Source organism: Scyliorhinus canicula, chromosome 7 (assembly GCF_902713615.1).
Source record: "Scyliorhinus canicula chromosome 7, sScyCan1.1, whole genome shotgun sequence".
NCBI lineage: Eukaryota > Metazoa > Chordata > Chondrichthyes > Carcharhiniformes > Scyliorhinidae > Scyliorhinus > Scyliorhinus canicula.
The window spans coordinates 179,346,866-179,635,223 of NC_052152.1; the positions used below are offsets into that span (position 1 = coordinate 179,346,866).

The window sequence follows — 288,358 nt, forward strand, 5'->3', positions numbered from 1 at the left end:
GTCAACTCATAGTTTTAGAAGTAAAACAACCCCCCCCCCCCCCCAGGGCAATCTTGTATGATGAAAAATTTACAGAACTCTTCAGCCTGCGCACAGAGTCATTACAGTGTCATATGTAATAATTACCCAAATGACCAAATGTTTGCTTGTGTTGTACAGCCTATCTCCGTGTCGAATTTCTGAAAGACAAAGGCATTTGGTCCAACATCCTCTGGAGCTGAGAAACACATGAAGAATTAAATTGTCACTTTTCTCACTGGGCAGTTCTGTTACTGCGGTGTGCATTCAGGCAAAAATGATGAAAAGCAGGAAGTAGGGAAAATAAATCGGAGAACAAAGGCAAAAGATTGACCAGTTAAGAAGAAAAATGTTTGATTAAGGGAAAATATTCAAAAGGAAGCAGAGGTAGTGGAAATTAACTAAATTGAGATATGTTTTCAAGCAGAAATAGGAAATTGCTTCGGATCTACTTCAGTTCAAAAACAATATTTTACTTGAGAAAATGAAAAGGAAGATTTAGTCAGTGAAGGCAACTAAAAAATGGTAAAAGTTGAATTGGTTCAAATGAACGGGCTGCAATCCAAGATCACCCTAGAATGCAAAGGTATATTTTTTCTTTCTTTTTAACTCGGGAGCAATTTAGCATGGCCAATCCACCTGCCCTGCACATCAATGGGTTGTGGGGGTAAGACCCACGCAGACATGGGGAGAATGTGCAAACCCCAGACAGACAGTGACCCGGGGTCGGGATCGAACCCAGGTGCTCGCCGCCATGAGGCAACAGCGCTAACCACTGTGCCAGCGTGCCAGCCTCTAGAATGCAAAGATAACGGAGAAAAGAAAAGCTGACATTTATGTAGTGATTTTCACAACCTGATTACTCAAAGCACTTTACAGTATTAAATATGGTGAAAATCTCAACTTCTCTTCAACATGAGCCATCAACATTGCCAAGCAACACCACCCCCCACCCCACCCCCCAACAATCACTATCACCATCTCTTCCATGCTCACTTCCAACAATAAGTGCAAAAAGGTCATGGACGTCTTTGTCACTAAGATTGAGGCCATCTGACCAGCTACTTATGCCACTTCCCTCCCTTCTACTAGCACATGTTTCCCTGAAGTCTTCACCATGCCTTAGCCCTAAGGTGGCATCTTTCTCTAGCTTATGTCTTCTCATCACACTCCATCTGAGGTCATTTTGTCTCTGAGACCCACCTTCTGCTCCATAAATCTCATCCCGTCATACTGCTGAGGACCCAAATTGTTTTCCTGAACTCCCTGTCAGCTGATGTTTTTAATGGTTCTGTTTCCACTGGCGCTGTTGTTACAATCCTTGTGGGGCAACCATAAACCAAAAATAACTCATTTGACCAAATGACTACCAAAGAAGAAATTACCAACAAGATTTCGCTTTTGTAACTTTTACTTTAGCACTAATCAGAATCAACATAAATTAAATATGAATCAACAGGTGAATGATACTTCAAATAAAAAGGTACATTTCACTTCAAATACTCAGTACAACAAAAATCATCTTGTACAAAAAAGATACATCTTATGCAATCACATTCCTTCCCCTTCAGCATGTATGGCATTACGGAGGTACACAGTTCCACAATATGTTGTTCTTTATTCAAACAGGGTTGTCCTATCCGTCAACAGCTTCAACTCCATGTTTCATGGGTATAATTATCATCAGCAAAGCAGTGGTTTTTGAATCCTCTTTTCCCCTGGGTCACAACAGTTCTGATTGTGCAGCTTTCCAGAGTTTCTTTTGAACTAACCAACCAATAACATCTTAGTTCACAGTTCAGCCACTTCAGGGAAAATATCCAGCTCTTTACTGTCTTCAAGTTATTCACACAGTTTTCCAAGTTTTAGACCTTTTTCGCTAGTTCGCACACTGTCTCCAGTAGGCTCCTGTCTCCTTTTCTGCCAAACAGAAAAACAAACCTCTTTCTGAGAGTGATTTACTTATTTTCCACATATGAGTTTTGTGTGTTCCTCTTCTGTCTCCATTTGCTATCTCTTTGTGTCTGCATTTGGGCCTTCACCCTCCAACTCATCTGCTTGTAGCTCTCCTTTATGCCACATGACTTTCTTAACGTCCTTCCTGTTGGAACTGCTTCCAGGTCAAGGGACACCAGGTCACCTGAACTGTATTTATTATTATCTGAGAAAATTACAATCAATGTGAACTCTTTCAAGTCCTTTTCAAGCATTCTTAAAAACAGTTACATATTCCACTGATCTTTCAAAGAAATTATACATTTTCCTTCCTATACTGCTTTTGCATCAAACATCATCACACTATCCCTCAATCCTTCAAATCTTCTTCCAGCGACCCTCTTCTAAAAGTCCACCCAAGGCTCTTCTGCTCTTTAAAATAATCACAAAATCTCACATTCTGTGCAACTATGATTATGGTAAGCTATCCCTCTCATTCTGTTTGAAGGCTCATTCTCCTTCAATACCTCACGTCTTATCATTCAGCTGGGACTGCACTCATCAGGTTCTATTTTGTCTATCCAGCCATAGCCAGGGAATCACCTGCAATGGCTTCTTTAACCACTTCTGTACTATTACCTCGGAAGGTCTTGAAGGATCTATCCCTGGTGCCTTACTATTTTTCATCTACATGTAGCCACCTGGTGATACTATCCACAAGCAAGTTTATAAAGAATCCAATGAGTGGCTTTAGTGTTTTAAAAATCACTGGTACTCTTCAATACCTGCTTATGGTAAGTTTAGAATGTCCATGCTTCATAATCTTCTTACACAGAGTGGTAAGTCTCAGAATTGTAGCCATCTAAGATGGCCACCTGCAAATGACCATGGGAATTATGGCCAACCCAGGACTCAGACAGATACAGAGCCTGTGTATCTAAAACACAGGTAACCAGACCTGACCGAAACCCCCGCTTGTTTACATTTCAATGGCCCACTTTCCCAGGACAATAGAACTCCAATCAAGCAACCGGTATAGCCACAGACTCATCGGCGCCAATCCCCTTACTCAGAAAGCACAACTGCCAAGGTCAACGATCGCGAAGGACCTGCCCAGCTACCAAGGCACCCGCCCCTTTATTGGCCGAAATCGAAGAGAGTGATCAGAGCCCTGTCAAACTATTGGGTTCAAGGTTAAGGACCGCCCCAAAGAGCGCGAAATCCCAGGGGGATAAAAGAGCGCAGCCATGTGTTCTGTCTCTCTTGGATCCGACCTGTGCCTACCCAATTGCAGCAGGAACATCCAGCTAAGGTCAAGACCAACGATCGCTACCTGATGGATGAGCCCAGCAGAGACAGAGCCACTTTCTTCGAACCAGCCAAGTGAAATCTAGATAAAGGCCTTTATCCATTTGCACAGTTCCAGTCGCCCTGAAGTTAAGTACAGGTTATTGTAGCTGATAAGTGTAGTTTAACCCATAGTAGATATTGTGTTTGCATGTTGAGATAACTCTTGTGTATGTAAATAAACCATCTTTTGAACTAACTAACTGGTTGTGTGGTCATTTGATCGATATAAGGGAAAGGCTTGCGGTTCACTGAGATAAATAAACAGAGCAGCAGAATGTGATCAGGGAATCATAGCAGAGGATCTTTGCCTTGATGGAATTATTCCCTTTTCTGCTTTTATATAAATTAAGTATGGACAGCCAGAGCTTAAATTTAAAAATGCAGGCAATTGCACATAAAATCTTATTAGTCACCGACTGTCATACATACTCAGACAGTGACTCAGCTCAAACAGAGGGAATTGTAATAACATTGCATCAATTTACAATAATTATTAGATTTATTTACCAATTTATCATTCTTTTTCATGTGACATGGTTCAGTAAAATGTCTGCATTGATGAAATGCCCCCCCCTCCCCCCGGCAAAAGGATACGATGTGATAGAATTGGATGATTAGCTGAAGAGAAAAAGATTGCAGCACAGACACAGGACAGGTTCGATTCCCAGCTTGGCCGTTTGGTTAATTCTGTGCTGTAACCATCCTATGATTCAATGTGCTCTTCGTTGAGATTATTTTCAAAATTGTAGGATAATAATTTTTATTAGTGTCACAAGTAGGCTTAAATTAACACTGCAATAACGTTACTGTGAAAATTCCCCAGTCGCCACATTCCAGCGCCTGTTCGGGTACACTGAGGGAGAATTCAGAATGTCCAAATTACCTAACACCACGTCTTTTGGGAATTCTGGGAGGAAACAGGAGCACCCGGAGAAAACCAACGCAGACACGAGGAGAACTTGAAGACTCAGCACAGACAGTGACCCAAGCCGGGAATCGAACTTGGGACCCTGGCGCTAATATTCCTAAAATATTGAATGAATGAAAATAATTTTTTTTTTCTCATTTCATGGCATTTGGCAGGTGACAACTTTCCTGCCAACAGCATTTTGCATAGAGATTGAAGGAATGATTACCTCGTTCGTATGGGGAAGGAAGGTGTCCAGAGTTAGAAAGGTGCTGCTACAGAGGGGCAGGCAGACAGGGGATTTGGGTCTTCCGCAGCTGATGTATTATTACTGGGCGGCGAATGTGGAGAAGGCGCGGAGCTGGGTCAGAGGGGTTGATTCTCAGTGGGTCAGAATGGAGGAGAGTTTGTGTAGGGGGTCAGGATTAAAGGCGCTAGCAACAGCGCCGCTCCCGAGGGCCCCCAGGAAATACTCAGGGAGTCCAGTAATAATAGCTTCATTGAGAATTTAGAGGCAGTTTCGCCAACACTTGTGTTGGGGCAGGGTCAAGGGAAATGCCGATTCGAGGGAACTACGGATTTGGAGCCAGGCAAGTGGGATGGACATTTTCGGAAATGGGAGGAGAAGGGGATTAAGACACTAAAAGATTTGTTTCTTAGGGTTCGGTTTGCAGGATTGAAGGAGCTGGAAGCAAAGTATGGGCTGGAGCAGGGGGAAATGTTTAGATACATGCAGGTTCGAGATTTTGCCATGAAGGAGATACAGAGCTTCCCGGTGGAGCCGGCCTCCACATTGCTACAGGAGATGCTGACGGCAGGGGGACTGGAGAAGGGGGTAGTGGCAGCGGTTTATGGGGCTATTTTGGAAGAGGAGAAGGCACCACTGGAAGGGATCAAAGCAAAGTAGGAGGAAGAGTTGGGAGAGGGTATGGAGGAGTGGTTCTAGTGTGAGGTGCTCTGGAGACTGAACGCCTCCACCTCATGCGCAAGGTTGGGGCTGATACAGCTGAAAGTGGTGTGTAATGCACATTTCACAAGGGTGAGGATGAGCCGGCTCTTTGAGAGGGTAGAAGATGTGTGTGGGGGGGTGCAAATCACGTTCACATGTTTTGCTCTTGTCCAAAGCTGGAGAATTACTGGAAGGAGATTTTTTGGGTAATCTCTAAAGTGCTGCACATGAAACTGGACCCGGGCCCTCGGGAGGCCATATTTGTGGTGTCGGACCAGCCGGGGTTGGAAACAGGTGCAGAGGCAGATGTTGTAGCCTTCGCCTCGTTGACCGCCCAAAGGCAGATCTGTTGGGATGGAGAGCAGCCCCTCCACCATGTGTCCTGGCGTGGCTGGGGAACCTGTTGGAATTCTTGACTCTTGAGAAGGTTAAGTTTGAACTGAGGGGAAGGCTGGAGGGGTTCTACAATTCATGGGCGTTATTCATTATGCACTTTCGAGAATTGGATTACATCGAACATTAGTGTGGGGGGTGGGGGGGAGAGGGTTTGGGGAGGGACTGTATGTGTTAATGGTGACTGGGTGATTCCTGATTCCTCTTGTTGTTTGTAAATGTTAACATGCGGGCAGTTGTTTGGGGGTTGGTGGGAGGATGGGATTGTTGTTGTTGTTATGGGGATTGACATTATGTTTGTTACTGCTTATTGTTCATTGTTGGTGGATGCAAATAGGGAGAAAATGCAATAAAGGAGAATAAAAATATTTTTTTTAAATATAGGCAGGTGACAAGGCTCACATGTGTTTCCTATCCCTAGTTGCCCTTGAGAAGGTGATGGTGAGCTTGATACTTGAACTGCTGCACTCCATCCAGTGTAGGTATACTGCCACAGTGCTGCTCGGGAGTTAGTTCTCCTGGTGCATTTATTTACAGAAATGCACATTAGAAACATGCACCTCCAAACCCACCAACCACAATGTAAGTCTGTTCATACTTATAGGAGAACAAGTGGATCCTCAGTTAATGCCAACCACATACATGCAGCTAAATATAATTTAATACACATTTAACAATAATCATGCTAAACCTAGTGATTATCATTCCCGTTATGGAATGAAGAAGGAAGGAACACTTTGGAGGTCCAGCATAAGAATAGGATTTGGCTCTGATCTTCCTGCTCCATTTTCTTTGGTGAACCATACTGGGACTGCCTGGAAATTAATAGATTCTTTGCAGGAAATACAGTCCCTAAAATTATGCTCTTTTTCTATGGAGATGATTTTGCAGTGATATTTCAAATATGGAAATATTTATTGGTTTAGCGTAAATCTATAAATCATGTTTGTTACTTACGTTTCAAAGTACTAAAAGGTAGATAAAGGTGGCACGGTGGTTAGCACTGCTGCCTCATAGCGCCAGAGACCTGGGTTCGATTCCAGCCTTGGGTGACTGTCTGTGCAGTGTTTGCATGTCCTACCCATGTATGCATGGCCCTCCGCTGGGTGCTTTGGTTTCCTCTCATCGTCCAAAGTTGAGCAGGTTGGGTGGGGTTATGGGAATATGGTAGATGGATGGCCTAGATAGTGTGCTCTTTCAGAGAATTGGTGCAGACTTGATGGGCTGAATGGTTTCCTTCTGCACTGTAGGGATTCTATGAATTCATAGTTATCAAACATTAGAATAAATGTCAAAAGAACATTAATAAAACTTGACATATTCACATTCTAATATTCTATGACCCTCTATGTAGTTAGATGACTGCTTTACTTTAATAGCCTTCGGTAAACTTCTAGGATTACAGCAAAAGCTCGTAACAAAATTGGAAACTGCACTTATTCAAGATTTGTTCGGTCTGCTTTTTTCCTGCTTAAGCCTCCCATCTATCATCACAACTTTCCTGTTCAGTAAACAGTGATATTGGTTTCTGTGCATTAATGTTGACTCTTAGGTGACCTTGGTACGTACTGAGCCTTTCAACTGGGCAGGCTGGCCACTGCAGTCTTGCAGTTCACGCACAGTGCATCTGCTTCCTGTTGGCTGAGCGAGGCAACTTTAAAGCGCTTTTCTGCTATAAATTTCAACTGTACAATTTCAGTTGGGAAGAAGAGGCCACAGAACGGAAATGTGTTGCATTGTTGACTTGTATTTAATACAATAGAAGGAGGACATGTTTCTATTAATGTGTAAAGTTATTTCTGTGCATTAACTTTGACCCTTAAATTATCGACTACATAATCATAATGCTTCATAACCAATTTCTGTCATGTATTTTTAGTTGTGGATTGCATTTATTTATGCTGTATGTTGCATTTAGACGTTGTACTGCACTGTGGGCCTTTTTAGTGCATTAAAATTTTCCTCTGATACAAATCAAGTTACAAATAATGTACCATGGCTAAATGCAGAACATAAAAGTAGACAAAGAATAATCAATGAAAAACAAAACTCTGTCCAGATATTGTCCCTTTGTATTTCTGGGATTCAAGCATTTTTATCTAATATCTGTATAAGTAATTCAGATTTTTAAAATTAAAATAAACTTCCTCCGCATGTTCACACATATTCCTGATTCCAAAATTGTTCACGATAAAAAGCAGTAGTGTGGGAATGCTGCATTGTTAAGGCAATGTTAAACTGAGGTCCTGTGTTGATTCAAGGTGGAAAATATTTTATTACTGATTATGTGCAAACTAAATGTGTTTGCCTTACACAACCACACTTCAGTTAATTCTCTTTGGCTCTTCTGAGGAAATTAAATGTTTTGAAAACGGGAATTCCTTTTTTTTTTTAAAGTCTGTGTCAGTTCCAAGAGTGGAATTCTTTAGGCTTGGCACAAAGGGCTGCAATGCTGCATCATGCATGGATAAATCCTAATTCAGGATCTGTTGTTATCAGCAACTTGATGGATTAAATTTTATACGTGGCCTCTGAGGATCGAAAGTACCCGTGCAGTCCATAAAGACAAAACCTTGGACAGCCTGGCTTTATACAGATATGCGTTTCAGTTGAGGAGTTGGGAAAAATTTCAAGAGTTTTGTTTTGTAATTTTATTCGGCTCCCACTGGACATTATTACAGGGGAGAGTCCACAAATATAAACTGTCTCTTGGAGGGAAGGAGCTCAATGTATCACATGACTTTTCTCACTCAATGCTTACATTTGTACGTAGATCACTAGGGAAGTAAGCCAAGAGGTTCCATTCATTCTTAGTCCCATTAATCCATTCATTAACGAGAATTTAATCAGACTGGCTTGTCCCACAAAAAAATTATGTTTAGGCATGAAATTACATCATTATATCCAGACATGTGTTCAAAGTAATGTTATGAGGCAATCTATGCTTGATTGATTGCTTTTCTTGGTTCTTTTCAAGCAAATCACAATAAAGGAGACTATAATATCCTGGAATCAAACCATTAAAGTCAAAGATGTATTGTGCCACCATAGCTGCAGCCTTTGTAAGCTTCTACACAGTGGAACCATAAACTATTTGGCACAATTACAACTAACTTCCCCAAGGAAAGAATCAGCCGTTTAAGCAAAGTAACACTGCTTGCTAAAAATAGGTCCCTGAATCCAGACTGAACAAAACAACTAGAAGCTCTTTCAGCTTGACATCTGTTTAATAATCCACTATTTTGAAGAATGCCAGCTTGACTGACTTGAGAGCACAATGTCTCTGGCTCAGAAGGTTGCGGGTCCCAGAGCTTGACACTCCTGTTCTGATGGAGGGATGCAATCTTAAATTGGAATCTAGTAGAGGTACAAATATGCAGACAGATTATAGAAAAATGTAGGAGCAATAGGGTGGTTGTGATGGGAGATTTTAACTTCCCCAACATTGAATGGGATTTGTGTAGTGTTGGAGGTGTAGATGGAGCTGAGTTTGTAAGGAGCATCCAGGAGAGTTTTTTTAGAGCAGTATGTAAATAGTCCAACTCGGGAAGGGGCCATACTGGACCGGGTATTGGGGAATGATCCCGGCCAGGTGGTTGATGTTTCAGTCGGTGATTACTTTGGGAATAGCAATCATAATTCCGTAAGTTTTAGAATACTCATGGACAAGGACAAGAGTGGTCCGAAAGGAAGAGTACTAAATTGGGGAAAGGCAGAGTATAACAAAATTGGGCAGGAGCTAGGGAATGTGGATTGGGAGCAGCTGTTTAAGGGTAAATCCACATTTGAAATGTGGGAGTCTTTTAAGGAAAGGTTGATTAGAGTGCAGGACAGACATGTTCCTGTGAAAATGAAAGATAGAAATGGCAAGATTAGGGAACCATGGATGACGGGTGAAACTGTGAGACGAGCCAAGATGAAAAAGGAAGCATACATAGGAGCGAGGCAATTCAAAACTGATGAAGCTTTGGAGGAATATCGGGAAAGTAGGACGAATCTCAAATGCGCAATAAAGAGGGCTAAAAGGGGTCATGAAATATCTTTGGCTAACAGGGTTAAGGAAAATCCCAAAGCCTTTTATTTGGATGGAAGGAGCAAGAGGGTAACTAGAGAAAGGATTGGCCCACTCAAAGACAAAAGAGGGATTTTATGCGTGGACTCAGAGGAAATGGGTGAGATTCTTAATGAGTACTTTGCGTCGGTATTCACAAAGAAGAGGGACAAGACGGATGTTGAGGCTAGGGATGGATGTTTAAATACTCTAGGTCAAGTTGTCATACGGAAGGGGGAAGTTTTGGGTATTCTAAAAGACATTAAGATGGACAAGTCCCCAGGACCGGATGGGATCTATCCCAGGTTACTGAGGGAAGCGAGGGTCGGAATAGCTGGGGCCTTAACAGATATCTTTGCAGCATCCTTGAGCATGGGTGAGGTCCCGGAGGACTGGAGAATTGCTAATGTTGTCCCTTTGTTTAAGAAGGGTAGCAGGGATAATCCAGGGAATTATAGACATGTGAGCTTGACATCAGTGGTAGGCAAACTGTTGGAGAAGATACTGAGGGATAGGATCTATTCACATCTGGAAGAAAATAGACTTATCAGTGATAGGCAGCATGGTTTTGTGCAGGGAAGGTCATGTCTTACAAACCTAATAGAATTCTTTGAGGAAGTGACAAAGTTAATTGATGAGGGAAGGGCTGTAGATGTCATATACATGGACTTTAGTAAGGTATTTGATAAGGTTTGCCATGGCAGGTTGATGGAAAAAGTGAAGTCGTATGGGGTTCAGGGTGTACTAGCTAGATGGATAAAGAACTGTCTGGGCAACAGGAGACAGAGAGTAGTGGTGGAAGTGAGTGTCTCAAAATGGAGACGGGTGACTAGTTGGTGTTCCACAGGGATCCGTACTCGGACCACTGTTGTTTGTGATCTACATAAATGACCTGGAGGAAGGTATAGGTAGTCTGATTAGCAAGTTTGCAGATGATACTATGATTGGTGGAGTTGCAGATAGCGAGGAGGACTGTCAGAGAATACAACAAAATATAGATAGATTGGAGAGTTGGGCAGAGAAATGGCAGATGGAGTTCAATCCAGGCAAATGCGAGATGATGCATTTTGGAAGATCAAATTCAAGAGCGGACTATATGTTCAATGGAAGGGTCTTGGGGAAAATTGATGTACCGAGAGATCTGGGAGTTCAGGTTCATTGTACCCTGAAGGTGGCAACGCAGGTTGATAGAGTGGTCAAGAAGGCATACAGCATGCCTGCCTTCATCGGACGGGGTATTGAGTACAAGAGTCGGCAGGTCATGTTACAGTTGTATAGGACTTTGGTTAGGCCACATTTGGAATACTGTGTGCAGTTCTGGTCGCCACATTACCAGAAGGATGTGGATGCTTTGGAGAGGGTGCAGAGGAGATTCACCAGGATGTTGCCTGGTATGGAGGGTGCTAGCTATGAAGAAAGGTTGAGTAGATTAGGATTGTTTTAGTTGGAAAGACGGAGGTTGAGGGGGGACCTGATTGAGGTCTACAAAATTATGAGAGGTATGGACAGGGTGGATAGCAAAAAGCTTTTTCCAAGAGTGGGGGTGTCAATTACAAGGGGTCACGATTTCAAGGTGAGAGGGGGAAAGTTTAAGGGAGATGTGCGTGGAAAGTTTTTTACGCAGAGGGTGGTGGGTGCCTGGAATGGTTTACCAGCGGAGGTGGTAGAGGCGGGCACGATAGCATCATTTAAGAGGCATCTAGACATGTATATGAACGGGCGGGAACAGAGGGAAGTAGACCTTGGAAAATAGGAGACAGGTTTAGATAAAGGACCTGGATCAGCGCAGGCTGGGAGGGCCGAAGGGCCTGTTCCTGTGCTGTAATTTTCTTTGTTCTTTGTTCTAGTTAGAAGAAAATCCAGGGAATTTTCTTCACACATAGGGGGCTGAATGCAGAGAATCCACTTTCACGCTGAAATCGGGCCCGGCGCCGGGACCCGAGAATCGGCGTGATCGCGGAGTACACCACGCGGTTGGTGGCCCATTGACAGAAGCCAGCCCAGTGATCCTCCGCTCCCGAATGGCCGAGTTCCCAACGTCATGGAACTATCCTGGTATTGCTTTTTGGATGCTGGCATGGCGGCTGCAGACTCAGTCCGCGGCCACCCTGGTGGGTGTTGGGGGGGGGGGGGAAATCGGGCACTGGGGGCGTGGGGAGGGCCTTTTATGCGACCGGGGTTAAGATCCGCGTGGTCAGATCCTCTGGCACATGGCCCAGATGGTGAGGGGGTCTAATTTTTCACTCTGCCTTCGCGGTCCAAGTCTGCCATGGCACTCGACGTGGCCGCTGGAGGCCGCCACCGTGTGCATGCGCGGACTCAAAACCGAAAGTGCAGGGGCCCGTATCCGCAGCTAAAGCTGCGTGAATTACTCCAGCTCCCTGCTAGTCCCCTGCAGGGCATTGAATTTGCTGTACTTTTTTTCAGGAATCTCTAGAGTAAAACCCCAGCGTTTTTATGTCGACGTGGGGACATCGCCCCATTTTGGGAGAATCCAGCCCAGGGAGTATGACTATGGAATCAGCCCAGAATACAGTAGATGCAGAATTAGTTAGGTGATAATTAAGAATATTAAGGGACAGGAAAAATGAACAGAGAGCCAGGATAACAAAATGGTTGATCAGACAAACAGCCTACACTTGTTTCTATGTCCCTCTGTATCGGTCTAGAATGAGACATTAAACTATGTTTTATTAACTGGGAGTTAATACTGCTGAGGCACTTTTCAAAGAAGAGTAGTGAGTTCTCCTGGTGTCCAACATTCCTCCTTGAATTAAAACAGCCTAATTATAAATCAATGTAATGCTTTTCACAGTAACTTCATTGAAGCCTACTCGTGACAATAAGCGATTTTCATTTTCATTTCATTTTCAATGTGTGATGTTGCTTTTTTCTCTTTCGTTCTTGGGATGTGGATATTATTGATAAAGCCAGCCCATCCCAAATGTGCATCCCAAATTGCCCTTGAGAAGGTGGCAGGGATCCACCTTCTTGAACTTCTGTAGTCTATCTGGTGCAGTGCACTCTTAGGGAAGTCAGAGAGGTAGTTCCAGCATTTTGACCCTGTGACAATGAAGGAACGGCAATACAGCTCCAAGTCAGGATAGTGAGTAATTTGGAAGGGAATCTGCAGGTGGTAGTGTTTCCATGCAACACCTGCCCTTGTCCTATAGAGACTGCAGATTTGGAAGGTGATATCTTAGGATCCATGGCAAGTTCCTGCAGAGCATCTTGTAGATGGTACACACTACTGCCACTGTGCACCCATGGTGAAGAGAATAACTGTTTAATGTGGAGCTATGTTTACTGCATAATGCCCGTCACTGCATTTCAAAAATAATTTTTGGGGAATGACAATGTGCTATATTACTGCAAATATAATTTTTATCTAATTTGTGGACATTAGAAGCAGTGAATTAAATTTGATGATACTGAGACCCCCAAAACTGATATGAATTACTTTTACCTGGTCTCGATATGGATTCAAAAGCCATTTTTCCGACAGGGCTGTCCATATCATACATCACTCCACCATGGGAAAGTGGATAGTTCATTCGCTCCCATCCCTCTACCAATCCAAGAATGTGAATAGCCACTCTTATAAATGTGAGATGTAATAAGATTGTTATGTTTTAAACTGTCTCTTTAAATTCAAGGCAAAAAAATAATAACAATAACCTTTATTGTCAGACGTAGGCTTACATTAACACGGCAATGAAATTACTGTGAAAATCCCTAGTCGCCACATTCTGCCGCCTGTTCGGATACACTGCAGAAGAATTCAAAATGTCCAATTCACCTAATAAGCACGTCTTTCGGGACTTGTGGGAGGAAACAGGAGCACCCCGAGGAAACCCATGCAGACACGGGGAGAACGTGCAGACTCCGCACAGACAGTGATCCAAGCCGGGAATCGAACCTGGGACCCTGGAGGTGTGAAGCAACAGTGCTAACCACCGTGCTACCATGCTGCCCGCAAAACCTCTGTGAGCCTGACATGAGTCAGGAGTAATGGAGGGGGTCATGATCTCCAATTGGTTCTGCCTGTTGATAAGCTGATGTGACTCGGGAATTGTTACCATGGGAATTGGGGACCGAGGTTGAGTCCTATTTGAAACCCAAAGTCAGCTTTCACACATGAACACAAAGGAAGGAACATTGGCCTTTGCTATGGGTAGACATACATCCTCACAAAGTCCCAAAAGACGTGCTGTTAGGTGAATTGGACATTCTGAATTCTCACTCAGTGTACCCCAACAGGCGCTGGAGTGTGGCGACTAGGGGCTTTTCACAGTAACTTCATTGCAGTGTTAAGGTAAGCCTACTTGTGACAATAAAGATTATTATTTTTTTAATTATAATGCAGTCAGATTCAGAGACCCTGTGCACAGAGGGAGAGAGATAGGGAAACAGTATCTGTTGCAAAAGCAGATGGAAGCACGTTCTCTGGTTGAAGGGACAGGACTGGTTGGCATTGAAGGACACTGGAAGATTCACCCAAGCATGGCCAGGAGAAGGAGGCACAAAAGTGGGCTTTGTTGCTGGGAATTCCCAGATGACTGAGGGAAATGACTTTCAATCGACACCTGATCTTCTTACTCAGCAACATGGGGAGAAGCAAGTCTGTTGGAAGCTGGTAATAACTGGTTCCTGGATACAATTCTGTGGAGACTTTTTTTTAAATTCATTTACGGGATGTGGTTAGAACAGCATTTGTGGGGGAACTGGGGGAACAGATCGAAGACGGGACATGGGCTGATGCTCTGGAGAGGGTTAATTCTTCCTCCTCGTGTGCGCGGCTTAGCCTCATCCAATTCAAGGTGCTGCACCGGGCCCACATGACTGGGACGAGGATGAGTAGGTTCTTTGGGGGTGAAGACAGGTGTGTCAGGTGCTCGAGGAGTCCAGCGAACCATGCCCATATGTTCTGGGCATGCCCGGCACTGGAGGAGTTCTGGAAGGGGGTGGCGAGGACGGTGTCGAGGGTGGTGGGATCCAGGGTCAAGCCAGGATGGGGACTCGCGATTTTTGGGGTTGGGGTGGAGCCGGGAGTGCAGGAGGCGAAAGAGGCCGGTGTGCTGGCCTTTGCGTCCCTAGTAGCCCGGCGAAGGATCTTGCTACAATGGAAGGATGCGAGGCCCCCAAGCGTGGAGACCTGGATCAATGACATGGCGGGTTTCATTAAGCTAGAGAAGGTCAAATTCGCCCTGAGAGGGTCGGTACAAGGGTTCTTTAGGCGGTGGCAACCTTTTCTCGACTTTCTGGCTCAACGATAGGGTACAGGGACAGTAGCAGCAGCAACCCGGGGGGGAGGGGGGGAAGGGTGAGGGAAAGGGGTTGGGGGGGCGGACAATGACTATGTATGTTTGTTTATTTAATTTAAATTTATTTTTAAGTTCGTTTGTTGTTCATTGGGGTTGGGGGGGGGGGGGTGGGGGGATGTGATACATGTGTCGATACGGTCTGGGGGTGTTACAGTTATTATGGGTTATTTTGTTGCATTTCATTGTTTGTCGTTATGTTTTATATTTTCTGTAAAAAATTCCAATAAAAATTATATTAAAAAAAAAAGAACAGCATTTGTTGCGCACCCTCAGTTGCCCTTCACAAGGTGGTTCAAGAGTTGCCTTCTTGACCCGCTGCAGTACGTGAAGTGTAGGTACACCACTGTGCTGTCAGGGACGGGGTTCTAGGATGTTACCCCAGCAACAGTGAAAGAGCGGTGATTTATTTCCGAGCATTCTAAGCATTGTCTGGCATCTTTGAATTTGTCTATATATATGTTTCTGGAACAGACCTCTTCATTCACCTGAGGAAGGAGCAGTGCTCTGAAAGCTCATGTTTGAAACAAACCTGTTGGACTTTAACCTGGTGTTGTAAGACTTCTTACTGTTCTTGAGTGTTGTTAGATCTGCACTCATGGGCAGCACGGTGGCACAGTGGATTAGCCCTGCTGCCTCACGGCGTCGAAGTCCCAGGTTCAATCCCGGCTCTGGGTCACAGTCTGTGTGGAGTTTGCACATTCTCCCCGTGTTTGCATGAGTTTCGCCTCCATAACACAAAGATGTGCAGGGTAGGTGGATTGGCCATGCTAAATTGCCCCTTAATTGTAAAAAGTGAATTGGGTACACTGAATTTATTTTTTAAAAAGATCTGCACTCATCCAGGCAAGTTGCGAGTATTCCATTACATGCCTGACTTGTGCCCTGCAGATGGTGGACAGGCTTTGGGGGGTCAGGAGATGGGTTACTCCCCGTCGGATTCATAGTCTTTGGCCTGCCCTGGTGGCCACAATATTAATGTGGCTAGTCCAGTTCAGTTTCTGATCAATGGTAACACCCAGGATATTGATTGTGGGGTATTCAGCGATGGTAAGGCAGTGGTTAGATCCTTTCTTGTAGGAGATTGTCATTGCCTGGCACTTGTGTGGCACGAATATAACTTGCCACTTGTCAGCCCGAGCCTGGATATTGTCCAGGTGTTGCTGCATTTGAACATGGACTGCTTCATTATCTGAGGAATCGTGAATGGTACCGAACATTGTGCAGTCATCCGCAAACATCCCCACTTCTGACCTTACGATGAAAAGGAGGTCATTGATGAAGCATCTGAAGATGGTTAGGCCTAGGACGTTACCCTGAGGAACTCCTGCAGTGATATCCTGGAGCTGAGATGATTGACCTCCAACCACCATAACCATCTCCCTTTGTGCCAGGTATGACTCCAACCAGCAGAGATTTTCTCCCCTGATTCCCATTGACTCCAGTTTAGCTGGGGCTCCCTGATGCCTTACTCAGTCAAATGTTGCCTTGATGTCAAGGGCAGTCACTCTCACCTCACCTCTGACATTAAGCTCTTTTGTCCATGTTTGAAACAAGGCTGTAATGAAGTCAGGAGCTGAGTGGCCCTGACGGAACTGAGGGTCCGTGAGCAGGTTATTGCTAAGTGCCGCATGATAGCACTGTTTTTAAAAAAATAAATTTTGAGTACCCAATTTTTTTTCCAATTAAGGGACAATTTAGCATGGCCAATCCACCTAACCTGCACATCTTTGGGTTGTGAAACCCATGCAGACATGGGGAGAATGTGCTAACTCCACACGGACAGTGACCCAGGGCCGGGATTCGAACCTGGGTCCTCAGCGCCACAGTCCCATTGCTAACCGCTGCGTCACATGCCATCCTTGATAGCGCTGTTGATGACTCCTTTCATCACTTTGCTGATGATGGAGAGTAGACTGATAGGGTGGTAAATGGCTGGGTTGAATTTGTCCTGTTTCTTGTGTACAGGACACACCTGGGCAACTTTCCATATTGCCGGCTAGATGCCAGTCTGCAGCAAATGTAATTTATAAATGCGGCATGGAGTTTTTTCGTTGTGTTAGGCGACCTTCCCGTACTTGGACAACGTCACCATCTGCGGCCATGACCAGCAGGACCACGATGCAAACCTGAGGAAGTTCCTCCAGACTGCCCGGGCCCTCAACCTCACGTACAACAAAGAGAAATGCGTGTTCCACACAACCCGGCTCGCCATCCTCGGCTACGTCGTGGAGAACGGGGTCCTAGGCCCGGACCCCGACCGCATGCGTCCCCTTAAGGAACTCCCCCTCCTCCGTAGCCTCAAGGCACTCAAATGGTGCCTGGGGCTTTTCTCCTATTCCGCCCAGTGGGTCCCCAAATATGCGGACAAAGCCCGGCCACTCATTAAGATCACGGTTTTTCCCCTGACGGATGAGGCCCAGTCTGCTTTTGACCGTATCAAGGCCGGCATCATCAAGGCCGCCATGCACGCGGTGGACGAAGCCATCCCCTTTCAAATAGAAAGCGATGCATCAGACGTCGCCCTGGCTGCTACCCTCAACCAAGCGGGCAGACCAGTAGCGTTCTTCTCCCGAACCCTCAACGCCTCGGAAATTCAACACTCTGCAGTCGAGAAGGAGGCACAAGCCATAGTGGAGGCCGTGCGACACTGGAGGCACTACCTAGCCGGTAGGAGGTTCACCCTCATCACCGACCAACGGTCGGTTGCCTTTATGTTCGATAACGCACAACGGGGCAAAATAAAGAACGACAAGATTCTGAGGTGGAGAATAGAGCTCTCCACCTATACGTACGATATTAAATATCGCCCGGGGAAGCTCAACGAGTCCCCAGATGCCCTGTCTCGCGGGACGTGCGCCAACGCGCAATTGGACCGCCTGAGAGCCATCCACGATGACCTCTGCCACCCGGGGGTCACCCGGCTTGCCCACTTCATCAAGTCCCGCAACCTGCCCTACTCCACAGGGGAGGTCAAGACCATGACTAAGGCATGCCAGATCTGTGCGGAATGCAAACCGCAGTTCTATCGACCAGACAAAATCGGCCTGATAAAAGCCTCTGAGCCCTTTGAGCGACTAAGCGTGGACTTCAAAGGGCCTCTCCCTTCCAACAACCGCAACATCTATTTCCTCACCGTCATCAATGAATTCTCCCGCTTCCCTTTTGCTGTCCCCTGCCCCGATACTACCTCGGCCTCCGTGATCAAGGCACTGCGCAGCATCTTCGCTCTGTTTGGTTTCCCCGCTTATATTCACAGAGACCGGGGTACATCGTTCATGAGCGATGAGCTGCGTCGGTACCTGCTCAGCAAGGGCATCGCCTCGAGCAGGACGACGAGCTATAACCCGTGGGGAAACGGGCAAGTGGAGAGGGAGAACTTGACAGTCTGGAAGGCTGTCCTCCTAGCCCTACGGTCAAGGAGTCTCCCTATCGCCCGCTGGCAGGAGGTCCTACCCGATGCCCTGCACTCCATTTGGTCGCTCCTCTGTACAGCCACGAACAAGACCCCTCACAATCGTTTGTTTGTCTTCCCCAGGAAGTCCACCTCTGGAGTCTCGCTTCCACCCTGGCTGACGACTCCGGGTCCAGTCCTACTCCGGAGGCATGTGAGGAGCCATAAAACGGAACCAATAGTCGAGAGGGTCCACCTGCTGCACGCAAACCCTCAATACGCCTGCGTCGAGCACCCCGACGGCAGGCAGGATACAGTATCCCTGCGAGACCTGGCACCCACTGGCTCTCCCACCGATCCTCCCACCGACCCCCCCCCCCCTTCTACCGACGCTACCGGCCCTACACCGAACTCCGACTTCGACAGCGCCCCCTCCATAGCGCCCCCTGCCCCCCGATCATCACAGTTAGGAAGATAAGAGGGAATATATTTTCTGTAATTAGTGCGTTAGTTGCCTAATAAATAGTGTTCAGTTGTTCTTGATTTGAGTTTTTCTGTTAGAGTAAAAGTGTTAAAACTTGACATCTTATCATTTGACGCTTTGAGTTGGCCACAGGGAACTCAAATCTCTTTTGCAAAACTCTCAGTCTCCATTGGAATTTTAATACCAACCACCAGGGGTGGAAGAGAATGGTGCATTGCAAAAACGCTTATGGGGTACATTTAACTCCCTGGAACCATCTGGTTAGTGGTAAGGTTAACAGTAGCACAGTGGTTAGCACCCTTGCTTCACAGCGCCGGGGTCCCAGGTTCGATTCCCGCTTGTCTGTGCGGAGTCTGCAGGTTCTCCCTGTGTCTCCATGCGTTTCCTCCGGGTGCTCCGGTTTCCTCCCACAAGTCTCGAATGACGTGCTTGTAAATTGGACATTCTGAATTCTCCCTCTGTGTACCCGAACAGACGCCGGAATGTGGTGACTAGGGTTTTTTTGCAGTAACTTCATTGCAGTGTTAATGAAAGCCTACTTGTGACTATAAAGATTATTATTATTATTATTATTACATTTTTGAAAATGGAAACCCAAACACCCACCCTCTGCAAATCGGTTTAATTCCAGTTTAACATCCTCCCCACCACCACCCCCTACCTCCCCACCTGATCTTTTCAACCATGCCCAGCAATTTTCAGCTGTTCCCTTGTAACACAAGCTTCCACAACCCTTCAGCCAGCTAACCAGCTTTCAATCTGGTTTGTAGCCTAACGCTAAACCGAGAAATCAAATTCTAATGAAGCCCTGCTCGTACATTTGGCAGAATCTCTATGATCCTGACATTTCTGGGTGTCTTGATCATGGACAGTTTCCCCTGTAAAAAGCACGACCATGGATTCCACTCATCCCAACACATCCTAATAGCCTAATCAACACTGGAAACTGGTTGTGGGAAATTGCAGGAATAAGACTACCTCCCTCTACTTCTACTCCATGACACTGCATTAATATACAGATGCACTGAGTGATAATTGTATTAAATGATATTAATGTTTATAGTCACACCAGGTGATGCTTAACACAGAGTTGATCATCAAGGCTCAAACCATCCTCTTACAAAACAACAATCTGCCACTTTTATTTTTAAATCCTCTTTTTAAAAAAATTTAGATTACCCAATTATTTTTTCCAATTAAGGGGCAATTTAGCGTGGCCAATCTACCTACTCTGCACATTTTTGGGTTGTGGGGGGGCGAAATCCACGCAGACACGGGGAGAATGTGCAAACTCCACACGGACAGTGACCCAGAGCCGGGATCGAACCTGGGACCTCAGCGCCGTGAGGCGGTTGTGCTAACCACTAGGCAACCGTGCTGCCCAATTTTAATATCCTCTTAATGTCCACTGCAACTGACAGCAACTAAAACAAAGTGATTGTTGTCAAAATACAACTGCAGAGGAAAAGTAAACTTGCGGTCAGTTCTGGTGTCTGTTTGGGTGGCACAGTGGCGCAGTGGTTAGCACTGCTGCCTTGCGGCACTGAGGACCCAGGTTCAATCCTGGCTCTGGGTTACTGGCCATGTGAAGTTTGCACATTCTTCCCGTGTCTGCATGGGTCTCACCCCCACAGCCCAAAGATGCGCAGGGTAGCTGTAATTGCCCCTTAACTGGAATGTTCTATGTACTTCTTCTAAAAATAAATATTGGCCAGGATTCTCTAGCCCTTCCTGTCGGCAGGCATGTGCACTGAAGTCAGGAACAGAAATTTCAAACCACTCTTGGAGATTGTAAATATTAAATTGAAACAGTAATTTAAAAATGAAAAGAAAACTTAAGCACACAAGATTACATTTACACAGCCAACAGTTGGTCTGAAAACATTTCTCAAAAGATTTCTGTTTAGTTGACCCCAAAACTAAACACCCATTTTTAGCAACAGTGAATTTTCTGGATAAAAACTCCAGTAAAAGTTACCACAATTATCCACTCTTGCTACAGGGCCCTGAGGGTTGCTGCAAGCTTCTTTCTTCACAGGTCAGTTTCAGCCAATACTCTCTTTCAGATTTCATAACCATATCTTCTACACAGCATTCAATCTTTCTTTAAATATGCATTCCTCCTTCCATCTTTAAATTGATTGTTTTTATATCCCTGTGGAAATTCCCTTTCCCAGAACATACAGATCTTTCATTATTATGGTTCCTACTTTTGGCTAAGAAATAAACTCAATACTTTGCTTTATACATTTATGATCTTCACCAATTGTACATTTACATTTTGAAATACAATAGTCAATTTCAAGTTACCTTCCTTATCTTCCTAATGCAAATTTCCATTCATGCGGCTCCCTGGTATTCCCACTTGGTCTTGCTCATCGCCATTTCAAAATACTTCCTTCCCCAACTAACCTTTTTTGATGCTTTTAACCTTGCATTCAAATTGTCTCCAGTCTAATTAAATTAGTCGCACCATTAAACACACACACACACACACACACACACACACAGAAGCCTTTTTGACAGCATACCCCAATGATACAGGTTGAGCACCATTTATTCAAATTCTGAAATTCGAAAAGCTCAGAAATCCTCACTTTTTTTCGAGCGCCAAAATCATGTGTCCAGTAAAAAGAAATAACATGGAGTTGGCCCGAGATTCATTAGCTATGGGACGTTTCACAACTATACCGATACAGGTGTTGCACAATTTGAAAAATTCCAGAATTCGAGCCACTCTATGCCCCAAACATTTTGAATAAGGGATGCTCAACCTGTATTGGGAAAATATAAAAATATGCTATTTTTCATCACAACTCCAGCCTTATGGAAAAATTAACCATCATAATTCAAAAACAAGATTTCATTTTCTAATTTGGTATTGCTTACAACACTTATCTATATACACTAAACTGCTACACTTTAAGATGCATGCATTACCATGACAACATACACATTCTTGTATCATTAGAGTTCACCTCAGTCCATTTCCCACATTCCAAATGTCCAATATTCTTTGAACTTTAAACTCTTGAGAAGGCATCAGCAATTAGATTTTCTTGTCCAGCCACATGTATAATCAGTAAATTAAACTGGCATTTCGGTTTCAAAACTTTTCTCAAGACTTCAAAGGATTGCGGAGTGCGTAGCCCATTTTTTCTGAACAATTGCTCGCAACATGAACTTCGAAATGCTGCAATTCTAACACCACGTCTAACATTTCTTGTTCTATAGTTGAGAATCATCTTTGATGTATGTTGAGTTTCTGTGAGAAGTATCCCACTGGCTTTACAATTCCCGTTTCATCTTCTTGTAGCAACACATTGGTAACACCCACATCACTCGCATCAATAGCCAATTTTAACTGCTTGGCATAATTAGGTAAGGTTAAAATTGGCGTATTCATCAGGACAGTTTTGAAACTGTTGACTGCATTCTGACAAATAATAATCCGCCTTCCTATTTTTGCTACCAAAGTAGATAACCTCACATTTATCCACATTATACTGCATCTACCATGCATATGCCCACTCACCCAGCCTGTCCAAATCCCACTGAAGCATCTCTGCATCCTCCTCTCAGCTCACCCTCCCAGCCAACTTTGTATCATCTGTGTGGTGAATGTAACTTAGTAATTCACACTGTATTTACTAATACCATTTTAAGCGCAGTAGCGTTATCCGACCACTAGGTGGAGCTCTGGGAATGCTCAGGAGTTTGTACTTGGCTCCGCCCACGACTCCTCCCCCTGGACTGCTGTATAAATACCCTTGTCCAGAGCTAGCCTGCAATTCATCGAGAGTTCAACGGGTAACAGGCTGGCTCTGTAGTAAGTAGATTAAGGCCTACCTGGCAGAAGCGAGCACAGCTGAAACAACAGAGGAACAGAAGTTAAGTCTACTGCACGCAAGGGTGAGCCACAGAATCTCTACGCAACTAAACTCGGCCGGTTCATAACTGCAGCGCTAGCGATACCCGATAAGATGTATGTAAGGCCCATTAACGAAGTTTCCGCACGCCATGTGTTCACGACTCGCCACCAGCGGCCTACAGAATCACTCGCCGAATTTTTAAGAGAGCTCAATAATCTATCAAATGACTGTAATTATCAAGCGGTTACCGCGGCTGAACACAGAGAACTTGCTGTACGCTATGTTTTTGTAGTGGGCCTCAGGTCTAATTATGTGCGCCAATGACTGCTGGAAAAGGGGGCCCAAGACTTAGAAACAACTGCGGAAATTGCTACCACGATGGAGGTCTCCTTCCGCAGTCTCACCTCATTCCCCGCGACCCAATAATGGGCCCCCGAACAGCGACCCCCCCAGGGCTGTGCCACGCGGCCGCCCAGCCACCATGCTGCCCCAGCCAGCCACTATGCTGCTCCAGCCAGCCACTATGCTGCTCCAGCCAGCCACTATGCTGCTCCAGCCAGCCACTATGCTGCTCCAGCCAGCCACTATGCTGCTCCAGCCTGCCATTTCTGCGGCCAGAATCAGCGCCCGCGGCAGCACTGCCCGGCCCGCAACGCAACCTGCAGCAGCTGCGGGCGGAAAGGCCACTACGCGAGAGTGTGCCTCGCAAAAAGGGCCCCAGCTTCCAACTCCCCAGCGGCACGAAGTAATCGCTCCCCACATCCGCAGGCCCGCGGGGCCCGAAACGCTGCGGCCTATGCCCCGACCCTGCCCCCTCCTGCCACGTGCGATCCATGGGGGCCGCCATCTTGGCAAACCTCCACCACGCGGCCGGCCACGTGCGACTCATGGGGGTTGCCATCTTGTACGCCATCTTCCTCGCCGCCCGACATGTGCGATCCACGGGCCCAACCTGCATCTCCACGCTCGGACAACTCATCGGAAGAGTACGACCTCCCCGAGCGCTCGTCACACGGCCCACAACTTGGCGCAGTCACCCTGGATCAATCATGCTCGAAGCATCTGCGAAATTTGATGGCAGAGGTCCAAATCAACGGGTACAAGACGCCATGCCTTTTCGACTCCGGGTGCACTGAGAGCTTCATACACCCAGACCTGGTCAGACGCTGTTCGCTCCCCGTTTTCCCCGTGCGGCAAACTATCTCGCTCGCTTCAGGCTCCCATTCTGTCCAGATCCAGGGGCGCACCGCCGTGACACTCACAATCCGAGGCGCTCAAATTTTCAACTCTACATTTTGCCCGACCTCTGCGCGCCACTCTTATTAGGCCTAGATTTTCAGTGTAACGTTAAGAGCCTCACCCTCAGCTTCGGCGGGCACCTGCCCCCACTCACTATCTGCAACCTTGCTACGCTGCGAATCTCCCCCCCTCCTTTCTTCGCCAATCTCACAAAGGACTGTAAACTCGTAGCCACTCGTAGCAGGCAATACAGCCTGCAGGATAGGGTATTTATCAGATCAGAGGTCCGAAGGCTTCTCAGTGAGGGGATTATAGAGGCCAGCAATAGTCCCTGGAGAGTTCAGGTGGTGGTCGTTAAGATCGGGGAAAAATTCCGCATGGTTGTCGACTATAGTCAGACCATAAATAGATTTATGCTCCTCATCGCGTATCCCCTCCCCAGGATTGCAGACATGGTAAATCAGATCGCCCAGTATCGGCTCTTTTCCACGGTGGATCTGAAGTCTGCATACCACCAGCTCCCAATCCGCCCGGAGGACCGCCACTACACGGCATTCGAGGCCGATGGCCACCTCTTCCATTTCCTCTGGGTCCCCTTCGGTGTCACTAATGGGGTCTCGGTGTTCCAACGAGCAATGGACCAAATGGTGGACCAGTACGGGCTGCGGGCTACGTTTCCGTACTTGGACAATGTCACCATCTGCGGCTATGACCAGCAGGACCACGACGCCAACCTCCACCGTTTTCTCCTGACGGCACAGAAATTAAACCTCACTTATAACAAGGAGAAATGCGTTTTCCGCACAACCAGACTAGCCATCCTCGGCTATGTCGTGGAAAACGGAGTCCTGGGCCCAGAGCCCTGTGGCAGGAGTCCTCCCAGACGCGCTCCATGCTATTAGGTCCCTCTCATGCACAGACTCTTAGAACTCCCCCTCCCCCATTGCCCCAAGGCCCTCAAACGGTGCTTGGGCTTCTTCTCCTACTACACCCAGTGGGTCCCTCAATATGCGGACAAAGCCCACCCACTCTTTAAGGCCACACGATTTCCCCTGTCAGCTGAGGCACGCCAGGCCTTCAACTGCATCAAGGAGGACATCGCCAAGGCGGCCATGCGGGCGGTGGATGAATCCACTCCATTCCAGGTTGAGAGTGACGCCTCAGAGGTAGCTCTAGCAGCCACACTAAATCAGGCAGGGAGACCAGTCGCATTTTTCTCCCGTACCCTCTCCGCTTCAGAACTCCGACACTCCTCAGTCGAGAAAGAAGCACAAGCCATTGTGGAAGCTATTCGTTACTGGAGGCACTACCTCTCAGGTAGGAGGTTCACCCTCATCACCAACCAAAGATCGGTTGCCTTTATGTTTGATAACTCGCAAAGGGGCAAAATAAAAAATGATAAAATTCTTCGGTGGAGGATCGAACTCTCCAAACTATAGCTACGATATTAAGTATCGACCCGGGAAGGTCAACGAGCCTCCGGATGCCCTATCCCGCGGGACATGCGCCAGCGCGCAGATTGACCGACTGAAAGTCATCCACAACGACCTCTGCCACCCGGGGTCACCCGGCTCGCCCACTACATCAGAGCCCGAAACCTGCCTTTCTCCAACGAGGAGGTAAAAGCGGTCACCAGGGACTGCCCAATCTGTGCGGAGTTCAAACCGCACTTCTATAGACCAGACAGGGCCCACCTGGTCAAGGCTTCTAGGCCCTTTGAACGCCTCGTGATTGATTTCAAAGGGCCACTCCCCTCAACTAACAAGAACGTTTACTTTCTAAACGTCGTAGATGAGTTCCCCCATTTCCCATTTGCTATCCCGTGCCCCGACATGACCTCCCACACAGTCATTAGGGCCCTGCATTGCATCTTCACCCTGTTTGGTTTCCCCAGCTACGTGCACAGCGACCGGGGTTCGTCCTTCATGAGCGACAAGCTGCGTCAGTACCTGCTCGACAAGGGCATTGCCTCGAGCAGGACTACCAGCTACAACCACAGGGGGAACGGGCAGGTGGACAGGGAGAATGCGACGGTCTGGAAGACCGTCCTACTGTCCCTCCGGTCTAGAAAGCTCCAGGTCTCCCAGCGGCAGGAAGTCCTCCCAGACGCGCTCCACGCTATTAGGTCCCTCTTATGCACAGCGACCAATCAGATCCCTCACGAGAAGCTCTTCATTTTTTCCAGGGGAACTACCACGGGGGTCTCACTTCCGGCATGGCTGAGGACACCGGGCCCGGTACTCCTGAGGAAACACGTCAGGGCACACAAAACCGACCCCCTTGTTGAGAAGGTGCGTCTGCTCCACTCCAACCCCCAGTACGCCTTCGTCGAGTTCCCTGACGGCCGTCAGGTCACAGTATCCCTCTGGGATCTGGCACCCGCCGGATCCAGCGCCCCCTCTACCCTCACAGAAGGACCCCTCACCCTACACCCCATGCTGCCGCCCCCTCGCACTCCCGAGCCCACGAGCTCGCTCCACCAGTTCCGTGCACCCGCGCCGGCCAGCCCCCAGCGCCCCCAGTCCCCGGTCGAACCAGAAGAGTATGAAGCTCGGACACAACCCTCCCTGGAGTCCGCCATCGTACCCCAGCAGACAACACCCATCCAGCCACCGCAAGAGGCTGCAACCCTGTCAATTCCTGGTTAATTTGCTGTCAGTCTAGATTCAATAAAATCTGAGATGGATTTGCAGGTAGATAGATGGAACAGTACAGCACAGAACAGGCCCTTCGGCCCTCAATGTTGTGCCGAGCCATGATCACCCTACTCAAACCCATGCATCCACCCTATACCCATAACCCAACAACCCCCCCCTTAACCTTACTTTTTTTAGGACACTACGGGCAATTTAGCATGGCCAATCCACCTAACCCGCACATCTTTGGACTGTGGGAGGAAACCGGAGCACCCGGAGGAAACCCACGCACACAGGGGGAGGACGTGCAGACTCCACACAGACAGTGACCCAGCCGGGAATCGAACCTGGGACCCTGGAGCTGTGAAGCATTTATGCTAACCACCATGCTACCCTGCTGCCCCTATCATATCATATATCATATATCATTTATCATGTATCATATCATATCATTTAATAATAACTAACTTGCAAGGCTGACTCAATCCATAGGACCTCAGGACACACACACTGTCTTCTGAGAGCCCAGAATAAAGAGAGAGACCGAGGACAAAGGGTCTCTACAGATATATTCAAAATCACAGTAAGATTCACATATAAGCTTCCCATTGGTCATTCTATACACCTCCTGACCTGGCCCTATATCCTAATTGGTCACTTTGCATTGTAACCCCAGCATCCTTTTCACCATGCTCACCACGAGGTTACCATCCCCCGCGAGCCATGCTTTGCTCTGCTCTTTCCTTTGTTCTCTGTGAACACATTACCCTCAGGGTCCTACGGGCCACCCTCTTCGTTTGTTCGCTTCCTCAACCCCAGTGCTCCGCAGATCACAGCGGACAGTTCGACCACCGGACAGGCTTACTTTGTAGCCCACCACCCCCGCCGGACTTGATTTTTTTGCAGGGGGTGAATGTGGTGAATGTAATTTAGTAATTCACACTGTATTTACCAATACCATTGTAAGCGCAGTAGCGTAATCCGACCACTCGGGGGAGTAGCTCTGGGAATGCTCAGGAGTTTGTACTGGGCTCCACCCTTGGCTCCGCCCATGACTCCTCCCCCTGGACTGCTGTATAAATACCCTTGTCCAGAGCCAGCCTGCAGTTCATTGAGAATTCAACGGGTAACAGGCTGGCTCTGTAGTAAGTAGATTAAAACCACTGTTCATATCTTAAAGCACGTGTCTAGTGAATTGATGGTTCCATCAATCTGCAAATTTGGAGATAATACATTTAGTTCCCTAGTCCAAGTCATTAATATATAATGTGAACAATTGGGGTCTGTGGCACCCCACTGCTCACAACCTGCTAATCGAAAAAAGACCCATTTATTTCAACATTTTGCTTCCTGTCTGCTAACCAGTTTTCTATCCATCTTAAGACACTACGAGCAATGCCATGCACTTTAAATTTACATAGTAATTTACTATATGAAACCTTGTCGAAAGCCCTCTGAAAGTCTAAATAAACCCCACATCCACTGGTTCTCCCTGGTCAACTCACTAGTTACATCTTCAAAGAATTCCAGTAGATTTGTCAAGCATGATTTCCCTTTCATAAATCCATGCTGACTTTGTCTGATTATACCACTGCTTTCCAAATTCTGTGCTATGAAATCTTTGATAATGGACTCTAGCAACTTCCCGAATACTGACGTTAGGCTCATAGGTCTACCGTTCCCTATTTTCTCTCTACCTCCCTTTTTGAATAGTCGTGTTACATTTGCTACCCTCCAATCTGTAGAAACCATTCCCAGAGTCCAAAGAATTTTGGAAAATGACCACCAATGGATCTACTATTTCTAGGGCCACTTCCTTAAGTACTCTGGGGTGAAGATTCTCAGGCCCTGGAAATTTGAGTGCCTTTAATTCCATTAATTTCCCCCTAACCATTTCTTATCTAATACTAATTTACTTCAACTCCTCCAAACTTTGTTTTTCAGAATTTTAGGTACATTATTCAAGACAGAAACAAAGTATGAATTTAGTACCTTAGCCATTTCTTAGTTCTCCATTATGAATTCCCCGTTTCTGACAGTAATGGTTAGGTTTTTAGTTTTTATCAATCTTTTCCTCTTTATTTACATACTTATAGAAACTTCTACAGTCAACTTTTATGTTCCCCGCTTGCTTACTTTCATATTATACTTCCCCTTCCTAATCAATCCCTTGGTTCACCTTTGCTAAATTTTAACTGTTCCGAATCCTCAGGTCTATTGCTTTTTCTTGCTAAGTTGTATGCCTCTTCTTTGAATCTAATACTGTCACTAATTTCCCTTGTAAGCCATAGTTTGGCCATGATTTCCTTTCTACTCTTGCGCCAAATAGCAATAAACACCTTTTGGTGTTCACCTATTTGTTCCTTGAATGCCTGCCATTGTCTGTCCACTGTCCTTTGTTATGTCCAGGGTTTAGAAAACTCCAAAGTATATCATGGAGTTCACTTGACCTGCAACTGTTTATCAATTTTGGTTACGATAAGCACAAGGGACTGCCTTTCAGGTGTTATTCAATAAAGGCCTTAAGCACTTTTAATCAAAAAACAAGCTTTATTTGACAAAGATTGGTAACATTTTTATAAACACGCACAGTAAGCATTTTTATCAACTACAAACATAAATACTCCACACAGCCAAAGTAATCTATGGATCACCCTTAATAACTTTCCCACTTTAACTGTTCCAATTTAACAACAAGATCCCATTATCTAGAAACCCCTTTTCAAAGGTGTGGCCCAGCACACGGCACTCTTACTATCTTTAAGACTTGGTATGGATACACCTGTTTCCTGTCCAAAACAGCAGGTTTGAATTCATTCCAGGAAACAGTTATCACTTTTAAGTTATCAAGTAATCTGGAAACAGCTTTTAAATTGAAGATACAGAGGCAGTTCTTTCCAACCTATGCAATACAAAACCAGGTCAAACTCAAAACAAAAGTAAAACTCAGAGCCACAGCCCAGCTCCACCCACACCATGACATCACTGAAGCCAAGTGATAAGACAAAAAAAATCTTAAAGGGGCACTCCCATCACACCTCCCCCCAAGAAAAAAAACCCATCAACTTCAAAGATGGTTTCATTTTTCACCTTTTCACTTTTCCAATAAGAATTGATAATAAATATATCTATTTAAACAAAAACAAAACAGGCAAAATTTGATAATAATACAGTCCATTTTACTACTTCTTTCACCATAGAACCTGCTTCTCTTCATCACATTCATGACAAAGCATCGGCTATCACATTTTCTCGTCCTGCCGCATGTATAATTCTTAAATGAAATGGCTGCAACAATAAATTCCATTGAAATAGTCTGGCATTTGTATTCCTGAATCGCTCCAAAAATGTCAATGGATTATGATCAGTATATATAATTGTTTCAGACGAATTGCTGGTAACATAAATGACGATATGTTGTAAAGCCAGCACCAAGCTCAAAGTCTTTTTTTCAATTGTTGAATACTTCCTTTGGTGATAATTCAATTTCTTGGAGGAATATCCAATAGGCCGCTCTATTCCTTTGTCGTCTTCTTTGAAGAGCACAGCACCTATGCCTACATCACTCGCATCGACAGCCACTTTGAATGGTTTCGTGCAATTTGGGGTGGCCAAAGTTTGAGAGACCAAGTGTTGATGCTGGGAGTGAATCAGGAGTGTTCCCCGTTCCTGTTGGGGACTCTAGTTCCCGAGCAATTCAGGACATGCTAATGGGCCAGCACTCTGAGTGCATGGGCTCCACCATGCGAACTGGCCTGCAATGCTGGAAGAAGCTGAACGACCTCCTTAGGGGAGACCAGGTGAGTCACCACCTCTCTGCCCCTGGTATCATTACCCCACCCACGGAACCCCCACACCTCATACACCCCCAAAACTCCCATCCCTCACACTCCATTGCAACCCCCCAACCTTTCACAACCCGGCCCGCCCCCACCATGTAGCCCCCACCAGGCGGACAGGTATACAGTGTTGCAAAAGGATGGACGGCCCCCCCCTAGGTCAGCCTGGGCGAGCTACTGTGCCTCTGGCATCACACTGCCCCACACTCCTCACACCATCTCCTCTAGAGGCCATTCAAAACCCATCCCACTCTGCACTGAACACCAACTCCTGTACTGTCTGTCTTGGCAAGGTGCCCTGCTCATTGACATAGAACAAACAGTGCAGAAGGGGGCCATTCGGCCCATCGAGTCTGCACCGACCCACTTAAGCCCTCACTTCCACCCTATCCGCTTAACCCAATAACCCATCCTAACCTTTGTGGTCACTAAGGGCAATTTATCATGGCCAATCCACCTAACCTGCACGTCTTTGGACTGTGGGAGGAAAGCGGAGCGCCCGGAGAATACCCAAGCAGACACGGGGAGAATGTGAAAACTCTGCACAGACAGTGACCCAGCGGGGAATCGAACCTGGGACCCTGGCACTGTGAAGCCACAGGGCTATCCACTTGTACTACCGTGCTCGTAAGGCCACAAGCTACAGACTCCCCCGTGCATCCTGCGTCTTATTGTCTCACAGTGTCCATTATCTGTCCGCTCAGGAGGAGATGGCCCATAACTACTGGGAGTGAGAGAAGGCACAAGGGGGCCAGCAAGATTTGCAGAGCCTGACAGCCGCTGAGTAGAGGGCGATGGCGACAGCCAGGAATGTGAAATAGACAGCCATCTTACAGGCGGTGGTCAGCAGGGTTCAACCAAGAGAGCCCCTAATACATAGTGATGTCCCTATAGCAAGTGAGTCAACCCTCCCCCCCACTCCACTCCCACCCGAGTTCTCACCATGTGTCATTCTTTTCACATCAAAGAGGTAAGTGCATTCATGGGGCTAAGTGTTGACGCTGTGGTAAATGCTGGAGCATCTTATGTAGGTGTCATCTGGCCCCGAGGATCAGCGATCCTGCGCTGCACAGGGGGCCAGCACAGCACAGGAGAGCCTCACGCTGCTCCAGCTGCCGATCTGGGCATCAGAACGGCGCTGCAGGTCTACGCATGGGTTGCCTTCTCCACGCCGGCCCTGACGCAACATGGCGGAGAGCTTCAGGGGCCCGGCGCAGAGGAACATAGGCCTCCACTGGGATAAGCCTGCCCGCCGATCGGTAGACCCCGATCGCGGGCCAGGTCACCGTGGAAACCCCCCACCCGGTTTTGGATCCCCCATCCCCCCCAACCAGGCCGCGCCCCCCCCCCCCCCACAACATGAACGCTGAGGTCCCGCCGGGTAGGACCATACGAGAACGGCGCCAGCGGGACTTGGCCTAACTCGGCGGGCATTCGGCCCATCGCACGGGGAGAATCGCCGGGGGGGGCACGTTGTGAGGCCCCCCAACCGGCAGCGCGCCAATCGCGCTGATTCTCTGGTGACCGGCGGACCGGAGTCGCGTGAATCGTGCGCCCCCCTGGCAATTCTCCAACCCGGCACTGGGTCGGAGAATCCAGCCCCTGGTCTCCCAAACAGAGAATTTACCTCTTAGTCATTTTTTGGAGCTTTGGTCTAGCCACCCTTAGACATTTTTTTAGCAGTGGAAAGCTGAACCCGCCGGTGAGACCAGCTCCTCAGAGACTGGGTGCCATTTTGATAGGGTGTCCTGGTGTCTAAGTGAGTTTGGGGTGCCCCACACCCCCATCCATGGGCAAAGCCACCCCTGCACACATGGGCATTACCACCCCTTCCCCAAGTGAGGATACTGCACTATGGAGTCACTGAAGGCCCACCCACCCCTCTTTCAGGGCTCCCTGGACAGCGCTAATTGACCAGGGGGAGTGCCAGGGTACTGCCCTGCCCTATCCCTGACCACCCGGGTGGACTCCAATGGCCTCCAACACCCCCAGAGTAGCCACCACTTGTGGAAATCAGTACTAATCAGCACCCGGTGAGACGTCGCTGGTGTAGTCGTGACTGCCCATCCTGCATTTCCCTTGAGACGATGAGCTGCCTTTTTGAACTGCTGCAGCCCATGTGGTGTAGGTACACCCAGTGCTGTTTAGGAGGGGGTTTCATAATTTTGACCCATGAAGGGCTGGCGTATATTTCCGAGTCAGGATGGTGCATGGTTTGGAGGGGAACTTGCAGGTGCTGGTGTTACCATGCCCTGAATAAGGCCAACTGTGTTCTACAAAACCTAATCTACGTGCAGTCTAACAGGGCTTAGAAAGACTGCTACAGGCAAACACGGGGAGAATGTGCAAACTCCACACGGACAGTGACCCATAGTCAGGATCGAACCTGGGACGTCAGCGCTGTGAGGCAGCAGTGCTAACCCACTGAGCCACCGTGCTGCCCCTTCCTGTTTCTTTTAGAGGAAAATATCTGCAATACGCTGTGGCTCTAAATGTTAGGTGGAACAGGCCACCGTGGCTCAGTTCATAGATGACCCCCACAACTGAAAGATGTGCAGGCTAGGTGGACTGGCTACGCTAAATTCCCCCTTAATTGGAAAAAATGAATTGGGTACTCTAAATTTATTTTTTAAAAATAAAAAAAACTTACTTACCTAAACAATAAAACCATGTTGGCCATTGATAAATATTATTTCTCCCACCCCCATTTAAGACCTCAATCACCATCACTTTTGTGACCATAAAGTCAAGAATCGCCTTTTCTACCCTCCTGATCCCGGTCACCATCCATCCTTCCCGAATGCTGCTATCTGCTATCCACTATTACCAATCCTGATTCCTTCTCCCGATTGTCCCACTCCCCACTTCCTGGTTGCTCACTTCCCAGTCATTCCAATTCTAGATGTCCAATAAAGACCTACAATCTCTTAATCTTCTTCTCTGAGTCTCCTGGCAGTGTCCAATAGGTGTGCGCAGCTTTCCGGCTCGTGATAACGATGCACGAGGCCAAAATTACTTTTGCCTCTGGCCAATTCATTCATAAGCAGCAACCATCCCTGTGGCCCCTGCAATCGTGTTTTTGACTTATACACCATGATGCCTGGCAGGGCTTCCTCCAAGGGAGTCCTATAACTTTTAAGCCATTTTCCATGTAGAACCTGTTCTCTCCAACTTTGTGACATCTTAGAATTCAAGTTGAAAGATAGTCTTAAAATGTAAGTTAAAGGAGCAATTATGGCACATATGTGTCCAATCTGTGAGCCATCTTGCGTATCAGGGTCTTTAGCACGATAAATTATATTGTCCGTTGTCTTACCATACCATATCACGTGAAGTTTCCTACTTCTAATCTTGTATTCTACAGGTAATCTGAGCCTGGTGGCAAGCTACTGATAGACATGATGATCCCTGGAATGGCGGGTCTAACATATGAGGAATGGCTGAGGATCCTGGGATTGTATTCATTGGAGTTTAGAAGGTTAAGGGGAGATCTAATAGAAACTTACAAGATAATACATGGCTTAGAAAGGGTGGACGCAAAGAAACTGTTTCCGTTAGGCGAGGAGACGAGGATCCGTGGGCACAGCCTTAGAATTAGAGGGGGTAAATTCAGAACAGAAATGCGGAGACATTTCTTCAGCCAGAGAGTGGTGGGCCTGTGGAATTCATTGCCGCGGAGTGCAGTGGAGGCCGGGACGCTAAATGGCTTCAAGGCAGAGATAGATAAATTCTTGATGTCGCGAGGAATTAAGGGCTACGGGGAGAATGCTGGTAGGTGGAGTTGAAATGCCCATCAGCCATGATTGAATGCGGAGTGGACTCGAATGGGCCGAATGGCCTTACTTCCACTCCTATGTCTTATGGGTCTTATGGTCTTATGATAAACTGATTTTCCTTGTGATGGACGCCTTGGTATGGCAAACCTTCCTTGCAGGTGTCTACAGACATTGAGTGCGAAATGGACATATCAGAAACATTATTTACCAGACATCAGTGGGGCTATACAAATGATAACTTCTAACGGCAAGGAATTTGAGAGATATAGACAACCGAACCCACAGGTAGGATACCAAAGAGACTGAACCTCCTGAAGGAGGTTCGTTCTCTATCCAACAGTCAGATAAGCCAGTCCCATCTATGAGCTGAGCCACGTGGCCTGTTCCACCTAACATTAGAGCCACGGCGTATTGCAGATATTTTCCTCTAAAAGACACAGTATGGGGCAGCACGGTGGTGCAGTGGTTAGCACTGATGTCTCACAGCGCCGACGTCCCAGGTCCGATCCCGGCTCTGGGTCACTGTCAGTGTGGAATTTGCACATTCTCCCCGTGTTTGCATGGGTTTTCGCCCCCACAACAGAAAGATGTGCAGGATAGGTGGACTGCTAACGCTAAATTGTCCCTTAATTGGAAAAAATGAATTGGGTACTCTAAATTTTTTTTTTAAAGACACAGTTTGTGCTTTGCTGAACCAGGAAGAGGTATTTTCCCTGGCTTGGTCACATAAGCAGTATTGTGTGGTAATTATTAGCTGGATTTGACCTACATTGAGTTACTAAAATTAGATGTTGCTTGGGAAAAGGGGTGACTCGGTGAGTTCAGGAAACATGGGTATATTTTGAGAACAAGAGGTAACTTGAGATAAAACAGGGTTTTTTATAGGAGACGAATTTTGTCATTTTTTTTACTTTCATGAATTATCTGTATTAATTGTTTACACAAGCACTGGCCTAATCCTCACTGAGATGTACATTGTTCCTCACATTATTCCAAACAAATAACCGGCACTATGAACTAATGTTTCAAGTTATCCTTCGAGACACTCTGGCAGGTATCACAGCCAGTTCTTAACAATTCCTGCATTGCTAGCTAGAATTTTTACAACCCTCATTAAGCTCAAAATGGTCAACGTTGTATGGAACTCACACTAATTATTTAAATAAGCTGACCTCTGAAAAGTACAAGTCATCGGCTTTGCCTACTTTCCACCAACTAGCCATTCCTTGTTAGGTTAGAGAATTTTCCCTTTAGATGCAATTCCTATCTAATATGGCTTTTTAAATTCTTCAAAGGGCGACACGGTGATGCAGTGGTTAGCACTGCTGCCTCATGGCACTGAGGACCTGGGCAGGGTCCTGGCCCCGGGTCACTGTCCGTGTGGAGTTTGCACATTCTCCCCGTGTTTGCGTGGGTCTCACCCCCACAACCCAAAGATGTGCAGGCTAGGTGGATTGGCCATGGTAAATTGCCCCTTAATTGAAAAAATATATATTTGGGTACTCTAAATTTATAGAAAAATAAATAAATAAAATTCTTTAAGGATTGGTTATAATAGTTTTCTATGGTTGCACCTATTAGTTTAACAACCCTAGTTGTTTGTATCTACACAATTTAGACTACCTAAATTGCTAAAGCTCTGATTAGAGAACAATCCTTGTATAGCCCCACTGATGTCTGGTAAGAAAGGCAAGATTAAAAACTTTGGCAAAATGTCTTTTTTCAGCAATGCTCAGGTTCTGTACTACCAAATGGCTAAATAAAAATGTTAACACAAAAAGTAGAACATAAAGAGCAGGCTCTACTATTCTCATTTTACTCTGTAATTCTTGCATTATCCAATGTTGTCATGTGCAGCAATAATGTAAGGCTCCAGGCTCTACCATTTCCACTCTGCAATGCTTTTGAGTCACACTTCAATACAGTCAATATCTACATGAGTCAACAGCCAGTAAGTTATTAACAAGGGGTTCAGGGTCATCTGGCTTGTCAAACACAGCTGACCCTGATAAATCTTTCTGCCATGGCAGTACAATAGCACATAACTTGTACATTTAACCAGTACCTTAGTTACTATAGCAACATGTCCCTCCATAGATTTCAAATGGTATACGCTAATGGAAAGCTCTTATTACTTGAAGTCAGGCTTTTAGTCATTACATTTCCAGGGGTATTAATTGCAGGTCTAATTTTATTGACCGAGAAACTGACAAAAAAGTTTGGTTACTATGGTTTTCAAGGTCTGGTTTCTGACAGCAGATGCATTATATTTGGGTTTCTCTGTAGATTTCAAATAAATTGCTCAAAAGCTTTGTGAGATTATTTGTTTAAATTAGAAAAGTAACATGGTGGTCAAATTAATCAAATGAAATACAGACATTCTTACGCATCTCCATCATAAATCTAGGGAACTGAGTCGTCAGGTGAAGATTGGTGTCTCCTATTAAACTGCCCACTGTGTCAAATTTATCCGGGTATTTGTGTTGCAGATCTTGAATAGACTTGTTAAGAGTCACACTCGCCTTGTTCACTGATAACTGCAATGTGTTTAGTTCCATTGACACCTCCTCTAATAATGAAGCGCCAGGTCAAAAAAACAGTACAACTAGGGTAATATTCAAGCTTGGGCCGCTAAGTGGTCAGTAACATTGCATGATTGAAATACTAGACAACGGACATCTCCAACGAGGGAAAGCTCAATAACCCTGCCCTGATCTTTAACAGCACTACTATCCTTAAGTCAGCCACCATCATCACCTTGGGGTCAACCAAAGGCCAAAATCTTAGCTCGACTAGCTGTGATTAAAAGAGATCAGAAGATGGGTACTCTGGAATGAGTGGCTCATTTTCTGACCCTCTCGTGCCACCCCCCCCCCCACCCCCCATCCCCCCTCACACCCCTCACCACCCCCTTAACACCTCACCAGCATTTACAAGGCTCAAATCAGAAATGGGATGGAAAATTTGGCTGGACAGTACAGCCACAAAAATACACAAGAAGCTGGATCCATTCCAGGGATTGCAACTCAATGCAAGTGATCAAATTTGCAGATGGTATCAAACTAGGAGGAGAAGCAGAATTGAAGAGGCAGGTCGGAACCTGTAAATGGTCAGAACAATGGCATTTGAAATTCAACTCAGATAACTGTAAAGTGATACACAGAAGAATAAAAAGATGCAACAACGGGCGGCACGGTGGCACAGTGGTTAGCATTGCTGCCTACGGCGCTGAGGACCCAGGTTCGAATCCCGGCCTGGGTCACTGTCCGTGAGGAGTTTGCACATTCTCCTGTGTCTGCCTGGGTTTCGCCCCCACAACCCAAAGATGTGCAGGGTAGGTGGATTGGCTACGCTAAATTGCCCCTTAATTGAAAAAATAATTGGTACGCTAAATTTATGGGAAAAAAAGATGCAACATGCATATTCCCATGAATTATATTTAATTAGCTCAGGATATATCTGAAAAACTGAGAAAAAAGGTGTGGTTACTATGGTTTACTATGGAACTCCTGCTAGGCTGAGTGTGAAAATGCCAAATAGTACAGAACAGCACTCAACAAATCGATAAGATGTTGGACAGTCAAAACAATAACCTACAGATTAAGATACTGCTCAACATTTTAGTTTCTAGTCAATTTCACCTCGAGTACATCATCCAGTCCCGGTCACATAAGGCTGGATTTTACACGTTTTAATCAGTGTGTTAATCAAATGCTGAACACCAACTGTCAACTTGTCAAATTTGTAGATAATACTAAAACGATGACCAAAAACTGAGGAAAAACAGGTAGTTAAAGATTTACAATGAGAAGGGGAAATGAAAATTAAAGTTTTCTGTTGAGCAAATATAAGATTGTGATATATTGTCATTATAGTACACATCTTAAGAGATTTTTCTTGTCATGTGACAGATTTAGGATCCCCAAACCAAGCGACCATTCTAGTACAGGAGTTAGAATACTGGAACAATTAACCTTTACAAATTGGTTAGATTTTTCTGTCTGTCTTGGAATCATCTACAATTCTGAATTAATCCAAATTTATAGACTTGCCAATTTTCTGGCTTGGCCTGGATACTCGAGGCTTTTGTGTCACTGCTGAGAAAGATTCGGAATATTTTTTCAGATCAATGTTTTCTGTCACGCCACCAAAGTCCAAGTCTATTTCTTCTTATGATTTGCTGTCCTCTTTACTAGCTTGGAAAGAATGACTTGCCAATTGTTCAAGATTAGGCAATGACAGGGCTATTCGGTAACAGTTTGTGTATCATCACTTCATAATCAGAACCAAAATTGAATTCAGAACTTTTTGTCACTGTTATCTCTCTTAAATTCAGACTCTTCTTTCTTATGATCGCCCTCAGTCTTGGAATTCTCAGAATTTGGTTTTCTGCTAGCTTTTATCTTTGACACATCTCTGTGGGGAATCATTCCTGTAGAGATAATTTCATCAGTATCAGCCAAATCAGATTCATTACCATTGTCATTTGGCATGTGACTAATGCCTTTCAATATTTCTTTCTTTGAGTCACCTACTACCCAATGAGTATTCCTCTCACATACCCTACTGTTTGCATCTAATGTGCTATCTTCACTACTTCCCTCAGACTCTCTGTAATTATGGGTGAACGTACAAACTTCACTCCTGCCAAATCATTCCCCAAAAGTAAGTCAACAGGACTGCCCCACGGCGCCGAGGTCCCAGGTTCGATCCCGGGTCTGGGTCACTGTCCTTGTGGAGTTTGCATATTCTCCCGTGTTTGCATGAGTTTTGCCCCCACAACCCAAAGATGTGCAAGGTAGGTCGATCAACCACATTAAATAGCCCCGTAATTAGAAAAAATGAGTGGGTACTCTAAATTTATTTTTTAAAACTCCACCACAAGGAATTTCTTAACTACTCCGACAACTACTGGAAATGCCACTAAGTCACACTCTAATTGTACTTTATACAATGGAACTGGGATACAATTCCCACCTATCCCATTCACTAATACCTCAGTTTTCATTGAGCTCTCTGGAGGGAAAACCAAGTCCTTTTCCAGTACGAGAGTTTAGTAGCCCCTGTGTCCCTTAAGTTCTTTATGGGTTGGCTACATCAGTTGAGGAAGAGGGAATGACCTTCCCCTGAGATAAAAAACCCCGCATATCTGTCATCTACTTCATTCCTCACACCCGCTCCCACACCAGTGTTTACCTCAGGTCTCCTTAGTCCAGTTTAAGCTACAGGCTGGCCTGTAATATTCTCCACTTTGGTTCATTTTCAGAATCCTCCTTATGAACACCCAGAGGTCCCATGGGCTTTCCTTGCAACTTCCAACAGGCTGAACAATGTAGCCACCTAAGATGGACAATGGCTAACAAAATGGAGAACTGCTAAGGCTGTAGGGAGAAAACAGTCTTAGCCAGGACAAGCAGTTTGCAAAGGCTAATTAGCATTCTGCACGTATCAAAACTAGTTTATGGCCAGGTGCAAAATCTCAACCAAAGGTGTAAATAGCAAAACGCTTTGTATAGTAATGAGGCGATCCAGATCTGGGCCCACACAATAGCAACATTTGGGTTTGAATGGATACTTTGAGTGGACGCCCAGACGAAGAGGCCACCAGAAGTATCCATCACAAAAGACCCTAGAGACCGCCCCACCCATCGAGAAGAGACCCTCAGATTGGGGGATTTGTAAGATATCGATTGGGAAATGACCCAATCGATACATGGCAGGTAGAGGCCCGCCCCGAAAAGGCACGGACATTGGGGGACCTATAAAGGTAGACCCCGCACATGGTTCTGTCTGTTTTGGTGCTCCGGCTTGGACTGCTGTTCTGACTCCGACTCCAGCCTCCAGATCCTGTCTTCCATCACCAGCCGTTGAGCACCAGCCATCGTTCAGTAGTGCCAAAACGACGCTCGCTACGTGAACCCGGCATTGCTTATACATTATCCGACTATTAGAGAACAGAAGGTGCAGCCCAGAAAGGAACAAAGGCCTTGTCCCCTGACCTTGCTGGTTCCTACTTAGATAAGTATTTAGTCGTTTAATAGTAGAAATAAGTATTAGTCTTTAGCGTATGCATGCGTATTTATTATATTTGTATAATAAATATCAATCGTTTTGAACTTACTAATCGGTGTATAGTTTTATTACTTTGAACCTGACCTTGAAATACTTGTGAGGTGTCTAAATACGGCACCTGGCGACTCCGAGCTGAAAATACACACACAGAGCTGTAGTAGTGTTAAGCACACGGCCTTTAAAACGGAGGCGTGTTAATACACTCCACTAACGCGTAATACACTCAAGTAAAACGTGCAACAACAAACATGTACCACCTTTTACAATGGTAAACACCTAGGTTTTGCACTCTCACCTCCGCCCTCAGTACCTTCCTTCCTGGTCTGAGGAGGAGATCTTGGAGCATTCCCAGTTTCCATTCTCTACCTTGACTACCTGCATCCTTTCACTCTCCCACTTCCTATCCTTTTCAAAATTATGGGGGTGATGGAACAAAAGTTTAAATTTATGGATTAGCTCATAATCATCAGCCATAATTGCTACTTGCCTAGCAGTTTTTCACCCCTCTGGTCTTCAATATGGGTCCTTAATATTGAAGATAGGGAATTCTCAAACTCCTCAAAGAAAGACCTCTCTCAGAGCCTCATAGTTTCAACTCCCAATGCTCGTTCCCACCTATTAGAATTGTTCTGCTTAAACCTTTTGAATTCTGCATATGTCTGTCCCGGCTGTCTCTTAAATTCTAAAACATTTGCCTACAAGCAATCATAGGCATCCAGAATAGCCTTTTTTACCTTGTCGTGATTCTTAAACCCCCGCTCTGACAGGGAAGCATAAATTTCCTGTTCCCACCCATGTCAATTTACACTGCATGGGTAATGTCCACTTTGCAACTCCATTTGGGTGCTATTTTCTCAAAGCCCTAAAAAAGTTTTTTTTACCTCCTTCTCTTCATACGTTTGGGAGGCCCTGCATAAATTTAAACATATCGTCACTGGGTTCTATTCTAAGATTAGGCTGCCCTTGACTTTCTGACAGTGCCAACCAATTTTTAGTGCCTTAATCTGAACTCTCTTTTATGTTTTTTCCTCCCTCTCTCTCTCTAATTCCAAATCCTCATTTCCATTTCTTTTTGCCTGAGCTCCATTTCCCGTGTTTTCCTTTTGCTTAAGCTCCCTTTCCTTTTGTTGCATTTCCAAATGTTTCAGTTGTAACTGGATTTTTGCCAATCCTACTGGCTGTTGCCAGCACCCAGGTTGTGTTTCTTGCATTTCTTTGAAATGTAACTGTGAGCAATCGCTTCAATACCTCCACCTGCCTCGCTCTAGTGGAACCTCTATTCTAATGATGAACCTGTCTTTGCAAAAGTCTTTTAAATGAATCAGAGATAAGACTTCCACTTGAAGAAAACTCTTAGCAGATTCAGAGCCAACCAGTTACATTAGTACAAACTTTTTTTTTCTTTTATAAATTTAGAGGACTCAATTCATTTTTTTCCAATTAAGGGGCAATTTAGCGTGGCCAATCCACCTACCCTGCACTCTTTGAGTTGTGGGGGTGAAACTCACGCAAACACAGGGAGAATGTGCAAACTCCACACGGACAGCGACCCAGAGCCGGATCGAACCTGGGACCTAGGCGCCATGAGGCTGCAGGGTTATCCCAACTGCGCCACCGTGCTGCCCAAATTACTACAAACTTTTTTTTTAACAAACAATTTTATTGAGGTATTTCAGGCATATAGAAAAAGTGACATTGTACAGTACAAAAAAAGCCAAGACACAAATTAAACATAGTACAAACAATGGCTCTGTTCACGCACGGACCGCCTCAAATATCCCCCTACTCTACTCTACCTTAGCCCCCACTGCTGACCGCTTACTCCTCTGCGAAGAAGTCAATAAATGGCTGCCACCTTCGGGCGAACCCTAATAGCGAACCTCTCAAGGCGAACTTGACTTTCTCCAGGCCAAGAAAGCTCGCCATGTCCGATAGCCATACCTCACCCCTCGGGAGCTTTGAGTCCCTCCATGCTAACAATATTCGTCGCCGGGCTATCAGGGAAGCAAAGGCCAGAACTGCAGCCTCTCTCTCTTCCTGTACTCCCGGTCCTCCGAAACCCCAAAGATTGCCACCTCAGGGATCATTACCACTCCAGTATCAATACCGGGACATGACATCTGCAAACCCCTACCAATACCCCCTGAGTTTAGGGCATGACCAGAACATGTGTACATGGTTAGCCGGCCCTCCGGCGCATCTAGCACATTTGTCCTCCAGCCCGAAGAATCTGCTCATCTGGGCCCCCGTCATGTGGGCCCGGTGCATGACCTTAAACTGGATCAGGCTGAGCCTGGCGCATGTGCGGTTGTTTCACTCTGCTCAGGGCTTCTGCCCAGATACCATCCTCTATCTCACCGCCGAGCTCCTTTTCCCACTTAAGCTTCAGGTCCTCGGTCTGCGTATCCTCAGCTCCCATTAGTTCCTTATAGACGTCTGAGACTCTACCCTCTCCCACCTCTCCCTAGAAAACTACCCTGTCCTGCCTCCCTTCAGCGGGAGATGTGGAAGGACGGCACCAGTCTGCGTACAGAATACCGCACCCTGTAATTATCTAAAGTTGTTCCCTCTCGCCAGCCCAAACTTCTCCTCCAAGCACCCTAATGCTCGGAAAGCCCCCTTCCAGGAACAGATCCCCCATCCTCACAATCCCCGCCCTCCTCCCACAGTCGATACTCCCCGTCCATGTTCCCCGGGCAAATCGGTGGTTGCTGCAGATTGGGGTCCACACCGATGCTCTTACCTCCCCTACATGACTCCTCCAGTGGCCCCAGATCCGAAGAGCCGCCACCACTATCGGGTGGTGGAGTACCGTGCCGGCGGAAGCGGCAGAGGCGCCGTGACCAGGGCTGCTAAGCTACTGCCCCTGCACAAAGCAGCCTCATCCCTCTCCCAAACCACCCCGCACCCCACCATCCATTTCCTTATCATCACTATGTTGGCAGTAATAGTTGCTGACCCGGAGTCACAACGCAGTGAATTACTAATATCTTATAAAATTCCCAAAGTCTTTGACCTTGCCTGCCCCAATAATTACAGCCAGCAGGTTTGTAAGTTGGAAACACAATTATGTTTATTTACCAAAACGCGATCATGAATTTAGCAGCAAATACAACTGGATAACAAGCTGCTACCCACTTCCCCCTTTAACTGTCCCATCCTCTACCACGTATGCAAGACAAAGGTGTGGAAAGGGGTAACAATAATAAGGATGAAGGTCATAAGATAAGAGTCTTTGCTTCAATTGTGATACTTTAGCACACTTTCCTTGCAGCAAGCTGGTTGATCAAAGTTTCTGGTTTACAGCTGGTAATAGTCTTCCTCGCAGATTAATTCATTTCAGGGGTCCCGCAGTTTTAGAATATACAGTACTTACAGGCAGCAGGCTTTCTGGAGAGACACTTTATTTCTTATCAAGTTGGGCCTTCAGCTCAAGGTTCGCTTTCAGGCCTCTATCTTTCTGGAGAGAGAGTTGGTTGGTTTTGGACTCTGCTGTACATAGATTCATCCAGGCTCTCTGCCAGTTCAGAAAGATTGCCTTTCTGGAGAAATACAGAGAGGACTGAGGACAGCAGGACCCTTCCTGGGGCTGCCAAGACCAAAGCTGAAATCAAAGACAAACTCTGAAAAACATTCCAGTGGCATCAGATCCAATCAGCACCTGTTATCAGACAGATCACAATCTTTTGGAACCATTATTTGGCCACCAGCCAACTCAAACCAAACCAAATCTAGCCAATCAAATGTCATTGATATCGGTCAGTCTCACAGCCGCCAGTATAAACCAGCACAGATCAGCACAGTGATCTCTCCTGCTGCTGAAATCCTCTGCTTGAATTATAGGCACAGGCCACTTGCCACAAAGAACATGTGCATTATCATCCATGAATCAAAAATAAAGGTGAAATAGGGAATAAACAGGAAGGACCCTTACTTTCTTAATAAAAGTGTGAAACATTCATGTTTTCAGGCTCAGTGCTGAGAAATCTCACAAGAGGAAGGCACTAATTTCAGGGCTTGAGATCAACAAAGAGCCCATGGAGGAAATTGGATGAGGAATATTAGTAGGCATAATGATTATTTGGTTTTTTTTAGCCTTCCTACGTTCATATGTGCTGTTTTCCATTGCCACCTGTTTTTTGTCCGTCGGGTATAGTATGAATGCTTCTTCCATTCAATGTGTGTTCTGCTGTTTTATAGGGTTGCTTACTGCTGTAAGGGTGGAAATGGTGCATTTAGATTATTCTCATACTTACCAGGTCTGTGTCATTTATTGTTTGGCCAAATAAATTTATCATAACATTGTGTATACAACATTCAACAGTCAGAATTGGTTAGTACTAAATAAAACAACCCAACTGCAATGTTTCCTCATATTTATTTTTGTCTATGTATAGCATCTTGGACAACAGAAAAACTCTGAACTCTCAGATGAATGTGAATTTACAATTTCTAGAGGAAACTGCAATCACTGCCTAAATTCTGGTAGGAATCAAAATCGATCAACTAATAAAGAAAGAATCCTTAATCTTCCACTAGTTAGGGCAGCACGATGGCACAGTGGGTTAGCCTGTTGCCTCACGGCGCTAAGGTCCCAGGTTCGATCCGGCTCTGGGTCACTGTCCGTGTGGAGTTTGCACATTGTCCCCGTGGTTTTTTAAAATAATTTAGAGTACCCAATCATTTTTCCAATAAGGGGCAATTTAGCATGGCCAATCCACCTACCCTGCACATCTTTGGGTTGTGGGGGTGCAACCCACGCAAACACGGGAGAATGAGCAAACTCCACATGGACAGGACCCAGAGCCGGGATTGAACCTGGGACCTCGGCGCCGTGAGGCAACAGGGCTAACCCACTGCGCCACCGTGCTGCCCTATTTCTCCCCGTATTTGCGAGAGTTTCACCCAACAACCCAAAGATGTGCAAGGAAGGTGGATTGAACGTTCTAAATTGCACCTTACTTGGAAAAAATGAATTATATATATATATTTTTTTAAATCTTCCACTAGTTGTTAAACAAACTTACAAGCAATTTATTCTATTTTACAGGCTATTTGCATGTTTCACTTTGTTTATTAAATTGATTAGAAAAGTAACATTACTTTTTTTTAACAAACATTTATTGAGGTATTTTTCGACATTGTAAACAGTTACAGATAACAAAAAAAAGCAAAAATGTGCAAACATCACGTAAAATCAATACTTCAATCAAACCATACTGCACATGCCCGCTCCTCTCCCATAGACACTACCCGCCTATTTATCCCTCCTACTCTACTCTAATCTCCCCCCCCTCACCCCTGCTGACGTTCACTCTCCCGCGAAGAAGTCGATGAATGGTTGCCACCTTTGGGCGAAGCCCCGGTACAGATCCCCTGAAGGCGAACTTAATTTTTTTCCATACCCAGAATACTTGACATGTCCAAAAGCCATAGTTCGGTCTTCAGGGATTTTGAGTCCCTCCATGGCAGCAGTATTCGCCGCTGGGCTATTAGAGAAGCAAAGGCCAAACATCGGCCTCTTTCTCCCCTGGACTCCCGGGTCTTCCGAAACCCCAAAAATTGCCACCCCTGGACTCATCACCACCCTTGTTTTTAGCACCCGGGACATGATCACCGCAAATCCCTCCCAGTACCCCCTAAGCTTAGGACATGCCCAAAACATGTGAACGTGGTTCGCTGGTCCTCCCGCTCATCTAGCGCACTTATCCCTCTACCCCAAAGAATTTGCTCATCGAGCTACCGTCATGTGACCCGATGACGACCTTAAATTGAATGAGGCCGAGCCTGGCACATGTTGCGGTTGAGTTTACCTACTCAGGGCCTTCTGCCTACAGCCCGTCCTCCATCTCCCCGCCAAGCTCCTCCTCCCATTTGATTTCAGTCCCTCCATCTGGAACTCTTCCCCTTCATGAGCACCTTGTAAATATCCGAGACTCTACCCTCTCCTCCTTCTCCTCTAGAGGACTATTCTGTCTTGGTTCCCTATTGGTGGGAGTGTGGGAAGGATGGGACCTGTCTGCAGACAAAGTCCCGCATCTGTAAGTACCTAAAGTAATTTCCCCTTACCAGCCCAAATTTTTCCTCCAAGCCCCTCAAGCTTGCAAAGCTCCCCTCCAGGAACATATCGCCCACCCTCCTCACTCCCGCCCGCCGCCATGTTCGAAACTCTCCATCCATGTTCCCGGGGGCAAATCGATGATTATCACATAATGGAGCCTAGACAGATGCACCCACCTCCCCTACATGCTTCCTCCACTGGCCCCAAATCCGCAGGGCTGCCCCCACTACCGGGCTGGTGGAGTACCTGGCCTGCGACAGTGGGAGGGGAGCCGTGACCACGCTGACAAACTGGTGCCCCTGCACGAAGCCACCTCCACCTGCTCTCAGATAGACCCCGTACCCACCATCCACTTCCTTATCATGGCTATGTTAGCCGCCCAGTAGTAGTTGATCAGACTCGGCATTGCCAGCCCTCCCTCGCTGTGGCTCCTTTCAAGCATTGCCTTCTTCACCCGCGGGGATTTTCCCGCCCAGACGAAGCTCATCATGATTTTGCCAGTCCTTTTGAAGAAGGACGTGGAATAAAGATCGGGAGGCACTGGAAGATGAACAGGAATCTAGGGAGGATTGTCATCTTTTACAGTCTGCACCCTCCCCGCCAGTGACAGCGGGAGTGCATCCCATCTCCGAAAACTCCCTCTCATTTGTTCCACCACTCTGGTCAAATTTACTTGTGCAACCTGCCCCAGGTCTCGTGCCACCTGTATCCCCCAAGTACCAGAAACTTTCCTCATCCAGCCTATAATGGCAAGCTCTCCCTTCAGCTCTATCTCCTGGCCCCTTGCCTGCACCACAGAATATGACCCTACCACAATCTCTCATCTTGGCCCTATTTAATTTGTACGCCTGAAAAACCGGCCGAACTTCCTCAATGTTTCCAGTATAGTTCTCCATCCCGGCCAGTTGGGTCCGATACACTACTACAGGTAGCAGGTCTGCCCGCATATAGAGAGGACCCTATGTTCCCACATCCCCCCCAGCCACCCCCCGGTCATTCCCTTCCACCCTCTCGCAGCCTCTCACGCAATCGCCAACGGCTCTATGGCCAGCGCAAAAAGCAACGGGCAGAGTGGGCTCCCTGTCTGGTCCCCGCAATGTAGTCTGAAATAATCTGACATTACCCTGTTACATCCTAACGCTAGCTTTTTGGGATCTGGTACAATAGTCTGACCCAATTAACCAGTCCCTCCCCGAACCTAACTGTCCAAAGCACCTCCTACAAATAGCCCACTCCACCCTGGTCGAAGGCCTTCTCAGCATCCTTGCCACCACTACCTCCACCTCCTTGCCCGTCGGGGGCATCATGATCACATTAAGCAATCTTCTCAAGTTAGCTGTCAGCTGCCTGCCTTTCACAAACCCTGTCTGATCATCCCCAATCACCTCCCGTACGCAGTCCTCAATTCTAATCGCCCAGGACCTTTGCCAGGAGTTTTGGCATCCACATTGATCAGGGAGATTGGCCTGTATGACCCGCAGGACTCTGGGTCCTTGTCCCGCTTCAATATCAGCGAGATGGTGGCTTGCGACATCGTCAGCGGCAGGGTTCCTCTGTCCCTTGCCTCATTAAAAACCCTAGTCAAGACCAGTCCCACTATCTCCGAGAACTTCTTGTAAAACTCTACTGGGTATCCATCCGGCCCCCTTTATGAACATGTGAGTAAAACGAGTAGCCCCTTCCCGTCGACTGTCTGGCTCTCCAAGGGTCCACTGCCCCCATTTGCTCCATGAACCCTTTCAGCTCCCTTGCCATTGCTGGGAGTCTACCCGTTCTGGGACACGACGGGTCCAGCCCCGGGTCAAGGACCGTATTAAAGTCCCCCCCCCCCATTATCAACCTACGTGAGTCTAGGTCCAGGATCTTCCCCAGCACTCTTTTGATAAAGTCCACGACGTCCCAGTTCGGAGCATGTATTTTTCACCAGCACCACTCTTCTCCCCTCCAGTTTGCCCCTTACCATAAGGAATCTGCCCCCGCTGTCTGCGACTATGCCTTCCTCCTCAAATTGAACCCGCTTATTGATCATAATTGCTACCCCCCTGGACTTAGAATCCAGCCCTTCCTTAGCCTAGATGTGTCTCCTGCAACATAATTACGTCCGCCTTCAGAGCCCGCAAATGCGCGAACACACGTGCCCTTTTTAACTGGCCCATTTAGTCCCCTGACATTCCAGGTGATCAGCCTGGTTGGGGGCACAACCCCCCCCCCCCCCCCACACACAGCCAGTCAGCCATAACCTTTCTCGGGCCCGGCCCATGCCCGCACCATTCTTGGCTCGCCTCTTGGCCGCCTCCACCCTGACCTTCTTCCCATGCCTACTTCCGATTCCCCCCCCCCCCACGTCAGCAGAATACTCCCCCCCGGTAACCCCACCCCTGCCATCCATTGCTGTATTCTCCCCCCCCCCTCCCCCACCTGACTTCCCTTGACTAGCCAATCTGCTAGCCCGGTGGCTCATCCTTCCGGCGCCCAATTGTCCCACTCCCATTGTTTTCCCGACCTCATCCCCTCACTCCCCAGCCCCACCATCCCCCACTCCACCCACTGGAGCAATCTCACTAACACAGGAAGTCAAACAAGATGTAAACATCAAACAGCACCGCGAGGCTGCTCCAGTGCAAATACAGTACCCGCCGTGGAAGTAACATTACTTTTAAAAGCAAGGATTTCCCCATTGTCTTAAGTCCATGTGCATTTTTTTCAAATTAACTCGTACAATTATAATTTTATTTTACCTTTATAGATTTAAATATACTAATTATGTTTTATGTTCAGGTAATATTTTGAACAGAAGGCATTCAGTTTTCCTATATTGAAATGATGTCAACAGAATAGAAGTGAGCAGCTGTTGAGCCCTTCTCATTTTTTAAGTAAGAAGCTTTATTGGTAGTAGTAATCTTATTGAGTTGTAGCAAGGTTCAATACCTAATAAATAGAGTAATGGTAGGGCAGCTCTAAACTATTGTGTGCATATGCTGTGATATGGAGAACTCCAGGGCACTTCCTTATATTGGATAGCCGTATGTGCAGGATGTGCCATCAGTTCCAATAGCTCACACTCTGGATATGCAGCTTGAGCAACAACTGTCACCACTGCATTGCATTCATGACGTTGACAGCTTTGTGGATAGCAGGGAGAGAGGGAATGAGGTCACTAGACAGTCAAGAAGAAAGAGGAAAGTAGTGCTGAAGTCATCTGTGTGCATCTCACTCTCCAACCAGTTTTCAGTTCTGAAATCTGATGAAAATTATTTTTAATCTGGAGTGTGCAGCCATAGCACCGAGGTCAGCTCAGCTGTACAGGGGAGCACAAAGAAGCCGAGAAGCGCAGTGATGGTAGAAGATTTGATGGTTGGGGAACAGATAGACATTTCTGCGGATGCAAACATGAATCAAGGACAGTGTTGCCTCCTTCGTGCTGGAGTCAAGGGTATCACTGAATGGCAGCAGAGCACGCTAAGAGGAGAAGGTGAACAGCTAGAAGTGATGATTCATTGTGGTACAAATGATACAGGCAGCAAGAGGAATGTGGTCCTGCAGTCAGTTTAGGGATCTGATGGAACCATCAATTCACCAGACATGTGTTTCCGATGTGAATCTAGGCTTTAATCGACTTACTTCAGAGCCAGCCTGTTACCCGTTGATGAACCCGTAGTGAACTCAGGCCGACTCTGGGCAAGGGTATTTATACAGCTGCACTAGGGGGAGGAGTCGTGGGCGGAGCCAAGGGTGGAGCCCAGTATAAGTTCCTGAGTTCTCCCAGCGCTACTCCCCCTAGTGGTAGGATAGCGCTACTGCGCTTACAAAGACAGTGTGAATTAACATATATACATCTATATTACATTCACCACAGGACCCAAGTAAGAAATTAGCAAGCAGGATCTTAAAAGTAGTAATTTATGGGTACTCCCGGTAATACATGCAAGTGAGTATAGAAATATGGAAATAAAGCAGATTACATCCATGAATTAAGATTGAGTGCAGGAGGCTGGGCTTTAGATTCCTGGAACATAGAGCTCTGGGTAGATGGGAGCTATACAAGCCAGATGGGTTGCACCTAAACAGACTGGGTACCAATTTATTTGCAGGGTAATTTGTTAGTCCAATTGGAGATGACTTTGACACTAACTTGGCAGTGTATTGGAACTAGGAGGCAATATTTGAGAGGAATACCAAGAGGCATAATATTCGGGCAAGATAAATAGTACTAAAGTCGCCATAGTCCCAGATGACCATAGACTGCTTCCTTTAAAAATTTTTTAGAGTACCCAATTCATTTTTTTTTCCAATTACAGGGCAATTTTAGCGTGGCCAATATACCTACCCTGCACATCTTTGGGTTGTGGGGGCGAAACCCCACGCAAACACGGGGAGAATGTGCAAACTCCACACGGACAGTGACCCAGAGCCGGGATCGAACCTGGGACCTCAGTGCCGTGAGGCAGCAGGGCTAACCCACTATGCCACTGTGCTACCCTTGCTTTCTTCTTTAAAGGGGAGAGCTGACTGACTGATGGTGATTTAACCAGAGGATCACCACAGCTCAGATGAGGGCAAGGTTGAGAAGTGTGCTTTCATGGATTACAGGAATAGAGCCCAGGCATCTCGAACCAGGGGCGGAATTCTCCGACCCCCCGCAGGGCGGGAATCGCCCGGGGCCTTCGTAAATCCCGCCCCGCCGTGGCCGTAATCTCCGCCACCCTGGAATCAGCGGGGGCGGGAATCGTGCCCCACCGATCGGTGGGCCCCCCGCGGTGATTCTCTGGCCAAAGTCCCGCCGCTGTCAGGCCTCTCCCGCCGACGTGGTTTAAACCACCTCTGTGCCGGCGGGAGCAGGCGGCGTGAGCGGGCCCCGGGGTGGGCGCGGGGCGATCGGACCCGGGGGGTGCCTCCACGGTGGCCTGGCCCGCGATCGGGGCCCACCGATCAGCGGGCGGGCCTGTGCCATGGGGGCACACTTTTTCTTCCGCCGCCGCCACGGCCTCCGACCCCCTCCATCGCGCATGCGTCGGTGGTGATGTCAGCGGCCACTGATGTTCCGGCGCATGCGCGGACTCACGCCGACCGGTGAAGGCCTTTCAGCCAGCCCCGACGCCGGCCTGCGTGGCGCCAAAGGCCGTTGGCGCCAGTCGGCGGTGCGGAGCGAGAATTCCGCACCTTTGGTGAGGCCCGACGCCGGAGTGGTTGGCGCCACTCCACTACGCCGGGACCCCCCGCCCCGCCGGGTTTTGTTTGCTGCTGACAAAAATGGAGGAAATGGTTTTGGGGCCCTTTGGCCCTCGTACACTCTCCTCCAATGGACCTGTTGGATGAAGGTGAAGCCATCCGGTGTTGGAAAGTATGGAGTCTCCATCCGTCCAAAGTTCTGAATTTTTTTCCTGTAAAATTTTATGAAATAAACCCCCACCCCGAACTTGTAAAAAAAAAACGAAATGAGTAAAATAAATGAAAAAAATGAATAAAACGCCCCCGAACTTGTAAAAGAAATATAATGAATAAAATAAATGAAAAAAATAAAAATTAAATTAATAAAATAAATGAATAAAAACCACTACAGAACTTGTAAAACTAAAGGCTGCAACCGATTTTTAAAATGGCGACCGCACTGCGCATGTGTGCCGATCATCGTGCGCAATGTGGCCAAATTTTTTTTTAACATGTTCGTGGCCGCTTGCAGCCGGCATTATGAAAAGCCGGCTGCTGCGTGGGTATTTGCATGATCGGGACGCCGTGGACAACGGCTCCGCGACCCACCCGCGGGTCTCGCCCCTGACTTTGAAGAACACTGCCATATAGTCACCCAATGCCAGGATTGAACCTGGGTTCCTGGCGGTGAGGCAGCTGTGCCATCCACTGTGCCACCCAAACGAACTTACAAATGACATTCGATAAAATACTGCACAACAAACTTGTGGGTAAGTTAGAGCTCAAGGAATAAAAGGGCAGAAGCAACATGGCTATGAAATTGGCTGAGTGATAGGAAACAGAGAGTCGGTGTTTATAGATATTTTTCAGACTGGAGGAAGGTTTATAGTAAAGAACCCCAGGAGTCAGTATTTGGGACCCTTCTCTCCTTGATGTAGGTAAATTACTTAAACATTGGTGCACAATCTTAAAATTTGTGGACAATACAAAACTTGGAAGTTGTGAACTAAGAGTGTAGAAGACACAGACAGCATGGTGGAATGTGCAAGCAAGTGACCAATTAAATTTAATATGGAGCAGTGTGAAGTGATTCATTTTGGGAGAAATAATGTGGAGAGACAATCTTAAAGGGTACAATTTCACAGGGAATGCAGGAGCAGAGGCCTGGGTATAAATGTGCACAATAAATGAAGGTGGCAAGATAGGAAGAGGGAGTAGTTAATAATTATAAAGCATCCTAGGCTTTGGGGCAGAGAGTATAAAGGCAAAGATGTTATGTTAAACTTGAAGAAAAAATTGGTTCAGCATCAACTTGAGTACTGGATGTGAAGGCATTAGAGATAGTGCAGAAATGATTCACAAGAATTGTTCAAGGGATGAGAACCGTCAGTTATGTAAATAGATTGGAGAAGTTTGGTCTGTTTTCCATGGAGAAGAAAAGGTAGAGCAGGGATAGAGGTATTAAAAATCAGAGTGGAAAGATTAAAAACCAGAAAGTACATATTTATCATAACTGGCAAGTTAAACAATGGGGGAATGATAAAAAGTTTTTTCACGCAGTAAGTGCTTTGGATCTGGAATGCATTGCCTGAGAGTATAATAATAGCAATCGCTTATTGTCACAAGTAGGCTTGAATGAAGTTACTGTGAAAATCCCCTAGTCGCCACATTCCGGCGCCTGTTCTGGGAGGCCGGTACAGGAATTGAACCCGTGCTGCTGGCCTTGATTTGCATTACAAGCCAGCTGTGTAGCCTACTGTGCTAGTATGGTGAATACAGATTGATTGGAGGCATTTAAGAGGGAATTCTATTCTATTTAACATCTTTTCCCAAAGGTGAAACAACAGCGCCTATACTTCCTCAGGAAACTAAGGAAATTCGGCATGTCCACATTAACCCTTACCAACTTTTACAGATGCACTATAGAAAGCATCCTATCGGGCTGCATGACAGCCTGGTATGGCAACTGCTCGGCCCAGGACCGCAAGGAACTTCAGAGAGTCGTGAATACCGCCCAGTCCATCACACAAACCTGCCTCCCATCCATTGATTCCATCTACACCTCCCGCTGCTGGGGGAAAGCGGGCAGTATAATCAAGGATCCTTCCCACCCGGCTTACTCACTTTTCCAACTTCTTCCATCGGGCAGGAGATTCAGGAGTCTGAGAACACGCACGAACAGACTCAAAAACAGCTTCTTCCCCACTGTCACCAGACTCCTAAATGACCCTTTTATTGACTGACCTCATTAACACCCTGTATGCTTCAACCGATGCCAATGCTTATGTAGTTACATTGTATATCTTGTGTTGCCCTATTATGTAGTCTCATGTATTTTCTTGAATTGTTTAATTCCCTTTTCTTCCATGTACTGAATGATCTGTTGAGCTGCTTGCAGAAAAATACTTTTCACTGTACCTCGGTACACGTGACAATAAACAAATCCAATCCAAGGTAGAGGAGTCTTAAACAAGAGGGCACACGTTTAAGGTGAGAGGGGAGTGATACAAAAGGGTCCAGAGGAGCAATGTTTCCACACAGAGGGTGGTGAGTGTCTGGAACAAGCTGCCAGAGGCAGTAGTAGAGGCGGGTACAGTTTTGTCTTTTAAAAAGCAATTGGACAATTACATGGGAAAGATGGGTTTAGAGGATATGAGCCAAATGCAGGCAACAAGCTTAGTGGTAAAAACTGCGGCATGGACAAGTTGGGCCGAAGGGCCTGTTTTCATGCTGTGAACCTCTGACTCTAATTGGACCATTATCTGAAAAGGAAGAATGAGGCAGATGATTGGGAAAAGGTGGGTGAATGGCCTCAGGTGAATTGCTCCTTCATAGAGCCAGCACAGGCACAATGGGCCGAATGGTCTGCTCCTGTTAAATGTGCTGTAACCATTCCTTGATTCTGATCTAAAACTCATTTAATTAACACAAGACAAATTCAAAAAATTATACATAACATTAATGGAAAAATATTTTGTTTATTTAAGTTAAGCGCGTTGCAAATGCTATGTGTTAACACTGCAGGCGGAGCGTTCGAATCCAGATGGTCTTTGAAATTCTAGCTCTGAATCAGATTAATTAAGCAAGGTATATTTCGGAATATATTGTTGAGAAGTGCATGTGGGCGTGCTTTTATTGACAAGGGAATGCTCGATGCTGACCCTGAATATTAAAATAGAAGTGCGACCGCCCACATTATTAATAAAGAATTCCGATGCTCCAGATAATTGGCCTTTAAACAGGCAATATTTTATTGACCAACTTTGCAGTCTCCGAGATTTGCTTCTTTGCTAAATTTCAATTCAACAGTTGAATTTACGCGGCGAGATATTATTTTGTGGTTACAAACACTGATTGACATTCGGGCCGGGCCGGGGGGGGTGTAGGTTTATCTTTCGACAGCATGTTTGAGATGTTCGCCCGTACACTGCGGGCCAAATGCCCCTGAGCGCCGCGTCCCGTTTATCGTCGGCGAGAAACGTTGGCAGCTCCACACGGTACCAACCGCCCGTCAGCGGCTCACCATCGCCGCAGCGCCGGCCACAGCAGCGAGGCGGCGGTGCGCGGCTCCCTCCGACTCACTCGCTCGCATGCGCGGGGCCGACCGGGAGTTGTAGTCCGTGCCGCGTGCGACGGCCATCTTAGCCAAGGGAGCGCTCGGGCGCCGAAGACTACACGCCCCAGAGCGCACCGCGGCAACTCTTTTTGGGGGGGTGGGTGCGCGAGGAGAGGAAAGCAAACCAACCCCCCTCCTCGACGTCCACCGCCCCCTCCCCAGAGCAGTTGTTGTGAAGAGCGTCGTCGTTGTTTCCCCCTCCCCCCACATACACATACCCACCCACCCTGAGTGAGCGGCTTGCAAAAAAAAAATCACAAATAGGCAGCCTCTTCTGACTGCGCGGTTCTTTGCACGTCGGCGGTTAGGCATAAGAAAATAAAAGCGGCGAGGAGGGAAAAGAGCGGTTGCTGCGGCTAATGACGTCAGTTGCCCTTTGGCCCTGTTTTCATGATGGCCGTTTGCGTCGCCTAGAAGCCCGGGGATCTGCAGAGTGAGAAGAGCAAGCGAGCAGGCCGCCCTCCCTCTCCAACTGCGCCCAGCCGCCTTCACTGCTCCACACACACAGAGATTGTGCGTGGAAACCATCGAGCTCCTGTTTTGTGTGTGGGGAAATTCGGACAAAAAGAAAGGGAGTCGCCACCAAGAGAGAGGGAAGAGGGTAAAGAAAATGAAAGACAAGCAGAAGAAGAAGAAGGACCGCACGTGGGCTGAGGCTGCCCGCATGGTAACTAAAAAAAACTAAGCCGTTCGAGATGTTCACCCCCCCATTCAGAGCCATCTGAAATGGGTTCATGACCCGATGGGAGGCGGGCGCTTGGCTCCTCTAACAATAATAATGTAGCAATCAAAACTCACCCGGCACATGTTTATCCTGTGTGTGTATGTATGTCTATGTGTGTGTGTGTGTGTGTGTGGTAGGGGAGTCCTGTCTGTGTCTCTGCCACCAACGCACCCGCATCTCCTGCTAATACTTAATATTTCAAATGTCTCTCACGCTCCCCTCCCCCTCCCCCATCGCCTCCCTCATCAGGGGTTAAAGTTTTAGAGGCGACTATGTGTGTATGTTTTCCAGTTTTTTTGTGTGTGTTTGAATGCATTTCTCCAAATGTGCATGTGAGCATTTTTATGAGCATGCTGTAAATGCTACACATCGACATGGTGAACGTCAGTTATCCGTGTTGTGTGCATTTTCTTTTTGCTGTTGTACAGTAAAAGCTAATGTTGGGGCACAGGAAGAGAAAACGCTAGCTGTCCCTGTCTCTCCCCCCCCCCACGCGTTGTTAGTGGCGCCTGTGGTGAAATTTAATATGTGGTGTATTGTAGCCAGTGATTCTTGCTTTGTAGTGTCTAAAGCAGCCCATAGCTATGCAGACAAGGGTTCCTGCCCATAAATGAATTACACGCTGTGTAATGTAACTAGTTGGGTTATGTCCGAGGCTTGTCTCCAGCGTGATCGTCACGGCATGCTTGAAAGTTGTGAAATTTAGCTTTCGGTCGCTTATGGAGCGTTACTGCTGTTTGCGATCCCCTCCTCGCCCCCGTCACTTAATCCTGAAGCGTACGTCGTTCTACAACTAAATTTGATTAGTATTACAGGCGGTTAAAACAATCTTCAAAATGTCTTCGGTATTGTTAAATTTGGATCATTGGATGTTGAATGAGCAACAAAACCTGTGTCATAAGATTGTGTGACATGTTTTATTTAGCCACATTATATTGTCATTGTGCTTTCTACATTATACGTTCTCAGTAGCTTTGCTGACAAATGGAAGTTCATGTACTGTATCAGACCATCCATACAATGATTATTTTGAACATCAATTTGAACAACTTGAAGTTTATAGGTTTCAGATTAATCGTAGGTTTATAGGTATTAGTAAATGATAGAATATTAAATTAATGAATAGGAAATTCTTAGTGTACAACTTTTAAGCAACATGGTCAAATCTTAAATGTGAATCATTAGATGTAGATTAGGCTGCTGCAGTAAGCTTCTGCTTACATAGTCTTTGGCAGGAAGGCATCCCATAATGCTGTATGTTTTCTAGAAAATGCTTCATACGAATAGGACAGTAACTCAATCTATTGGGATTTCACGGTCTTTGTTAAAGCTTTTTATTTCCTGTGCCTTTTGTACAGCATTGATTTCAAAGAACAGTTTTTCAATGTTGAATCAAGAATGGCTACCACTGTGGTTCCTATTTAATGTTGTCAGGATATGTACAGGGGTTGGTTTAGCACAGGGCTAAAGAGCTGGCTTTTAAAGCAGACCAAGGCAGGTCAGCAGCACAGTTCAATTCCCGTACCAGCCTCCCCGAACAGGCGCCGGAATGTGGCGACTAGGAGCTTTTCACAGTAACTTAATTTGTAGCCTACTTGTGAAAATAAGCAATTTTCATTTCATTTACATTCTAAACTTCTTTTAGATTACTGCCTCATAATGACCACCATCATACAAACAATGTAGTGAGTACCCTTGTAGCACATAATAGGAAGGTTTGTCAGCGTGTTATTTAATTTTAAAGTGCACGCAATGTGATACTTTTGGAGGCATCAAGAAACGATTTCATAATTTCTGACAGAAAAAATAAAGTTATTCACTTTCCCATATGATGCAATTCCATAATTATTTTCAGCATGGTGCTTGTATTGCCCTCCTCTCAATATTCTTATGATTTAATGGAGAATCCCGCAATCCATAAGAAAGGCTAAAATGGCGGTCATATCTCTGAACTAAAATTCTGTCTCTTAACTTAAGTTACAAGGAAGCAACTGTGCTGAAGTGTTTCTCTTGTATCCTTGTTATGTATTTTTAGTTGTCTGTTATCCTTTTCCTTCCTCCAGGGCAATTATAAGAACCGAGCATCAGGCAATCCATCTCTACCCCTAACACAATATTTTATTTTATTTGTCTGATGCCTGCATTGGTATCCCTTTCCTTTTCAGATACTGAAACAGGTTTACGTGGGAATGGGTGTCCAGTGACGTCAAATCAGTATTCTGGGGATAGTAATAGTAACCATTTGTTACAAGTAGCAACACCAGCATGCAACATGGTGGCAGACAACAAGTTCACCGTAGAAGCAATTAAATGTTTTGTATGTTAGTTTTTAAGTTAAATTCTTCGAAAAATTATTTATTTTATTAAATCATAGTGGGCTTACTGTCACTGAGTTAGATCTGGAATGGGCGGTGTGTTTATTTAGTAAATTTCTGATTGCCTATTTAGGTTGACACTTACAATCAGGCACTATATGCCAAATTACTACCATCATTAAAATTGGTTTTGCTGTTGCTTCTGAAACTATTGCTGTAGACTTTCAAAATCTGATGGGAAACTTCTATATTTTCGTTACTTTGTGGCCGGTTATAATTGTGAAAAGCAACACTGTGACTGCTTTTTTATTTTACATAATGTAATTGAGACAGAGTTTGCTGTCAAGGTAACATTGGGTTCATGGCGCTTTCCATTATTTATGCATAAATTGTACAGCAACATGGGCGGGGCGGTTGGGGGAGATCACACAGATAAAACTGAACATCATTAAGTTGCTGTCTGAATTGCTCCATTTCGCTGTTAGCATTGCAAAATGTCAGCCTGCTGTCTGGATTACCACTGAGATGTGAATAGTATTAAGTCGCTGTATTTGTGTGGTAGATACAAATTAAACTTGCTGCAGGAAAGTCTAATTCAATTCAGTCTAAGTACACTCTTTTTGTCATAAGTGTTAATTACTGCAAAATAGATTTTTGGGCACTGGAAATTAGCTAGAATAGGTGTGGAGTCTCATCCATCACATTTAATTGTTGGAGGTTTTCTAAATATAACATTTAATTTTTATACTATTCCTTTCTGTCACACTTCTCTCAAATTATACATTCTTTCCCTCTTTTTGAAAAAAATCTCCCTTTCTGATCCTGATTTGACATTCATCCTCTCTAGTTTGCACTTCCTCCTTGGATTGGATTGGATTTGTTTATTGTCACGTGTACCGAGGTATAGTGAAATGTATTTTTTTGCGAGCAGCTCAACAGATCATTAAGTACATGGGAAGAAAAAGGAAGAAAAGAAAATACGTACAAGAAAATAAATCCTTGATTCTGCGCTGTTTATTTCATAATCCTTCACCCTGATTGAGGAGACTTACAGTTGCTTACCTTTTGCATTCCGGTTTCAGTTATCCACTTTCTCTTGCTGCATGATTATCCACTCGCAAGTTCAGTAATTTGCCAGATATAAACTTAAAAAAACACAATTGCAAGAGCAAGTTTAATTTAACAAATGTTTGAAATGATCTGCTGCAGAGACTTAAGCCCTGTTCTCTTGGGTTTTGATTTTTTGAATGTTCTCAAATCCAAATGTCATAATTAGTCAAACTTGAATAACAGTTTTTATCCTATAGTTAAAGAAATACATTTTGGGAGACTTTGGCCAAACTTTGGCTCATCCTTCTATTTAAAAGAAAAAACCTGTTGTTTCCATCTAGTCAGCATCTAACTGCTTGAGTGATTCTGGAGATTTTGGTCCCACTACTCTAGCTGGAAAATCCTTCCAACTACTAATTATTTTATATTAAGAAATGCTTCCTAATGTCGTTCCTAAACTCGCTTTGTGCAAATTACTTGCCTTCCCCTGTCCAGCAGCCCTAATTTAACTTGCAGTATTGCTCTGGATTAACCTTTATTACACCCAGGAATTTGTATACCTCTGTGGCTCTGTTACATTTGCCTGCTTTCAAGCCTAGAGTACAAGCTTTCTTAACTTCATCTCATAATTCAACAATCTGACGCAAGGGATTTGCTTTGTATCCCACTCTGCCACTCCCAGGGGTTGGCTGTCCTTTCTGTTTTTATCAAAACTGCATGAGCTACTTAGGAGACGGCTTCAGCATTAGTGGCATTTTTGAAATGTCTCGGGTAAATGCAGAAATTGACTACTGCCATTTTCATTTGTGAAGAAACTTAAAGCAGTACTTAAAAAAAAACGTCGTACTGTGGATTGCTGGAAACATTCCCATTTAACATATCTTCTGCCTTAATAGTTGTGCCACTATTATTGCTGTCTAACTTAAGTAGGTTTCAGAATTTGTCACATTAGCTTATGCTTTTGATGGGATTGGTTATACAATACAAATTAACACTGACAAATATTACTCTTCAATGTGCTGGATGACTATATATCAGCATTACTCAGCAATAAACGAGAAGGGTGTTAAGTTAGGTGAACATCAATTGTGCTGAATTCCAGACTCTGGCAGAATTGTAGAATTGTTACTGTATAGAGGAAGCCATTTGGTCCATCATCTCTGCACCAGCTTTCTTCATGAGAAATCACCTAGTACCATTCTCCTGCCTTCTCCCTGTAGCCTTGCACTTTTTTCACTGTCAAATAAACCAATTCCTCCTTGAACGTCTCATTTGAACTTGCCTCCATCACACTCTCAGACAGCATGTTCCAGATCTTAACCACTCTATGTGTGAAAAGTTTCTACTATGTCACCGTTGTTTCTTTTGCCAATTAGCTTAGATCTGTGCCCTCTCGTTCTTGATCTGGGAGCAGGTTTTTCCCTATCTACTCCAGACCCCCCGTTATCTTGAATACATCTATCAAATTTCCTCCCGACCTTCGCCAAGGTAACCATTTCCAACTTCTCCAGTATATCTGTTTTACTGAAGTTCTTTATCCATGGAACCATTCCCATGAATCTTTTCTATATTTTGTGTAATATCTTCACATCTTTGCTGAGCTGTGGTGCCCAGAACTGGACGCAAGTACTCCAGTTGAGAGTTTGGTACAAGTTTAACAGAATCTCCTTGCTTCTTTTGTCTATGCCCCTATTAATAAAATTAGGATACTATTAACATGCATCGACATCTTTGGAACTGAATTAATTATATGAAATAAATAGCATTGTTTTAGAATTGAACATATTCCATATTGATCGGAAACCAGAATTTAAATGCCACAATATGTTTAAATGATTGCCCGAAACTGCCTTTCATGGTGTTCCCGATAAAATACTTAATATATCAACAAAATTCATGAAAATCGGTGTTGGATATTCCCTTAATGTTCCAAACCTTGCAAAATAATATCTTTCAGTTGTTAAATTTCTCCTAAGGCTACAATTACACTGCCCCTGTAGCTGTGAGGTGTAGCCAAAAATACTAGAATTTTACAATGGACTGTGCCCATCTGCAACTCAGAACTGCCTGTTTGGAGAGAGAAAATTACTTATATTCTCAAACTGATTTGAATATTTATACTCAATTTATGAAAGTGCTGCAGAAGCGCACTTGGGGATACTAAGCCAGACTGGAGTTGAATTGATGTAGAACCTAAACTGAGATGGTTTCCTGGAGGAACATTGTTTGGTGTCGGGTTGGGTCTTAATGGGGTTCCACAGCCAGACTTTTGGTGCACATCTGACACTGCTGATTAACATGAACCCAGAGCCATCAAATAAATCCGAATAGAGGACTGTAGTCAATATTTTTCTCTTCATACTTCCTGTAGTGGGGCTGGTTAGCTCAGTTAACTAGATGTGGTTCAGAATAGTGCCAACAGTACGGGTTTCTCCCATTTTGGCTGAGCTAGACGTGGGGACCACAAGGCCTCATCTCTTCCCCCCCCCCCCCAAAACCATCGCTGACAACTGTCAAGAAATTGGGCTAGGATGAAGCATCAGCAGTAAATGAGCCAAGGACCAACCCTTGGGCAGAGCACCTGTGAACAAATCCCTTGTAGCATTTAGCATTCACTTTGTCAACATTTTACATTTAGTACTTCTGTAGTTGGTCTCAACGAAGAACATTTGTGCTCATTTCATGAGTTTAATGTACTAAAGCTAAACTTTTTTCAAAATTAGTAATTTTTGTAACTTGTAATTCTATTATTTATAAGAGAATTAATTTTGAGCAATATGAACATGATCTAAACCACAAAAGCTCTAAATCAAGGTGATTTGCTCCTAGACCTTGTCAGAAGTCATGTTAAAGGCTTGTTGAATTCTCCCTTCGTTCTTGCCATCTCTATTTATAGCACAATTTAGAGTTGCGTAACATGTACATTATACTGAGCTGGATAACATTAAAACAAATATTCTCTACCTCTCAAGTATCAGATAATGTCTAGATTTTATCAGTTGAGCATGGTTAATTTTGATATTTTCATGACCATAGCAGATTCCATTAATCTCGAACTGTCTAGTTGAAGCAATGTATTGTTATTGTATATGAGCACTATTGTTCTTCGTGTAGGGCATAAGTGTTTGATAACCTTTCTGCACTGGTCTTTAGTTGTAAAGCATCTTATTGGGGGTATGGAGGAGCAGGATTGTAGTTTAAATAGGAAACATGTGGGTATGGTTTTACTATTGTTTTATGTGGTTGTCTGTAGATCTGGATTTGTCAACTCTAAATACTTTTTGTCTGGGAGTAATATGTTTTATAGTATTACTGATTTGACATGTGAATTTTGAAAAGAGCAATAAATGAATTGTAGTCTTTCTCTGACTAGTGTGATCTTTAGTTTTGATTTTTCTAAGACTCATTGCTCAGAAGGGAATTTACATGATTGTGTGTTCTGAATCAGCAAGCGAGAAATGTATACCACCAACTCCTGCACCCTGCCCCCCTTACCATCTTGCCAATTTTCCCATCATTTTAATGTGGAATTTATTTCTAAATGCGCACAAACATGTCTATTTGTATACAAATCCGTAGTTTACTGTTGTGGAAAAGAGAGGGTCAGTGAATGATGTATATTTCCAAAGAATAAAAAAGGGAATACATATATAAAAGGCCAGACAGTAAAGTTCAATATTTTGACTATTTCTTAAGCAGTGTTTTCTTCATCTGCAGCAGGTAGATAAATAAATGCAATAATTACATAAAAGGTCTTTGCAAACAATTTTCTGTCCCTTCTGTTTTGGAGTGGCTTTTTAGAGGGACAAACTAGAAATACATATCTTTAATTTCCTGTTTACATCTTTCTTCATCAAATATCACTACAAGGATACTTAAACTAAACTTGTAATGACATATTTTAAATTCCAAACTGTCCTCCAAATTTGAATAACGACATAATCCTTCCAAATGTTTGTGTATGCGAGAAATTATTGCCTTCGAGTTCTGTGTAAACATAAAATCACGATAGACATTGAGAATGCTTTTAAAATATAAAGATTCTCTGCTCAAATTTATAATTGTTTACCATTTCATTTTTACCCTGCTATGAATGACCTCTTGAAAATGACTAAACAGTTTTTCATTTAATTTGTCACGAGCAACATAATAGGAAATCTGAGATGTATGGCAGGACATTTTTCAAAATGTAATATTTCGCGTGTCACTTGTGCAAATTTGTCATACTTAAAAACTGACCTGAACTTTGATTGTGTAACGGAGCTGCTGACAAATGAATTTAGAAAGGTGCAACAGTTGCTAAAATTGACCCTAACATGTGACCCCAACACAATTGCATTTTTGCTGTAGAATATTAAACTAAGCATTGCATGGTGTAATTCTCCTGTCCTTCTAAAATAGTATATCCTCTGACTTGTAGCAAACAGTGCCAGAGAAAATCTTTGTGTTAAATGATTGGGGATGCATGAAAAATTACCGTAGCTGGATTTCAGGACATTTTCTTGAATGTTTGAAGCTTGGGTTCTTCAAATCTGAACTACTCATTTTGGCACAGAAAAAGTAACCACATCCATGTGCAATTTTGAGATTTGTTGAGAACCAAAAGATTAATCTACGCTGGTGAAATTGTCTGGAATACGATAAACACTTTAGTACCCTCTTCCTGACTTCTCTTCCTTCCAACAGACTACTTTTCAAATAAATTTGGCAGCTTGTCTTTTAATCAGTATTTTCTGATCTTTGTAATTAACTACTGACATTACAACTCCCAAAACTAGGAAATGTAGCAAAATGTTGAAGATTAGTTTTCTTTTCAGGCAGTGACTCATTGGGTAATGAATGTTTTGAGTAGTTAGTATATAGATTGTTGGAGATTTTCTGAGTTCCCTTGGATTACTATCGAATGACTCTCTTAGCAAATTTTGGTTTGATGATTCTTTGAGAACTGAAATGTATTTATTCTAAAATCGTATTTTGAAAGGAGAAAAAGTGATCCTTGTTTTAAGTGAAACAATTATAAATGCATTTTATGGGTTTGCTTAAGGTACCCTGAGAATTGAAATCTTGAGCCCTGCTGGATGAAGCACTACGTTGGGTTAAATTTGCAGTGGCGTTTTAATGGAATGTTGCCTGATGCTTCTTTACAATAGTGCTAATGAAATGTAGACTGTCTGGTTGTACAACTGAGGAGATTGCAAACCAGGAAAGATAATTAACCCTTTCAACCTGCTTTTAAGATTGGATTCTTAACAGATCTGCTCAATTTAGTCCATGTCGTTTTGTGATGCATTTTGTTTCTGTCTTCAAAGTGGGTGACATGTGCACATATTTTTTCCCCTTATTCCTGTGGGGAAATACCTCACTTGCATTTGGGACCTCCCCTGACTGCACAGTTTGCATCATGAACACACTGTACTTTACATTAAATGCTACTTATGACTGCATTCAGTTAGGGTTATTTATGTTGTGGTATATCTGGGACTTGATGTTTTCCAATAATGGTCTTGCAGCACAGTTGCAAATATATATTCTGAAATAATATACAAAACAGATTAATCTGAAGAGAGATGACAGATTAACATTAATTGGAGACCTTTCAGCAGTACCCAAGCATTTTGTATCCAGCGTTTGGATTACAAAAATGGTAGAGTGAAGCCCTCATGATTCTGAATAACTTTAGTTTCCAGAACAGTGCCAAGAACTGTCAAACCCTCAATTCTTTTCCTGACAGTTTCATTAGTAACATCCAGAAGTCTTAACCAATATTACCAGCTTTATAAAGAAAACTGACAATCAGTTATTTCAGTCCCTGCATATTTGTCCGACTCGTCTTCAGTCACTGTGTTCTAGATATACATCAGCGAGGCTAAACAGTATGCACGTAGAATTTAATTATGTTCGTTCAATGTTACTGCTGTTGGAATGATTCATAGTGCTTGTGAATTGTTAGACCCCATGCTCTTTGCATTATTGTTTTCTGTAACACCAAACTTGGGTTCTGGGTGCAAGATAATGGCGAAATATTTTGGCATGGAGCATTTACTTTATCAAAACCGTAGCTAGATATCTTGGAATAGCCAGGCTCTTGATGTTTCGGAAATCAACATGCCAAAGTTTTGGCAGTAAATGTCTACTTTGGAAAGTTCAGACCTAAATGTTTTAAATAACCTTTCTTAAAACTTATTTTTAATCCTGCTCTATGCATCCACATCTGCAGACGTTGCATCAAATTGCATTGTTTTAACTTATCTCAATGGTTTTCTTGTCAAAGTGTCATGTAGCGTAGTACAGACCCAAACAGTCAAGGAAGCTTCCAGTTCTAAATCATTAAAAGAAAACTGAAGTATCCAATTCTTTTTTTTTCCAATTAAGGGGCAATTTAGCATGGCCAATCCACCTACCCTGCACATCTTTGGGTTGTAGGGGTGAGACCCAAGCAGACATGGGGAGTTCCAGTTCTAAATGGAGCTGGTTTAGCAGAGTGGGCTAAACAGCTGGCTTGTAATGCAGAACAAGGCCATCAGCGCGGGTTGAATTCCCGTACCTACCTGCCTCCCCGAACAGCCAGTGGAATGTGGCGACTAGGGACTTTTCACAGTAACTTCATTGAAGCCCACTTGTGATAATAAGCATCTATTATTATTATATTGCAGGTATCCATGAATTTGGGATAGTACACAAATTACAGTTTCAGCATCCCTGATTGAGAAAGGGGATCTCGGGCAGCACGGTGGCCTAGTGGTTAGCACAGCTGCCTCACGGAGCTGAGGTCCCAGGTTCGATCCCGGCTCTGGGTCACTCCGTGTGGAGTTTGCACATTCTCCCCGTGTCTGCGTGGGTTTCACCCTCACAATCCAAAAATGTGCAGAGTAGGTGGATTGGCCACACTAAATTGCCCCCGTAATTGGAAAAAATAATTGGATATTCTAAATTTATAAAAAGAAAAGAGAAAGGGGATCTCATTATCTTGTGGCCACAGCTGTAAAGTTTGTGAATGTGATAGTCAGGATTGGTTATAAGGATCCTTCAGAAAATAGCCTAGCACCATTTGTCAATCTGGCTTGTAGGTGAAAAATGGTCATTTGGATGAAGAACTGCTTGTTCTACCGGAGACTGTGTTCTGTATATCTTGCTGATATCGCAAGGTGGGGGAAGTGAAAATATATTTCTGTATGTCTGTGAATTTAGCTTTGATCAAAAGACAGGTGATAATCTGAGCCCTGTTATCTCTATCTCTCTGGGGGAGACCTATTTAAAAATCTGGCATTGTTATTATGACTAAGAAGATTTTAGTGCACTGCATTTTCATGGACTATAACTTATTCTATTCTGTTTTCCGCTTTCAAAAAGTCTTTCAAAAAGTATCAATTTTCAAAGGGTCTTCCTATAAACTGCATCTTAGTAAACATTAATGTGACCATAGTCTGCAAACTGACTGTAATCGCTTTAAAATCCTATGGATTAAAGAACCTGCATCACGTATATTGCTGCACATGATCTTTTTCTTTTCAACCTTTTTGTGCTGTCAGGTAATGGTTGACTTGGATTTCAGTACATATCTGTCCACAGGTGTTGGAAAATTACTCCGATGCTCCAATGACCCCCAAACAGATTCTGCACGTTATAGAGACTGAAGGACTCAAAGAAATGAGGTCAGTTGTGGTGAATGGTTTTGCTAGGAGAATGTTGATGGGTTTAAAAAATATATAAATGCTGAATTGGAAAGCAAGAAAAGAGTCCTATTTAACCTAATCGCCTCTTGTAACCTACAGTAATAAATGGAAATCTTTTGAGGATGGTTTTATTTTAGATTTGAATTCCTAAAATGTAACTTTTAAAGTTTCTTGTCTTCCTTGCATTACTGGTACTGATGTCCCGAGTATGCTTTGTACATTTTCTCCCGTTGAAATAATAAATAAAATACTGACACCCCAAAGCCTGACCAGCATCTACAAGCCACAGGTCAAGAGTGTGATGGGATACTTGCTTGGATGAGTGCATCTCCAACAGTGCTGAAGAAGCTCAACCCCATCCAGCACAAAGTAGCCTATTTGATTGCCACCCCGTCCATAAACGTTCACTCCTCCACCACTAACGCACAGTAACAGCAATATGTGCCATCTACAAGGTGCACTGCAGGAACTCATCAAGGCTCCTTAGACGACACCTTCAAAATCCATGGCCGCTACAATCTAGAAGACAAGGGCAACAGATATATGGAATACCGTCAGCTTGATGTTCCCCTCCAAGTCGCACACCATCCTGACTTGGAAATATATTGCCAATCCTTCACTGTCACTGGGTCAAAATCCTTGAACACCGTCCCCAACAACTTTGGATGTACCTATCGTGCATGGACGGCAGTGGTTCAGAAAGGCAGCTCACCACCATTTTCTCGAGGGAAATTAACGATGGGCAGTAAATTTTGACCTAGGTAGTGATGCCCACATCCCTTGACCACATTGCATAAATTATTTTTTTAAGAAGTGGGATTTCTTAAACGTCCCAAAGTGAATTATCAAAGAGAAGTCAATGCTGAGCAGTAAAAGAAAAGTTGAATGTAAGTTTGTTTTAAAAAGATTGATTTCCAGTTTGCTTTTGATAGGGGGAGGAGAGATGAAATCATTTTGTGGATTCTGTAGAGTAGGGCTAAAAGACTGTTCAACTGCTGGCAGCATGAACTAAGGGGAGGACACTAGAGTTGGAAGTCAATGGCATACAAGCTGCACCATGAGGCTGGAGTCAGTAACAGAAGTAGATTGATACCAGCCCATTGAGAGATTTGTAAATTATAATTTAATATTCAGTGTAGTAATCCTGTGGAGATAATGAAAATCAAAGGTAGTGGCTGTGTGGAACTGGGGGAGTGTGGGAAAGGATACAAGGATTCGGCTCACTAGGGTTTTGGTTGAGGTAGGAGTATATGCAAGGCTTAGCGAGGAAGATGTTGGAACGGTGATTTGGCTACATCCAATGACCATTTCAGTAACTAATAAAACCCATCCATGCTTTAGCTCAAACGTCAGTCTTGGTTGAAGTTTGAACCCCAGTATTAGAAGTTAAGCATTCTCTGTAACTAGAACTGTTCGGCTGTATGCTCTGAATTCTAATGGTTGTTGAAGACTTACCTATTCATTTGGAAGAAAGAAAGAAGTTTAAAATTATCCTCTTTTTTTTTTCCCACCGTCAATTTTTGATTTTTGTTCCAAGGAGGAAATCGAAATCCAATTAATATTCCGCCTTATACCTCAACTTAAATGTCCATTAATATTCTGATGCCCCATTTTTGTAGCCAATTACTGCCTGACTCTCTTCCATTTTAGCAAGTAATTGTGTCTCATTTGTATCTGGATAGGAAGAAAAAAAAAAGAAAAACATATTGGATTGATATTGTGCTTAACATATGCCCCTCAAATATCTAAAAATGCTCGTGTACAATTAGTTACTGACTTGCAAAGATATTTGTTGTGTAGACAAGCAAGCTAAATGGAAATTTCTTCTGCTCATGGCCTCCAGTTTATGGTGAGGAAGTCAAATTTTATTTAATTATGTGAGAATCTGGAACTCCTTTGTACGATTGCATTGTACAGCTTCGTGCGTGAAAATCACACATCAGTGGTGTTCTGTGTTGTTAGTGATTTAAGTTTGACTTCTGCAAATTCATCCTGACAGTTAACAAAGAAAAATTTTAATCCCTAAATGTGGTTTTCCATGAGTCATTTGCACTGCTTAGCTCAGTATCTCTACCCAATAATTTCCTGTTTTTTTTTTTTTGCCATACTGCTGTTGATTTTAAAGTTAGAAACCAATTCAATCAAACAAAATATTTCAAGGTTGATTAATGTAAGAAAAATCATTTTAAAAGTTTCATTTACAAGCTTCTTAAACAGATTTTATTCAGTTTCTTGATAAATTCCAATTTAACTTCCAAGGTATATTTAGTAAAATATTCTTAAATTAAAAGCCATATTCCCTATCATATCATGTTTTATTTTCGGGATACATGTTATACAGCACTAATTGTATTTTTTTCTTTTTCATGTCCATGTTTTTGACGCAATGGCTGTAGAAGGTAAGCACCAATTGAGCCAAAAATATATAGATAAATACAATTTTGTGTAACTAACTCAAAATACAAGAGTACATTTTTGTGTGGAACGTTTTTGTAATTTGTAATTCTTTGCAGTGATAGGAATGTTTTGGTAGGGGATGATTGTGATCGCCCTTTGAGCAACTGCTGCTGCATAATAGTGATTTGTGATGCTGATCCCTTAAATCATTGCATTCTTGATGCAATTTAATGCATTCCATTATCATGTCAGCGTATTGTACTGACTGACACCCTCACAAAAGCAAACACTCCCTCATAAAAGCAAATACTTCCTATTCTAGAAAAATTGCTGCAGCGGCATTTCGACGTGCACAGTGTACATGTATTTGATGCATTCAATTCATAAGGGCTTGTTTACTTTGTGTAAACATGAGATTTATTGGTCCTGGATTACATAAAATGTCGCATGCTTTTGCCACTTAATAAAATAATCTCACTGAGCAGTTGGGCACAAAGCTACTGCTTTATTTTGAAATGAACCCTAAAAATGCAAGCCCTTTTTATGTAGTGTTATTTATTAATCAAGGTGAAATTCATTGAATTTATAGTATGAAATAAATATATTGGACACTTGAAGTTTATAGTAGTTACTGAGCAAATCAAGGAAAGCATTGCATTGTAAAAGTATTTGTAAATCTGTGAAGTTTACACATGTAAAATGTATTCTGTCTGGTGCAAAAGCAGACAGCTGTGGAATCCATTTAAGTCAAACCACTTGAGCACAGTTAGACAATTTATTGTGTTTTATCGGAGGCATTCCTATTCTTCATTGGAAAGCACATTGCTTTTAATCCACTTACTCCTGAATGGGGACTCAAATGAAGAAAATAATGTTTGATTTCCACAGATATCTTGTTGAATGATCTAGGCATACTCCCAGATTAGTGCTGCTGCTTTGAAACCAAAATCATTTTACCCCAGTGTTAAACTTGGAATGTAGTTAGCTGTGAAGACTAACTGTGAAGCAGATGATGCCTTCTTTTAAAGAGTCTTACTTCATTTTGCCCTGGTGTCAGACTGGTAGTCCGTAATAATTTTGGTCTGTGTATGCAGCCTAGCTGCAGCATCAGATATGAGGTGAAACTGCTTCATATTAAGTGTTCAACTGTAATAGAAATGCGGGACTTCCGGTGATGGTGGGCGGGAGACAGCCGCACATTGGAGGGCTCCCATTCAGGAACAGCATTTTAAGGGTTTAACGCCCGATTCCAGGGGCAACAGAGGCGGCAAAAGCAGGGGGAAGGCACAATGAAGGGAAATGCCGAAAATAAGTAAAACAATCGGCCGTGAAAAAAGTGGCCGAAAGTCCGTCGGGGAGTGGAAAGGTCACCGCGGGAACGGCAAGAAAAGTGGAGGCTGGGGCACCAGGGGAGGCCGCATTGCCCACGGCTGAAGAAATGACTACGGTGATGGCCGTGGAACTCGAAAGGCAGTTCACAAAACACATGGAGATGATGAGGAAGGAGATGGGGGCGGTATTGAAAGTGCTGGTGGAGGAGGTGATTGCCCCGGTGAAGGCTGCAGTATTCAGCACAGTGGCGGAGGTGCGGGAGCAAGGTGAGGCGCTGAAGGAAGTGGAAGAGACATTATTGCAGTACAGTGATCAACTTACCCCGATGGGGAAGGAGATGTGGAAGGTGATAGAGATCAACAAGGGTCTGCGAGCCAAAATGGATGACTTGGAAAACAGATCCAGGCGACAGAATCTGAGGATTATGGGTCTGCCCGAAGGAGTGGAAGGCCCGAGGCCGACTGAGTATTTTGCCACGATGTTGGCGAAGCTATTGGGGGAGGGGGATGTTCCCTCCCGATATGAACTGGATCGGTCTCATCGGTCGTGGAGGCCTGTACCAAAGGAGAGTGAGCTGCCAAGAGTAGTGACTCTGTGTTTTCGTAGGTACAGTGTGAAGGAGAAGGTCCTGTGCTGGGCAAAGCAGAAGCGGGTGGTGCAGTGGGCTGGAGCTGGTATATGCATATAGCAGGACTTTATGGTGGAGCTGGCGAGGAGGTGGGCTGCCTTTAGCCGGGTGAAGAAGGCACTGTACATCAGTAAGGTGCAGTGCAGCATAATATACCCAGCTAAGTTGAGGGTGACCTACAAATCCAAGGATTTTTATTTCGGGATGGCGGAAGCAGTGGAGGAGTTTGAGAAGGCAGGACTGTGGCTGAATTGAGAAATGGTCATGACCCGATGTAGCCTCATGTAACTGTATTTTTTCACTGCGTGCTGGTGTATGTGCTAAACGAGCCAACGTTGTATATATTTGGACAAGGGAAGAGATGGGACTTTCACTTCCAATGATGGTTCTTTGTGGCTTGGGTGTGTATGCTGGGGTTTGTGTGCTAAAGGGGATTTCTTGGTTTTCCTGGGACCGGGCAAGGGGGAAAGAGACCCTGGTGGTTGGCTGGTTTAAGCCGGCCAGTGAACGGGAGTGAGGTGGGGGGAGGGGCTGCGGCCATCGGAGCTTGGCAGAACGGGTTCCGATGAGTCTAGCCTAGCTGGGGTGGAAAGTTGGGGGGAAAGGAAGAGAGGTTGGGGGGAGGAGTTTTATAAGAGGAAGTGGAGGGGCGGGGAGGGGGGAGGTTTACAATTCATGGGTGTCATTTACGGTACTCTTTCGGGGATTGGATGGCATTGAATGTTAGGGGGAGGGGATGGACTCTATCGGGCAATGGTGACCATAGGCGATTCATGATTCCTTTTTCTTTCTTTTTCTTTTCTTTTTCCCACCGTGGGAGGGTTTGTTTTATTTGATGCTTATATGTCAGATGGGCCGTTGTTTGGGGTGGTGGGAGGATGGGATCGTTGTTGTTGATAAGGGGATTGACTTTGTATTTGGTACTGTTTACTGCTTGTTGGTGGGGTGTAAATTCTGAAGAAACTGTGAAAGTGGAGAATAAAAATATTTTACAAAAAAAAACTGTAATAGAAATGCTCCCTAAAAATAAAAATGCAGTCTTGGTATTTTATGATTTGCAGTTAATGTTACAAACAAAATGTATAATGGATTTAAGACAGGTGAGATAACAGCAGTTCAAAGTGACAAATGGGTCAGATTTGTGTAGTGCCTTTTGCTACTTTTTAATTCTTTGCTCACTACTTTTTAATTCCTTGCTTTCTTTGCTTACAAATTTGATTTTTAGAAAATAAAGGAATATTTGGATGATGTGGGAAGATGGGATTGAGGTAGAGTAATAGTTGTACCAGGCAATTACTGTCCCAACAAGATAGTATCTTAACCATCGCCCCCATGACATTCAATGTCATTACCATTGCTGAATCCCCCATGAGCAACATCTTGGAGATTACCATTGGCCAGAAACAACTGGACTAGCCATATAAATATTGTGGCTGCAAGAGCAGGTCAGAGGCTAGGAATCCTGTGACGAGTAACTCCCCTCCTGACTCCCCAAAGCCTGTCCATAATCTTCAAGTCAGAAGTGCGATGGAATACTCTTCACTTGCCTCGAGAAGCTCAGCACTATCCAGGATAAAGCAGCCTGTTTGATTGGCACCCCATCCACAGATGTTCATTCCTTCCACTGACGTAGCAACAGTGTGTACCATCTACAAGATGCACTGCAAGAATTCACCAAGGCTCCTTAGGTGCCTTCGAGCATCCAAATCCATGACCACTGCCATCTGGAAGGATAAGTGCAGCAGATACAAAGGAACATCACCATCTGAAAGTTCCCTTCCAAGCCACTCCTCATCCTGACTTGGAAATATATTGCCATTCCTTCACTACTGCTGGTTTAAAATGCTGGAACTCCCTTCTAACAGCACTGTCGGTGCACCTACACCACATGACCTGCAGTGGTTCAAGAAGGTAGCTCACTGCCATCTTCTCAAGGCCAATTGGGGATGGCCAATAAATGCCGGCCGAGCCAACAAAGCCCCCATGCCCTTGAGTGGTTTAAAAATAATTAGCTAATCCCTTGAATGGTTCAAAAGCTGAATGTTCTACTATTCCTGTTTCTTGTATTTTTGATGTTTTGTGTGCCTATGCCGTTTTTCATATTCTGTATTTCGCTTTTTCCTTTTGCCCCAGAAATGATGGGTTACTAATCTGTTGTGTCTTTAGTTTCAAATTCACAACTGCCATCTAATTGCCTTGGGTGAACCCATCAGTACAAATGTATGGAAGTTGCTGCTGTTGTGCAGTCCTGTCAGTTGTTTTCATGTTACCACAGCTCCTTACATGAATTTTAAACTGTTATTAGTTCTGTAATTTCTACATTCATACAATTATACTGTTTTGCATTACCTAAGTTGACTTAATGTGAAATACTCTCCGAAACACATAAGACAGGGAACATACTATTTTGAGACTTCCCTTCAGAAAGCAGAGGCTCATCAAAACCAACCTTTTTCACTGTCATTATTGGTAAGTCTCACTGCTGCATCCTGTTTCCGCCTCCGAAGCACCTTGACATGCTCACAAAGGCGCTGCATAAATGCGAGTTGGTGGTCGTGCAGAAATTTGGGAAATCCTGCTTGTAAGCTGTGAATTTGTTTTGGAAGTCTTTGTTGTAATATAGTCTGTGTTATAGATAGAATTATAGAATTTACAGTGCAGAAGGAGGCCATTCGGCCCATCAAGTCTGCACCGGCTCTTGGAAAGAGCACCCTACCCAACACCACACCTCCACCCTATCCCCATGACCCAGTAACCCCACAACACTAAAGGCAATTTTGGACACTAAGGGCAATTTAGCATGGACTGTGGGAGGAAACGGGAGAGAACGTGCAGACTCCACACAGACAGTGACCCAAGCCGGGAATCAAACCTGGGACCTGATATTAAATGCAAGAGTATCCCAAAACCCAGAAGGGTAACTTGGAACACTTGTTCCCAGTGGTGTATATTTTCAATCTAATATACTGTGAGAAAAATGTAAACCAGGGAGGAATGGTCCAGTTATTGTGTGAGCAAGTAATGAAGAATATTTATTTACTTAAGAGAAAAAAAGCACACAAGTTACGCAATAATATATTACAACACTTAATTTGCACTGATGGCTATACACACAGGATTACATGAAGTTACCCCATGGTTTCCAACTACCTACATTCCCTGAAATGAGATGCCCTTTTTGATCCTAACCAATGTCCAATATTATGTAACTCTTAAGGGCTAAATCCAGCAGTTACCACGCAACAGTTATTTGCCATGATTGGGAAAACCATCTTCAGTTTCAACGAGGGCAAAACCTGATACTTCCTTTCGGGTGGCTGTGATGGGAGCTGTGTCTGATGTACCGAAGTACTTTGAAAAGTATTTTTCTGCGGCCAAGCGAATGCACACAGTACGTACACAGTAGACAAAAAGAATAATCGACAAAGTACATCGACAAATAGTGATTGGGTACAGTGTGGAACAAGGGCCAAACAAAGCAAATACATTAGCAAGCACAGCATAGGGCTTCATGAATAGAGTTCTTACAGGGAACAGATCAGTCCGAGAGAGAGTCATTGAGGAGTCTAGTAGCTGTGGGGAAGAAGCTGTTCCTATGTCTGAATGCGTGGGTCTTCAGACTTCTGTATCTTCTGCCTAATGGAAGGGTCTGGAAAAGGGCAAAGCCTGAGTGTGAGGGGTTTCTGACAATGCAGTCTGCCTTTCTGAGGCAGCAGGAGGTGTAGACAGAATCAATGGTAGGGTGGCAAGCTTGTGCGATGCGTTGGGCTGAGTTCATCACTCTGCAGTTTCTTGCGATCTTGGGCTGAGCAATTGCCATACCAAACTGTGATGCAGCCGGATAGGATGCTCTCCATGGCACATCAGTAGAAGTTTGTGAGAGTCGACGCAGATATGCCGAATTGTCTGTGTCTCTTTCCCCAGTCATTGTGCTATGGATCTATCACTCTTTCACATTGATGTTATCCAGCCTCCCGAGACAGCTTTTAGCATATGTGTCCATTTCCTTATATCTCAACTTTGAAGTTATCTCTTCTTTACTCCCATTTTTTCCCTCTAATCACATAGGCAAATACTTGTGTTTCTCACTGATATGCTAATTCACGTCTCAAAATTTCTTCAGTTACCCTGATCGGCTCCCTGTTTTATTTTTCCCAATTTCATATTTTAAACCTTAATTTTCCCCAATTCTTAACATCTGCAAGAAAGGATCTTATTCTGATTGTGGGCCAGACCCACCTGTGTTTGATATGATCTGGTTAGGCACTAGTAACTTTGTTTCAAGTAGGCAAGCTTTGATATCATAGAATTCATAGAATTTAAAATTCTATGTGCAGAAGGAGGCCATTCGGGCCATCGAGTCTGCACCGACCCTTGGAAAGAGCACCCTACCTAAGCCCACACCTTCACCCTGTCCCCACCCCTCCACCCTATCCCTGTAACCCCACCTAACCCAATCTTTTTGGACACTAAAGGCAATTTAGCATAGCCAATCCACCTAACCTGCACATCTTTGGACTGTGGGAGGAAACCGGAGGAAACCGGAGGAAACCCACGCAGACACAGGGGGAACGTGCAGATGCCCCACAGACAGTGACCCAAACCGGGAATTGAACCTGGTGCCCTGGAGCTGTGAAGCAACTGTGCTAACCACTGCTACCGTGCTGCTCTCAAGACACTTGCTCAGAGAATCAAGCCACCAGATTCTCCAGGCTTTGAGCAAACAAAAATAAACATACTAAATCTTTTGAAACCCAAACGTACCTTAATGTTGAGCTTAGAGGCCGGTTTCTCCCTCCAAATCTTGAACATCTTGTGCACATCCTGGTTGTACATGTGCAGATCAGCAGATCTGCACCTTAAGTTCTTTAGGCTGAGGACTGGCATAAGGGAAATGGGGTGAAATCCAGTGACTGGTTTTGGAGTGCCATTGCCAGAGGTGTCCCAGGCAGGGGAAACGGAGACGGGCAGGGAGAGGTCCCAAAATGAAATCTCAGTAAGAGACCAAGATGGGACAGAATCAGATCACAGTGAAGTTGGCGGAAAAAGAGGAACAAAGAAAAAGGCTCCAATTAGAGAAGGGGCTGTGATTAGCAGGCTTCAAGTGAAATGGGTTTGGGAGAAGCACTGAAGATTCAGAAAAATGGCCAAATGTTGGTGATTCTGAGCTGTCGGCCATTGGGGCAAAGGTATCCTTGGGGACAATAATGTTCTGCTTGCCGTAGCCAAAGAAATGAAGGTGTGCTTATGAGTTGGTGTTTTGAGTGTATACTCTAGAATCTAAGCAACTGGAATATTGGAAGACTAGATTGAAACCCTGTGAGGTGGTTTGTTATTGAAACCGTCCGAGTTGGGGTGACTCTTCAGTATGAATTTGAAGATTAGATCTTCAAAGGTGAAGACTGGAATCTTTCATTTGATAAACGGTTGGCAGAGTGTTGATGACGTCTGAGTGATTTGTTGAGAAATTTGTGAACTTTACTTTGGTTGCATCTGCCAATTTTGGTTGCATCTGCCATTCAAGGTGTCGTATGATGTTTTTAACCACAGTTGACTTGTTAATTTAGTACTTTCTTCATACTAGGCCTGAATAGAGTACAGGATAGATTTTGTAAATTGTTGTTAATCATTCTGGCCTTATTTTTGTTTGTTCCAACCCCGTGGGAACTTTGTGCCTTTCTTGACTGAGCCAGTGTCTTGGATCTCAAACTTAATCTACTTTGAACAAAGTATTATTTATTTATTAAAATGTTTTTTTATTTAGAGTACCCAATTATTTTATTGTTTTTCCAATTAAGGGGTAATTTAGTGTGGCCAGTCCACCTAACCTGCACATCTTTGGGTTATGGGGGTGAGACCCACACAGACATGGAGAATGTGCAAACTCTACATGGACAGTGACCCAGGGCCGGGATTCAAATCCGGGTCCTCAGTGCTGCAGTCCCAGTGCTATCCACTGCGCCACATGCCTTTGAACAAAATATTATTAACCCTAACCAGATCCAGCCAACAACGTGGGGATCTAGTCTAAAATCATAACCTATATAAGATCAGAAAGATAGAATAATTATACTCTAACATTCAGGGTTAATATGAAGTAAATTTGTTATGGCACTGAGGACCCGGGTTCAATGCCAGCTCCGGGTCAGTCTATGTGGAGTTGCACATTCTCCCCGTGTCTGCGTGGGTTTCACCCCCACAACCCAAAGATGTGCCGATTAGGTGGATTGGCCACACTAAATTGACGCTTAATTGGAACAAAAATAATTGGGTACTCTAAATTTATAAAAAGAAAATGTGAATTAAGAGGCAAACTGGTTGAACACATGACATTGCACAATCAGTGACCGATATGACCCAAGACACATTCCACGGATTTCTCAACAACCCACCCAGATGATGGTAAATGCTGCGAGCCAATTGATCTCATTGAAACTCTGTCCCTTTCTCATGAGGAATTCCAGTCTTCATCTTCACAGATAATACTTTGGAGTTCTCTCCAAAAATTCGCTCCAGCATGAATAGCCTCAAGGACAGTCCACCTCTCAGGAGTTCACTCTCATCACTTGAGACTCGGTTTGCTCTCCAGCAGTTACTCACGAGCACAACTGTACCTCTTTGGCTGTGCTAAGCAGAACACTACTATTCCAAAGGTGTACCTTTGCCTCAATGGCCCACACCACAGATTCTCCAAACTTCCACTGCTGCCTTTAACGTCCAGGCTTCAGTCGAGCCTTTGCTACCAGTAGCCCATTTTCTGCTTGGAGGCTCTTTCTCGGATCCTCCCACTTTCTCTTAACTGGGATATTTTCCTGTCCTTTACCTGGGACTCTGGGTTTTTGCGCCTTTTTATCCACACAGACGCACTGCATCATTGACCCAAAGAACTTTAAAACACCGGATTGTGCATGCGCAGAAAAGCCTGAGTCTTGGGACTTGGAGTTCCTGGTGACCGATTGTAATAGGCTAAGTTTGAACCTTGTAATGATTTTGTTTTTGTCTATTGCTTTGCAATTTGATTGAAAATTAAAATGCAACTATATTATAGCTTCTCATTATGAAATTTCTTAGTGCAGTTTATTATGCAAAAGTTTGGGGTTTTAAAAACAAATTGTCAATTGTTGGAGATAATTGGTGTTCAGCTGTGTAAAATATTTAAATGAGAAAAATCAAGCACTAAGCACATTTGAACAATTTTACATGTAAACTTGTCAATGCTTATTTTGGTTATCCTAATCAATTCAATATTGCATCTTTATTTTCGTCCTACTTTAAAGTGCAAGAAAACATAATTTGTTGTACTGTAGACCTGTTTGTTTGAACATGAATGTTAAAGACACTTGGCTCACATCTCACCATCATCTCTACTCCACTGTTGCTGAATTATCAGGATGCTTATCTGACATTTAATACTGAGTGAGCAGAAAATTCCTTCAATTAAGGAATGGGAAGACTGAAGCCATTGTTTTCGGTCTCTGCTCCCAACCTTCATTCCCTAGCTACCAACTACAGCCCAATCTCTTACAATAGCCTGAGATTAAACCAGTCTGTTTTCAACCTTTGTGTCACATTTGACTCCTGACGTGAGCTTCCAATGCTGTATTCATAACATCGCTAAGACCACCTATTTTCATCTCTCTAACACAGGGGTGGGCAAACTTTTCCGTGCAAGGGCCACATTCAGAAATTCACAATTTTAAAGGGCCGCATAGTATATTAAGTAAAATAATTAATATTTAAAATAGCCAAAATAAAAGGTTTTTAAAGAAAAAAAAAGCAATTTTTATTAATTAATATTCTAAAGTAGAAACTTTACATGAAACACATTTATTTGAAAAATAAAGTAACTCAGTTTAAAGAAAAAAAAGCAATTAATTTTTATTAATTAATATTTTAAAGTAGAAACTTCACATGAAACACATGTTGTGCCGAGCAATGATCACCCTACTCAAGTCAACATATCCACCCTATACCAGTAACCCAACAGTCCCCCCCCAATTAACCTTAAAATGGTGGGCCGCATAAAGACCTTTGGCGGGCCGCATGCGGCCCGCGGGCCGTAGTTTGCCCACCCCTGCTCTAACATCACCTGACTCCCCCTATCAACGCATCTGCTGAAACCCTCACTAATGCCTTTGTTACCTCTAGACTCGACTCTTCTTGTGCACTGCTGGCTTGTCTCAAACATTCTACCCTCCGTATACTTGAGGTCACGCGAAACTGTTCAAGTCTTTGTGTATGTCCTGTTCATCAATTGCCACTGTGCATGCTGATTTACATTTGGCTTCTTTGAATCCATAGCATCCCAACTGTGCCAAAGGAAGCCATTCGGCCCAGATATTGAGATGTGCAATGCACAAACTCCACATTGTCACCAAGCTCGGAATTGAACCTGAATCACTGGTGCTGTGAGGCAGCAGTGCTAGCCACTGTGCCTGATCAAGCACCACCTTGGTTGAAAAATTAACATTCTTGTCCTGAAATCTACCCATGGCCTCACCTCCCTATTCCTGAAGTTTCTTCCAGCCCCACAACCCTCTAATTCTGGCTTCTTGAGCAATTGAGATTTTATTGCTCCGCCATTGGTACCTGCAACTTCAGTTGCCTAGGCCCTACATCTCTGCCCCGCTTTCTCAGGACACTCCTTTAAACCTTTCTTTTTGACCTAGCTTTGGTTGTCTGACCTAATATCCCCTTCTGTGACTCAGTGCCATACTTGTTTTATAATGCCTGTGATGTGCTTTGGGATGTTTTATTATGTTGAAGGCGTTATATTAAAAAAAAAGTTCTGTATACAATGCAGGATTGCCTACTCAAAGCACATAAGTAGAAGAAGGGCCTAGTTATTATAATTCATAGAACATTGAAGGTCCATAAAGAGTGCATGAACCTGTTGCTGCTTTAAGTAGGAATTTGGGGGAGTACGCCAGGACAATTGAATCAGTACAGTTCTTGTACAAGGCCTTGCTTCAGCCACATCAAGAATACTGTAACCAGTTTGCCCCTCGCATGGCAAAGGATGAGGCCCTAAGGATCAAAGGAATGTGGGTCGATTTTGTGACATAGTTGTTGCGTTTGATGGAGGAGACAGCAGCGGACCTAGGAACTCTTGAATTTGGCAGCAGTGTACCTGGGGACTCTCGAATTTTGGGGGGAAATCAGACAGTGATATCGCAGGAAAGGTGTTACTTGATTAGCTGAGTATTGCTGCTGTTTCACTTTTCCAGAGTTAGGGACTGAATTTAAGCAGCTGGAAGATTAAAAACGTTAAACATTTTTAAGCAGAACATTCAGTTAGCTTCCCTATACTTGAGTGGTATCGATGGAAGGGAAGTGAGTAGCTGGTGAGGTTTTTTTTTTAAGTAGCAAAGTTTATTAGTAGTAGTGAGGCTTAATAGTGGCAGCAAGGTTTTTTTCATCTGAGGGGAATGGCAGGGCTGCTTCAGCCTTGAGAGTTTGCATCCTATTCCATGTGGGAATTCAAGAACTCCTGTGTTCTGGATAACCAGAGACATGAGGTGTCATCAGCTCCAGGATTCTGAGCAGCAGTTGGCATCACCACGTTGAATCTGTGAAGTTGAGAGCTTCGTGGATGGCATGTTTATAGAGGTGTGGTCCCTCCGCAATTTAAGACTATGTAGGGAGAGATGGAATGGTTGTCCACCAGACAGTCGAGAAGAAACAGGCAGATCGTGCACAAATCCGAGTCAATCTCACTCTCTAACCATGCTGATGAAAGTGATGTTTAATCTGAGGAGTGCAGGCAGACCCATGGCACCCAGGTTGACTGAGCTGTATGAGGGCACAAAGTGGACCAGAAGAGCAATAGCGATGGGAGGTTTGATAGGGGATCAGACAGGCTGCAGACCTGAATCCAGGATGGAATGTAGCCTGCCTGGGTAAGGATCAAGGACGGAATTGAGAACAACTTCAGAGCACCCGGAGTGGGGAGGGTGAACACCAGCAGTCATGATTCACATTGTTAACTACGTAAGTAAATAATTGGGTGGGGTCAGGGTAAGGGAGAGAGTAATAACATCTAAATTAGAGTTACCGTGCATGTTTGTGAATGTGCAGAGTGTGGCAAGTAATTTTTGCGTACAGAACCATGTGGAAGTATGATGTGGTTGTAATGGAGGCCTGAAGAAGGGCAGGTCTAGGTATTAAATATTCCTGGGCATAAAGTCTTTAAGAGCAATAAGAAAGGAAAGCAGGGGACGATGGTAGTATTGATTAATGAGGGTATTGTAGTGTCGGAGAGAGCGAGAGGATGTCCAGAGGGGCGAACAACAGAATCTTTTTTGAAATTAAGGGGCAATTTACCATGGCCAATCCACCTAGCCTGCAAATCTTTGGGTTGTGGGGGTGAGACCCACGCAGACACGGGGAGAATGTGCAAACTCCACACAGACAGTGACCCGGGGCCAAGATCGAACCTGGGTCTTTGGCACCATGAAGCAGCAGTGCTAACCACTGCGCCTCCATGCCGCTCATCAACAGAATCTATTTGGCTAGAACTGAGGAACAAAAATGGTGCAATCAGATTGCATGATGCAGTCTATAAGACCTCAACTAGTAGGAAAGATGTGGAGTAACAAATTTGCAAGCATATTGTTGAGATATGCAAGAATTAAAAAGTAATTAAAATGGGATACTTTAATTATCTGAGTTATCTGGGATCGTAGTACTTTAATTTGCAGAGAGGGACAAGAGTTTCAAGAATGTGTTCAGGAACAAAAGAATGGACCTGGCTCAGATAAATTGGAATCAAAGGTTGGCAGGCAAAACTGTAATTGACAGATGAACTGACTTTCAGAAGAGACAACTGGTACAGTCAAGGTACGTTTCCACAAAAGGGAAAGGTAGGGCAAGCAAATCTAGTGTTCCCTGGGTGACAAAGAGAGTGAGACAAAGAAGCAGAAATGTTCTTAAGACAGTTGTCAGGTGAATAATACAACTGAGAACCAGGCTGAAACAGAAGGTCAAGGGGGTAGTTAAAAATGGCAAATAAAAGAAACAAGGCAAGAGTATGAGAAGAGACTGGCAGCGAACTTGAATCCAAAAGCCTTCTGTAGGCATATAATTCAGTAAAGGGTGGACTGGGGCTGATTAGGACCAAAAAGGGATTTGTGCATAGCGACAAGAAGCATGGCCAAGGTTATTAAATTAATACTTTGTACCTATCTTTGCCAAGGAAGAAGATGCACCTGATGCCGTGGTGAAACGGGAGGTAACTCCGAAGGGTTTAAAATTGCTCAGGGAGACTTATTGGATACAGGCGGTCTGTATTTAAATTTGTTACTGAGGGAGGTAAGAGTGGAAATTGCAGAGGCACTGACCACACTTTTCCAATCTTCCAATTGAAGGCAATAAAAACGGTGGAGGAAATATTCACCAGATTAGTCCAGTGATGGGAAATTTCAATGAAGTTCACAGATTGGATAAGTTGGGACTGTTTTCCTTCTAGAAGAGAAGATTGAGAGGGGATTTGATAGAGTAATTCAAAATCATGATGGGCTGGACAGCGTAGATCAGGGTTTTTCAATCTGTAGGTTGAGACCCATGGGTGAGTATCGGGAGGGTCGTGGAGCAATTGGTCGTGACATTCCCGTTCATGGCAGATGCATCTACTGTCCGCGACCGGTTCTTTAAATGGAGAATGCCACCCGCCATCGGCTCGTAAATGATGAATGCTGTCCGTGCCCACTCTTAAATGGAGAATTCCGCCTGTGCCCACTCACAAATGGAGAATGCAGCCTGTGCCCGGCTCGTAAATGGAGAATGCTGCCCGTGACCACTCTTAAATGGAGAATGCCACCTGTGACTGGCTCTTTAATGGAGAATGCCACCCGCGACCGGCTCTTTAATGGAGAATGCCACACGTGACCGGCTCTTTAATGGAGAATGCCACCCGTGACTGGCGCTTTAATGGAAAATGCCACCCGCGACCGGCTCTATAATGGAGAATGCCACCCGTGACTGGCTCTTTAATGGAGAATGCCACCCGCGACCGGCTCTATAATGGAGAATGCCACCCGTGACCGGCTCTTTAATGGAGAATGCCACCCGTGACCGGCTCTTTAATGGAGAATGCCACACGCGACCGGCTCTATAATGGAGAATGCCACCTGTGACCGACTCTTTAATGGAGAATGCCACCCGCGACCGGCTCTATAATGGAGAATGCCACCCGCGACCGGCTCTATAATGGAGAATGCCACCCGCGACCGGCTCTATAATGGAGAATGCCACCGGCGACCGGCTCTTTAGTGGAGAATGCCACCCGCGACCGGCTCTATAATGGAGAATGCCACCCGCGACCGGCTCTTTAGTGGAGAATGCCACACCCCTACTACTCTCCGAGTAAAGAAACTGCCTCTGACATCTGTCCTATATCTACCACCCCTCAATTTAAAGCTATGTCCCCTCGTGTATGTCATCACCATCCGAGGAAAAAGACTCTCACTGTCCACCCTATCTAACCCTCTGACTATCTTATATGTCTCTATTAAGTCACCTCTCAGCCTTCTCCTCTCTAACGAAAACAACCTCAATTCCCTGAGCCTTTCCTCGTAAGACCTTCCCTCCATACCAGGCAACATCCTAGTAAATCTCCTCTGAACCCTTTCCAAAGCTTCCACATCCTTCCTATAATGTGGTGACCAGAACTGCACGCAGTACTCCAGGTGCGGCCGCACCAGAGTTATGTACAGCTGCAGCATGACCTTGTGGCTCCGAAACTCAATCCCCCTACTGATAAAGGCTAGCACACCATATGCCTTCTTAACAGCCCTATTAACCTGGGTGGCAACTTTCAGGGATTTATGTACCTGGATGCCGAGATCTCTCTGTTCATCTACACTACCGAGAATCTTGCCATTAGCCCAGTACTCTGCATTCCTGTTACTCCTTCCAAAGTGAACCACCTCACACTTTTCCGCATTAAACTCCATCTGCCACCTCTCAGCCCAGCTCTGCAGCTTATCTATGTCCCTCTGTAACCTATAATATCCTTCAGCACTATCCACAGCAACTCCACCGACCTTCGTGTCATCTGCAAATTTACTAACCCATCCTTCTACACCCTCTTCCAGGTCATTTATAAAAATGACAAACTGCAGTGGCCCCAAAACAGATCCTTGCGGTACACCACTAGTAACTGAACTCCAGGATGAACATTTGCCATCAACCACCACCCTCTGACTTCTTTCAGTTAGCCAATTACTGATCCAAACAGCTAAATCACCTTCAATCCCATACTTCCGTATTTTCTGCAATAGCCTACCGTGGGGAACCTTATCAAACGCCTTACTGAAATCCATATACACCACATCAACTGCTTTACCCTCATCCGCCTGTTTGGTCACCTTCTCAAAAAACTCAATAAGGTTTGTGAGGCATGACCTACCCTTCACAAAACCGTGTTGAGTATCGCTAATCAACTTGTTCTTTTCAAGATGATTATAAACCCTATCTCTTATAACCTTTTCCAACATTTTACCCACATCCGAAGTAAGGCTCGCAGGTCTATAATTACCAGGGTTGTCTCTACTCCCCTTCTTGAACAAGGGGACAACATTGCTATTCTCCAGTCTCCCGGCACTATTCCTGTCGACAAAGACGACAAAAAGATCAAGTATGAAGGCTCTGCAATCTCCTCCCTGGCTTCCCAGAGAATCCTAGGATAAATCCCATCTGGCCATCTTGTTTGGGCCAGGGAGGTTGGACACCATTTTTGGGCACAGTAAGAAGTCTTACAACACCAGGTTAAAGTCCAACAGGTTTATTTCAAACACGAGCTTTCGGAGCGCAGCTCCTTCCTCAGGTGAATTTAGAAGGAGCTGCGTTCCGAAAGCTCGTGTTTGAAACAAACCTGTTGGACTTTAACCTGGTGTTGTAAGACTTCTTACTGTGCTCACCCCAGTCCAACGCCGGCATCTCCACATCATGGCTACCATTTTTGGGGTGTGAGGAAGGAAAGGATTGGCGAGAATAGGAGACTTTTTTGGGGGGGGGGGGGGGGGGGGCAAACTCAGTTAGTTATCTCTAGGTTCGGAATTTAGTACAGAAGAGTTTCCCAGTGGTGCAGCCGCCACCTCTAATGGAAAGGATCCTTTTATTTGCAGGGTCGGAGGAGGAGTACATGGTGGAAATCTATGGGTGCGTCCTTTCAGAAGAAGTAAGCTCAGTGCATGGAGTGAAAGCAAAGTTGAAGGGGGAGTTGCGGTGCCTTGTAGTTGATGTGTGGAGTGAGGTGCTTCACAAGGTGAACTCGATATCCTTGTGTCTGAGACTGGGCTTCATCCAGCTTAAGCTAGTGTTTAGGGCACACCTAACCAAGGAGAGGATGAACAGCTTTTTCCTGGAGGTGGGCAGTGGGTGTGAGTGGTATTCCGGTGGCCTGGCCAACCACATGCACACATGTTCTCGTTCTGTCCCAAACGCGTGAGCTTTTGCGTCTCCATCTTTAGCACCACGTCGGCGATTTTCAAAATCATGCTGGAGCCCTGCCCTTTGGGTGTCGTATTTGGATATCCAGGGTTGCAGATGGGACTGGAGGCAGATGTCCTTGCCTTCATCTTGTTGATTTTCTGGAGGTGAGTACTGCTGGGGCGGAGGTCTGCACCCCACCAAGTGCCTTGGCATGGTTAGGGGACCTAATAGTTTTTGTACCGAGAGAAGGTTAGGTACACAGTGAGGGGATTGAGGGTGGCGGCCTTTTATTACTTCATGGAACTAATCTCCATCAGTTGCTGTGGAGGTGTGGTTTGGTGTATGCGGGATTCTGTTCTTATTCGTTTTTTTACTTGTTGGACGTTTCGTGGTTTATATTTTTAAAAAATTATGTTTTGTAGAATTTTGTAAAATTGAAACTCTTGAATAAAAACATTTTTTTAAAAAGGGGAATGATACGCTGCCTGTGCTGTGTTAATAGTTCAGTTTGCATGTGAGAACCAAGTTGATGCTATCGCTTTCAAAGGTTGCTTTGTAATATTTTCAATTTCCTTGATAAAAGCTAAAATGAAAGATGTGGTCTTTCAATTTCTTTTGGCAGCTAATTTATTTTGTTCTTTGGAGGTTGATTTTAGTTGGATGCTGTACATTTTGTATACTGTGACCTCTCCTCCTGTTTGCTGGATTGCTGCTCGTGCCATAACTCGAGGATAATAGTGAAAGTGCTTGGATTACATTTTTTGTTCAAAAATGAGATGTCTTGATTGTGACGGGTCTGACACACATTGGCATGTGGTTACAAAAATATAACTGCAGCATTTTGATCAGCTCAAAATCCTTTGGAAGGGGGAGAAAAAATGTGTTGCAGACAAAGGATTGAATTTCCAAACCCAAGATTATAAAGAGTGCAATGTCCTGATGCAAGGATGGTCTTTCTCATTCTATAATTCTATGCTCAATTTATTTGAATCTTGTAATAGTGCAGCTTCAATGACAAAATAGACTGCTTTAAATAATTGTTTTAACATGGAAGCAAATGGTAAGGTCTTGTCAAATCCCCCGAAATCCCGTTCCTTGTAATGCAACGTTAATACAAGCGGAGGTTCTGAACCATTGGTATGTTCTGTAACTATTGTAACTTGAATTTCTAAGATGTACACAAATTCAGGAAGGCACCTAACTGCTTTACAGGGCAAAGGACATAAATTGCCGAGTATGAGGGAGAAGGAGAATAGGAAGAATGGGGGTGGAAAATAAACATATGTTTCTTTTTATTAGGATTGTCAATTTTCACAAAGAATTTGCAACAAACAAACACCAAAAACAAAAAGATAGCTATAGGTGTCAATGTACCACAGGTACAGCACAACAGTAGATATTCCATTGTAAGACCAGATAATCCAGGGACAGCCCAACATGTTCCTTCCACGAATAAGTGACCTGTCTGCACCCAACCAGGATACTGGTAACATTGTAAACTTACATCTTGCTCCTAGCTACAAAACAAAATGACAGAAGTAGAAAACAGGATCCTGAGAACCCCACTGCTAAAGGGAATCGATTAACTCTTACAGCGCAGTTTAAGCTCTTCTCCAGAACCAGAACAGGGAACCATCCAACACCATCGAGATGACAAAATGACAATAACAAAGGCGACACGAGGACCGGGTGCAACCAGACCTTGATACACAGCCTAGGGTCCCCCATAGAAGTTGTTTATAAAAAGAGCAAGCACAGGAGACAAGAGCAAGCATCTATACTCTTAGGAAGGACCACTGCACTAAACACGCCACTTATCACCAGATCAAAGGATAGTCGGAGTGGTCTCAGTCATCAAAGTTCTGACAGATAGAACAGACAAATTGGGAGACTCGCGTTAGGAGAAACTACCGACTCTCTCTCTACACCCCCACCACCAGTCCTCAGCAGGATAATACACGGTCTACCTGGGCCTGAAGAAGAATAAAACTTAGTTAAGACGCTATGGGGGCCACCCCCCACCCAAGATATATTAGGATAAAGAAACTGAGCACAAATCCCATACTCTGCCTAACACGATAACACCTTTTGTAAAATCAGGATACCCAACGGTGTGGGATATCACACACAAAATATTTACTTCCCTGCAAGCAAATGAATAAACAACATTAACCAACAACCACATGATTATCAAGGAGTAAAGTCCAGGATAACAACTGAGAAATGAGTCAAATCATCAGGATACAGATCACTCCACTGGTGCACATCTAGGATAAAGGAGGATCTTAAATGGAGAGCACTCTACGGGATCTTCAAGGATTCCAATGAACTGAGCGGGAAATTCATTATTTGCACCACGTTGACTCAACTGAGCTCAGGCGGTAAATTACCTGGGCTCCAGTAGTTGGGTATGGCCCAGCCAGCTCGGGCAACCCCAACCCCTTTTTGACCGATAACAGAAACAGGACCACACAACCAGGGTTTGGAAGGCCAAACCAACCCCAGGTCTCCGAGACGACAGTAGCACAGTGGTTCGCACAGTTGCTTCACCGCTCTAGGGTCCCAGGTTCGATTCCCAGCTTGGGTCACTGTCCGTGCAGAGTCTGCACGTTCTTCCTGTGTCTGTGTAGGTTTTCTCTGGTTTCCTCCCACAGTCCAAAGATGTGCAGGTTAGGTGGGTTGGCCATGCTAAATTGCCCTTGGTGTCCAAAAAGGGTAGGTTGGGTTACGGATGTGGGCTTAAGTGGAGTGCTATTTCCAAGAGACTCGATGCAGACTCGATGGGCCGAATGCCTTCCTGTGAATTCTATGATCTTTATTAGTGTCGCAAGTAGACTTACATTGACACTGCAATGAAGTTACTGTGAAAATCCCCTCGTCACCACACTCCGGCACCTGTTCGGGTACACTGAGGGCGAATTCAGAATGTCCAATTGACCTAACAAACACTACTTTCGGGACTTGTGGGAGGAAACTGGAGCACCCGGAGGAAACCCACGCAGATACAAGGAGAACGTGCAGAGTCCGCACAGACAGTGACCCAAGCTGGGAATCGAACCCGAGACTCTGGTGCTGTGAAGCAACAGTGCTAACCGCTGTGCTACCATGCTGCCCTCAATGTGCTTCATCGAATCCAAACGGCTCATCGTCCAGATTGAGACTCCCAAGACACAGCAGCCAGTTCTCAAACTCGGCTGGGAACAACACCACCTCACCAGAGACACCGGGCATGACCGTGCTCCTCACTGGATCCCCTTCGTCCTCAACTGATTTCCACAGAATGGATGACAGGCCATGCAGCAAGAACTCAACCATGCAGAGGTGGACTACCATCAGAGACGTTGCTTTCTCTCTGCAACAGAGTTTCTTCGTGCACTGCCATTGTCTCCATAAAGACACCTTGCAACTCTTGAAATTGGACTTTATCATCCTGCATCGGCCGGATGACCTTCATTGGAAGCAGCCATCATCCATCGGTATACACCGTATCGTCAGGGCGGGAGCAGCATGCCACCTCAACTCCCTCCAGATGCCACAAATCAGGATTAAAGCATCGTGTCGCAACACAAAAGTGCTGAAACATGGAGCAACAAATCACAGTGCATAGTTAAAAACCACATTAACCGAAAAAAGAAGACATAGATAGATAGATAGAGAAATACAGCACAGAACAGGCCCTTCGGCCCACGATGTTGCGCCGAACTTTTGTCCTAGGTTAATCATAGAATTTTGGACAAATTTTCATGGCCAATCCACCCAACCTGCACATCTTTGGACTGTGGGAGGAAACCGGAGTACCCGGAGGAAACCCACGCAGTCACGGGGAGGATGTGCAGACTCCACACAGACAGTGACCCAAGTCGAAATCGAACTTGGGACCCTGGAGCTGTGAAGCAATTGTGCTATCCACAATGCTACCGTGCTGCCCTTAAGAAGTTAACCTACACTCCATTATTCTCCCCTAATCCATGTACCTATCCAATAGCCGCTTGAAGGTCCCTAACTTTTCCGACTCAACTACTTCCACAGGCAGTGCATTCCATGCCCCCACTACTCTCTGGGTAAAGAACCTACCTCTGACATCCCCTCTATATCTTCCACCATTTATCTTAAATTTATGTCCCCGTGTAATGGTGTGTTCCACCTGGGGAAAAAGTCTCTGACTGTCTACTCTATCTATTCCCCTGATCATCTTATAAACCTCTATCAAGTCGCCCCTCATCCTTCTCCGTTCTAATGAGAAAAGGCCTAGCACCCTCAACCTTTCCATGTGACCTACTCTCCATTCCAGGCAACATCCTGGTAAATCTCCTTTGCACCTTTTCCAAAGCTTCCACATCCTTCCTAAAATGAGGTGACCAGAACTGCACACAGTACTCCAAATGTGGCCTGACCAAGGTTTTGTACAGCTGCATCATCAGCTCACGGCTCTTAAATTGAAAAATGAGATGATCACAATGATTGAAGGATGAGCAGAGCCGGAGTTTGCAAAAGCGCAGTTGCTTCTATGTTAAGGTGACATAATCCCCTCCGGAACGTATGTATGCAGGGGGCTCAATTTGTATGGTAGTGAAGGAAGTGGTAAATGGAGGTGTTCAAGAGAGAGTTTAAAAGGGTCAAGTAGGATCACTGAAGGAGTGGGGGTGGATGATGGAATGGCAACATTTCTGGACCATAGGTACTATGGCAATTAAGTGAGAGAAGAGAGTGAATGGGGGGATTGCAGAAATGGAATGAAGTCATGTAGGGGTTTGACATTTGTGAGGATCTTCAAATTCAATTGTTGACACATGGGTCAGGAAGTCTTTGTGCTGACTTGGAGTTTGGTGAGTTGGGAAGTTCAGTGAAGGGGGGAAAAGTTGTTTGGTTTCATTTTCTACCTTTCTCACCCTGTCGGATTGGTTCTTCCTCTACTACAGGGAAAGGAACTGGTTGTTCGGTGTGTACCTGCTAAGTGGGTAAGTTATTTTATATCCCTATGGTTTAAAATATTACATAAATTGGTGGTAATAAAATATATACAAAAGCAGCCAAATAAGTAAATAACTGGGTTAAATTATTTAAAACATTAAGGATGGCAGAGCAGGTGATATGTCAAGGCTGCAGCATGTGGGAGCCTGGATAACATTGTGACCCAGGGCAAGCATGTCTGCAGTAAGTGTTTGTGGCTTGAGGAACTTTAGCTCAGAGTCATTTGAGCTGGAGGCTGAGCTACAGACTCTGATATAGCAGGGAAGGGAAAAGTTATCTCGATGCTTTGTACCAAGAGGCAGTCACGCCACTGAGAATAGGGTCTTCTGTGGTCAGGGGTAGGAGGGTGTGACTGCAAATGAGACAGGTAAAGGCACCCAGATGGCAGGACTGTGAGCCTCTGCAATTGTCCAATAGATTTGAGGTTCTCTCGGCTTGTTTGGGTGAGAGCGGAGACTGCACGGTGAATGAGCAAACTGACTTATGAAACAGGAAGATTTTCATTTGGGAGGTGAGGGGGGGAGGGACCAAAAAGGAACATAGTGATAGTAAGGTATAACAAGGGTGATTGACACTGTTCTCTGAAGCAAAGAACAAAGTCAGATGGCTGTGTTGCCTGCCCAGTGCCAAGGTTTCGATCATCTGCTCAGGGCTGGATAGGAACTTGCAATGGGAGGGGGAGGATCCAGCTGTGGATTGTCTTTTGAGGATATAGGTGCGACAGGCTGGACTTGTTTCCATTGGAGCTGAGACGAGTGAGGGGTGACTTTATTACAAGATCCTAAATGGTCTTGACAAGATGTGAAAAGGATATTTCCTCTGGACTAGCGAGTCCAGAACGAGAAAGACGCTGTTTTAAAATTAGAGGTCACTCTTTTAGGACAGAAATGAAGAGAATTTTTCTTTCTGAGCGGGTTGTGTGACTTTGGAATCTCTATCTCGGAAGGCAGTGGAAGCGGGCCCGCTGAATATTTTTAAGATAGAGGTAGGTAGATACTTAGGCAAGGAAATCAAAGATTGTCAGGTGTAGATGGGAATGTCAAACTCTAAACACAAACCGATCAGCCATGATCTAATTGAAGCGGAGCAGACTTGAGGGGCCGAATGACCTACTTCTATTTCATGGGTTCGTATGATTGAAGTGCAGGTGCAAATTTTGAAGGTGCGAATATGAGTCATGGCGTCATGCATTACTATTAGTTTGTAAACACCGGTGAGGTGGGTGACATATGTTGAATCGGTTAAGCCGCAGTATAACAAAGGCATCGATTAAGCTTTCAGGCAAAGGTGTCCAATGTCTTGGAGATAAAAGAAAGTGGACTAAGTTGGATTTGGTGAGGAAACTATGCAGTACGCTAAGACTTTGTACCTTTTGAAATGGGCCTATGTCAGTGCCCTCGTGGGTAGAAGGCCGGTTTAGTTTGAGGGAGTACATGTGAAGGGATTAGTGATGGCATAATTGATTTTCCCACACAGGTATAAGGTAGTTGGTGCAGGGGAACACTGAGGAGAAAGGAAATTAGAAGCCAAGATATTTCTGATAAACCTCCATCTTGATGTCACATTTACTGATGAAATTGATGGATATGCATGTGATTCTGAAGAGTGAAGTTATGAGCATGGAGGGCACAGAAGTTGAAGTTTGTGCCAAAATGTTGAGATTAAAATCCCCAAACTAAGTCAGTTGTTTGATACAGAGACTGATGGCAGACAAGGTGGAGGTGATTACAATGAGGAGGACACTGAGGGGACAGTGGACTGTGATCTGAGGAAAAGTGGGGCAGAAAATGGGAGACTCAAAATGGGGAAGAAACCAGATAATGGAGGAAGTGACCAAAATACACTCTGGGGCCGTTTGAAGCTGCCACAGCTTCAATGAGAGGGAAAGAGGTACATTTGGTGAAGCAATTTTCAGCTAGTCTATTATGCTCTCTAGTCCAGTTTATTTCATTTTGCTGAATGTTGTTTAGCAGAAGCCTAACTAGAGGTTTTAGGAAGTGTATGTCTGAGAGCAGCTGTTCTGATGGGTGAAAGTAAAGTTAAAGGGTGTGAAAAGGCCATGGTAGTTGAATGTAGAGTTTGGTTGATCCGCAAGAGCTTCAATTTTCTTTATTGTTGAACAGATCTTTTTTCTCCTGTAATTTGATGCAGAGGAGTGTGGTTCCTGGTGAAATACCAAGAAATGACAAGACAGTCGAATGTGCATGGTTATTGGTTAAAGCTGCTAGCATGTACAGTGGTGGGCACAGCCAAGTTTGAAGCCAGAAAAACCATACACTGGTGAGCTTGGGCAGTTTAAGGCAAAGGAATTCTCATGGCGCGAGCAATAATACAGTTGAATTAGGGAAAGAGAAGGCCACTTAAAGCGTCTGGGGGAGAAGGTATGAGATGCAGTCATTCAGAAGGACAACAGATGAAGATAGAGCAGCGATAATCTGTTCATTTATCTGCATCTAACAGCTGCCAATCAAATTGTGATGTGTATGAAATCTATGCTGGAAATTTTTTGCTCCTCTTTGGTCTTTATAATTGTAATGGTAAGTAACTGTTACAGTTCTTGGACTTCAGAGATTTTACATTTTCTACGGTCGAGGGGAGAAATTTGCTGCAGCCCTCTCATTCTTCCGATTTTAATAATTGAGCAAAACTTTGAAGACCTGAACACTTTGAGGCTTCCAGTCTTCAACAGAGCAGTAACATGCCAGCGGGTCAACAGCGCTGTTTGCGAAATATTACTGTGTGCAAAACTGCTGTTATATTTAACTGTATAAACAGTGACTGGACTTCCAAAGTCAAAATTACTTTATGATTTTGAGAGATGTGATGAGATTCTATATAATTATGAATTCTTAGCAGACAGTTTGTCGTTTGCCTTCCGATTTTCCCAATTCTGTTCCAGTAATACGCAAGAGCATGTTTTCCATGTTCGATGAGGGCTGTAATGAGAAAATTAATTGTCCTGAGAAATCACTTTGAAGTGAAACTCTGTTGTATGCATGTTTGGCATTGCGTCAACCCATTGTTGAGAGCACAGCTGTAATCCCACGGTTCCTGTTGGTGTTCACAAACGTACACAAACTGCTTCTACAGATATACCACACAAAAAAGGGAAACTAATTTATTTAAATGCATAAACTATAAATTGTGTGTAAAACCATGTTCTACAGATCTTTGGCATTAATTCAGAAATGCTTGTTTATAACTGCTCATGCTTTTTGTATGTGTGCTTGACATTGTCAAAATGACAAGATTTGAATGATCGCTTTGTAATTTATTAGACACCAATTAGCATAAGCCAAATGTTTGCCAAGTGGAAAATAGGAAATGTTCATTTGTTTAAAATTGAAATTCTAACTTTGCTTTCTATCAAAATCTTGCAGTATAGTTCAGTGGTGTTTTAGTTCAGAATTGCAGTATTAAATTCTCTTCCTCCTGAAAATCATGATGCAGTTGTTACATAATTACTTCATGCACTTGCTCCTGAGAGTGCAATTTTGGCAGATGGGTTAACCCTGTTTATTTTAAATGAGTTTACGCCTCTTAGAAAGGAATTTAATCGAATAGAATCACTACAATGCAGAAGGAGGCATCGGGTCTGCACCACCCTCTGAAAGGGTACCCTATCTACCCACTCTATCCCCTTAACCCAGTAACACCACCTAACCTAACGTCTGACCCTTTGGACACTATGGGGCAATTGATCATGGCCAATCCACCTCACCTGCACATCTTTGGGCTATGGGAGGAAACCGCAGCACCCGGAGGAAACCCCACACAGACACTGGGAGACGGTGCAAACTCCACACAGACAGTCACCCGAGGCAGTAATTGAACCCGGGTCCCTGGAGCTGTGAGGCAGCAGTTCTAACTGTGCCACCGCGCCGCCCATTGCGCATGTTACACGTTGGACCAATAACACCGTCAGGAACAATTTCTACCCCATTGAATTTTAGTCTCGCCTTCAGTTGTAACATTTATTTTCTATCTATCCCTCTCCAATTCATTCTACTTAGCTACTTTTTTTTTGCGAATTTGGTCTTGGGATGCGAGCAACACCAATGAGCCAATATTTGTTTTGCATGCTTGATTGCTCACAGCATTGAATCAACCAGTATAGCATAGCACGCATCATGTATAGAGTGGCTGGTCTCCCAAAGGGAAATGGTGAACTCAATGAGTTTTTACAAAAATATGACCGCTTTTACTGTTGAATTCTGTTTCACAACTTTGCATGATGGGATGACCTTGGCTTGCTGGTTACAAACTATAACCACAAAACTACTATACCCACCAATAGCTTGTGATCTGTTTTCCATTCTCCTTTTCTCCCTCCCCGAAATAAATACTTTAGAGAACCTAGCAAAATTGATGCAAGTTGAACAAGTTCAACTGGTGCAAATCTTTACTGACCTGATGTGAAACCTCCCTATTTTTGATCTGATGGATATACTGACCTTATTGTCTTCGTGATATAACTTTAACTGAACTAGTCTGCTTGTTGTACACCAAACTCAAATGCACCTGGGACTTTGATGTCAATGTGCAATGCCTGAGATAGGAAGGATGTGTGTATCACCCGAACTGTGGGGTGCAAACAATGACTGGACCAGCCACCCAACTATGAGCATTCATCAGGCAGCCACATAGAAAATCCGCAAATCTAGGTTTAACAACCATATTTTCCAGGACATTAATAACACGAGAACAATTCCAGATGTAACTTTGTTCCTGACATGCTCTCTCAGGCTCCAGTGATTCCAGTGTTAAAGGGCTTTGGGACAAGTTCAAATATTGGAGCCAAGATCCATGCACCCAGATCATCGAGTGAATCTCACCGGCACCATACGTGTTCGATTAGAATGGTAAAGAAGTAGGCAAAATACTCAATCAGAAACTTAAAGCCTTCATTATTTGTCAATATCACCTTGTATCACATCAGAAACAAGAAGAATATTTGCAACTCAAATTTGAAACTTAGAGACTGATGCCCATCATCAAGAATATACGATGGGTAGAAAAGGTCAACAAAATCCAATGCTATGCAGACCAGCATGACATACAGGGCTTCTTCCAGACTACCAAGGCCATCTACAGACCAAAAACAAAAGATCCCTCCCCCCTCCGAGCTGAAGATGCCAATATTCTTAAAGATGATTCATTTATCTGAGACCGTTGAAAGGAGCACGACTTAAATCTTTAGAATTGGGAGTCAACTGTATCAGACAAAAAAACAACTCTCCCTCTGCAGCTTGATGTTTCAAATTTGGATGTGCTGCAAACACTGACTGAGATGCCAAAGGCTGCCCAACGAAAGAAGGCGAGCAGGTCATGTGGTCAGGGCAATATTGACAGAGTTCTATAAAGTTAATAGTCAGGAACACTCTCAGACCTTTGTCATAAAATCTAGTGAGAAGAGGTACTACCTCCCAATTTAGAATAGAATCCTGAATGGCCTCCTGCACTGTAGTGATTCTATTCAGCCCATTGACTGATAAATCCAATTGGGCAGCACAGTGGTTAGCACAGTTGTTTTACAGCTCCAGGATTCCAGGTTCGATTCCCGGCCTGGGTCACTGTGTGCGGAGTGTGCACTTTCTCCCCGTGTCTGCATGGGTTTCCACCGGGTGCTCCGGTTTCCTCCCACAGTCCAAAGATGTGCAGGTTTAGGTGGATTGGCCGTGCTAAATTTCCCTTGGGGTGTCAAAAAAGGTTGGGTGGGATTACTAGGTTATGGGGATAGGGTGGAGGCTAAGTAGGGTACTCTTTCCAAGGGCTGGTGCAGACTCGATGGGCCGAAAAGCCTCCTGCCCGCACTGTAAAATTATATGTATGACCCCACTTAGGGGCAATTTAGCATAGTCAATCCACCTAACCACATCTTTGGATTGTGGAAGAAAACCGGAGCCTCCAGAGGAAGAACGTGTAAACTCCCCACAGTCACCCAAGGTCTGATTTTAACCCGGGTCTTTGGCGCTGTGAGACAGCAGTGCTAACATCTCTGCCATCGTGCCATCCACTTCCGCAATGCCATTGTTGTTTCACTTTTCAATTTGTGGGAACTGTTTATTTACTGAAGCTCACCAGCTGATTTACCTACCGCTCAAATGGCAACAAAGATTGACAAAGAAACATCGCCTTGGATAATCGAAGCGCACGGAGTTGTATAACCTCGCCTTGGATGATAGCAATAATGTCAATTGGGTCATTTTTAAATACGATGGACACCACCATGTTCCTGATTCACGAGGCATAGATGACAAGGACTTTCAACTTTCATGCACAGATATCCCTTTGTCCACTGTGGGGGGATTCTCGTACAAATTCTCCTGAACTGCTTCCTACCTGTCAGCAAAGAACATTCTTCCAGAGACCCAATGTAATTTTCAGCCATTCAGGGGATCAGTGTCTGGAACATCAGAAGGAGCTCTACATGGCCTTTGTTGATCTGTCAAAGACCGTTGACTCCATTAGCAACAAAGCGCTTTGTAAAGTCCTCCAGAGGCTTGGGTGTTCAGTAAAATTTTTATTCTCCTGAGCCCCCAGATTGCAACTGGCTTTAGCAGTGGATTGGTGACAGGCCTTTCATATTTGGATGGATGTCAAGCAACACTGTATGATTCCACCAACTCTTTTCATGATCTACCTCAGCTTGGTCATGGAACCAATTTGTGACTAACGGGAACAAAAGTCATGATTTAAGTTTTAACTCAATGGGGAAAGCATCGAAGAGGAGATCCAGCACAGAATCAACTGTCTTGATAGTGGAGATCGCCATAAGACAAAGGCTTTAGTTTGCGACACTGCTGCCACCACCCTTTTTATATTGTAGTGAGACTTGGATCACCTGCCAAAGGCACCTCTGGACACGGGAGAGTTTTCAGCAGTCTGGTCTCTGCAAGATACTCAGTCAAGTGGGAAGACTGGCAAACAAACAACAGCATCTTCACCAAAGCCCATTCCTCCAGCGTATTAACCATGATCATGCAAAATTAGTTCCGTTGGTCAGGATACTGCAGCCCATGGCAAATCGTCTGAAGCAGATTCTCTTCTCAACTTCACATGGCACCTGAGTGAGGAAGGCAGAGAAAATATGTGAGGATACTCCACTGTAAAAGGGATGAATTGACATCTATGTATGGGAGGAACTTCCTGCCAACTGTGCCACCTGTTGATTTCTCTAAGGAGCTGCAAGTGGGAAACTAGCTACATAAAACTCTGCTACAGAGGAGAGAGAACTGGAACCTGGCTTGAGGAACCCCTTTTCTTCAGGACAATTTTTGTCCTCTCTACAAAAGACCTATGGCTCCAGAATTGGCTTAGTAAATCACCGGGGACTCAAATCATGAAGTCTGCCAGAAGTCATATTTGTTTTTAGGGATTGACGGCAACGATTCCGTTGCCAACTGGTCCTTCATTCACCACAAAAAGAAATATTTGCAGCATATGGCCCAAATTCCTCCCCTGTCCATGAACTGCAGTACAACCAATATCCTCAACATTGGCTTTTTGTATCCAACCAAGTGCTTCAGAGCCAATGCCATAAAACAGAGTTTTGTGCCATACAAACTCCAACCATGAAAAACAAATGAGTGCTTGAAGCTATAGCAGACAGAACACAAGAATAACAGCTTACATTTATTTAGAGTGTGTTTAACATAATAGAATGTTCAAAAGTACTTTGCAGGTGGTTAACAAAATTTGACCGAGAGGGCCAAAAGAATATATTAGGGCAGATGATCCAAAGCTTGGTCAAAGAGGAAAATTTTATTCAGGAAAGAGAGAGAGAAGTGCAGTAGTCCAGAGGTCAGGACCTAGCACCTGAAGGTTTGGGGACAAATTTTAAATTTGGGTTTGTTCCAAAGATCAGAATTGGAGGAGCACTGATATTATGGAAGTTTGGAGGGCTGGAGGAGATTAGAGATGGGGAGGTTCAAGGTCATGGAGAGCTGATGAAATAGGTGAGGGGACTAGAAATGACCAGAAAAGGGACACTGTGGAACATAGCCAAAAAAGAGCAGCAGTAAAACAGATATATATTTTCAAAGTTTCTTTTGGTAGTGGATGAAATACTTGAGTTTTAAACAGGTACTGTAACTCAATTACAATTGCAGTTACTCAATATGCTTGGATGAGAATTGATGATGTGAAAACTGCTCGATATTCTTATGTGAAATCCCACAGAATTCCCTATCTATTTGTGCATCAGCGTGAAGTATTTTCTACAGGAATGCAATTTCTTTACAGTACCCATTTGAATTTCCTTGATTTATAAAAAATTATTTAAAGAAGATTTTTCAGCCATTCAGGTCATCTATAGTGAGCTGAAAAGTATGTCTGGGCTTATGGTATAAATAATTGTGTGCTATAGTGAGATGGGCCCCAGGGCTCTGAATGTTTAAACAGATGGCTGCAGTTATAAGCTTCATAATGGGAGGAATAGACCCAGTTTTTAAGGATATTTGGTTGACAAAACCTATGGTTTCATCACAGAATTATGCTACATTAATTTTGAAGCTTTTTTGCCAGTACAAAATATTTTCATGTGCTTCTCAAAAATTTAATAGTATTTAATGCGCAATGAAACTTGAAAATTGTATTGTTTATCTTGGCTATTCATTAATATAATTGTAAACCAGTAAATTACTGTGAATTAATTTCCTCCGGGTGTTCCAGTTTCCTCCCACCAAAAGAGGTGCAGGTTAAGAGGAGTTGGGATTACAGAGATCGGGTGGGGAAGTGGGTGCACTTTTGGAGGTTGGTGTAGACCCGCTGGCTGAATGGCTTTCTGCACTGTAGGGATTGTATGATTCTAATATCCATGTTTTGGAGCACTATCAACTCCCTCTCAAAGGTAACATACAAGCAAGTTAAGAAATTTGTTGAAGTTTGCCCCTTTTCTTATTGACTTTTACCCCCCTGCCCACCCTGTGTAAGTTTATTTGATCTTCCATTGTGGAAAGGAGTAAGAAATTCTAACCTGCAACGATTACTTTTTTTTTTGTTTCTGCCTAACTCATTGTACAGAATTGCCAGCAGTCATGGCTGGCAGGAGATGTTTCTTTCATTTCTGTCTCCTGGTTTAGTGTACCCCCAGATTTATTTCTAAAGAAGAAATTAGTTAAGCTTATTTTAGCTGCATGTAGCTCAAATCCGATTTCATGCGCACGTTCTTTCTTATCACTGCTCCCTGGCAGCACCTTTTGGTATTCGAGCCTTCAACTGTCTTACCTACATAATCAAGAAACTGCTTAATCCATTAAACTCTGCTACTTTGTTATGCGTCAGCTTGGCTTTGTTGGTAGCAAAATTGATTCTGGTTGTGAATTCCATAGGTCCAATCCTGCCCTTCCCTTCCACATCCGGAAGCAGCAGTCGCTCCAGCAGGGTGTACCTCAGCAACCTGGGGAACTCTTTCCAAACTTTCCAGGCCATTAGGCCCAGCGAAGTCCCTTACCTGCAGGTACCTAAACTATTTTTCTCTCAGGAGCTCAATCCTCTCCTTCAATTCATCGATACTGTCAAACCTTTCTTCCAGATACAAATCCCTCCCCTTAACCAACCCTACTTCTCTCCACTTCCTATACTTGCTACTTATCCAAAGCCTCATTAACCTCCCCAACAGATGTGGTGCCAGGTCGTCACAAACTCCATATTAAAGTCCACCGGGTAGTCATGGGGCCCTGGGACCTTCCCAGACTTCATACCCCTTATACTGTCCATTATCTCCCTCCACCCCAGGGGTTCCTCTAGCGCCTGCCTCTTCTCTTCCTCCAGCTGGCCCGGGTTAGTCCATGTCCTCCTCTATATACACACACACACACTCACACTCAATTCTGGAATATACCTTGTACACGTCCGTGGGGAAAAAAGGAATACTCTCTTCCCTGGGTTCTTTAAAAAAATATATTTAGAGTACCCAATTATTGTTTTCCAATTAAGGGGCAATTTAGTGTGGCCAGTCCACCTACCCTGCACACACAGACACTGGGAGAATTTGCAAACTCCACACAGACGTTGACTCGGGGCCGTGATCGAACGCTGGTCCTCAGTGCCTTAGGCAGCAGTGCTAACCATTATGCCACCCCTCCCTGGGTTCTTGAAGTGCCATGGATCCACCATACCCACCTTTTCCATAAACCCACATAGATCCTTTGCCATTCGTAGCCTACCAATTGACCTGGGCTCGATCTATCTACCCACAGCTCCAGGACACAATTAAAATCTCCTCCCATAATCAACTGGTGCATGGCCAATCCGGGATTGCTGCCAGCAACCCCCTCATAAAACTGACATCATCTCAATTAGGTGCATGCACATTGACCAACTCCACCTGCGTCCCCTCTAATACCCCACTCACAATCTCCCACCCAGGTCCCTCACTTCCTTCGCACTCACAAACCTTGTTTTCTTACTCATCAAAATTGCCACTCCCCGCGACTTTGAATCAAAACCCGAGTGGAAAACCTAACTCACCCATCCTTTCCTTGGCCTAACCTGGTCCTTCAATAATAATAATCTTTTTTGTCACAAGTAGGCTTACATTAGCATTGCAATGAAGTTACTGTGAAAAGCCTTCAGTTCCGCCGCCTGTTCGGTTTCACGGAGGGAGAATTCAGAATGTCCAAATTACCTAACAGCACATCTTTCGGGACTTGAGGTAGGAAACCGGAGCACCCACAGGAAACCCACGCGGACACTGGGAGAAGGTGCAGATTCCGCACAGACAGTGATCCAAGCCGGAGCCACAAAGCAACAGAGCTAACCACTGCTATTGTGCCGACCACGGTAGCACAGTGCATCCGCAGCTGAGGTGTGTTTCCTACAGAAAGACCACCTCTGCTTTCAAGCACCTAATGTGTGCAAAGACCCAAGATATTTTGAGCGGTCCATTGAGCCCTGGCAGGCCACCACTTGCGGCCTTCTCCCCCACTTCGCTTCCGTTCACCAGCACAGCGCCAAAGTCCCAGGATTGATTCCTGGCTTGGGTCACTGTCTGTGCGGAGTCTGCACATTCTCCCCATGTCTGCGTGGGTTTCCTCTGGGTACTCCAGTTTCCTCTCACAAGTCCCTAAAGACGTGCTGATAGGTAATGTGGACATTCTGAATTCTCCCTCCATGTACCCGAACAGGCGCCAGAATGTGGTGACGAGGGGCTTTTCACAGTAACTTCATTGCAGTGTTAATTACCTGCCAGCGTCGCAACTCCTGCCCAAAGGCTTTTACCACTGACTCCCCAACCTTCCCCTGCATTCACCTCTGCTCTATGAAAAGGCTCACGCTGACCTCACCCTTCCCCATCCAAACAGAAACTCATCTCGAACCACAGGCCACCTTCCCCAAGAACAAACAAAAGAAAAAAGAAACACAACCCCAGGCAGCAGATGGGAGGATGGGGAGAGCCGTCCCCGTACAAACTTTTCACGCCTGCTACCCTTTGACAATCCGACAGTTTAAAAAAAAAAGAAAAACCCCTCCACAACGGAGGAAAAGGAACCACCCCCCCACTCCCTCCAACCCCCACTCTACACTTATTCCAATTACTTTCAAGTGCCAGCACCTCAGTTTCTCAGACTTGTTCAGTTCAGGTTTCCCCCAGTTTATGCTCCTTGATAAAAGTCTTTGGCCGCTTCTGGGGTCTCAAAATTGTACTCCCCGCCGTCATAAGTCACCCAAAGCTTTGCTGAGTAGGGCACCTCAAACCTGATCTGCCGCTGATATAGCACCGCATTGGCTTTGTTGAACCCCGCACACCGTTTTTACCAGCTCAGCTCCAATATCCTGATGTATTCGGACCTTGTACCCCTCCAGTTCATAGTTGCGCTTCTCCCTGGCCCACTGCAGAATCTTCTCTTTCCCCACCAACCTATAGAGCCTCATAATCACTTCACGTGGCGGCTCCCCTGCTCTAGGCTTTTGACTCCGAGACCTGTGCTTTCTATCTACTTCAGGGCCCTTATTCAACACACCTTCTGCCACCAGCCCTGCCAGCATCCTCGGACAATACCTCATGGCACTCGCACCTCCCACTCCTTCAGACAGGCCCACCATCTGCAGATTCTGCCTTCTCGATCTATTTCCCCCCTCCTCCACCGTTGCCATCAAAGTCTTGCAAAGGTTCCGAAGAACCCAACCTCCGCCTCCAATGTCACTACACGATCGCTGTGGCCCAGCATCACCCTCTCAATCTCTTGGATCTGCGACCTCTGTGCCTCCAAACATTTCTCCACCCGCTCCATCGAGCCCTTCAGGAGTCTCACAGCCCTTCGATGGCCTTCGAGCGATCCTCCTAAATCTCCTTCCTCTGCTGGCGGAACTATTCCTTGATGAAGACCATCAATTGTTCAATCTGGGATTTATAACTTGCACTAGCTCCCCCCCCCGCCAGCCTTCCACTGGCTGCTGCGCGCCAGGTCTCTCCCAACTCCTTGGCCAGGGCTGTTTCCTTCTACTGGGTTTGGTAACCAGCAGACAAATTACTCTCGGGGAGAACTTCTCCAACCTTCAGGTACACTTTTCTGCCAAGGTTGCACCTAATTTCGAGTAAAAAGAGCTTTTTTTCCACGCCTTCAAGCAGGAACTGCCCTGTGTGCGACCACTTACGCCATGGCTGCCACTGGAAGTCCTTTTCTGTCCTTTTAATTACTTAGCTGATGTGTGATGCTTGTTCTTTGGGTATGCCCCAGGCTGGCATTTGTTAGATCACCTACAAAAGTCGTAGTACTCCCAAGATGGTGTCAGGAAGCAAATTCCTGGATTGTGACCTCGTGAACATGGTCAAATGGGTGTTATGAGCAAGTCGGGATGATTTGTGGAGGCGATAGTGCATTTGTATCATTGCTGCTTGTTTCTATCTCTGTATTTGAGGTAACAGGGCTTGGGCCTGCTGTAGATGTAAAATTTTGAATTGCTACAGTACATCCTGAAGATAAAGCCCTCCACTACTGGTATACATTAATATAGAGCCCAATGTCTGGGTTGCTGGCGAAACAGGTTGCTTAGTTGTGGATGTTGTGAGCTTCTTGATTGCAGTTGATGCCTCTGTATCCATCCAATAGAATGTTGAGCATTCCATCACATTCCTCACATTCATAGAATTTTCAGCCCATCGAGCCTGCACCAGCCCTTGGAAAGGGCACCCCACCCAAGTCCACATTCTGGGATGCGGGATAATAGATACAGATAGTGAAAATGATTACATTAAGTTACTTAACTAGCCTGTAGAAAAACTATTTGATTAAACTGAGCACCAATCCATAGGTATTAGTGAGGAGGATTGTTTCAGTTGGCTTGCATATGGGCAGGCCCATCTGATGGGTTAACTTGTTTTTGTAGCAATTGTTTTGCGACTCGGTGGTTGCTGGACCACTTCAGACGCATTAAGCATCAAGCTGTTATTGTGGGACTAACCTCTTGATTTGCTTAATGCTGAGCTTGTGAACTGTGGGATATATGTTGTATCCTAGTAACTGCTCCTCATGTTGGAAATTGGTTGTTCAGCTTCATTTGAGTAACAATGGACATAGTTCAGCGTTTGGATTTGGGATCAAACATACACAGGGAATCTTTCCCAGTTTAGTATATTGAATAAATCCTGGCAGGAACATTGTTTCCTACCAGTCCATATATAGCTTTACTGTGCCTAATTTTCATTTTTAGGAGTAGAACTTTAAGTTACATTGCAGAGACCAGTGAGTTAATAGGAATGTGTTGCTAACAAAAGTCATTGTTGAGAAATTGATTAATTCTCTGTATAATCAAGTGAAAAAGCTCTGGCTTCACAGAATTAACAGTGCAGAAGGAGGCCATTCAGCTCATCGGGTCTGCATCGGCCCTTGGTAAGAGTACCCTACTAAAGCCCACGCGTCAACCCTATCCACGTAACCCAGTAAAACCACCTTACCTTTTGGACACGAAGGGGCAATTTAGCATGGCCAATCCACCTAACCTGCACATGTTTTGGTTTGGCATAGTGGGCTAAATAACTGGCTTGTAATGCAGAACAAGGCAGCAGCACGGGTTCAATTCCTGTACTGGCCTCCCTGAACAGGCGCCGGAATGTGGCGACTAGGGGCTTTACACAGTAACTTCATTGAAGCCTACTTGTGACAATAAGCGATTATTATGTTTTTACTGTGGGAGGAAACCGGAGCACCCGGAGGAAACCAGACACTGGGAGAAAGTGCAAACTCCACACAGTCACCCGATACCGGAATTGAACCCGGGTCCCCGGAGCTGTGAAGCAGCAGTGCTAACCACTGTGCCGCAGTGAATAGTTTTAGATGATCTCGGCTTTATAAACATGATTAGGACACAAAATGGAAACATCAATTTTGAAATTGAAGGCTCAAATATTTAAACAAAACAATGTTATCATAATGCCTGTTGTGGGTATAGAAATGGTCTTGACTACATGCTGTTGCAGACCTAATAAAAGTTCAGCTTTTCAGGGACTTCATTATTGAAATCCCTTGATAGTTTGTCAACTACTAGATGGTTTTGTTGTCTTATGTAACTAATTATTGAAGACTTGTACTGCAACATTTGTTTATAACGCATGCTCAACAGCCTGTACACTGATGCTTCATATCCCCTTAAAAACAAGCCATAGCCCAAGGAGTTTCTGAATTTCTGTTTCTGTTGAAATTAATTGAGTTGGGTGTTAGAAATGACCAATGAACTGTGGTGTCACCTAATAAAAATGTTCGGACTTGAATTATCATGTTACATTTTGGATTAAATTTTGAATTGTCTGCTGATGCCATGTCATAGGCTTAATGTCAACTCATAAGCTAGTTTCACAGTTGTTGTTATGTTTTAAATTGGGTGCAGCAGAACATATTTTCAGCATATTTGTGTGAGAAGCGATGAATTAAATGAAATAACTCCTCTGAAATGAATTCTGGTTCTGTTCCCTGTGCGGAATGTCTGTAGACATGGATGCTCATTAGCCATGTGAGGTCCCTCAGTAAGTGGAAAAATATGGTCAGATCCGATATCAACCACATAATGCCACAAAACCTCCTTCACCTCAGATTATTCCTTCTCATCAGTTTGATATCTTTCTCCTAAACACACGATCATCCTTATCATCTCTTAAGTCAAAGCACCAATCCAATTCATGGACACGTTAGTGGATATTGCCTCCCCTTTACTAGATTAAGAGTGTTCCATCCTCTGGAGGAAGATGGAAACCTCGGCTGGTTTCCAACCTGTTCCACCTGATAAAGGATAATCTACTAACTGATAAAACATTGTTTTCTGTCATTGCAGTGTTTACGGTAGGTTTGGCATTACATAACCCAAAACTGTATTCTGATCAATATAATTTAATTTTCCTCAATCAACAGCAATGTTATTGGAGTCAGAACAAAGCTTTGCATGGCAGTTTTAGAGGTCTGAATATAGTTTTAGTTGCACTGATGGATACATCAAAAACCAATTCTCCCAACAATATGCAGCAGAATAATGTTGAGTGCTAAATGATTTTTACGGTATAAAAGAAGTCAGGCAAATTCATTTTCAGCAAATCCATTGAGTGATTTTATCAGCAGGCAATTTTATGTCATTAACAGTGGTGGAAACATTTTAGGAAAATATTTTAAAGCCCTAACTGTAGTAAAATAATTCCAGATGGGTAGAAACCATGTACTGTACTTGTGCTATTTATGAAGGAACAATTGTGAAATGCTTCAATCCTCAAAATTTCAGGCTGACATATGAAGCAAAATAATGGTGTTTCATGGAAATCAAAAGGCGTAGCAATTGCAAAAAAAATTTCAAAATTGGCTTGATTATAAAAATCCAAATTTATTTAATCTCCTGTTATTGGCATTTTGTACAGTTTTAAAAATGATAAGGGAAAATCCAGTTGAAGCAGAATATGTGCCAGTGTTCCAATCTGAACATTATATGAGGTATTTGCATAAAATGTGCTTTTTAATCTATTTTATGTAGTGGAACTTCTCCCTTGGCATGTCTGAATGCTATGCTCCACACTAATTCTCGTGCAGATGATGGAATGTTTTACAGACTTCCAGGGCGGATGGGTCTTTATACGCTGAAGGTAAGAACTATTATACAATTTTGTTGCTGTCACTCTCAGAATTTCCAAGCTTACTATTTGCGTGCAGCACAGGTGGTTACCGTGAATCTTGTGTCCCATGGCAAAAAATAAATAAATAAAGGTATAACCAGTTGTAAACATTCACAACTCTTCCAAATTAGGATTTAGCTTGAAAGATGGCAATAGAACAAAGAACCTCAATTCCCAGCACCAGATGCTTAAAATCAAAACTGGAGAAATCAATAAGTAATAAACAAACACGGACTCGGTTACTGGGGCTTCAAGGGCTTCAACTGATTCTAGGGTCAGTTGTAGCCCACAGATTGTCGATCAGACATACTTTCTTGGACAGAACGCTTTTATTTTTAAGAGAAAAAAAATCATCTCATTTAATTTGAAAGTCTTAAATTTCAATATTATTTAAAGGGGACTATTTCTGTAAGGGAGGTACTTTTAGAATGTGGTGTATACTTTTTTTTGTCCTACACAAGTAAACTTATTCTCCAACTGTATTCTCCTCCTCTGCCCCCCCCCCCCCCCCCCCCCCAACACCCTGCTAGGCCCTCTCGACAGGAATATCTAGTGATAAGCTGCCCTGGGGGCACTGATATTTTGCAAAATGTTGCTGGTATCCTTTACATGTATATCAGGAATCTGTTCATTTAAGATACACTAAATGCAAGATAATATGAGGTCTGTATAATCCAACCGTGAAAGTTAAAATCATATTAATTAATTTTGATCATGTTATTTATTCTTTAGCAATGATTGTTTGGCCTGGAAATTAAATGATGTAGCTGCAAGAACTTTTCAAAAAGGGCTGTGTCCTCCAAGCACTTAATCCACACACTCATCTGGATACCTCAGTATCACATTACTGCACAGCTGCAGAAAGCGGATATTTTTCAGTGTCTCTCTCTCTTCCCCTCCCCTCCCCCGCCCACATCGATCTTCAGGCTCTTTTGTTCCTGAAGAAAATTTAATTCAGGTTGACATTTTGAAAGACTCCATTCTGAGGCAGATATAGTGATTGCATGCACAATACTCGCAATGCTCATGCATTTTGCATCCAATATCCATACCTTTCTCTCTAATGGAAGCCATAAGGCTTTATAAAAGATTAAAATCATTCCTAAGTCATTGGATATTTTTTGTACTTGGTCAAGTTTTATTAACTACTATCTGTTAGCAAGCTTATGTTATATTGCTTTCGAGACATTGGTATGTTGCAGCTAAAACCCATTTTAAACGAACTGATTGATACTGATTTAGATAGAAGAACTTATGCTTCGGTGCCAAATGATGGATTTTGAAACCTGGTTTAAAGAACCTGATTTGACTTGAGGGATATTGGTGTCTGTTTTTGCTGGTATAAGGGACAATAATCTAGGCAACAGTAGAATTACAATGCAAGTACTGTTATTGCTCGTTAGATTTGTTTTAATTTTTAAGATTAAACATTTCCTACAGAAGAGATCTGGATTTAGTACTGCAACTCCCGTGATCTCCTGTTGACAAAGGTGAATGACCAAGATCCATTGCAACAAAATGGGAGGCAGGAGGTGATTAAGTGATTGCAGGCATTGATTTTAAAAGCATCAAATAAGGACATTTTGAAGGCAGTAAGTAGTCCCAGAATTTAGGCATGCATCCAAGAAATGAATGAGTTGGGGTGCTCACCTGTCATGAATGTTGCTTTGAACATCAAGGAGGAGGCTTTTGCAATGGGGTACTTGGAGCTTAGATCGAATGCTGGCAAAATTAGTGTCAGTAAAGAAAGAGAAGAATATGTGATTGAGAAGGATGTTGGAAGCCAGAAGTAAGAAAGGGGTCACTTATTAATGTCAAACTTGTCTTTTTCCTGTTCAGTAGGAAGAATCCATCCTCCTCAGTTTTAGTAGAGCATTATCAAAAGTGAGTACGGGAAAAATGATTTGCAATGGGACCACTTTAAATTTGGTGGGAACTGAGTTGAAGGAAATATGTTCGGTGGCGGCCACAAGGTGAGCGGCGGCACAAAAGGCGGCTCCCGTCCCGTCTGGAAACCCTTCTTTCGACCCTCCTGACCCGGTGAGAAGGAAAGGGAACCAAACCGAACCGGACAAAGAAACCCAAATCTGAGGCAGAGGAGAGTAGAGGAGAGTAGAGGAGAGTAGAGGAGAGGAGAGGAGAGGAGAGGAGAGGAGAGGAGAGGAGAGGAGAGGAGAGGAGAGGAGAGGAGAGGAGAGTGGCAAGGGAGGAAACTTCAGGGTGAGGAACAGCAGCGTGGAGAGAGAGAGACAGATGGCTGGAAAAAATACCAAAGTTGGAGGAAATGGGCCAAGGTATTGATATGCAGAGAGGTAAAGCTGACACCATCATGGTCATAACTGGTACTATTAGTTGCTGGAAATTAGAAACTATGCACAAAATAACCTCAAATTTGAAGATGACATATTTCAGTACATGGAGACCAAGACCCCAAGATTCAGCTATTGCATTGAGAAGGCTGGAGACATTCAATCAATACAGAGTGGAATTAATAACTGAATAATGGATCGGCTATCTATTAAGAAGAACATGCTACAGATATAAAGGAGGAGCAGGAGGAAGATCTCTATTTGGGAGATTGCCTAATTTGAAAGAAAAACATTTAAAAGGATGAGTCATTGACATCAGTATAGAAATAGATATGTGAAAAGAAATATAGGGTCACAATGTTCATAGCATTAATAATCTTTCTTAGTGTCACAAGTAGGCTTACATTACCACTACAATGAAGTTACTGAGAAAATCCCCGAGTTGCCATACCACGGCACCTGTTCGGGTATACTGAGGGAGAATTCAGAATGTCCAAACTACCTAACAGCACGTCTTTCGGGACTGTGGGAGGAAACCGGAGCACCCAAAAGGCAACCTACGCAGGCACAGGGAGAACGTGCAGACTCCACACAGACAGTGACCCAGGCCGGGAATTGAACCCGGGCCCGTGGCGTTGTGAAGCAACAGTGCTAACCACAGTGCTACCGTGCACAAAAGCAAGTTGTTTAGATGTGCCAAATGCTAGAATTACCCTTGAAATTCAAGGAAACAACTACTGGTTCAGCATACTTCTATCAAGAGCATCGGCTTGGCAGCAAAATGGATAGTGAAATGGCATCCTGAAACCCAAGTTTATTACGCATCTGTACACGATTGAGTACTTGGGCAGGAAACGTTTGACCTGATCATTGGTCTCAACTTTAAGCAGTAACATTCGAAGAACCACGGTGGCGCAGCACTGCTTCCTCAAGGTGCTAAGGACCCGAGTTCGATCCCGGCCCCGGGTCACTGCCTGTATGGACTTTGCACACTCTCTCCGTGTTCCACCCCCACAAAGATGTGCAGGCTAGGTGGATTGGCTATGCTAAATTGCCCCATAATTGGGGTGGAAAAAGTTGCGAAGAGGAATGAATTGGCTTTTTACATGGCCAAGTGAAGGGAATACGGCATTCCATCAAATGGCGTGGCAAATGCCTGTTTTAATTGTGACCAATCAGTTTCTATGATATCTTTAACTTAAGAAGCAACCTCCTGCCACATATTGAACTGTAGATAATTTTGTTAAGAAGACCAAACCAAGCAGTTGGATAGTTGTTTTTTTTTTTTTAAAGTGCCACATAAAATGCACAAGATGGAGAATTGGCTGCCTAACAGGAAATCGTGAGTTGGGATAAATGGTAATTTTCAGGTTGGAAAACTGAAACAAGTGGAGTGTTGCAGCAAGTAGTTGTAATTTATTGTGAGGGGGATAGGCTATAAAAGTTGAAAAGTCTTGTTATAGCTGTAGAAGGCATTGGCGAAATCGCATCTGGAATGTTGGGTACAGATTTGGTCCCTTTCCTTGAGAAAGGATTTACTTGCATTGGAGGCATTTAAGAGCGGTTCACTAGGCTGATTCCTTGATGAAGAGTTATCTTATGAGGAAAGTTTGAGAAAGTTGGGTCTGTACTCATTGGCGTCTGGAAGAATGAGGGGTGATCTTAATTAAACATAAGGGGCACTTAACAGATGTTGAAAGGATGTGTGGGTTGGGTGAATTGGCCATGTTAAATTACCCTTTGGTGTCCAATGATGTGCAGGTTAGGTTATGGGGATTGGGCAGGGGAAGTGGACATGGGTGTAGGGTGCTCTTTCGGAGGGTCAGTCGAACTCGATGAGTCGAATGACCTCCTTCTGCAGTGTAGGGATTCTGTGAACGTATTAGCATGGAAGGAACTAACTTGAAACCGGGAGTAGGCATAAATGGCTCACCTTCAGGTTGGCAATGTAGAATGTCAGGACTGGAGTCTCAACTGTTTGCAAACTCTTATCAATGACTTTGATAAAGGGACCAAATGTATGGTTGCTAATTTGCTGATGACACAATGATGGATCGGAAAGTGGCTTTTAAAGAGGACATAAGTCTGCAAAGGTATACAGATAAGTTAAGTGAAAGGTGAAGAAGATGACAGATGGTGTATTATTTGGGAAAATGTGAATTTGCCCACTTTGGCAAAAAGAATAGAAAAGCAGTATATTATTTAAATGGAGGAAGATTGTATGACTCCTGAGGTATAAATGGATCTGGGTTTCCTGGTATTAGAATGACAAAAAGTTAGTCTGTAGGTAAAACCATGCTGAGGAAGGCAAATGGCATGTTATTTATTTGTTGCCATTTATCGCAAAAGTAGGGCAGCTTCGCTCCAGTTCTGCAGGGTTTCTACAGTTCTACAGGGCATGGTGAGACCACATTTCGAGTACTGTGATGATTTTGGTCTCTTTAAGAAAGGAGATCATTGTTTTAGAAGGCAGAGGTAGATTCTTGAATAACAAGGAGAAGGTAGGAAAGCGGAGTTAAAGCCGCAATCTGATCACCAGGATCTTATTGAATGGCAGAGGGGCTGAATGACCTTCCAGTTCATATGTCGGTTCATAAACTTCATGGTTCAGCTATTCAACCTAAAAGACACTCGGTGATAATTCAGTCGTGTTCACAATATGTAACAACTAGCATTTAAGAATTAAAAACATTACTTTCAATAGTGAAAGCAGCAATTGGATTGCAAAGCATTGTTTAAAATTTAAGCTTTGCTGCAATAACTGACATCAAAAATCATCTTGCAACTCTCCTTTATCTGTCTTCTGTTCCCTGTGTATTTTATTAATATGCATGAAATCCTGTTATTTAAGATAAAATGTGTAATGCATGATTTTGCATCCTGATCCTTTAGGTCTTTACAGTAAGATGGAAACTACTGTGAATGTGAAAACAGTGTGCTGACTCTTGTATGCCAGTTATTGGGTAGAATTGGAATTGCTGGGGGTAATATTTCTAACTCTGTTTCATTTGTTAATACTGTACAGCTAAAGGTCAAGTTGCTATAGTCCCAGATGACCATAGGCTGTTTTTCCATTTGAGGAGAGAGATGACTAGTGGTGATATAACCTGAGGATCATCACACCTCAGGCGAGGGGCCAGGTTGAGAATTGAACCCGCACTGCTGGCCTCGCTCTGCATCAATCCGATGTCTAGCCAAAGGAGCTAAACCAGCCCCCTACTGGAGCACCAGAAGTCAAATGGCCCATTGGTTATAGTTCTGGACCAGTAATCTAAAGGTGACCTTAAAAGGCTGCCATGGCACGATTAACGTTGTTTATTGGATGTAACAGTTGCTGGCAAGGCCAGCATTTTATACATATCCCTAATTCCCCTTGAGAAGTACTGCTGCAGTTCACGTGATGTTGGTTAATCCAGCATGCTGTCAGGAATTCTTAATTGCAAGGGCAGCACGGTGGTGCAGTGGTTAGCACTGCAGGCTCACGGCGTCGAGGTCCCAGGTTCGATCCCGACTCTGGGTCACTGTCCGTGTGGGGTTTGCACATTCTCCCTGTGTTTGCGTAGGTTTCACCCCCAGAACCTAAAAGATGTGCAGTGTCGGTGGATTGGCCATGCTAAAATTGCTTCATGATTGGAAAAAAAATGAATTGGGTATTCTAAATTTATTTTTAAAAATAAGTTCTTAATTGACTGTTCTGTAGCAATTTGTGGCGACTGAGTGGCTTGCCAGGCCTTTTCAGAGGGTAGCCAGGAGTCAACACGCATTGCATTGCATTTAGGCTTGGGTCAGGTAAGGATGGCATATTTCCTTTCCTGAGATTAATGAATCAAATGGGTTTTACCACAATCCAGTAGTTTCTCTCTGTCTTTTCCCCCAATCCCACTGCTGATTTATAATGTTTTTGTCAGCTTGCCTACATTAAGGCTGATGTTGACACTAAATCAGTGAAAAAGCAAGTACCACTCGATCATCACTCAGTGGTGATAATGGAAATTCTATTTGGAAGTAATCTAAATTACATGGAGTCCCTGATCCACATTGCAAAGCAAGTTGTTTCCAATAATTAAAAACTTTGAGACCACGAGCTAACATTAAGTTCTTGGTTGCACCATCAAAAATTGTGTGGGGAGTTAGTACAGTTTATACTCTAGGCAGATGTGGTAAATCAACAACTCAGTTTCATAACTTTTTAGTGACAGTATTGAATTTTGTTTGACACTAGGGTGGCGCAAGCTGCCATTTGTTGTTTGCCCCACCCCATTGCTCATGTTTTGTCAAATTATAACCTGTAAGATGCTGGTCTTCCCTTTGAAAAGTCTGGATGGAATGATCAACTCTCCAGGATTGTTCAGAAGTCTCCAGGAATTAATCCTATTTGCTGAATTGTGAGGGATCTGTTGAAGAACTGGAGACAGTGTAGACGTGAAGACCCTAAGCATGTACATATATTCCCCACCTGGGAAGTACTAGCTGACAGCAGGAAAATGGTGACATCACCTGTCAGCATGCACTGTCATCATGGGGATCAGTGTGTATTGCAGCTTGGCAAAACAGGTACTACTGAATTAGAGCCCATTTCATAAAGTTCAACAACCCACAATGACATCTAGCAGCACCCTCACACGGTACTTGTGACAGAATCTGCTTCTCTCTTTGGTAATCAGCAAAAGTGCACCTGTAAAGTTACCCTATTTGATTTGCTGCATATCCATCCATAGAAGGATATTGCCCTCGATGACTGAGGCATTGCAGAGACAAGCTGTGAGGCTGATGGCTAACAGAAAAATCTTAAGTTATGAGGAAAGACTGGAGAAATTTGGCATTGTTGTCTGGAAAAGAGATGCTAAAGTAATATAAAATCTAAATTTATACCTGTGCGACTTCCTGCGGTTGGAGAAGATAAAGTGTGAGTTAAGGGGCTTTGCAGGGGGTTTGAGAAAAGGTGGGGGATGTTTGTGACCGTGTTTGATGAGCTATTCGTCGTAAGAGGGGGGGGACGAAAAAGGGAAAAATCTGTACACACTGTATAGTTGATTGCTGGGAAGTACGTTTCCCGGGGTGTTTATTTGCTGTAAACTGTTTTGATACATGTTTGTAATAAAATATATATTTTTTTAAACTCTAAATTTATAGTTTCCTTGACTACTGGGAAGTTTTTCAATAATCATGTACAATTACCTTACAAATAGAGTTGTGTAAATGCAAGCACTGGAATTGTTTTTGCTGCTGCAATAACTGTTGGGTCTTGCTGCAATATCCTGGATGAATAAACTAAGATGGGGTTCCTTATCTCTAACTATTGATTGATCTTGTGGATGTTAGATGAATTTAGAAAAGCAACAGATATTAGTTTTTCCAGTGTAGCAAAACATCGTCATGATATTTTCAGATGCACTGCAGCCAGTGTTCCTTTCTATGACTTAGTAGATTTGTAAGAAGTCTTACAACACCAGGTTAAAGTCCAACATGTTTGTTTCAAACACTAGCTTTCGGAGCAGTGCTCCGAAAGCTAGTGTTTGAAACAAACATGTTGGACTTTAACCTGGTGTTGTAAGACTTCTTACTGTGCTCACCCCAGTCCAGTGCCGGCATCTCCACATCATGAATAGATTTGGTGCAAGAATTTAGAAGGTGTGAATTATGTCCAATTGTGATTCTCATTGGAGTTTAGTGCCATTTAGTGATTTAGTGTTTGAGTGCCATTTAGTATTGGAAGTTTTACTTTTGGAACTGTAAGCTGGCACTTGCTTCTGGTTTGTTCCCTTTTATAATTCAGCTAGGGGTGTTCCTGCTTTGTAGCGCAACTCACTCGCTCATTATTATGTTGTTCTCATTCAGTCTCTTGATTTTGATTGTGAGTTGCCTGGTTGTCGAAATCTTAATGTTTTTTTTTTTCTCTTTTTTTTAATATAAATTTAGATTACCCAATTATTTTTTCCAATTAAGGGGCAATTTAGCGTGGCCAATCCACCTACTCTGCACATTTTTGGGTTGTGGGGGTGAAACCCACGCAGACACGGGGAGAATGTGCAAACTCTACACGGACAGTGACCCAGAGCCGGGATCGAACCTGGGACCTCAGCGCCGTGAGGCGGTTGTGCTAACCACTAGGCCACCGTGCTGCCCGAAATCTTAATGTTAACCCAAACAGACCATTTGGCCTATCTGGTCTGAGTCAATGTTTTTCTTTGTAGGGTACCCAGTTTTATACCACTCACACACATATCATTCTATTTTGTCATTTATTTTCAAGAAAGTATCCCACTTTATGATATGGGCCCGAATTCAGTAGTACCTGTATCAGGATTCTTTTTTTCCCCTGTTCTTGTCTCATCCCACTCTCCATTCTGTTTTTTTAATATAAAAACAGCGTGTATAACTTTTCAGCATCTTGACGCCCAACATCATGCAACCTATACTTTTTCAGTGAAAAAGCCCAAACTTTATTTGGTCTCTCTTCATAAATTTTAACCACTCCCTGGTAACAATAATAATATGAGAACAACTTGCATTTATATAGCAAATTTAATACAGAGAAACGGCCCAAGATTGGGGTAATCAGAAATGAATGAGTGCCGAGCCAAAGGAGCTATTGGCAGAGGTGCTCCCAAGATTGGGTAATGGTGAAGTTTAAGGAGGGTCTTCAAGGAATTCTCTGAATCTTTCCTTTGCTTTTAAGCCTCAACTTAATGGTTGCCCAACTGCAATCTAACAAGTTCAATATTACCTTCATCAGTTTCAGAATAACAAGGTAGTACCACAAATAACTCCAATAAATAATGAAATTATAATGAAATTGCTGACAGCAACCAAACGCAAGTCATTATTTATCCTTGTGTGAAGTCACCACTTTCAAAAAAATAATGTTAATGGTTTTGAGTTGGAAAGTTGAGCATTTAACAGTAGTAGATTTATAGAATCATAGAATTTACAGTGCAGAAGGAGGCCATTCGGCCCATCAATTCTGCACCGGCTCTGGGAAAGAGCACCCTGCTCAAGTCCACACCTCCACCGTGGCTTTCCCTTGTTTTCTGTTCCTTGAAGTTAGATTGAATATGGTTTCCTGGATAAAGTGGTCGTCTAGTGGAACTGTAATTGCTTCACGTTTTCCTGTTCTGCCAGCAGATGTCTGTCTACATTGCTTTTGTCTACATTGCTTTTGTGGTGAATTGGAAATGTGTCCCGTACCTGCTTTGAAGAGTTCTATTTAGGTTTCATGCTTGCAAAATGGCATTCTTGCATCCAGCAGCTGAAAATATATGGTGAACAATCATCAACCTGAAATATTAACACACTCACTCTCTCCACAGATGATCTGCTGAGTGTTTGGCAGTTTTTGTTTTTATTTCAGATGTCCAGCACCCACAGTATTTTACCTTTGTGTTTGTACGTGACAAACTTTGTTCATCCAAGCAAGAGTACTTTACTTTGCTTGCATTAATAAAATTCAATATCCTACTTAATTATCATGGTGATTTCTTTTAAAGTAAAATATTTTTGTTCATAGATTTGTGGTAAATTTTCTATCATTTATTGCTTCGAATTGGAATGGATTCCAAACTTATCAGCTTTGTTAAAATATTTTAATTTGTCTAACGTGATTTCAGAAAGATGCACTGCCTGGAGTATCTCGCACTCAACTTTTACTGTGCAAGTACTAAATGTAGGACTTCTGTTGCTAATGTCATTCAAATGGGCGGCACAGTCACATAGTGTATAGCACAATTGCTTCACAGCTCCAGGGTCCCAGGTTCGATTCCCGGCTTGGGTCACTGTCTGTGTGGAGTCTGCACATTCTCCCCGTGTCTGCGTGGGTTTCCTCTGGGTGCTCCGGTTTCCTGCCACAGTCCAAAGATGTGCAGGTTAGGTGGATTGGCAATGCTAAATCGCCCTTAGTGTCCAAAATTGCCCATAGTGTTGGGTGGGGTTACGGGGATAGGGTGGAGTTGTGGGCTTGGGTAGGGTGCTCTTTCCAAGAGCCGGTGCAGACTCGATGGGCCGAATGGCCTCCTTCTGCACTGTAAATTCTGTAAACACTTTACCCTCTCAATCTGTTCTTTTTCTCCCTCCTACCTCCCTCTCTCCCCAACCCCTTTCTCTGATTGAGGAGGTAGAAGTAAACCTGATCCCACTTGGACCCTTGTAAGTTAACATGCATACATGCAAACTTACAAATTAGGAGCAGGAGCAGGTCGTTCAGCGTCTTGAGCCTGCTAAGCAATTTGATAAGATGATGGATGATCTAATTGTGGCCTCTGCTTTACTTACCTGCCTGCTCCGTATAATCTATGACTCACTTGTCAGTCAAGAATTTGTCTAATGCTGCCTTAGAAATATTCAATGACCCTGCCTCCACTGCTGTCTGGGGAAGAGAATTCCATAGACTAACTATCCTCAGAGAAAAAACCTCTGCCTTTATTGGCAGACCCCTTATTTTTAAGTGATGGCCCTTGGTTCTCGTCTTTCCCATAAGTGGAAACATCCTCTCAGTATCTACCCATTAATTTCAGTTAATTAAAGTTTTCATTTGCTTTATAAAAAGAAGATTCCCAATCCATAGTTTGGTAATATTTCTGAAGCAAGGTACAAAGTTTGTGTGGAGGGAATTGCTTTTGTCTGAGCCTAGTGACTCAAATGGAAGGCACTATGGATGGAATAATGTCAACTTTCATCTTGTATTTAACTGGATTTTTTTATCAGATAAATTGTCTGATATGCATATATTTCATCTGTTATTACAGAAATCACCAATACTTCCATTCAAATGTTCTCCCATGCTATTCAAAATAGTTACTTTATTTGTTTACATAAAATAGTGACGGTAACAATTCTTCATGAAGCTTTTTCATGCAGAATTTTACTCTTTTCCACCTTCAATAATCTATAACTTAATTGTTATGGTTATTTTTCAGAGCATAATTTGTTTTAAACAATTTTTATTCATTTAGAAAGACGCACTATTATGGCCCAAAAACATGCCCATTGGCGATGGTGAAGGTTATGATGATGGACCTGACTTGGAGAGCTGTGACTCTAATGAAACCAGTACCACGGGCGAAGAAAATGATGGTATGCGATAGTTTGCTTCAAACTATAAAAACCCAAAGCAGTATTCATCATGTGCCAATTATTGCATAAATTGAGGTAGGATTATCTGCTTATGAAATTCAGAAGGAGCCCTCAGTTGAAACATTGCCACAAAGGGATTGAGGGAAGTGACCAGGAGAAATTATTTTCCAATAAGATTGGTAGAACATGGAAAGCTTTGCATGAGGGAGTTGAGGTGGGAACCACTGTGCCTTTTAAGAGAAATTAGTTAAATATCTAAAGCAGATGAATGCAGAGGGCTACTGGACAGTAGGACTGTGAGCTGGTTTTATCGTTTGATTTTTCCACCTTTTCTTTTTACCTGGTACTGGAGAATAACTGTAGAAAAATTTGGAAGGGAATACAGATATTCAAGGCATAAAACACATTGTGCATTTTTGGAGGTGTCCTGGGCCCACAGAAGAATTAGAATGGTTACACTGTTAGAATGCAACTGGGTGAATTTTAAGCATTTGTATAATTTGCAATTGATATATTTTTAATGTTTAAAAATAAAACAAGGAAAGCTGAAATAGGTTTTAAAATCATGTGGAACAAATTGTCTTGAGGTTTAGTTGTGTCTGTGAATGCTAATTGCAAATATTGATGAAACTGTATGTGACGAACAAGAGAGGGGGGAGCAATCTAAACGCACTTTTCTTTACTCCGTAATTAGCGTCACCGGTGTCTGATGAGAGTTCCTCAAATGCGTCATGTTCCACTGATATTCAAGGCAAACAGGTGTCTCCTGGCAAGCACAACAGTCACAAAGCAACCCAGCAGGTAAGTGAGGTCCTTTTGATAAATTTGTACCGCAGCAGAAACAATTCACAACCTATTAATTTTGGAACTGTCAAGAATATGGAGTTTTATCTAAATACTTTTAGGCAGTAGTACCTGATGTACATCAGTGTAAAATCTATTGATGAATGAGTGCTCAAAATTTAATGTAAGCTGGCACTGAGCCTTGATTGCTTGTACGGCTTTCTGGTTTCCTCCCCAGAGCCGTGTTGCTTAGCAGCATTTATCAGTATTAGCGAGTTGCATAGCTGCACTGGATCTGAAAGGGCTATTACAGTTACGGAAGAGTTGGACTCTGTTTTTGTATCTAATGATAATTAAATGATTTATTGTTTTTCCAGATGCAGAGCCCCACAAGTTACAGGTGCCTTCTTGAATGTTTTGTCCAAAGGAGTGATTTAATTCTTTGACCTTTAACATGCAGAATACTCAACTGGATTACCATCTGACTAAAGATATTATACACTTTCACATAACATGAATTTAAATATGTATGAAACAATCATGAAGTCAGATTTCACCCATCAACATTGGATGGATGTTGTCTTGAAGTATTCTCGGGAGCAGTTCTATACTTATCCATATACAATAATGTTTTCAGGTTACAATAGGACAGGTTTTTTTTAAAGAAAATATTCTAGGCTTGTGAGCATTGCTGAAAAGGCCAACGTTTATTGCTTGTCCTTAGTTTGCCTTAAGAACAGGGTGTACTGTCTTGAACTGCTGCAGCTTGTGTGGTTCAAGGTTATATAAGGAATTTCAGATCTAGCATTGTGTTGTACGATGGAACTTAGCAGAATAGGGCAACTGATGGGTTAATTGCGATTAGTTCAAGTTCATTTTTCTAACTCAAGCTTTAGGCCATTGCTGATATGGAAACTTATTGCAGAATAGTTAAGAAATATCAATCAATCGTATGCTAACTTTGCTTCTCTAATTTATTCCTTTGCAAATCTCATTTATATGAAGTGTCATCGAGTGAGACAATTTTCACATTAAAATGAGGATCTATGTTGGGTGCTTTGAATTGGAAATAAGTTGTGCATGTAGATTTTGCACATATTAGCTGTTGAACAACCAAGATTTTCCTAATATAATACTATGTTTAGACATCCTGAAATTATTCCACAAAGCATTAGCAGTTTTAAATGTTATTTTTCTGGATGTTCTGTAGAATTTTTTTGTTTTAATTAGTTCACTTGTGTTTTGATGTATTGTTATAATTAACACAGAACTGTGCTTGTTTGGGCTCGTAATTGCAAATTCAAGAAACCATAGAATGGTTACAGTAGAGAATGGTCACAACATAAAAGGAATCTATTTGACTCGTCATGTTGTGTTGACCTTGCATTCCTATTCAGTCAACAAGAATGTACCTGACTTCCAGTTGCCTGCCATTTTAATTCTTCACCCTGCTTCCACTTCTGCCTTTCTGTCCTTTGCTTCCAACAGTGTTCCTCATAAAACTCAATGCAAGCTTAGGGTACAGCACTTCACCATTCAACTGGGCAATTGACAGCCTTCTGGACTCAACATTGAGCTCAACAATTTTAGATTACAACTTGTGTCCTTGTTTTGTCTTTCATTTTGTTGCTTTTGGACAGCGATTTGTATGGTTCCTACTCCCCCTTGTTATTGAACATTTTTTTGAGTATATAAAAATAAATCAAATGAACAACGTCCGAACTCCCACTAGCTTTTGATGGTGATCAGTTCCTTGAAATACATGACAAATGGCTACCATCTTGTGTAAAACCTCTAAACGTCGCACTCCGTTTGATATATAACTTTGTTTCTTTGCTTGTCCAATAGCTCCTTTCCTTTGTCATTTTAATTTTCCTTTAACTCCAGCCATCACCGTCCTTCTCTTTTGATCTTTTTTCTACCCTCTGCGTCTGTTCCCTTCACTTACTCAAAAGCTGTTATGTTTTTATATTCCCCCAGTTCAGATGGAAGTTCACATATCTGAAACATTAATGTTTCTTCCTCCACAGATGCTGCAAGACCTGCTGAGTAGTTTCAGCATTTTCCCTGTTTTTGTATGAGCAGAAAACTTACCTGCCCATTTCACTTGTATGAAAAACACATCATTGTTTCTAAATCTCATTTTGAAATAATTTTCAACTGTTACAACTGGTACTGCTAAAGCCACATACCTCCAGCCAGTTGCTGCAGAAAATAAAAATCCCATCCGTATTAGTTTATCTTTACTTCCGTAGATGAGGTGTTTCATCTCTTAATCCTGGGCAGTCACATTTTGTTCACATCACAAGTTGATGGTATAAATTGAGCATTTGCAGCTGCATGGTTTTATTACCAGGACAGCTGTCACTGAGGCAAGAAATGAGGCTAGGATGAGACTGTTAACTGTTGAGATTCAAAAAAATATGGTTGCTTAATTTATGTGATGTCCAAGCTCCTCATCTTTGTGGGCCACATAGCTACATACCATGAGCCTTGGGAGCCATGTTAAAATGTTTAAATCTATGCTTCTGTTAACTTGTATGTGTACTCATTAAGATTAAATCACTATTGTACCACCAACACTTTCTCTGGAAAAAAGCCTTCTGCGAGTCTCTCGGCTCATAGGTTTAAATCCGACAAAACCAGCAAGCATGAAATGTAATGGAAGTTGCATGGGCTTTGAGTTCCAAATAGCTAGGTCTTTGAGTTGAACATGACATATGATTGTTTGGACATCCTCCCTTTGTGTAATGTGGAACATTATTAATGCTTTTTGTTAGATTGGTGCAACATGAAAGTGTAGTTGTTTAATCTTGTTCTTTATTGCTTTCTCTCTTTTAACCCAAAAGTTTATTCTGGGAAGTGCTGTAAAACCTGGATGAAGGCATACCTGAATTAAGTGTTGAACCTGTATACGATTACTGTTAATGCCAATTATGTAGCTGTAGGATCAACCCGACATTTAATGTAAACAATAGATCTGGAATAATTTTTGCCAGACCTGATATTGTAGTGAAATAGATTGTGGCTAACTGCGGAAGCAAATTTCCCTTCTTTTAGAGTCAAATTTAAGCTACCGTCCATGCTAAAGTTATAGCATAAATGCAACTTGGAGATATAACATGACTGTAGAATTGTGACATAGTTTGGCTTACATCGCTCAGTGGTTGCATTCTTGCTTCAGTGGTCAAAAGATAGTGGGTTCAAAACCCACACCAGAGCACTTGTGCACATAATGTCGGGTGACTTATACAATAATGAGGAGATGCTGCACAATTGCCTTTTACGTGAAATGTCATATTAAGGTCTGATCTACCTTCTAACTGTAAACGATCCAGTGGTGCTATTCAAAAAGAAAAGAGCCTCCAATGTCCTGGTTAACATTCATCCCTTATTCAGCAGCATCAAAATGCTTTATCTGATCGTTTAGTACATTGTTGTTGTGAGATTTTGGGTTATGTAAACTAGTGTATAGGGTGGCACGGTGTTGCAGTGGTTAGCACTACTGTCTATGGCACTGAGGATCCGGGTTCGATCCCGGCCCTGGGTCAGTCTCTCTGTGTGGAGTTTGCACATTGTTCCGTGTCTGCATGGGTCTCAGCCCCACAATCTGCAGGGTAGGTGGATTGGCCAATCTAAACTGCCCCTTAATTGGAAAAAGAAATTTGGTACTCAATTTATTTAAAAATGTAAACTGACGTACGTGCTTCCTTACTTTTATAACTGTGAGCATGCTTAAAAATAACTTTGTTGCCTTTGCACCACTGTAGGACTTTGGGATTATTAAAGGTACAATTGTAAATCAAACTAGCTCTCTGATTTTGTACCAAAACTCTTTGTCTTGCGTAACAGCCTGTGAAACAACAGCCAAAAAAGAAGATCGGAGTTCCAGTGATGATGAGCAAATCCATTCCAAGAGTTGTGCTGACACCATTGAAAGTAAACGGAGAACATGTGGAATCTGCTTCAGGTAAAATACAGGGAGCTCAGTTTTAATCTGAATCCTCTCTCCACATAATCCTTATTCTTAGATCCTTTACAGCCATTTTGCATGGCACGTTTCTCTGAAGAAAGTGTTGGAATTAAGCAAGCAGAAATGGAGCATGGAACTAATGTGGTGGTTTGGAACTCTGCTATAGAACAAATATTAAGAGTTGTAGTGTTTTGATTTTTTAAAAAACTGGAGTTTATGATTGAATACGGATATCTTTGCAATCTGAAGCAAATGGTCTTAAAAAAAGACTTTGCTTTTGTAGACATAATGGAAGATAGAAAGGAGGCTTGAGCTAGTTGTCGCCAGAGTAGTAAGGGAGAAGGAAAATTGGAACAATTTGTTTCAATCAAAGGGTTATCGGTGCAAGGAGTGCTTTGCCAACTCTTGACTATTGAAACAGGTACCATAGCATTCATTAAAAAGCAATTGGATAAGTGTTTGAAATGGAATAATATAAAAGCAAAAGAATGTGAAATTTACTTATAGTAGACAACAGGGCATTTAACTTGAATAAACAACTACAGCGAAAGACATAGCATCAGGGCAATCGTTTGAGACAGGAAAGTCATCTGTGCCGTAAGATTGGATTCCGAGAATGCTTTAAAGTCAACAGTTATGCACCTAGGATAACAGGGTGCGATTTCCTTTTAATAGTCAATTGTTTCATCTTGAGATAGATAGTTCTTTAAAAACAGTAATGAAGGTTCTCTTAGCCTCTTTCTGCCTGGAATGTGTAAGTTGCTGGCAAGGCCATCATTTATTGCCCATCCCTAATTTCCCTTGAGAAGCTGGTGGTGAGCTGCCTTCTTGAACTGCTACTGTCCATGTAGTGTAGGTACACGCACAATGTTGTTAGGAAGGGAGTTCTGGATTTTGATCCAGCGACAGTGAAGGAATGGTAATTATAGTTCCAAATCATGGTCTGTGGCGTGGAGGGAAATTGGCAGCTGTTGAGGTTTCCATGCATTTGCCACCCTTGTGCTTGGTAGTAGAGGTCGTGGGTTTGGAAGGTGCTGTTGAAGGAACCTTGGTGAGTTGTTGCAGTGAATCATGTCAATGGTACACACTGCTACCACTGTGTATTGGTAACTTGTGTGCCTTGTAGATATGGTAAGACTTTGGGGAGGCAGGAGATGAGTTGCTCGATGCGGGAATTCCCAGTGTCGGACTTGCTCTTTATAGCCATTGTAATTATATGGCTGGGATACCTCCGTTTCTGGTCAATGGTAACCCCCAGGATGTTGAAAGTCAGGGATTTGGTGATGGGAATGCCTCTACCACCAAGAACAAGGGCATCAGATGCGTGGGAACCCCAACACCTGCCAATTACCTACCAAGCCCCACACTATCCTGACTTAGAACTATATTGCCATTCCTTCACTGCCGTTGGGAGTGAAGGAGCTAGAGCTCCCTTTATAACAACACTATGGGAGGGCAGCGCGGTGGCCTAGTGGTTAGCACAGCTGCATCACGGCGCTGAGGTCCCAGGTTCGATCCTGGCTCTGGGTCACTGTCCGTGTGGAGTTTGCACATTCTCCCCATGTCTGCGTGGGTTTCACCCCCACAACACACAAAAATGTGCAGAGTAGGTGGATTGGCCACGCTAAATTGCCCCTTAATTGGAAAAAATAATTGGGTAATCTAAATTTTTAAAAAAATAACCACACTATGGGTGTACCTACAATATGTGGACTGCAAATGGGAAGATAGTTGGATTCTTTTGTTGGAGATGGCTATTGCGTGTAACTTATCAGCCCAAGCCTGAATGATGTCTCGGTGTTGCTGCATATCGGCAGGGACTGCTTCAGTATCTGCGGAGTCGCGACTGGTGCTGAACATTGCGCAAACATCCCCACATCTGACCATATGATAGAGTGAAGGTCATTGATGAAGCAGCTGAAGATGGTTGAGCTTAGGACACTACCCTGAAGAACTTGCACAGTGATGCCCTGGGACTGAGGTGATTGACTGCCAACCACCGAAACCATCTTTCTGCTAGGAACGATTACAACCAGTGGAGTGATTTCCCCCTGATTCTCATTGACACCAGTTTTGTTCAGGCCCCTTCATGCCACACTCGGTCAAATGTTGTCTTAATGTCAAGGACAGTCACTCTTACCTCACCTCCTAGAGTTCAGCTCCTTTGTACATGTTTGGACCAAGGCTGTAATGAGCTCAAGAGCTGAGTGAACCTGGCGGAACCAGAATTAAACCTCTGAGCAGATTATTGCTAATCAAGTGCAGCCTAATAATACTGCTGACCCCTTCCATCACTTTGCTGATGAAGAGAGTAGACAAATAGCCCAGTAATTGGCCGAGTTGGATTTGTTCTGCTTTTTGTTGACCGGACATCCCTGGGCAACTTTCCACTTTGCCAGGTAGATGCCAGTGTTGTAGCTATACTTAAACAGGTTGGCATGGGACGTTGCTCGTTCTGAGCACAAGTCTTCAGTACTAGGGCCAGAATGTTTTCAGGACCCATAGCCTTTACAATATCGAGTGCCTTCAGCCAGTTTCTGATATCATGTGGAGTGAATCGAATTGGTTGTAGACATGCATTTGTGATTCTGGGAGTCTCTGATGGGAGGCGGAAATGGATCATCAAATTTGCACTTCCGGCTGAATATGGATGCAAGCACTTCAGCTTTGTCTTTTGCCCTGATGTGCTAGGCCCACCCATCATTGAGATTAGGGATATTTGTGGAAACTCCTCATCCTGTTAGTTTAATTGTTATCCCCTATTCTATCGGCTGTGGGATCACTTTGCGCTGTCTATCACAAGTGAATTCTGCAGTTTGAGATGGAAGTAGCCCTGTGCTGTAATTGCACCAGGTTGACACCTCATTTTTAGAAATGCCTCATGCTGCTCCTGGCTTGCCCTCCTGCGCTCTTCAGTGAACCATTGTTGATCCCCTGGCTTGATGGTAACAGTAGAGTGGGGAATATGATGGGCCATAAGATTGTGGTTGTGTCCAATTTTTTAAAGAAAATATTTTATTGAAGGCATTTTCACCTATACACACAAAAAATCTGAAGAACAGAACATTTCAATTAAAAATAAACAACCGCACCCCACCTTCTCCCCTGACGCCAACTCCACGTCGCTTCCCGCCTTCCCCATTTTAACCCCTTTTCCTCCCTGCACCCCCTTGCTGACCCTTCAATCTTCCTCAAAGAAATCAATAACTGGCTTCCACCTCTGGGCGAACCCCTCTGCTGACCCCTTCAAAGCGAACTTGACCTTCTCCAGCCTCAGGAATTCTGCCAGGTCGCTCACCCACACTGATTTTGGTGGCACCGTCCGAGTCCAGTCAACCTGGCAAAATCCGTCTCGGGGCTATTGGGCGGCAAAGGCCAAAACATCAGCCTCTCTCACCCCCCTGGATTGTCCAACACCTCAGATATCGCCACCTCTGAACTCGGAACCACCTCCATACCCAGCATCTCTGACATCACTTCCGAGAAGCCCTGCCAGAATCTCCTCCATCACGGACACGCCTAAAACATGTGGACGTGATTCGCGAGCCCCCCGGCACACCGCTCACACTCATCCTCTACCTCCGCAAAGAACCTACTCATCCTCACCACCGTCATATGAGCCCTATGTATCACTTTAAACTGGATGAGGCTTAACCTTGTACATGACGAGGATACGTTCACCCACCGCAAGGCCTCTGCTCATGTTCAGCCCCCACCTTCCCTCCCATCTCCTCCATTTATGCTTCGTATCCCCCACCAGGGTTCCCTCCAACTCCATCAACTCCTTATAGGCAGCCAACACTTTTCCCTCCCCTGTTTCATCCTTTAACAGCACCTTGTCCTGCATCCCCAGGAGTGACAGTCCAGGAAAGGCACTTCTCTCCTTATAAAGTCCCGAGCTGCAGGTGGTTGTGTACAAATCTGCTGCCACTGATGACAGCAGTGCATCATGGATCCCCAGTTTTCAGTTTTTTGATCTGTTCAACATGTATCCCATTTAGTACAGTGGTATTCTCAAACAACGTGGAAGGTATCCTCAATATGATGGGACTTGGTCTCCACAAGGACTGTGGTCACTTTTATCAATACCTATACTGTCACAGGCAGATACATCTGCGGCAGGTAAATTGGTGAGGATGAGGTCAAGTAGATTTTGCACTTTTTTTGGCACCCACACCACCTGATGCACCCACATCCTTTAGAACTTGTCAGTTAGTGGTGTTACCGAGCCATTCTGGTGATGGATGTCCCCCCCTCCCAAGAGGTGTTCTCCTGCTCAGTTCACCTCCAATTGGCGATCATCGTGGCGGATACTGATTGTTTGGGGGGTGCTGTAGATGGTAACCAGCAGGAGGTTTCCTTACCCAGCTTTGATCTGATGTCATAAGACTATGATCTAGTCAATTTTGGAGTCTCCCAGGACAACTCTGTTCCAACTGGTATACAATTGTGCCACCACCTCTGGTGTCAGTGGGACGGACATACCTAGGGATGGTGATGTTGATGACTATTGTCTGTGTGGTATAATTTTGAGTCGGGCTGTTTCTTGACCAGTCTTTGACTCGAGCCCCTAAATCCTAATAAAGAGGATTTTGCAAGGTTAATGGGGCTGGGTTTGCCATTGATGTTTCTGGTGCCTAGTTTGATGGCGGGTGGCCCATTCGGTTTCATTCCTTTAAGACTTCTGAGTGACTTGCTGGACCATTTCAGAGGACATTTATAAGTCAGCCTCATTTTGTGGGTCCGAAGTCACATGTAGATCATACTAGGGAAAGATGGCAGATTACCTTCTGAAGTACATTAATGAACCATATGGGTTTTTATGATAATCGACCATGGTTTCATCTATTACCGATACTATCTTTTAATTCCAGATCCATTAGGCGGGATTCTCCAGCCTCCCATCCGGTGCTGGGCTGGAGAATCCCCACAACCGGGCCACGCCATTGGCGCCGACGTGTTTGGCGCGGCGCCGGTTGCGGGCCGCTGTCGGTGGCCAGTCCGCCGATTCTCTGGGCCGAGTGGCCGCTCTAAAAAGGCAGAGTCCTGCCGCCACCATCCACACCTGGTTGCAGACGGCGGGAACTCAACGTGCAGGGTCGGGGCGGCCTGTGGGGGGGGGGGCCTCCTATGGGGCCTGGCCCGCGATCGGGGTCCACCGATTGGCAGGCCGGCCTTTCGTTCCTCGGGCCTATTTTCTTCCGCGCCAGCCCCTGAACTCCCGCGCCATGTTGCGTCGGGGCCGGCGCGTTGAGGGAGGCCACTGTGCATGCGCAGTGGCGCCGGCGCTGAAATGCGCATGCACGGGTCCCGTGGCGCACAGTTCGCACAGGGGTGGGAGGCTGGAGCGGTGTGAACCACTCCAGCGCCGTGCTGGCCCCCTGTAGGGGCCAGAATCGGTACTCCCAGCGGCCCGTTCACGCCAGTTGCCTTGGTGAAATTTGAACCACTGTTCCCAAAGCATTAGGGGTGGTACCAGGGGATTGGAGAGTGGCGAATGTCGTGCCCCTGTTTAAAAAAGGGAATAGGGATAACCCTGGGAATTACAGGCCAGTTAGTCTTACTTCGGTGGTAGGTAAAGTAATGGAAAAGTGTACTGAGGGATAGGATTTCTGAGCATCTGGAAAGACACTGCTTGATTAGGGATAGTCAGCACGGATTTGTGAGGGGTAGGTCTTGCCTCACCAGTCTTATTAAATTCTTTGAGGAGGTGACCAATCATGTGTATGAAGGTAAAGCAGTGGATGTGGTGTACATGGATTTTTGTAAGGCATTTGATAAGGTTCCCCATGGTAGGCTTATGCAGAAATTAAGGAGGCATGGGATAGTGGGAAATTTGGCCAGTTGGATAACGAACTGGCTAACAGATAGAAGTCAGAGAGTGGTGGTGGATGACAGATATTCAGCCTGGAGCCCAGTCACCAGTGGCGTACTGCAGGGATCAGTTCTGGGTCCTCTGCTGTTTGTGATTTTCATTAATGACTAGGACGGGGGAGTTGAAGGGTGGGTCAGTAAATTTGCAGATGATACGAAGATTGGTGGAGTTGTGGATAGTGAGGAGGGCTGTTGTCGGCTGCAAAGAGACATAGATAGGATGCAGAGCTGGGCTGAGAAGTGGCAGATGGAGTTTAACCCTGAAAAGTGTGAGATTGTCCAGTTTGGAAGGACAAATATGAATGCGGAATACAGGGTTAACGGTAAGGTTCTTGGCAATGTGGAGAAGCGGAGAGATCTTGAGAGTTTTGAAAGTTGCCACTCAAGTGGATAGAGCTGTGAAGAAGGCTTATGGTTTTCTAGCGTTCATTAGCAGAGGGATGGAATTTAAGAGCCCTGAGGTGATGATGCAGCTGTACAAAACCTTGGTAAGGCCACATTCGGAGTACTGTGTGCAGTTCTGGTCGCCTCATTTTAAGAAGGATGTGGAAGCTTTGGAAAAGGTGCAAAGGAGATTTACCAGGAAGTTGCTTGGAATGGAGAGTAGGTCTTATGAGGAAAGGGTGAGGGTGCTAGGCCTTTTCTCATTAGAACGCAGAAGGATGAGGGACGACTTGATAGAGGTTTATAAGATGATCAGGGGAATAGATAGAGTAGAGAGTCAGAGACTTTTTCCCTGGGTGGAACAAACCATTACAATGAACATAAATTTAAGGTGAATGGTGGAAGATATAGGGGGGATGTCAGATGTAGGTTCTTTACCCAGAGAGTAGTGTGAGCATGGAATGCACTGCCTGTGGAGGTAGTTGAGTCGGAAACATTAGGGACCTTCAAGCGGCTATCGGATAGGTACATGGATTACGGTAGAATGATGGGGTGTAGATTAATTTGTTCTTAATCTAGGACAAAAGTTTGGCACAACGTCGTGGGCCGAAGGGCCTGTTCTGTGCTGTATTTTTCTATGTTCATTAGCCTGGATCGCTGGATTGCTAATCCAGTGACATTACCACTGCACCACCTCCTCCCCCGATGATTTGATATATTTCAGACATCTTGCCACTCCTTGAGGATTATTAAGGAGGTCAAGTTCTACTAATTCAGATTAATCTGATTCTACTAATCCATTTCAGGAGTAAAAAGTTTTCTGGCCCACATGAAAACTTGGAAATTGCAAAACAATTGGATAAATACAAACTAGTACTAAAAAGTAGAGAAGAATGCACATTCAGAATGAAATCAGATCATTCCATGAGGTTGCTAGGTAGTCAAAAGTCAAAAACAAAATCCATAAGGAGATTTGACGGGAACTCTGACCCGTTAAAATTTGCAGTTCTGATTAAAAGTTAGTTGGACTGATTTACTAAAGAAGGCTTCATTTCTTTAAATTTACTCATAAATACTTCCTCACCCAGATGAGGCATTTTCCTATTGTCCAGAAAACTGTCAGTACGTTTTACTACTAAAATAGTTCACTTCCTAATTCTGACCCCACTCTGAAGATGCTGACTCAGACTGGTGTCCAATTTCACGAGTGTAAACCACCCTTTTGGGCAATTTTCTCTTAATTGCTCTAGATATTCCTTGCCAGCAGGCCACTATCTGAATTGGTTAGGTCAGGTGTGATGATCATGACCAAAATCAGTTCTATCCTTACCTACATAAACATTTGCATACGTCACCATCCTGGCATTCAGAAGGAGGAAGATGGAAGCTTCCCTTCTGACTTGGTCCCAAGTTGTGTTGTGTGTAGCATGTCTTCACCAGTCTCTCTCTCTCTCTCCACTTGTCTTCTACATGAATGATCATGATGGTTAGAATCTGTAACTGTAAGCAGGAGTGAGTTCAGTTGCTCCTGGTGTGAACTCTACACTGCTGCTTGTTGAACCTTGATCATCATTCCCTTTGTGGTAGTGAATGCACGCTGAAATTAAACTTTCTGCTTTCTGGGCAATCTTGTACATGACTCATTTTTCAGAATTAGACATAATTCTAACTGATGAGCCTTTTTTCAGTATTTCTAAATTTGTACATTTAAACTGCTATGAGATGGTGTGATTTTTTTTTGCTTTGACGTTTATTCTACGTGCTGACATTCTCTTATTTATTTGATCTATTTATGTATCTAGTTTTGTGAGCCAGCTGGTCAGAAGTATATTTTAAAAATTACAGTTCCTGTTGTTTTCCTTACCTTGGTGGGAAACCCTGCTCAAAGTTCAGGAATCTCAGAATTGTAATAGTGCAGAAGCAGGTTGTTGGCCTATCGTGTCTGCACCAGCTCTCCCGAACGAGCAACTCCCCTAGCACCATTTCCTACTTTCTCCCCGTAACCCTGCACATTCTTCGTTTTCAGTTAACAGTCCAACTCTTTTTTTAAAAAGTTACTCATCTGATCACTTTTGCTTCCTTTTAGTAATTAGTTAAAGTCCACGTACTCTCATTCTTGACTAGTTTTGCCCTAAATCCTCTGTCCAGACCTCTCATTTTGAATAATTGTCATATCTCCTCTCAACCTTTTCATTAAGGAAAACAGTCCTAACTTTTCCAATCTATCTTCATAACTGATGTTTCTAATTCCTGGAACTATTCTCCCTATTTTTTCTGCACTCTCCCCAATGCCTTCACATCCTTCCTAAAATGCAGCACCATAATTGGATGAAATACTCAAACTCAGACTAAACTAATGACGTACACAAATTCAACATGACCTCCTTGTGCTTTTTGCGCCTATTAATAAAGCCCAGGATACTGTATGCTTTATTAACTGCTATCTCAGGATTTGAAGATTTTCAGGCAACTAATAATTGAGAGGAACCACTCTATATTCTTAGCCTCTAAATTTCTTTTTAAGTTCATTTATGAGATGTGTATTTTACTGGTTAAGCCAGCATTTTATTGTCCATCACTAATTGCCCTTCAGAAGCAGGTGGTGAGTTGCCTTCTTGAATCGCTGCAGTCCTTGAGTGTAGGTCCACCCACTGTGCTATTAGGGAGGGTGTTCCAGGATGTTTCCTGCAACCGTGAAGAAACAGCAGTACATTTCCAAGTCAGGGTGGTGAGTGACCTGTAGGGGAACCTCCGGGTGGTGGGTTCCCAGGTATCTGTTGCCCTTGTCCTTCTAGATGGTGGTGGTTTGGAAGGTGCTGTCTCGGGAACCTTGGTGAGTTACTGCAGTGCATCTTGTAGAGGATACACATGGCTGCCATTGTTCGTCAGTGGTGGAGGGTTTGAATGTTTGTGGAAGGGGGAGCAATCAATTCACTTCCATTCATAGCTCCAGTCATGAAACAGTCCCGTGCCCGCATGCAGTGAGACCGGAGACAAAATCAGGTTGGGCTGATAAATGGGAAGTAACATTTGTGCCACACAAGTGCCAGGCAATAACCATCTTTAGCAAGAGGGACTATAACTATCTTCCCTTGACATTCAGTGGCATCACTGATTCTCCCACCATCAGCACAATGCAGTTATTAATGACCAGAAATTTAGCTGAATCAGCCATATAAATGCTTTGGCTACAAGAGCAGGTTTGAGTCTGGGAATTCTGTGGTGAGTAACAACTCCTGACTTCCCAAACCCTGTACCTGACACAGGTGAGGAGTGTGTTGGAATGCACATAGGGAGTATTTCCCACAACACTCAAACTTGCCATCATCCAAGTGAAAACAGCCAAATTGATTGGCACCGCATCCAAAAATTTAAATATTTGCTCCTTCCACCACCAGCACATAGTGGCAACAGTGCATATCAACTGTTAAATGCAGTACAGAAACTCTCCAAGACTCCTTCAGGAGGATCGTCTGAACCTGGAACCACTACCAGCAGGAAAGACAATGATATTAGGCACATAAGAATACCACCATCTGCAAGTTCCCTTTCAAGTGACATACCACCCTGATTTAGAAATATATTAACATTCCTTCGCTGTTGCTGGAGCAAAATCCTGGATCTACACCACAAGGATTGCAATGGTTCAAGACCATGGCTTACCACTACCTTCGCGAGGGTAATTGAAGATGGACAATATATCCTGGTTGAACCTCCAAGGAAGAAGCAACTTGCCTCAGTCCATCTATGGTCAAAAGGAAATAGTTAGAACCAAGAAACTGGAAACTGTCCAAGATTCCTCGGAGTGCTGAAATGTGATGCAATTCTGATCATAATTGGTGACTGCTAAGTGGACAATGTTCTTGAATACTGTAAAATTTTGAGAGTTTGAACTGAAATTTCGTACCTTAGAGTTAAGTTTTTAGGCGTGTGTTAAAGGACGAAAGTTTAGTGTAGATGCTGAGCCATTTAGGGATGGTATTCCAAAACTTGGGATCCAGGGATCTGAAGACACAACTGCTAACGGGGGAATGATTAAACCGTTATCGGGCCGAAAGTTGTTAAATATGCGTAATGAGGGGTCTAGCAGGAGATATATCCAGGGCGGCACGGTGGTTAGCACTGCTGCCTCACGGCATTGAGGACCTGGGTCCGATCCCGGCCCCGGGTCACTGTCCGTATGGAGTTTGCACATTCTCCCTGTGCCTGCGTGGGTCCCACCCTCACAACCCAAAGATGTGCAGGATAGGTGGATTGGCGATGCTAAATTGCCCCTTAATTGGGGAAAAAAAGAGAAGTATATATTATCTTTATGCCTCTTGACCGAAGTGTGATTACCTATTCATCTAAAATGTTGCATCTTCAACTGCAAATAATTGTCATGTGCTAATCAATACGAACAGTCTCTTGTGAACTGTCTCCAACGAAGCTAGTGATTTTTGTGATTCTCGGGGTGTGGGCATTGTGGCATTTAGCGTCTGTCCCAAACTGCCTTAGGAATGGTTGTCTGTCTGTCTTCAACCACTGTATGATGGATTAATACAACACAGCTGTTTGCTAGGGTAGTTCAGGGTGCATTTGAGACCTTGTTGATGTTGGAGTGGAGACACCTATTGGTCAGCCAGATAGGAATAGCAGATTCCCTTCCCTGAAGGGCATTTGTGATAATTGGGCAACCGCATGTTCACTTCTACTGAAATCACATTTTTAAAATTAAATTTAGAGTGCCCAATTTTTTTTTCCAATTAAGGGGCAATTTAGCGTGGCCGATCTACCTATCATAAAGCTCTTTGGTTTGTGGGGGTGAAACTCACGCAGTTACAAGGAGAATGTGCAAACCCCAGAAATCACATTTTTAAAAGATTTATTTCATATTTTCAAACTGCCATGATATGATTTGATCAATTTTTAAAAAAATGAATATATCTGGTGTAGCAAGGAATAGAAATCCGGTGGGTCTAATTTATAATGGACGGGTAATGACCAAAGGCCTGATGTCACAGCAAATCATTTGCACTGTAAATTTTGCCCCTGTTGAATCAAGGGTTCCAGACATGACCAGTTACATTTTAATTCAAACTTCCCGAAGCACATCAAAGTGATTGTCTTGCCATTTTTTTTGAGTTCACACATCAGTTCTGGATTGCAGGATGCCAGCTGCCTAACTTGCCCAAACTCACCTGCTGGTGTAATTTATTAAAATATGTATTGCACCTTTCCATAACAGCTCTTTATTTCGTATACTGTGTATCATTTCACACAAACTCAGATTTGTATGAGTCACAACCTACCTCTGCCCCATCGTGGCTATGTCCCTGAGTCAACCTAATGTTTATCTGTGATTGTGTTTAGCAGTGAAAACTAGGGGCATTTAACATGTAACTAGAATGCTACTGGCTTTCAAGAGCAAATGTGCTAATCTAAGTATCATATCTCTCTGGACATTTCCTCACTCCTGGCATCATTTTTATTTCTTATGACACAATTTTCTACGATACTGATCATGTAGGGGGATTTTCTTTCTTTCTTGTGTGTGTGGTGGTGGGTGGGTATCCGTCCAGTCCACCTCCCCCGGAACATCATTGGATTGTGGTGGCAGAACCCACGCAGCAATCATGGGGCAAATGTGCACTATTTTGGAAAGAAATTTGATCTCTGTTATTAACTGAAGGAATTGCAAGGAGTTTTACAGTGTCAACCCAAAGGTTGTACTGTTTAAGGATTAAACCAAGAAACTGCTACAAACATGACTTCAGGTGGTGGCATGGAGTGAGCACACGGTGGCTCCTGCATGAAGGCATTGGTCTTGGCCCCTTTTACCCAAAGCTTGAGGAATTTCAGAAGAAAAGTTGTGCGGAGTGTGGAAGGGGATTAGTTCTCCCCCGGATGGGCATGTCTGCTGGTTACCAAACTCGATAGAAGACAGTAAGAGCCCTGGCTAAGGAGTTGGAGGAGACTTGTGGTGCAGCATCAGGTATTAAAATGGCAGTGGGGGCAGGTGGTCGTCGACTGGAAAGCTGCCAATGGAGCAGTTGATGAGATTCATTAAGGATTAATTTTGGTGGCAGCATAAAGAAATGCAGAGTGACTGGTCAAAGGCAATTGGGGCAGTGGCACCTCTTCGCGAGACTTTGGAACGGGGTGTGAAGAGCCTGGAGCGGCAGGGGGTGACAATCCAGGAGGTAGAGAAGGCGGTGACTGACCAGAGTTACCGCATTGTGAGATTGGAAGCAGTGATGGTGATCCTGGGGAATGTGTGTACGAAGTTATGAGCAAAGGTGGAGGACCAGGAAAACAGGTCCAGGTGGCAAAATCTGAGGATCGTGGGCCTACTGGAGGGAGTGGAGGGAATGAATGCCACGGACTATGTCGCGAGGATGCAGGCTAGATTTGTGGATTGAAGGTGCTAGACAAGGCCCATAGATCGGGCCCATAGGACCCCGAGGCAGAGGCCAAGAGCAGGGGAGTCGCCGCGGGCAGTGATTGTGGGTATGTACAAGTTCGGGGACAAAGAAAAGATTCTGAGGTGGGCCAGGGTGCAGTGGGATTGCGATTGGGAAGGAAACAGACTCCGGATGTATCAGGATATTGGTGCGAAGCCAAGAGACGGGCTGGGTTCAACAGGCCATGGGAATATTGTACCGGCACCAGATTTGGTTTAGGGGGCTGTACCCGGCCAGACTTTGGGACTCTTGCAATGGCTGGGAATATTACTTTGTGACACTGGCAGAGGCAAATTACTTTACTAAGGAACATAAGCTGGGGGGAGGCTGAAGGGGAACGTGGGTGGAAGATTTGTCTCTGTTGAATTTTGTTATCTGTTTCTGTTTGCCGATTTGGTAAGGTTGTTATGGGGGTGGTTGCACCCCTATTTTTGTATTGAAATTAAATTGCTTTTTTCGGAGGGTGACCCTTCGGTGTAGGGGGTACAGTGTTTAATTGTATTGCACTCTGTTGGTTATGCTCTGTGTAGTATATGAGGGGTTGTGGTGGGGTGGCTCGAGTGCTTTATATGGAGTGATATTTTTTGTGTTGGGTTGATAGTTGGGTACAGAGGGTGCAGGGAGGTGAACTGGAGAAACAACCGGGGCGTGCAGGTGGGGTGGATGGAGGGGGTGGGGATGGGTGCGTTTTTGAGTTAAGGCCTTCAGGTCGTAGTCGGCACGTTTGCAAGAAATGCTAGTGAGCGGAAGTGGGGAGGGAACTGCGTTGGTTAGCCAGTGTGGGAGGAGGGGGTGGGGTTGGAGGTGATGTGGCAGTTATGGAGGGTGAGTTTGGTCATGGACGGGGCCGGGGGCCATCTTGGGTGGGCCCGATTCAGAGTAGGGATGGGGGAGGCAGAGCCTAAGGGTGATGGTGGCAGACTCGAGATGGGAAGAAGAGGCGGATGCCTCTGGTGAGAATGGTGACATGGAATGTCTGTGGGCTAAAAGGACCGGTTAAGCGGTCCTGGGTGTTCACACACTTGAAAAGTTTGAGAGCAAAGATGATTTTCCTGCATGGAGTTCACACCAGCACTGCAAGCAGCTGCAAAATGGAGGAATCTCTCTCGCGTTCAGAACATGTGACATCAGTGTACTGGACGTATGTGAAAGATCAGGTGAGGTTAAGGTTGTGTATTGGAGCCAAGGGTGGATAGGTCTTCTGCACTGTGGGATTTTATGAGCTGAAGCCCTAAGCCGATGGGCAGGTCTACAATGGCATAAGAGCTGGGAGGTTTTATGGAGAGGATGGGGATGGCGGATCCATGGACATCTGGGAGCGAGGGAGTACTGCTTCCCGCATGCGTATAGGGTATATTCCCGGATTGACTTTTTTGTGGTGAGCAGGACAGTGTTGATGGGGGTGGCAGGTGGGGAATATGTGGGAATCATGATTTCAGACCACACCCCGCAATATCTATATGTGGACTTTGTTTGTGTCAGGCACAGAGGCCGGGGTGGATGTTTGATTCGGGGCTTTTGGCAGACAAGAATTTTGTGAGAAAGTGGCAGTGGCAAAGCTGAATCAGAATGGGGACATATGGTGGCCATGTTTTGGGAGGGGTTGAAGGCGATGGTCTGGGGGGGGAATTATTTTGTTCGAAGCCCATAAGGATAGGATGGGGAGGGAGGAGCATTGGCGACTGTTGGACAAGATGGATAGGAAGTACTCCTGTGGCCCCCACAAAAGAGTTGTTGGTGGAAAGAAAGAAGTTGTAGGGGCAGTTTGATCGGTTGACAACAGGAAGGGCAGGGTGTCTAGTATGGGGGTACAGTACGAGTATGGGGCGAAGGTGAGTTACATGCTGGCCCATCAGCTACGATGACCGGCAGCGGCGAGGGAAATGGAGAGGATGGGGTGGCGGGAGGGGGGACAGGGGAGGGGGGCGTGTTGTCTGATCCGGGAGATAAATTAGATGTTCAAGGCTTTTTACGAGGGACTGTATAGGGCCGAGCACGAGGTGGTGGTGCTGATATGGGTTGGTTTTTAGATGGGCTGGAGTTGGAGCAGGGGAAGAAGCGGGCACTGGAGGAGCTGTTAGAGCTAAGGGAGGTGATGGTGTCAGCGAGCTGTCCAGGGCCAGTTCTTTTTTTTTAAGCAAACAAACGAATCCACCCACCGGGAGTGTCAGCAGAGAGCAGGTCATGTGCCCAGTACACTGATGTCACGTGTTCTGAACGCGAGGGAGATTCCTCCATTTTGCAGCTGCCTACAGTGCTGGTGTGAACTCCAGGGCCTGTAAGATGATTACTTGAGGTATGGGTTCTTAATTGTGCCACTGTAAATCAAGATTCTAGATTCGAAGTGTATTATATGCAGGGAAGCACTGTCAAATGAAAGTTTTTTAAATAAACATTATATTGAGGTATTTTTGGTATCATAACAACAACAACAACAACATAAATAATGTACATGAAACTATAAACATAGTGCAAAAGCCGTCTCCGTCCCTTACAGGTCTCATCTTTATTAACCCCCTACTCTAAGCTAAACTAACCCCCCTCTTCTGCTGACGATTAATTTTCCGCGAAGAAGTCGACGAACGGTTGCCACCTCCGGGCGAACCCGAACAGTGACCCTCTCAAGGCAAACTTGATTTTCTCCAAACAGAGAAAGCTAGCCATGCCCGATAGCCAGGTCTCCGACTTTGGGGGCTTTGAGTCCCGCCAAGCTAATAGTATCCATCTCCGGGCTACCAGGGAAGCAAAGGCCAGAATGTCTGCCTCTTCTCCTGAATTCTCGGGTCGACCGCGAAAATCGGCACCTCTGGACTCAGTGCCACCCTTGTTTTTAACACCATGGACATGACATCTGTAAACCCCTGCCAAAATCCCCTAAGCTTCGGGCATGTCCAGAACATGTGGACATGGTTTGCTGGTCCTCCCGCACATTTTGCACACCTGTCTTCCATCCCAAAGAATCTGCTCATCCGGGTCACTGTCATGTGAGCCCGATGAATGACTTTGAATTGCATCAGGCTGAGCCTGGCACATGTTCCGGACGCGTTGACTCTACTCAACGCGTCTGCCCATAGACCATCCTCTATCTCTCCTCCCAGCTCCTCCTCCCACTTACGCTTCAGCTCCTCTGTCTGCGTCTCCTGTGACCCCATAATTCCTTGTAAATGTCAGAGACGCTCCCTTCTCCTACCCACCCTCTGGAAACTACCCTGTCCTGAATCCCCCTTAGCAGTAGGAGCGGGAAGGTTGACATCTGTTTACGTAGGAAGTCCTGCACCTACAGATACCTGAATTTGTTTCCCCTCGCCAACCCAAACTTCTCCTCCAGCGCCCTTGTATTCGGAAAGCTCCCCTCTATAAACATATCTCCCATCCCCTCAATCCCTGCTTTCCGCCATATCCGGAACACCCCCATCCATACTTCCCGAGGCAAACCGGTGATTATTACAGATTGGGGACCAGACCGATGCTCCCTCTGCTCCCACATGTCTCCTCCATTACCCCAGACTCTCAGGACCGCCACCACCACGGGGCTGGTGGAGTACTGTGCCGGCGGGAATGGCAGAGGCACAGTTACCAACGCAACCAGACTGGTGCCCTTGCTTGAAGCCGCCTCCATATGCTCCCATGCCGACCCCTCCCCCACCACCCACTTCCTGATCATGGCTATATTCGCTGCCCAGTAATAGTTACTAAAATTTGGCAGCGCCAGCCCGCTCTCTCCTCGACTCCGCTCAAGCATTACCGTCCTTACACGTGAGGTCTTGCCCGCCCAAACAAAGCCAGTGATGAATTTGTTGACCCGTTTAAAAAAGGATCGTGGAATAAAGATAGGGAGACATTGAAACACGAACAGGAATCTCGGGTGGACCGTCGTCTTCACCGTCTGCATCCTCCCAGCCAGTGACAAGCGCGTCCCTCCTCCGAAAATCTGCCTTCATTTGATCTACTAGTCAGGCCAGATTTAATTTATGCAGCCGGTCCCATTCCCGCGCCACTTGAATGCCTAGATACCTAAAGCTTCCCCCTACTAATCTAAACGGCAGCTCCCCCAATCACATCTCTTGTCCCCTCGCCTGCAACGCAAACATCTCACTTTCCCCCACTTTCCCCCATACCCCAGCTTATACCCCGAAAACCGGCCAAATTCCCCTAGAATCCTCATGATTGATTGATTGCTTCCATCCCCTCCATTGGGTCCGATACATACAGAAGCAGGCCGTCTGCATAGAGCGAGACTCTGTGCCCCCCCCCCCCCCCCCCCCCCCCACCCCAGACCAGCTCCTTGAGTCTCTTAGAGCAATTGCCAACGGCTCTATAGCTGGCGAACAACAGTGGGGAAAGGGGGCATCTCTGTCTCGTCCCCCCCGGTGCAGTCTAAAATACTCCGATGTTGTCTTATTCGTCCATATGCTTGCCACAGGAGTCTGATACAGCAACCTGACCCAGTCAATAAAGCCCCGCCCAAATCCGAACCGTCCCAGTACCCACAGATAATCCCATTCTGCCCGATCAAAAGCCTTTTCTGCATCCATTGCGATCACTACCTCCACCTCCCTACCTTCCGGGGGCACCATGATCACGTTTAACAACCTTCTTACATTGGCCACCAACTGCCTACCCTTAACAAACCCCGTCTGGTCCTCCCCAATAACGTCCGGAACACAATCCTCAATCCTGGAGGACAAAATTTCGGCCAGCAATTATCATCCACATTCAACAGGGATATTGGCCTGTAGGACCCACACAGCTCCGTGTTCTTGTCCCGCTTCAGAATCAGCAAAATCATGGCCTGTGACATCGTCGGGGGCAGCACCCCTCAGTCTTCAGCCTCCCTGAACAGGCGCCGGAATGTGGCAACTAGGAGCTTTTCACAGTAACTTCATTTGAAGCCTACTTGTGACAATAAGCAATTTCTTCTTTCTTCTTCGTCTTCATTTTCTTCTTCGTCGTCGTCTTTGTCGTCTTCTTCTTTTTCATCGATATCCCAGAGAACTTTTAATAAAACTCCAGTGGGTACACGTACGGTGCCGGGGGCTTTACCCGACTGCATGGCCTTCAGACCCTCCACTTCCAATCCGATCAGGGCCCCCAGCCTTTCTACCAGCTCTCTGTACACCGTTGGGAAATTCAGCCCCTCCAAGCAGTCTCTCACCCCCTCCAGCACCGGAGGGCGGTCCGACCTAGACAGCCTACTGTAGAAATCCCTAAACGCCTTATTCACCCCTGCTGAATCTCCAACCAGGTTCCCATCTCCGTCATTTACTTTCCCTATCTCTCTGGCTGCCTCCCTCTTTCTAGAGGGAGCTGCTGTGCAAGCATTCTGCTGCCGTTCTCTCCATACTCATAGATCACCCCCTCGTCCACCGCCCTCCCTGTGGTTAACAAGCCGAACTCTGTCTGTAGCCTCTGCCGTTCCCTTAAAAGCCCTGTCTCTGGGGTCTCCGCATAACTCCCATCAATCTGTAGTATCTCCTTTACCAGTCGGTCCGTCTCTGCCCTGTTCACCTTCTCCGTATGGACCCATATCAAGATCAGTTCCCCTCTGACCACCGCCTTCAGTGCTTCCCAGACCACCGCTGCTGAAATTTCCCCCGTGTCGTTGACCTGCAGGTAGTTCTGAATACAATTCCTCAGCCACTCACACACCCTTTCGTCAGCCAAAAGTCCCACATCTAACCTCCAGTGCGGGTGCTGGTTACTGTCTTTACTAACCTGCAGGTCAACCCAGTGCAGAGCATGGTCTGAGATTGTGATCGCCGAGTACCCCGTGACCACCACCCCTGCCAGTAAGGCCCTGCTCAAAATAAAGAAATCAATCCGGGAGTACACTGTATGCACGTGAGAGTAGAAGGAGAACTCCTTCACCCTCGACTGCCCAAATCTCCATGGATCCACACACCCCCTTCTCCTCTGTAACCCAACCCCTTTAATAAACCGAATATATGCACACACCCCCACTGCGTTTCCGTGAGCTAGCCCGCCCAGCTAGCTTGGTGGCCCCCATCCCTGGCGCTGGATAGTCTCCCACCTATTGTTCCCCCGCTCATTCAAACATACTCCAACATTAAACAATCCCCACACAATTGCTCGACAGAAAAACACCGCTCTAAACAAGCACACCTCCATCCCTCAACAGTGCAAATGAAGACCTTAACTCACTCAACTCTGCCGCTGGTCCCAAATCAATGCAAAAGGCATTACAAACAGCTCCCACAAAACAAAAAACGAGAAACTTTTTTTAAAAAAGAACAGAAAAACAAAAAAAACATGAACTTTGCAGCAAAGTGCAAAAGTTCTCAGTCCACCGCTAGTCCTTTCCTTTTCCCGGGGACTTGAAATAAAAGTGCTGTTCCTCGTGCGTGACCCAGACACGGGCCGGATACAAGAGTCCGAACTTCACCTTTTTCTTATAAAACGATCAACCTAATCTGTTTGAAGCCTGCTCTTCTCCTGGCCACCTCCACACTCCGGTCTTGGTAAACCCACAGGATACAGTTGTCCCACTTACAGCTCCGTGTCTGCTTGGCCTACTGCAGAGGGGAAGGGGGTGTGTGGATCCATGGATATTTGGGCAGCCGAGGGTGAAAGAGTTCTCCTTCTACTCTCACGTGCATCCAAGTACCTGTGGAATCTCACCACCATTGCCCGTGTGTTCACGACTTTCTTGCGAGTGCTCTGTGAGCCCTGTCCATCTCCAAGGGCCGGGAGAATGCCCCATCCCCCAGCAGCTTCTTAAACATGTTCGCGATGTATGCCCCAGCGTCCGCTCCTTCAGACCCCTCCGGGAGCCCAACGGTTCTCCAGTTCTGCCGGCGGGACCTATTCTCTAGGTCCTCTACCTTCTCCAGGAGCTTCTGCTGCTGGTCTCTCAGCATCCCCACCTCCAACTCCACCGCAGTTTGATGTTCCTCCTGCTCAGCCAGTGCCTTATCTGCCTACTGGATCGCCCAATCTTGACGGTCCAATCTAAGCTCCAGCCGCTCAATTGACTCTTTTATCGGGTCCAAGCAGTCCCGTTTCTGCTTAGCAAAGCCTTCCTGAATAACTTGCATCAGCTGCTCCATTGACCGCTGGGTCGACAAACCAGAGGTCCGGTCCTCCGCCATGCTGTCTCCTGCTACAGCTTCAGCTGTCTTTCTGTTTCTGCCTTTACGAGCACTTCTGGTCCTTCTCTCCATGCACCGATGTGGGAATTCAGTACACAATTGCCTCTCACCAGTTTTACAATTCAAGTCCAGTAGAAAATCAGGGGAAAAGGTCCAAAAGTCCGACCCAAGCGGGAGCCACCAAATGTGCGACTCACTCTTTCATAGCCGCCACCGGAAGTCCAAATGAAAGTTTTTTGAGCGGATGCAGTGAGATCTTAAATCATCAACTGAATTCATTATCAGAATTGTAACACAGAATAACAAAGCGAGTGGCATCGTGAGGACCAAGCAGGCTTACCTGTCCCATTAAAGGTAAGTGAAAATGCTGGGTTGCGAAGGTTGGCCGGCATGGGTCCTGAAGGATGGCCGGTTGGTAAAAATGATCTGGGCAGAAAGTTAGAAAAATCCTGCTGTAGGCCTGTCTCACTGCCGAATACAGATGTGAAAATCCTGGCAAAGGTATTGGTGAGAAGGTTGGACGGGTGTGTGTGCTGGAGGTCGTCTCGGAGAATCAAACGTGCCTGTGAAGAGGAGGCAGCTCTCTAGTAATATTAGGGGGTCATTAAACGTAATTATGACTCTGTCAGAGGGAGAGTGTTGGAGATGATTGTGTCAATGGATGCAGAGAAGGCTCTTGACTTGGTGGAATGAAGGTATTTGCTTGAAATCCTGGGGAGGTTTGGGTTCGGACCGAGGTTTGTGGCATGAGTTTGGATGCTGTATGCGTCCCCCATGGCAAGTACACGGATGAATGAGACTAACTCTGTGTATTTTAGGCTGCACAGAGGTACGAGATAGGGATGTCCACTGTCTCTCCAAATGTTTGCATTGGCGATGGAGCCTTTGGCAATGGCACTTAGGGCCTCAGTTGAATGGCAGAGGATTGCGGGGGCATCGGGTGTCATTGTATGGCGATAACCTGTTGCTGTTTGTGACTGACCCGTTAGAAAGCATGGGCAGAATCATGGGCCTACTGGAGAGATTTGGAGCCTTATCGTGCTATAAATTGAATGCAAGGGAAAGTGAGGTCTCCCAGTGAATGCAGCAGGGCGAGGCGAACCTGGGGGCACTGCCATTTAAGGTGGCAAGGGAGCAGTTCTGGTACCTGGGGATTCAGGTAACGCATGAGTGGGCCACGATGCACAAGTGGAATTTGACAGGTTTGTGGAGGAGGTTAAGGGGGACCTAAAAAAGTGAGATGCGCTGCACCTGATATTGGTAGGGAGGGTGCAGTGAAGATGAACATACTCCCAAGATTCATGTTTGTGTTTACGATTTTCCTCCCCAAGGCCTTTTTTCGGAAAGTAGATGCGTTAATCTCGGGGCTGCTGTTTGTTTGGCGATGGATACTTTTTAATTGGAGGGCAGCCACTCCACCGGGGATTGCGGTGTGGTTGGGAGACTTGTACGAGTTTCTCAGGTTGGAGAGAATCAAATTTGCCCTTAGGGGGTCGGAGGAGGTACAGTGGAGGGCGTTATTGGCTATATTTGAGGAGCTGTTGTTGTGGGGAGGGCAGGGAGGGGCAGTAATAAATGTGGGAGAATGTACGAGTTGTATAATCTGTTGGATGTTAAGGTTGTGTATTATGTTGAATATGTTTAGAATAAAGTATCTTTTTAAAAAAAAAAGAGAAACTGTTACAAACATAACAGTATTTCATAAACACTTATTCTATAAACCCAGAAATCTAATTGAGACACTAGTGTCCTAGTTTTATTTCTACCCAAGTCCCATATACTTTACCGGATCTTAACAGTTCTTGCTTCTCCTGGGTTAAAATCATGGTGTGCCACAACTCCTGGGATTCTGCGCAGGGTGCGTCTGAGGTCAGAGATTCCTTGTGATCCTTCTACTGACATCTGGCTAGATGTCCCTCCAACTCTCCTTAAGCCCTTCAATTGCGGATGTCCCAGCTATTGAACGGGCATCATTGTATTCATTCTTACTTAGTGACTCCTCATCGGAAAACACTGTTGTGTGCAAAATCCCTTTGCTTTTGGTCTACAGCTCCTGGCAGATTTCTCTTTCTGCTCCTCAAAGATGCCTCCAGACTCCAAATGACTGTTTCTGTGAGAAAGCACCTAGATAAAATCTAACCAAAATAACTCCTTGCAATCTACCTTCAAGGCAATGTGTCACACCTGCAATGCTCCAGAGAGATCCAAATAATTATCTCCATTTCCAAACATGTCTTTTGCTCTTAAAATAATATGGAAACTTTAAGATGTTCGCTTGTTGCCAACTGCTTTCCTATCATTCAATTTTGGGGAAATAACATGATTACTTTAAATCCCTTACGGACACAACTGTAGGCAGCTCCTCTCCACTTGAAGGGGGCCACCCCTTGTTTATTGCTTTCCTACTTCCAACTTTGGCCAACATAATACACACAGGCCACCCTTTGAAATACAATCATTTTTTTAAAAAAATAATTTTTATTGGAATTTTTTACAGAAAATATAAAAATATAACAACAAGTATAGCAAAAAGCAGTAATATGCAACTAGCAGCCCCATAACACCCACAATTCCCCCCCATACCGTAACATCACATGTATCTCACACCCCCCACCCCCCCCCCAACAAGAGAACTTAACCATAAATTAAAATTAAATAAATCAAATTTAAATAAAATAAGCCAACATAATCAACGTCTCTCTTCCCCCCCCCCCCCCCCCCCCCCCCCAAGTTGCTGCTGCTACTGTCCCAGTACCCTATCGTTGAGCCAGAAAGTCGAGGAAAGGTTACCACCGTTTAAAGAACCCTTGCACCGATCCTCTCAGGGCGAATTTAACCTTCTCAAGCTTAATGAAGCCCGCCATGTCATTGATCCAGGTCTCCACGCTTGGGGGCCTCGCGTCCTTCCACTGTAGCAAAATCTTTCGCCGGGCGACTAGGGACGCAAAGGCCAGCACACCGGCCTCTTTCGCCTCCTGCACTCCCGGCTCTACCCCAACCCCAAAGATCGCGAGTCCCCATCCTGGCTTGACCCTGGATCCCACCACCCTTGACACCGTCCTCGCCACCCCCTTCCAGAACTCCTCCAATGCCGGGCATGCCCAGAACATATGGGCATGGTTCGCTGGACTCCCCGAGCACCTGACACACCTATCTTCACCCCCAAAGAACCTACTCATCCTCGTCCCAGTCATGTGGGCCCTATACAGCACCTTGAATTGGATGAGGCTAAGCCGCGCACACGATGAGGAAGAATTTACCCCCTCCAGGGCATCAGCCCATGTCCCGTCTTCGATCTGTTCCTCCAGTTCCCCCCCCCACTTCGTTTTCAGCTCCTCTACTGACGCCTCTTCCACCTCCTGCATAAGCTTGTAGATATCGGATATCTTCCCCTCCCCGACCCAGACCCCCGAGAGCACCCTGTCACTCACCCCCCTCGCGGGGAGCGCAGGGAATCCCTCCACCTGCCGTCTAGCAAATGCCTTTACCTGCAGATATCTAAACATGTTTCCCGGCGGGAGCCCAAATTTCTCCTCCAACTCTCCCAGGCTCGCAAACCTTCCGTCGATAAACAGGTCCCTCAGTTGTCTAATGCCCTCTCTATACCATCCCCGAAATCCCCCATCCATGTTCCCCGGGACGAACCTATGGTTCCCCCTTAACGGAGCCTCCATCGAGCCCCCCACTTCTCCCCTATGTCGCTTCCACTGCCCCCAAATCTTGAGGGTAGCCGCCACCACCGGACTCGTGGTATACCTCGTGGGAGGGAGCGGCCACGGCGCCGTTACCAGGGCCCCCAGGCTCGTATCCCCACAGGACGCTCTCTCCATCCGTTTCCATGCTGCCCCCTCCCCCTCCATCACCCACTTACGCACCATCGACACGTTGGCCGCCCAGTAGTACCCCGAGAGGTTGGGCAACGCCAGCCCCCCCCATCTCTACTCCGCTCCAAGAAGACCCTCTTCACCCTCGGGGTGCCATGCGCCCAAACAAATCCCATGATGCTGCTGGTCACCCTTTTAAAAAAGGCCCTAGGGATAAAGATGGGCAAGCACTGGAAGAGGAACAAGGCAGCATGGTAGCATGGTGGTTAGCATAAATGCTTCACAGCTCCAGGGTCCCAGGTTCGATTCCCGGCTGGGTCACTGTCTGTGTGGAGTCTGCACGTCCTCCCCGTGTGTGCGTGGGTTTCCTCCGGGTGCTCCGGTTTCCTCCCACAGTCCAAAAGATGTGCGGGTTAGGTGGATTGGCCATGCTAAATTTCCTGTAGTGTCCTAAAAAAGTAAGGTTAAGGGGGGGTTGTTGGGTTACGGGTATAGGGTGGATACGTGGGTTTGAGTAGGGTGATCATTGCTCGGCACAACATTGAGGGCCGAAGGGCCTGTTCTGTGCTGTACTGTTCTATGTTCTAACCTCGGGAGAACTGTCATTTTGACGGATTGCACTCTGCCCGCCAGCGATAGCGGCACCACGTCCCACCTTTTAAATTCCTCCTCCATCTGTTCCACTAGTCTTGTGAAGTTAAGCTTATGAAGAGCCCCCCAACTCCTGGCCACCTGCACCCCCAGGTACCTGAAACTCTTCACTGCCCTCCTGAAGGGGAGCCTCCCAATTCCCTCCTCCTGATCTCCCGGGTGCACTACAAATACCTCGCTCTTTCCTAAGTTCAGCTTATAGCCCGAGAAGCCCCCAAATTCCGCTAACAGCTCCATCACCCCCGGCATTCCCCCCTCTGGGTCCGCCACATATAACAGCAGGTCGTCCGCATACAGCGATACCCGGTGCTCCTCCCCACCCCAGACCCCTCCACTTCCCTGACTCCCTCAACGCCATGGCCAGCGGTTCAATCGCCAGTGCAAAGAGCAGGGGGGACAGGGGACACCCCTGCCTGGTCCCACGATAAAGCCTAAAATACTCCGATCTTCCATTTGTGACTACACTCACCATCGGAGCCGCGTAAAGCAGCCTCACCCATTTGATGAATCCCTCCCCAAATCCAAACCTCTCCAGCACCTCCCACAGGTACCCCCACTCAACTCTATCAAACGCTTTCTCTGCGTCCAGCACCACCACTATCTCCGCCTCCCCCTCCACTGCTGGCATCATGATAACATTGAGCAGTCTCCGCACATTCGTGTTGAGCTGCCGCCCCTTGACAAATCCTGTCTGATCTTCATGAATTACCTCTGGCACACAATCCTCTATCCTGGTAGCCAGGATCTTCGCCAACAACTTAGCGTCTACGCTAAGGAGCGAGATAGGCCTATATGATCCGCACTGCAAGGGGTCCTTATCCCGTTTTAGGATCAAAGAGATCAGTGCCCGTGACATCGTCGGGGGCAAAGCCCCCCCACGCCTCATTGAAAGTTCGCACCAGCAGGGGACCCACCAGGCCACCAGGTCTGCATATTTTTTGTAAAATTCTGCCGGGAACCCATCCGGCCCCGGGGCCTTACCTGACTGCATTTGCCCGATCCCCCTGACTAGCTCCTCCAACTCTATTGGCGCCCCCAGCCTCTCTTGAACCCTTGGGAAACATAGCCTGTTCATGAAGCTCTCCATCCCCTCTCTCCCCCTCGGAGGTTCCGACCGGTACAATCCATCGTAAAAGTCCCTAAAGACCCCGTTTACTTCTGTCCCCTTCTGCACTACATTTCCACCCCCATCCTTCACTCCCCCAATTTCCCTAGCCGCATCTCGCCTACGGAGCTGATGCGCCAACATCCTGCTCGCCTTCTCTCCATACTCGTATACTACGCCCTGCGCCCTCCTCCACTGTGTCTCCGCCTTTCTGGTGGTCAACAAGTCAAAATTGGCCTGCAACCTGCGCCGTTCTCCCAGCAACCCTTCCTCCGTTGCCTCCGCATATCTCCTGTCCACCTCCAGAAGCTCTCCCACCAGTCTCTCCCTCTCCTACCTCTCCCACCTTTCCCTGTGGGCCCGGATGGAGATCAGCTCCCCCCGGATCACTGCTTTCAGAGCCTCCCAGACCATCCCCACCTGAACCTCCCCCGTATCATTGGTATCCAGATACCCCTCAATGCTTCTCCGAACCCTCTTACACACCTCCTCCTCCGCCAGCATCTCCACATCCAGGCGCCAGAGCGGGCGCTGGTCCCGTGCCTCCCCCATCTCCTGATCAAGCCAGTGCGGGGCATGGTCCGAAATCGCTATGGCCGAATACTCAGCATCCTGCACACTCGGGATCAATCCCCTGCTCAGGACAAAAAAGTCTATCCGGGAATAAACCCTATGGACGTGAGAGAAAAAGGAATACTCCCGCGCTCTCGGTCTCCCAAACCTCCAGGGATCCACCCCTCCCATCTGGTCCATGTATCCCCTCAGCACTTTGGCCGCCGCCGGTCTCCTACCCGTCCTTGAACTGGACCGGTCCAGTGTGGGATCCAGCACTGTGTTAAAATCTCCCCCCATGATCAGGCCCCCTGCCTCCAGGTCCGGGATGCGGCCCAACAATCGCCTCATGAAGCCAGCATCATCCCAATTCGGGGCATATACGTTCACCAGCACCACCTTCTCTCCCTGCAGCCTACCCCTCACCATGATATATCTGCCCTCCTTGTCCGACACCACCTCAGCCGCCTCAAACGCCACCCTCTTCCCCACTAGAATCGCCACCCCCCGGTTCTTCGTGTCCAATCCTGAATGATAAACCTGCCCCACCTACCCCTTCCTCAGACGGACCTGGTCCGCCACCTTCAGGTGGGTCTCCTGGAGCATAGCCACGTCCGCCTTCAACCCCCTTAGATGGGAGAACACCCTGGTTCTCTTAACCGGCCTGTTCAGCCCCCTCACGTTCCAGGTAATCAGCCGGATCAGAGGGCAACCCGCCCCCCTCCCCCGCCGACTAGCCATAGCTTGGCAGATGTTCGCCCCAGGCCAGCACACCCCGCTCGACCCGTTCCCCATGGCGATAGCGCCTCTCCTCTTCCCCCCCGGCCCCCATCGGCTCCTTCCTAGTCGTTCCAGCAGCAACCCGGTATCTCCCCACCCCCCCCAGGCTAGGACCCCTCCTAGCCGCGACGCACCCTCCATGGTACTTCCGTGAGTCAGCTGACTTCTGCTGACCCCGGCAGCTCCCGCCAAAACCTATCCCCTCCCGGCTTGGGGTCATCCCCCTCTTGCCACACCTCCTTGGCATTGCTGCAGCGCGGGAAAAAAGACCCGCAGAGGCCCCGCCCCCACCGCAAGCTCCACCCCCCCTGCCCCGCAGCGCGGGAAACCAGAGGAAAGCCCGCGCTTTCACACTGCCACACCCCACCCTTCTGACGCAGTTCCCCAAAATCCAGTTTCCCCTCAATCCCCAGCCCCGTACAGAAGAGAACATATAGAACACAAACCCCCAACACTCCCCACCTACCCCACAACCATGCCCAACAAACAAACCCACCCGTAACCAGAGCAAACAGAAAACCAGCATACATAACACACATGTCGAAGTTGAAAAAGTTGACAGTTGGAACAAAACAGCCACAGCGGAAACAACGCCGGCCATAGTATGTCCCCAGACCCTAGTTCGAGTCCAGCTTCTCCGCCTGTACAAAGGCCCACGCCTCCTCCGGGGACTCGAAGTAATGGTGCCGGTCCTTGTATGTCACCCACAGGCGCGCAGGCTGCAGCATTCCAAACCTGACCTGCTTAGCATGAAGCACCGCCTTCGTCCGGTTGAACCCGGCCCGCCGCTTAGCCACCTCCGCACTCCAGTCCTGGTAGATCCTCACTACCAAATTCTCCCATTTACTGCTCCTCTCTTGGCCCAGCGCAGCACACACTCCCGGTCACTGAATCGGTGGAACCGCACCAGCACCGCCCTCGGGGGCTCACCTGCCTTGGGCCTCCTGGCCATCACTCTGTGCGCTCCCTCGAGCTCCAGGGGTGAAATACAATCATTAAGTGCATTTACCAGACTCGCAAACCAGCTGCTTCCATTATCTTATTTCTTCAATCCCCAAGATAAATGTTATATTCCTATAACATAAGAATCAGGAAATTAGACATTTTCTCAACCAAATATTCATGTTGTCATGTCTGTTCTGTGGCGTGTATTTTGCCTCCTAATTCCCCAAAGTCTGTCCAGCATCTACAAGGCTTAAGTTCGGAGTGTAGTCGAATCATCATCATACAATTTACAGTGCAGAAGGAGGCCATTCGGCCCATCGAGTCTGCACCTGCTCCTGGAAAGAGCACCCTACCCAAGGTTAACACCTCCACCCTATCCCTGTAACCCAGTAACCCCACCCAATACTAAGGGCAATTTTGGACACTAAGGGCAATTTATCATGGCCAATCCACCTAACCTGCACATCTTTGGACTGTGGGAGGAAACCGGAGCACCTGGAGAAAACCCACGCACACACGGGGAGGATGTGCAGACTCCGCATAGACAGTGACCCAAGCCGGAATCGAACCTGGGACCGTGGAGCTGTTACGCGATTGTGCTATCCACAATGCTACCGTGCTGCCCATGGGAATACTCCCCACTTGCCTGGTTGAGTACAGCTCCAGCACTCAAGTTTGACACCATCCAGGACAAAGCCCGTTTGGTCAGTACCCCATCCACCACCTTAAACGTTCAATCCACTGGCTACCAGCGCACAGTGGCAGCAGTGTGGACCATCTAAAAGATGCAATGCAGCAACTCCCAAAGGTTCCTTCAACAACACCTTCCAACTTGCGACCTCCACAAAGGTAGCAGATGCATGGGAACACAACCACCAGTAGCTTCCCATCTGAGCCGCACATCGTCCTGACTTGGATCTATACCACTATTGCTCAGGCAAATTCCTAGAATTTCCTTACAGCACTGAGAGGTTAATTAGCTCCTCCCTGAGGACAATTAGGGCTGAATAACAAATCTTGGCCTTTCCAGCGATGAAAGAATAGGGAAAAAAGTGCTTCACTCAAAGTAAAATAGACTGCCAGCTCAGATAATGAAGGCAAAAGACTAGAATCATGTGATAAATTGAGGGATGTTGTTATTTGATCAGAAACTATGTTATGAATGGAAGAGCTGACTGTCTTTCTTCCTCTGCTAAAATTGTGATTCTGTCACCTCAAGTCAAACTTTGTTTATTCCTTCTCATACATTTTGGGTAGCTTTTTTTATTACTTTAGTGCAATTTATCATTACAGTACTGCTACTGTTGAGAGCTAAACTGCGATGAGCCACAACTGTCTTTTTGGTTCAGTGCATTGCATTCTTGTATTTTTTCAGGTTATTTTGGGTTCCATGAGCATAATGTGCAAATTGACTATTTGTTCATTTGGAAAAAGTACACTGAATGCCTTTTCACAAAATACGAATGGAGGTGCTCTATAATCACATTTCTTTATTCAATAGGTGTACTTTCCTTTGGAGAAAAGTTCACATTGCTTCATGCCCCCTTGTGAAAGTAATTGTTTGATGTAAATGGTACCTTTTATAGTTTGACTGTCAGCGTTTATGCGCATACATCCAATTTTAGACGTTGAGCTTTTTAAAAATAAGTGCTTCATTTACAGCTTTTTTATTTGGGGATATATTCAAATCAACCATTTGAAAGTTATATTTAAGGAGTGAAATGCTTACCAGGAAATGTTTAGCACATTAATAACCAGGTTGCTATATTTGCTCATGTTTAATCAGGGATTTGCTTTGGGAAGGGATTGATGGCATTTAGATTATGGGATATAACATTGTGAAAGTTCGCACCTGATAATTAATTTTAAAATCTTGTTCAGATTTAAAATCGAGAAACTAGCTACATGTGATCAAAATCATAGTTTCATTTTATGCAATCTTCATAACAGATTTTCACCATCAAAACCATTAAGTAAAGTTTTTTTTTTCAGCATTTGCAGCCAAGCACACAGATGGTGAGTCGAGCAGTGCATCTAGTGGTAGTTCCTGCACAGTGACTTCAGGCAACATACAATACAACAGAACAGAAATGAATAAACTTCAATGCAGGCCTAACCTGAGCCGGAAACCTGGACAGCATTTCAGAGCCCTGAGAAGGTCGAACACTGGTAAGAAATTAGTTTGATTGTGTTTTATTGAGTGTTATACCTATTTTAGTTTCTGATTGGAGATAAAAGTTTAAAATGCTGAGTTAACTAAATGTGTAACTTTAAGGGTTAGCAATGAAATTACCCTTTGTGAGTACCCAGCAATGTACATGCCAAATTTTAACGACTACAAAAAATTAAGATTGTTTATTTCTTCACAGTATTTTGTTATTGTATTAGAAATTAACTGGTTTGATGTAATACAATAACAAAATACTGTGAATGCTAGAAATCTGAAATATAAAACAGAAAATACTGGAAACACACAGCATCCATGGTCTTGACATGATTTCTGACCATTTGTCATTGGTCTGAAACATTAACTTTTTCTCAAGCCGCAAATGCCTCGAGACCTGCTGAATGTTTCCAGCATTTAAAAAAAAAAAATAATAATTGTTTGGCACCGTGAGGCTGCAGGGCTAACCCACAATCCATTATCTGTATTGATATTTTATCAACATCCTATTCCTTTGAAAACACTGATACAAAGTATGCATTACATATTCCAGCCTTGGTTTGTACCTCTTAGCATATATTAGCTCCTTAGTCTCCCCGACCTTTTCCTCCTGTTGCAGTGTATCTGGCATGCGCTTGAGTGGTCTTCTCCTTAAAGATCATGGTCTTTTGTTACAGTTTTTCCTGGAAGTCTCGGTTTCCATTTTACCTTGGTTCGGTCCCCTCTCACCTTTTACAATTTAGACATTTGTCTTTAAACTGTTCCTTGCTCTTCTGGTGGTTAAGAGGCAGGTAGTGGCATTGTCACTGGACTACTAATCTAGAGATCCCGAGTCATGCTCTGGAGATCCAGGTTGGAATCCCGCCATGGCAGATTATGAAATTTAAATTCAATAAAAATCTGCAATTAAACGTCTAAAGGTGAACTCGTTGTCGTTAAAAAAAAAAAACACGAATGTGGGGGGCGGCTCAGTGGTTAGCACAGCTGCCTCACGGCGCCGAGGTCCCAGGTTCGACCCCGGCTTTGGGTCGCTGTCCGTCTGGAGTTTACACATTCTCCCCGTGTTTGCGTGGGTTTTGCCCGCACAACCCAATGATGTGCAGGGTATGTGGATTGGCCACGCTAAATTGCCCTTTAATTGGAAAAAAAATGAATCGGGCACTTATATTTAATATTTTTTTAAAACTATCTGATCCACTAATGTTTCCAGCATTTAAAAAAAAAAAAAATTGTTTTCCAACATCTGCAATATTTTGCATTTGCATAGACCTCAGAGGTTCTGTCACTTTAGGAGCACCATACAAATTTAAGTTGTTGAAATACATCACTAAAATATTATACCCAGCAAGCTGCAATTTACCTGACTAATATATGGATGCCACTGCAAGGAGTCAACAATTAAAGATATTTTTAAAATTTATACTGTGCAGCTTAATCTATAGACTCCATATGTACAGAAGTAATAAAAATCTTAATTCTCCAAGATCCTTTCTTTACTGTCTTTAGAACATCTTTTACTGGGCAGTCTCCCCTCCATTTTATCCATCTCTTCTACAGATCAAGTATCCCGGAATATTTATTTCCTAACCTTGGCCACTCTGCAACCATGTCTCTACAGAATTAGGATGTAGAATTAGGTAGGATTGGCCTATGAATTAGGGGGCAGAAGTGATGGACGTACTTTATAAATCTCCTCTCCGCTCCCCCCCCCCAAAGAAAAACAGAGGTTGTAGTGTTGGGCAGAGTATAAATCAAGAAATCAGAAGTGCATGTCAAAAGGACAGTGTAGCAGTTGTGCTTCTTATCATCTGAAAAACCAGTAACAATGCAGAGGATGACTTTAAGATTATTTTACTCGGTTACTATAGAACCAACTGGGTAATGGTCTGTTTTAGATCTAGTATTGTGTAATTAAATAGGATTATTTAATAATGTGGTAGAAGAGTATGAGTGATTATAACATAAGTATTTTGTACAGTGCGGTTTTGGCCCTGTAACCCGTTACTTCTCCTGGGATTTGTGGAACTTCACTATTATTGCCCGTGGTGATTCCACTGACTTGGGTTTTGTTGGAGCAACCCGTGGCCCCCTGTCCACCTCTGGGGGTTTGACAAAACCTTCCTCCGCGACCAGTTTTCTGAGCATCCTCAAAATAAGTTCCATCTGGTTCCTAGCCTCTGCGCCCTCCAGTAGCTCGACAATCCGAAGCTTCTGATCTGGGACTTGATTTCTTGGTCGTCCCTTTTAGCGCCTTATGGGTTGTCGCCAACCTTGCAACTTTGGCTTTGAGTGAAGCGATCCACTCGTCCTGGTTGGTGGCTGCTTTCTCCAGGTCTTGCACCGTCACTTCCAGTCTCCGCTCCGCTCTGTCCAGTGCGGCCGGCCTCTATTGCTGACTTCATTATCGACATGAGGTCCTCTTTTATCATCTCTGTGCTTTTGGAGCTCTGTGGAGATAAACTCCATCAGCTCCTCCATCGACGATTGGGCCGGCATGGGTGATCCTGCTGTGTCCACCATGCTGAGGTCTGGGTCGCCACGCGGGTCCCCTGATCTGGAGTTGGGGTCTTCCTCTGTTTGCTCTTGCTGGCCTTGCGGCCTGACTGCTGGTTTGCCAGCAGTCGGTTGGGTAGTGAATGGGGGTTACATTGGGGAAATGTACTTTTGGTGCCCATTTGACAGGTTAATGAGAAACTTCTAATGAGAAGTTTCTAGGAGAGAGCCACCTTTCATGCAACCTCTCAGCTCTTGGCCACCACTGGAAGTTATGATAGTATTTTATAATAAGAATGAGTGTGATTTAGTTAAGGTCAGAACTATGGTCTTAAACTGAGCAAATCAAACTACAACGGTAGGATGGGCAAATTGGCTAGGATGTACTGGGAAACTAGATTAAAAGATGTGATGATTAGTTATGGTAAAGATTTAAGCAATGGTTAGACAATCCTTTAAGGGAAACAAAACATGAAGTGGTCTAAATATGGATAACAAGATGATTTACACACTGTGTTAGATCAAAGGAAGAGACTTATAATGTCGCTAATAAGAGGGGTAAGCCTAGCAATTAGGAAGATTTTAACGTCAATAGGATAACTAAGAATTTGATAGAGAGAAAATAGATTTGTGAATAAAGCTGCCTTAAGACATAAAAACATTGTAAATGCTTATACAGGTAGGTTAAAAAAGACATTAATGACAACAACTATTGGGCTCCTTTGAGGGGACATTTATTGATTTTTTTTCATTTAAAGGGGCGTCACCATTCCACCTCCCCTGCACATCTTTGGGTTGTGGGGGTGAGACCCACGCAGACACAGGGAGAATATGCAAACTCCACACGGTCCGTGACCTGAGGCAGAATCAAACCCAGCTCCTCAGTGCCGTGAAGCAGCAGAGATAACCCATGCGTCATCTTGCTGTCCCAAGGCAGGAGAAATTATTATTATTTTTTTTTAAATTTAGATTACCCAATTATTTTTTCCAATTAAGGGGCAATTTAGCGTGGCCAATCCACCTACTCTGCACATTTTTGGGTTGTGGGGGCGAAACCCACGCAGACACGGGGAGAATGTGCAAACTCCACACGGACAGTGACCCAGAGCCGGGATCGAACCTGGGACCTCAGCGCCGTGAGGCGGTTGTGCTAACCACTAGGCCACCGTGCTGCCCGGCAGGAGAAATTATAATGGGGAATAAAGAAATGGCCGAGAGAGTAAATGAATACTTTATATCTGTCTTCACAGTCGAAGATGCACAAATATTCCAGATGTAGTGAGGAACCAAGGAATTAATGAAAATGGGGATCTTGAGGATGTTAGCATTAAAGAACTTCTACTAGATAAATTAGTAGGACTAAAAGTCGACAAATCCCCTCACCCTGGCCTAGGTCAATATCCCCTCCAATTGCTTTTTGTTGAGTGTGGCATATATATTTTAAGTGTGCAGGGCTATAAATTATTTTGTATGGCGCCACACACTTAAAGGGGCCAATTTATGCTCTGCCTGCGGGGGAAGCATCTGCTTTGTGGCTGTACAACTTAAAATGAGCATTGGCCTCAGCCCTAGGACTTTACAAGAGATGAATCAGATAATGGATGCAGTCTTTTGATCTTACAGAATTTCCTTGAATCTGGAATGGTCCCTGTGGATTAGAAAGTAGCAAACGAATTCCAAGAATGGAGAGAGGGAGAAAACAGGGAACCATAGGTCAGTTAGCCTAGCATCAGTAATACAGAAAACGTTAGAATCTGCCATTAGGCTTGAGATAACAGGGCGTTAAAATCAGAATTTGTGTTGACTCTGTCAATCAAGTTATGAAAGGTAAATAGTGTTTGACAAATCTGTTCAAATTTTAAGGTTGTAACTGATCGTGTAGAAAATGGGAACCAGTGAGGTATAATGTATTTGGAGTCAAGAAAAGCATTCAGTGGTGCTCTACCAGAGATTGCTGTGCAAAATTAGGGCAACATTAGCATGGTTTAATTAATGGAGAGAAATAGGCGTAAGAATAAACGTGTCATTTCCTGGTTGGTACCCTGTAATTGGGGGGTACTGCTAGGAATACATGCTTGTCTCAGCTATTTGCAATCTCGATCAATGACTTGGATCCAGGGGACTGAGTGTAATGAACAAGTTTGCTGAAGATGCAAGTTAGGTGAGGAGGTTGAAAACACACTGCAGGCAACTTGAGTGGGCAGAAATATGGCAGATGAAATATAATGCAGATAAATGTGAAGCTATTTACTTTGGAAGGAAAAAAAGATAGGTAGAGTTTTTGAATGATAGACTGATAAATCGTGGTATTCCGAGGGATTGAGTGTCCATGAATCAAAACTAATATGCATATCCAGCAACCAATTAGGAAAAAGGCAAATTACTGCGGATGCTGGAATCTGAAACCAAAAGAGAAAATGCTGGAAAATCTCAGTCGGTCTGGGTGCATCTGTAGGGAGAGAAAAGAGCTAACGTTTTGAATCCAGATGACCCTTTGTCAAAGCCCGATCACCAATCAGGAAAGATTGTATGCTATAGGGATTGTAATACAAGAGTAAATAAATCTTCCTGCAATTGTATGGGGCCTTGTTGATGTCACATCTGAGGTACTGGGTAGTGTTTTGGTTAGCAGTCCTGAAGAAGGATAGACTTGCATTGAGACGGTGGAGTGAAGATTCATTGGACGGATTCCTGAGCTATCTTTGAGGAGGGATCGAGTAGACTGGGCCTCTATTCCTTACAGTTTTAAAGACTGATAAGTAATTGCATAAATAAGTTTTCTGAAAATTCTTCAGGAACGTGATTGGATAGATTCTGGGAGAATTTTCCCTTAACTGGAGAGTCTGAAACAGAGGACAGAGTGTCAGAATGAGGGGTTGCCCATAATGCTTCACTCAAGGGTTTCAAATTTTTGTAATTCACTACCCCAGAGGGCTATGGTTATGGCCATTGAGTAAATTCAAGTCAAAAATAATATATCTTTGGATATTATGGGAATCCGGGGTCCTATGATCAAACGTTTGGCTGACAAAATTAGTTTCAAGGGGTGTCTTAAAGGAGGAAAGAGAGGTTTAGGAGGATTATTCCAAACCTTTGGGCCCTAGCAACCGAAGGCATAGTCACCAATGGTGGAACAGAATTTGAGGATAGTTGAAATGAAAATCGCTTATTGTCACGAGTAGGCTTCAATGAAGTTACTGTGAAAAGCCCCATACATGTTATGTTGATATGTTAAAGAGTTGTCAGGCTGGAATAGATTCCAGGAAATGGCACCTGAACCCATGGCGGGATTTGGAAGCAAGGATGAGAACTTTAAAATTGAGACGATGGTTAACTGGGAGCCAGTGTAGGTCAGCGAGCAAAAAATTGTGTGCGCGGTCAGGTGATTTTACTTTCTTAAAATAAATCTATCACATTGAAACTGTAATGGAACAATGTATAAATGATTAAATAAATTGACTACAAATGTCAGTATTCTCATCCATGCATCTTGCTTACAAGGAAACATTTTTGTTTTAATTTCCCTCTGTGCCTTTCTCTGTATTCTCTGAAGAATTCTTCGAGGCACTTGTTACAGGTAGCAATCCCAATTGCCCCATTCTCCTATCTGACCGACCTTCCTATCTATCTCTGCTTTGGTGGAGCAAGCTTGAGAACCTCCTTCCTGCTCCTCTGATCCCCTGGACTCTTACTGCAGATCAACAATTAGCAACCCTCTCTGCATTTTCCTCCAGAACGTCCATTAACAAGGCTCTTTTCATCAACTGTCTTATTGTAGATGATTGTATTAGCAACACAGTCTTGACAGGAGCATGTCCTATGCATGATGATACTTTTCCTCTGTAATGAACTGACTGGCTTCATTTTCCAACTAACTGCTGCGGTGGAATCGCGGCCTCCATTATATCTCACCTTTATCACTTCAGCCTATGCCCTGGTAGCTTAGTTTATCCTCATTGCGCACCTCATTTTGTTTCACCCTTCTCACTTTCCTTTTGAAATGCTTGTTTGCTATCTTTTGTCGAAGCCCCACTCAATTCCTCAGACATCCTAATCTTGTTTCCTCCCTCCGCCTCTGCTGAGTCACTGATCTTTCTTGATGAGTTCAACCTCCATCTTGGCTCACCTTGGGTTGTTTACTGACCTCTCTTAACCTCATCCAACATGTAACCTATCCTTATATTTATGATCTCTCCTTGACCTTGCAATTTCACAGGTGTCTCTCTTTCTGTTATCTCAATCATGTTCAAGCCCATATCTGAACGCTATTTTATATCCCTCACTCCCAGCTACCTTCCAACCTCACATTCATCTGCATGTTCCCCGGGTACAATAAATTCCCCCAAAGTCACTTAGAACGAAATCTCAACTGGCTAGACTTTGAGTTGCCATTTGGCACAATATTTCTGCTTTCATTCTTCAGTCACTCCCTGCATCCGCTTTTAATGCTGTTTCGCACATTATCTTTGCTCAATGGCATTTTGGCTGTTCCCCCAACGCAGTCCATCACCTTAGATATCTATTATAATTTGGGTTTGCAGTGTTGAACATTTTGTGCACAACTAGTTTAGTCAGTTATTGCCAGGTTTGACTGGACCACTGTCTGTGTGGAGTCTGCATGTTCTCGCTGTGTCTGCGTGGGTTTCCTCCGGGTGCTCCAGTTTCCTCCCACATGTCCCGAAAGACGTGCTGGTCGGTTAATTGGACATTCTAAATTCTCCCTCCGAGTACCCGAACAGGTGCTGGAATGTGTCAACTAGGGGCTTTTCACAGCAATTTCATTGCAATGTTAATGTAAACTTACTTGTGACAATAAAGATTATTTTTATTATTATGTGTACAGATTTTGTAAATGATTCCCATCCAAGATGCTGTTTTCTCTTTTCCCAAACCCCTCTTTCCCCAAGACCTTTTATATATTGCAGTGGCCCCAACATCAATCCCTGGGGAACACATCCTTCCAGTCCAAAAAATTATCCAATGTTGTCTGTGTTCTGTCCCTTAGCCAATTTGGTATTATTGCTGCCATTGCCACTTTAATACCATGAGCTCCAATTTGAAATCTATTATTTGGTACTTTATCAAGCACTTTTTAAAAAGTTTTTCTTGACCAATTCTGTTATATTTTCTGTTTTCCAATCTTCTGGCACCTCCCCCATATTAGAAAAGATTGGAAGATCATGGCAAGCCCTTCCATTGTCTCCATTCCCTACTTTCCTTAGCAACCGGAATGCAAATCATCTTATCCACTCTTAAGTATAGTCAGCCTTTCTAGGCCATCGCACCTATCAATTGTCATCCAATCCATTATCTGTAATTTTTAAAAATAAAGTACCCGATTCATTTTTTCATGGCCAATCCACCTACGCTGCACATCTTTGGGTTGTGGGGGCGAAACCCACGCAAACATGGGGAGAATGTGCAAACTCCACACGGACAGTGACCCAGAGCCGGGATCGAACCTGGGACCTCTGCACCGTGAGGCTGCAGGGCTAACCCACAATCCATTATCTGTATTGATATTTTATCAACATCCTGTTCCTTTGAAAACACTGATCAAAAATAGCATTACATATTCCAGCCTTGGTTTGTACCTCTGAGCATATATTAGCTCCTTAGTCTCCCCTTCCTTTTCCTCCTGTTGCAGTGTATCTAGCATGTGCTTGAGTGGTCTTCTCCTTAAAGATCATGGTCTTTTGTTACAGTTTTTCCTGGAAGTCTCGGTTTCCATTTTACCTTGGTTCGGTCCCCTCTCACCTTTTACAATTTAGACATTTGTCTTTAAACTGTTCCTTGCTCTTCTGGTGGTTAAGAGGCAGGTAGTGGCATTGTCACTGGACTACTAATCCAGAGATCCCGAGTCATGCTCTGGAGATCCAGGTTGGAATCCCGCCATGGCAGATGATGAAATTTAAATTCAATAAAAATCTGCAATTAAACATCTAAAGGTGAACCCGTTGTCGTTTTTAAAAAAAAACACGAATGTGGGGGGGCGGCTCAGTGGTTAGCACAGCTGCCTCACGGCGCCGAGGTCCCAGGTTCGACCCCGGCTCTGGGTCACTGTCCATGTGGAGTTTACACATTCTCCCCGTGTTTGCGTGGGTTTTGCCCGCACAACCCAATGATGTACAGGGTATGTGGATTGGCCACGCTAAATTGCCCTTTAATTGGAAAAAAAAAATGAATCGGGCACTTAAATTTAATATTTTTAAAAAACTATCTGATTCACTAATGTGCTTCAGGGGAGGTTATCTGTCATCCTTACCTGGTCTGGCCTACATGTGACTCCAGATCCACAGCAGACTCTTAAGTGCCCTCAGGGGTGGGCAATAATACTGGCCCAACCAAAGTCGCCCACATCCCATGAATGAATTAAAAATACTAGTCTAAACCTAATGATCAGTGTCTCCCACAGACACTTGTCCCACCTCATTCCCCAGCTCCAGCAATACCTCCTCAGTTGGACTGAAAACATACTGGTTAAGGAAGATCTCCTGAACACATTTCAGAAATTCCTCCCCCATCCGTTCCTTTTTGTTATTCCTTGGTGCTTGGTATAGTTTACCTCCATTGTCTTCCACTGGGGAATTTTCACGGGTGCAATGAGGGCAGTCAATCCCAATCTGTATTTTGGGTAATTCTTCGAGATTTGATCTTCCCTGATTCCACCACCCTCTATTCTTGCACATCTGTGATTTGCTCCTCCATCTCTTACTATTTGGAGGCCCATAGAATACCGTGACCATACTCTTTTTTTTTTTTTTTTTTTTGCTTCATCTCCATTCTAAACTCTGGATTCTGTTCTTGTCTCTTGGGGATATTCCCTTTTCAACTGCAATGTTTTTCCTAATTAGTACTGATACCCCCATCTCCCTTTTTCCCATTTCATCTTTTCTGAACACATTTATATTTCTCCCACAGCTACCTATGCTTGCAGTTCACCAACTTTATTCACCACACCTCAAGTGTTTCTGTACACTCATTGTTACAGACGCCTAATCAGCCCTCAACAATGGCTAAGATATTGAAGCAGACATTTAAATGTTATAAGTTTTAAGATCGATTCATTCCGGGAGTGATAATATAAGAAATCGGGCATGGTTATTTTATAACCAAACTTTATTAAAACAAAAGAAAAGCAACCCAATATTTAAACTCTTAAACTTCAAACTAACACTAACAAATTACATTCAGTTTCTTAACCTTAATACTAGTTCCCATCCAACAACGCTTTTCATGAAAATACAGTTCCTACAAATACAGGCAAAGGCAACACTTACATTTCTTCTGTTGAGGGCATTCGTTCAGAACCGTTTTCCAATGCTTTCTCTCTGTGGTTTTTTCATGACCTCTTTGGTTATGTCCTTGTCATGTAGCAGAATTCATTACTTGTCTCATGGCTGCTCACATCCTTCTCTGTTCCAAATTGATTCTCATTTTCTCTCTCTCTCTCTCTCTCTCTCTCTCTCTCTCTCTCTCTCTCTCTCTCTCTCTCTCTCTCTCTCTCACTCTCATTCTCTCTTTTTCTCTCTCACTCTCTCTTTTTCTCTCTCTCTCTCTCTTTTTTTTTCTCTCTCTCTCTCTCACGCTCTCTTTCTTTCTCTCTCTCTCTCTCTCTCTCTCTCTCTCAGCATCCCCCGGCCCTACTGTAATTGGGCTGCTTGATTGGCCACTCTCGTTTACACAAAAGACTAGAGTAATGCCATTCATATGCAACTACCTTCTGTTGCCAGACAAATTGATCGTCAGACTCTGTAATAGGATAATGACTGGTCATGCAGGAATGCCTCAAAAGACGATGGATCGCGGGTAAATCACCTTATGCACCTTAAACGAGTTTAAGTCTGATGGGATCGTGACTCAGCCAGGTCTTGGCGCATCCCTTTGAGTTTGGGCTAACAGTATTTTCCTTCAGTCTGTTTAACCTATAAATTGCGTACTAAATTTTGGACCCCATTTCTGGACCTAAGTTCCTAATATCTCCCACATCTTGACAGCATTGTACTGTCTTCTGTATTCCTGGTAGTGATTTTCTCCTAACTAATATGGTGCTCCTTCTTTGTCTCATATAAGTCCTTACTTAAAGGTGTAGTTGCATTCCTTGAAAGTGCACCTATTAGAAGAACAACGTTAAGCAATCAGATTTTCCCATTACAAGCTATAGTTGTGACCTTTTACATTTAAAAAAGCATTATGCGCTGTGTTTCGATCATGTTATGGAGTGCTAACGTTTAAAAAAGAAATCTGAACTAGCAGTTAACTGACAAAACTATACCGCAGGATTTCACATTTTGTCAAACAAAAACAAGTTTTAATGTTTAGATAAGAGAAGTTAAGTTTGCAAGTACTATTAACTTTGCTCTAAAGCTTATAAAATCTATTGCCCTACATTCCGATCTACTTTGCACTCTTTCTTCCCCCCCCCCCCCCCCCCCCCCCCCCACTCCCAAATAGTTCCCGAATGTTACTAAAACTTGAAGGTTTGTTCACGTACCCCGCAACCAAACCAAAAAGGTATGCCACAGCCCTCTGGAATTTACTTCATTTCCCTTATTATTCCAGCTGTTCTTCAAAGTACCAATTACATGGGGATCCTTGTGGGATCGGGCGGAAAGGCCTTTGGCGAAGCAATCTTCTAATTTTCTTTAAAGAACTCATGACTGTGGACTCTTCAACTCCTAGCTTTGGGCATACATAGACTGTTTTTCCCAGTCTGCTCCCACAGTTTCTTTATAGCTCTTTTAAAGCTAACTGCTTAAGCTGATTACTTTATACACAAGGCTTTGAGGACCACTTTCGATTTATTCAACTAGCCGCAGACTAGAGCAAGTCTCCAGTTGCCTTTCTCTCTCAAAAACACCAACTGCCTGCTTCTGACAACAAATATACACAAATTAAACACAAGAACCTGAAGCCCCCATATATCATCTCCATTATGATGTGGGATGTTCCCAAACAGAATTTAAATGAATCATTTTTTACCTTCTGCGCTGCTCCGATTCTGTAACCCATATGAATAGCGTATATTGCTAATGGAGTTTTACAACCCCCTCTCCCAGACTTGCTGGCTCTGTTAAGGGACACTCATGTTTACAAATTACCTTTACCATAGGAGACCCCTTTTGTTTATTGCTTTTGCAACTCTACCAATGACCTTGTAAGATAAAAATAGGTTTGTTTTTAACTTTAATTCCACGCTTGTTTGAACAGGGTTATTATCAGTTTCTCAATCAGATGCCCCAATTATCTACAATTACAGAATTTAAACTCCTAAGGTTACATCCTAAAAAACATGAATCATGAATTAAATGCTCTCAACACTAAGTTGCAATACTTTGCATTACTAAATTCCTATATCGGTAATTAAAATAACATTTAAAATAAAATAAATTTCAAAAGATTAAAGAAATATGCCAACCCTTTCTACTTATTCTCCTGTTCGCTGCTTCTCCTCCTCTCCGTCCCACTCGGTCACCACCAATCCTGCTCTCTTACCCTCGAGCTCCTCCACGTATCCTGCTCCCTACCTCACTGAAACGTCTGCTCACTGCCTCTTCTGCTTTATGCTTTCCTCTTCTGAACCCTAGCAAAAAGCGAGGCCGCGACTCGGGGAGTGCTGGATGGCGACTAGTGAGAGCGGGTCATTAGTTACCGGAGTGTCAGGGAGTGGGAAAGACCATGACTGGATGGGTAGGTGGGTTGGTGAGCAGGCAATGCCGCAGACTGAAGGGGTCAGACGATGTCATTCCAAAATTGTGCCAATCGGGTCTCACAGCCCATCACAAAATTACTTTCGAATGAAACTCCAGCTACTAACCATGAATATGGGCCCCATTAACTTACCGGCATAATGGAAAAACGTAAAACGGGGCAACTTATAGCATGGTCTTGGTGTACTATCAAACACATTTATTCATCTTATTCCTATTTTTTCTACTTCGATATGCTGTTGCTCCCCATTGCCAATTTAGTTAACATTTTTAAGAGCGTGTAGCTTACTGATTTGACACAGTGCTGCAGCCTGGTAGAGGATGCATTCATCCATGGAAGGGCAGTAGGCTGCACAACTTTCCTTTAATTTAGTTCTGAGGCACTTGGAGCTGGCTGTTGGAGTGGTGGATGTCTGGAACAGATCTTCAGTCTATGTTCCCCAGGAAAGTAGCCAGCTGCTGTATGGGGTCATGAAGGGAAATAGGTTCAAATCTAATTTTACCAGGAGCTAAATTTTGAAAATTCCACAGCCAGTTTGTTTTTCAGTCGGACTTTTTGCCTCATCAGTTATAATGAGATGTTTCATGGTTTTGTATTCTGAAAGCAGGACAGATGAAGCGAAACAGAGGGGAAGAGATTGATGTTGAAACGCCTGGATCAATTCTTGTCAATACAAATCTACGTGCTTTGATCAACTCACGGACTTTTACTTCTTTGCCGCTGCATTTTCAGCAACAGCTGCTCTTTCTCCTGCCAGAGGTGGACAGGCAGGTAGGGTCTGCATGTTTATAGCATGATTGTTTAATACACTTTTATCAAAAAGGCACACCGATGAGTGGTAAGAAAAGGGAGATAAATTAGAAAGAAATACTTTACCCTTCCTCATTCTGGATGTTAGCTAATTTGGGTCCATTTTTAGTGCCCCTCGCCAATGTATTGTATATATGTTTGCAGTCGTGGGTGGGTGTGTGTGCGTGTGTATGTATGTTGTGGGTGGGTGTGTGTTTGTCTGTGTATTTATTTAGAGTTGTATCTGCAGGAACCAACATATCTGAACCCAATCAGATTTACTCATGCTGGCATATTTATCAATGGTTTCTGTTAATGGAAATTACCGTAGATGTGCATTAACTTTGACTGGTATAAAATAATATAGACTATTGCTAATTCAATAACATTTTCTCTTCACAAGGTGATGATTGACCACACGAGTGCTTCTGTGGTTAGTTGTTAAAATACACCCAGTTTCAGCACTCCCTGAGTACTCTTTGTGTACAAAGGTTCAGAATTGCCCATTACTGCTGAGATTTGATTGGAATGTTTACAGTAGTATTTCCCCATTAGTGTTCAACATGTCATGTTGTTCGAACATCCTTTAACCTTAATGCTAAATCTGACTTCTGTTTATCGTGTATCTTTCGTCAATTGAAATGACTATTTTTCAATCTGAAGTATTGGTTCTGAGCAATGCTGAAAGAGTTGTAGCATTGTGTTTGGATGTTTTGTCTGCAAAATCACTTGCAAATCTAGTAGATTGTGCTCACTGCAATATTATGGCATATGATGAGCTGTTGAATATATTGGTTAGTATGTAAATGGCATCTATTTACATGTTCTATTTTCTTCATTCCCTAAAGGGTGCCATTTCACCCCAAAAAATGTCTATCCGTTGTTGAGAAATGGAGGGCACTTTGGTCTGTCTTGCTTTTCATTGATGGCGACAAAGACTGAATACAAGTTAAACCTGTATAAGATGTGTTCTATTTTGTGGTTCGGCACACAATGGAGAGATTTTCTCCTCAGCCAATATTGATCGAGTGGAAAAGAGGAAACTTGCAGGGAAGGAGAATTCCAACATATTTGTCAGTATTTGATTGGCACTCTACATTGTCGACAGCCCACATAAGTATTAGCAATTGGTGATGTGAGAACCTGGTAACATGACTCTGAATTTGAGCTGTTGATGTTTTGCCAGCTCTTGCGTAGGTCCTTTCACTGTATGAAGGCAAATATTCCCCATATTGCTTATGTGGAAACTCTGAAACTTGTGGTGGTGCTCTTGGAAATAGGGCAGGCCATTCAGCCCCGAAAACCGATTCTGACATTGAGCTGTACCATGGCTAATCTATTACTTAACTCTATCCATCCATCTTGTGTAATTTCAAGAAGGAATTCATAATTTCAAGAAGGAATTGGATATAGCTCTTGGGGCTTAAGGAGTGGAGGGATATGGGGAGAAGGCAGGATCAGTTTATTGAGCTTGATGATCAGCCATGCTCATTATGAATAGCTTAGCAGGGCCGAATGGCCTCCTCCTATTTTTTATGTATGCTGCTATGTATCTTAGCTCCATATTCTTTGTTCTTGCAAGAAAAATCAATCCATTTCCAATTTAAAATTATTAATTGAAGTTGCATCTACTGCTTTTTGTGGGAATGATATCCTTGCTCCTGCCACGATTTGTGAAGAAGTGTATCCTAACTTTCTCTCCTGAATGTTCTGGCTTTGCTTTTAAGGTTATGTTCCTTTGCTCTTGCTTCTCCCATCAGCTGAAAATATTCTCTTAATCCATTCCATCAATTTTTTTCACTTTCTTTCAATATCTTAAAAACCTCAAACAAGTCATCTCTTAATCTTCCATAGTGCTGGAAATGCAACGGTCATTAACTTGAAATGATAACTGTTTCTCTCTCCACAAATGCTATCTGAGTTGATGGGTAGTTCCAGTATTTTCTGTTTTTATTACTAATTTATATACCGTTTCCTCATAATCGAACCCTTGAAACCCAGACAACATTGTGCTAAACATGCCCCATATGTCCTTTGTCAGATGCTGTGCCCAGAACTGTACACAGCATCCCAGATGTGGTCTCACCAGGGCTTTGTGCAACTTCAGCAAAACTTTCTCCCTTTAAATTCTAGCCCTCAATTTATAAAGGTTAGTATTTCACCATTTAGAAAATATTCTTTTCTATCCTTCTTGGGTCTGTAGTGAAGTACCTTACATTTGAATACGCCACAATCAGTTTATCACAATTTTGCCCATTCAGCTAATCAATATCTGTGATGTCATGCTTCCACCTGAAATGCTAACAGTGCCATCTATCTTTGTGCCAACGGCAAATTTAGATGTGTGGCTTTCCAGCCCAGCATCTAAGTTGGAAGTTGCAAAACAATTGCAATCAGCACCTCTTGCCTCCGCATTAGGCTTTAAGTGATTGACAGTTAACTGTCACTCAGTTATGTGGGTGGGCGGGGCAGCACCTTATTAACCTTTATTGCACAATTTCTAAATTAAGCTAGACGACTGAAACAAAAGGAACCAATTCAATTCCATTCCCACCTAGCTTCAAATTCCCAGCTCCCAAACTCACTCTTCGATGTGCAAAGCCATTTGTGTATTTGTCAAGATGCCCTTAAACATCACTATCAAGGCGGGGGGGGTTGTTTATCTGTTGGGTATGTTTTTTTTTGTATGGAATTTGATTGGATTCTTCAAAACACACTGGGCTGGATTCGCCATTGTGGAGGTTAACTGCCGGCGTCGGAACTATGGCGTTTTACGACTGCAAAATCGCAGCGAATCCTCACTGATCCTGTGACCGGTGAGGGCTAGCATTTGCGCTGAGTAAAACTCACGGCTCCTATGATATAATGCTTGGAGAATGGCCAGGCCTGTGACTGCGGATGCGCAGGGCAACGACAGCGCTGTAAAATGTGGCGCCGGCCAAATACTGCCCCCCCGGCTCCTCCCAGCAGAGGCCCCCCACTCTGGCCAGCAGCACGGTTCCCAGCCGACTGTGGCGCGCTGGACACAATCCGCAGCCGACACGCTGAGTTCCCGACCGCTGAGACCACAAGGGAACGCCCCATCGGCGCCGTTGAATCGCCGAGGCCCTGGAGAATAGAGGGTCAGGCCCGCTAATGATATGACAACGGTAATTAAACACCGCGTGGCGAGTGACGCATTTGCGCCATTTTTGGGGTGCCAGAGGATCTCCATTTGGCGTCAAACCGGCACCTACTGCGATTTTGGTGTCGGAGGCTATTCTCCGCCCAATCTCGTTTCGCGATTTTGGCGTCGGCCGACGGTGAATCCCGCTCATGGTTCCTGGTGAAATGTGTTTTAAAATGTGTCCTTATGGCAGTTCAACAGGTTTGAACGATGGAAGTATAGGAATGGATAGATGGGCAGGAGCCCGGCATCCACCTAAGACAGCCACCAACCCCGCCCCTAAGATGAGAGAAAGAAAAGCCCTTGGCCCGAGTCAGATCTCTATCCCTCTTCCCCGCCCTCACAAACCTGAAAAAAGCTTTCCAGAGAAACTACTCCCTCCTCTCCTGCCCCCGCCTCTCGCCCCACCAAACAAATAAGCTAGGCTCACTGAATCTAGTTCCAATAAGCCGCAGACCCCTCCTCACTTCAATCCTGTACTTTAGCTGAAACTTTACAGCTAGCCACGGGTGCATGCCCAAAGAACAAAGAAAAACAACACTCCTTAGTCCGTCCTAGCTACAGAACAGTAGCCAAAGCCCAGTGTCCCTACAATACTTAAACTCCCCCCTGAAAACTGCAACCCCCTCAAACCCAAACATACAAAAGCTAACTCTCAGCCTTGCCGAATACACTACTCTAAACCTGACTCCACTCCTGAATAGCACAGGCTTTGCCTTATTAAAAGCCGGATACCGCTTCGCCAACTCCGTTCTGATATCTTGGTATATCCGGATGATGTTTCCTTCCCATCTGGAGCCCCGATTCACTTTGGCCCATTGCAGAACTCATTCCTTCTCCCGGAAGCTGTGGAATCCAATAATCACCGCCTGGGGTGGCTCATCCGCCTGAGGCTTCAGCCAGAGCACTTGGTGTGCCCGATCCAACTCTGCAGGGGACAATCACCCATTCTCCTCTCCTACCCCATCCCCCACTGAAAAACCTGGCAAACATTTGAGAAAAGTGCTCAGTTGGCTTCGGGCTCTCCACCCCCTCCCGACAACTACGCAATTCTGATTTTTAAAAAAAATTTGGAGTACCCAATTAATTTTTCCAATTAAGGGGCAATTTAGCGTGGCCAATCCACCTACCCTGCACATCTTTGGGTCGTGGGGGCAAAACCCACACAAACATGGGGAGAATGTGCAAACTCCACATGGACAGTGACCCAGAGCCGGGATCAAACCTCAGACCTCGGTGCCGTGATCCAGCAGTGCTGTCCACTGCGCCACCATTCTGCCCTTCAATTCTGATGTTCTGTCTCCTTGGCCTGTTCTCCAAGTCAGCCACCTTTGCCCTCAAGAGTCGTGTTCTTCTTCTCCACCAGCAACATCTCAGCCTCCAATGAGGTGATTCGATTACCATGCAGCAACGAGGCCTCCTCCACACCCTTCAGCATCTCTCCATGCTCCTGCACCGCTTCGCTGTTTTATCCAGCTTCTCCTGAATCGGGCCAAGTACCTCCTCTATTGACCGCTTCAGGTTTTCCATCATCACCCTGCCGTGCTCCTCAAAATACTTCCCAAATTGTTTTCAGAATTCCTGCGCCATCACCCCAGTCAGCGTTTCCACTGTGATACGAGCAACCTGCTCAAGGCAGGGTCTGCCGCCTTCCCCTCTGCTGAGCTTTGCAGGCTTTCTGGCTCCGTTGAAGGATTACCCCCTTGCCTCCAACCTTCTTCATAGATTTCAACATATTTTCGACAACAAATTCCTTCCCCCATACGATGGGTCGGTTTTGGATTGGATTGGATTTGTTTATTGTCACGTGTACCGAGGTACAGTGAAAAGTATTTTTCTGCGAGCAGCTCAACAGATCATTAAGTACATGGGAAGAAAAGGGAATAAAAGAAAATACATAATAGGGCAACACAAGATATACAATGTAACTACATAAGCACTGGCATCGAATGAAGCATACAGGGTGTAGTGTTAATGAGGTCAGTCATTAAGAGGGTCATTTACGAGTCTGGTGAGGAGTTTTTTGGTAACAAAAATCCCTGGGAACTGGGTTAAAATGTTCAAAAAACAAAAAATGGCGGGAGCTATCTTATGTGCTACCTCTTCCTACTTGTTACCGGAAGTCCCCCACCTGGACAAGTTTTACTTAGAGTTGTTGCTTGCTGCAAGAGATCTGCAGCAATAATATTATAAACTGTTTCCATCCACATAGAGGCCAGATAGAAGGCTTTCTTGGTTTTTGTTCATTCTGACTTTGCTATATTCTGGTATACCAGGTAAAATTAGTTACCTTGCCATCTGCTGGATCCTGTACAGATCAGTGCATTGCAAGACTTTTTGTTTATTCCGAGAAAGAATTTTCAGTGTTCAAGTAAAACAAGAAATTTGCTGCTTAATTGGGCAAGACTAGATGAATACCAAGAGTTGGATAGTTCTTTCAAAGCTTGGTACAGGCAGGATGGATTGAATAGCCTGCTTATGTACTCTAATTCTAATATTGCCAAACTGTAAGCTTCATAGTCCATTTGTACTTAATGAGATTGAACAAACTAGTTACACTTATGTAGTCGTACCCAAATAAAAGGTAACCTCCCACATGGTTTAAATCTGCTCAGTTTGTGTAACCTATCCCAATTTAATGTGTTTTAGAGGTATTTTGAGTTTGACAAGCCATTGTATTCCAGTTTAATGATATTTTGTTTCAATATTTCAATTTACTTTTGAGAAGCTTGAAGATGCAAGAATTGTAGGGCTAATGCAAAAGTGATGTTCTGATGAATCTTCAGTTTCCTTTAGTGAATGGTAGACAGTTGGTGTCAAGTGGGAACATTACATAAAAGATGTGAGCTGTTTCAGATGTGGATGGCTGAGCATTCTTCAGAGACCTTGTAAGAAACGTTAAAATTATATGTGAGTCTTTGAACTGGTTGCCGAATATGTTAAATGTTCTCAATAGTGGATTTTGTAGAATTCTTTTTTTGCTTCGGAAATGTTCTATTTTTGTCATCTGCTTTTTTGTGGTTTTGATCTTGAGCACAATAGAAATTTAATCCAGTTCAGCTGTGCATATTGACGTTCTATGAAGTGGGAATGCCAGATTCCTTCCTTTGGTATTTCTCAGCTGATGAATTGCCAATCCTGTCTTGTCTGTGCCATGTGAGTTTAGATTGTAGAAAAGGCTGGGGGGGGGTTGGGTGTAGTAACATGGGGGTGGGGGGAGTCACTAGGGGTTGCTTTGTGTATGTGTTTAGGAGTTGGCTGGAACTGCTTAGGCATAGGTTTTGAAGTGGGTTATCTGCACGTTGCCAGAGAATGAATGCTTTTGCTGAGCACATTGAGGGGAGGGAGATCTGATAACTCGAATAAAAACTGATCTTTCATGGTTCAATTATCATGTTATATATTACATTGGTCACATTATGTAATTACAAAGTCACTCATTGCTCCTGATTTTAAAATGATTAACTTAAGCATGAAATTTCTCTTGTGCATATGGGCTGTTTTGTTTTCATCTTGTATCTACAAGATTATGCGGCAATTCATTGACGGCAGCAGGAGTAAACTTGAAGCACCTACTTTATGTTGGTTCAGCAGGTTGAGAGTTTTTAGGGGTTACCCCTATCTTTGGATCTGTTAAGATTTAATTACCTGCAAATGCTCGCATTCTAAACATTGTCTGGCATCTTTGAATTTGTCTACATATATGTTTCTGGAACATACCTCTTCATTCACCTGAGGAAGGAGAAGTGCTCCGAAAGCTAGTGTTTGAAACAAACATGTTGGACTTTAACCTGGTGTTGTAAGACTTCTTACTGTGCTCACCCCAGTCCAACGCCGGCATCTCCACATCGAGAGTTTTTAAAGCTGAACTTGAGAAGACAAATTCCCTTAATAGAATTTGTTGAATTTCAATTAGTTAATATTTGGTGGTTTAGATGAAAATTAGTTTGAGCAATGCGCAATTCCAATGTCATTTTTTGTTTCAAATGGTGGGTGATGGCTAGTTCTGTCTATGAATTGGAATAAAATGGTTGTGGAGGAGGTGGTTTATAGTATGCAGACCAGTGGGTGGCACTGTGATCTGTGGCAAAATCTCAGTTTAGAATTCAAGAGTTGTATTAATTCTGAAATCTAAAGCTAATGAGGTTTATATTCACCTCTTCTCCACAAGGGGTTTCTGTTCTGGCAGTTACTTGAATAAATATTCTCCCTTTTCTTGGAGACCAATTATTTGCTTTCACATTTTCTAGATCCTTTGGCACCATACAGTACTAGCTGAAGTGCTTTCTAAATCTACACTATTGTGTATAAACAATGCCAGGATATTCCTCATAATGAAAGCCCAGTTATTCCTCATGAATGCCCAGTTATTTGTTTCAATTTGTAAGAATGACACAGACATGAGGGAGATGTAGCTAAGCTTCAGTCTTCAAATGACAATGTAATACAAAGACTGCCTATGGAAATGAGTGGGCAATTGTGAGAAGCCTCGTACACTACTCGGTTTACTTGAACAGATGTTTACTGTGTGTTGCAAATGCTTCAATAGTCAAAGACTTAACTGTTTACTTACCTGGTCAAATTGGCTTGTGTGTTGCTTGTGCGTTGAACTGTAATTTTACTTTAGATTAATGTTAATTACCTAAATTTTCACCCCTTCGTTTCCTCTTTAGACCAAACAGTTTGGTTGTGGTAACCACTGTATGGATAGTACGTTGCTTTGAACTTATTTCTACATTGACACTATATGAGTTTTTTAAGCTCCACTCCTCTGTACTTTAACATTTGTAATCTATTCATGTAAAGTGCTGATTTGTACATGTTTAGAGCTCTTTTTCTCTCTTTCCCCCCCCAACACTTCAAAATGCTTTCCCAACTGATTCCAATCATGCCTGATGCCCACGTACGTGCATGTCCAGTGGAGGGTAGAAGTAAGAATCTGGTTCTTTTCCCATCTCCAAAACTGAGATGCAGTAATATCCTATCACTCGTTCAGGTAACTCTGCAGAAGCAGGAGCCAAACCTGGAATCTTGTTGGCCTTAGAGTCCATAGAATCCCTACAGTGCAGAAGGAAGCTATTCAGACTATTGAGTCTGCATCGACCCTCTGAAGGAGCACCCTACCTAGGCCCAATCCCCCACCATATCCCCGTAACCGCAGTTAATCTACACATCTTGAGACTAAGCGACAATTGAAATGAAAATGAAAAAAAATGAAAATCGCTTATTGTCACGAGTAGGCTTCAATGAAGTTACTGTGAAAAGCCCCTAGTCGCCACATTCCGGCGCCTGTCCGGGGAGGCTGGTACGGGAATCGAACCATGCTGCTGGCCTGCTTGGTGTGCTGTAAAAGCCAGCGATTTAGCTCAGTGAGCTAAACCAGCCCCTAATTTAGCAGGGCTAACCCACCGAACCTGCACATCTTTGGATTTCTACGTCTTAGTACTCACTAATTAGATTTTCTGAACCATTCTGACTGATTTAAGCAAGATCTTAATGTGTGTTTCAAATCTATTATTTTTTTTAAAATTTGGAGTGCCCAATTATTCTTTTTCTCTTATTTTTTTTATTTTTCCCACTAAGGGGCAATTTAGTGTGGACAATCCACCTAACCTGCACATCTTTGGGTTGTGGGGGTGAAACCCACACAGACACGGGGAGAATGTGCAAACTCCACACAGACAGTGACCCAGGGCCGCGATCGAACCCAGGTCATTAGTGCCGAAGGCAGCAGTGCTAACCACTGCACCACCATGCCACCCTGCAAATCTATTATTTTAGCCAGCAGTGGTGGGAGGAGATTCCATGCATACTTGTTCACTATCTTTGAGGGAAGAAGCTGAATGTGATTTCAAAATTCAAAGCTACATCTAGATTTTATGTACTGCTTTTGTGGAAGGGGGGTAAGAAATCTTCCTGCATCAACAAACCAGATTGTTACATTTGACCCAAACTTCGGACTGTTCTGATGGTTTTGAATTGATTGTGACTGTGTTTCAAAATACACATATCACTGCGAGAAAGAAGTTTGGATTATCCAGTCATGCTGTATTAATATGTTCTAATAATAAATATAGAGCCTCAAGAGGTTTTTTTTTTTTGAAGATTTGAAAGCTTGACTTTCAGAGATGGGTTTTAAGCACCTGGATGAAAAGCCCCAATTTTCTCACAAGATTTAAGTAGAATTGTTTCCTATTGCTCTTCTAGGTTGGTACTGATGGTATAATGCGGCTCAGCAGTTCAGCCCTAAATAACGAGTTCTTCACCTCTGCTGCTCAGGGATGGAAGGAGCGATTAGCAGAAGGTATGACGCCTACTTTGATTCTTTTGCAGACTCCATAACCGCATTTTAAAGTTGCTGGGAAATCTTTTAAACTCCGTTAAACAATTCCTCGTGATTCAGCCAATGTTATCCAAATACAAGTTTGATTACTCTGGCTATCAATAGTTTAATAACTATTACAGTTATACAATAAGTTTATATTAATAATAATAGCTTATTGTCACAAGTAGGCTTCAATGAAGTTACTGTGAAAAGCCCTTAGTCGCCACATTTCGGCACCTGTTCGGGTAGGCCGGTACGGGAATTGAACCTGTGGTGCTGGCATTGTTCTGCTATACAAGCCAGCTGTTTAGCCCACTATGCTAAACCAGCCCCATACCTGGTTTATCGCAGACCTAGGATGATCAAACTTGTTTTTAAAAAAATTTAAAGGGGCATTTCAAATCTATTATTTTTTTAAATTTAGGGTACCTAATCATTTTTTTTCTACTTTTTTTATTTTTCCAATTAAGGGGCAATTTAGCATGGCCAATCCACCTATCATGCACGTCTTTGGGTTGTGGGGGTTGAGACCCACGCAGACACGGGGAGAATGTGCAACTCCACAAGGACAGTGACCTGAGGCCGGGATCGAACTGGGTCCTCAGAGGTGTATGCAGCAGTGCTAACCACTGCGCCACAATGCCGCCTGATCAAACTTGGTTTTTGCTTATGTTCTTCCTCCAGCTGCCCTCTGAGATGGGACCTTAAAGAGCTGCTCTCTGACACACGTATAACCTTTCTTTGTAAGTTATATAACATGCTTCAATATACATGCTGGGTATCAAGTTCCTTCTCATCCAACATCCTGACTTGGGATAATGGCTGACTTGATGGTTTAAATTTAAAGCACTTAATAACATAAAAGAATCAGCTAATCTATATCCAGACAATCTCAATTATTTAAGTGCTCCCACTTGGGTCCTTCCATTGTTCTGGCAAAACCCAATGCTCGCACTTTATACAGGACGCAACCAACATGTCTGCCATAATGTTCTGCCCAGTAGCCAAATTCACACAAATTTCACATCAAAATGTGATTAACTATCGGACTCTGGGCAAATTATGACAAAAGCGGAGCTTTATTTTTGCTCCTCCTCCAGAAGTTCAAGTTGTAGAATTTACTCTGGAGGTATAATCTGAATGGCCTTTATATGTGCTGGAAATTCTATAACTCTTTGAAGGGATAGTCTCTCAAATAATAAGGGGAATGTTCTGCACCTCAATTTCACAGTGTAACAGCAGTTTCCTTTTTAAAATGTGAACTATTATTTTCGTATCCGTTGCAACACAGATTCATTCACTTGTTACTTCCATGCGCATGCCAGATCACTTTCCTGAGATCTTTTGCTGCCATGCAAGCATCTGTGATAGTATTGCTCATTTTCTTCTCCTTCAACTATGTTGTCTTTTATAATCCTTCATGTCACAAATCTTGAAAACATTTGAAATTGGCACGGGGAAGAGGCAATGTGAGAGACAAGGGAATAATGTGCTATCATATTTACAGTAAGAACAGGTTTGTTTGGAATCGCTAGCTTTCAGAGCGCAGCTTCTTCATCAGGTGAGTCTAACCTGTTGGACTTTAACCTGGTGTCGTAAGACTTCTTACTGTGCCCACCTCAATCCAACGCCGGCATCTCCACATTATATCTTATTTGCAAGTTCAAATCACCCAAGTTGAGATTAGAGATGAGTGACTGAATAAATTATTTAAATGCATTTATAATTTCATAATCTAATTTCAATTGATAAGTATTGTTGAACACATTTGGTAAAACCTAAAGTATATTTTGTGTTTGCTTTGCAATTTATCTTCTGAAACAACTGTTTACAATATGGTCACTTGGGGCAGCACGGTGGCGCAGTGGGTTAGCCCTGCTGCCTCACGGCGCCGAGGTCCCAGGTTCGATCCCGGCTCTGGGTCACTGTCCATGTGAAGTTTGCATATTCTCCCCGTGTTTGCGTGGGTTTCGTCCCCCACAACCCAAAGATGTGCAGGGTCGGTGAATTGGACACGCTAAATTGCCCCTTAATTGGAAAAAATGAATTGGGTACTCTAAAATTTAAAAAAAACATGGTCACTTTTAGTAAGCCAGAACTGAACTTCAGACTATGTACAGAATACTGTAGAAGTTTTGCATTTTGGCTCAGTCAAATTTCCAAGTGGAATACGTGGGCAATTTCAACCCAAATCTGAGGCATGAGTCCTGTCCGAAAATAAGTCAAGCATTCACTCAGTGGCACAGCGCAAAAATGTGCTGCTTTGAGAGTTGTGCTTATCTTGATCTATCCTCTCCCTTGCTGATGGGATAGCTGAAGAAACATATCTAGATCACTGCCGTGTCTCTATAACTAGCAGTTGTCATGATAATTGCCATGAGTGACTGGTTTTCATCTTTTTTTCTGCTTCTGCTCCCTCGATTGCTCCAGCAAGATTTCACTATCTGACAATAATAGATGCAAATATATGACATAAGGTTAGGTTTTCTGAGCATCCATTGGTAACTTTTTTGCCCAGCTTCAACTTCTGAATGTTTCTTAGATGTGAAATGTTTTGCACTGATTTATTTAATATATGTTTGCCTTTAACCTTGTGTAGGTGAATTTACACCTGAAATGCAACTTCGGCTGCGTCAAGAAATGGAGAAAGAAAAGAAAGTGGAGCTGTGGAAGGAGAATTTCTTTGAAGATTATTATGGGCAAAAGTAAGCATTTTCTGATTAAATATATCCAGTTGGTTTGCTGAGTTATATGAAGATGTAAAAGTTTTGAAATCCATTTACTAACGGTCAATTTTAGAAGAAACCTATTTTGTACCATGCGCAGCAAACATAAGGGATCTCTGCACTGTTAAAGTGCCAGTTTGTGACATTAAAATGAGGTTGCTTCTCCCCCTCAGGTGCACATAAGATCCCATGACACTATGTAGCAATGAGCAGGTGAGTTATCCTGGTATCCTGGCCAAAATGTATTCTTCCACCACGGTCACTACCGGTGATCGGGTCAGCATCTCAATGAAGTTTGTACTCCTTGCTGTGCATAGGTTGATTGCTGGGTTGTGACTACATTTCAAAAGTATTTAATTGGCTATAAATTACTTGGCATCCTGAGGTTGTGGAAAGTTTTATATAAATGCAAATTATTTTGTAAGGCTCATCCGGTTGTTCTTTTGTTTGGGTTTACATCAACAGTTCAAGTAAGAAGCTACAATCAAAGGAGTGTGACTTTCGAGCAGTAGCAAATCTTCACTAGCCTGGTTACTCCTGGAGAAAACATAGAATTAAGTTCCATGCTAGAGATTCTGTCATGCTATCCTTTTCACCCCATACATATAATTGTTAAGATACTTGACGGTGAGATGGTGCCATCGTGGTAATGTCACTGAACTACTAATCTAGAGATCCGGGTTAATACTCTGGGAACGTGGGTTCAAATTCCATCATGGCAGCCATCAATTAACTAAATCTGGAATTGAAAGCTAGTCTCAGTAATGGTGCCCATGAAACTATCATCAATTGTCATAAAAATAACTTACCTGGTTCACTCGGGTCCTTTAGGGAAGAAATTCTGCTCTCCTTGCCTGGATTGGCATACATGTGACTCCAGATCCACAGCATTGTGGTTGACTCTTAACTATCTTCTGAAGTGGCCTAGCAAACCACTCAGTTCAAGGACAGTTAGGATTGCCAACAAATGCAGTTCTTGCCAGTGACCACCACATTCCATTAAAGACTTTAATAAATACTTGCAACTATACTAAAAACCCTTCTTTGTTTCATTGCAAATGAGCATGGCAGTATTGTTACACATTGTTCAGTCCTCATCCATCCGGTAGATTTTATTTTTGGTTCCCAAAGGACATTCCTCATGAATTCCCTGAAATGAGGAAAACATTTAAAATGCTTTTCAAAAAGTGATTAAGTATCTATTAATATTAAAGATAAATATTTTTGTATCTATATAATATTCAGACAAAGGAAGTTTGTGATTTAAAGTGTGAACTGATTGTCTGTACAAAGTGTGAGCCTTTTACCTTCACTTTCTGGATGTCTGATCCTGATGGCTATATATTTGGAACCACTACTTAAATGTTGGCTGCAACCTCTTGAGATAACCAAGGAGCCGGTTTTCCAGATGATGGGAACATTTTCAGATGAGATTCTTTTAAGTCTCCTGAAGTTTATCTGCTTGTATGACAATTTTTGTCTGTTAAGTGTCTTGGAATATTTTGCGAGCTGAAAGATGTTGTATAATGCAAGATGTTGTTGCAATATCATCTCCTGAGAATGCAGCCTGTGATTTGTTGAGATTTCGAAGCTCCAGGGTTCTCTTGGATCTGAAAATGTTATCAAAAGGATTTTATTCCCTGTGGGTGCTTACAACATTTAATCAGGTAGTAATCCCACAAAGCGTCCAAAAAAATTATTGTTTGATCAACTGCATAAATCATAAAATGACAACTGCTTAACAGGACTGGTGATAGTTATTACCTGGGTTGACTTTGTGTCAGGTCTTCATGGAGATTTCTGCAGAGCAGCTGCCATAGGGCAATCTATAGTCCTTTATTGAGACATTGTTGCTTAGATCTACCTATCTATTAAGAAAGATGAACACAACTTGAACTTCCCTTGATTTCAGGTATGCCAGTCATCCCACCTCTCTGAATTAATGTTGCGGCTGAATTATAGATGGTATGTAGAGTGACAACCAAAGAAGAAAGGTAGATTATCCCTCCTAGAAATTAGTAGCGATATTTGAAAAAAAATGATCTTCCAAATGGCATAATTCTAGTGTCACGTACTGATTTGTCATGTTTTCTTCAGTATCTTCATAGATATTTCTGTAATATTACATTTTATGTGGCGAGGTTTTCTGTGGACTAACCACTTAATGCACAATTGGGTAAGTGTTGCATTAGCTGCACTCCCAGAATGGAACCTTTTATGAAACTGTGTCTTCAATTTTGCTGTGCAAAATAGATTTACATTAATTTGTATTGTTTGGCTAAATTTTGAAAATTGACTCATGTTTTGCATATTTCATGTGTGTCTGTTTCACACAGCAAATCGTGCCAACTTCTGCACTCAGTCTTCCATCTTATCAAGCAAGGTTTCGTGAACCGTTCTTCCTTCTTAAGCATCAGTTATGCGTGAATTTTATTCCACTTTCAACCTTAAATACTTTGTGCTTAAAAAGCATTCAGATCCCTTCAATTTATACAATGTGATGTTTAGAATCATGCCGTAACCCCTGATTCAAATTCCCTTTGCACTTGGTTCTATAATGGGAAGGGGGCGTTGCAACATTTATGTTCCACACTGACATTTATTTCATTGCCCTAATGTGTGTCTATTTCACACAAATCTCAACAGTTCAAGTTCACTAACCTAGGAAGGGATGCCAGGTATGTGAGTAGGTAAGACATTTCACTCCACATACAACATACTGTTGGTCAGTTTCTATGGGTGGCTCTGGCTATGCTTGACTTTCGCAGTCCAGAGTCAGAACATCTACTCGTAATCCCAATTATGATTTAAGCTTGTTTTTAATGCAGCTTCACACAAAAGTAAATTTAGCACTAACACTAAACCCATGGTATAACCTTCTGCCAATTATATAAGTATTTCTGCAAAGACAATTTGTGCACTTAAAAGTGCATTGTCTACCTGTTTTGCTAAATTGTGAACAGCATTCATCTGCCAATGCCTATTGATTGAAATTTGTGTCCTTCTAATTTTTCAGTGCAGTCATGCCTTTCAAAGATGGATTAAAATGGCTCTTGTTTAAAAAGTCTCTATTGGATCTTTGTCTCATATCTCACGATATTCATGACATATGCAATAGACTTAAACTGCAGAAATTATCTCTTTTCAGGATAGTGAGTGACGATGGAATTCAATCAGGTTAATAGAATCCAAACTGAACATAAAATCTAAATAAGGAAAATTGAACTGATAACATTGTAAGATATTGCTTTCCAATCCAATCCAGTATATCTGAGTACATTTGTTTTGGTTATGTTGACAGACTGGGCTTGTCTAAAGAAGAATCAGAACAACAGACTTCAGTACAAGTGGAAATAGAAAATGAAGCCCGTTCACCTGTATTAGCAGGACCATCTAAACAGCAAAGTCCGGTTAAAAAGCAGGATGAGAGACTAAGGAAATGTACTAGAAGTTCAAAGGTGGACCTCAAATGTAGAGTGAAGCGGAGTCTTATTAAAGAAACACAAACTGAACTTCCTGAGCCAAGTGAAAAAATAGTTTCATGCACGGTGTCTTCCCAAGATACCAGGAGCCAGAAACAGCACAATCATGAGGCCAAGGTGCTTCAGGATGTTAGCTGTGCGGATGAAGATCAACTTAGCTCAATTAATAATGAAGCTAGACCTGGACAGCTAGAAGAAATTCTTCCAAATACATCTGCCTTAAACTCCAAACCTATATTGCTTACAGAAAGAACTGTTGAAGTGCAGTCTCAAGAACATATCAAATCTGATGGACATTTAGAATTGGCTGATGTGCAACCTGCAGGAATTTCTAAGGATCAGATCACCTGTTTAACTATAAGGAGTGCTGCTTTGAAAAGTGAGTTGGAGCACAATTCTGGAGAGTCCAAAGACCAAAAGAGAAAGTCTTCTGAGCACAGCGCCTCCACCTCTGGCCCTGAGAAGAAGCCACGTCTTGAAGATCATCAGTCCTTTCGGACCGCAATTGATAGCTTTCGGACAGAAAAAGAACATCCTACAAAAGAAGAACCAAAGGTGCCGCCTATTAGGGTATGTGCGTTTTTAAAAATGTTGAATCGTTACTTGGGAAGATCATTTTAGTTTCAATTTTACTTTACTTAGATGGAGATGTAAAGTAATTTGGGATAGTTACAGTGTAGCTTTGTTTTTCTGGCGTTAAAGTTTAGCTTAGGAAATGCAATAGTCCACTAGCCAAACCTAGCTTGAGAAAAATATATCCCCCACTATCTACTTTCTTCATGCCACATTAAAGCTCAATTCCACCTTGCTACAGAAAGATGAGATGAGTTTAGAAACTGGACGGATAAAATATAAAAATAAATCGAGAGAGCATGAAAGAATATTGGCAAGCAAAATCAAGATGAACCCAAAAATGTTTTATCAATACACTAAGCAAGATAGCGAAGGAAGGAGTAGGGACCATAAAAGACCAAAAAGGTAACCCGGGTGTGGAGGCGGAAGATGTGACTATGAAATAGCAGGGTATGTCAATAAGGTGGTTAAGACATATAAAATCCTTTGATTTATTAGCCGAGACGTAGAATATAAGAACCGGATGGTTATGCTGCCGCTATGTAAAAGATTAGTTAGGGCACAACTGGAGTACTGTGTTTCTGCAATAAGGTGACTAGAACTACATGATGTAATTGCACTAGAGAAGATTCATGAGGATGTTGCCAAGACTGGAAAATTGCAGCTATGAGGAAAGATTGGACAGACTGGGGCTGTTCTCCTTGGAACAGAGAAGGCTGAGGGGAGATTTGACTGAGATGTATAAAATTGTGAGGGCCCTAGACAGAGTGGATGGGTCTCCACTCTAGCAGAGTGGTCAGTGACTAGGTGGCATAGATTTAAAGCGATTGGTAGAAGGATTAAAGGGGCAATGAGGATTTATTTTCAGCCAGTGGGTGGTAAGGGTCTGGAACTCACTACCTGAAAGGATGATAGATTCAGAAAACCCTCATCTCATTTAAAAGGTGTATGGATGTGTACCTGAAGAGCCATAACCTGCAGGGCTACGGACCAAATGCTGGAAAGTGGGCTTCGGCTGGGTGGCTCATTTTTAGCTGGCACAGGCACGATGACCAAGTGGCCTCTTTCTATGCCATAAACGTTCTATGATTCCTATCATTTTAAAACGGACGATTCTCTTTTTAAGCTGAGACTTTATGAAATGTTTCTTTCCAATATTGGTTTATCCAGAACCTATCTCATGTCGGAACTGTCAATAGAAAATATGCTTTTTTGAAAAATCTATAATTTTCTGGGTTTGGTATCTGAAATTAAGTCTGTTTTTGTCTTAAATTATTGGTGAATTTGTGCCCATCGAGGTGACAGTTGAAACAGTTTATGCTCAGTGATCCCAGATGAGGCACAATGCAGGTTAGGTGCCAGGTAAAATTTAAGTTTCATTCTGCTATTCTTGCTACTCTCGTATTCCCTAAGTTAGACTATTAGTTCAGTTCCAACCAATACCGAAACATAAGCAGTCCTTTTGCTGTGAAATTGCAATTATGACCCAGAGAGATGCTCTTTGGATTTTGGCAGTCATTGGCTATCTTGCGTTGGCAAAATTTATACAGTGCAAGTTGTGCACTTGATCGCATAATAATTATAATCACCTTTATTGTCCCAAGTAGGCTTCCATTAACACTGCAATTAAGTGACTGTGAAGCCCCTGGTTGCCACATTCTGGCACCTGTTCGGGTACACGGAGGGAGAATTCAGAATGTCCAAATTACCGAACAGCATGTCTTTCGGGACTTGTGGGAGGAAACCGGAGCACCCGGAAGAAACCCACGCAGACATGGGGAGAACATTCACAGTGACCCAAGCCGAGATTCGAACCTGGGACCCTGGCGATTACATGACTGTATTGTACGGGGAAATCCCATTGAATAGTTTTTTGATTTCTTGGGTAGAAGTAATCCACCTCTCTCTCTTCTCTCCACACCCCGCCTCAATTTTCAAGAAACCTGGTCAGCTTGGAACTGACCTGCTCTACGCTGTTCTGCAGCAATAAATTTCTGTGGGGCTCATTTAATGAGATCTGAGTGGGACGTCTGTCCCTTATTAGGGTGAATGTCCTGCCCTTGGAGCTGCAGCCAATCTGGTTTGTAGCTCACTCAGTCCTGGCAGCAACAGGATGTGAGTGTAGCCCAAGGCCTAGGAACCCTGGAACAGGTCATTCTGGAGTCTTGGCCCAGGATGGTTACTTGAATTTGGACGGGCGGGTGCATTTAATTGAGGGAGCGGCTAGGAAAGTATGGGGTGTTCAATCTTAGATTGGCGAACATAAAACCCCTCCCCATGACCATTTCAGGTTACAAATCAGGCTTTCAGCATCCGCCCTTCTCCCCACTGTTTAACGATGCGGGCAGTGTATTATCAGGGTCAATTAGCTTGATAATGAGCCAATTGACCGTTAATTGATGATTTAAATTTGGTAGGACTGGCAACTTCAGCATCTGCCCACCCTCTGAATTATGAGGGAGTGCAGCAGCAAGGTGGTCGGATGGGCGGCCACCTCATGTCCCCTTGTGGGAAACACGTTTGCTGGGGGTAGATAAAATTCAGTCCAATGTGTGGGGGTTCCTTGCAAATATTAATACATTCTGCCTGGGATCCTATCCCAAACCGCTGAAAATACAGTGAGCTATTCAGTGGAAAACATTACTGTTATTCCAATAAAAATGTTTTCTGCAGTGGAACTAACATACTGGTAAGTTTGCTCACATTGAAAATTACAGTATTCCAAGATCTTGTGCTAAAAGTATTTGATCTCTGGCAAACAAATTGATCAAAAACTCATCATCTAGAAAAATCGAAAGTAAAGATATTTTGGTAATAGGTTTTAATACTTACATAGTTCAGGGTTTTGAGGCGCATATTGTGCTTCATAAATCAAAGACCTTAAAATTTGCATGTGTACGCTGAGACTATTGCAGCAGTTTTGCTCAATTGACGCACACCTGTGTCTGAGTCAGATGTTGTGGGTTCAAGTCCCACTGTAGACGTCAGTACACCATCTGGGCTGACCTCCTGTAGTGCTGAACGTGCTCATTTATTGGTGAAATGTTAAAACAGAGACCCTGTTGCTTACTTTATTCGTTCAAATAGACCCAAAAGATTCCATGACGATGCAAAAGTAGAATTTTCTCATTGTGTCCTGACCAACGTTTCTTCTTCATCGCGTAGCATCTTTTAAAAAAAAACATTGGTTATAATGTGCTGTTTATGGGGCTTTGGGTGGAAATTCTTAGTTTTTCAACGTGATGATGACTTCTTGGTGCGCTTTGGAAATCCAAATGACCTGACAAGATGCTACATAGGCCATCTGTAACTGTCTTTTTGCAGTGGTCAGGAGTGTACTGTTGATTTAGTTATTTAGAACAAGAAGTTTTCCTTTTTATTCTTGATTTTCTATGAATTCAATTGGCAAACAGTAACAACATGGTATGAATAGATGAAGGCAAACTATGGGATATTGTAGTTTCAGTGATAAAATAAAGTTTTGTTTGCATATTAATATGACTGCTTGTGCTGAAGGACAGACACTGATAACCTGCCTTTTCTCTTTACAGATTGACTGGCCTGTTGTGTAGTCCTAGTCCTTTCCGTTTTTGTTTTCAATTTCCTGGTGTACTTTTTCCTTTTTAGTTTTACTGTATTAGTGTTTTGAAATGATTAGCAGTTGCAGAAGAATCTCTGTCTACAATATGATCTGCACCCAAAATGTTGCACAAAGTATAACTCGTTGCTGTCTTTGTTGTTGAACCTATTTTGCAAAAGCATTCATAATAAATTTGACTTATTTTGTTTCCAGATTCAACTCTCAAGAATCAAACCTCCATGGGCTGTCAAAGGGCAGCCAACCTATCAGATATGCCCCAGGATCGTCACTACAGTTGGAACAGTCAGTCGCGAAAGGACAGGTGCCAGAACACTTGCAGATATCAAAGCCCGTGCTCAACAAGCCAGGGCACAAAGGGAGGCTGCAGCAGCTGCGGCTGCCACTGTTACAGTGGAAGGAGGGGGAAGGGGTAGTAGTGGTAATGGACCACGGGGCACTGATTCCCCCGGACCGGCCGATGGAAAAACAAAAGCTCTTGAACAAACTACAACAAAATATCAGTATAGAGCACAGCTATTCCAAACCTGCGCAACAGATGAGCCAGAAAAACCCAGTGATGGAGAGAATAGTGTTAAGCAAGGTGTTATAATCGAAGAATGTGTGGAAAGCAATCTAATTGACACAACACAAAATAAATTGATGACAGCAGATGACATCCAGCAAACTGAATTGGAGGGTGATGCCAGTTATACTATAATTAGCAGTAAATCGCCAGATTTAGTGGTGGATGTGCAGGAATCCACTGTTTCTCAACTCGGTGACATAGTGGTTTCTGATGGGCAGACTGACGGTGATGAAACTACAATATTTCAGGATGATGCAACCCCTGAAACACTGGAATTGCCTGCAGACCAAGACAATATCTGTATAGAATCTAGCAAAAATCTTACATGTGAAACTGTAATCCTTTCATTTTCTGAGACTGATAATTCCGTAAATCCACCCTGTGATCAAACACAGACATCTGGTCTCAAAGATAAAACAACTTGCATTGAAGAACCCCTTCAAAACTATGGTTTTGCTGGAACAGTAATTACAGAAACTAAGAATACTGTAGTCTTCAACACTATGGATATCCCTGTTGTGGGGGTGGAAACTGACGAATCTGATTCATTACCAAGTAATGACATTGAAACTAAAGCAAACACTACAGATGTTTTGTCAGCACAACTGCCAATTGAATTTCCAGAAACTGACTCATGTGAGCAAGAGGTTAATAGCTGCACCATAAAGGAAATTGGATCTCCATTGATCCATAAAGTCACTTGCTCTCCAACTTTGCAGTCGCATGAGGAAAAGGAAGGTGATTGTGTTGAATTAAATAATCAGGTGGAAACTAGCATGTTGCTGGAGACGTCACATGAACCACATGTTGTAGAGAAACAAATGACATCTGTAATAGTGTCAACGTGCTCTAATAAAGATACCAGCTATTCATTAGCACAAAAACTTTCTCTCGAATCTGGGAGGCTTGAAAAGAAGCTTGACTGCTCTGCTTCTGTTGACACAGAAGAATGTGTAAAAGAACATCATAAGAAACAAGAGCAGACAATGGCAGATGGTGGGCGCCAGTTGACAGAATCTGGTGTTGCAGTATCAGAGGATGCCTTTGACCAGCTAACCAGCAAAGGGCAACAAAACTGCGGAAGTGACATGAATAAGAATGGCTTGTATTATAACACTGAAATAAGTAACCAGCTGTCTGATGAAAGTTGTATACGACCCACAAATGAAAGAATATTTAACGGTGATGGAGCCCCTATTTGTTCTAAAAGTGGTGTAATTGTCGAAAGTCCTAATGTCTGTAAAGGGACTGATAATGGTGATCTGCACAAACAGTTACAGTTGTCGGCGGAGAATCGGCTGCAAAAGGATGAAAGACCAAATGAATGCCAGAACCACAAGCCTGAAACTTTGTATAATTTAAATCAAGCTGACCCTTTGCTACGTCCAGGTGTTGAGGAGACGAAAAGGGTTGGAAATTTTAATAGACCACTGTCATCAGTTGAAGTCAATAACCCCTTGGTCACACAGTTACTACAAGGCAGCCTTCCTCTAGAGAAGGTTTTGCCACAATCGCATTCTGGAACCAAATTGGAGATAACTAGACTGCTTGTTCCACCTCCAATTCCTTCTGAGAGCCCGCAAGTTAAGCAGGAAGGAAATTTCAGTCAGTCGACTATTGATCATGTTGCACATACGACAGATCTCAAAAGTATCATCAGTGGAGTACACAGTGGAATCAAGTTAGCTGATTATCATTTGCATAAAATATTGTCGGGAGATTTCAGAGATTTGTCTCAAAAACGACTAGAGCAGATGAAATCAACTGTATTGCAATCCAGTAAGCATTATGTGCAATCTCAGATGATCTTAGATAGAGATGGTAAAAGTCTAGGAGAAGACCCAGTATTACAAGAGCAGCTAAACAGAACTCCAATTCTTTCTCGGCCTGTTGAAGAGTCTGGGACAGCAACACAAAAAATAACACCGGCTACTTGCAGTTTTGAAGATGGTAGCAAAGAACTAATGGACGTCTCCCCTGGAAATGCACAAAATTCCAATTTGAAAAATCCTGTAATGAGAAGTATGCCTGAAACATTAAAACAAATCAGTAGCTCTACTGTGTCTGGCTATTACATTCCGAGCACACCAACCTTTTGTAAAAGTCTGGAGACTCAGAATACTATTTTTGGTTCAGTAATAGCGAAGGCTTGCAGCGGGATGCCAGGGAGGCAAAAGGTTAGCCATGGTTATTTGCATAACACTGTAGTTGTGCAAAATGATGGAAGCTGTAGGGCAACAGAAGTAATTAAGATTCAGTCAAAGGGTTCTGTTGTTGAGCATGTGCCAGCCATTGCTCAGACTTCACCAGAGAGGAATTTAATTGGAATGGAGAATATGCCAAATGTGAGAAGGGATTGGCTTCCTAAACTGCATGAAAGTTTTAAAGTCATCAAAACTGAAAATGTCCCTACATGTCGGGGAAATAACCAAAATCAAGACATCATTGGTATAAATGATGGTGCATACATTCCGTTTGATTCCAAAAACAAATTGTATGTTGGACCAATAAAGATGGACTGCAATATTGGAAAGGTTATGAAAGAGACTGGTCTACAATTTCAGCATTCTTCAGAACATTCTCTCATCAATTCCCAGCTCAGTATTCAGCAGCAATTATATGGCAAGCTTCCTAAACTTTCCTTCAGTACCACAGGATTCAGTCACATCACTAACACGTCAGTTTCAGAACTCTCTATGGGGAGCTTTCCAGCATCTCTTGCTGGAAGTGTGATGTCTCTAAGTCAGAAGGCAAACTTTGGGAATCATAATTCTGCAATTCCTGCTCAGACATTTGCTGAAAGCAGTGGTGTAAATGAAATGACTTTTAAATGTTCTTGCAGACTAAAGGCCATGATCATGTGCAAAGGATGTGGAGCATTTTGCCATGATGATTGTATAGGCCCATCTAAACTTTGTGTATCATGTCTTGTTGTGAGATAGTAAAGAACTGTTGTGAAGAAATGACTAATCTGGACCACTGTTATGTGGATTATTATAGCATGGTGAAAGTGCAACATATATGTATCAAAATTGTGTATCATTGTGTATAATTTTGCCTTTTTAAAGTCCAATCTGACCACAGTACATAAATGGAAGGGCAGATAAACTGCATGCAAAACCATTAGGAAGTATATGTTAGCAGTTCATAATGAACCATTATCGGACTGCAAATCATGAGGGACCTATCTATCTGTTGAAAATGCTATTTGATTTTTTTTGCTGATGTTAATGTCTTTTCTGACCAGAAATGTGTAAAGATGAAGTTGTTGACTCCACAATAATGCTCTATGCACTGATTTAGTTTGTAAAACCTAAAGCAACATGTTAATACTGTAAAACTGACCACATGATTAAGCATGTTGAGTTTTTGCTCTGTTCATATAAAGCAGTGTTCATTTTTTTTGCAATGTTAAAATGCATAGTCTCCTACATTAGTCTGCTTTGCATGTTAGTGATGTTGCTCTTCAGAAATATTGAAATGGAGAGTACAGTATTTGGTGCTTCCAATGCATTACTGACACAGTATCTTTACATTTTGTTTTGCTTGCTTCCCCAGTATTTGAAAGTGATAGAATAAAACCTATGAACAGTGTTGGCAATGACGCAAGCTTATTAGGTGGCCTTAAAAGAAATGGTTTGTTTTTTTTCCATCTATAATTGTGAAGAACAATGGGGCAGAAAGTCTTTTACTTCATTGTTTGACCCGAGTCTCATTCCCTGTTTACCAAAGACATTCTGCAAATATAAATTTATTTAGAAGTGGCTTTACAAACTCATTCTCAGGGTACATTAATCTCCAGCCATCAAGTCTTTCTCCTTTCTATTTGTCTATCTTAATGCTGTTGTGTTGACTGAGTATATGCTTGGGATTTATTGGTCTTTGATGCGTGGGTGACTTCTGTCTGTATTATGCTGTATTTTTATTTACACCTTTACACAGTATTGAGAAGTTGTGTAGTAAATTGAATAAAAAAACATTCATTATATTGTGATGCAGTACTTTGTTCATAAAAAAATTGCTACACTCTTTGATCCTTTCAGTCTGCAAATTTTATCCATTTTGAAATATTAAAACATTTTATTTTTGTGTTAATGATGGGTCATGGCTTCTCTTTACTAAAATGTGGCAAAGGGAGCTGCTTGTATTTCACTGCTGGACTGCATTCTTTATTTGGTTACATATTTGAATGTAAAAAAAGTGAACATATTGATTTAAATCGTGCCATCTTTAGTTAGTCTCTGAAGAATAGCTTTCTCCCCCTAATTGGTACATCTGTTAGTTTAATGATACTGCTAACAGAATGATGTTACACTTGCACTAAAGCAGAACTGATGCATTGCAGAGCATTTGCCCCTCTGCTTGAATACCACAGAGGCAGTAAGAAGACAAGTACATTTATATTAAGTAAATTTTAGGGGAATGAAAACCAGACATAAAAAATAGCAAAATTGTGCTAAGTTATTGCCACATCTCTAAAATAGCATTGACAATTATCTAATCCCTTTGTGTGAACATCATCATATGTCAAGGATATGGAGTTCAAAGACAGCTGTTCCTGGCACAAGTACTGTGCCAAAAATACACTTTAATTTAGAATTGTAAGTATACACTTAAATAATTGTAAGTGAATTAGTTCAGAATCAATGTAATCTTGGGAGTACAGTTGGTTTTCATAATGGGTGATTCCTTAGATTACTGTATTTTAGAATAGATCATTATCTGTTATATATTTGCTTCACAAAGGCATTCTCACTCTGTCTTTTATCATAATATATCCTTGGCCTCAGTGGTCACATGTACATTGTGAGTTGTTGGAGTTAATTACATTTTTTTTTTGTTGCATAGATAAGGCATGGGGCATTTGACATGTTTGGATTCCCCATTTGTATTGATTCTTATCCAGAAGGAGTCAGGGTTGTGGAATGCTGTTTATTTTTCTTTGTTTTGGATTTAACTTCCCACTGTAACCAATATACTCTGGGCAACCACAATATATGTTCTCAAAGCAATGAAAATTATTTAGATTTTACTTCTGAAAACTAAACTGTGCATTTTCTTATTAGTTGTCCTGTGCATAAGCTGTGTCTTTTGTGCTACTGATGGAGAGCTCTATATATATATATATATATATATATAGATAATTTTATAATGTCATCTCGATGTTTAAATGATTGCACGTGGTTTAAATCTGTAAATCCTCTTGATATAAATCTGTCCATGATTTTGCCCTGCCTGATCTGGGTAATCTCCTTCACTAATGCTGCACAGTACTCCAATCTATGCATCTATTTCCACCAGCCGTACTTGAACCTTCAGCTTCCTATTCTGTAGAGTGCCTGCTTTCTACATTACTATCCTTCTTCCAACTTTAAAAGCTGCCTTATAACTTATCTATTTATTATCAATCAACCCTCCACACTTGTTGCTCAGCATCTGTTTTTCCTACGTGAAGTGAAAAAGAGAGCACTTCCACAGTTCAGGAGCATAGTGTACGTAAAATGTTTCTTCAAATTCTTACTTCGATAGTAATTTAGAGGTTACTTAAAAGGTTAAAAGGTTTATTTTAAACAATTGAAAAATAAAATTGTTTTTAATTGTTTATAACATTTGCAACTTTCTATCTTAACACGTGCTCATTAATCATTCTGAAAGATGGGGAATCCAGCTCTTCTTTACAAGGTCTGCTTCTTCAGCTCCTTTGACATCCGGAATCTTCTATAAATCTGTGTCTGCGTGGGTTTCAGCACCACAACCCAAAGATGTGCAGGGTAGGTGGATTGCCCCTTAATTGGAAAAAAATAATTGGGTACTCTAAATTTATATTGAAAAAAGGAATCTTCGACAAAAAGTCCAATCAATGTAAAACCCTGGGTGACTGCAGTAACCATTTTTCAACTGCTAATTCCACAAACACTACTGAATCTGAGCCATCTTGCTAATAATTGGGTTTGCTTTTACTATTGTTATTGGATTGAGGATATTAATTAGCTGGTGTTGAATGGCAGTTCTGGAAATCTAGGTAAAAATACTTGGGGGCCCTGGCCATATTTAAGGGAGCTCTAATGAGCTGGGTTAACATCTGACCGTCTTGCCTTTTCAGTCATACCTAATTATCAGTGGAAAACAGATGGTGGCTGATTTTCTAACTCAGTCAGATCTGGAACAAGTGTTTCCAATGACAGGCCTGTGAAAATCTTGTCGAGACGCTTTTACCGCTGTGTGTGTGGGTGTAAAAGCATAGTGTAAGCTTTTCACAGCCTGAAACTTTGTGTACTCTATGAGAAAGAGGCATTTGCTCTGGTTTCTCCCGAGCAGCGTTACCCAAGGTTTGCCAGTGACCACAATTTTACATTGTTGCATTTTATTAAACAGTCTAGGTTTTTGCTGGGCATGTTATCTCAATACTCATTGGCACAATATGTGCTTGTGTCCTTCAACCTTATTGTGTGTTTGTTGATAAAATAGCAAGACAAAGCAGAATGTGAGAATGTATTTTGATCAAGTACTTGAATAATAAATAGATGTTTAAGTAACTATGCGCACAAGTACATTTATGTGTCTTATGCCACTATCTAAAATGTTCTAGGAACATAGGAAATAGGAGCCAGGAATTGGCTGTTCAGCCTCATGGGCGTGTTCTGCTAATCAACGAGATCATGGCTGATCATCTACCTCAATGCACTATTCTTGTATCCTTTGATGTCTTTAATGTCTATTAATCATTGACCTCTATCTTGAACATGGTCAATAACCAAGCCTCCACAAGCAACTGCAGCAAGACCTATTTACTCCCGTAATAAAAACAACATTCTGCAGATGCTGGAAATCTGAAGCAAAAACAGAAAATGCTGGATAAATGTCAGTGCATCTGGTAGCATCTTGGGGAGAGAAACCGATTTAATGTTTCAAGTCCGTATGACTTTAAAGCTGAAGAGGGGTAGAAATGTGATGGATTATATAGTTAGAGAGCGGGATGGAGAAGTTAAAATAGAATAGAAGGTCCAAGTTGAGGAGAGATTGACAAGGCGTCACGGACATGGGGAGTTTTAATGGTAACATTATACCACTATCTGCACCTGCAGTCCTTCAAGGTAAGATAGCAGAATGTTAATAGGGGAACAATGGTCATTGCTCAGTGGAAATAATACTAAAGAACAAGTGACCTGGCCAGACAATGGGGGTTGCACTGGGACAAACCAAATATGGGGAGGGGTGTTCAAGATGGAAGAACGTTGAGTCCAGAAGGTTGTAACATGCCTGGAGATTCCTCCAATTTGCGTTGGGCATCACTGGAGCGTTGCAGCGGGCCGAGAACGAATGTGTGGGCATGAGAGCAAGGTGGTAAGTTAAAATGACAGGCGGCAGAAATGCTGGGAGTCATGCTTGAAGACTGGGCAAAGTGGTCAACCAGTCTGCATTTAGGCTCCCCAGTGTAGAGTAGACTGCATTGGGGGCAGCATATACACAGACCAAATTGAAGGAGGCACAAGTGAGATGCTGCCTGACCTGAAAGGAGTTTTTGGGGCCTTGAACAGTAAGGAGGGAGGAGGTAATTGGGCAGGTGCTGCACCATCTGTGATTGCATGGGAAGGAGATAAGTGTTGGGGCAATGGGCTGTACTCTAGTCCTCTTGCAGTAAAGATTGTAACCTCCGCAATGAGGCCAGTCAAATTCAAAGATCAGTGGCGGTAAGGCAGCACGGTGGCAGAAGTGGTTAGCACGGTTGCCTCACGACGCTGAGGTCTCTGGTTCGATCCCGGCTCTGGGTCACTGTGTAGAATTGGCACATTCTTTCCGTGTTTGCGTGGATTTCGCCCCCACAACCCAAAAGATGTGCAAGGTAGGTGGATTGGCCACGCTAATTTGCCCCTTAATTGGAAAAAATGAATTGGACACTCTAAATTTATAAAAAAAATAAAATAAAAAAGATCAGTGGTGGGCAAATCTCCAGAAACAATTATTTGGGGTAAAATTAGTGATCACATGGAAAAATGTGGGGTGAATAGGAAGAGGCAGCATGGGTTTTTAAAGGTGAAATAGTGTTTAACCTTTGGAGTATTTTGAGGAGGTAAAAAAGGATTGATATGGGGAATGCTTTTTACGTGGACTTTCAGAAGGCATTTGATAGAGTGCCATACAACAGACTTATGAGAAAAATTAGAACTAGTGGAATAAAAGTGCCATGGATACAAAATTGGCTGAATACTAGGAAGCAGAGAATGTTCAATGGATATTTTTGCGCTAGAGGAAGGTTTGTAGTAGGAGTTCCCCAGGGATCAGCATTGGCCCCTTGCTTTCCTTGATATACGTTAATGATCTAGATCTTGGGCAGTGGCAATTTCCAATTTTATTGATGACGCAAAACTTGGAAGTATTGTAAGCTGTGAAGAGGACAGTGTAGACTTCAAAAGGACATGGACAAGTTGGTGGACTGGGCAGTTGGGTGACAGATGAAGTTCAGTGTGAGGTGATGCATTTTGGTAAGGAAGAACATGGAGAGACCATATAAAATAAGGAGTTTTGTATTTTGGAGAGGAGAAACCAGACTTGTCAGCATCGAGTAAATCTTGGGAACTGGGATTTTGGAGGAAGTAAGTTTGAATGGCTAACTGGCAACCCGTGGATTGGCAGGGACAGTGTTCAGCCCGACAACGATTGGTTTCTGCCAGGCGTTTTTTTCCGGAGATAACCTGTTCGAAGCATCTAAACCCTCGAAGGAAGACAAGCTGTGTTTCTCCCCCTCTCTGCTGTTGATTGCCTGCTGTGAAGATCATTACAAGCTGAAGGGAAATAAAGTACCCAACTGAAGGCCTAAGCTTGAGAAAGAAACTAACTGGTAAATAGACAGCTGAATCAAAGATCCTTATCTGTTTATAATATTTTCTTTGCCTCTCTACGACTCTTTTTTTCCTTCTGTTTTTTTTCTGTGTGTGTGTGTAAAGCGGGGGGGGGGGGGGGGGGGGGGTTTAAATGGCTGATGGCTTGGGAAGCGGGTAGTAGATAGCCAGTTGTATTTTCAGCGTATTTAATTATAATTAAAGGTTACATTTACTTAAATTTTACAAACCTGTTGATTGTAGTTCAGTGTTTTTCAAACTTCTATTTTCCCGGGACCCACTTTTGCCTGCTGGGCCATGCCATGTTCGCTTATTTTTAATGTGAAAGGGGAGACTGCTTGATCCTCATGATCTCACTCCAATCAGATTCACAGGACAAGGTCCTGGGGTGGGGGGGGGGGGGGGGGGGGAGATCGGGCTGGAACTCCTCCAAAGGTTGGAGGTGGCTAGGCATTGTGGGCAAGGAACAGTTTGGGCGAAATGAGCAGGGGCCTTTGTTTTGGTCTTGAGGCTGGGGTTGCCCCGCTAGCAAGTATGCTGGTGAGAGAGGCAGTTTGGAGGCAAGGGCGGGAGGGCTGCTTGTGGCGCAGGTGTGGCAGATAGTTTATTGGGGCGAAGGCAGGGCAGAGGAGAAAAGGCAGCCATTTTAGGTGGGGTCAGGCAATAAAGGAAAATGGGAGCAGAGATGGTTTTGTGGCTGGGGAGCGCCCCCCCCCCCCCCCCCCCCCCCCCCGTGAGGATGGTGATTTGGAAGGTGCGGTTCTCCGCTCCGCGGATCAAGTGCCTGCGTCGTCATGACCTATTCTGGCCCCCATAGGAGGTTGGGGCGGTGTGGTGCAATTTGTGCGGCGCCCAGGCGATTTCCCCCCCCCCCTCTTGGTGGTGGTGGTGGTGGGGGGGGGGGGGGGGGGGAGAGAATACCGCCCACTGTTTCTTCAGGAGAAAAACTTGCAAGTTAAAGGCCAGGTGAAGTTGATAAAGGGATGCATGTGTCAGACATTCCATTCGAGATTCGATTCCAAGTCAAGAGGGGTTGCTATTTTATTTTGGTAATAGGGTCACATTGGTCAGCGGGGTTTTGGAGGGGGTGCCAGTAGTGCTCGTAAATGTATATGCGCCTAATTGAGATGACAAAGTTTGTTAAGTGGATGGTGCAGAATCCCAGATCTGAACTAGCATTAATTAATAATCGGGGGCGATTCCAACTGTGTTAGACACTCGGTTGGACCAATTGAGCCCAAAGACATTGGTTAGGTCGAGAATGGCGAAAGAAGGGGACTTCTGGTTGCGGTGATGCGGAGCTAAGCCGCACGTTCGGTAGCTCCCGCTATTTTTGGTCTTTTGGGCTCTTTTAAGGGCCCGTAGCGGTACTGGTTGGACTTTTTCCCTGTGTGGGAACACTTCCTCTAAGATTCTCCGCCGGTGGATGGCCTGGACCAGGAGCGGAGCGGTCAAAAAAATCGGCTTTGGAGCAGAGAAAGGTGCGAGGCAGGAAAGGCAAGATGGCAGCGGGCGGGGAATCAGCAGCGTCGCAGCAGTGGGTGCGGGAGGAGCAGAGCTGCTTCAGCGCTCCTTCAGAGAGCTGAAGGCAGAGATCCTGGAACCGCTTAAGGCCTCCCTGGACAAGCTCATGGCGACCCAGACGGCTCAGGGTGTGGAGATCCAAGAGCTTCAGCAAAAGGCCTCGGAGAGCGAGGACGAACTCCTGGGCCTGGCAGTGAAGGTGGAGTCGCATGAGGCGCTTCACAAGAAGTGGTCAGCGAGGAGGGAGGAGATGGAGAACCGCGTCCGTCGGAAGAACCTGCGGATTCTAGGCCTCCCAGAGGGGCTGGAAGGTTCGGATTTGGGGGCCTATGTGACTATGATGCTGAACTCGCTAATGGGCGCGGGGTCGTTCCAGGGACCCTTGGAGCTGGAGGGTGCCCATCGGGTGCTGCTGAGGAAACCCAGGCCAAACGAGCCGCCTCGGGCGGTGCTGGTCCATTTTCACCGCTTCGTCGACCGTGAGTGTGTGCTGAGATGGGCGAAGAAGGAGAGGAGTAGTAAGTGGGAGAATGCGGAGATCATGATCCACCAGGACTGGAGTGCGGAGGTGGCAAAGAGAAGGGTTGGTATTAATCGGACGAAGGCAGTGCTCCACAAGAAGGGGGTGAAGTTTGGCCTGTTACAGCCGGCAGGCCTCTGGGTCACTTATAAAGACCGCCAGCTCTACTTTGACTCTCCAGAGGGGGCCTGGGCTTTCGCCCAGGCAGAGAAGCTGGACTTGAACTGGGGGCTGGGGAACGGTGTACACAGCCCAGAGGCTTTGTCCTCCTTGGTATCCTTTCGCTTTTATCGGTTCTATTTGATGATGATGCATTTTTGCTGTTCTTTTTTTGGGACTGTTATCTGTTTACTTGGGCGTTTTGTCATGTCTGGTTTTTGTTTCACTGGTTGAGAGTTTGGGAGTGGTTCGCGGTCCTGATGGGTCAGGTGCCCGTCTTTTCCCGCGTGTTGGGTCGGGGGGGGCGGGGCTTGGGCTTCTCTCCCACGCTGGAGGAGCAGTGGGCAGTCGGCACGGGGGGGGGGGGGGGGGGGGGGGGGGGGAGGCGAGGTGGTTGTGTTGCACTGGGGAGGGTCATTGGGGTTGCGGGATCAGCAGGAGTCGGTTGACTTACGGAAGTACAATGGAAGGGGTTACGCAGCTTGGGAGGGGAGGTGCGGAGGCTTGGGGGGGGGGGAGAATAAGGGGGGTACCGGGTTGCTGCTGGAATGGCCGAGAAGGAGCTGGAGCATGTCGAGGGGGTCAGGATGGGGGTCTGTCGCCATGGGGAACGGGCTCAGCGGGAGGCACGGGCACGTGGTGGACTGAGGAAGGGTAATAGCTAGTCGACAGGGGAGGGGGGCAGGTAGCCCCCTGATCCGGCTGATAACCTGGAATTTGAGGGGACTGAATGGGCCGGTCAAACGGGCCCGCGTGTTTGCGCACCTGAAGGGGCTGAAGGCGGATGTGGCCATGCTTCAAGAGACGCACCTGAAGGTGGCGGATCAGGTTAGATTGATGAAGGGATGGGTAGGCCAAGTGTTTCATTCGGGGCTGGATGCAAAAAATTGGGAAGTGGCGATCCTGGTGGGGATGAGGGTGTTTGAGGCGTCGAATGTGCTGGCAGACAGCGGCGGGAGGTATGTGATGGCAAGCTGCAGGGGGAGCGTGTGGTGCTGGTCAATGTATACGTCCCGAATTGGGATGATGCGGGTTTCATGTGGCGCATGTTGGGCCGGATTCCAGATTTGGAGACATGGGGGGCTGATAATGGGGGGGGGGGGGGGGGGGGGGGGGGGGGGGGGGGATTTCAACACGGTGCTAGATCCGCCACTGGATCAATCCAGATCCAGGACGGGTAGGAGGCCAGCGGCGGCTAAGGTGTTGAGGGGGTTTATGGACCAGATGGGAGGGGTGGATCCATGGAGGTTTGCGAGGCCGAGGGCCAGGGAATTTTCATACTTCTCCCATGTGCATAAGGCCTATTCCCGGATTGATTTTTTTCATTGTGAGTAGGGTGCTGATTTTGAGGGTGGAGGATGCTGAGTATTCGGCGATCGCCATTTCTGACCAGGCCCCGCACTGGGTGGACCTCGAGCTGGAGGAGGAGAGAGACCAGCGCCCGCTTTGGTGCTTGGTGGTGGGGCTGCTGGCGGACGAGGAGGTGGGCGGGCGGGTTCGAGGATGTATCAACAGGTACCTGGAGGCCAATGACAATGGGAGGTCCGAGTGGGGAAAGTCTGGGAGACGCTGAAGGCAGTGGTTAGGGTGGAGTTGATCTCCATTCGAGCCCACAGGGAGAGGAGAGAGCAGAGAGAGAGGGAGAGACTGGTGGGGGAGAAGGTGAGGGTGGACGGGAGATACGCGGAGGCTCCGGAGGAGGGATTGCTGAGGGAGCGGCGTAGTCTCCAGGCTGAGTCCGACTTGCTGACCACCAGAAAGGCGGAAGCTCAGTGGAGGAAGGCACAGGAGCGGTGTATGCATATGGGGAGAAGGCGAACAGGATGCTGGCGCACCAGCTCCGTAAGCGGGATGCGGCCAGGGAGATTGGTGGAATTAAGGATAGGGGAGGAAATGTGCGCCGGGGGGGGAGACATCAATGGGGTCTTAAGGGACTTGTATGAGGAACTGTATCGGTCCGAACCCCCCAGCGGAGGAGAGGGGGGGATAGGGCGCTTCTTGGACCGGTTGAGATTCCCGAGGGTGGAGGAGCGACAGGTGGAGGGACTGGGGGTGCCGGTTGAGTTGGAGGAGCTGGTCAAAGGGATAGGGAGCATGCAGTCGGGGAAGGCGCCGGGGCCGGATGGGTTCCCGGTCGAATTCTATAAGATGTATGCAGACCTGTTGGGCCCCCTGTTGGTTAGGACCTTCAACGATGCAAAGGAAGGGGGGGGCTCTGCCTCCGACGATGTCTCGGGTGCTGATTTCCTTGATCCTTAAGCGGGACAAGGATCCCCTGCAGTGTGGGTCATACAGGCCGATCTCACTCTTAAATGTAGACGCCAAGCTGTTGGCGAAGATTTTAGCCACGAGAATAGAGGACTGTGTGCCGCAAGTTATCCACGAGGATCAAACGGGGTTCGTGAAGGGGAGGCAGCTGAACACTAACACACGGAGGCTCTTGAATGTTATAATGATGCTGGCGGTAGAAGGGGAGGCGGAGATAGTGGTGGCGTTGGACGCGGAGAAGGCCTTTGATAGGGTTGAGTTGTGGGAGGTGCTGGAAAGGTTCGGGTTTGGGGAGGGGTTTGTCAGGTGGGTGAGGCTGTTATATGAGGCCCCGATGGCGAGCGTGGCCACGAATAGGAGGAGGTCGGGGTATTTTCGGTTATACCACGGAACGAGGCAGGGGTGTCCCTTGTCCCCCCTGCTTTTTGCGCTGGCCATTGCGATGAGGGAGTCGAGGAACTGGAGGGGGCTGGGGTGGGGAGGAGCACCGTGTGTCGCTCTATGCGGATTACCTATTGTTGTATGTGGTGGACCCAGTGGGGCGAATGCCGGAGATGATGAGGATTCTCCGGGAATTTGGTGATTTCTCGGGGTACAAGCTCAACTTGGGGAAGAGCAAGCTGTTCGTTGTGCACCCGGGGGACCAGGAGGGGGGGATTGATAGGCTCCCACTAAAAAGGGCGGAGAGGAGCTTCAGGTACTTGGGGGGGGGGGGGGGGGGTGGCCAGGAGCTGGGGGGCCTTGCATAAGCTTAACCTCACAAGGCTGGTGGAGCAAATTGAGGAGGAGTTTAAGTGGTGGGACATGTTGCCGCTGTCTCTGGTGGGTAGGGTGCAATCAGTCAAAATGACGGTGCTCCCGAGATTTCTGTTCCTGTTCCAGTGCCTTCCCATCCTTATCCCGAAGGCCTTTTTCAGGCGGGTTAACAGGAGCCTTACGGGGTTTGTGTGGGCGCACGGGACCCCGAGGTTGAGAAGGGTGTTCTTGGAGCAGGGCAGGGATGGGGGGGGGGGGGGGCTGGCGCTGCCCAACCTCTGTGGGTATTATTGGGCTGCCAACGCAGCGATGGTGCGTAAGTGGGTAATGGGCGGGGAAGGGGCAGCATGGAAGAGGATGGAGATGGCTACCTGTGTGAGCACGAGCCTGGAGGCGCTGGTAACGGCGCCGCTGCCGCTCCCTCCAACGAGGTATACCACGAGCCTGGTGGTGGTGGCTAAGCTCAAACTTTGGGGCCAATGGAGACGGCACAGGGGGGAGGTGGGGGCCTCGATGGGGTCCCCAATACGGGTTAACCACCGGTTTGTCCCGGGGACAATTGATGGCGGGTTCCTGAGTTGGTACAGGGCAGGTGTTAGGAGGTTGAGGGGCCTGTTTGTAGACGGGAAGTTTGCGAGCCTGGGTGAGCTGGAAGGGAAGTTCGGGCTCCCCCTGGGGAACACCTTTAGGTACATGCAGGTAAGGGCATTTGGCAGGTGGCGGAGTTCCCTCTGTTGCCACCGCGGGGGGTCCAGGACAGGGGTGCTCTCGGGGGTGTGGGTTGGAGAGGGGGGGATCTCGGCAACGTACCAAGTGATGCAGGAGGTAGACGAGGCCCCGGTGGAGGAGCTGAAGGGTAAATGGGAGGAGGAGCTAGGTGAGGAGATTGAGGAGGGGACGTGGGCGGACGCCCTCGGAAGGGTGAACTCTTGTGCAAGGCTTAGCCTCATACAGTTTAAGGTGCTGCATAGGGCTCACATGACCGGGACAAGGATGAGCCGGTTCTTTGGGAGCGAGGACAGGTGTATTAGGTGCTCAGGGAGCCCAGCCAACCATGCCCATATGTTCTGGGCATGCCCAGCGCTGGGGGAATTTTGGAAGGGCGTAGCAAGGATGGTATCGAGAGTGGTAGGATACAGGGTCAAACCGGGCTGGTGGCTCGCAATATTTGGGGTTGCAGAGGAGCCGGGAGTGCAGGAGGCGAAAGAGGCCGGTGTTCTGGCCTTTGCGTCCCTAGTAGCGGAGGATTCTTCTTCAGTGGAAGGATGCGAGGCCCCCAAGCGTGGAGACCTGGATCAACGTTATGGCGGGGTTTATTAAATTGGAGAGGGTGAAATTTGCCCTAAGGGGATGTGTGCAGGCGTTTTTTAGGAGGTGGCAACCATTCCTAGGTTTCCTGGCAGAACAGTAGAAAAAGGCCAGCAGCAGCAGCAACCCGGGGTGGAGGGGGGGCCGTCTCTTTGTTTTGGGCTGAAGGGACGTGTATATTTGTTCTTTGCTAATGACGGGCGTTAATTTATTTCGTCTTTGTATACATGGGAGGAGGGGGGGGGGGGGGGGGGGGGGTTGTTCTTTCTATTCTTAGTATTTTCTGATATTGATATTTTGTGAAAATTTGAATAAAAATTATTTTTTTATAAGAGAATGGTGAAAGAAGTGGGGGTGTTTATGGATCAGATTTGACGAGGGGGGGTGGGGTTGATCTTTGGAGCGTTAGGTATCTGGGCGGGAGGAAGTCTTCCTACTTCTCCCATGTGCATCCGATGTACTCTCATTTCGATTTTTTTTTTATGGGTGGAATACAGGGTGATCTTGGTTTCAGACTTTTATGGGTGTGAGATTCGGCATCAGACAGATGCAGTAACTCTCATGAAGGATGGATTCGGCATTGCTGATGGATAAAAAGTTTCATGGGAAGATGACATCAGTAATAAGGAGTATACAGAATTCATCAGAATTAGGAGATCTTGTTTTGGGAGGCATTGAAGGCGGTGGTACGGAGGAGGTGATCTTGTACAATGTTCATGGAGATAAGATGGAGAGGATGGAAGGGCAACGATTGGTGGGTGCAATTTTGGAGGTTGACCGGCGGAAATCAATGGCCCCGACCAAGGAGCTCTTAGCGGAGTGGAAGAAGCTACAAGGGGAATTTGATTTGTTTTTTAAAATAAATTTAGAGTACCTAATTAATTTGTCCAATTAAGGGGCAATTTAGCATAGCCAATCCACCTGCCCTGCACAATTTATTTGGGTTGTGGGGGTGAAACCCACGCAAACACTGGGAGAATGTGCAAACTCCACACGGACACTGACCCAGAGCCGGGATCGAACCTGGTACCTCAGCTCCGTGAGGCTGCAGTGCTACCCACTGAGCCACCGTGCTGCCCGGAATTTGATTTATTGATGACAGAGAAGGCGGTGAGTGAGGGGAGTCCTGTGTGGTATAGGAAGATGTCCAGCACGAGAGATAGGACAAGTGAGGGATGAGGGGATAAGGGGCTGGTTTAGCTCACTCGGCTAAATCGCTGGCTTTTAAAGCAGGCCAGCAGCACGGTTCGATTCCCGTACCAGCCTCCCCGAACAGGCGCTGGAATGTGGCAACTAGGGGCTTTTCACAGTAACTTCATTGAAGCCTACTCAATAAGCGATTTTCATTTTCATTTTTCATTTCAAGTTGGTAACAACGCCAGAGAGAATTAATAAAGCATTTGAGACTTTAAAAAAGAAAAATTTAGAGTACCCAATTCATTGTTTCCAATTAAGGGGCAATTTAGCGTGCCCAATCCACCTAACCTGCACAGCTTTGGGTTGTGGGGGTGAAACCCACACAAACACGGGGAGAATGTGCAAACTCCACACGGACAGTAACCCAGAGCCGGGATCGAACCTGGGACCTCGGTGCTGTGAGGCAGCAATGCTAGCCACTGTGCTGCCTCTCATTTGAGATTTTGTTTTGGGGGCTGTGTAGGTCAGAGCCTCGGTGGTGGGGCGAGGGGGGATGCAGAGATGGGGCAGTTTCTGGACAGGCTGGTGGTCCCAGAGATCAGTGGGAGAAGGTGCAGGGATTGGAGGCTCCGTTGGGTCTAATGGAGGTTATGATGGCAATTGGGGCGATGCAGTCAGTGAAGGAGCCGGAACCATATGGTTCCCTGGTAGACTTTGTGGCGGAATTGGCTCCACATCTGGAGATATTTTCCAATCTTTAGTGCGGTGGGGGAAGCTGCTAGCCACGCTGGCTGAGGCATCGATTTTGTTAATCCCCAGGAAGGATATGTGTGGAGTGTGGGTCATATAGGCCCATCTTTCTATTAAACACAGATGCTAAGGTGCTGGCCAAGGTATTGGTGAGGCGATTGGAGGGGTGTGCTGGAGGTGGATCAGACTGGTTTTGTGAAGGGAAGGCAACTGTGGAATAATATTAGATATTTATTGCATGTGGTTCTGATGCTGTTTAAGGGCAGAGTACCGGAGGTTATTGTGTCTATGGATGTGGAGAAGGCATTCGACAGGGTAGAGTGGAGGTACTTGTTTGAGGTTCTGGGAGGTTTGGGTTTGGGTCCACATTTATCTCATGGGTGCAGATGTTCTATGCGGCCCCCATGAATAGCTTTAGGTCAAATTGGATTAATTTGGGAGACTTCTGGTTCCACAAGGGTACAAGGCAGAGGTGTCCGTTGTTCCCACTTCTGTTTGCGCTGGCTATCGAACCCTTGGTTATTGTGCCCCGGGCATCAGGGTAGTGGTCAGTATATTTACACTCTGTTGGAATGTATCGATAGAGCATATTGGAGATGTTTGACTCTTTTTCGGGCTACAAATTGAATATGGCCAAAAGTTCCCGGTGAATGCCCTGTGGAGAGGAGCAGATTTGAGGGCCCCACCATTTAAGTTGGCCAGGAGTAGGTTCAGGTGTTTGGATATTCAAGTGGCCCATGACTGGGCCACGATGTGCATAAAAGGAATCGGGCCGGCTCGGTGGAGAGAGGGAAAAGGAATCTGAAGAGGTGGGATGCTCTCGCTATCGTTAGCAGGTTGGGCGCAGATGGTCAAGATGAAATTCCTGCCAAGATTTCGGTTTGTGTTTCAGTCCGGTTATTACTGCCAAGGGCATTTTTCTATAAGGTGGACAGGCTAATCTCTGCTTTTGTCTGGGCTGGCAACACACCGAGGATTCGATGGGTGCTTTTACAGAGGAAGCGGCAGGTGAGGGGCTAGTGCTCCCGAATTTGTTGTATTACCGAAGGGTGGGGAATGTGGGGAAGATCTGGCAGTGGTGGGGGAAGGAGGGATCATGTGGGGGTAGGTTTGAGGGCTCTGTCTGCGGCCCCCCTTCCTTTTATCCCGGGGAGATGTACACTGAGTCCAGTGGTGGCTTCGCCCTTAAAAGTCTGAAACCAGCTACGGTGGTATTTTGGTGTGGGGGGTATGTCAGTGCTGGTTCCTATTTGTGGGAGTCACCAGTTCACTCCAGTAGGGACAGATGAGACATATAGGCGTGGCGGCATAGGGAAGAGGTGGAACAGGTTAGGGACTTCTTCATGGAGGGAACGTTTGCAAATTTGGGTGAGATGCAGGAACAAGTTGCCAGGAAGGAGGGGGGGAGCGGAATATATATATGTGTATATATATAGTTCGGATGGTGGGGTGTGAAGCGAGATTATGCACCAAGTGAATGCAACGTCATCCTGTGCTGGGTTGAGCTCGGTACAGTTCAAAGTGGTGCATAGGGCTCACATGACGTGGGTGTGGATGCGTGGATTCTTTTCAGAAGTCGAGGATAACTGAGAGATGTGGTGAGAGGCAAGCAAATCCTGTCGATATATTTTGGTCATGTCCAAGGTTGGTGGGGTTTTGGGGCCCAATATTAGAAGTGTTATCGAAAATTGAGGGGGTGGAGATGTTGCCAGGTTCGGAGATTCAGATGAGCTTTGGATTTGGATGGAAGCAGAGTCTGAGGAGAGCAAGTCTAGTGGCGTTGGTGTCAGCTCCTTTACTGGAGGTACCAAAGAAACACTCGTCTAACCTGGTAGTAGTCGCCACGTTAAAAATATTGGAGGCAACTCCGCCATCATTTCAACTTGAGGGCTGCCTCTCGGCTGACCCCTATATGTGGGAATCAGTTATTTAAACCTGCTAGGTCGGGTGTGAAATTTAGGGAATGGAAAGATAAAGTTTTAGAGAAAGTGGGAGACTTATTTTAAGAAGGTCAGTTCACTAGCTGAGAGGAGCTGAAAGAGAAATATGGGCTCACTGATGCTGATGGGTTCAGTTAGCTCCAGGTGTGAAGCTGGGTCAAAAAGTACTTCTCAGCCTTTCTGATGCAGCAGCCTTCTACCTTGCTCGAGAGGATCTTATCCTGCTCTGGTTTGGGGGTGGCCAGCACGTCGGGTATATACCGGCGGAGGGAGGATGGGGGAGAAGATCTGCTCTGTTGAGGGTGTGAAGGCAAAGTGGATGGAGGAGCTGGGTCCGTTCTTGGAGGAAGAGGTTGGGAGTGAGGCACTGAGGAGGATGAACTCTCCCTTGTCCTGTGCAAGCCTGCATCGCATCCAATTAAAAGTTGTATTCCGAGCACACCTTACAAAGGCTGGAATGAGTTGATTTTTTGAAGGGGTGGAGAATAGCTGTGATCGGTGTCTCGGAGGCTTGGCACATCATGTGCACATGTTCTGGTCGTGCTCAAAGCTGGCGGACGTCTGGAGGACCTTTTCTGCCGCAGAAAGCTGTGGAGGCCAAATCACTGAGCGTCTTTAAGACCAAGATAGATAAGTTCTGTATTAATAAGGGGATCAGGGGTTATGGAGAGAAGGCTAGCGAATGGGGATGAGAAACATATCATCCATGATCGAATTAGCGCAGATCCAGTGGGCCAAATGGTCTAATTCTGGTCCTCTTTTTTAAAAAATAAATAATTTGTATTCAAATTTTCACAAAATATCATCAACAAAAAATATCAGAAAAAGAAAGAACAACCCCCCCCCCCCCCGCCATGTATACAAACAAGAAAAATAAATTAACGCCTGTCATTAACAAAGAACAAATATACACGTCTCTTCAGCCCAAAACAAAGAAAACATTCCCCCCCCCCCCCCCCCCCCCCCCGGGTTGCTGCTGCTGCCGGCCTTTTTCTACCGTTCTGCCAGGAAATCTAGGAATGGTTGCCACCTCTTGAAGAACCCCTGCACTGACCCCCTGAGGACAAATTTCACCCTCTCCAATTTAATAAACCCCGCCATATCGTTGATCTGGGCCTCCTTGCATCCTTCCACTGAAGAAGAATCCTCCGCCTGGCTACTAGGGACGCAAAGGCCAGAATGCCGGCCTTTTTCGCCTCCTGCACTCCTGGCTTCTCTGCAACTCCAAATATTGCGAGCCCCCAGCCCGGTTTGACCTTGGATCCTACCACCCTCTACACCGTCCTTGCTTACGCCCTTCCAAAATTCCCCCAGCGCAGGGCATGCCTAGAACATATGTGCATGGTTTGCTGGGCTCCCTGAGCACCTAATACACCTGTCCTCGCTCCCAGAAAACCGGCTCATCCTTGTCCCGGTCATGTGAGCCCTATGCAGCACCTTAAACTGTATAAACTGCAGCACCTTAAACTGTTGCCAAGATCCTCCCCTCTCCAACCCACACCCCCGAGAGCACCCTGTCCTGGACCCCACGCGGCGGCAACAGAGGGAACTCCGCCACCTGCCGCCTGACAAACGCCCTTACCTGCATGTACCTAAAGGTGTTCCCTGGGGGGAGCCCGAACTTCCCTTCCAGCTCACCCAGGCTCGCAAACTTCCCGTCTACGAACAGGTCCCTCAACCTCCTAACACCTGCCCTGTGCCAGCTCAGGAACCCGCCATCAATCATCCCCGGGACAAACCGGTGGTTCCCCTGTACCGGGGATTCCATCGAGACCCCCACATCCCCCCTGTGCCGTCTCCATTGCCCCCAAATTTTGAGGGTAGCCGCCACCACCGGGCTCGTGGTATACCTCGTTGGTGGGAGTGGCAACGGCGCCGTTACCAGCGCCTCCAGGCTCGTGCCCACACAGGACGCCATCTCCATCCTCTTCCATGCTGCCCCTTCCCCGTCCATCACCCACTTACGCACCATCGCTGCGTTGGCAGCCCAATAATACCCAGAGGTTGGGCAGCGCCAGCCCCCCCCTAACCCTGCCCCGCTCCAGAAACACCCTTCTCACCCTCGGGGTCCCGTGCGCCCACACAAATCCCGTAATGCTCCTATTAACCCGCCTGAAAAAGGCCTTCAGGATAAGGGTGGGGAGGCACTGGAACAGGAACAGAAACCTCGGGAGTACCGTCATCTTGACGGATTGCACCCTACCCGCCAGAGACAGCGGCAGCATGTCCCACCTCTTAAACTCCTCCTCCATTTGCTCCATCAGCCTTGTGAGGTTACCCGCCCTAAAAACAACAAAGAACCAACATTAAACTGAGAACCCCCCCTCAAAATATAACACAATATAACACAATTGCATGCAGAGCCCAGCCCTCAGTTAGAGTCCAACTTCTTGGCCTGCACAAAGGCCTACGCATCCTCCGGGGACTCAAAGTAAAAGTGCCGGTCCTTGTAGGTGACCCACAAATGTGCCGGCTGTAGCATGCCGAACTTCACTCCCTTCCTGTGCAGCACCGCCTTCGTTCGATTGTACCCGGCTCTCTTCTTTGCCATTTCTGCACTCCAGTCCTGGTAGATCCGTACCACCGCATTCTCCCACTTGCTGCTCCGCTCCTTCTTGGCCCACCTGAGACACACTCCCGGTCAGCGAACCAGTGGAACCACACCAGCACCGCCCGCGGCGGCTCATTCGGCTTGGGTCTTCTTGCCAATATTCGATGGGCCCCCTCCAGCTCCAGGGGCCCCTGAAAGGACCCAGCTCATATTAGCGAATTTAACACGATGGCCACATAGGCCCCCACGTCCGACCCCTCCAGCCCTTCCGGAAGGCCCAGGATCCGCAGATTTTTCTGCCTCGACCGGTTCTCCATCTCCTCGAACCGCTCCTGCCATTTTTTATGGAGCCCCTCGTGCATCCCCACCTTCACCGAGAGGCCTAAGGTCTCGTCCTCTCTTTCGGAGGCCTTTTGCCGGATCTCTCGAATCGCCACCCCCTGGGCCGTCTGGGTCTCCATCAGCTTATCAATTGAAGCCTTCAACGGCTCTAGCAGCTCCGCTTTAAGCTCCCTGAAGCAGCGCTGGAGAGTCTCCTGCTGCTCCTGCGCCCACTGCCTCCTGGTCTCCGCCTGCCGCCATCTTGTGCTTCTTCCCTCGCTTCTGCTTTGGCGCTGCAACCACTTTCTTACTCGCCCCACTCCTGGTCCAGGCCATATACTGCCGGGGAAATGTTGCTGACTCCTTCCCACGTCGGGAACCGTCGAAAAAGTACCGCTGGGGGCCCTAAAAAGAGCCCAAAAGTCCGTTCCTGGCGGGAACTCCCGAACGTGCGACTTAGCTCCGCATAGCTGCAATCGGACGTCCATTCTGGTCCTCTTTCAGCAATCACCTATACTCTCTCTGCCTACACTTGTGGTATAACCATCTCCCTAAACATGCTATCCATGTTCACAGCCTCACGGCTGTGCCATAGTGACTCCAGCCATTGCTCGGGTCCTGAAACTCTCAGCTCAAGTTTCTGATGTGACATTTTAAACTTTGCCCGTGCTCTAATCCCATTGGCTTCTCTTTATGCCTTACTCAGCTTGTTCTTCTTCCTCTCGCACTTCAATTAGATAATTATTTTCTTAATTTTTTTAAATTAATGCCTCTGCTTGCCACTTAATATATTAATTTAAACCTTCGTAATATCATATAATGAGTTATTTACCACAGAATTCCCAGCCTCTGACTTGCTCTTGTGGCCTCAGTATTTATATGGTTGGTCAAGTAAGGTTTCTGAACAATGGTGAGATATTGTTGGTGGGAGATTCAGCCATGGTAATATCATTGAACGTCAAGTGGAAATGGTTTGATTGTCTCTTGTTGGTGATGGTCAAAGCCTGCCGCTTGTGTTGCTTGTTACTTGTCACTCATTAGCTCAAGTCTGAATGCAGTCCAGGCCTCACTGCATGTGGTCACAAACTGTATTATCTGAGGAGCTGTGACTTCTGCTGATGCTGTTGCTGATGATCCACAGTCTTTCATGGATGCTAAATTTTTGAGCAGCTAGATCTAATCTGAATCTACCCCAATTAGCACGGTGGTGGTGCCACACAAGATGGAGCATGTCTTCAGTGTGAAGACAGGACTTTGTCTCGACAAGGACTGTTCAGTGGTCACTCTTACTGTCTTTCATGAATCGGTGAGCTGTACTTGCACGCCATTTTTGGTGATGGATATTGGAGTCTCTTTCCCACAAGATATTCTGCACGCTTCCTCACTTTCAATGCCCTTCCAGGTGGATGTTCAACGTGGAGGAATACTGATTCACCAGTTGAGGGTGTTAGATGGTAATCCAGAGGTTTTCTTGCCCATGTTTGATCGGATCCTAGGAGACTTGATGAGCTCCAGAGTCCATATTGAGTATACCCAGGGCCTTTGATCCCTTTGAATTGGTTACACCACTGAGCTGCCACTCTGGTGATGCTGATGGGGTTTTGGACATGGGTTTGGGCTGTTGCTTGACTAATTTTTCATTGACCTTCCATAGCTGTGGGTCCAGATTCACAAAGACCAGACCGGTGAGGAAATGCAGATTTCCTTCAGATCGTTGAACCAAAATGGGTTCTGGGCATTCCAGCAGTTTCCTGGTCAGCATTACTGAGACTCTCCTCTTATTCAAATGTCTTTCATAAACTGAATTTAAATTCTCCCAGCTATTGTGGGATTTTGGGTTTGGAGTTTGTTCATTGTCACGTGATCCGAGGTACAGTGAAAAGTATTTTTCTGCGAGCAGCTCAACAGATCATTAAGTACATTAAAAGAAAAGGAAATAAAAGAAAACACATAATAGGGTAACACAAAGCACACAATGTAACTACATAAACACCAGCATCGGGTGAAGCACACAGGGGTGTGTGTCATGTGAGAGTACCTTTAAGAAATGGGTGTTTATCAGTGATGTCAGAGTGTGGGTGGAGCTGGGCTGTGTCAGCTTTTTACTTTTGTTTTAGGCTGTTTGCTGCAAGGTGTGTTTTAGTTTCGTTTTCAGTGTTGGAGCTGAAGCCAGACAAAGCAGGTGTACTGCTGTTCTCTGCCATGAAAAGACTATCTCTTGATCATTTGGTGAATTCAGAATTATTAATATTCTCAGTAGTGAATGTAAACCTAACGTGCTTCTGTTAAAAGGTGTTTCTTCTGTCTTGATGTTGTTTGGGAAGTTATTAAGGATTACTTAGTGTTGTATTCTTTGGGGGTTGTATTTGAATTGATGGTTGCTATGTTCACTTTATGTTTTAAAAAGGTTAACTTGAGTTCATAGAATAAACATTGTTTTGCTTTTAAAAATACTTTGCGATTTCTGCTGTACCACACCTGAAGAGTGGGCCTCTGCTCCCCACACCACAATCTATTACATGTTGTGGGTCAGGTGAACTCCATGATACACTTTGGGGTTCTCTAAACCCTGGCCCATAACAGGAGTGTTAATGAGGTCAGTTTGTAAGAGGGTCGTTTTGGAGTCTGGTGACAGTGGGGAAGAAGCTGTTTTTGAGTCTGTTTGTGCATGTTCTCAGACTTTTGTATCTCCTGCCCGATGGAAAAAGTTGCAAGAGTGAGTAAGCCGGGTGGGAGGGGTCTTTGATTATGCTGCCCGCTTTCCTCAGGCAGCGGGAGGTGTAGATGGAGTGAATGGATGGGAGGCAGGTTCGTGTGATGGACTGGGCGGTGTTCATGACTCTCTGAAGATTCTTGCGGTCTTGGGCCGAGCAGTTGCCATACCAGGCTGTGATGCAGCCAGATAGGATGCTTTCTATGGTGCATCTGTAAAAGTTGGTAAGAGTTAATGTGGACACGCCAAATTTCCTTAGTTTCCTGAGGAAGTATAGGCGCTGTTGTGCTTTCTTGGTGGTAGCGTTGACGTGAGTGGACCAGGAAAGATTTTTGGAGATGTGTACCCATAGGAATTTGAAACTGCTAACCATCTCCACCTTGGCCCCGTTGATGCTGGAAGGGGTGTGTACAGTACTTTGCTTTCTGAAGTCAATCACCAGCTCTTTAGTTTTACTGGCATTGAGGGAGAGATTGTTGTCGCTGCGCCACTCCACTAGGTTCTCAATCTGTCTCCAGTATTCTAACTCGTCGTTATTAGAGATCCGGCCCACTATGGTCATATTGTCAGCAAACTTGTAGATGGGGTTGGAACCAAATTTTGCCACGCAGTCGTGTGTGTACAGGGAGTATAGTAGGGGGCTAAGTACGCAGTCTTGGTCTCTGGACCTCTGGGTTATTAGTCCTGTAATATCACCATTCTGCTATACTTACTCCAAATCACATTTTTGGATCAATCTTCATTTGTCCCTCAAAAAAAAACATCTGCAGGGTTAACAAGGTCTTCATCGGACAGGGAGTTGGGAGGAGAGAAAGCTGAAGGGATAGCTGCAGTGACACTTCTCAAATTTTAACCTTTGCAGTTAGGATTTTCACCAAAGTGGGTGGATACAGTTGGGTAAAATGCTGCACGGATGAAACACTATTCCAATTTCTTGATGCCATTCTGCAAACGACTTAATGATAGCTTTTGAAAACAAATACTTAGAAGCTTTGTTCTAATTAGTCTCTACGGATCCAATTGATGGAAAATGTGCATTTAATCCTGTGCTCTTCACTGAATTAGTTGAACATAAGCATCTTCCGATGGTTAGGTGACAATCGAGCCTTTGGGGTAGCTCTCCACTTGCAGATCATTATTTACAAAAACACTTCATAGTTCCATACTGAAACCATACTGAACATTGTTTAAAAATATGATTCAATTACAGGGATTAAAACATCGCTTTAGCACTGAACAGTAACGTGATTATTTAACAATTCAAAATTGCATAATTCTGAAACTGCAGCAAATCGAAGTCACAGATCTTGTCCGGGGTTAAATTCCATTTTGTGCATTTTTCTTCAATCACTACACAAGTCTAATTAATAGCACAGTTTTATTTTGCTGAATTCTAACCAACCAAGGTTTTGCTCAATTTTCTCTTAATTTGAACTTTAATGACGAGGTTGAACTTATTTCGATTTAATTTAGTCACAAGATGATAGTCACAAGATAAGGGCAGCACGGTAGCATTGTGGATAGCACAGTTGCTTCACAGCTCAAGGGTCCCAGGTTCGATTCCGGCTTGGGTCACTGTCTGTGCGGAGTCTGCACATCCTCCCCGTGTGCGTGTGGGTTTCCTCCGGGTGCTCTGGTTTCCTCCCACAGTCCAAAGATGCGCAGGTTAGGTGGATTGGCCATGATAAATTGCCCTTAGTGTCCAAAATTGCCCATAGTGTTGGGTGGGGTTACTGAGTTGTGGGGATAGGGTGGAGGTGTTGGGCTTGGGTAGGGTGCTCTTTCCAACAGCTGGTGCAGACTTGATGGGCCAAATGGCCTCCTTCTGCACTGTAAATTCTATGAACAGCTCAGCTGCAAAAATCAGTAGCCACAGTTGTTTATTCAAGAAATTCTTGTGTTGCTGAATGACTGAGGTTGAGTGGTGCATGGTGTTTGTGATGTTACTTATTATTCTGTGCAGGAAACAGGAGAGGAAACAGAAGAAGAGCAATGTTTGAAACTGCAATGGTCACAACACTACCCTTAACTTTAGGATTGACTTCTGTTCTCCGAGTGGCAAGTCAGCTGTGTAACACTGGCCTGTGTTGGAGCACATCATTATGGGAATACATTAATGTCGTACCCTTGCTACCTGAAAGTCACCTATTCCAAAAGGCAAATCAGCATTTGCATGGTGCTGAGCCATATTGGCACTGAATAACAATGTGGGTAGTGGTTGGAACCAATATACGTGCCTTCAGTACTGGCCAAAACTATGAGAAATTGAGATACCAGTGCCATCTCTAGCATGACTGGTATATGTTTACATGAGTAGTTCCCAAGTATTCTAAAATGAGCAATAATTTGTCACCATACATGTATACTTGCAGATTCCCACGTGTTTTATTACATATAAAATGTGAGACCTGGGTACATCCAAAAATTCACACAGTGAAGGGCTGGACAGGATTTGGGAGGAAATGTAACTTTGTGAAGTGACTGACAACATGCAGCGTATGAAAATTGTCTGTTCTCTGGGCCTGATGAAAAATGATTGGAGCTTAAACGTTGTTCTCAATTTGCATAATATGCTGATTATCTTGATTACTTTTTTTTTAGCATCCATCCTCATTACATTTCACTATAAAACCTTTCCTCCTTTACTGAGCGTTAATTGAACCTGAATTAATTTGGTGTACAATTGTTCTTTTTCATAATGGTATGTACAGCACTGTTTATTTTGCTTGTTTGTTTAATTTTCCGGTTTTAATCTTTAGATATAACTACAGTTACGTCTATTTGAGTGATTGTTTACTTGTCAATTGAAAGTTCTAAAGTTATTTCTATTCGATCACAAAGACTGCCCACATCCGCTTCTGCAGCATCATCCACTCCTCCCCACGCCTCACCTCCAGACTTGAATATTCTAATCCCCATCAACCCCCAATCCCAGATCGTCTCATCCTTCACCAAAATAAATTCTGCCCATAGCCTAAACTGCACTCAGTCCCATTCCTATTCAGACTTGTGTTCACTCGCATTATGTTGGCACCTAGCTCCCAAAAACCTCCAATTTAAAATTCTTTCACTCATGTCCACATCCCTCGCTTTAACCTCCTTCAAACGTATGCCTTCGAAGAACTTTGTATCCCTCCAACTGTGGTCTGTTGTACATTTCCAATTATAGTTGCACCATCATTGGTGGCCTTGCCTTCAATTGCCTAGGCCCCAATCTCTGGCATTCTCTCCCAACACCTCTCCACACGTCTACCTTGTTTCTCTCCTTCACCATGGCTCTTAAAACCCTCTTCTTTGACCAACCTTTTCTCATCTACGCTAATATCTCCATATGTAGCACAGGGTCATATCTTGTTTTATTATGCCAGTAGAAAGTGCCTCGGGATATTTTATGTTAAAGGCATTATACAATTACAAGTTGTTATTTTTGGGACTGATTGGGGTTGTATCAGTTTATTTGTATTTCAAAGTTCTTGATCAGCTTTTACTAGTTTTAGGATTCCCATTTAAGAACCCGCCCTTGCTCACCCTCAGCCACGCACTCTCCTCACTGACTTATTCCCTAAACCTGGTAACAAGCAAAAGTTCCTATTCTAATCAATGCCTAATACAATGCATAAGCTAGACTGCAACCTGTAATAAAGCCTGCGTAAAATATTGTTCTGTCATTTCTTTATAGGAATCCTATTGATGACTGCAGTCTTGTCTCCAATGAAGCAGGACTGGGTGATTTATTATTTGCATCCGAGGGAAGTTGGTTTACACTGTAAGAACATTGGAATTAGGAGCAGGAGTGGGCCATTTTGCTCCTCAAGTGTGCTTCACCATCCAAAAAAATGATGATGGATCTGACTGTGGCTTTAACTGCTTGTTCCTGCCCATATCCCATAACCTTTGACTCCCTTGCAGAGCAACAATCTGTTGAACTCAACTTTGAATATATTTGATGACCCAACGTTCACTGCTCACTGGGGAAGAGGATTCCAAACACTGATGAGCCTTCGAGGGGAGAAATTCCTCCTCACCTCCATCTTAAATGGCCGACCACTTGTTTTGAAACTGCACCCACCCCTCCCCCCCCCCCCCCCCCCCCCCCCCCACAGTTCTCAATTTCCCCACATCAGGGGAAGCATCCCCTCAGCATCTAACCTGCCAAGGCTCCTCAGAATCTTTGATGCTTCAACAAGCCCGCCACTCACTCTTCTAAACTCCAATGTCTCCTAAGGCAGTCCCCTCATCCCAGAAATCAGCCAAGTGAACCTTCAGGGCAGCACGGCAGCACAAGTGGCTAGCACTGTGGCCTCACAACACCAGGGTCCCAGGTTCGATTCCCCGCTGGGTCACTGTCTGTGCGGAGTCTGCACATACTCCCCATGTCTGCGTCGGTTTCCTCCGGGTGCTCCGGTTTCCTCCCACAGTCCAAAGACGTGCAATTAGGTGGATTGGCCATGCTAAATTGCCCTTGGTGTCCAAAAAGGGTAGGAAGGGTTATTGGGTTACGGGGATAGGGCGGAAGGGGGTTGGTGCAGACTCGATGGGCCGAATGGCCTCCATCTGCACTGTATATTCTATGTTCTCTGAACAGCCTCTAATGTCAGCATATTCCTCCTTGAGTAAGGAGACTAAAATTCTACACTGTAATCTACATGTGGGTCTTGCCGATGCCGTGTACAGTTGTAGCAAGACTTCTCTACTTTCATATTCCATCTTCCAACATTCCTTTGCCTACCTAATTACTTTCTGTATCTGCATGTCCTGCTTCATGTACAAGGACACCAAGATCCTTCTGTAGCGTTCAGCCGCCTCTCTCATTTAATTAACATTTTACTTTTCCGTTCTTCGTGCCAAAGTGGACAACTTAACAACTTCCCATAATTTACACATCTTCCTATCGTATACCCTATTTACCCAATCCTTGCCAGCTCACTTAACCTATCTAGACTGTGACCTCTTGATGTGCTTTCTTACCTAACATTGTATTGTATCGTCTGCAAATCTGGCTGTAATGCACTTGGTCCCTTCATCCAACTCATGAATATGGTATATAAATAGATGGGGCCCCAGCATTGAGCCCTGTGGCACCCCACTGATAGTTTGCCAAACCGTAAATGACCCATTTATTCCAACTTTCTGTTTCCTGTTAGTTATTCAATATTCTATCCATGCTAACTTTTTACTCCCATGAACTGCTGTCTTGTGTGGTAGTCTTATATGTGGCACTATATTGAATGTCTTTTGGAAATCCAAATACATCTACTGGTTTCCCTCGAACAAACACTATCTCCCTTTCAGAAAACCATGTTGACTCCGCTTAATTGTGTTATGATTTTCAAAATGTTTTGCTACAACCTCCTTAATGATAGATTGAAGTGTTTTCCCCGCGACAGATGGGAGGTTGACTGGCCAATAATATCCTTCTTTTTTGGTTTCCTTCCTTTCTCAAATAGAGGTGTTACATTTGCAGTTTTCTAATTGGCTGGGACCTTTATAGACGACAACCAATGCATCCATTATCTCTGCAACCACCTAGTTAAGACATTAGGATGCAAACGATCGGACCCAGGCAGCGTGTCAGCATTTGGTCCTATTAATTCTCTTTGTACTTTCTGTCTAATAATAGTGATTATTTTACATTCCTCCCTTTTGCTACTTGATTTTCTACTGGTAGGGTGTTTTATCTTCTACTGTGAAGACAAATCTAAAATACTTGTTCAAATACCCCGCCAATTTCCTGTTTCCCATTATAAATTCCCAGTCTCAGGGCAACACGGTGACCCTTAGTACTGTTGTCTCACGGCACCGAGGTCCCAGATTCGATCCTGGCCCTGGGTCACTGTCCGTGTAGAGTTTGCACATTCTCCCCGTGCTTGCGTGATTTTCGCCCCCACAACCCAAAGATGTGCAGGTTAGGTGGACTGGCCACGCTAAATTGCCCCTTAATTGGAAAAAATGAACTGGGTACTCTAATTTTTAAAAAAATTAATTCCCAGTCTCGTTCATGAAGGGACCAATAACTTTAGCTACTCTCTTTCTTTCATATATTTTAGAAGCTCTTTTATTGCTAGTTTACTCTCTGATTATAATTTCTTTCTCTTCATTTTTTAAAAATGTCACCCTTTGGGAAATTATTGGAAATCGATTTTCTCGCCTGCCAGCAATGTTTGCAGCATTATAAATTTTTTCTTTCCATTTGATACCTTCCTTAACATTGTTGGCCATTAATTGTGCATTCTTCTCAGAGTCTTTCACAATAGAATATATTCCTGTTGAGAATTTTGAAACATCTTTAAATGTGTGTCATGTGTTTGACCAGCTTACCTCGTAACCTACCTTTCCAGTCCACTATAGTCACTCTCTCTTTATACTTTTTAATTACCTTTATTTAAGTTTAAGACACTAATATCTGACCCATGTTTCTCTCAAACTAAATATGAAATTTTACCATGTTTTAACTGCTCTTAATGGGAGGATCCTTCATTCAAAGATTCCTTTCCCTTCTTATTTCTCATCTCCACACAAACTGATTCTGCATCTTGATCATCTCAGCCAATTTTGCATCCTTTATTAAGAAAGCTACCTTATCTCCTTGACCTTTCAGTTCCCAGTCTTGGTCACTTAGCAACCATGTCCTATCATGGCCCATTTATTTCAATTTGTGCGATCTATTCATGAATATTGTTTAAAATGCTGCAGATAATCTGAGCCTTTAATTTTGTCTTAATGGCATTTTTCCTTACTCTAACTGTTTTTGTTGAATTTCCCATTATGTAAGTTCTGGGGCGGGATTCTCCCCTACCCGGCGAGGCGGGGAGTCCCGGTGTAGTGGAGTGGCGTCAACCACTCCGGCGTCGGGCCTCCCCAAAGGTGCGGAGAAGGGGCCAAGCCCTCACATTGAGAGGCTAGGCCCGCGCCGGAATGGTTGGTGCCACGCCGACTGGCGCCAAAACCGGCGGCAACGGCCTTTGACGCCCGGCATCGGGGCTGGCCGGAAGGCCTTCGCTGGTTCGCCCACCGGCGCATGCGCGGTAGGGGGGTTCTCTTCCGTCTCCGCCATGGTGGAGGCCGTGGCGGCGGTAGAAAAAGACTGCCCCCACGGCACTGGCCCGCCCGCCGATCGGTGGGACCTGATCGCGGGCCAGGCCACCGTGGGGGCACCCCCCGGGGTCAAATCGCTCCGCACCCCCCCCCCCTCCAGGACCTCGGGGGCCCGCTCGCGCCGCCGCCACCACCAGAGGTGGTTGAAACCACGTCGGCGGGATTGGCCTCTCGGTTGCGGGACTTCGGCCTATCGTGGGCCGGAGAATCGGCGTGGGGGGCACGCCGATCGGTGCGGCGTGATTCCCGCTCCCGCCGATTCCCGGGTGGCGGAGAATTCTGGCCACGGCGGGGGCGGGATTTATGCCGGCCCCGGGCGATTCTCTGACCCTGCGGGGGATCGGAGAATTCCGCCCCTGTTCCTTTCTGTCACACTCCGGTTATCATTATCCCTATCGCTGCCCTACACTATTGCCTGGTTCTTTCTCGTTAACTTTGTAAATCTCCCCTAACGTGAATGCTCCCACCACTAAAGCTCTTTCTACAGCCCCAGTTATACAATCCGCCCAGGCCTCGGTCTCAATACAGACCTTGAGGTGAGAAAAGACTCTTTGGCTCATTGAAGCTTATCTCTCAAGAGTATTAATTGTCCATTCTCTTCCCCCAGTAGCTACATATAGAAATATTAAACCAAGGACTGCTGCCTGGCTAAGATCACACTCCAGCTCCGCTTTAAAGCCTTGTTTGGGGTAAGTGCATGAAGCTATTACTGTACACTATCCTTTGCAGCAGTGTTAATGGCTAGATCACTACCTGGGCAGACTCAGTTCAAGACTCTCAGACTTGAAGAAATTGATGTCATGGCAGAAATGAGTTACGTTGAGTGTATATCTGAGTGAGAATGACTAGACTAGTGAGTAAGAAATGACTAATAAAAACCACTTACGGTAAAAGACTAGGTATTTTTAACTAACCTTTTTGACAGCAGGCACAATGATTTCAGGCATTCGAGTCAGAGAAGCAAATACATTTTAATAATTCCCTTGACTTCCAGTAGCCATAAGAGAAATGGATTACTACTGCAAAACTGAGACAACTTAGCAGTGATAAAACTGCGCTGAAAACTACCAAAAAATATAAATAGCAACTTGCAGTAATGTAGCTCTCCTTGTTTGCAGCTTTTTCATATTCCCAGTTTGATGCTCTGCAAGAGCTGGTGGTGAAAATAAATAGGGCACTTTTATTTTATAAATTTAGAGTATCCAATTATTTTTTTCCAATTAAGGGGCAATTTAGTGTGGCCAATCCACCTACCCTGCACATCTTTGGGTTGTGGGGGTGAAACCCTTGCAAACACGAGGAGAATGTGCAAACTCCACACGGACAGTGACCCAGAGTCGAGATTGAGCCTGGGACCTCGGTGCCCTGAGGCAGCAGTGCTAACCACTGCGCCACCATGCCACCCTAATAAATAGGGCACTTAATGTGCCAGAGGAATGAACCCTGAGCCAAATTGTTTTTTCTTACCCTGGATTTTACAATAAGAGCGGAACAACACTGTGATAAAGGTATTGGGAAATGGAAGGAGAAATGGTGAGTTTAGATTAAGGAACATTGAAGGTTCTAGGAATAGTTTTGACAATTGCCGGGAGATGGCAAGGCAGAACTGGGCAAAGGATTCTTGATGAAAGTTACACAAGCTGAATGGCTAGTTTACATGGAGCTGTGTGTGTTTGTGTTTGTGTTTGAAGGATGTACGGCAGGAGGAAATCCCAAATTTGGAATGAGGCTATGGAAGCTCTTGCAAACCAGGGTGAGCATTTTGATATAAATTGACTGGAGCGCAAGAAATTTGAAAAGAACAGGGGTGAGTGGGTGTATGGGATTTGGATGAAGTATAAAATGAGCTATAGCATTTTGAATGAGTTAATTTTTTTTTGAGCTTTTGGCAAGCTTCCCTCAACAACACCCCAAAGCATCCAGAATGACACTGTGAATTAATTCAAATATCTTTCCGTGAGCAAGAAATGCCTCCACCAATGACGCGTTATATAACTTTGTTAAAAAAAATACACAATTTCCAAACCAAAATATCCCCTCCCCCCACTACAAATGTGAAGGAAGGCAAAAAGCCATGATGTTAAACCACCCTCCAAGTGAATGTAACTCAAAGCTCATGAGGTGCTATTGTATCATTTTAGGCTCTTCCATTCCCTCATGAGAACTGTCACAATTAGACAGAAAGGTCAACTTTATTGCAACCAATAGTTGAAGATAAAGCCAAAGAAATAGCCAACCTCCATCGAACTTGAGATACACACCAGAAACAACCTAATTTTAAATTAATTTGATCTATCAACGTCACAAGAAATGTGTACTCGGTTATGCATGATGCATCCAAGGCCAAGAGTACAAATCAATCAGATAGATGCTTGTGGGAAGGGAATGGACTGTTAATGCTTTGTCCCTTAATTATTTAAACAGAGCAAAATTTGGAAATCTGGAGCATGTAATGCAAATAGCATTTTCTCACTGAATAAACAAACATTTGTGATGTACCTGTAATTTAATTAAAATAGCAACCTGTGGTGAGATGGAATATGTTGGGGCAAGTAAATGTGTGACAGGTGAGTGTAAAAGGGAGAGAACTATTCCATTGCAAGCACTGTAATTCTCCCCCTTTTCCCCCTGTCGGCATCCTTTAACGTGGCTGACTACATCACCATTCACCAATGTTTCTCCACTGTCCAGCGAGCTGTCTATCTGTCCTGTCTTGCCAAGAGAAAGGCCTGTAATGGCTTTTGCCCCTGATCTCTCAAGTTCCCCAAGGATCTGTCGTTGGTTATTTATTATTTCTCATTTGCATCCTCATTAACATATCTACAAACCTGTTAGATTCCATATGTACACAGAAGACATGCAGCTTTAACTCGCCACCACTAGCCAACCATTCTACTCCCTCTGATTTCTTACGCTGTTTGCCTGGCACCTAGTATTGCATGAGTAGAAATTTCCTCCGATTAAATATTGGGAAGCCAAAGCTGCTGTTTTCTGTCCAATCTCTAGCCACTGACTCCATCCATCTACCCTGCCACTGTCTGAGGGTGAATCATATTATCACCAAGACTGCCTCATTCCATCTTTGTAACGTTGCCTCACTCTGTCCCTGCCTCGGATCATCTGCTGCTGAAGCCATCATTCATGCTCTTGTTCCAGTAAGATTTGACTGTTCCAATGCTCTTTGGCCAACAGTCTACTATTACTATCTGTAAGCGTCAAATAATCCAAAACTCTGCTGCTCATATCTTAAATTAATTCATTTGTCACCCTGTGTTTACTGACCTACACTAGCTCCCAATCTGGTCAACACCTTGAATTTAAAGTTCTCATCCTTGCATTCAAATCCCTCCAAGGCTTTGACCCTTTCTATCTCCAAGAATCCTTTGAAACCTATGCAGTCTTTTGATTCAGGCTTGTTGCGCATCCCTGATTTCCATTGCCCCAAATTGGCAGATTTACCTTCAGCTGCTTTGGTTTTAAGCTTTGCAGTTCCCTGTCTAAATCGCCCCATTTCTCGCTTCCTGTAAGAAGCTTCTTAAAAGCTACCTCAGTTCCAGCCTCTGGTGACTGTGTGGATTTTGCACTTTCTCCCTGTGTCTGCAGGGGTTTCCTCCGGGTGCTCCAGTTTCCTCCCACAGTCCAAAGATGTGCAGGTTAGGTGGATTGGACATGCTAAATTGCCCTTAGTGTCCAAAAAAGGTTAGTTAGGTTTACTAAGTTACAAGGTTAGGCTGGCAGTGTGGGCTTATGTAGGATGCTCTTTCCAAGGGCTGGTGCAGACCAGATGGGCCGAATGGCATCCTGCACTGTAGGGATTCTATGATGCCTCTGACAAAGCTTTTGGTCTTTTGTCTTCATATCTCAAAGTGGATCTGTGTCAATCTATTTTCTGTTCATGCTCCTGTGAAGTTGCCTTGGAATGTTTTACTACTTTAAATGCTCTTTATAGACTTGAGTTGTTGAATACATTCCGTGCATGCCCTTCTCTTATTGGGAAATACACCGAGTTTCCTGCCAATGTCCGTAATTGTAAGTGTGAAATTTACGATAAATGTTCTAAGATCAATCTGGCAAGTGAGGCACAGGACATGGAAATCCCGTATGTAAACATAATTTCACACCATGCCTGTTGCAATTTGATCTTCAGCTGTCTGGTTCACTGCCATTTTCCTACTTATTTCCGCATTTGGAAATTCTGAACCACTGGGAAAATCTCAAGTGCATTCAAGACATCTTGTGGAGCTGAAAGATACTCGGTGTAGATACAAAATTCACCATGAGAGAATGTCGGCATCAGTGCAAAGACTTCCGGAAAATGACAGCGATTACCCTCGGTTATGGGGCCGTTGGATTGTGACTGCATAAACTTGCTGGTATAACACTTTTTTTGTTGTGCACTCATTTCCACTAGAGCAGAGTGATCCCCTCCGCATTTGATGCCAAATGGTAACTTGTGGTTCACATTGATATTGCTGAAAACACAGCAGTTGTATGTCATGGTGTTAGTAATGTACAAATCGGCCAGCAACATGTAGTGAGAAAGAGACGCCCATGAGTTGCAAAATTGGCTGTAAGAAAACCATATCTCATGCTTGACTGCCCCATGATTTTCAAGAAAATGTTGGAATTGCCTGCTGAAATTACTACAGAAAATTAAGTCTAGTGTGTGTAAGTGCCCCTTTTAACAACGTGGTAATTGTTCATTGCAAATCGATCCCGCTTGCCTGGAAAGTGAACAATTAAAAATGTGGAGTCTCATTCTTTCAGATTGGGACTTGTTTTAAATTTCTAAAATATCAAGTTTTAATTGTCTCAGTCCTTCTTTCTCTCTTTCTTTCTTCCATCTAGTCTTTTTAAATATCTGATGTGGCATTGATTCTAATTCACCCTTCTCCATTTCTTTCTGTTTTATTTCACAATCCTTAAATCTTGGTTGAGACAAAGTCCCAGATGCCACCTCGCCCTGGATGTGCTGTAATTGGCTCTCAGTTCCAGCAACTTTGTGGGCAAAAAATTCTAAAATCTTAATGTGCCCAAGTAAGTCTGATTAACAGAACTTTTAAAATTCTGTCATGAGATGGGAGCGTTACTGGGAAGGCCAGACAGGAAAGTGGAGTTGAAGCTTGAGATGATCTGGTGTAGGTGATGTGTTGAGTAAGACGTGGGATGTCTAGTTGATCCGGAGATGATGGCTGTGAGGGGCATTGAACATACGACAAGGGTAAGAGATATGTGGCAGGGTCTATAGATGATGACTTCTGTCTTCCCGATGCTTAATTGGACCATTTTGTTGCTCATCCTAGGGCATCAATTTGAGATTGGTTTTGCCCAGCTTTGTAGTTCATTTGCATAGATCACCCCTTTGACATTGTCTACCAGTAGAAATATTACAAATGATGCTGTATGATTGATAATTTGTTAATGTAGTCCGATCATCAGTCGTTTTTGTTTTAAACAAGCACATAAGCACAAAACAAATCACAAACTCCACACAAATGTTTCGACGTGTTTTGCTAATGTCGTATTTTACAATTTCAACCTCTATGAATGGGAAGATTTATGAACTAAATAAAAGACCTCTCCTAAGTGAGTTTGTATATTCTTTGGAAATTACATTTAAGGGGAAGTTTAATGTGTGGAATTATTCCATATTTTTTAAGATGGGCCAAAAATGAGCAAATCAGCTCCATTGCTCCAATTGTGCGGCAGGGATCATGAAACATTATGACTTGTTCCAGACACAGTCGTTGTATTCGGGAACTAGGGTAGGATTCTATATTTAACGTCCGCCAGTTGGTGCCCACGTTCACAACGGTGTTGAGGAGAAATGAACCAGCAAACTGAGATAACCGAAGTCCCATGATGCGGAATGGTGCCAATATCGCAGGGTCAATTCCCGCAACGGCTGAGGTTATTCATGCAGGCCCCACCATCTCAACCTTGCCCCTTGCCTGAGGTGTGGTGACTCTCCGGTTAAGTCACCATCAGTCAGTTCTCAAAGGGCAGAGAAGCCTACATTCGTCTGGGACTATGGCGACTTTCAGAGAAGAATATGCAGTATTTGATGCTGGCTGAGCGAGAGCCCTGAGCGCATGGTAGTTATATAGAAGGCCCATTCAGAATATTAATGCTGTCAGTTTTGAAGGATTTTCGAGGCCAGATTTGAAACTGTTGTGTTCCCACTTCTGTCTTTTTAACCTGGAGGCTGCCAACCTGTTGCCGATCAGATTTCTAGGGCCAAAGTAGGTGAGAGCCAGGGCAATTCCAGCAGATGAACATTCTGCTGTACTGTGTCCTTTTCATGAAAGACCACGGATGGGTGAATGGAACCATTGCTCATCATACCCCACACCACCACCAGCCCCAGCCCAGTGTTTAGCCCTGAGGAAACTTCGTCTTTTCTCTTCCTTGAAGATGCTGCGCAGTCAACCCTATTTCCACCTCCGTAACATTGCCTGATTTCATCCCTGTTTCCACCTCAGTAACATTGCCTGATTTCATCCCTGTTTCCACCTCAGTAACATTCCCTGATTTCAACCCTGTCTCAGCCATCTTTTTTATTTATTCATTCATGGGATGTGGGTGCCATTGGCTAGAACAGACTTAGCGCCCATCTCCAACTGCCCTTGAGAAGGTGATGGCGTGTGCCTTCCAAATATAGGTAGTTCCGATATAGGTCAATGCATAGTGCTGTTGGGAAAGGAGTTTGAGGATTTTGATCCAGCAACAGTGAAGCAATGGTGATATATTTCTAAGAAAGGATTGTTAGTGGCTTGGGGGGGGGGGGGGGGGGGGGGGGACCTCCAGGTGTTGATGCATCTTGCCTTTGTCCTTTGAAATGGTAGTGGCTGTGGGTGTGGAATGTGCTGTTGAAGGAACCTTGCTGAGTTGCTGCAGTGCATCACTGCTGCCGCTGTACGCTATATGTCAATGGTGGAATAACTGAATTTTTAAGCTGATGGATGGGGTGCCAACCAAGCGGGCTGCTTTGTCCTGGATTTTGTTAAGCTTCTTGTTTTGTTGGAACTACACTGACCCAGACAGGTGGAGAGTATTCCAGCAACACTCCTGACTTGTGCCTTGTAGATAGTAGACAGGCCAGGGGGGAGTCAGGAGGTGAGTTACCACTTCTGACCAGCTCTTATAGCCACAGTTTTATGTAACTAATCCAGTTCAGTTTCTGGTCAAGAGTCACCCCCATGATGTTGATAGTAGGGGATTCAGTGATGGTAATACCACTGAATGTCAAGAGGGATGGTTAGATTTTCTTGTTAAGAGATGGTCATTGCCTGATGTTTGTGTGGTGTGAATGTTATTTGTCACTCGTCAGCTCAAGCCTGAATGTTACTCAGGACTTGCTGCATATGGGAGATTAGTCCCGGTCAGCGGAGCAGCTGCACTTGGAGGAGTGGGGATCGCAGCAAGAAACAGCCTGAAAGTCGGAACACTGAGAGGATAAGACAAACAAAAATAATTTTTTTATTCAACTTTTTTTTTCTCTCTCCTGAAAATTTAAAAACCTTTTCTTAAAAAAAATACAAACTTTTAAAAAAATGTATTTTTATTTAAAAAAAATTGTTTTTAAAAGGAACAAAACCCTTGGGGGTTTTTTCTTTGGGGGGGCGGGAATAATTTCTTTTTCGCACCAAAACCCAGTAAAAAGAGAAAGGCACATAACAGAAATATGCCTGCAAATAATAATAAATCAGGGGGACGGCGAGATGTCAGAAGGAGGAGTATCAAAGGCGAAGGAAAAAGGCAGGAGCTGCGGCCGCACAGGCAGACGGCTCCATGGGGCGAGACGGAGGTTCAGGCGAACCAGGAAGCGGAAAAGCTGGCGAGCCGAGCAGAGGAGGAGGAACAGGACATGGCGACCATCCCCACTCCCCCCGCACAGAGGGAGTAATGGAGAAGCCATAAAGGAGGAGATAAAAGCAGAGGTAAACGCCAAGAGGGAGGCACTCGGACAGAGCGACAGGATCGTAACTCAGGAAACAGAGGTGAAAAGGCAGGTAATGACCCAGGGAGGCGAAGAGGGAAAGTGGAGGACCAGGAAAATAGGTCTAGATGGCAGGATGTTAAAATAATGGGTATGCCAGAAGAGATGGGGAGGCAAAGACCCAATAGGCTACGTCACCCAAATGTTGGGCAAGGGAGAAATTTCCAAACGGCCCAGGAATCAACAGAGAGCACAGGTCGCTCCGACCCAGGCCCAAAGCCTGGGAGCAGCCCGGAGCGATTATCATGAAGCTGCACAGGTTCCAAAACAGGGAAAAAATCCTAAAGTGGGCCCGGCAGATGAAATTGAGCACGTGGGAAGGGAAGACCATAAGGGTGCACCAGGACATTGGGGCGGAACTGGCCAAAAGAAGGGCTGAATTCAACAGCGCCAAATCAGCACTCTACAAAAGTAATGTGAAATTTGGGATGTTATTCCCAGCCAAACTCTGGGTAACATTCGAGGGGAAGGAGCTGTTTTTTAACACCCCAGCGGCAGCGGAGGAGTTTGTTAGAGCGAACAAACTGGGGGAGGGACAGCCGCAACGGCCATCATGAAAGCGACGGGGATGGAAAAGAAAGGAAGAATCGGAACAAAGAGCAGAGGGCAGACTGTAAACAGACAATAAGATCATAAACTGTACACACGTGATTGGTGTACTGTGCGGGACTGTGCTAACTCGTTCCCAGGCTCGTTCCATCTCTCAATGCAATGGGGGGGGGGGGGGGGGGGGGGGGGGCAGCAAGGTGAATGAGGGTGAAAAAGGTGGACAGGAGGGCGAGACAGGGCTAGCAAAAGGAAGGTAAAACAGAACCAGATCAGGGCAAGTACTGGGAGGGGGCAGTCACTCCCAGCTCACCTCTGAAGTTCAGCTCTTTTGTCCCATGTTTGAATCAAATGATATGAAGATCTGAGTGGCCCTGGCAGAGTGACATTGAGCAGGTTATCGCTGTGCATGTGCCACAGCTTGAAAACACTGAAGATGGCTCCTACCATCACTTTGATGATCGAGAGTGGACTGATGGGGTGGTAATTGGGTGGATTTGTGCTCTGATTTTTCTCTAGGGCACGGGCTTCCGTACCATTGCTGGAATATTGTCAGAGCCCATTGCCTTTGCAGTATCCAGTGCCTTCAAGTTCTTGATATCACATAGACCAAGTCAAATTAAGCAAAGACTGGCACCTGTGGTGCTGGGGACCTTGGCAGGAGGCTCCGATGAATCATCCACTCAGCACTTCTGGCTGAAGATGATTGCAAATGCTTCAGACTAGGCATGGTGCCGGTCAGTGGCATGCAGTGCCCCCTGCAACCAGATGGCACCCTGCTGGCAGAGTAGCACGTGGTCCACCCAAGGAGGCCATCCATGATAGACTCCACATGAGGGTACAGGACAGGGATTGCAGAGTGTAACGCTGGCAAGGACGGGTCCCACCCACATAATGCCCCCGCACCCCAGCTCCCTCACCCCATCCTCTCTTAACCCCCCCACCACCAGCTGCACCACTTTTGTCATGCACCACACGGCTCCCCCATATCTCTGGCCCAGGCGCCTACCACCTTCAAGGGCGGTCACTGGGGGGTAGCCCAGAATGCCCTGGCCTGTCCTGCCCTCCAGCACTCGCACCCCACTGGCCTTCCATACACCTCCTCTCCGCCCCTCTCCCTTCCCCAAGACCCACACCCAGCCCATCTCTCATACCCTGCGTACAGAGGCCTGAGGCAGTTTGGATCATTGGTGAACAGGTGTTTATTGGTCACAGTGCTATGTACATTAATTCTGCCCTAGCCCCTAATGCTATCCTATCTGCTGCACCCATGCCAACTTCACTGGTGTCTACCTTTCTAATGTTATGTGGCCTAACGCTCGTTCTAGGTGGTCCCCCAGATGGTACCTCTGAAGTGGATATGACCTGCTGCATAACCCAGCCTGCGTAACCTGGGTCTCCTTTGGTGGCCAACCTCTGGAGCGACTGGGCCTGGAAGTCTTCCAGGTGTCACAGGTGGTGTGGTCCCACCCTATTCTGCCCGCTGCCCCATTGCATGTGCAGGGTAAGGTGGGGGGAATTCAGTGGTGCTGTGGTGTTCCGGCACCCCCCCCCCCCCCCCCCCCCCCCCCCCCCCCCCCCCCCCGTGGGTGTCACCGGCACGGGCCCCATCACCACCTCCTTCCGCAGGGGTGCTTGATGGTCCCAGGCTACTCCTTGGAATGGGAATGCAGTCAGAGAAAGCTGCGGGGGCTCCCTCTCCACCTGCCGCTGTCTCCTGGAAACCCGCTGTCGTCTCGACCGGGATCAGCCAGCGGCAGGCCAACACTCTCTACGCTGCAGCCATGATTGGGCCATGCTCTGGAGCACTGCAGCAATGTCCATGTGGCCTTGGTACATGGCTGCCTGTGACATGGCCTCCCTGTCCTGTGCCTCAGCGCCCGTCCGCACACTGTGTCCCAGGCCTTGGATATCCTGACCCATGGCCGAAACCATCGCACCCAAGGCCTCCACCATGGACGCCATCCATGTTGGGTTGGCCTGGGTAGCACGCATGGTCGGCAAAGCCTCCTGCTCCTGCAGGTGGTTGGACTCCAAATACACCTACAGGCCCTGGATGGTTGCTGACACCTCCTCATGTAGTCCCTGGCTGTACGCCTGCATCCCCAATATCGATTGGTTCACTCTTTCCAGAAGCTCGAGACCTGTCTGGAAGGCAGCTGGTCCCTGGGGTCGGGTTGCCCACTGTAATGTCCGCCACCTCAGAGGTTCCTACCTCTGCCTGATGTACCACTGCGCACCAGATAGTGCCCCAAGAGCCTCTTCACTAACATGCCCACCTGAGGGGAGTGTCTCTAGGATGGTGGAGGGTGTTGGTAACAGCAGTGATGGGAAGTTGGCGTCGCACCGGACATGTGCTCTGGGGCACCACGAGATTGCGGCAGCGGTTGTCCTGATGGTGCCGCCCCATTGTCCGGTGGGTCCGTGGGGTTGTGGCTGGGGGCAGGGGTCACCAGCCGGTTCCTCATTGACTGCCGATGACCCTGCAAGTCACGACACATAGTTAGATCATAGGTGGAATGGTTGGGGGGGGGGGGGGGGGGGGGTCACGTGCCATAGGGACATCGCAAAACATTGGGGGCTCACTTGTTTCCCCCTGCTAACATCCGCCTCTGCAACTGCCTATCTCCTATTCCACCCACCACGTCCAACGCCCTCTGCTCCGTGATGGTGAGGGACTGCAGGTCTGGTGGGCCCCCTCCAATCTTCTCCCAGAACATGAGATTGTTGGCCACCTTCTCCTGGGGGACAGGTAATGCACGTGTGAGACATTTAGATGCTGGCAGCGCAGGGAGTCCGCAGCTTGTACCTATACAGGTCCCACCATCCCCCAAAATGGTCCAATATCCCAGAAATTTAAAGCCCTCCCTCCTGCACTATTTCTCCAAACATGCATTCATCTGGAGTAACCTCCTATTTCTATTCTCACTAGCACGTGGCACCAGAATTAATCCAGAGATTGCTATTTTCTGGGTCCTATTTTTAATATACTTCTTAGCTCCCTAAATTCTGCTTGCAGGACCTCATCCCTTTTTCTACCTATATTGTTGGTATCAATGTGTACCACGATATCTGTCTGTTTGCCCTCCCCTTTCAGTATGCCCTGCAGCCGTTCAGTGGCACCCCTGACACTGACACCAGGGAGGCAACATACCATCCTGGAGTCTGTTTTGTGCCTACAGAAATGCCTGTCTGTTCTCCTTACAATTGAATCCCATACCATTATAGCCCTGACACCGACCCATGGTGCTTTAAAGTTGACTGCCACTGCTTTCCCCTACACAGTCATCTCCCTCAACCGAGTCCAAAATGGATAGCAGTTAGAAAGGGCCACGGGGGCTCCTGCACTACCTGCCTGCCTCTACCCTGCCTGATGGTCACCCATGCCCTTTCTGCCTGTTCAATACTCACCTGGGTTGTGACCACCTCACGGAAAGTGCTATCCAAGACTTGCTCAGCATCATGGATGCTCTACAGTGAATCCACTCTCAGCTCCAGTTCCAAAATGCGGAGCCAGTAGCTGTAGGTGGACACAATTCCTGCACAGGTGACCACCAGGGACAACTGAAGCTTCCATGATTTGCCACATAGCACAGGAGCCGATTATCATGGGTTCAAGCTCTCCTGTCATGACTACCCTTAAGCTCCTTTATTTACTCTCTTTTGAACAATGTATTATGCTACATAAGAATACTGTTTATTTGCATCCCTTACCCTAATTTGTTTACTTATATTACTTTATTATACCCCATCATCCATTTATTTGTGCCATTTTGCAGTTAAACCCTTCCTCCGTACTCAGTCTTGTGGGCCACTTTCTCCTGTTGGTTGTTTTAATTGTCCACCACCATTCATGACTGGGTGTGCAGGGCCTGGATCAGATCTGTTGATTGTGTGATTGCTTACCTCTTACTTTGTGTACAATCTTCATTCCCAGCTGACAAGATTTGGTTCCATGATTGTACGAATGTTGAGCGTTTTACATAGCCCACTAGAAGATGCGGACATTTATCCTGCAGCACAGCAGCAGCACCTCCTAATGGTTAAAGCAGAAGAGACACTGATGCCAGTGAGTTTTCCAAAACAAGCAGGATCTCCTAATAGTTGGGAGTCAGAGTTTGGGGAAAAAAAAACTAAGTTTGGAAGTCGTCCTGTGCTGTAACTTCACTGGGTTGACATGTTTTTTAGGTATGCCTTCTTCTTCTCCGGGCTAGTCTCCTGCACTCTTCAATGAACCAGTGTTATTCCCACCTTGATGGGCATGGTAGAGTGGGGGGTTTACTGGGCCATGAGATTACAGATTGTGGGATTGTTTAGTTCAATCACATGCTGCTTCCACTGTTTGACAAGCAAATACTTCTCTGTTGTAGCTTCAGCATGTTAACACCTCATTTTTAGATATGCCTGGTACTGCTCCTGGCATGTCCTCCTCTTTGAATCAGGGTTGACTCCCCAGTCTTATGGTAATGGCAGAGTGAGGGATATGTTGAGCCATGAGGTTAGTTACAATTCTGCTGCTGTTGATGGCCCACAGTGCCTCAGGACTGCAGTTTTAATTTGCTAGCTCTGTTCAAAATCTATCCCATTTAGCAGAGTTGTGCCGCATCATCTTCAATATGAAGGTGGGACCTCCGCTCCACAAGGACTGTGCAATGATCACTCCAACCAATACTGTCAGGAATGGAAAGGTAGATTTGTGAGGACAAGGTCATTTAGGATTTCCCTTCTAGTTGGTTCCCTCACCACCTGCTGCAGACCAAAGTCTAACAGCTATGTCCTTTAGAACTTGGGACAGTTCAGCCAGTAGTAGAGCTACAGACCACACTTGGCGATGTTCATTGATATCCCCCACCCAGAGTACATTTTGTTCCTCTGCCACCGTCGGTGTTTTTTTCCAATAGGTGTTCAAAATGGAGAAGTATTGATTAATCAACAGGCAGTTTCCTTGCACATGTTTGGCTTAATGCCAGAGCAAATCCCTCCTGACTGCCACCTCGGGTGGATCTGGGACATTGTTGGCAAAGTATGATTCTGTGTTTATGACAATATCAGGCTGTTGCGTGACTGGTTTGTGCTGTGGGGCAACCCTCTCAATTTTGGTACAAACTCCCAGATATTATTATCTTCTGCTTAAACACTAATTTGTGGCTTCACTACCTCCTGGACTTGACTATTCCATCACACTTCTGCCAACTTGAGGTCATCCAAAACTCTGCTGCCTCTCTGGTGTCATAATTCTCACCAAGTCCTGTTCCCAAATACACCTTTGCTCACTGACCTCCATTGGCTAATAGTTGAGCAAAATACTTGATGCTAAAATTATTTTGTTTGTTTTCAAATCCCTCCATGGCCTTGTCCAGTCTAATCTCTGTAATCTCCTCTAGCCCCACAACCCTCTGAGATATCGGTACTCCTCTAATTCTGTCCTCTCCAGCATGCTCCATTATAATCACTCCAGCAGTGGTGTACATACCTTCTGGTGCCTCGTCCCAAGCACCACAATACATTCACTACACCTCTCCATCTCTTTTTCTCCTGTAAATCACTCCTTAAAACCTACCTCTTTGACCAAGCTTTTAAGAAGTGCTTTGGGATATTTTATTACATTAAAGGTGCTGTACAAATCTAGGTTGTTGTTGCTGCTCAACATTTTGCATTCATAGTCATTTGTCATGTGAGGCCTGAAAAACATTGTTGTCTACAATGTTTCTTTGTGTACAATGTGTCTTCCCAGCTGACGAGGTTTTGTCCCATGATTGTACGAATGTTGAGCGTTTTACGTAGCCCACGAGAAGATGCGGACATTTATCCTGCAGTACAGCAGCACACCTCCTAATGGTTAAAGCAGAAGAGACACAGTGATGCCAGTGAGTTTTCCAAAGCAAGCAGGATCTCCTAATAGTTGGGAGTTGGAGTTTGGGGGAAAAAAATAAGGTAAGTGAAGGGATTACAGAATTAATGCATATAAACTTTGAGCAGAAATTGTTAAGTTTCCATCATCCAGCAATTGCACAACTTTAAGTCACTGGTCACATGTTACAAGTTGTAAATTGGCAATAAGAGAGGGATCCCATTTTCCAGTTACGATTGTTCACGTTAGTGAACACAAGACTCAGTACAACAATAAAGAATATTGGCATCAAAGTATCCTGTCTGATACACAGCATAATGGTTTTATTAGTACTCCATCTCATATATGTATATAGTTCAAAGAATATTCCATAGAGTATAATGAAACCAATGCATTTTGCTAGTTTGACACCATACTGACAGATCCAGCAAGATCATTGGTTCATAATTAAAGTGATATGTAAGTAGACTGCCCATGCTATTCATTTAGCAAACAAAAAATACAAAGAACTCAGTTGCTTTACATATATCGACACGTAGAATCAAAATATTAGCCACATGTATTGGAAAACATATTCACTGTGTATATGCAATAAATATTAAAAGAATGTGGGTTATTTTGTTTTTCTCTACAGCATTAATACAGGGTTTTGGAGAACACAAGAAAATCGCAAAATCTGTACATGTAAACAGCCACACTTTCACTGAGTCAAAAATCAGAAGGAAATACAAAGTTCACATTGGTATTAGGTACAAACAGTTAAGGAACCGGATTCTCCTCTTCCCAGTCAAAAAAAAGTGAAAGCACCGCTATTTTGTTGCTTGTTAACAACGTCCAGTTAATTTGCTGCTGGCAATTGTACAATAATCAAATTCTAGCCAATTAATGGTTATTTACCCTCTAAATCCTACAGGAAATTGCTTCTGCAGCAAGACAGCTCGCATTATTCAGTGCCACTGGAATGGTTTCTGTTCAGAAAATGTTTTCCATGTGGTCAACATTTTCTCCATAAGGGTGCAATAGTTCAGTAGATCAACAAGGTAAACAGCCTAACAACAAGAATTATTTTTTTAAAAAAGCACTCAAAGGATCTTTGAATGATGACTGTAAAATTACACACAGTCCTCAGAACTACTCATTATCATTGTGCAACAACATTTCAGTGACTTTAAGTTATGGCTGAAAAATACTTAGTGGTCCCCCAGTTTTACTCAATATCTGCACGTAAGAAAAGTAAATCACAGCATCAAAGGGGGCTAAGATTGTCTTTTGCCTATTTTTTTTTCTGGAACTGCTAAGGACAACAACCCACAGAACAAAATTTAGCGACATCCTGTACAGAAAAATATACCCGAACCCCGCCCCCCCTCCCCCACCCCACCCAACTACGAAGAAAAGTAACTTTGTGTCATATACAAATCACTCACATGGACAATTAGCATAAAACAGAGGGCAGAGAACAGATACCTGCTCTTCACCCTGAAAGAGGTCCCGAAAGTATACGAATGAGGTTATATTAAGCTTCATTGCCTTTCAACATAGTATTACAGTGGTGGAAATGACCACTGGTTCAAAATCCATTTGTGCCACTGGTCTGTACAATTGAGCTGTTATGAGGATAGTACAATTTTCAGTATGGATGCAGGAGTGCTATTTTAAGAAAGATTTATGAATTTAATAACATTGAAACAACTTGAAAATCTACCTGATAGTGAATGTTAAATAGTCCAATAGTTGTGTAGAAATTTTGACTGAACACATAAATAGTTCTCAGTATGGTATGATGATAGCAACATAGGAACAGGAATAGGCCATTCAATTTCTCGAGCCTGTTCATCCATACAATGAGATCACTGCTGGCCTAGCTGACCTTTTAAACCGCCCAATGCCTTTAGCTAAAAAAATTTATAAATTTCAGATTGAAAATTATTAATTGAGCCGGCATTTACTGCATTTTGCGAGTGAGAGTTCCACACGTACCATGATTGAAGAAATATTACCTGACTTCTCTCCTGAAAGGCCTGGTACTGATTTTAAGGCCATGTAGCATCTGAGACTTCTCCACCAGAGGAAATGTTTCTATCTACCCTATCACTTACTCCTAAAATCCTAAAAACTTCAATTAAATTACCTCGTAACCATATCTATTCCAGTGAATACAAGCTCAGTATAAGTTTATATAACTTCTCATAATTTAATCCTTTGCAGCCCTTGTAATGTTCTTCCCTCCTTCGAAAGCCTATATATCCTTTCCGAGGTGTGGTTTCCAGGACTGTACACAGTATTTCAGATGGGGCATAACCGGGGCTTTGTGTAGATGTAGAAAAACCTCCTCCTCTTTATACTTTAGCCCTCTCGGTACGGAGGCTCCCATTACATTAGCCTTTGCTTTTTGTTTTGCACCTGACCACGACACGGTTTGGTGATCCATGTACATGAGTTCTCTGAACATCCACTGTTCCTAACTTTTCACCACTTAAAAAATTACTTGGATCGCTCTTTTTGATCCAAATGGATGATGATCTGGGTGAAGTTGGAGGAAGGTGACCCTTTTTAAAGATGTATCTTTTACTTGGTCCTCAGAGAAAAATTGTGGATTTGCCACCATCAGCTGGTGTTGGAAAGCAAACAACATTTTTATGCATGTGGCATTTGGATGCAAATCGAGCAACTTCCACATCTTAGGCCATATCTGATGGGTGGCCTGTTTCTCTTGGTAATATTGCTGTATTGTTTTGGTTTCCATTCACAAGATGCTGGATGCTCAGACAAGAGATGTGTAACTGTATTATCACAGTAATGGGAGTGTGCAGTAGCACCTCAATTGTTAATATCAGAAATCTAGTGTGTATTACTTATTGATGATATGAACACTTATTTCCTGAATAAGTTTGTTATCGAGGGAATAAGCATAACATGTCAAAATTGACATGGATTTGAAAAGGTTGCTCCTGTACAATAGTATTTAATTGTTATTGAGGTTGGTTCAATGGGAAATACCCATTCTTAAAAGCAATACTGCAAGCTTTCAGTACCCTCTTCGTCGAGCTGTAGCTAAATGCCAGAGTATACTTTATTCGTACACTCCGATGTGTTCTAAGAAGTGAAGTGAAGTTAAAGAAAGAACCTATTAATAGGCAAAGGAAGAATGAGTGAGCTGTATCTGAAGCTAATTGTTTCATGGATCAGTCATTGTATGAGGATAATTACTGGTCCCAGTGCAAGGTGATTTAGATATTTGTGTGATTTGACTTTTACTCTACAGCTGATAATATAACATGTACTTAACATAATGAAGGGAAAACTGAGGTAGAGGTATCTCATAGTCTCTTTATAGGAGTGGTTAATGGTTAGTAACCAGCATATTTAGTCATAACTGGGTAACAGCAGGCTTTAGCAATCTTTTGACAAAGTGCAATTGACGTTTGCTCCAAAGGTAGGGTAAAGTTTAGGTGCAGGCAGCAAACTAGGGCATACACACAAGTTAGGTACGGTTTAAAGTTGGAGGAAGGTGACCCTTTTTAAAGATGTATCCGTTACTCGGTCCTTGGAGCAAAATTGTGGATTTGTCAGCTGGTGTTAAGAGTTCTTTGGAAAACAAACAGCAGATTTATGCATGAGGCATTTGGATGCAAATCTAGCAACTTCCACATCTTTTTAGGCTGTATTTTGTGTGGGCGGCTCTATTCTCTTCTATAAAAGACTATCATGAGTGAAATACTTTTTCTCAAGTAGATATTTCCGCAAAGTTAATAAGTTCACCCATGAATGTAGTGAATAAGACTCTGGTGATCCATGGTTATTTTTTAAGCTGAAAGAAATTCAAACAATATAATTTAAGTAAAACAAACGTAAAAATAGGTGAATGGCTTCCTGGAGCCACCTTATTCAAACATTTTATACAGCTGGTGCCAGTGAAGAAAGTTTTTAATCTTTTGAGAACTAAATTTAATTTGAAACGTCCCAAACACAGTGCTTATTTCTAACAATATAAAGATCTACAATAATTATTTTAAGTTGCTAATGGTAACTATTAAAAAGCAGAATTAGAGGAAAGTATAAAATGAGACCATTTCCTGTTTCACAGTATTCACGTTTTTAAAAAATAGTAAAAATTTCCGTTGGTATAAATTGCTACCTGAGTTCTGAAAGTTTGCATGATGCACTTTGATTTGCTGAAGACACAAACTTAATCTTGCAGGATTTGAGATCAGGCATTTGACTGAATGGAATGAAAAATATCCAAAGTTACTTCATGAGGTGATGGATTGCAACTGGACTTTGCAGTTTATCTACAATAATGGATAAGTGCTTAACTAGCTGCAAAATGTATCCCTTGGGCTGCATTTATATGGTCAGTTCTAGCCAGGCAATACCCCATTTTCAATGACTTGCTGCAAGTTTTTCTCTTGCCCAGGAGAGAGCCCGGTGAGCGTATACTTACACCTGTGCACAGAACTCCTTTCTCAGCAGTTGTATTTAAATGTTCGAGAGGAAGTGTCAGCATCTACACTCTCTGTTTACTTTAAACGGTGTCTAATGAGTCGAAGGCATGCCAGGGCACTTACTACTTTTGTTACTGAGTGAGTTTTGACTCTCTCTTGTCTCAAACAGGTAGGGTGGGGTTATTTCTCCATGCCAGTTGTACTCTGCTTCTCTTTGAAGTCGAGCTGGATCCGAACTCTGCATTTACACTACAGCCACTATTTATATTGAATATGCCCCTACAGGAGACGGATATGAAATTAGTTATGACAAAAGTGGAATTTTGTAGGCTTATGGAATGTTTCTAAGGAGTACGTACCCTGCTGCCATTGTATAAAATAACATAATTACAGGCTACAAATTCAGCATTTTTATCAGGCATATTCTGACCTCAGAATATGCATTAGAATTCGTCGGAGTTTACATCCCCAATATTAATGAACTAACACCGGACTGTATTGTCGTTCACCTGATATACTAATCCATATGTATAAGTAAGCACAAAATGGGCTGCATATCTTAAAAAGTGCACTCCACTAATTATAGTTAAATGTATGTGATATTTCTCCACCTTTGAACGCATATACACACTCATGGTTGCACCTTTAGTTCATAGCTTTCACCCTAAAACCTATCCACCTACGACCCTCTGTTATTTGATACATAATTAGCTTTAATACCAAGATGTTTTATTGGCTGTGGATCCCCAATGATTGCCTCCATTAATGTATTACCAGCTTCACTGCGGATACTAGTTAGTAGATTAAGGTTTAGATTTCAAAAGGAGCAAAAAAGGTTTGTACAAAGAAGTTTTAAATTAATCGGATGACGCATGTACAATTAATTAATGTTACTATCCTCATAATACTTCAAACTGATGACCAGAATGAACACACAGCAAAAGAGAATGACTCCTCTGCTCCATTGTTCTTCTAGAAGGCCCAGACTAGGTTATTTCTATTAGCAGCGTTACTAGGTATTGCACCTGGGAATTGAATGCTATGTGGGTTTTATATGGCAACTGGCCAGGAACTTGCAGCTGCCCACGAAAGGAGAAAAGTCCTTTTACGTATCAAATCTCTCAGTTTATGCTGCCAGCTAAGAAAACGAAGATACTCTGGTGAATGAGGTCCTTGGGTTGAAGACATACGCACTCACACACTCGGTCCTGATGAAGGTCTGAGGTTAAAGGTTGGTGGCATTATCACTTCCATAGCAGCAATGGGTTAATGGCCATCTTGTAACAAGAGGAATCTCCTCCCAATTTCCAGTTCTGAACTGGGTAACTACAGGACGTGGGTTTTTATCATTAGGACTGTGCTGACGAGTGTCAATTTTGTTGTAAAATGAGGTTTTCCAGTTCATCTGCGGAGCGGAGGAGGAAGGCTGCTGACTCTCTGTAGCCAGCGATGAGCTGCCGAACCGCATTAATTTCTGTTGGACTGAGCTGTGCTGCTGGTACACTCCTGTTGTTTGAGTTGGATGAAGTTGAGTTTGAGGCCAGTGCCTTCATGCTGAGATCTGTTGGACCTGAAAGGATGAAGAAATTAACACATTATCTTCCATTTTAAATACTGACTGAAGGCGATTTTGATAAGACTTTGATTTTGCTGGACTTTGTCAAATTGCTGAATGTAATCCTTTACGGCATAGTGGCTCAGTGGTTAGCACTGCTGTCTCACAGCGCCAGAGACCCAGGTTCAATGCCAGCCTTGGGTGACTGTATGTCCTCCACGTGTCTACGTGGTTTTCCTCGGGTGCTCCGGTTTCCTCCCGCAGTCCAAAGATGTGCAGGTTAGGTGGATTAGCCATGCTAAATTGCCCCTTAGTGTTCAGGGATGTGCAGGTTAGGTTACAGATAGGTGGGAGTGGACAAGGGTAGGGTGCTCTTTCAGAAGGATGGTGCAGACTCAATGGGACGAATGGCCTCCTGCATGGTAGGGATTCTGTGGTAAAAGAGCTGCAGACAACCATATGCATGAGGGATAATTTAACTTCATAGTCTAGAAATTAAACCTTTTAACTGTTCAGTGGGGAAAATGTGGCAATAAAATAGGGAAGATATGCTGCAGTCTTAGTCAACTTATGTTCCTGACCACGTGAAGAGGCTTCTGTGCACTAAAAAAGGACAGCAAAGACCCTTAATACTAGCATAATTATAATTTGCCTGGGGAGAAAGAGGAACCGCATTTGTCCACTTCCATGACATGTGCTTGTGTATGAGCTGCTTTTCTGAGTTACCTAAACACAGCTAAAAAATAATTGCCGCCAACTATTCCCAAGCATTTGATTTGGCTGAGTAGTATCTATCTGCAGGTTAAAGAATGAGTTAGCAGAAATGTGGGGTGGTACTTACTGAAGGCACATTACCTATGACCCCATGGCTCAGAGGCACATAGTTCAGTGAAGAGACAGTGACCAAATTGTGACACATCCAACACGAGCTTTGAGACAAGAACTACATGCCGAACATTAATACCAGTAACTGTGAGGAACGGTGCAGTTGGCTAGCACTGGGGACATCTGCAGTGTCAACCTATTCGCTGTTCACAGCTGCAGTAAGAATACAGTAAGAAGTCTTACAACACCAGGTTAAAGTCCAACAGGTTTGTTTCAAACACGAGCTTTCGGAGCACGGCTCCTTCTTCAGGTGAATGGAAAGGCTTGTTCCAGAAATGTTTATATAGACACAGTCAGAGATGCCCCGGAATGCGAGCACCTGCAGGCAATCAAATCATCAAAGATGCAGAGAGAGAGGTAACTCCAGGTTAAAGAGGTGTGAATTGTCCCAAGCCAGTTCAGTCGGTAGCCTCTGCAAGTCCAGGCTTGTTGGTGGGGGCCGAATGTAATGCAACATGAATCCCAGATCCCGGTTGAGTCCGCATTCATGCGTGCGGAACTTAGCTATAAGTTTTTGCTCAGCAATTTTGCGTTGTCGCGTCTCCTGAAGGCCTCCTTGTAGAATGCTGACCCGGAGATCAGAGGCTGAATGTCCTTGACTGCTGAAGTGTTCCCCAACTGGAAGGGAACAGTCCTGCCTGTTGATAGTCGCACGATGCCCGTTTATTCGTTGTCGCAGTGTCTGCATGGTCTCGCCAATGTACCACGCTTCGGGACATCCTTTCCTGCAGCGTATGAGGTAGACTACATTGGTCGAGTCGCACGAGTATGCGCCGCGTACCTGGTGGGTGGTGTTTCCACGTGTAATGGTGGTGTCCATGTCGATGATCTGGCATGTCTTGCAGAGATTACCCTGGCAGGGTTTTGTGGTGTTGTGGTTGCTGTTCTGAAGGCTGGGTAATTTGCTGCAAACAATGGTTTGTTTGAGGTTGCGCGGTTGTTTGAAGGCCAGTAGTGGGGGTGTGGGGATGACCTTGGCAAGATGTCCATCCTCGCTGATGATGTGTTGGAGGCTGCGAAGAAGATGTCGTAATTTCTCCGCCCCAGGAAAGTACTGGACGACGAAGGGTACTCTGTCAGTGGTGTCCCGTGTTTGTCTTCTGAGGAGGTCGGTGCGGTTTTTTGCTGTGGCGCGGTGGAACTGTCGATCAATGAGTCGAGCGCCATATCCCGTTCGTACGAGGGCATCTTTCAGCATCTGTAGGTGTCTGTTGCGCTCCTCCTTGTCTGAGCAGATCCTGTGTATACGGAGGGCTTGTCCATAGGGGATGGCTTCTTTAATGTGTTTCGGGTGAAAGCTGGAGAAGTGGAGCATCGTGAGATTATCTGTGGGCTTGCGGTAAAGCGAGGTGCTGAGGTGACCGTCCTTGATGGAGACGAGTGTGTCCAAGAATGGAACTGAATTTGGAGAATAGTCCATGGTGAGTTTGATGGTGGGATGGAACTTATTGATGTCATCGTGTAGTCGTTTCAGTGATGTCTCGCCGTGGGTCCAAAGGAAAAAAATGTCATCGATGTATCTGGTGTATAGCATCGGTTGAAAGTCCTGTGTGGTGAGGAAGTCCTGTTCAAACTTGTGCATGAAGATGTTGGCATATTGAGGTGCAAATTTGGTCCCCATGGCTGTTCCGTGCGTCTGGATGAAGAATTTGTTGTCGAAGGTGAAGACGTTGTGGTCTAGAATGAAACGGATGAGTTGCAGAATTGCGTCTGGAGATTGGCAGTTGTCGGTGTTGAGGACTGAGGCTGTTGCAGCAATGCCGTCGTCATGGGGGATGCTGGTGTAGAGTGCCGAGACATCCATTGTGACGAGGAATGTTCCTGGTTCAACTGGTCCATGGGTGCTGAGTTTCTGTAGGATTCTGCAACTCATCCGTTTCATTCTAGACCACAACGTCTTCACCTTCGACAACAAATTCTTCATCCAGACGCACGGAACAGCCATGGGGACCAAATTTACACCTCAATATGCCAACATCTTCATGCACAAGTTTGAACAGGACTTCCTCACCACACAGGACTTTCAACCGATGCTATACACCAGATACATCGATGACATTTTTTTCCTTTGGACCCACGGCGAGACATCACTGAAACGACTACACGATGACATCAATAAGTTCCATCCCACCATCAAACTCACCATGGACTATTCTCCAAATTCAGTTCCATTCTTGGACACACTCGTCTCCATCAAGGACGGTCACCTCAGCACCTCGCTTTACCGCAAGCCCACAGATAATCTCACGATGCTCCACTTCTCCAGCTTTCACCCGAAACACATTAAAGAAGCCATCCCCTATGGACAAGCCCTCCGTATACACAGGATCTGCTCAGACAAGGAGGAGCGCAACAGACACCTACAGATGCTGAAAGATGCCCTCGTACGAACGGGATATGGCGCTCGACTCATTGATCGACAGTTCCACCGCGCCACAGCAAAAAACCGCACCGACCTCCTCAGAAGACAAACACGGGACACCACTGACAGAGTACCCTTCGTCGTCCAGTACTTTCCTGGGGCGGAGAAACTACGACATCTTCTTCGCAGCCTCCAACACATCATCAGCGAGGATGGACATCTTGCCAAGGTCATCCCCACACCCCCACTACTGGCCTTCAAACAACCGCGCAACCTCAAACAAACCATTGTTTGCAGCAAATTACCCAGCCTTCAGAACAGCAACCACAACACCACAAAACCCTGCCAGGGTAATCTCTGCAAGACATGCCAGATCATCGACATGGACACCACCATTACACGTGGAAACACCACCCACCAGGTACGCGGCGCATACTCGTGCGACTCGACCAATGTAGTCTACCTCATACGCTGCAGGAAAGGATGTCCCGAAGCGTGGTACATTGGCGAGACCATGCAGACACTGCGACAACGAATAAACGGGCATCGTGCGACTATCAACAGGCAGGACTGTTCCCTTCCAGTTGGGGAACACTTCAGCAGTCAAGGACATTCAGCCTCTGATCTCCGGGTCAGCATTCTACAAGGAGGCCTTCAGGAGACGCGACAACGCAAAATTGCTGAGCAAAAACTTATAGCTAAGTTCCGCACGCATGAATGCGGACTCAACCGGGATCTGGGATTCATGTCGCATTACATTCGGCCCCCACCAACAAGCCTGGACTTGCAGAGGCCTACCGACTGAACTGGCTTGGGACAATTCACACCTCTTTAACCTGGAGTTACCTCTCTCTCTGCATCTTTGATGATTTGATTGCCTGCAGGTGCTCGCATTCCGGGGCATCTCTGACTGTGTCTATATAAACATTTCTGGAACAAGCCTTTCCATTCACCTGAAGAAGGAGCCGTGCTCCGAAAGCTCGTGTTTGAAACAAACCTGTTGGACTTTAACCTGGTGTTGTAAGACTTCTTACTGTGCTCACCCCAGTCCAACGCCGGCATCTCCACATCATCGCAGTAAGAATAGTGACTGATGTTTTATCGTGAGGATAATATTTTGCTAATGTTTACCATTTAGCAGCAGTAAAAGAGTTGCACTGTACAACTGACTTTCTGCAAGTTTCTAGGGCAATTGATTGGTGCGCTAATCGCATCAGACATCTGTCCACATTGGCATGACCTACATGAACAGTAGATTCTACTCTCATGTTCAGTTGGTCTGCAACTATGAGAATATAGTCATTCAGGTCAAAGGCTAGATCCTTGAAGCTCCTTTGATACATTTATTTTGTCTTCATTTTCTTTGTCTGCCTTATGTGAAGTGGGAAGTAGCAGTGAAACAATTGCTCCAGAGAGACCCATAATATCCCTGCATCACCACTAGAGAAAAGCTGAGGTCTATCAAGATCAGTAATGAGCATGATCCCAACAGTGTTTTGAACCTGGATGAATTATAGAACAACCTCCTCCCTTCAGTCATTGTCATGAGTTTAACTTTGATCTGCTACAAACACAAGGTGTGGCAAAGAAGTAAAGATGCGGCTTCGTAACCCAAATGCATTCGAGAAGACTGTTGTGCTAGGTATTAATGCAAGTTAGTTAGCCAGGTACCTGGCTTACTCCTCTTTTTAAAAACTCTGTTTGCAAAACAAAGAATTTGCCAAAAACACCTTCACTCCTGCCATCTTTTTCGACAACAATCAATACCCATTGTTTCTACTGCTGCTGTATTTTATTCTGTGAATATAAATCCTCAAAATAATTTATAAATCAAATGTGCAAAAAAACTCAATTTGCATCATATCAATGTGCTTCCCCTTTGTGCTGGTATATTGTGTGAGAAGTAACCTAACCGGCAATAGGAGCTACATGAAATAGCCCTGAAAACTGGAGGCAGGGATTACAATGCAGGTTTAACTTGTGCTCATCGACATGAACGCAGGCAGCACAAGAGCTTTCCCCAGCCTGCTCCTTTACATTTGCTTCTTTACATGCTGGAGGTAACTAGAAGTGCCGTTGATCAGCCTGAGCAGGGGGATAATATTGTGAGAAGCTAGCACCACTTGCATCTAATATGCCCTAGTTTGTTTATTTATTCAAGGGTTGTGGGCTTTGCTGGCTAAACCAGCATTTATTGCCCAACGCTACTTGTCCCCGAGAAAGTAGTGGTGAGCTGCCTTCTTGAACCACTGTGGTCCATGTGGTGTAGGTACATTCGGAGTCAGGATTTTGATTTGGCGACACTGAAGAACAACAATATATTTCAAGTCAGGATGGTGAGCGGCTTGAACGGGAAATTCCAGGTGCTGCTGCCATTGTCCTTCTGAATTATAGTGGTTGTGAGTTTGGAAGGTGCTGTGCAGGTGGTATACACTGCTGCTACTGTCCATTGGTGACTGAATGTTTGTGGATTGGTATGTGTGTGTTGGAACTGCACTCATCCAGGCAAGAGGAGAGTATTCCATCACATTTCTGACTCGTGCTTTATAGATTATGGGCAGGCTTTGGGGAGTCAGGACATGTGTTCACGCCACAGGATTCCTAGCCTCTGACCTGCTCTTATAGCCACAGTATTTATATGGCTAGTCCAGTTCCGTTTCTGTTCAATGGTAACCCCCAGGAGTGGGCGGCACGGTGTAGTGGTTAGCACTGTTGCCTCACGGCACCGAGGACCTGGGTTTGATCCCGGCCCTGGGTCACTGTCCGTGTGGAATTTGCACATTCTCAACGTGTCTGCGTGGGTCTCACCCCCATAACCCCAAAAAGATGTGCAGGGTAGGTGGATTGGCCATGCTAAATTTCCCCTTAATTGGAAAATAATTGGATCCTCTAAATTGAAAAAGAAGAAAATGGTAACCCCCTGGATGTTGATAGTGTACGATTCAATGATGTTAATGCCAAGGGGTGATGGTTAGCTTCTTATTCTCTCTTGTTGGAGATGACCATTGCCTAATACCTGTGTGGTGTGAATATTACTTGCCATTTGTCAGCTCAAGCCTAGATATTGTCCAGATCTTTCTGCACTCGGACATGCTGAAGATGGTTGGGCCTAATACACTACCCTGAGGAACCTCTGGAGCTGGCAACAACCACAACCACCTTCCTTTGTGCAACTCTAACCAGCAGTGTTTTTCCCCTTGATTCCCATTGATTCTAGTTTTGCTAGGTTCCCTTAATTTCACACTTGGTCAAATGCAGCCTTGATATCAAAGGCAGTCACTCTCACCTCACTGCTGGAGTTCAGCTTTTATTGCCTATGTCTAAACCAAGGCTGTAATGAGGTCAGAAGCTCAGTTGCTCTCGTGGAACCCAAACTGAGAGCCAGTGATTGTCTTGAGGGCAGCACGGTGGCGCAGTGGTAGCACTGCAGTCTCACAGTGCTGAGGTCCCAGGTTCGATCCTGGCTCTGGGTCACTGTCCATGTGGAGTTTGCACATTCTCCCCATGTTTGTGTGGGTTTCGCCCCCACAACCCAAAGATGTGCAGGGTAGGTTGGGTTTCGCCTCCACAACCCAAAGATGTGCAGGGTAGGTGGATTGAACATGCTAAATTGCTCCTTAATTGGAAGAAATGAATTGGGTACTCCAAATTTATTTTAAAAAACAGAAGGAAAAGTCTTGGTAAGCAAGTGTGCACTGTTGGTGACCCCTTCCATGACTTTACTGATGAGCGAGAGTAGATCGATGGGACAATAATTGGCCTGGTTGGATTTGTCCTGCTTTCTGTGCATGGGACATACCTGGGCAATTTTCCACATTGCTCGGTAGATGACAATGTTGTAGCTCAACTGGAACAGCTTGACTAGGAAGTCTTGGCGCACAGGTCTTTAGTGCTATTGTTGAAATATTGTCAAGGCCCATAGCCTTTGCAGTATTCAGTGCCTTCATCCATTTCTTGATATCACAAGGAGTGAATCAAATTTACTGAAGGCTGCCATTTGTGATGCTTGAACCTGTGAACTTGGAGGAGGCCGCCATGGATCATCCACTCGGCACTGAAGATTGTTGCAAATGCCTCATCTTTTGCACTGATGTGCTGAGGTCCCCCATCATTGAGGATGGAGATATTTGTGGAGCCACACAACAGACAGGCCTTGTTGTTTTATGGTGGTATTATGGCGGCTCTAAGTGTGATAATTCTATCATTATCAATACTCTTAGAGCATGGAGGTTAGTCCACCAAATAGAAGAGATATCTCAACTTACTTCTGGGCTCTCTGCTATCCAGACCATCCAGACTTCCCACCCGGTCTAATCAACCATGGATTTGATACTTGGAGAGATGGAGGCATTTGTAGGCTGGAGACACGTTCAGAGATGCTTCCTTGTCACCCTTTCAGCAGCTGTGTCAGAAATATGACATCCCAAATTCTTAAATATTTCTTAAATACCCTGACTAGGCCTAGATTGAGGCCCAATCTCGGGAGCACCTGACCTGACTGCTGGCACTGGATCTGACCACGTGACCCGAACCATAAAGACCCTGCCAGCGACCCAAACATGACCTATCCATCCCCAAAGCAGTTAAGGCCCCACCTGAACATGTCGAAAGGAAGACCCGACCTTGGGGGAACCCTGGGGCAAAACCAGATCGGGAACATGGCCACGCCCCCCCCAACCTTGGTGACTCCAAAATCACAACCAAAGCCCAGGACCCTTTCAGACTCAAACACACACCTTCCAGAAGGCCAGACTTCTCTCATTACATCCTGGGACCACCCAGGAGCAGCCACCAACCTAGGAAAAGAGGGAAACTCACTGGTCTGCAGGTGAAACTGTAACTACGTGGTTTCAAGTCTCCTCTCCCAGACATACTCCTGGCAAACGTAAAAGCGATCAAAAAAACAAGCTGGACGAACTTAACGCTAGATTTATCTCTCAGAGAGAAGTGAGAGACAGCTGTGTGCTCTGTTTCACAGAGACGTGACTCAATCCTGTCTCACTGCACTGTGCCACACAACCGGAGGGCTTCTCAATTCACTAACTTGACCGCACGGCATCCTCGGGCAAGGTAAAGGTTTTTTGGCTTCGCCTCCTCATCAACACTTCTTGGTGCTCAGATGTGGCGACCCTGGTGAGTTACTGTTCCCTGGACCTGGAATACCTGACTGTGAAGTGCCGCCCATACTATCTTCTGAGGGAGGTCGCATCTTCCATCATTGCAGTGGTCTACATCCCACCCCAGGCGGAAGTGAAGAAGGCACTTGATGAATTGTACACCGTTATAAACAGCCTTGAAACAGAATATCTGGAGGCCTTATTCATCGTGGCTGGTGACTTCAACCAGGCCAACTTTAAGAGTGTACTGTCAAAATTCCACCATCACACCTCTTGTCCCACCAGGGCTCTATCATTCTTGACTACTGCTACACAAACATCAAGGCACCTACCGCTCCGTCCCCGACCACACTTCAGAAAATCAGACAAGATGGGTTACTTCTCCCACCATACAAGCAGAAACTTAAGTGTAATGATCAGGTTAAGAAGGTCGTGCAATGCTGGTCCGAAGCGGGATGATCAGGTTGAGAAGGCCGTGCAATGCTGGTCCGAGGCAATGGACGAGCTACTACACACCCGTTTAGAGTCAGTGGACTTGTCCATATTAAAGAACTCAGCGGCCAACCTAGACGAATATGCCACTATCGTCACAGACTTCATCAGTAACTGTGTCGAGGGCTGTGCGTCTAAGAAGGTAGTGCAAGCGTTCCCCTGCAAGTGTGACCCTGACTTATACAAGAAATCTATGTACGACCTCGGCAAAGCCACTAGGGATGCCAAGAGACAATACCAGACTAAGCTAGAGTCCCAGACAAACGGCACAAATTCTCGTTGATTGTGGCAAGGCTTACACAATATAATGGGCTACAAGCAAAAGCCAAGTAGAATCTCTGGCAACAGAGGACCTCTCTCCGATGAGCTCAATGCATTCTATGCTCGTTTTGAGCAGAAAGCCAACAAACCAATGTCACTTGCCCCAACAGTGTGGGGGATAGCCATACCTACCGTCACAGCCTCAGACGTTAGATCGGCCTTTTTGAAAGTGAATCGAAGGTGGATCTGTTTGCAGACATCTTTAACATCTTCCTACTCCGTTCCGAGGTCCCCACCTGCTTCAAGAAGACCACCATGATAACGGTGCCAAAGAAGAACCAGGCAACGTGCCTCAATGATTACCACCCCGTGGCCCTGCCATCTATTATTATGAAGTGCTTCGAGAGGTTAGTCCTGAGACACATCACCTCCAACCTTCCAGATTGCCTTGATCCACTGAAATTCACATACCGCTACAACCGGTCTACAGCAGATGCTGTCTCCCTGACCCTATATTCATCCCATTCCTATGTCAGACTCCTTTCGTTGACTACAGCCTTCAACACATAATCCCATCCAAACTCCAAAACCTCGGACTCGGCTCCTCCCTCTGCAACTGGACTTGCAGCAATCGTGGGAAAAAAGTTGAGCTGTACATCATGTTAGATAATATTTGTGTTTATAACATATCTCTTTCTCTGAAAAGCTGCTATTCAAAGAATACTGAAGATAATATGAATAGCAGTCAAGTTGAGCATTCAACCCCTTCTGCAGTTAAAGAGTTGATTTGTAAAAATCTTTGATACTTGTATAGTGTCACAAAGCCATTGACTCGCCTCTCATTATCTATGTTGGACTGAAATCTCTGCTGATTCACTCTGGACTAGTTTGATGTGGTCTGCAGAATTACATCTATGCCTATTCATTAGGACATTATTGCAGATGTTTGTGAATAAACAATTTGGACTTTGCTTTTATTAATGCTTGTACAGTACTCCGTTAATTCTGGCTATCAGTGAAGAATTTCATCCATTCTAATTAGATCAGAAATCAAGCAGATAAAACTCAAGCTAGAGGCTTGAAACTTCAATGCAAAAAGCAATTTCAACACACAAATAAGTTCAGTTCAGGAGTGTTGAAATGACAAACAGGAGATGCTACCTATTGGAAACCTAAAGTATAATACTGTAACAGTAAAGGACTTTCTATATTCAATCACAAATTGTGGAATTAAATCTTCAAATGCATACTTTAATACTGTACAATTCTTCCCATTAACTGGGTAATAATTACATAACGAATTGCATGAATCTGAGTCTCAATATTTCTCCCTATGTCTCTTTAACATTTCTGACTGAGCTAAACTTGTGTGAAAACTGCTTGTTTGCATAAAGTTTCAAGTCGCTTGACTGGGTCCTAACAGAGGGCTGGTTTAGCTCAGTGGGCTAGACAGCTGGTCTGGGATGCAGGTCAAGGCCAGTAGCGCGGGTTCAATTCCCGTACCAGATGAGTATTCTGAATGCTCCCTCTGTACACAAACAGGTGCCGGAATGTGGCGACTAGGGTCTTTTCACAGTAACTTCATTGCAGTGTTAATGTAAGCCTACTTGTGACAATAATAAAGATTATTTACATTTAACTGCATGGGTTCTGAACTAATCGGGACGATGAAAATTCCCACTAAATTTATGGATAGGGCAACAAATACAAGCAATTTGTGACACAAGTTCAGTAATACAACCAATTATTTGGTTTTGCTGTTGCTTGTAGCTACTCCTACCAGGTGATCTGCTGTTATGGTGTGTCATTCTCGTCTGCCGTGCACCATCTTCACACATCCACTGTAGCTCATCTAACCACTCCATGACATCTGTCATCCAACTGCACCCTAGGTCGACCCCTCCCTTTCTGCTGCTCTCCAGGGGAGATCTCTGTAGCTTTCCAGCCCTGATCATAAGGCTGGAATACTGACCTTGTCGGGATGCCACTTTTTAGAATTATGTTTGCTCCTGCAAGTTCATTGGCCTTTCTTTCTTCCAAGCTTGATTTTGTTTTTTTGTTTCACATTACTTTTGGTTATCTCTATCCTTCTAATGTTGGCATTGCATCTATCACCTTCTGCTATCACTTGTCCTAAACTTTCTACTTGTTCCAGTGGGAAACCACCCACTTCAAATCTTTAGATTCTTTCCAAATATTCAATCCGTATTCAAAAATTTTACTTGATGCACAATATTTTTGTGGGGCCTGTTTGGATTCTGCGAGTAGCACTGTGTCATCAGCATACATCATTTATAAGAACATAAGAACTAGGAGCAGGAGTAGGCCATCTGGCCCCTCGAGCCTGCTCCGCCATTCAATTAGATCATGGCTGATCTTTTGTGGACTCAGCTCCACTTTCCGGCCCGAACACCATAACCCTTAATCCCTTTATTCTTCAAAAAACTATCTATCTTTACCTTAAAAACATGTAATGAAGGAGCCTCAACTGCTTCACTGGGCAAGGAATTCCATAGATTCACAACCCTTTGGGTGAAGAAGTTCCTCCTAAACTCAGTCCTAAATCTACTTCCCCTTATTTTGAGGCTATGTCCCCTAGTTCTGCTGTCACCCGCCAGTGGAAACAACCTGCCCGCATCTATCCTATCTATTCCCTTCATAATTTTAAATGTTTCTATAAGATCCCCCCTCATCCTTCTAAATTCCAACGAGTACAGTCCCAGTCTACTCAACCTCTCCTCATAATCCAACCCCTTCAGCTCTGGGATTAACTTAGTGAATCTCCTCTGCACACCCTCCAGCGCCAGTACGTCCTTTCTCAAGTAAGGAGACCAAAACTGAACACAATACTCCAGGTGTGGCCGCACTAACACCTTATACAATTGCAACATAACCTCCCTAGTCTTAAACTCCATCCCTCTAGCAATGAAGGACAAAATTCCATTTGCCTTCTTAATCACCTGTTGCACTTGTAAACCAACCTTCTGTGACTCATGCACTAGCACACCCAAGTCTCTCTGAACAGCGGCATGCTTTAATATTTTATCGTTTAAATAATAATCCCGTTTGCTGTTATTCCTACCAAAATGGATAACCTCACATTTGTCAACATTGTATTCCATCTGCCAGACCCGAGCCCATTCACTTAACCTATCCAAATCCCCCTGCAGACTTCCAGTATCCTCTGCACTTTTCGCTTTACCACTCATCTTAGTGTCATCTGCAAACTTGGACACATTGCCCTTGGTCCCCAACTCCAAATCATCAATGTAAATTGTGAACAATTGCGGATCCCTGAGGGACACCACTAGCTACTGATTGCCAACCAGAGAAACACCCATTTATCCCAACTCTTTGCTTTCTATTAATTAACCAATCCTCTATCCATGCTACTACTTTACCCTTAATGCCATGCATCTTTATCTTATGCAGCAACCTTTTGTGTGGCACCTTGTCAAAGGCTTTCTGGAAATCCAGATATACCACATCCATCGGCTCCCCGTTATCTACTGCACTGGTAATGTCCTCAAAAAATTCCACTAAATTAGTTAGGCATGACCTGCCTTTTACGAACCCATGCTGCGTCTGCCCAATGGGACAATTTCTATCCAGATGCCTCGCTATTTCTTCCTTGATGATAGATTCCAGCATCTTCCCTATTACCGAAGTTAAGCTCACTGGCCTATAATTTCCTGCTTTCTGCCTACCTCCTTTTTTAAACAGTGGCGTCACGTTTGCTAATTTCCAATCCACCGGGACCACCCCAGAGTCTAGTGAATTTCGGTAAATTATCACTAGTGCATCTGCAATTTCCCTAGCCATCTCTTTTAGCACTCTGGGATGCATTCCATCAGGGCCAGGAGACTTGTCTACCTTTAGCCCCATTAGCTTGCCCATCACTCCCTCCTTAGTGATAACAATCCTCTCGAGGTCCTCACCTGTCATAGCCTCATTTCTATCAGTCGCTGGCATGTTATTTGTGTCTTCCACTGTGAAGACCGACCCAAAAAACCTGTTCAGTTCCTCAGCCATTTCCTCATTTCACATTATTAAAACTCCCTTCTCATCCTCTGAAGGACCAATATTTACCTTAGCCACTCTTTTTTGTCTTATATATTTGTAAAAACTTTTACTGTCTATTTTTATATTCTGAGCAAGTTTACTCTCATACTCTATCTTACTCTTCTTTATAGCTTTTTTAGTAGCTTTCTGTTGCCCCCTAAAGATTTCCCAGTCCTCTAATCTCCCAGCAATCTTTGCCACTTTATATGCTTTTTCCTTCAATTTGATACTCTCCCTTATTTCCTAAGATATCCACGGTCGATTTTCCCTCTTTCTTCCGTCCTTCCTTTTTGTTGGTATAAACCTTTGCTGAGTACTGTGAAAAATCGCTTGGAAGGTTCTCCACTGTTCCTCAACTGTTCCACCATAAAGTCTTAGCTCCCAGTCTACCTTAGCTAGTTCTTCTCTCATCCCCTTGTAATCTCCTTTGTTTAAACACAAAACACTAGTATTTGATTTTACTTTCTCACCCTCCATCTGTATTTTAAATTCCACCATATTGTGATCGCTCCTTCCGAGAGGATCCCTAACTATGAGATCATGAATCAATCCTGTCTCATTACACAGGACAAGATCTAGGACCGCTTGTTCCCTCGTAGGTTCCATTACATACTGTTCTAGGAAACAATCGCGGATACATTCTATAAACTCCTCCTCACGGTTGCCTTGACCGACCTGGTTAAACCAATCGACATGTAGATTAAAATCCCCCATGATAACTGCTGTACCATTTCTACATGCATCAGTTATTTCTTTGTTTATTGCCTGCCCCACCATCTCGTTACTATTTGGTGGCCGATAGACTACTCCTATCAGTGACTTTTTCGCCTTGCTATTCCTGATTTCCACCCAAATGGATTCAACCTTATCCTCCATAGCACCGATGTCATCCCTTACTATTGCCCGGATGTCATCCTTAAATAACAGAGCAACACCACCTCCCTTACCATCCACTCTGTCCTTCCGAATAGTTTGATACCCTCAGATATTTAACTCCCAGTCGTGACCATCCTTTAACCATGTTTCAGTAATGGCCACTAAATCATAGTCATTTACGATGATTTGTGCCACCAACTCATTTACTTTATTCCGAATACTACGAGCATTCAGGTAAAGTACACTTATGTTGGTTTTTTTACCTCTGTTTTGAATCTTAACATCTCCAGTTTTATTCCTTTTGTTATTACTGGGCCTATTCACTGTGCTCCCCTCAGTCACTGTACCTTGTACTGTCGCCCTTATGGATTTCTGACTATGTCTTCTCTGCCTTGCACTTTTCCCCTTACTTCCTTTTGTTTCTGTCCCTGTTTTACTACCTTCCAACTTCCAGCATTGGTTCCCATCCCCCTGCCACATTAGTTTAAACCCTCCCCAATATTTGTTATGTTCTTTCCTCAAACCTTTATTCCTGGAAGTACACTCCGAGCCTTCTTTAACCTCTTCTCCTCCCCCCCCCCCCCCCCCCATTCCAACAGATCTTTGCTGCCGAACAGCACCTCCTGCTGCCATCCACCTGTAGCTGGATGATCCAATCCTATGGCACAGTCCCTGGAAGAAAGTCGGATGCTATGGTGAGGTCCCTGGAAGAAAGTCTGATCCAATGGTGAAGTTCCTGGGAAAAAGTCCAAAGTTGAATGAGGTTGCTGTGTGGAAAACTCCCACCTTCTTGAAGCTCCTTCACTGAGATAATTACATGGATGATGCTCCACCCACCCACCCACCCAGTGCTGCATGTGGTGCTCCAGCTACTGGGCCATGGCCGCACCATCTTCTCAAATCTCTGAACTGTCCAAGGCTTTCTTAAGATAAGTCCCAACTTTTGCACGCAACGTTGGTCTAGACCTTATTCTGGACCAGTGTGTTTTCCTGCTGGCATTGCAGAGAATCGGGCATGAGGGTAAGATTCCTGTCAGAGGTTTATCTGCATCGCACTAATGGGATGCAAATCGTTTTCATGCTGGCATCTGGCAGGAATAGTAATCCTCCACGGCAGGCAGTATTGAAATGTTCCACCATTATTTCTCTGCGATGTGAAATCGATTTCTGGACCTCCCATTGCCAGTCTTTGAACCTTCTGACAGGGGCATGGAGGAATTTCGCCCATATCAATTGATTTCTACACACACCGCCCAAACATCTCCAAGCGTACATTCTTTTTGGTTGTTTAAAAAATGATCTGATAAATCATGTCTCTCTCTTTCAATTCTTGATTCATGGCATACTGAATGACTTGCATTATGATGTTTTTAAAAAATATATTAGCATTTTAATTATCACATCAGTTGATTTAGTCATAACACTTCAGGATGTAATGTCACCATAAAATCTCTATTTCCTGCTTGCTTTCTCAGATCATGTGTCAGGGCATACACCTGTATAGCCAACAGATGAAAAAGGCCTTTTCTGAGATTGGTCCGTAACCTTGAACTCTTGTATCTTTTTTTTTCACCTCCTGAGAAGTAAAGCACATAATTCCTATTTTTCCATCTGATTATATTCTAACCATAAGTCTTACTTTTTATAGTCATTACCTATGTGCAATCATCAAGTTTTCCTGTCTGATATTCCATGTTCCTATTCTCAAAAAGCTATCTCTTTCATGGATTGTAATGGGCTCAGAAGCTGACCTCTCATGAGTTTAAGTCAAATTCCTCAAATGTTTTTGTTAGTTCGTTGGGCAAGGATCTCTCCTTCCATCACTATATACATATATATAATATATATTTATATATAGCAGAATTGGCTGCAAAGGTTAGAACCTCTTCTGTGTCTTCTATTTTTTGACTATAACTTTCCATGCCTAATTTTTACTGTGTGAGGTCCCAGACTCTACACAGCACTTTACTAAGCAACATGATTATGTCCTTGGGGGTGTCACAAACTTTGCTGGTCTCTGCTTTTTGAGGTAACGTTCCAGTAACTTGTAGGACTCTTCTACCTCTTCCACCATTCCCTGTCTTTGTGCACGTTGAAGTTAATGGGCTCCTCATTTAATTTTGCACGACTGTCAAGGTCAAGATCTCAGGGTATTGCTACTGGTGTGGACAACCATCTACGTGAAGTTAGAAGTGAGAGTTGGCGACTGCTGGAGAGTTTCATATTGCTTGCAACCCTTTTGACATGGGTGTGTGGCTTGGCAGGGATCAAGGATGTACTAACCCTCAATCATTGCCTATAAACCCTTTGCCAGTATTCTAACAAAAGCAAATTGAACATACACATTTTCTCATTCAGCGCATGGATGCTAACTGCTCAGTTCCAAAACTCGTTTAAATTTTAAAGCATTGTGAAGTTAAAGGTGTAAGCTTTCATTTCTAAATTCTTCAGGAAAGCTGAATTCTTGATTACATTTCCGTGTTGCAATGGCAGGAGTCACTGTGGTCGGAGAATCAGCTGTTCCCTCTTTAACTGTTATATTCAACTTCATAGCCCAGCCACAATCTGATCAAACTCATTAAAATAAAGGCAGGTGCTGTAACAAACAGACAGGAATGTGAAACTGCAACCCCTAGATTGTAAAGGGGTTGGTCGTGCTCTGTGCAAATAATTGGGTTGTCCAATGAAAGCTTTCTTTGAAACAAGACAAATATTTTATCCTACACTCAACTTGCTGATCAGTATTTTTCAAATTTCAAGCAAACTTATATATTAGCTGTGCACGTTTTCTGATACTATGTACTAGTTATCGCATGAATATAATTACTACTAGTTTGTATAAGCTCTTTATCCTATTTCACCAATAACAATGTATTTCAAAATGACGCATGTGAAATCGCATGAAAGATAAATTCTGTGTTAAGTGGTTAAGCATGGGTTGCATATTTAGTTTAATTTATTAGTTACCTATCCAAACACATTGACCTCTGATTACATTGTAATGTTTCAACTGATTGCACATCACTAATAGTAATTTTTTTTTAGCTGTTTCTAATGAAAATGTGAGGGACAAAGAGCAAATGTTAATTCCATTAGCATCTGATGTGCGGGCCCACATGAATGCTGCATCTGCTCCTGATAATGAATCCACTCACATTAAAAGAAGTAGGATTAATAGTCACCAGAGTAATGCCACCCTCATCTCTCGCATCATCCAAGGCTTCGCTGAACAGGATTAAGGTAGCATAAGAACAGTTAATCCCTGAGATGCACTGCTTTCAAAACCCAAAATACTATACCCCTCTGACCTCATCTCACATAATTATATTTTACTGATAGGCAGGTGATGGTGTATGAAGCATCTAATCTCATTAGAACGGCAGGAAGTTAATTTTTTTCAGTATAAGCACATGGGAGCATGAGGGCTGATTCAGCCTTTGTATGCTCTGTTTTCTCCATATTGCGAAATTTCAAATGGTGAAGTCTATAAACCCGGAGACTTCCATGATCAATGTTACCATCAGTGCACTAAATGGACTCCTATTAAATTTGTCTCTGCCATTTTAACTAGTATTATCCCTTTAAAGTAGGCCTCAAAAGAATCTAAAACAAGTACATTAGGCATCAGCATCATAATGCCACTGAATGTAAATCTTAATTCTTAAAGAAAACTCTAAAACATCAAATTGACAATGGCATTTTCTTACCCAAGGCTTGTGGTAAAGAACAATGGTCTGGATTCTCTGTTTCAGGGACTATGTCCCCACGCCGTCGTGAATACTGTGGTCTTTTAGGCCAGGAAAACTGGCGTCAAAAGGCCACAGATTCACTGCCTTGCAGGCGGCTAGCAGGTAGCTGTTGTGGAGCTCGCAGTTCCAGCTGCTGATACAGCTCCCCCCGCATTTCCGGGTCAGAGGCCGTGCACGGCGCCGACCTCTAGCGGCCATGCCATGCTCCATGGCGCACTCAGACTGCGGACCTGGACGGTGGAAATAGTGCCCCCAATCGGCCGCTCGCCCAAACCTGGACCGCCCGCACAAAAAATCCCCAGTCCCAAGTGAGGTCTCCCTTGCCCTCTGATCGGCCCGCCCCCGACAGTGAGTTTCCCGAACAGCAGGACCAGATTAGATCCAAGCCATCGGGAATTCGGCCGGTTGGGGACAGAGAATAGCAGAGCGGGCCTCAGGCAATGGACTCAGGTGGTGGATACTCGGCATACACCGCTTTTCGGGGGGGTGGAGAATCACGGAGCCGGCACCAGTCCCGATTTCATGCATGAAACTGGATCCTCCGCCCCGTCGCTGAACGCGATTTTGGAGTCTGGGTGCGGAGAATCCAGCCCAATATATTAAAAAATCCGGAATGACAGCTGTACTACCAGTTTAGGCTACTAAAATACACTTCAGGCAGCAGTCTGAATTAAACTTAAAGTTTGTATTTTCTCAGAAACCTGAAATATTTGATCGCTCCAATGTTGTTTTACAACTTGGTTATTCTAGTTTTCCTCACTATTTTCTCCTGTTATTTTTCCTTCTACTGTTTCATACCTGTGACTGAACAATTTTTTCTTTCTAACCTATCAGTCTGATTGACAGGTTTTATGATTTTTCGCTCTCTCTCTAAAGGAAAAATGTCTCCACTCCCCTCAGTCCCTCTCCCATTGGCCTACTTAGATCAAGAACACCTAAAGAGAAATCTGGGGCATAAAACCATCGGCGGGATTCTTCGTTCCTGAGATGAAGTGTTGACGCCAGGAGAGGATTTGTGAAGTTCTGCTTTAGCAAAACTGGCGCTGCATCTGCACCGATTCAGGGGCTAGCACTGGCGCCACATAGAACATGACCAATTCCCATGGGAATCATGTCTGATTCACCGGGTCCATGATTGACACTCAGGAGGCTGACAAGCTGCAGGCGCATATACACACTTCATTCCCCACACCCACTCCTCCCAGCCAACAAGATGGCACTGGTTGTGCTGGAGTGTGCCCATCCCATTGATGGGTCAGCTGGGGCCAGAGGCACCTAGGATGGGTCACCTAGGGCGACACCCATACGATCCGTGGCCCTAAGTTCACAGTAGGCAGTCAGTGACGTGCGCAGCTGGATGGCTGCCTGGCAGGCTGCAGCAATGTTGTTCCCTGCCTGTCTACACTGACCCCACATCCCACCTCCTGGCCAACCCTGGCTATTCACCCTGGCCCTGGCAGAAGCTCTCCGGGCAGCGGCACAACTGTCAGCACACTGGCAATATTGGACACTTTCCGTACCTCCTCCCTCCACCAAGCAGCCAAGGCGCCTGTTTCACGATTTTTGAGAGCACAAGTGAACCTCGCTGTCGGGAATTCTCCCCATTGGATGCAGAGAATACCAGGTCAGGTCCATTAATGATGTGGAAACGACTTTACTGTTCGTGCTGAGTGTAATGCATTGACACTGCTATTGAGGCACTGGAAAATTGCGATTTGGGATGAACCCACCACCTGCCACGATTTCGGAGGCAAAAAACAATTCTCCGCCCAATTGCCTTTCCCAATTTTGGCGCTGGCCGCGGAGAATCCCGCCCCATATCTTTGATTTGTCTCGTGAAATGAAATAATTAACTTCAGGAAAGTTAGGGCAATTAGAGATGGGCAATAGAAATGCTGACCTAACCAGCGATGCCTATAATCCCATAAAATTAACTTTAAAAAATGTTAGATCAATGTTAAATAAAATAAAGTCAAATATAATGAATGAATTTCCTTTCCGCTTTTGGTATGTTTCTGAAACATTACTTGGGTTAATCAATCATTGTTGTGCAAAAATTGGGAAGATGGTGTTTCCATCAGACTACCAAACCATTCTCAGTGTGCTCCCACTTCTCCCCACAATCCGAACTGGCCAACAACTGGTACGACAGTTGAGCATACAGGCATGCACAGTAAATTACGAGCTTAGAAGCGGAGATAGTGGAGTAGCATAGAATGGATGCAAGACAAGTCAGGTAGCATTTCAGGAGTATACATCACACCTAATATTAACCTTGAATAGAATACACAAGCAGTACAGATCATGGGAAGGAAAGTACACCAGTTAGGCACAGGAGGAGCTATATTACATAAAACAGGAGCACCTTCAGCCATGCCCATCCACCTCATTACTCTGGGACTATGAAGGTGACCATGATGCCACAAATTCATTTCAGGTACCCATGGCTGATCTCTGTAGAACATAGAACATACAGTGCAGAAGGAAGCCATTTGGCCCATCGAGTCTGCACCGACCCACTTAAGCCCTCACTTCCACCCTATCCCCGTAACCCAATAACCCCTACTAACCTTTTTGGACATGAAGGGCAATTTAGAGTGGCCAATCCACCCAACCTGCACATCTTTTGGACTGTGGGAGGAAACCGAAGCACACGGAGGAAACCCACGCAGACACGGGGAGAACGTGCAGACTCCGCACAGACAGTGACCCAGCGGGGAATCGAACCTGGGACCCTGGCGCTGTGAAGCCACAGTGCTATCCACTTGTGCTACTGTGCGACTTGAATTTATTAAGTGACTACAATTTACAGAGCTGGGGAATTCAACACATTGGGTATCACAGCAAGGCAGTGGAAGATAGTACCACACTTTTTTTTACAAGATTGCTGTTTCCCCCCCCCCCTCCCCAAGATCCAGGATGCAACTTATCTCACCCTAGATTTTACAAGCTCCTATAGAATAGCCCTCAAAATAACCTCAATACGGAAGACTTCTACTCCCTCAGTGCACAGAGCATATGAGACAAAGTAAAGAGGATCCTATATTTCAAAGCCATATATGCTTGAAGTTCTCGATGCATTGATCCTTTGAAATTTGCCCTATCCAACCTCTTCAGGAAATAAAATCACATTAAATGGATGGCTTCTGAAAAGAAGTGTCTTACTGATTTGATTAAACTTTCTGAAGAAATGATTAAATTATGGATCAGAACAACAAAATGGACATTGTCTACCTGGGCATCCATAGATACATAGAATTTACAGTGCAGAAGGAGGCCATTTGGCCCATCGAGCCTGCACTGGCCCTTGGAAAAAGCACACCACTTAAGCCCTCAACCCCGCCCCATACCCGTAACCCAGCAACCCCTTTGGACACTAAAGGCAATTTATCATGGCCAATCCACCTAACCTGCACGTCTTTGGAATGTGGGAGGAAACCGGAGCTCCGGGCTGAAACCCCGCAGACACGAGGAGAACGTGCAGACTCCGCACAGTCACCCAAACCGGGAATCGAACCTGGCACCCTGGAACTGTGAAGCGACAATGCTAATCACTGTGCTACCGTGCTGCCCTTCAAAAATCTTTCAAACAGGAGACCACTCTACACAAGATAAGAAGCTTGTGGAATTAGTGGTAATCTGTTGTGGTGGATTAAGAGTTGGTTGAATGCACATAGGCAGAAAGTTGTTGTCAATGGACCTGCTTGGAGACCAGTTCCCAATGGTGTCCCACCGGGATCACTGTTGGGGCCTTTGCTCTTTACTGTCTCCATTAATGACCTATTTTATTCTCCAGACAACGATGTGTCAAAGTGATGGATTAGGTGGGCTGATGCAAACCAGGAGTGACAGACAAACACTGTGACTATCTTCAGTGCTCAAAATCTGAGCAAACTGAAACAAAAGCCTTTTCATGTTGTGGAAAATGAGTGGGGATAAGAGCAGTGACTTTTGTTCCAAATACTTCCTCCTAAAATATGTGAGATTTGAGAATATTTCAACCCTATCACAAACCAATTAAGCCTCAGAAGTAAATTTGTACATTTAATACATACATTTAATACGGTTTATCAACAGTCTGCTAATAAAGGAAATGTAAAATTATTCCAACTTAAAACATAAAGTTTTATTTCTACTTAAAAATATTTCAAAATATAACACATGAAAGAACTTTTGCTTTATACAGGGTAGCATAATTAAGAGCAGCAAAGGATAACTAAAAAGAATCAATGACGCCCGACTTATGATTTTCATACCATTGCTGAGGGTGCCAGTCTGCAAAGAAGTCTGCAGTCCACCTCCTATTCCTCCGTAACCACGGTAACTGTAGTTTAGTCCTCCGTTGATATACATCTGATCGTGTGAGTATGAAGCAGCTGGCAGTGAGTAAGTGGTGTGTGCGAGCTGAGCCGTCTCCCTGGCTTGTTGAGTGTGTTTATCTAGTGCAATAGGTTCATCCTACAGCAAAGGAACAGCAGAACAAAATAAATGGGGCACACGTAGACGACAAAAACACTTCTGCATTTCTAGTCTAATAGTAACATGCAGCCTTAAAAAGACTGTTTATTTCTTCATGTTTCCTTCAATTCAGTATTCTTGCTTTTCTATTTAATCAACACATAATGACTGCAGTTTGTGTGACTGATCCCACTAGTTGAACAGAGCCTTTTGTATCATCCCTGGAGATATAGGGTTGGATGTTACAGGCGGGCCGACTTTTGAAAAGCCTGTCCGGCAGCAATAACACTCTGGGGCGGCTGAGGGTCAGACTTCCAATGTCAGTGGACAGAAAGTGCAGTCCTCAAGAGCTACAAGCCATTCTGATTGGGAGATCTAGCAGTCCCAGCAGTGGCGGAACTCATTAGTGGGCGCTGCTTGGATTACAAGCATCTCCAAGAAGACGAGCAATGGCCACCAAGAGTGAGGTAAGCCCTGAGGTGTTAAGGTAGAAAGGGATCAGGCACCCCACACTGGCTATGCAGGCAGGAACAAAGTGGAGGGGGGGGGGGGGGGGGGGGGATGGGGTGTCCCTGATACACACTGGGCACCAACCCTATAAATGTCTCCCTGCCCTCCTTTTCAAAAGAGCAGTTTTAAAAACGATCTTTGCACTCTGTCTCGCCTGCCTGTGTTTTATGGCAGTGGAGGTGGCATGAGGCCCTTAATGCCACTTAAATGGGCAATTAAGGGCCTCCATAGGGCTAAGGGCTGGCAACCTATTCGGTGCTTTGCCTACAAGTTGTTCTAAGATAAAATCATGTTAGCTTTAAAACTCTGCTTTGATTACATTGTGTTTTGCAATTTATCCTGTTGTTTGTTAGAATCAGAGTTCCCAGGCTATCCCACATGCTACTTGAACCTTTGTTATTATGGAATTAAGCTCAACCAATACAAAATACTGTCCATGTGATGACGCTTTGCAATGACAGAAAGTAATGAGGGGTTTTCTTCATCACTTTGTGAAGGTTTGGTTAAGAATTCTATTTGTCAGGGCCAGTTACAGTGATTTATGTTGGCATATGAAAAAGTTATTCTTAATCGTGTACATTTTTTTTCTCCTCCTTTATTTGATCCCCCAGTGCTAAGCATCATCTTTAGCTGAGAAAGTGAACAGAAACTGCTTGTAAGGCTTTGCCAAGAGTAGTGGGAGGTGTGTAATTTACTAGTTTCCATATGTGCTCCTTGTAGAGAGTGTAAACTTCACTCAATAAGACCCCATACATGTCATGCAGCTAATGTTAAAACATCTCACAATCTAGAAATTACAGTTGCCTGCATTAGCAGATCAATGATATACAGATCAGTTAAAGATTCCTTTGTCTTCTATTTTAAAGCAGACATTAACCGGGTAAAATGATCATGTTAACACCTTCATAAAAAAGTGAGTCATTCAGCCCGTCTAGCCATGTCCACCATTCATAATTATTGATCTGCATCCTTTTGCCTTTTCATTTGCCTTTTCATTGAAACATACATAGAAAATAGAAGCAGAAGAAGGCCATTCGGCCTCCCACTACTCTTGGCAAAGCCTTCCAAGCAGTTTCCTGTTCACTTTCTCAGCTAAAGGTGACGATTAGCACTGGGGAATCAAATAAAGGAGGAGAAAAAATGTACACAATTAAGAATAACTTTTTCATATGCCAACATAAATCACTGTCGCTGGCCCTGACAAATAGATTTCTTAACCAAACCTTCACAGGGTGATGAGGAAAAACCCTCCTCACTTTCTGCTCACCATTCATTATGATCATGCTGATCATCAAATTCAATACCTGATTCCGCCTTCCCTCCATATCTTTTGAATCCTTTAGCCCCAAGAGCTATATTTAATTCCTTCTTAAAATTACACAATGTTTTGGCCTCAACTACATTCTGTGGTAGTGAATTCCACAGATTCACCACTCTCTGAGTGAAGAAATTTCTCCTCGCCTCAGTCCTGAAAGGTTTACCCCTTATCCTCAAACTATGACCCCTAGTTGTGAACTCCCCAACCATCGGGAACATTCTTTCTGAATCTACCCTGACTAATCCCATTAGAATTTTACAAGTTTCTATGAGATTCCCTCTCGGTCTTCTACACTCCAATGAAAATAATCCTAACCGATTTAGTCCCTCCTCCTATGACAGTCCCGCCACCCCAGGGAGCAGCCTGGTAAACTTTCGTTGCACTCCCTTGATAGCAAGAACATCTTTCCTCAGATAAGGACACCAAAACTGCACACTATACTCCAGGTGTGGCCTCACCAACGCACTAAACAACTGCAGTAAAACATCTCTTTTCATATACTCAAATCCTCTCGCTATGAACGCCAACATACCATTTGTCTTCTCTACTGCCTGTTGTACCTATGCATTTACTTTCGACGCCTGATGCACAAGGACACCAAGGTCTCACTGAGTATCCACCTCTCTCAATTTAAACCCATTCAAATAATAATATGCCCTCCTAATTTTGCTACCAAAGCGCATAACCTCACAATTATGCACATTATACTGCAACTGCCATGCACACACCCACTCACTCAGCCTGTCCAAATCCCGCTAAAGCATCTCTGCATCCTCCTCACAGCTCACCTTCCCACCCAACTTCGTATAATCTGCAAATTTGAATAATACATTTTGTTCCCTCGTCTAAATCATTAATATATAATGTGAACAGTTGCGGGTCCTCGCACAGATCCCTGTGGTACCCCATTAGTCACTTCTTACCCATCCTAAAAAGACCCATTTATTCCACCATTTTGCATCCTGTCAGCTAACCAGCTTTCTATCCATCTCAACACCACTCGCAATTCCACGTGTTTTAATTTAATTATACAGTAAATGGCAGAACACTTAGAAGCATCGGCATCCATAGTGCTATGAAAGTGGCAATGCAGGTGGATAAGGTGGTTAAGAAAGCATACGGCGTGCTTGCCTTCATCGGCCGGGACATTGAGTATAAAAATTGGCAAGTTGTACTGCAGCTATACAGAAACTTAGTTCAGCCACGCTTGGAATATACTGCTCAATTCTGGTCGCCACACTACCAGAAGGATGTGGAGGCTTTGGAGAGGGTACAGATAGGTTTATCAGGATGTTGCCTGGTATGCACAGTAAGAAGTCTTACAACACCAGGTTAAAGTCCAACAGGTTTGTTTCAAACACGAGCTTTCGGAGCACGGCTCCTTCTTCAGTTGGACTTTAACCTGGTGTTGTAAGACTTCTTACTGTGCTCACCCCAGTCCAACGCCGGCATCTCCACATCATGGCCTGGTATGGAGGGCATTACCTATGAGGAGAAGTTGGATAAATTTGGTTTGTTGTCGCTGGAACGACGGAAGTTGAGGGGTGACCTATAGAAGTCTGCAGAATTAGACGTGGCATGGACAGAGTGGATAGTCAGAAGCTTTTTCCCCAGGGTGGAAGAGTGAATTACTAGGGGACATAGGTTTAAGGTGCGAGGGAAGGTTTTTATACAGAGAGTAGTGGGTGCCTGGAACTAACGTCCGGAGGAGGTGGTGGAATCAGCTACGACAATGACATTTAAGGGCATCTTGACGAATATATGAATAGGATAGGAATAGAGGGATATGGATCCCAGAAGTGTAAAAGGTTTTAGGTTAGACAGGCAGCATGTTTGGCTTGGAGGACCGAAGGGCCTATTCCTGTGCTGTACTTTTCTTTGTACTTTGTTCTATCTGCTATGTGAGACCTTGTCGAAAGCCTTCTGAGTCTTAAGTAAACCACACCTGACAGTTCTCCCTGGGCAACTCTACGCGTTACATCTTCAAAGAATTCTCGTAGATTTGTCAAACATGATTTCCCTTTCGTAAATCCATGATGACTTTGTCTGATTATACCACTACTTTCCAAATGCTGTGCTGTGAAATCCTTGAATCCCTTGTTCCGCATTCTATACTTTTGTTTAGCAGAAATCTGTTGATCTCTTTAAATTGTTAATTGTATTGGCACCTACTGCTTTTTAGAACGCATTTAAGCATCCCTCTCCTGATACTGCAAACAGTATTGGCAAAATCTCATTGCTGGTTGTAGGATTTTGCTGTCCATAAATAGGCCGTCTTGTCTGGCTGTATCACAGTGATTACAAGTCAGAATAATGAATTGGCTTGGAACATCCTGAAGATGCGAAAGTCATTGCCATGTGCAGAACAGGCTCTTTAGTGTTAAGAGGGCTACTTGGGATCCACGTGGCTATCTATTGATATTCCACGTTGGGAATGGAACTCTACAAAATTAGCTCTTACAAGAAAATAATTCCAGAAAATAAAATTTAAAAAATAGGGTGGTACAATAATAACAAAACGCTTAAATACATGGGGTTGAGAAACTAATTTCACCATCTGCTCGGATTAGGTATAACACTCTTAATGTAAGAGTAAGCTGCTCCTGGGGATAAAGATTCATGTACTGTACTCTCCACTCCCAAAGCACTAATGAATCCTTCATTGGTTGGAGGTTAGCTCATAAAATTAGATAGAAGGCTCTTCTAAATTATACATAAAATAAATTCTCTTGCTGGAAACTGTTATCTTGTACAGTGGTTATGATTCTCTATTCATTTATTACAAATCTGTTCAATATTGAACCACCTCGGCCTCAGAAATCTGACATTTTTCCATATATAAACTATAAAACATGTTTTTCTCTGCATTGATGCTCAGTAATTGTCAAGTAAAATGAGAGGTGAGTATTACTACTACTAGGTTTCCCCTGAATTTCAAAGTCACAATCATTGTAGACTTTTGGGACAGCAATTTTATGCTGCAGTGTTTATTTACTTGGTTCAGTGGGAAGAGCCCTTGCCTATGCATGAAAAAGTAATGGAATCAAATTCTATTCCAGAACTCTCTCACCTAAATAAGGATACATGTTCCCCCCTTTTTGAAAATGCTGACTTTTTGACGAGACATTAACCCGAGGACTTGTCTGCCTCTCTATCAGGTGGATATTAAGGATTTAATGGAATAATTTGAAAAGCAGAGAGGTCTCCTGGTGTTCTATCCAATGTGCTCATCCTACCCACAAATTCACTGGTTATTCGGCCATTTGCTGTTTGTGGGAATATAATTTGCAGTTTGCACAATGACCGTCACCTCATTTCAAATCAGTATTGAAACACTATGGGTATTTGTGAAAGATGTTATTATCGAGTTATATAGATGCAATTAAAGAGCTATATAGATGCAATTTATTTTACGAGGATAGAATTCAAAAAAGAAAATGAAAATTATGGGGAGGATACATCCTATGTGACTGTGGCAAACGTAAACTTTCCCTCCTCTTCCTTCTTGACCTGTCTGCGGCCTTTGAAATGGTTAATCACAGCATTCTCCTCTATGTCATTCCACAGTTGTGCAGCTGGGTGGGACTGTTCCCACCTGGTTCCATTCTTGTCTGTCTAATCCTAGCCAAAGAATCACTTACAATGCTTCTCTTGCTGCTCCGACACCGTTACCTCTCGTGTCCTTTGCCAAGGATCCATCCGGGTCTCCCTCCAATTTCTCATCTAAATGCTGCCTCTCAGCGACACCGTTTATTTTTGCATGTACATGAATAATACCCAACTCCATCTCTTGAGCACCTCGCTTTGACTCCAACTGTCAGAAAATTATCAAACTGTCTATCTGACTCTGTGGTGTAAGGGAGGGGTAACACCCCTCATTCTTACTGCACTCGTTGGAGTGATGCATCCTGTATTGGTCCTCACCTTCGCCCAGCTCTCGCCTATGGCTACACACAACTGTTGGAATGTGACAACCTGGTAAACCACTTTGCGCCAGCCAAACCACGAGAGGGGTAGCTATTGGGTCTCCAACCCCTGGTAACGTAAAGATTTGTCTACCCCAGCATGTGATGTAGCCACTGTAGCCACCTAAAATGGACACTGAACTAAACAAAATGGAGAATCGCTAAGACTGCAGGGAAAAACAGTTTAGCCAAGGCAAGCAGCCTGCAAACACTCATTAGCATTTTGCAAGCAGCAAAACTAGTTTCTGGCCAGGTGGAAGATCTCAAACCAAAGGTGATAATAGCAGAACGTTTTACATACTAATGAGGCAGTCCAGATCTAGGCACACACAATGGCAACATTTGGGTTTGAATAAGATACTTGAGTGGATGTCCAGACAGAGCGGCACCAGAAGTATCCACTATAGAAACCGCCCCCGCCATCAAGAGAGACCCTCACATTGGAGGAATTCAAAAGATATCGATTGGAAGCGATCCAATCGATACCTGAAGGTAAAGCCCACCCAGGAAAAGGCAAGGACATTGGGGACCCCTATAAAAGCAGACCCCCACACATGGTCCTGTCTGCTGTTTCGTGCTCCGGCTTTGACCAAGAACTCGAACCTGTATCCTGACTCCAGCCGTTGAGCACCAGCCGCCGAACCGTCAGTGCCAATACGACGCTCGTTACGCGAACCAAGCCCGCTAGACCCCCAGTGACCAGCACGCTTTCTGAAGGTTGCAGACCAAGACCGGGACGAAGGCCTCGCTCCCTGACCTTGCCTGTTCCTGTTTAGTTAAGTATTCTGATTGCTTAGTTTAGTCATAGCTTAGTCCCTTAGTGTGTGCATGCGTATTTATTATAATTGTATAATAAATATTGATCGTTTGGAACTTACTAATCGGTGTATCGTTTTATTACTTTGAACCTGACCTTGGAATATTTGTGAGGTGTCTATACGGCATCTGGCGACTCCTGAGCTGAAAAATACATATACAGAGCCTAGTAGTGTTAAGCACACGGCCTTTAACAGAGGCAAGTTAATACACTCCAATAAACGCGTTTTACACCCATAGCAAAACGTGCAACAGTGAAGACTGATTCCAGTGGATTGGGTGGATCAGACCATTCCAGGTCTAATGGTCTGAAGGCAGTTCAGCAATGTGTCGTGGAACATGTAGAGCATGACCAGACACAGTACGTCACGCACTGCATCTGGATCTATCTCCAGTCATCTCGATGCACCTTGCCACTTGGCTAAAATAGGTCGGGACAAAAGTGAGGCCTTCTCACTATAATCTAATTCACATGAAAGATGAGTAGCTCAGTACTAGACGAGCAGAAATTTTCTATTATTAAATATTGGAAGTTCAAGGCCATTATTTATGGTCCCCACTCCAATCTCCATTCTCTAGCTCCCAACTGCATCCTTCTCTCTTCCAACATTCTTTGATTAAACCAATCTGTTCACAAGTATCATTTCAATTTTGACCCCAAGATAAGCTTCCGATCTCAGCTTCATGTCATCACTAAGACTGCCCATTTGCTCCTTGCTAACATTGCCCTACCTTGCCTGTCACAGCTTACCTGCTGCTGAAACTGGCATTCATGCTTTTGTTACATTTATACTCGACTATTGCAAAGCACTCCTGGCTGGTCTATCATAATCTACCATCTGTAAACTTGAGGTCATCCAAAACTCTGCTGCCTGTGTTGTGATATGCTCTGTTCACCTATGACTCCCATGTTTGCTGACCTACATTGGCTCCTGGTCAAGCAACATCTTGATTTTAACATTCCCATCCTTCTTTTCAAATTCCTTCATGTCTTATCCCCCCATCTCTGTAATCACCTCCAGCCCCAGAACCCCCTGCAATATTTGCAATCCTATAATTCTGGCCCCTTGTGTATTCCCAATTTTAAATGCTCCACAATTGGTCGCCGTGCCTTTATTTGCCTTGACTCAATATCGGGAATGCTCTCCCTGGACATCTCTAACTCTAACTCACTGTCCTCCTTAACACACTCCTTAAAACCCATCTCTTTGACCAAGCCTTTCTCCATCTGACCTTATAACTCCTTATGTGGCTGGAGGCTTAATTTGTGACATAATAGCTGGTATTCATCATTCCAATATGAAACAAAAACAGCAAATACTTCTTTGTCAAAAGGATAACAACCCTGCTATTTGTCAAAATAGTGCCATGGGGTCTTTTTTATCCACCTAAGCAGTGGGGCCTGAGTTTGATGTCTCATCTGGAAGATGGACCTTTGGACAATGCATGTACAACCTCAATACTGCACTGGAGTGTCAGGCTTAATTTTTGGTCTCAAGGCCCAAAGTGCGATTTGAACTCAGAACCTTGTGGCTCAGAGGTGTGAGTGCCACCAACTGAGGGCATAAATGGGCATAATGAGCACACAGAATGACAGGGAGTGTGATAGCTTGATCTTGGTTTCGGACAATGCTCGGCACAACATCGAGGGCTGAAGGGCCTGTTCTGTGCTGTACCGTTCTATAACTATAAATCTGCCTTGCTGCGTCTTCTGGCGAGAAGGGAGAAGTTGGTATGAAGTGCCTTGAGATGCTGTTAAAGGTGCTATATAAATATACGTTGATATTGTTGATAAACTAGCTCCAATGTTGATAAACTAGCTCCAACATACTTGCATAATTCACAGTATTAGTGTGTTTTTACTCTAATTTGTGTCACTGCTATGATGAGGTAAATTTCAGCTTCAGTTTTATATGTTAGCACGAGAAAGCACATCCCATTCATCTGAAACGTTTAAATTTCAGGTCAGTCTAAAAAAGATACAATGAATGGCTGGAGGAGTGAAAGGCAGTGCGTGCGCGCGGTGGAATGAAAAGCAGTGCATGTGCGCGGTGGGGTGAAAGGCAGTGCACGCACGTGGAGTGAAAAGCAGTACACGCGCATGCGGTGCAGTGGGTTAGCCCTGTTGCCTCATGGCACCGAGGTCCCAGGTTCGATCCCAGCTCTGGGTCACTGTCCGTGTGGCGTTTGCACATTCTCCCCGTGATTGGGTGGGTTTCGCCCCCACAACCCAAAGATGTGCAGGCTAGGTGGATTGGCCATGCTAAATTGCCCCTTATATGGAAAAAATTAATTGGGGACATATTTTTAAAATGCAGTATGTGCATGCGGTGAGGTGAAAGGTAGTGTGCACGCGCGATAAAGTGAAAAACTGTGTGCGCATGCGGTAAAGTGAAAAGCTTTTTCAGGGAGTGGCAGTGGCTGCACGCGTAGGGTAGGGAGCAACGGATGTGTATATGAAGGGGTGGTAGGGAGCGATGGATGCGCCTGCAAGCGGGATAGGGAGCGGTGGCTGCGCCCCAAATTGGGATAAGGAGCGGCGACTGCGCGCGCAGGTGGGATAAGGAGCGGCGACTGCGCGCGCAGGTGGGATAAGGAGCGGCGACTGCGCGCGCAGGTGGGATAAGGAGCGGCGACTGCGCGCGCAGGTGGGATAAGGAGCGGTGGCTGCGCGCGCAGGTGGGATAAGGAGCGGTGGCTGCGCCCCAAATTGGGATAAGGAGCGGCGACTGCGCGCGCAGGTGGGATAAGGAGCGGCGACTGCGCGCGCAGGTGGGATAAGGAGTGGCGACTGCGCGCGCAGGTGGGATAAGGAGCGGCGACTGCGCGCGCAGGTGGGATAAGGAGCGGCGACTGCGCGCGCAGGTGGGATAAGGAGCGGCGACTGCGCGCGCAGGTGGGATAAGGAGCGGCGACTGCGCCGCAGGTGGGATAAGGAGCGGCGACTGCGCCGCAGGTGGGATAAGGAGCGGCGACTGCGCGCGCAGGTGGGATAAGGAGCGGTGGCTGCGCCCCAAATTGGGATAAGGAGCGGCGACTGCGCGCGCAGGTGGGATAAGGAGCGGCGACTGCGCGCGCAGGTGGGATAAGGAGCGGCGACTGCGCGCGCAGGTGGGATAAGGAGCGGCGACTGCGCGCGCAGGTGGGATAAGGAGCGGTGGCTGCGCGCGCAGGTGGGATAAGGAGCGGTGGCTGCGCCCCAAATTGGGATAAGGAGCGGCGACTGCGCGCGCAGGTGGGATAAGGAGCGGCGACTGCGCGCGCAGGTGGGATAAGGAGCGGCGACTGCGCGCGCAGGTGGGATAAGGAGTGGCGACTGCGCGCGCAGGTGGGATAAGGAGCGGCGACTGCGCGCGCAGGTGGGATAAGGAGCGGCGACTGCGCGCGCAGGTGGGATAAGGAGCGGCGACTGCGCGCGCAGGTGGGATAAGGAGCGGCGACTGCGCCGCAGGTGGGATAAGGAGCGGCGACTGCGCCGCAGGTGGGATAAGGAGCGGCGACTGCGCGCGCAGGTGGGATAAGGAGCGGCGACTGCGCGCGCAGGTGGGATAAGGAGCGGCGACTGCGCGCGCAGGTGGGATAAGGAGCGGCGACTGCGCGCGCAGGTGGGATAAGGAGCGGCGACTGCGCGCGCAGGTGGGATAAGGAGCGGCGACTGCGCGCGCAGGTGGGATAAGGAGCGGCGACTGCGCCGCAGGTGAGATAAGGAGCGGCGACTGCGCGCGCAGGTGGGATAAGGAGCGGCGACTGCGCGCGCAGGTGGGATAAGGAGCGGCGACTGCGCGCGCAGGTGGGATAAGGAGCGGCGACTGCGCGCGCAGGTGGGATAAGGAGCGGCAGCAGCATGCTCGTCTAGAGTAGGAAGCGGTGATTGGTTGCAAGCATGCGTGGGGCAGGCAGCAGCATTGTGCATGCGGGAGTGGATACGGGCAGTGCCTAGGAATCAGTGCCAAGGTGCCAGCAGGGTAGTGCCAAAGTGCCCACGCTCAATGGGGAGGGCCAGGGACTGCAAAAAACTCTAGGTGCCATTCCGCTTGTGCGAACCAGTACCGAACCATGCCCGGCTGCAGCCTCCCTGGGAAGGCCAGTAGATACCGGATCAGTTCGCCTAAGAAGGTTTAAACCCGACTTAGGCACGCACCTAACGGCTACCGGGGAGGCCTCTCCTGGCATCTACAGGCTGTGCCGCGCTCTCGTTCGAGCGCAATGCATCCGGTGGATCACGCCCTATATTCCATCTGCCTCCTTATTATTTTTTTATAAACATTTTATTGAGGTCTTTTTGGTATTATACCAACAACAAAATAAACAATGTACATGAAACTATAAACATAGTGCAAAAGCCGTCTCCTTCCCTCATAGGTCCCACCTTTATTAACCCCCTACTCTAAGCCGTCTCCTTCCCTTACAGGTCCCACCTTTATTAACCCCCTACTCTAAGCCGTCTCCTTCCCTTACAGGTCCCACCTTTATTAAACCCCTACTCTAAGCTAAACTAACCCCCCTGCCCCCCGCCCTTCTGCTGACGATTAATTTTCCGCAAAGAAGTCGACAAATGGTAGCCACCTCCGGGCAAACCGTAACAGTGACCCTCTCAAGGCGAACTTGATTTTTCTCCAAGCTAATCGTATCCGTCTCTGGGGAAGCAAAGGCCAGAACGTCTGCCTCTTTCTCCTCCTGGATTCCTGGGTCTTCCGGCATCCTGAAAATCGCCACCTCTGGACTCAGTGCCACCCTTGTTTTTAACACCGTGGACATGACATCTGCGTACCCCTGCCAAAATCCCCTAATCTTTGGTCAGCCCAGAACATGTGGACATGGTTCGCTGGTCCTCCCGCACATTTTGCACACCTGTCTTCCACCCCAAAGAATCTGCTCATCTGGGCCACTGTCATGGTAGCCTGATGAACGACCTTGAATTGTATCAGGCTGAGCCTGGCACATGTTACGGATGCATTGACTCTACTCAACACGTCCGCCCATAGACCATCCTCTATCTCTCCCCCCAGCTCCTCCTCCCACTTACGCTTCAGCTCCTCGGTCTGCGTCTCCTCAGACCCCATAAGTTCCTTGTAAATGTCCGAGACGCTCCCTTCTCCTATCCACCCTCTGGAAACTACCCTGTCCTGAATCCCCCTTAACGGTAGGAGCAGGAAGGTTGACACCTGTTTACGTAGGAAGTCCCGCACCTGCAGGTACCTGAATTTGTTTCCCCTCGCCAACCCAAACTTCTCCTCCAGTGCCTTCATACTCTGAAAGCTCCCCTCTATAAACATATCCCCCATCCCCTCAATCCCTGCTCTCCACCATATCCGGAACCCCCCATCCATACTTCCCGGGGCAAACCGGTGATTATTACAGATTGGGGACCAGACCGATGCTCCCTCATGTCTCCTCCATTTCCCCCAGACTCTCAGGGCCGCCACCACCATGGGGCTGGTGGAGTACCGTGCCGACGGGAATGGCAAAGGCGCAGTTACCAATGCCCCCAGAGTGGTGCCCTTGCATGAAGCCGCCTCCATACGCTCCCACGCCGACCCCTCCCCCACCACCCACTTCCTGATCATGACTATATTCGCCGCCCAGTAATAGTTATTCAAATTTGGCAGCGCCAGCCCGCCCTCTCCCCGACTCTGCTCAAGCATTACCTTCCTTACCCGTGGGGTCTTGCCCGCCCAAACAAAGCCAGTGATCACTTTGTTGACCCGTTTAAAAAAGGACTGTGGAATAAAGATGGGGAGACATTGAAACATGAACAGGAATCTCGGGAGGACTGTCATCTTCACCGTCTGCACCCTCCCAGCCAGAGACAACGGAAGCGGCCCACCTCCGAAAATCATCCTTCATTTGGTCCACTAGTCGGGCCTGATTTAATTTATGCAGCCGGTCCAATTCCCGCGCCACTTGAGTGCCTAGGTAGCTAAAACTTCCCCCTACTAATCTAAACGGCAGCTCACCTGGACTGGAAACATCTCACTTTTCCCCATATTTAGTTTATACCCTGAAAACCAGCCAAATTCCCCTCGAATCCTCATGATTTCTTCCATCCCTCGATTGGGTCCGATACATATAGAAGCAGGTCGTCTGCATAGAGCGAGATTCTGTGCTCCACGCCCCCCCTGGACCAGCACCTTCCAACTCAGAGCATTGCCAACAGCTCTATAGCTAGCGCGAACAACGGTGGGAAGAGGGGGTATCCGTGTCTCGTTCCCCCGATGCAGTCTAAAATAGTCCAATGTTGTCCTATTCGTCTGTACGATTGTCACAGGAGCCTGATACAGCAACCTGACCCAGTTCGTCAACCCGAACCATCCCAGCACCTCCCACAGATAATCCCATTCTATTTTATTTTCTAAATTTAGAATACCCAAGTCATTTTTTCCAATTAAGGGCCAATTTATTGTGGTCAATTCACCTACACTGCACATCTTTGGGTTGTGGGGGCGAAACCCACGCAAACACGGGGAGAATGTGCAAACTCTACACGGAGAGTGACCCAGAGCCGGGATTGAACCTGGGACCTCGGCGCCATGAGGCAGCAGTGCTACCACTGCGCCACCGTGCTGCCCTGATAATCCCATTCTACCCGATCAAAAGCCTTTTCTGCATCCATTGAGATCACTACCTCCACCTCCCTACCTTCCGGGGGCATCATGATCACGTTTAACAACCTTCTTACATTGGCCACCAACTGCCTACCCTTAACAAACCCCGTCTGGTCCTCCCCAATAACGTCCGGAACACAATACTCAATCCTGGAGGACAAAATTTTGGCCAGCAATTTGGCATCCACATTCAACAGGGATGTCGGCCTGGATAGCAGCTCCAGGTTCTTGTCCTGCTTCAGAATCAGCGAAATTGTGGCCTGTGATATCGTCTGGGGCACCACCCCTCTTTCCCTTGCCTCATTGAACATCCTCATCGACACCGGCCCCACTATCCCAGAGAACGTTTTATAAAACTCCACCGGGAACCCGTCCGGCCCCGGGGGCTTTACCCGACTGCATGGCCTTCAGACCCTCCACTATCTCTTTCACCCGATCGCGGCCCCCAGCCCTTCTACCAGCTCCCCGTCCACCTTTGGGAAATTCAGCCCCTCCAAGAAGTAACTCATCCACTCCGGCCCCGTAGGGGGTTCCGACCTATACAGCCTACTGTAGAAATCTCTAAACGCCCTATTCACTCCTGCTGAATCAATAACTAGGTTCCTATCTCCGTCATTTACTTTCCCTATCTCCCTGGCTGCCTCCCTCTTTCTAAGTTGCTGTGCAAGCATCCTGCTGGCCTTCTCTCCATACTCACAGATCGCCTCCCTCGTGTTTCTCAGCTGCTCCACCGCCCTCCCTGTGGATAACAATCCGAAATCCGCCAGTAGCTCCGCCGTTCCCTTAAAAGCCCTGCCTCTGGGGTCTCCGCATACCTCCTATCAATCTGTAGTATCTCCTTTACCTGTCGGTCTGTCTCTGCCCTGTCCACTTTCTCCCTATGGGCCCGTATCAAGATCAGCTCCTCTCTGACCACCGCCTTCAGTGTTTCCCAGACCACCGCTGCTGAAATTTCCCCCGTGTCGTTGACCTGCAGGTAGTTCTGAATACATTTCCTCAGCCGCTCGCACACCCCTTCATCAGTCAAAAGTCCCACATCTAACCTCCAATGCGGGTGCTGGTTACTGTCTCTACTAACCTGCAGGTCAACCCAGTGCGGTGCATGGTCTGAGATTGTGATCGCCGAGTACCCAGTGTCCACCACCCTGCCAGTAAGGCCCTGCTCAAAATAAAGAAATCAATCCGGGAGTACACTTTATGCATGTGAGAGTAGAAGGAGAACTCCTTCACCCTCAGCTGCCCAAATCTCCATGGATCCACTCCCGCCATCTGCTCCATGAACCCTTTTAGTTCCTTTGTCATTGCTGGCACCCTGCCCGGTTTCGAGCTTGACTGGTCCAAGCCAGGGTCAATAACTGTGTTGAAGTCCCCTCCCATGACCAACCTGTGTGAGTCTAGGTTCGGTATCTACCCCAGCATCCTCTTTATAAACTCCACATCATCCCAATTTGGCGCATACACATTTAGTAATACCACCTGCACCCCCTCCTGTTTCCCACTGACCATAATATACCGACCTCCCACATCCGAGACTATTCTACCCGCCTCAAACATCACCAGTTTACTGATCAGGATCACGACCCCTCTAGTCTTTGAATCCAGTACCGAGTGAAAGACCTGACTGACCCAGCCTTTTCTCATTCTAATCTGGTCAGTTACTCTAAGGTGAGTCTCCTGCAACATTACCACGTCCACCTTCAGTCCCCTAAGATGCGCGAACACACGTGCCCTCTTGACCGGCCTATTTAACCCTCGAACATTCCAGGTGATCAGCCTAGTTGGGGGGCTCATTCCCCCACCCCTTCACCGATCAGCCATCCCCTTTACATCTGCCTCCTCATTAACCACTCACTTGTCTGCATCTCTTTGCAGCCTCTTTATGTCATTCTCACAGCTTACATTCCTGCCTAAATTTGTATCATTAGCAAACTCAGATCCATTATTCTTCGTGTCCAAGTCATTAATATAGATTGCAAATTGCTGCGGCCTCACACTGATCCTTGTGGCACTTCTAGTTACAGTTTTCCAACTTGAGCCAATTATCCCTATTCTCTACTTCTTGTCTGTTAACCAATCTCTAACTCTACTAATATATTAGCCCTGACTCCATGAGCCCTCATACTGCAAATTAACCTTTTGGGTCACATCTTATTGAATGCCTTTTGGAAAATCCAAGTATACTCTATCTACTGATTTCCCTTTATCTACCTGCTGGTTACATCTTCAAAAGACTAATAAATTTGTTGAGCACTATTTCCCTTTTGTAAAAACATATTGACTTTGATCATTTTCGAACTGCTTTGTTAAGACTTCCTTAGTAACAGATTCCAGCATTTTTCCAACAACTCTTGTCAGGCTAACTGATCTGTGGTTTCCTGCTTTGCTCTTCCTCCTTTCTTGAATAGTGTTAGCAAATTATAGTTATTAAAAGTTAACTTCCAATCTGCTGGACTGTTGTATATCCAGAGAATTTTGGAAAATAATAGTCAGTACATCCACCATCACTGTAGATAAAAAGTAGACAGATCTGAAAGGTAAGAGTTAATAAAGAACACCAGTAACTTAATGAGAACAAAATTGGGTGCCGTCTTCATTCACCAAGAAAATGAAATTATTTTTAGAAAGCAATCACGAACAACATTCAATTCAGTGACTCATTCTTCATATAAAAACATTTCAATAAGGACATTTTTGAAAAAGTAAATTGGACACATTAGTGAAATAGATAATTTTACCGTTCTTGCATCTCTAGGAGTTGGTACAATAATAGGCCAGCACTTCAATATATTTAAGTGAGACAGTGCTGATTCATCCAACATAAATATTCACAGATTGCAAAGTGTAATCAACAGAAAATTAAACAATTGACTAATTGTCATGTCATTGACAAGAAGTATGGGCCTGCATATAATTAACCCAGTCACCGAGACATGTTTTACATTTGTGATGATGATTCTGAATTAGCAGAATGTGGCAGCTGGTCTCAGAATAACCCCTGAAATGCATTATTGTGCTACAATCTTACTGCTTTGCATCAATAGATAATGGCTTCAATAGCTCACTGATACAAAACAAGTAACATAACTTGGCAGTTAGGTCTTGGACCTAGAAAGTCAGGTCCAGGAAAGTTGATGAGTTAAGAATTAGGACCAGGACCTGAGGTAATGTAACTTGGGAATTAGGTATGGGACCTGATATAACGAATATCTTCCAGCTTCCAGTTAAGTTGAGAGACATTGTTTGAAGGTAATCGATCTGCCTGTACCTGGTTTTGGGCCTTTCCGAGGACATTATTAGGACTCAGCCAGTTCTGAGCTGGTGGGAGTTCCACTGGCTCGTTAAAAGGAGGCAATGGATGGAATTCCTGGGATCTGTCTCAGACATACCCCTAGTTATGGGACTAAAGATTAGTCCCATGCCCCTCCTATCTGAATTTCTCCTAAGAGCACAAATGGGGCTGAAATTTGATTATTGTCTATACTGTAACTGGAAGACTTCCCTACTTCAATGGTTAGAATGTTGAGGTCAGTGTCATTAATTGTCAGAGGATGTTTGTTTGCAACTTTTAAATTAAAAAATTCTTGTCACTAATCCAATGTTTGAGTTACACACAAAATAATTCCCTGATTTATCCAGGAATTTCCTTTGCCTTCACTGCTGTTACTGTAGTTAGTTTGTGGGACAAGCTGTTCAGTCAGTTGCTAGAATGGAATATAACTGATTTGGCTGCAAAATGGTATCTATTGGACCTTGCTTTGGAGGTTTACTAACTGGTTTGACCACACGCGCTTGTAAGAAAAATTCTTTAGTTGCCATTGCCATTTATTCTGTTTAAATAGATTATTCTTGGTTGTTTGGTCACTTCTGATCCTTGGGAATTTCAAAAGGGCAATTTCTCTAAAATCAGACACAACTTTCACCAGTTTAGTTGTGGGATATCAAGGCTAACTTTAGATATACTGAGGTTGTGTTGAGTGATCATTGAGAGGGTCACATTGGGCAGTTTATCTGCCAAGTTGTTTTGCATGACCAGTGGTAACTTCAATCCTCAGGTGTGTCTCCAAGTGTGGCTTTGTGGAGCTATGGAAAGATGCTCATGGAGTCAAAAAGAAAATACTGACATCCACAGAATCACAGAGTGTAGGCCATTTGGCTCACTGTGCCTGTACTAACCTTTGAAAGAGCTATCTAATGAAGCCCACTCCCCTGCTTTCCCCCTGCCGCCCAACAAAATTAATTTTCCCAAGTATATATCAAATTCCCTTTTAAAAATTACTATGGAATTTGCTCCAATGACTTCTTCAGGCAATTTGAGCCAGATCATAACCAGCTGTTGTATAAAAAGAATGATCCTCAGTTCTCTCCCCCGTCTCTTTTGCCAATTATTTTAAAACTGTATATTCTGGGTGCCAACCCTTCTGAAATCAGAAGCTCCAATGAAAGGTCATCATTGGCCTGGATTTCTATCCTCAAATGGGCAGGGGAAGTTGGGAATATCCCTGGCTTGGCTTGTATGCATCAGATGTAAGAGCTCTCAAAGGCAGGATTCTTCATTGCCGGGGGGCAGGTGCATGCTGGAGTCGATCCAGCCGGCTCGGGAAGACGCGCAGAGGGAGCCATGGTGGCTGTTTGAAAGGCCCACCGTGGTGCCGTGGAACTTCATCCCAGCTAAAATAAAAATACAAAATCCCTCGCACCCCTTCACCTTCTAAACACTCTCCCTGCCACCTCTTGCATCCCCCACCTCATGGCCCATCAACCCAGCCCCTAAGCCAAATTCTGGGACGTCCATCACCACTGACTCACTGTAGACTTTCTCGAACCAATAAACCCTGGAGTGTAAAGCTGGTATGTGTAGAAAAAACCTTGGGAAAAAAAGTCATTCATTGACTAGTTTCTCCTAAGTAAAAGCTAATGCAAGTGTCAAGCAACTAGGCCCTTTAAACATTTAAGAGCCACAAACCCTTGAAACCACTTAATGTGGGCATCACCCCACGGAAGGGCTGCATGGCAATTGTCTGGGATGTTTAAACTTCCAATTGGCAATTATCCAGCAGAGTGGAGCTACTGATTGGCTGTTCCGGGGAGATTTGCATACGTGCAGTGCAGTCAGCCTAATTTGAAGGTGTACCTGCGAAAGAGACCCGAGGAGTTCGAGTGCAAGCAAGCATCCAGCAGAGGGCAGCAGAGCGGAGCTACTGATTGGCTGTTCCGGGGAGATTTGCATACGTGCAGTGCGGTCAGCCTAATTTGAAGGTGGTTTGTGAAGGGGCTGTTGTCAAGGGAAAAAGACTGGCAGGGCTATAGTCATAGGGGATTTAATTGTAAAGGGAGTAGACAGGCGTTTCTGTGGTCGAAAACGAGACTCCCGAATGGTATGTTGCCTCCCGGGTGCTCGGGTCAGGGATGTCTCCGATCGGCTGCAGGACATACTGAAGGGGGAGGGTGAACAGCCAGTTGTCGTGGTGCATATAGGCACCAACGATATAGGTAAAAAAAGGGATGAGGTCCTACAATCAGAATTTAGGGAGTTAGGAGATAAGTTAAAAAGTAGGACCTCAAAGGTAGTAATCTCAGGATTGCTACCAGTGCCATGGGACAGTCAGAGTAGAAATTCAAGAAGAGTCAGAATGAATACGTGGCTTGAGTGATGGTGCAGGAGGGATGGGTTCAGATTTTTGGGACTTTGGAACCGGTTCTGGGGGCGGTGGGACCATTACAAACCGGATGGCCTACACCTGGGCAGGACTGGAACCAATATCCTAGGGGGTGCTTTTGCTAACCCTGTTGCGGAGGTTTTAAACTAATGTGGCAGGGGGATGGGAACCAGATTAGGAAGTTGGAGGTCAGTAAAGAAGCAGCAACTAAAGCCAGTAAGGTACGAGACAATAAACTCAATGTGAATAAGGGGAAGAGTAGACAGGGAAGAGATGATGAACGCAAAGGTGGTCTGAGGTGCATTTGTTTTAATGCAAGAAGTGTAGCAAGTAACACCGCTTGGGTAAAGCTCCTGTACAACGCTCCCATGGCGAGTGTACGGACCAACAATACCAACTCCCAATACTTCCAGCTGCACAGGGGCACCAGACAAGGATGCCCACTGTCCCCACTGCTGTTCGCGCTAGCAATCGAACCGCTAGCAATTGCGCTCAGGGCAGCAAAAAATTGGAGGGGGATCCGAAGGGGAGGCAGAGAGCACAGAGTCTCACTCTATGCAGACGATCTGCTCCTCTACATCTCGGACCCACAAAGCAGCATGGACGGAATCATCGCGCTCCTGAAAGAGTTTGGAGCCTTCTCGGGCTACAAACTCAACATGAGCAAAAGCGAGATCTTCCCAGTACACCAGCAAGGGGGGGGGGGGGAAGAGGAGAGCACTAAAGGGGCTGCCGTTCAAACAAGCCCGACATAAATTCCGCTACCTGGGGATCCAAATAGCCCATGACTGGAAAGGGATCCACAAATGGAACCTCACCAGCTTGGCGGAGGAAGTAAAAAAGGACCTGCAAAGATGGAACACACTCCCACTCTCCCTCGCAAGAAGAATCCAGACGATCAAAATGAACGTATTGCCCAGGTTCCTCTTCCTGTTTAGATCCATTCCGATCTACATCCCCAAGGCCTTCTTCATAGCGCTGGACAAACTTATCATGGCGTTCGTATGGGGGGGGTAAAAATGCTAGGATCCCAAAGAAGGTCCTACAGAAAACAAAATCCAGGGGGGGGCTAGCCCTCCCGAATCTACAATTCTACCACTGGGCGGCAACAGCCGAGCGAGTAAGGGGATGGATCCAGGAGCCAGAAGCCGAGTGGGTGCGTGCGGAGGAGGCCTCCTGCATGGGGACCTCCCTCTGGGCCCTCGCCACGGCAGCACTCCCATCCCCACCCAAAAAACACTCCAGCAGCCCAGTGGTGACAGCCACCCTCCAATCCTGGAACCAACTGCGGCAGCAATTTGGCCTGAACAAAATGTCGGACAAGGCTCCCATCTGCAACAACCATAGGTTCAAACCAGCACTGACTGACGCCACCTTCAAAAGGTGGAGACAGGACGGGGGGACACTGACAGTCAGGGACCTATACACGGACGACAGGATCGCAACACTGGACGAACTGACAGAGAAATTTCAGCTAGCTGGGGGAACGAGCTACGGTACCTGCAGCTCAAAAACTCCACCTCCACGTGCGCAAGGCTCAGCCTGACGCAACTAAAAGTGGTACATAGAGCCCACTTAACGAGAAACCGTATGAGTAGGTTCTTCCCGGAGGTGGAGGACAGATGTGAGCGGTGCCAAAGAGGCCCGGCCAACCACGCCCACATGTTCTGGTCTTGCCCCAGACTTGTGGAGTACTGGACAGCCTTCTTCGAGGCTATGTCCAAAGTGGTGGGGGTGAGGGTGGAGCCATGCCCGATAGTGGCGGTCTTCGGGGTTTCAGACCAGCCAGATCTATTCCTGGGGAGGAGGGCGGACGCCCTTGCCTTTGCCTCCCTGATCGCCCGCCGTAGAATCCTGTTTGGCTGGCGGTCAACAGCACCGCCCAGAGCTGCAGACTGGCTGTCCGACCTCTCGGATTCTCTCCAAATGGAGAAAATCAAATTCGCCATCCGAGGGTCGGACGACGGCTTCCACAGAACGTGGGAGCCATTCATGCAATTGTTCCGGGACCTGTTTGTGGCCAACGTACAAGAGGAAGAATAGTCGGGGCAAGGTAGCCGGCGGGGAGGGGGGGGGGCTACGGGCTCGTTACGGGGGTTTGATGGCTAGCTAAGGCCCAAAACCAAACTAAATAAATGCCAATAAACATGTTGGGGAATGTAAAATATGTATGCCGGCGAAGAGGGGGAGGCCACAGTTATTACTACGAAGATGCTCACCTGTAAATATATATGTTAATTTTTGCGTGTTTTTTTTTTCTCTCTCTAACAATTTGTAATTTGTTCAATATAAAACATGAAAACTGAATAAAAAACATTTATAAAAAAAGTGTAGCAAGTAAGGCAGATGAACTTGGGGCTTGGATCAGTACCTGGGAATATGATGCTATTGGTATTACTGAGACTTGGTTGAGGGAAGGGCAGGACTGACAACTGAATATCCTAGGGTATAGATGCTTCAGGAGGGATAGAGAGGGAGGTAGAAGGGGTGGAGGAGTTGCATTACTCGTCAGCTGTGTGATTAAGGAGGGCATGATGGAGGATTCGAGCACTGAGGCAATATGGATGGAGCTGAGAAATAGGAAGGGTGCAATAACATTGTTGGGACTTTACTACAGGCCTCCCAAAAGCGAGCATGAAGTAGAGGTACAAATATGCAGACAGATTATAGAAAAATGTAGGAGCAATAGGGTGGTTGTGATGGGAGATTTTAACTTCCCCAACATTGAATGGGATTCGTGTAGTGTTGGAGGCGTAGATGGAGCAGAGTTTGTAAGGTGCATCCAGGAGAGTTTTTTAGAGCAGTATGTAAATAGTCCAACTCGGGAAGGGGCCATACTGGACTTGGTATTGGGGAATAATCCCGGCCAGGTGGTTGATGTTTCAGTCGGTGATTACTTTGGGAATAGCGATCACAATTCCGTAAGTTTTAGAATACTCTTGGACAAGGACAAGAGGGGTCCGAAAGGAAGAGTACTAAATTGGGGAAAGGCAGAGTATAACAAAATTCGGCAGGAGCTAGGGAATGTGGATTGGGAGCAGCTGTTTAAGGGTAAATCCACATTTGAAATGTGGAAATCTTTTAAAGAAAGGTTGATTAGAGTGCAGGACAGACATGTTCCTGTGAAAATGAAAAATAGAAATGGCAAGATTAGGGAACCATGGATGACGGGTGAAATTGTGAGACTAGCTAAGATGAAAAAGGAAGCATACATAGGATCGAGGCAACTCAAAACTGATGAAGCTTTGGAGGAATATCGGGAAAGTAGGACAAATCTCAAACGCGCAATAAAGAGGGCTAAAAGGGGTCATGAAATATCTTTGGCTAACAGGGTTAAGGAAAATCCCAAAGCATTTTATTCGTATGTAAGGAGCAAGAGGGTAACTAGAGAAAGGATTGGCCCACTTAAAGACAAAAGAGGGAATTTATGCGTGGACTCAGAGGAAATGGGTGAGATTCTTAATGAGTACTTTGCATCGGTATTCACAAAGGAGAGGGACAAGACGGATGTTGAGGCTAGGGATGGATGTTTAAATACTCTCGGTCAAGTTGTCATACGGAAGGGGGAAGTTTTGGGTATTCTAAAAGGCATTAAGGTGGACAAGTCCCCAGGACCGGATGGGATCTATCCCAGGTTACTGAGGGAAGCGAGGGTCGAAATAACTGGGGCCTTAACAGATATCTTTGCAGCATCCTTGAGCACGGGTGAGGTCCCGGAGGACTGGAGAATTGCTAATGTTGTCCCTTTGTTTAAGAAGGGTAGCAGGGATAATCCAGGGAATTATAGACCTGTGAGCTTGACGTCAGTGGTAGGCAAACTGTTGGAGAAGATACTGAGGGATAGGATCTATTCACATCTGGAAGAAAATAGACTTATCAGTGATAGGCAGCATGGTTTTATGCAGGGAAGGTCATGTCTTACAAACCTAATAGAATTCTTTGAGGAAGTGACAAAGTTAATTGATGAGGGAAGGGCTGTAGATGTCGTATACATGGACTTTAGTAAGGCGTTTGATAAGGTTTCCCATAGCAGGTTGATGGAAAAAGTGAAGTCGTATGGGGTTCAGGGTGTACTAGCTAGATGGATAAGGAACTGGCTGGGCAACAGGAGACAGAGAGTAGTGGTGGAAGGGAGTGTCTCAAAATGGAGAAGGGTGACTAGTGGTGTTCCACAGGGATCCGTGCTCGGACCACTGTTGTTTGTGATCTACATAAATGACCTGGAGGAAGGTATAGGTGGTCTGATTACCAAGTTTGCAGATGATACTAAGATTGGTGGAGTTGCAGATAGCGAGGAGGACTGTCAGAGAATACAACAAAATATAGGTGGATTGGAGAGTTGGGCAGAGAAATGGCAGATGGAGTTCAATCCAGGCAAATGCGAGGTGATGCATTTTGGAAGATCAAATTCAAGAGCGAACTATATGGCCAATGGAAGGGTCTTGGGGAAAATTGATGTGCAGAGAGATCTGGGAGTTCAGGTCCATTGTACTCTGAAGGTGGCAATGCAGGTTGATAGAGTGGTCAAGAAGGCATACAGCATGCTTGCCTTCATCGGATGGGGTATTGAGTACAAGAGTTGGCAGGTCATGTTACAGTTGTATAGGACTTTGGTTCGGCCACATTTGGAATACTGCGTGCAGTTCTGGTCGCCACATTACCAGAAGGATGTGGATGCCTTGGAGAGGGTGCAGAGGAGGTTCACCAGGATGTTGCCTGGTATGGAGGGTGCTAGCTATGAAGAAAGGTTGAGTAGATTAGGATTGTTTTCGTTGGAAAGACGGCGGTTGAGGGGGGGACCTGATTGAGGTCTACAAAATTATGAGAGGTATGGACAGGGTGGATAGCAACAAGCTTTTCCCAAGAGTGGGGGTGTCAGTTACAAGGGGTCACAATTTAAAGGTGAGAGGGGGAAAGTTTAAGGGAGATGTGCGTGGAAAGTTTTTTACGCAGAGGGTGGTGGGTGCCTGGAACGCTTTACCAGCGGAGGTGGTAGAGGCGGGCACGATAGCATCATTTAAGAGGCACCTAGACAGGTAAATGAATGGGCGGGAACAGAGGGAAGTAGACCTTGGAAAATAGGAGACAGGTTTAGATAAAGGATCTGGATCGGCGCAGGCTGGGAGGGCCGAAGGGCCTGTTCCTGTGCTGTAATTTTCTTTGTTCTTTGATCTAAAACCATCAGAAACTCGGATTTAAATTGGAGACTTCTGGGGGAGGGGGGGCCATGAGAATTGCGCCGGCTCGCCGATTCTCCGGCGCCGATTCCAACTCACTCTTCCAACTTCTACGATCTGGCAGGAGATACAAAAATCTTAGAACACGCACGAACAGACTCAAAAACAGTTTCTTCCCCACTGTTACCAGACTCCTAAATGACCCTCTTTTGGACTGACCTCATTAACACTACACCCCTGTATGCTTCACTCGATGCCAGTGTTTATGTAGTTACATTGTGTACCCTGCGTTGCCCTATTATGTATTTTATTTTATTTCTTTTCATGTACTTAATGATCCGTTGAGCTGCTCACAGAAAAATACTTTTCACTGTACCTAGGTGCACATGACAATAAACAAATCCAATCCAAATGTGTTTTGTTCCATTCTGGAAGACTTTCTATAAAAATGACCAAGCATAATTGGAATAGTGAGAACAAAATGCCAAATGGAGGACTGCAATTCCTTTCTTTGTCCAGCTTGGGAAGTTAGAAACAGGAGTAGGCCATTCAACTCCTCAGGACCTCTCTGTCATTCAAGTAGATCACAACTGTTCTGAATCTCAACTCCATTTAGCTGCCTTTGCTCCATTTCCCTTGGTACTCTTATCGAACAAAAAAAAGCTATCTATTTCAGTTTTGAAAGAACATAGAACATAGAGTGCAGGAGGCCATTCGGCCCATCGAGTCTGCACCGACCCACTTAAGCCCTCACTTCCACCCTATCTCCGTAACCCAATAACCCCCTCCTAACCTTTTTGGACACTAAGGGCAATTTATCATGGCCAATCCACCTAACCAGCATGTCTTTGGACTGTGGGAGGAAACCGGAGCACCCGGAGGAAACCCACGCAGACACGGGGAGAACATGCAGACTCCGCACAGGCAGTGACCCAGTAGGGAATCGAACCTGGGACCCTGGAGCTGTGAAGCCACAGTGCTATCCACTTGTGCTACTGTGCTCCAATTATTTGAGCATTCACAGCTTTTCGTGGAAATTAGTTCCAAAATTCTGTCACCCTCTCTGTGAAAACCTGCGTTACTGATTTTGCTCCTGAATGGGCCAGGTCTAATTGAAAGATTATTGAATTTTTAAAAGTTGCAGGAGTAGACCTTGCAGCTCCTCGAGCCTTCTAAACCGTTCACTATGTTCATGGATGATCTTGCTTCAATTCCATTTTCATAGTTTTCCCACCGGAGGAAAAGGTTTCTTCCTGTCAAATCCCTTTAACATTTTGAACACTTCAATTAGGTTGCATCTCAATCTCCTGTGCTCAAAATAATGTAACACAAATTTATGCAACCTGCCCTCATATTAACCCTCTAGGCCAGGGGTGGGCAAACTTTTCCGTGCAAGGGCCACATTCAGAAATTCACAATTTTAAAGGGCCGCATAGTATATTAAGTAAAATAATTACTTCACCCGGTTATGATTCTGGGCGCCTCATATAGAGCACAGAACAGGCCCTTTGGCCTTCGACGTTGTGCCGAGCAATGATCACCCTACTCAAGTCAACGTATCCACCCTATACCAGTAAGTAACCCAACAGCCCCCCCCCATTAACTTTAAAAAAAATTAAAAATTAAATTTTTTTTTTTAATGACTTGGTGGGCCGCATGCAGCCCGTTTGCCCACCCCTACTCTAGGCCCTGATACCGTTCCACTGAATCAGCACTGCACCTCCTCCAGGGCCTGTATATTCCTCCTGAACTGAAGGGAATAGTCCACATAGGGTCTGACCTGGACTCTATACAACGGAAGTAAAACTCTTCCCCTTTGTATCCCTCACAAGCAGCTAAGTATTAATAGTACCTGCAGCTGATATGTTTCCAGTCGCATCCGTTTTGCTGCTTTCCTGCTTTCGCTCTCACATGCAGCAGCCAGAATATTTTCTGCCATAGCTGAGGTCAAGTGAGGAGGGGTGGGTCGTGACTACAGGGAAGAAAAGGACAGACAAGTTGAACATTGCTGCATCAAATCACCTGAGGCTAAACCCCGTGGAACACTAAAACAGGCCTGTTCAATCACGAGTCCTGCTTGTGAAACGTACTCTCTGTACTCAAGATAAATGGCTCCTTTAGTCAGGCAGATAACCGAATACTGTTCAGTCACTGAACTGCATAAAGTTCAACGGATTTCACATGCACTTTCCTCCGGAATCATATGCTTGCTTTTAGTGACCAAAACAAGATGCACTTAACTGAAGCTTCTTTTATTCACATCCAAACTGAAATATCTCTGATTGTGCTGGAGTCCAGGATATCTATTTCTGTGTAGGATGGTAAAATCCACTGATGGTGGAACCAAATTGTTAAATTATGGCATTTGTCAATGTTGAGATGCTTGCTTAATTAGAATCTTGCTAATATTTACAAGCTTTCAAAAAATGTGACCTCAAAATGTGTTTGCAATGGGTTATTGAGCAGGTTTGGAATGGTTTGATGCTGTAAAATCACCATACTTTGGTAACAATCAGGAGAAATACAGGCAACTGGAACTCCCAGCATCAATTGGAAATAATTACACTCTGGAAATGACAGAGAGATGTTATTGTGCGGGTGCATAACCTGCATGCATCAAATTCGTCTTCGCTGCTGTTTTAACAGACACTAGTTTAAATGTATTAACACCACTGCTAACAGAGTGGAACGAGGAATTTTCCACTAAATTCCCTACAGTGCAGCAAAAAGCCATTTGGCCCATCGAGTCTGCATCGACCCTCCGAAAGAGCACCCCACCTAATCCCGCTCACCCACCCTCTCTCTCCGTAACCCCACCTAACCTGCACATCTTTGGACACTGAGAGGCAATTCACCTAACTTGCACATCTTTGGAGTGTGGGAGGAAACTGGAGCACCCGGAGGAAATCCATGTAGACACTGGGAGAAAGTGCAAACTCCACGCAGACTGTCACCCAAGGCCTGAATTGAACCCAGGTCCCTATTAGTGCTGTGGGGCAGCAGAGCTAACCACTGTGCCACTGTGGTTTTGTTAGCATAATAATTGTGGGATAAAGGAAAGACACAGGAAGCTAAATGTACTGTCAGGCTGAGCTACAAAATGCTACTCTCGGGATTCTCACCCACAAGTTCTTAGATGCAAAGTTTCTGATTTTGAGCAGATTGTTTTAAGGGATCGGGAGGACATCAGAGATTAAGCTGAAGGTCCTTTCTTGTAATGACTGAGGAAAATTGAAGTGCAGGTCTATATGGATTGCTGGTTTACCATGTTCTACCCTGAATAAACCTGAGGTCATCTAAAACTCTAATTTCCTGTGTCCTAATTCACATCAAATCCCATTCAACGTTGGCCATTGATTTGCACTGGCTCTTGTTAAGGAATGCCTCAACCTTACACTACTGTACAGTAGTTTTGTTTGTTTTCAAATTCCTCAATGACCTTGTCCCTTCCTATCTCTCAAATTTCCACCAGCCCCACAATCCATCAATTTTGACCCTTTGAGCATCCCCAATTTTAATTGCTCCACCATTGGTGGCTATGCCGACAGCTGACTGAGCCCATGTTCTGGAATTCCCTCAGTAAACCTCTCCACTTCTGTTCATCTTTTTATTCCTCTTAAACCTATCTCTTTGACAAAGGTTTTGGTCATCTCGCCGTCATATTTTATGAACATACGAATTAGGAGCAGGAGTAGGC

At 44.9% G+C, this 288,358-nt stretch overlaps 2 protein-coding genes across 17 annotated transcripts in view; one reads left to right on the forward strand and one right to left on the reverse strand.

Moving 5' to 3' along the window:
- Positions 1 to 55,242: 55,242 nt before the first annotated feature.
- On the forward strand, positions 55,243 to 190,168 carry LOC119969593 (polycomb group protein ASXL1-like). Of its 12 annotated transcripts, none has more exons than XM_038803394.1 (14): positions 55,243 to 55,728; positions 66,720 to 66,802; positions 69,220 to 69,222; positions 90,533 to 90,571; positions 106,539 to 106,647; positions 117,935 to 118,055; positions 118,750 to 118,856; positions 122,691 to 122,808; positions 152,471 to 152,647; positions 165,454 to 165,617; positions 175,009 to 175,105; positions 177,726 to 177,831; positions 181,154 to 181,904; positions 185,701 to 190,168. In XM_038803394.1, the coding sequence occupies exons 1-14, from the start codon at positions 55,672 to 55,674 to the stop codon at positions 189,013 to 189,015; spliced, it is 5,247 nt and encodes a 1,748-aa protein (XP_038659322.1). In that variant the 5' UTR covers positions 55,243 to 55,671; the 3' UTR covers positions 189,016 to 190,168. The 12 variants fall into 12 exon arrangements, with proteins under 12 accessions (XP_038659322.1, XP_038659324.1, XP_038659321.1 ...); XM_038803396.1 differs by having other exon boundaries at positions 55,244 to 55,728; positions 66,680 to 66,802; positions 165,451 to 165,617; XM_038803393.1 differs by having other exon boundaries at positions 55,244 to 55,728; positions 165,451 to 165,617.
- Positions 190,169 to 232,111: 41,943 nt separating this feature from the next.
- LOC119969595 (nucleolar protein 4-like) overlaps positions 232,112 to 288,358 on the reverse strand; it is a 430,219-nt gene continuing 373,972 nt past the window's right edge. For 4 of the 5 annotated variants that reach the window (XM_038803407.1, XM_038803409.1, XM_038803406.1 and 1 more), the window contains 3 exons: positions 286,514 to 286,633; positions 260,412 to 260,613; positions 232,646 to 238,366 (listed from right to left, as the gene is read on the reverse strand). In XM_038803407.1, coding sequence (XP_038659335.1) covers positions 238,167 to 238,366; positions 260,412 to 260,613; positions 286,514 to 286,633 — 522 coding nt within the window. In that variant the 3' untranslated portion in view covers positions 232,646 to 238,166. Of the gene's footprint in view, positions 232,333 to 232,645; positions 238,367 to 260,411; positions 260,614 to 286,513; positions 286,634 to 288,358 lie in introns of those variants that run through there. The other variant, XM_038803408.1, reaches the window with a different exon arrangement.

Bases quoted from the DNA above. Each gene is read 5' to 3' on its own strand.
- LOC119969593 (XM_038803393.1), top strand. From the start codon at position 55,672: ATGAAAGACAAGCAGAAGAAGAAGAAGGACCGCACGTGGGCTGAGGCT. The intron at 152,648-165,450 runs GTAAGAAATTAG...GTATTCTGAAAG, and splicing joins CCTGAGAAGGTCGAACACTG to CAGGACAGATGAAGCGAAAC. The intron at 181,905-185,700 runs GTATGTGCGTTT...TTTTGTTTCCAG, and splicing joins CAAAGGTGCCGCCTATTAGG to ATTCAACTCTCAAGAATCAA.